Source organism: Drosophila albomicans, chromosome 2R (assembly GCF_009650485.2).
Source record: "Drosophila albomicans strain 15112-1751.03 chromosome 2R, ASM965048v2, whole genome shotgun sequence".
NCBI classification, from domain to species: domain Eukaryota; kingdom Metazoa; phylum Arthropoda; class Insecta; order Diptera; family Drosophilidae; genus Drosophila; species Drosophila albomicans.
Window position 1 is genome coordinate 12,328,473 of NC_047631.2, and position 274,144 is coordinate 12,602,616.

Sequence of the window (274,144 nt, forward strand, 5' to 3'; positions counted from 1 at the left end):
TACAAGTTAGATATTTCAATCCAAAAAAATTATTATTATTGGTATTATTGAGTTTTAAAGTATAACTAAAAATGACTCCTATTTCTGGTTATGACATACAATTGCAATTGAAATGTTATTGAGATGTCAAAAATAATCCACATGACATACAATCAGAAATGGAATTTCAATTGAGTGATTGACAGACATAGAGCATAATCAATTTATGGGTTAAGTAGGGCAAACTAAATAATTAATTGGATTAATTGCATTATTTGCCGCAGATGCCGTATATTATTGCCACTTGATTTCTGCCTACTCTTAGAGTATTTAAATATCGTTCCAATTGCTTAAGAATACCGCACTCACTTTTGCAAAATCCAAGTTATTCTTGTTTTGGGTTATTGTGTACTTTAAGGCAATTGCTGTGTCCATAAACAAACAGACACAGTGTGTGCATGTTTGTTCTTGTTGGCTTATGGCTGTCAGCAGCAGGCGCCACAGGACCATACCTGCAGGCATATGGACAGCAACAGCAACAGACACAGACACAGACATAGACGACCTTAGTCCCTTTTGGATGGTTGAGCTCTGTTCTTGATGGCACAGTGGGACATCAACCGCAAGTTAAGCCAATCGAGTTAATTCGTAGTTCGTTTTCAAACTGTAAATATTGTTTCATGTCTGATTGATCGCACAACGTAACCCCTCAACACCCTTTCAACCTCCGTCCACATGCGTGCCGACAAATTAATTCGCATAAATATTTATGTAAAGCAGCTGCTGAGCACGTCCTTTGAAGTCAACTGGGCCAAGCCCGAAACTACAACTCAGCCTGAGCCTCAGCCTCACTCTGAATCTGAGTCGAAGGCTGAGGCTGAGCCTCAACCTCAGCAGCAGCAGCAGCAACAGCAGTAGCATCAACAGCAACCTCAACACCGCCTGATGTGGCAGCCTGCTGTGCGTCGTCCACTGCCCAAGCGAACGTAATTCAATGAGGCCTGAAAGTAGGTCGCCAAAAGGTGATAAGGTGGTTGGGTTGCTATTCGAGGAGGCTTGGGGTTGGGCAGGTGAAACAACTGCGAACGTGGAATATTATTGAACTGAGCGGAGTGCGAGTCGTAAGCCAATTAGACTGTGATTGAAAGGCAGCAGTAGGAAGTCAATGAGCTTGGCTCAATTATACGAAAGTACGAGTACGACGAAGAGCTGGCTAATTGCTGTGGGATTCTGTGGCAACCAAACTGCAATTGCAGATAATAAAGAGCGAAGAATTTAAAACTTTAACTTTAACTTCAATTTATCAGTGCGAAAGCAATTGCGTAAACGTTTACGAAAGTCGTGCACAAAGCATAATCGAAAAGCAAACTGCTCGCAAAAGAGCAAACGCTCACTATACAAACAACCTAAGTACGCCAAAGTGTGAGTCGGGCACAACAGGCAACAAATATTTGTCCTCACCTAGCTGCGTTTGTGTTTGATAAACTCATGTCCTTGCACACACACACACACATACACTCACACTCACACACTCGAATACATGCGTTGTTGTAGGCGGCAACAGCAGCGATATTTCTTCAGTTATTCTGACTTATTAAAGGCGTGCCTCTGTGGTTTCTGCTGTTCTCGCAACATTTCTCCCCCTAAGCTTCATTTTGGTAATAGCTTTCAAGGATGCCACGTACTTATAACAAGTACATTCAGTACTCAACCTAAAAGGATCTCTTGTGTGTACTGCAAAACCCCAAAAAAAGACAATACAATTTATAAAAATAACATTTTGCTAGCATTTCTTTAAAATCAAATATTTGTATTTTCGAATTGTAAGGCTTAAAGACATGATCCTTTTTATTTATTTACAAAGGCAACTGCTTACTTCAGCCAAAGGATTCTGTATATTTTGGCCAGCTGCTTAAGCTCTTAGTGGCTGTAGGTTGGGAATGGGAAAGTGCAACACCAAACAGCAGCCAAACTGCTCAGCTATAAAGTATGTATAAAGTTCACGACATAATGCCAACAACAAGGGACAATGAATGAGAAATGATGAAAGCTCTGCCAAAGCCAAAGCTTTACCTTTTTTTTATGGTTATAACAATAAGAGCACGCATGCCCTTATAGAGGGTATTGTTCCGTTGTTGAGCTGAATTGAGTGGCTCAGAGTTCTATTTTAGGGAACAGACAACCTAACTTTATAAAATGAATTTATTAAACATGAAAGTTAACGTTAAAAAAAATTGTTTGGCACAACAAATAAATATTAATTTAATTTACAACAAGTCTGAAATGAATGCAATCTACGAGTGCAATCCAAGAGTATTCATCATTCGCCTAGACTGCTCGTAAATTCCTTTGCTATTTGCCTAAAGAATTAAGCCACATTGTGTAAAACATTTTATGACCCGTCAAGTAATTTGGACAAACATTTGGCTTTCATTTCAGATTTTTTCTGCTAAATTTGGATGTGTGTGTGTGTGGACTCTCTCTTTTTTAGGTTGGTTGGCTGGCAAGTTAAGGACCTGCTTTGCAAAATGCCTGATATATGGATGCCATAAATCGTTGGCGCCAGTTATTATTAGTGCAAAGCTTTTTCTGGCCAGGTTTTTATTAGCATACAAAATGCAAAATGTCAGCATCAGAGAAACACATATTGTCTGCTCTCTCTCTCTTTCTCTGGTTGCGTCTCAAATTAACCAGTTAACAACAAAATTAATCATATTCTATAATGAGATAAAGTTCCAAGGGAGATTTATGTGCCAGATGAGCGCATTGGGGACACGTTTAATGAATGCGCCATGCGAATGTGTCTGGCAGCTGGAACAAACAAAAATTAATCACTTTTCATGAATTGCTGTTGTTGTTGTTGTCAGTCTGTGAATAATATTATAGTATATAGCATATAGCTTTCAGCTATGTACGCTGACAGTCAGGTACATATTTCCTTGATTAAAAACGCTTTCAGTCGGCGACATCCTGAGGCATCGTTTCTTCCCCGGGCATTCATATAACTGAATTATGTGCCTAAAACTTTCTTTGCATTGTCATCGTCTGTGCACGAATAAGTTTCATTTTCATTTTCATTTCGATTTTCATCAAATTCAAGCTTCATTTCCGTTTCTTTTTGCAAATGCAGTGCTGCAATGCTGAGCTCAAATAATTGTTTTGACCTGAACACAAACTCAACTAATTTTCCTTTTTCTTTCGCCAACAAATTTAACTTTTGTGCCATTCACAAAGTCCTTCCTATCGTAGTTTATGTTGCAGTTCGTGTTTTTTTTTTTTGTTTTTTTTTTGCAAAAGCACGTCTCTCCAAATGTCAGGTAAAATTTAGGGCACACAATGCCAAAAAGTGAAATCGATATTTGGGAAATGCTCGAGTTGGCTGGCAAAAAACAAAAATGTGGAAATAAAATAAGTTGATAGTAAAAAAATTGCCTCTCTTTTACTTCATTAAATATTCAGCACTGTTCCAAGTTCCGATTTCAAGCGAAAATTGACTTGATATCTTTACTATATTTCATCTATTTAAGATGCAACCCAAGTGTAATATTTCATAAACTTTTCTTCGAACTTCGTACTCGTAAGCGTTCAGTCTCTGCTTCTGTGAACTAAATCATTTGGCAACCTTTTAGATCATAGATTGCGAACTTTAACAAAGCAGACGCATAATTTTGGGACCGTCATCAAAGAGTTGCTTAAATGGCCTACAATTTGATTATTTATCACTTCATAAAAATTCATTCAAAACTCCATATGAGAGACTGCGTTTTGAAGACCCCATTTTGCAATCTAACAAAGTGCTGTATTATATGGATATAAAAATGTGCTTAAGCAACGTTGACAGCCCCGCATTGTGCAGCAATTGGTGGCAAGGCGCCAGGCAGTCAAAGCGAAAGCAAGGAAAGAAGCGTTGCTGCAATCCCGGGCTTCGGGCGACTTAAAGACAACTTAATCTTTATGCTCAGATCAGGATTGAAAAATGGCTTGATGTGGTGTTAAAAAAGATTTGAACGCATTAAATGCTGTCGTTTATCTCGCAGCTCGTTATCAACACACACACTCGTCTCGCCTGTATCCGCTGGCCTACACTTCAGTTGCCACTTTCTTTTTTTTGTAGGAGGAGGAGGAGGAGGAGAAGACGGGCAAGTGTGTGTTGCATGAGTGTGGCTACAAAGGGCGCTGGTGTTGCCTGCGGTGCTGTTTGCTTAATACGCTTCAACTTCTTTGCCCATAAGCCAAAACGCAGACGCACCAACACACACACATACATACTAATACGAGCACCCATATGGAGGCAACGTCGGCATGTCAAAGGCACGTGCAGTGCAGTATAAACAATTTCACATACACACACACTCACATACACACAACAATATGGAGGCAGAGCCGTGTGCTTTATGTGTGTGGACGCTGGACTAACCGGCGGCATTTCATTTTCCGTATACACACATTTCTTTGCCCAATGGTCCTGCTTCGTGTATACAAAATATATGTTGTTTTTTTTTTTTTTTTGCTTTCTATAAAATCCGTCGCAAGGGGCACTACTAAAACACACACACACACACACACTCATGCACAAACAATGGCACATAGAGCAAAGTACCACATCGCAGCATACGCGGCGTATACACATTCTCAAAAACTATCGATGGCGAATTTACGCGCTGTCGTTGCTGGCTTTGTTGCCGTTATTGTTGTAGTTGTTGTTGCTGCTGCTGCTGCTGTGGTTGCCTTTGCTGTTGTCGCATTAGTTCTTGCATTCGCACCCAGGCTTATTGGATGTTTCGATACTCTCTAAATAGAAGGCAAAACAAAATGGCATATTTATTATAAATAAGAAAATTAAAAAAATTAATAATACAAATAAATATATAATTAGAAATAAACAAATAATTAGAATTAATTTTTATACATTTGTAATTAGTAACATTGCATAGGATATATGCAACGTTGCGTATACTTAATAGTTTTGCGTTCACACATTTTTTGCCCTTGCTTTGGGCGATCTATCGCATATTTCACTACATTTTCATTTTAGCGCGTTCTCAATACTCTCTCACACACACACATGCACATGGGACACACACACACACATACACAATGGCGCATTTCCTGCTTCCGCTTGTAGCAGAGTCGCCATGGCCCAACAACAACAGCGACAACAACATTAACATGGGGTCAGGGGGCAGTTCGGGGAAATTTGCATAAATTTTACGTACTTTTCGCACAGAAGGCAAATTGCATTTTCAGCACAACACGTACTCCATTCAACTTCCACACCCACACCAACACACACCCTCACACATTGTCGTAGTTTTTGCTACTCTTCATGTAAAGGTAGGCCGCATGTCCTTGCCTGCTGTTGCTCCTGCTCCTGCTGCTGCTGCCAGTGTGTTGATGCTTTCGTGGCCGCCTCATACTCCAGCTGACAGTTTGAGCATGTGTGTGTGTGTGTATATATTCTTGTGTGTGTTGGTTTAAGGCATGCAAATGTTACGAAAATTGCTTTTTACTTTTCATGTATGTGAATGAGTTCGCACACACTCTCGCAAGCACACACATTTACACACGCCGGTGTGTAAAGTTCGAGCTGCGACCTCCTGTAGCTCAAATCGAGAACGACAACGAGAACGAGAACGAGGACCTGGACAGACACACACAAAGTTAGTTAAGTGTTTGCCTTCAAGTTGTTACTACCAAATTACCTTTTATTGTCATTTGGGTGCAGGTTGCCACACAATGGCAACAAATGTGATAAAGGAATACAAAAAAAACGTATATACAATAATAAAAATCATAAACTTTGGGGATTTGTGCAAAAAAAAATGAACAGCGAAATGTGCGAATTATTCATTTCAAATATCACAACAAGTTTTTGTGCACCAATTTCACATTGAAATTGTTTTGCAAGTTTTTCCTATTGCATTGTAAAAATTTGATGAACCAAAAAAGAATTGGCGATGCAAGCAATTTTCAACTTTTAATGGATTATCAATTAAACAATAATATTTCAATTTCTGAACTAGCTTAACTGTGTATTTTAATAAAAGGCGATGACGAAAAATAAAATAAATCTCTTCGCAAAATAAACCAAATGAAAATACAAATTGTGGGTGTTATAAATTGTAGATTGGAAAATAAATAAATTAAAAAAATACAAAAATGTATTACAAGTGCAAATCGTATTAAAATGAATTTGTTATGATATATATTTAAAATGAAATTAAATTAATGTTTTTGTCAAAAACTGAACAAATTATTTATTAAATATGAAAATGTATTTCAATTTGAAATTATATTAACGTGAATTTAGTATGACATAATTAAAATAAAATTAAATAAACGTACTTGTAAATAAATATATAAATATATATTATGTATGTATAAAATTAAATTAAATAAGCGAACTATGTAGTAGAATATGAAAATGTTAATTAATTTTAATTAAAAATTTTAAATAAAATTGAACAAATATGTATTTAACATATATTCAAAATTAAATAGATATTAGCATAAAGCATAAATTAATAATTAGATAAATACGTAAACAACATAACTTGTTTCACTTAACATAGTTGTCATTTTAAGTAAATTGTATTAATTGCATTTCAATTATTGTGATTTCATTCCCAGCTCAACAATCACGAAACTTTTCAAACAATTCGAAACTGACCAAGCGAAAGCCGCAAACATTTCATTCTCAGCCATTGTGCCAAATTGTTGTCGACTATCTTATTCGGTTGGCCTCATGTCCTTGGCCCCCTTCCTCGCTCCTCTTAAATGATGTGTTGTTAGCCAATTTAACCGAAATCCTTTATGGTTATACATTGTTACACGACCGAAAGAATTTGGAAATGATTTATTTTGTATAACTTTAAATTTGAATTTAAATTTGAACACATTTAATTGCTTTCAGGCATGTCCTTCTTTGCGACTGGCACTGTAACGTCCTTAACTTCTGGCGGTTTACTTTTGAGTGTGTGTTTTGGTGTTTTTCTGGTTTTGTTTTTCTCTTATCCTACTGCTTCTCGACCTCCACCTCCACCTCCGTTGACGACTTTCTATTTGGTTGTGCTTCTCTTGTTCTTGATCCTGATGTGTGTGTGTGTGTGTGTGTGTGTTCTCAGTTATGCATGCAAAATGTTAAATGCAATGTCAGGCGCCGAAAACGTGCTCAAATCATATTCCGCATACCAAATAACAGAGTTCTCTAATGGCTGGATTTTAAAATGCATGAGTATCCACCCCCTCCGCCGCCCCCTCTTGATACCTCTGCCGCCCACAAGCACAGTGCGAGTGAGTGAATGAATGTGTTGCTTCATGTGTTTGTTTTTGTTTATTTTTGCATACCCTGTAACACAAAAAAAAAAACAATTCTTGATTGCCAGCAACTACAATTGTTATTTGCACAAAGAAAAAGTGTTGAATTTGTTGTGTATATATAACAAAATGTAATTACTTGTATTTTAAATTGTCACAAGCTAATGAGAGGACATCGAGGGGTATCTGTTAGCCTCACGGTTCTAACTAGACATTCTCGGTTGTTTTGTTTTCATTTTGTGAACTGTTGAAGTTTATTTTCCGAGATTTTAATATGTATGAGTTGAAGATGAAGCATTTATGGCAAAGACAAACTAACACACACTCACATACACACAGAAACAGACTAATACACACACGAGCGAACAGAGTCACAGATAGCATTTGTCTATGTGTCTAGCATATTTATGCTGGCTTCTTTTTGGTTCCCTCCTTCTCTCTCTTTCTCGCTCTGGTTTTCGTGGTTCCTTGGCCAGAGCTCTTCAATAATTTTCTAACTTACGGAGCGCCTCACTCCGTCCTTCATACCATTTGCCCAGCTCGGCAAAAATTCCGGTTTGACTAATGTAACTTACGTGTAGAACATTTTCTACTACTACCAGGCTCTCTTTCATGTCCACGTTTCAAGCACCGACCTCCGACCCCCGACTTCGCCTGCCCTGTGTACTAATAATGCAAAACATTTGTATGGCAAAAATGTACGAAGAGTAGCGAGAAGCAAGGGACTTCATTTTATATCGCTCACATATTGAAGGTACTGCGCTCTTCTCCTTTTTTGCGGCTCGTTAAGTTCGCCTGATGCCATTTGTTTTATGTTACCAACTCAATTTATGAATACCCCAAAGAAATAAACCGAAATCGTTATAGAAATATCAAATAATGACAGACACAAAACGCTAACTCAAAAGAAGTACTCACATGGAAGAAGGACTCTTGCTTTCTTGGGAATTACGTTTACCCTTATGTTCAACTCTTGATGTAATACGTTCGTTTTAATTTAATTAGCCACATCATACGGAACATCAAAAACATTAGCAATTCTTTTTTGAAAGTAAATCAGAATATCGTGCAACCGAACATATGCTATACAAATAAACACAATTGGGCTTGAATTTAAAATACTGCAAACGTAAATGTAAAATCTCTTGAGCATTGAGGCTTTTGTGCAGACTGACAGACAAACCGCAAAGGTCGCAATATAATTATTGCATTTGATATAACATTTCAGGTATATAAATAAAGCAATATTAAAAAAGTACAAATAAATACTTACAACAAAGGATAAGCATTTAAAACAATACTAAATAAAGCTAACATAGATATATTTTTAAATATACGTAAGAATATCAAATATTCATAATTGATCTGACTAAAAGGATATAATGTCAAACAATTTATATTAAATTTCTATAATTTATAAATTGGATTTTTGTATTTATTTTTCAAATTTTTAAAAATTAAAGCAATAATAAATAATTCCAATTGAACTTTTAATTTTTCAAATTACCAATTGATATTCATGATTGATTCACTTAATGTCAAACCATTTAAATTACACTCATAAAAATATAGTGTATGAATTTAATTGTCGAATTTATATCTTATCTTTATAAGATTTTAAAATAAATAGTTTCAATATACTTTCAAATACCATCTAATATTTCTTCCTCACAATAAATTTAGAATTTCGACTAGTGCCAATCCATTTAATTTAAAGCCATTAACCAATGGCATTCGCTTTTAAATTATATGAATTGAATGCTAGAATTTATATCTGAAATACATCAGAGTTTAATCAATAACATATAATATAATTCCAATTTCACTTTCAATTCCGCGAATATTTCAGTTAATATTTACTCAGATTAATTTTAGAAATTTATCTAAGTGTTACGAGTATAATAGCTATCAATTTATAATTGCTGAGATTCATTTCAAACCATTTAAATTGAATAAAAGGTATAAGCATTAAATGACAATCAATTGAGTTCTAGAAATTTATTTCATTTGTATAATATTTTAAATGATTATAAATAATTTCAATTGTCCTTTCAATTCTCCAAATATTCCCGCCAATATTTGCAGTTACCAAGATTTATTTCAAATATTCATCTAATGCTAAACCATTCAAATTGAATTGAATGATTACTAATATATTAGAGTTTAAGCAATAAGAAATTGTATAATAGTACTTTTAATTATGTGTAATAATAGCTAACAATTTATAATTGCTCTGATTAATTTCAGAACTTAATCTAAAGCCAGAACATTGGAATTAAAGTCATAAACAAATGACATTTTCCATTTGTATGAATTACTCTTCGCAAAAGGCTAATTAAGAACTGCTGATAACGTAATTAAAGTGGATAATGAGCAACTGTTTGACAACTGTTTGCTGACAGGCACAAAACACCCAAAAGCACAATTAACACTAGAGTTGACAGCATCCGCATAGAGCAAGAGATACGCATACTCGTACTGAATTGTACTGCGGAGCATTACAAAGCACAAATTGAATATTGTCATTGTGTTCTAATTTGACGCTTTTGCTCATGTATCGCATAGTTTAAGCCGCAAAACGGGTTCACGGCGATGCATTGGACTGTCGGTTGGCTATAAAAAGCCACTGCTGATTGCCAACTAGCATCAGTCAACAAACAAAACCCAGCAAACCAACGAAACCAATATGAAATTCCTCATCTGTTTGGCGCTTTGCATTGCCGTCGCCCAAGCTGGCTTATTGGCTGCCCCCGTGGCCACCTATTCAGCTGTGGCTCCAGTTACCAGCTACTCGGCTGTGGCACCAGTTGCCACCTATTCGGCTGTGGCCCCTGTTTCCACCTACTCGACTCTGTATCCACTTAGATCCTACTCCACCTATACTGCTCCAGTCTACAGGACGTATGCTGCCACCGTTGCCGCTGCCCCTGCCGCCGTCTACTCCGCACCGTTGACCACCGCGTATGCTGGCACAGCTGTTGTTAGTCCCTTTCTGAAGAAGTAGAACACGATAATACATTGAAGATGTGACCATTGGAATAATTGCGAAATAAAATGAATATATGAACGTGCACAAACTAATTGCGGTCTTCTTCTTTCAGCAACAGGCAACAGTTCACAATTTATAGGGTAATAGATAAGAGCATACGCAATAATTTGGGGGCAGTATCCAACATAAGGTAACAGTTGTATATGGGCTACTAAATTCTAAGAGTGGCCAAAGAGAGAACACAAGTTTATGTGTGAACTTGTGGGAAATGTCGCTAGGGATCTATTAAATTAAGACGATATAAATGGTAAAGAGTTGTTTATAGCTGATCTGTCAACATAGCAAGTGCTACTCCAAGTTATAGTTATATTAAATAGGGAATATAACATTAAATTGGAGTTAATTTTTAACTCAATTTTATTAAAAATATTCAAGCAAAAGAACATATATTATGTGAACATTTGGCTTTTTGGAAACCTATTAAATGAGTTATATATTAAAAGTTGAGAGGAATGAATTTTAGTTGGCTAGTTTTTTTTAGAACTGCAGCAATATTAAATAGTATATATAATATTACATTTGTGACAAAGTAAATTAGTTATATTTAAAGCACTCACAAGAACGAAAAAATGTTTTTTTTCGTGTTTTTAGAGATTCATAGCAAAATTGAATTGGGAATGTATTAAGTTCAGAAGATAATTTTATTTATTGATAATATTTATTATTATTATTATTATTATTATTATATGATATTTCTAGGTGTTTTCTTTGAGTTTAAATTGAAATTATAATTTTATACAGGCGACTAAATAAACTGGTTTCTGTTGTTATAACTCATAAAGTAAAATAAAATGAATTTATGTACGTCTAAGCTATCTGTTTAATAGGAATAGTTGGCTTCCATCAATTGAGCGAAATAAAATCTATTCACAAATTTAAACTATAAAGATATTTGGTGTTCAGTATAAGTTTGTTTCGTTTGCAAAAACTTTTACTTATAATACTTATACTTTATTTTTATTGTTATTTATACTTACACTTATTTCTCTATCACTTTCCACAACTTCTACAGGGTATATTGAGTTTCCTGCTGACTTTATTATCTTAGCAGTCGAAATGTTGCTGTTGTCGTCTCCGTTTCCGTTTCCGCTGAGCTAAACAAACAACTGGTCTACAGTTACACACGCAGATAAGCACACACACACACAGACATGTGTAAACATACATGCACTTAATACAAGCTAATGTCGAACTCTCTGTTTGTCCGAGTGTTTGTGTTCTCTGGTGTGGTCATGTTCTGGTCATATCCTGTTCATGTTATTCCTTGCGTTTTACGTGCTCATTATCTGAAGCTTCCGAATAATTAGATTCAATTACGCATTCGTCTGTCTATTGCTATATTGCCGACTATTGTCGACATCCCTTTTGTTGAGTTCCCCCTTTGCCAACAAAAAGCCTATTTTCTACTCAACTGAGAGTTTATCCGGCTGGAAGATGCTCTCTAGCTGCTGAAATCGTTTATTCACACTTCTATCATTTCTTTAAAATCATTTTTGTCGGGTCCGCTCAACCGATGGAAATTCGATGAGGCGATTAAAGAAGTATTAACACCCATCAGTAAGTCAATTGCCTGTTAAATTCTCAAGGATATTCATCAAGCTTTGGCAGGCTCTCTCATAGTCCACCAGGCGTGGTTGCCATGAGCATTGAAGGCGACAGCGGAGGGAGCGGAGTGGGGACAGGTTTTCTTTGCCATTTCGTTGGCCATGCTCAAGTGCCACTTATTTATCATTTGTCTCCTCTTATTTATCTTTCTGCACAGCAGCAAGAGGAGCAACAACAAATTGAACATGGGATTATGTTTAATGACGTCGATTTGTCTGCTGAGCGGAAAAACAGGACGGAATAAGAGGCTTAAAGACGTTGCCAAATTAATTTCTTAACATGGATAGCACAGCATCTAATGGATGTCATATAAGAAAAACAAGTACTTATGACATCCTTAAAACGTGCTTGAGTCCGCTCGACTAACAGATACCCAGGGGAGGGCGGTCTCAAGGCAAACGAAATCAGTGCCCAGGCCATAGACGATTGCTCTTATGCGCATAAATCAGTAAGGACATGACCAAATTAGAGCTAATGTTGGTAACATGGTGTGCTTAAGTATTTAATAGTGTTTGCAGTTCAGGTATTCTCAGAATATTATCGCAAATTCAGCAATGTTGTTGCAAATGCAATCGTAAATCAAATATCCCATTGGATGTGCTTTTGCTGTGCGTGTTTTAAGTAAATCTCATAAATAATAATAACTGAGTAATAAATCAGACAGAAGAACTCCACACAGAAACAAAAAACATGATAAAATCGTAAATAACATCTTGAATCATGATTAAATGATGTAAAAACTGAACAAAAAATTGATTTCAGAATTTACCTTAATTTCTAAAATCAAGAACGAAATTCTATAAAATTTCTTGATGGCAAATTCTTGAAATTCAAGATAATATTTTTGTTTCAAGAATGGAATAAACTCAAAGTTGAAGATTAAACGAAGATTAAATTTTAAATCTGTAAAATTTTTTTTATTATAACAACAACACCAAAAATAAGGTAGAAATTGTAAAGGAAGGGAATTACAACATTCGTATTTCAAGATTAAAAATTCTTCGTATTAAGAAAAAATTCAAAAGATCTTGAATTTGAAAACTTTTCGATCATAAAAGAAGATTTGAAGATTGAAAAACGAAATCCTGTCTTAAAATTTCTGAACCTTAAATTATTTATTCGGGATTATTTTAGAGATTAAAAAGTTCTTAAAGATGTGTAATCTACTTTTCAATATAATTTTTTTTTACTATGTGCAATAATTAATAACCAACAAAAAAATCTTTCCATAGTCAATAAATTACCAAACTGAAATGACTACCATAAATTAAAAATGGCAATTTCAATTCAATTTTCAACCCCCCCTAAAGAAAACAACATTTAATTACATAAAATTACGTATATTATTGTGTAATTTTTTTGTTATTTTGTGTTTTGTATAATTTGGAGTATTCAGTTTCCAATTGCTTTGCATTCTTAAGTAAAACTGTTAATTAAGATCACACATTAAATGAATTGCCTCTTGCACTTAATGGTTACGTAGTACAAAGTTCTAACAAAATTATACCTAAATAGTATATTATTATTATTGTTATCCATTAGTAATGTGTGTGTACTTTATTTTTGTTATTATTAAACATTACGTGCAACAACTTACAAATTAATATCACTATAAATGCACAAAGATTATATAGTTTTTTCTTTTTACTGATAGATGTGAGCTGGGATGGTTCTAGATTGAACTGGGAGGGACGGTTGCAGATGATGTGAAGTGTGTAAAATCGGGATTGATTATTCTAATTAGAATTCAGTGTGAAAACTATTCGCCGTGTCGATCATCTTGGACTGCAAAAATATTTCCGCATTGTCTGTCATCTGCAAAGATTCTATTAAATATATATTCTTTTATTCTTGTCTTAAAGTAAACTCACCTCTTTGAGTGTCAACAATTCGTCCTTGTTCTCATCACATAAGCTGAACAAAGTGGCCGCCTCTTGGAGGGCATATCGTGGTGTCTTGGGATTCACATAGTCCAACAGTTCACCACGATCGGCTTTGCCATCGTGATTCTTATCGATGATGCGCTTGAATTCCTCGCGCCGCTCGACTAATGTTTTGGAGATTAAGGACTTGCGCAGCAGATCCTCATCATCGTCCACATTCAGATCGGAGAACTCTTCTAGGGTCAGCTGATCATCCCCATCCTGATCGAACTGACGCAACAAATCATCCACCAACTCCAACAGATTGGCAACACTTGATTCGGGATGCCTAAAGCTCAGATACTCATCGATGGTCAGCGTAAAGAGATCGGTTCTCGCCGCCTCAGACCAACGTGCCTTATCCCTCATCATATCCTCACGTGCTTTGCGATTGAGTGAGGTGTGCCTGATCTCATCGTGCTCATCGATGTCGGCCTCTGTCATGCCATGCTCGCGCAGAAAGAATCGATGATACTCATCCCAAGTGATCAGTCCATCAGCTGGAGCAATATCTACACGTCGAAACTCTCGAGCATTGTTCATGATGGCAATGTCTATATGCTCCACAATCCGGCGATTTATGTACTGGCCCAACTCCTGGATGGTCAGACGACCATCATGATTTCGATCAGCACTGGAAATAAATAACAAAATAGGCCACAAATTAATAATTACCAAAGTTAAATCTTCTGTTTGCCTACGATTTATGTTGAGCCTGCAGATTTTAATTTAAATATTTAAACTTTTAATTTCAAACTAAACTTCAACAAACCAAAGTATGCATAGAGCAGCCGTCAACCAAGCTTTCGGCTTCCTTAAGTTTTCCATGTGCATATAATTAAAATACCCTACACAAAAATGTATTTAGAAATGGGGTCGCAAGTATCGCATTTGTTTTAGTTTCTTTTAATTAAGCAGATGATTCGCTTGGAGAAGTCAGTGTAGAAGTATCTTTTGAAACTGCCTTCTAAAAATGTGTAAGATTTAATAACTGCATAACTGCATATAAAAAATTAATATTTAAATAAATTATTTTCCTAATTAAGAGAACAAAATGCTTTAGAGATTATTTATCTCCAAATAATGCATTTAAATATTTTTCGATTAATTGAGAGAATTTCCTAAGCATTACAAGCTTAAATCCAAGTCAAGAATTGTATTTTTTTTAAGTGCAGCTCTGACTTGAACTTCAATAAAGAAATACAAATTCTTATCAAAGTTGATAATTCGATTTTTGTCGTGGAATAAGAAATATCTTAAGCGTTACTCTTAAAATATCCTTGTCAAGAAATTTTACTTGTCTTAATTTCATCAAACTAATTCTTACATTAGAATTAGAAGAATTTCTTAATGGAAGAAACAAATATCTTATTTTCCATATTTCCAAGACAAGAAATCATAATTTTCCTTAGTGCATTAAAGTAAAAATTTGTTTTTATAGTAAATCGAATTGCTTTTCTCTTTACTTGAGGTAAGCTCATAAGTTTATTAAAACCTAGCTGTCATAAGGGTAATTCCATATTAGAAACTCAGCGATCTCGTGATTAAGGATACGAAACCGATTTAAAGGTTCGCAGTTGTCGCCAAAGCATTAAACGGCAATTAACTGACCGAAAAATGTTGTGATAATTGCGTGTGATGAAATTAATAGCCATCATTTGTGGCTTTTGCATTTAAATTTCATTTTAATAATGTGGCAAAGGCCGCTTTTCTCTCGCTATATTCCTGTGTGTGTGTGTGCAGTGGCAATACGAAGCCCATTTGGGGGCAATTAAATTGTATCTGGAATTGCCATGGCCACATCGCGACACCGACTATTGTTATAAATTTTAATTGTGCGTTTCTCTGGCGAAGCGCAGCTATCATCACACGCGGCACATTAACGTCCTGTTGGGGGCATTCCAATTAGGACAGTTCTGCTGTTGCTGTTGCTGTTTCTGTTGCTGATGGTGCCTCTCTCCTACTATGGTATATAGTATAACCCTTACGCTGCTGCCAGCCATGCTTTTGGTTTCTACATTGATTTAGCACTGCGCAAAAGTGCCACACTTCCGCTTCCGCTGGCTCACCCAGTTGCATGCCACAAACTAACGCGAAACTTGCGCACACAACACGCAACGCATCGCAACGCAACGCAACGTAACGCAACGCAGAGCAAAAACTTCATTCGCACTCGCAAGTTTCTCTAGAATGGAAAAGTTGCGAATAAGAAAGACTAAACAAGTCTTGCCACTATGAAAACTAGCTGCGGAAACTATATCATTAGTTGTGAGATGACTTTTGATACGTGTGCAAAGTTTTGGTCGAGAAGCTGATTAATTAATATCACCGAGAAGACAATGCGCCGCTGGGTCCATAAGCCAAATGAACTAAAGCTACCGCAATATGCATTCTCGTTTCACCTACAAAACTTTCTTCTTTCTCTTCAGCTGCTTTTTGCGATCTTTGCCGAAAATGATTAACAATGTGAGTAAGAGGATGAAAAACTATTCTTCACGCCTTCACACTCTGCCTTCCATTCAAATATGCATTATTTGCTTCTCCTTGTTTAATATGCTACAGTGACTCAAAAGGAAAATGTACTCTCCATATTTCTTATGTATATTGTCTCTAAGTGCTCAAATAAAGCTGCTTTAAAAAGCTGCTTATCTATTCTCTTTTCCCCAGCTTATTTAAAAGTCACTTAAGATGTTTGGCTTTAGTATCGGATTACGAAAAAGCTGCAGCAATAGAAGTCAAATTAACGAAGACATTTTCGATGTCATAAATCAAAGGAAAAACAAGTTGAAGTTCATTATATTCAAAATATTTTAAGTGATATTCTCAAATTATTAAACTTATTACCCGCAATTTTGCTACAATTTGCTATTCACATTGATATTCAAAATTAAGTTTTCGATTCAATTTGTTGAATCTATAAGTTACTTAGGATATTTTCAATTTTCATTATCATCACAGACTTTGCCTTGGCATCGAGGCTAGACTGTCATGTTGAGAGCTCTGCTTGCATTTGATTTTATTGCATTGCTAAAAGGATATCAAGGACTATTTGCATGCACAATTTTGACACAAATGGCAAGCAGTCGTCGTCGTCTAAGACAAACCCAAGCAAGGATTCCATTTCACAAAATCTTCTTCGATGTCTCATAAAAGAAAACCAAGCAACAAAAAAAAAAAAAAAAATAACAGAATATCCACAACTAGCAATTCAGAAAGGAAAAACCACAAGGCTTATGCAAAATGCACTTTTGTCTAGTAACGAAACCCGTCGTGCTCAGAAGTCTGAGGTCTCTTTGCCCCACAACTCTGTCGTCCTTTGGCAAACAAATAAAGGGGAAAAAAAATGCAAAAATGTGCAAAACGCAGACGACAAATGAAGAACTTTTCAGCCAAAAACTGTGCGTAGAAGATGCGAGAGTGTGCAAAAAAAAAAAACTTCTACACTTTCCTCCTTCATTTTCTTTTTTTGTCGTTGGCTTATTTGTTTTTATATTTTTTATTCTGGCGAGGATTTGTTCGCTTGGGGAAGCTTTGAGGTCAGCGAAACTCAAACTCCAACTGCGACATGGCGAGACCGCAAAATGGAAGTGGAGTTTAATGCCAAAAAAAGAAGGAAATTTTAGGGAAAACAAACAAAAGTTTTGCGGAAGGAATCCAAGTTGAAATCGCTTTAGTTGCCAGTTTATTTATTCAAGTTCTAATGCCTATGCTAATGAAACCACTGTGCCCACGCACACACACACACACACACACACACACTCTCAAAGGGAAATACCACACACATTCAGCCACATATTCCCCCAGCTGCCATTTGTTGATTATTTCTTTGGTTTGCTTCACCTACCTTGCCTTCCCTCTTCTTGCTTCTGGCACTTTTAATAGCTGACACCTGTTTGGGGCAATCTTATAGCTGTCATCTTTCGGGCCCAGCCCAGCTCTGCCCACCTGCTGAGACTTTCTACCTCATATTATTCAACTGTCCTTAGCAACACCTCGACGCTTTTCCTGCCACTAAGTCACTCGCATTGTACTCCGAATGACTGTAGTAAGTTTATGCTCCCCCAGGGCAACTAACAGTTAAACACTTAGTTTAACATTAAGTTCTTAAGTTTATGCGAAATCTGCTAGAAAACTCACTATATATATATATATTTGAGCGAATAATTTAAATGAGCTTAAATTAGTGTCAAGACGAAATTTGTTAATTATATGTGTGATTTTAAATATGTATGTATAGTATATAAGAAATCGCTACTTAAATTCATTTTGAATTACATTTTTAAAATTTCATTTATGAAATTGAAATTATTTTCTTATTAAAGCGAAAATAAATAAATTGTATTTGTTATGTCAAATATAAAAAATGTAACTACTTTACTTTTGCTAGTTTACATTTTTGACACTTCTAATAAATTAATAAAATTTCTTATGAAACCATAAATATATTTATTATATTTGTTATTTAAAGTACTTAAATCTCATTACTGACTGACTTACGCATAATTAAAATATGCTTTTAATATTAGAGTTTAAGGAGTCTTATTCTATTAATCATTCAATTATATTTTTTGATTATATGTGCTGTTTAAAATTAAAAATAAACGTATTAAATTCAAGCTCACATTTACTAGGGTTTATTTTCAACATCTATGAAATTAATTTAACATGTAATTTAAATGAAAATGACATAATTATAATTATTATTTTAAATATACAACACATCACCACTTTAATTCAATTTCAAGCTAATAGACTGGTCGACTTAAATTAAATCAATTCCTCGGCTTTAAAAGTTTTACCCAATCTAGAGTGTTTATTCAATTAGAAAGTCCCCCGAAAATTTGCTAATTTCTTTGTCACTCTTTGTCACCCAAGCACTTGAACTTCCTGCAACTCAATCAAATGCGGAACTATTTCAACATTTCAAAGCATAAACGTTTAGCATATTTTAGCAGATTACTAACGCGCAAATCTTAAGCTTTAATATGAATTCCTTAGATATGTGCACATGTTTGGAATAGTACAATTTGAGAGCGTCTTGAGTTTATGGCAAGAGGGTCCTTTGTGTTTATTTGCTTGAATACACATAATTACCCCCAAGTGTGCAGCAGTAATCGTTATAGAAAGCACTTGTGTCGTCCATAGCAATTACTTTCCGACTAGTTGTACTTCCAGTATTTGGTGTGTTGCCTCTCCAATTGCGTAATTAGCTGACAAGTGTTGGCTCATGTCGAGTGCTGGTCAATATAGGTAAAACCCATAAAGTGCAAAATCATTTGAACTTCCGATGCAATCGAGCAATATAAATGCCTTAAATTCCTTGCGCACACTAAAACAAACTTGAAACTTGTGAAATCTGGCAAGTGATTTGCAAATTTACGGCTAAGTTCGTCGCAGACAGCAATCAAAATCAGCATCCAAATCGAAATCAAAATCGAAAATAAACTTTGCCTCAGTTGTCGAGCAATCTTCACTGCAATGCAATTTCACATACAATTTCTTTTTCTCATTTTGGGCAGAAAACTTTTGGCATTTTCCACTTATAAATGGCAGGCTGGGGACACGACCAAAAGTAAGAATTTATTCCACACAAAAATATATTCTAGAAGTGAAGACTGGGAAGAGAATTTGTAATTTTAATGTATAGAGCACAAAACTAATCAACTTTGATATATTAAATTTCAAACTTTAACATTGTAAATATGCATTGATGTTGAAAATGGGATGCAATCTATATTTGTATTGTATTTTATTTGCAGAGTTTTATTGTAAAATTGCCATCGACACATATGCATTTATGTTGGCCTTATCTATTCAATAAATATTAAAATAGTTTTCAAACTGATTCAAGTGGGAATGTCCTTGATGGGAGGCAACACAGGATGCGCATAAGTAAACAATGTTATTTACATGGCGTTTACCTAATCAAAATTAATGATAGTTCAATACTAATTCGAGCACAAAATGGAAACATGAAAATTAAATGAATTTAAAAGCAACGTTATGTGTGTATGTTGTGTGCATGCATTTTGGTTGTGTTAATATTTGATTGAGGATTAAATATAAAACACAAATCGCACAGATGGCAAAGCCTTTGGCGAACCCACAGCGCTTGACAGCTGTTAGGGGAATTTCCATGTTGTTATTTCGAATTTTCCTTTTGGAGCTTTCAAAATAAAAATATCATATACAATTTTACGGCATTTTTGGCATTTACTTATCGGGCAATTAAATTTAATTGATATCCATAAAGCCGATTGAAATTTTAATTGACCAACATAACGTGAAATAACCAAATATAATTCTTGGCAAAAAGCATCAAAACAGTAAAACAAATAAATTTATTTCAGTCCTCAGCCTCAGCCTCATACGCAATGCCTGTCGTACAATTTGACAGAATTGTCAAGCTGCTTGCAGCTTTTGCTTCGAGCTTTGATACCTGTCAATGCCAGGTTTATTTTTAGATAAACATATTAATAAATTGACTAAAGGTCAAGTTGCACAAAATGCCATTATTGAAATTTCCCCAAGCCTATGCACAATTTGCTGTCAGTCTCTTTTATGTTTGCTTGCGTGTGTGTGCGTGTGTGTGCATGTGTGTGTCAGATTTGTTCAATTTAATTTGAAACAATTTTATGGCTTTAAGCTGGCTTTAGACAATTTTTGGACGAAATGTATCTTGGCTAACTGGGGATTATTTGGTATTAAAAATAAAGTTGCTCTACATCTCTTTGAAATGCAAAGGCAATTTATTGAACAAATTAGCAAACAATATTGTAAAAGTATTTATTGAAATTAAAATTGTTTTGCGTTGTAACGAATCACTAGTGTAATATTCGTCGGGTGCTGGTGTTGGGTTTACTAGTGTGGCGTACGCGCTGGCTTCTCCGGGCTTTGCTCAGATAGCATGGGGTTCAAGGAAAGGGCCAACTAATAGGACGCACCACTTATAACAATAATACATTTAAAATTCGCGTACATAAGGGAAGACAGAAAAGAAGTGCAATGGGAAGGTTACATGAAACAATAGTGAAAGAGAAGAGAAAGGGAAGGAGAGGAAGGTAGGTTAAAAAAGAAGACGGAGCCACTCTCTAACGCAACACAGCTGTTATTGTGTGCAGACGCCCACCCTACCGTGATCCTGCATTCATTGCCAAAAACTAAAAAGTTGGCAGGATCCCTAAAAGACAGTGGTTCGGCTAACCTACTCCTGCTTGGTTAGGCATGGTTCCAAATAAAAATAGGAAATTAAGCGGACATACTTAATTTATTAACAGATAACAAAAATACTTGGAATATTAACAACATTATGAAATGACAAGAAAAAAATGACAAGAAAAATAAATAAATAAATAGATTAACGGACTAACATGGTAAGTGTGTATGAGGCGGGAAATTGTAAATAAAGCAAAAAGAAAAAAAAATAAATAAAGAAAAACTAAAAATAATTAACCTATAAATATAAAATATGATCTAGCATAATTATAATATAAATAATTATTTTTGCATTTAAATGTTGAATAAATTAAGAGAAGGAAAAAATTAGCTAAAATGAACTAGTTTTGGTTCATTTAGAAATGCAATGTTAGACCATCACACCGAATATAGGCAAACACTAGATGCAAGTAAAAATGAGGATCAGCTGATGGCTGTCACTCAATGAAATGTTTTGCTATTGCCAGTCTCGCAAGGTCACTGACCGCTGGGACTGCAGACAGCTGTAGCAGCGCTATGGTCAGATGGACCACCAGCAAAAGGGAAGCTTTAGCTGTAGCTCATGTATTATTAATTAGTTAGAGTGAAACAGACTTACATACATTAGAGACTCCCACGCAGAAAGATCTTTCCTTGTGTTGGTGCCTGTCTGTGGTGTATCTGTGGGGAATAATAATAATTGCGAGCTTTTGCGCCTGCATGAAAGCTGCTTGCTATGACCGGTAGCGTCGATCAAAACAAACATGCATACATACGAATGTATGCAAGTATGGTTTTACATGCTTTTCAGGCAATACAAAAACATTAATATTTATAACTAAATTCAATTTTACAAAGATATTTTGCCTATAGGTGTTGTCTTACATGCCTTCTTAAATGATTGCCATTTCTATTTTATACAATAGTACAGTGGTACTTGTATTATGAAGGACCCAGAAAAGTTGTTGGTTCAACTTTCTCGCCACATCATATTACACTTACAACATTGATGGACTATCACTTATAGATGCATAGTTAAACAACATAACGTAAATTAACAATAATAAACAAACAAACAAAAAAAAATAAGCTGCCGTTCGCCTTCCTCCTGGGTGACGCAGATACTCGGCCTCGATGCCACCACAAGTGCGGAGCAAATAGCCAATGGAGATCGCAAGGCTGCCGGACGCAGGTGTTTTGCAGTAGAAACACAACCTGCTGGGAAGCAATTCTCCTGTGCTCAATGAGCGTCTGCAGCTAGCAACAGCTCATCTGTTTGCGTTGCCCAGACAGCTGATGTGTCCAGCACAGCTGCGACTTGGGGCTTTTGGTGGTTGGCCGTTAATCAAGCAGTTGTGTGTTTTGACGTTTCATTTTAAATTAATTTAAAATTCTACCACTGGGTTATTATAATTTACACACTGGGTTATTATATAAATTATGGCTGGGTTATTATATAAATTAGGATTGAGTTATTATAATTTATGACGAAGTTTTATATAACTTATAACTGGGTGCCGAATCTAAAAATAAATAGACAAAACCAAACTTAGAACAACAAAAAAACTAAATATACGTATAACAAATATTTACCCTAATCTGGAAAACGGCACTTGGTTTATTTACGCCAGTTGGCAAATTCCTTTAGTGGACAAACAGCTAAAAGTGGACGGCAAGGTGCACTTTTGTAAAAAAAAGAAGATGACCAGATCAACGACTCAGTATAACAATTATACAATGAAGTATCTTTGTATACTCACAAGTACGTTTTAAGCATCTGTCTACACCAACCACTTCACTGATGTACTTTTTTTTTCTATTAAAGCACATGCACTTTTCCACTATTTTTTTCAGGTTCTGCACATAACCTGCTAACCATTTCTTCCAACCAAAACCAACAACAAAAACCTTTTTTTTCGGAAATTTGACAATTAATCCTACTCAAAAAGGTAATCGCTTGTCTATTTTGGTCTGGACTTCACACGATCAGCTGATCTAGCAATTAATGCTTGCATGTATCGTGGTCCACCAATAGATGGCGCTATTTCTGGAGCTTTCAGTATCATTTGTAAATAAAGCTCCGCTTCTAAGCACAAAACACGACAAGACATTGAGTACCATTTTCTCAGATTACCAATTATTTTATACAACTAATCAAATTAAATAATACAAATTAACTAGTACAATAAACATATAAATAAATAATATAATAAATAATAGGTAGAAATATGTATGTGTATAGAAAAAGAACGAAAAAAATGTTGCATACTTTTAGGCTTAGCCAATTTCAGATACGACAAGCGGCCTATTACACATCCCCCTGGCAAAATCACACTTAGTCGTTGTAACGACAAAGTGGGATACCCGCTTGGAGGTAGCTTAATAGCAATGGTGCGAAGATACACTATTATTGCTTAAGGTCCTTCGCATGAAATTTGCCAGTTCTGTTTGTTGCTCCGATGTCAACTCGAATTGCTGCGAATTGTCAAAGGTAATTGAGGCAATGCTATCAGTGTCAGCCGGGTGCATCAAACATATTGGCAATAGCTTGAAATCTCTCCAAAACTCAATACCCAAATATACGTCTTGCGACAAAGTCGGTACGATATAAAATCGTTGTGCTTGTATCTTGCCCTTAAATTGGACAGGAACACTCAACTTCCCACAAATTCGCTGCCTATTTCCATCAGCAGTTTTCACCGATGACAATAGTTGCGTATATTCGGTGTTGTTTGCTAGTATTTCCTCAGCTAACTTCCCACCAATGCAGTTAATACTAGCGCCAGTGTCCATTAACCCAGTTAACGTTTTGCCTAGCATCTTGACTTGGGCATAAGGACGAGAATCACCAGTGATGTGTACTACTGACGCTAATACAGCTCGTTTTTCCTCATTATTACTTATTATATAGTTCCCTTTACGCTGCTTATCGCGAATACCTGAACTACAAACATTCTCTACATTCAAACTAACAGATCTGGCCGGGTTTATTTGAATTTCAGAAACTATGTTGGATAAACTATTATCTTCATTTACTCGGGGTTGGTACCCTTTTAGACTTGTTTGCGTGCACTTGTTTACGGTGCCCGCACCTACAGGTTTGGTTGGAATTGCACACTTCGTGCAACTGGGTCGATAAGTGTCACGCTTACCACAACCGTAACAAAATACTTTACGTACGGCTACACAATCTTGGTATCTATGACCACTTTTCCCACAATTCCAACAAGAAAGTGTTAGAGCATCTACCTCCAGATTCTCTGATTCTTCAACATCATCCTCTTCGTCCATTGTGGCTTGAACCGTGACTTCACTTACATGCCGTCTCGGTAAACCCCTGGGAACGGTTGATGGCATTGAAATAGTTTTCAAAAACCTCTCTCGCGTACGAACAGTGTGACGCAACTGCTCAACGCTGAATATTGGCACATATAATAATTCGTGCTGAATATCCGAGAGCAAATTGGCTCGCAAGACTTCCAGCATGGACTGCTCACTCATTGGGCTGTTCAAACGATCTACTAATGCCACAATGGCTTCGTAGAACTGATCGAACGATTCGTTGGCTTTCTGCTTTCGTTGCGAAATAGCTGTTCGAATCTCCAAATCAGTTCTGCCATCTGTAAACTGATTTTTCAATGCCTTGCATAAGTCTGCCCAACGAACTTCTGTCACACTTTTGTGGTACCTCCAGAAAAATTCACTCCCTCTACCCTCAAACAAGTTACTCGCATATTTGGCTAGCAACTCAAAGTCTCCGTCAAGGGTTTGCCGAGTCAATGCTTCTACGCGATAAAGAAAATCTTCTATCGACATAGACGAATGACCAGAGTATCGCAGCTTCCAATTAGCAATAATCTGGCTAATTCTGTCGGGTCGCAGACTATTACTCAGCTGAGAACCCAATGGCGAAGAGTTGGCACCAACTTGCGGCGCTCTCGGATTTACCAACGGATTCGTATCTAGCCGATTTGGTAATCCAAACAACTCCTGAAAGCTTTGATGCTGTGGACTTGTTGGAGAAGGTCTAGGAATAGATTGGATTGGTTCAGAGTTGACAGCTAGCTGTTGCTGAACTAATCTCTGAAAACCATTTTCCAGCACCTGCGATAGTATCTGCGTCTGCTGCACTAATGCTGCTGATATCGCAGCCGCAATGGTCTGTTGTATTTCTTGGCCAACAGCACTTGCTGCTGGCTGAGCTATTGGACTCTGAACTACAACTGGTTGCGGGGCTTGTGGAATTGGAGTCGGCTGCCTTGGCTGCGAGCTGGACCTACTACCAATACCAGTAGAATTTCCTACATTGGCATTTGCCGCTGCGACCGTCGCCGTGGCTTTCGCTTGTCCTCTAGTTCTCATAGTGGCACTTGAACTGGCTGCTTCTAATTCTTCAGCAAGATTCGCAGAAGATCTTGTTAACACCGTTCGGCACACTGGACACAAATTCCTATTGTCAGTGCGAGTATTAAAGCAGGCGTGGTGAAAATAATGATTGCACCTTGTAGCTAACAATTGAGCAGGATGTTCGACCTCCTGAGTGCAAACGCAACAAATGGTTTCACCTTGAATTATGGGACCTGGCATGATATGTAAGACCTAATATTCAGAATTTCTGCTAATGAAGGAAAAATTTTTCTACAAACAACTGTATAAATAAATAATAATAATGGGAAAAAAAATAATATATAAATAAATAAATAAGAGAAAAATGAAATAAATAAATAAATAAACAAATACCAAATAATAATTAACACACAAAAATAACTGAACAACTAAATAGATAAATAAATAATAATACAAATGCAAATTTCAACAAAACTGATAATCAAACACGATTCATAAGATATTTGGAAACCATGCAAAACTTCACAGAGTGTAAGTTAGCCTCCAGATTTTCCTATTAACCCACCTGAATGGATAGGACTAGTTGCTAGATAAGCATACCTTCAATTAGTATGACGAGAAAGCAGCTCTGAGCCACGATCCGTTTCAAACACTAATTGAAATGTGAATGCCTTAACAGCCACTAAATGGAAAGAAAAGAACTTGGGGAAATTATAAGCATTCATAAAGCTCCTTCATGTTAATAATACCAACTTTAAGAGCAATTATTTCAAAACCAAGTATAGCGTAATAGCGCATGCAAACCATACTCAGTCGATAATAGATCGCCTAATTAGTAATATTACACTGTAAACTTTTATGATTGCTAAAGACGGACAATAAACAGTACTAAACACACTAAGCTGACTTGCGCCACCACGGGACTTTGCAACCCCAGTCAATGAGTTTAACTGTCAATTGCTGAATTAATTTTGTGGTACTACTTTATTTCCATCGTTTTCATTAGGTGTTTTGCTTACCGCAAGAGGCAGATCTGGTCCACGAACTTTTTCAAAGCAAGCTCTACACCTTAAGAAATACGATAGCATATAAACGACAGTAGACAGTTTGACCGTTTGAGTATAAAGCCATTTTGAAGCTATTATTTTCGAAAACGTCAACCACTACCGTCTTGGTTAAGTTCTTTTGTCCTGATTTGATGAGGTATTACTTTCTCACTAATAACACAGACACAAAGAGACTAACCTAGTACACAATTATGGAGAAGGACAACAAAAAGACTTGAATCACTAGATGTTATTGATTCTAGAGCATATATAATATTTTTAAAGGCCATGTTTAGATTATATACAAAAACAGGCCCCACGTTGGGCGCCAAAATATATTATTAAATTATAATTATATCTGTAACGAATCACTAGTGTAATATTCGTCGGGTGCTGGTGTTGGGTTTACTAGTGTGGCGTACGCGCTGGCTTCTCCGGGCTTTGCTCAGATAGCATGGGGTTCAAGGAAAGGGCCAACTAATAGGACGCACCACTTATAACAATAATACATTTAAAATTCGCGTACATAAGGGAAGACAGAAAAGAAGTGCAATGGGAAGGTTACATGAAACAATAGTGAAAGAGAAGAGAAAGGGAAGGAGAGGAAGGTAGGTTAAAAAAGAAGACGGAGCCACTCTCTAACGCAACACAGCTGTTATTGTGTGCAGACGCCCACCCTACCGTGATCCTGCATTCATTGCCAAAAACTAAAAAGTTGGCAGGATCCCTAAAAGACAGTGGTTCGGCTAACCTACTCCTGCTTGGTTAGGCATGGTTCCAAATAAAAATAGGAAATTAAGCGGACATACTTAATTTATTAACAGATAACAAAAATACTTGGAATATTAACAACATTATGAAATGACAAGAAAAAAAATGACAAGAAAAATAAATAAATAAATAGATTAACGGACTAACATGGTAAGTGTGTATGAGGCGGGAAATTGTAAATAAAGCAAAAAGAAAAAAAAAATAAATAAAGAAAAACTAAAAATAATTAACCTATAAATATAAAATATGATCTAGCATAATTATAATATAAATAATTATTTTTGCATTTAAATGTTGAATAAATTAAGAGAAGGAAAAAATTAGCTAAAATGAACTAGTTTTGGTTCATTTAGAAATGCAATGTTAGACCATCACACCGAATATAGGCAAACACTAGATGCAAGTAAAAATGAGGATCAGCTGATGGCTGTCACTCAATGAAATGTTTTGCTATTGCCAGTCTCGCAAGGTCACTGACCGCTGGGACTGCAGACAGCTGTAGCAGCGCTATGGTCAGATGGACCACCAGCAAAAGGGAAGCTTTAGCTGTAGCTCATGTATTATTAATTAGTTAGAGTGAAACAGACTTACATACATTAGAGACTCCCACGCAGAAAGATCTTTCCTTGTGTTGGTGCCTGTCTGTGGTGTATCTGTGGGGAATAATAATAATTGCGAGCTTTTGCGCCTGCATGAAAGCTGCTTGCTATGACCGGTAGCGTCGATCAAAACAAACATGCATACATACGAATGTATGCAAGTATGGTTTTACATGCTTTTCAGGCAATACAAAAACATTAATATTTATAACTAAATTCAATTTTACAAAGATATTTTGCCTATAGGTGTTGTCTTACATGCCTTCTTAAATGATTGCCATTTCTATTTTATACAATAGTACAGTGGTACTTGTATTATGAAGGACCCAGAAAAGTTGTTGGTTCAACTTTCTCGCCACATCATATTACACTTACAACATTGATGGACTATCACTTATAGATGCATAGTTAAACAACATAACGTAAATTAACAATAATAAACAAACAAACAAAAAAAAATAAGCTGCCGTTCGCCTTCCTCCTGGGTGACGCAGATACTCGGCCTCGATGCCACCACAAGTGCGGAGCAAATAGCCAATGGAGATCGCAAGGCTGCCGGACGCAGGTGTTTTGCAGTAGAAACACAACCTGCTGGGAAGCAATTCTCCTGTGCTCAATGAGCGTCTGCAGCTAGCAACAGCTCATCTGTTTGCGTTGCCCAGACAGCTGATGTGTCCAGCACAGCTGCGACTTGGGGCTTTTGGTGGTTGGCCGTTAATCAAGCAGTTGTGTGTTTTGACGTTTCATTTTAAATTAATTTAAAATTCTACCACTGGGTTATTATAATTTACACACTGGGTTATTATATAAATTATGGCTGGGTTATTATATAAATTAGGATTGAGTTATTATAATTTATGACGAAGTTTTATATAACTTATAACTGGGTGCCGAATCTAAAAATAAATAGACAAAACCAAACTTAGAACAACAAAAAAACTAAATATACGTATAACAAATATTTACCCTAATCTGGAAAACGGCACTTGGTTTATTTACGCCAGTTGGCAAATTCCTTTAGTGGACAAACAGCTAAAAGTGGACGGCAAGGTGCACTTTTGTAAAAAAAAAGAAGATGACCAGATCAACGACTCAGTATAACAATTATACAATGAAGTATCTTTGTATACTCACAAGTACGTTTTAAGCATCTGTCTACACCAACCACTTCACTGATGTACTTTTTTTTCTATTAAAGCACATGCACTTTTCCACTATTTTTTTCAGGTTCTGCACATAACCTGCTAACCATTTCTTCCAACCAAAACCAACAACAAAAACCTTTTTTTTTCGGAAATTTGACAATTAATCCTACTCAAAAAGGTAATCGCTTGTCTATTTTGGTCTGGACTTCACACGATCAGCTGATCTAGCAATTAATGCTTGCATGTATCGTGGTCCACCAATAGATGGCGCTATTTCTGGAGCTTTCAGTATCATTTGTAAATAAAGCTCCGCTTCTAAGCACAAAACACGACAAGACATTGAGTACCATTTTCTCAGATTACCAATTATTTTATACAACTAAACAAATTAAATAATACAAATTAACTAGTACAATAAACATATAAATAAATAATATAATAAATAATAGGTAGAAATATGTATGTGTATAGAAAAAGAACGAAAAAAATGTTGCATACTTTTAGGCTTAGCCAATTTCAGATACGACAAGCGGCCTATTACAGCGTATTTTCTTAGAAGATATTTTAAGAGGAATTGTGGAATTCCAAAAACATACTCAAATGTTGTCACATATATTTCAATAAATGCCAATCAAAATTTATATATAAAATGAGAGTATTAATTATCTAAAAAATAATTTGAAATGCATTTGCCGGGCCCGGTAATCCGATTAGCCGACGGCCAATGGGAAGCAAATCAAAATCAGTCGAAATAACAAATTGGATTCGTGAGGTCCCAAAAGCACCTTTGCGAACATCGATCAAATGTACAACAAGAAGAAGACAACTCAATGGCTGCCATAAATTTCACAATTTGTCGTACACACAATTATGCTACGCACTGTGTTTGGCTTCTATGCTGTAACTCTCGCTTCTTCTCCATCTATCTTTCACTTCTCCCCACCCACCGAAGAGAGCAGCGTGAACAATGGCCGCAGGCAGCAATGAGCAGGGAGCAGGCAGCAACAATGAAGCTGGCGCCAAACTAGCGCCAAATTATCAAGCGTACACCCAGCTAGCGGAAGCTAGGGTGACCAGACCTGCCATAGAGCAGGCCATAACTCAGCCGCAACTTACCGTTTGAAAGCTTTAGCAAGTATTTGCTTCTCGTTCACATTGCTGGTCGTTATTATAACTGTTTCGGGCTGTGGTCGCTGCTGTGACTTGGATTTGCTGCCACCGCCTCCGTCTTTTCCTCCATCTCTGCTGCCACCCACCTCATTAGCAGACATCGGTTGCACTTTTTGCCGCTGCTCCGTCTGCTTCGTCTGAGCATTGCCCAAATCCAAATTGTTCAGCTTCAGCTTTTGCCGTTGCTGTTGCTTTTGCTTTTGCTGTTGCTGTTGCTTTTGCTGTGGTTGCTCTAGTTCCTGCTGGTCGCGACTATTGGGCGTAGACTTGGCCAGCACTGGGGCCTGGTCAACTGTGCTCAGCTCCTGTTGTTGCTCCCCTTGCTGCTGCTGTTGTTGCTGCTGTTGTTGTTGTTGCTGCTGCTGCTGCTGTTGCAGCTTGTGGCTGGTGCTGTGCAATATGAGGCCAATGAAAAACATATAAAACAAAATGGCGCACAGTGTCGAGCAGCGCAGCCAGCGGAAGCTTTTGCTCAGCTTGTTAACGAAAGTCATTTTGTGGCCGGCAGCGAGCATTGGATTTGGTATTGGGCCCTCACACACCCCTCCTTGCACCTCCTCCTTCGACTTCGTCGCCGTCGTCGTCGTCTTCTTCTCTGTCTCCTCTCTGATACAACTCACGTTGCGTGTAATTTGAAGAAATTTCTGTTGCCAGCCGTTTCCGTTCGCTTATCCTGTACTTTGACTCCTTCTCTTTCTCTCACTCACTCTCACTCTCTCGCTCTCCTCACGTCTCACATCTGATTCGCAAGCGTTTTGTTGTAGCTGTTGTTGTTCTTCTTGTTGTTGTAATTGTACATTAATTGACTTTTATGTCTGTATATGGGCGAGTCTGTGCCTGTGCTTGTGTATGTGTGTGCAGTCAACGTCGCTTTTTGCTTCCCTCAACGCCACCACGCCCATACGCCCACAAATTTCCCCGCCTCTATTTCGCCGGCTGTTGCAATTGCTTGTTAACCTCTAATACCAATTTGATGCTCTCGCTCTCTTCCATGCCGCACACTCCATTTCCTGCCATTTGCTTTTAACGCAATTTCACATGATTGTTACACGCGTTTCCATTATGCATTCCGGCCAACTGCAATGGGGAACAGAGAAAATTTAAGGTGATAATTTTCGTTTTTTGAATTTCAAGATAATAATATTTTTCAAGAGAATCGAACTTTGTTCTACTTGAGTAAATATTGTAAATAATTTAAAAAAAATTAAATATGTTTATTCGTCTTTGAAATTTATAATGTTTTTAAGAGAGTGGAAAGTCGATAAATAGGCTAACCGCAACATTGTTTAGATTACAACTATTCTATTACCATATACTTTATTTAAGAAATAATTGTAAGTGGTAAAAAAATGGCGGTCAGATCTTCGTTGTGTTGGTTCACAACTTTTAATATTATATTTTGAACTCTATGGCATATTTTCAATGTATTGGATCGGAGGTATTGGATCTATCTTACTGTGCATATAAAATATGTGATCTCAAATTACTTGGCCGAGAAATTTTCGCTCTAAATATTACGGGTAAAACTGTTAAAAGAACCCTTTCATAATGCTTAGGTTAGTCTTGTAATATAGTTATTATATTTTGTTTAAAATATGATTTTATGAGTAAGTCAATAGTTCGTATTTGCTGTCATAAAAAATGTATTATTGCAATTACAGGATGAAATTATTGTGCAAGATTTGGTATTTCAAATTCTTGCCTTTACCACCTACCGAATATCAAAATCAAATAAAGGCAGCAACAGATAATCATTGAAAAACTAAAATATCTGCCAACATATTGCTCAAAGAAGATTTAACCAAATCTGAGAACTATGTTATAACTCTAACTAAAACTTTTAAAATGATTGGTGAAAATTAATTTGTTTAGATTAAAATAGATCACAACTTCGATATAGATGAACTATATATACTATATTTGATAAATCATTCAACCAACAATTTAATCCATGTTTTATTCTGCTTGGAACCTATTTCGCTTAAGTTTATTTAACTATTGTTGTCTGTAATTTAAAAAAAAAATCTCTAGCCTTAATTATCGTTTAATTGTTACCGTTTAGTTCTTCTCGAAACTAAAAACCCATTTCAAAACCAAAACACTGAAATGAATTACATTTTATTATTTTCGAAAGCATTTAATATCCGATCGGCTTTTAACAGTTAATTGCATACAGTCAATGATGTTTATTGTGACACGAAAACAAATTGTGGACGAATCAGTTTTATTATAATTTTGTTGGACTAAAAATGTCGGTTCCGTTCATACTTTTAGTATTATCCGGAGGCTTTCTATCAGGCATATCGCAACGCTTTACAAACGTTAAGTGTGATGTATTTGATCCATCTTATTGTGCCTACGAGAAATGTGATCTCAATTTACTTGGACGAGGAATTGTGGCTTTGAATATTCATGCGAAACTCCTTAAAGGACCTTTTAATAATGCTAAGGTTTGTATATTATCGTACAATATAATGCAAGTTCATTAAATTATTTTAAATTTATTTTAAATTGTAGGTAAATCTGAGTTTATTACGAAAATTCAATGGATTTCGACCGTTTATGTTTAACACAACTTTCGATTTTTGCAAATTTATGCGAGATCAACAGACATTATCATTCACTAAAATCATTTACGATAGTATCGCCCCAAGATCAAATCTAAACCACACCTGTCCCTACGGAGTAAGCCAAAAGTGTTATAAGTTCAATGCAATTGTAATTTAATAAATTTAAATTTCAGCATGACATTATTGTTCGAGATTTGATATTTAAAGAGGAGTTTTTCAAATTCCTTCCACTACCATCTGGCGAATACCAAATTCAATTAATGGCAGCCACCGACAACCATTGGAAAACGAAAATATCTGTCAACATTTTGCTTCTACGAGATTTAATAAAATCTTAAAATACTCAAAGACTATTTTTATTATTTTTCCACATATTTGAGTCATTTTACGTATGTATATCAGCACGTAACCAACAGTAAAGTAATTAAATGACTTATTTGATAAATCATTCAGTAGGCACTTAAATCCTCATCAACGTAAGTAAATATTGACTAATTAGATACGTTTAATATTTTTTAAATATTCTGCTGACAATTTACCTAATCTATTGTACTTTATAACATGATGAACTTAGTGAATTTAAATATATATTATGAAATATGTAGTTTTAAATTTACGGGCACTCGGCTTAGAAATAAATGTTGTGTCTGCCAAACTATGTGGGCCATATTTTTATTGTTATTTACTGGATCAATGGCAGTCTTTTGCTCACGTCTTACAAACATTGAGTGTGATGTGTTGGGCTCTTCTTTTGTATACTTTGAGCAATGCAATCTTAAGGTGTTGGGACTTGAAATTGTCGTATTAAATATGCACTCAGCAGTACAGAAATTATCTGAAGAAGTCTCAATGTAAATACTAAATGAACTAATCAAATAGTTCCGTATATTAAAGCTGATGTTGCACAAAAAGAAGGAAAAAAAAATTACTCTTTTGTTTTAAAAAATAAAAAATCTTTATAAATCAGTTCTTTGACACACAATGTTGTCTCCGTTTATCCTCTTACTATTATCCGGTGCCAGTAAGTCAGCTATCTCTCCTCGTTTCAAATACAAATATTAAATGCGTGGTGTTGGATCTATCTTACTGCGTATATTATATAAAAGATGTAATTTTTAATTACTTGACCGAGGAATTGTCGCTCTAAGGTTAAAACTATTAAAAGTACCATTCCATAAAGCTAAGGTTAGTCTCGTAATATAGTTATTATATTTTTAGACTTCAATATAGATGAATTAAGAATAACGTTATTTGATAAATCATTCAACCAACAATTTTATCCATGTTTTATTCTGCTTGGAACCTATTTCGCTTAAGTTTATTTAACTCACGTTGACTGTAATTTCAAACAAATTTATCTAGCCTTAATTATCGGTTAATTGATACACTGCACTGAACACTGAAATGAATTGCAATTTATAATTTTCGAAAGCATTTAATATCCGATCGGCTTTTAACAGTTACTTGCATATAGTCGATATTGTTTATTGCGACTTGAAAACGAACTTGTGAACATATCAGTTTTATTACATTTTTGTTGGACTAACAATGTCGGTTCCGTTCATACTTTTAGTATTATCCGGAGGCTTTCTATCAGGCATATCGCAACGTTTTACAAACGTTAAGTGTGATGTATTTGATCCATCTTATTGTGCCTACGAGAAATGTGATCTCAATTTACTTGGACGAGGAATTGTGGCTTTGAATATTCATGCGAAACTCCTTAAAGGACCTTTTAATAATGCTAAGGTTTGTATATTATCGTATAATGCAAGTTCATTAAATTATTATACCCGCTACCCATAGGATAGAAGGGTATTATAACTTTGTGCCGGCAGGAAATGTATGTAACAGGTAGAACGAGGCATCTCCGACCCTATAAAGTATATATATTCTTGATCAGCGTCAACAGCCGAGACGATCTAGCCATGTCCGTCTGTCCGTCTGTCTGTCTGTCCGTCTGTCTGTCTGTCCGTATGAAACACTGGATCTCAGAAACTATAAGAGATAGAGCTATAATCTTTTTTCGGCAGTATTTGTTATGTTTGCACGCAGATCAAGTTTGTTTCAAATTTTTGCCACGCTCACGTCCGCCCCCGCAAATCAAAAAAATCGAATAACAAGCGTAATATTAAAGCTAGAGTTGCAAATATTGCTATAGTAGTTATGATTCCTGGTTGATTTGGTTGCGATCAGATAAAAATTGTCGAAGTTATTAAAGAAATACTTTTGTATGGGCAAAAACGACTACTTACTAGGGGTATTAGTTGCTTTGGCCGACAATTTGGTATATTGTGCCGCCTATGGTGTATTTTGAATGCGGTACTATATCGATTTACCAAATAAATAATTTGGTATATTTTTAGTATTTTTGTAGTATATTCGGTATATTTTGAGAAACATACCGCAAAATATATTTATTTTATTTAAAATGGGTAGCGGGTATCTCACAGTCGAGTACACTCGACTGTGGCTTTCTTACTTGTTTTTAAATTGTAGGTAAATCTGAGTTTATTACGAAAATTCAATGGATTTCGACCGTTTATGTTTAACACAACTCTCGATTTTTGTAAATTTATGCGAGATCAACAGAAATTATCATTCGCTAAAATCATTTACGATAGTATCGCCCCAGTATCTAATCTAAATCACACCTGTCCTTACGGGGTAAGCCAAACGTGTTAAAGGTTCAATGCAATTGTAATGTAATAAATTTAAATTTCAGCATGACATTATTATACGAGATTTGGTATTTAAAGACGAGTTATTCAAATTCCTACCACTACCATCTGGCGAATACCAAATTCAAATAATGCCAGCGACCGACAACAATTGGAAAACGAAAGTATCTCTTAACATTTTGCTTCTATGAGATTTAATAAAATCTTAAAATACTCAAAGACAATTTTTAACATTTGGGAATTTTTTTTTGGTAGATGACAATGAGCTAAGTAATCTGAATTATGCATAATCCATATTCTATATATTCGAGTCATTTTATATAATCACCACGTAACCAACCGTAAAGTATTTAAATGACTTATTTGATACATCATTCTGTAGGCACTTAAATCCTCATATAAAATATATATATATATATGTAGGTAAATGTTGACTAATTGGATACGTTTAATATTTTTTAAAATATTCTGCTGGCAATTTACCTAATCTATTGTACATTATGAACTTAGCGAATTTAAACATGTATATTATGAAATATGAATTTTTAAATTTTCGGGCAGTCGACTTTGAAGTGTTGTGCCTGCCAAACTATGTGCACCGTATTTTTATTTTTATTGCTATTAGCTCGATCAATGGCTATCTCTAGCTCACGTTTTACAAACATAGAGTGTGAAGTATTGGATTCTTCTTTTGTATATTTTAAGGAATGCAATCTTAAGGTGCTAGTACGTGGAATTGTCGGATTAAATATGCATGCTGCAGTACAGAAATTGCCTGTAGAAATCTCAAAGGTATAAATGAAACTACTAAGTGAACTAATCATATAGTTCCATATATTTCCAGATCAATCTCAGTTTATTTAAAAAATTCAGTGGTTTCCGTCCATTTATGTACAATATAACATTCGATATTTGCAAACTTTTAGAAAGGAGAAATGTTCAATTATCGTTTGAGAAAATATTCTTTAATTCATTGCTCGAAAATTCCAATATTAATCATTCATGTCCCTATCATGTAAGTAAATAAATAAATCATTTAAAATAAAGTTATTTAATTATTTTTGAATTTGCAGCATGATTTGATTGTGAATAATTGGGTGTTCAAGGACCAATATTTTAAGTTCTTGCCATTGCCCAATGGCGAGTATAAGTTTCGGTTAAAAGTGTCTGCGAACAACGATTGGAGAGGAATTATACAATTGTATCTATATGTATTTCGACAAGAAGATGCTTAGAAATATTGCATTAAAATTATTATTATATTAGTAAAAAAGGTGAAGTAAAGTTAAAGTAAGCAGAATAATTGCTTTATATTGTTATGAACAAAAAGGTTAGAGACAACTAATAACTTTAATAAAGGACTCTTTATAATTTGATTTGGAATCTAGGCCTTAGATCAATGTTTCCTTTACTTATAATTGCATTGCAGTAAATTAAAGCTGATGTTGCACAAACTCATTAGTTTATTAAGAAACTTTCATCTTTAGTTATCCATTAGAGCTTTCAATTACTTTTGTGCCCCTTAACCTACTAATTGGTCCCCAACTGTTTGCTCATTGTAATGCCGCAAGGCTCATCCATTAAGAGACCAAAAGGCGAATTAAAAAAGAGCATAAATTCCTTGTCTTGCCTCTGCCTGTCTTTACTTTTACTTGCGAGATTTGTTTTGCGAAATGACGGGGCCAAGGGACAGTCATTAAACAGGGCCACAATAATGACTGGCATTACGACGAGCACTAAAAATCAGTCGTAAAACGGATGAGATGAGATGCGTTGTTAATTTCGAAGGCTATAAGGCATAAAAAGCCTAACACAAAAATTTAGTTACTCTTGGGCGAAAATTCACTGCTTACTGATGCTACATAAATAATGAACTTTTGCTAAAGAGGTACTTTATCGTAAATACTAAAAAAGGTACCTATTCTTTGCGTATTTATTATGTATTAAATACTGACAACAAGTTGAATATTGAGCAGCTGAATCTTTGAGAATCTTAAAGTGCATGCTATAAAAATTTGTGATAATATTCTTGTATTATACTCGCTACTTATAGTGTAGAAGAGTAAATACATATTTAACAAGTAAAAGGAGGTATTTCCGAAGCCATAAAGTATAATATATATTCTTGATCAGCACCGACCGCCGAAATGTCCGGTATATCAATACACATAGTATATCGATATACGAAATACAGCTTTAGGTTAGAATTTTAGTATTTTTGCGTCATATGTTATAAATTTTGTATATACGGAATAAACATAGAAATCGATATACAAATTCAACTTTTGGTATATTTTTGAAGTTTTTCAGTATATTAATTTGGTACATTTGGACAATAATACCACACTCTTTTGCTCTTGTTGAAAATGATTAGCGGGAATCTAAGAGTCTTGAACATTCGACTTTATATCCCACTTGTTTTTTATGCCATATTTCAAAATTTGTAGCGCATCCTTTCGATGCTAAAAATCTAAATAATGCTTTTGACAGCTAGAGCTCTGCTTTTTAGTACCTAACAAGAATGACGGCAGCCTTATTGTCAATATGTCAACAAAATTTCATTTGAATATTATAATAAACTTCACAAGCTGCAGCTGCGACAGCGAGTTTTACAGCCAAGTTTATTCGACTGTGTCGATGAAATCATTTAAATGCATAATAAGCAAAGAATTCTAGGACAATATTTGCCAATCAATTGTTACAGCTTTCGCACTCGCAAGTGTAAGAATTCATTCACTGTTCAACTTATGCAATATTTACATTCGACCAAAGCACGCAATGCATTCATTCACTTTCGATTTCATTAGCCTCTCCATCCACTTCAGTTTCCACTCTCCACTCGCCACTGGCAATCAACGTGTATTGATTCAGTTTTCAGTTGACTAACTGACTCAATTTATGTTTTTTGATTGTGTTGCTTTACTATGTAGTATTTACAGTTATTGTGCTCAAAAATGTTGCTGTGGCTCTTGCTGTTGTGTTGTTGTCTCGCTCTTTTAGCGCCTTTGTTGCGCGCCGTTTACTTTTGTTTTCGTTTCGCCTCGGTTCGGTTCGTTTGTCGTTTCGTCTGTCGTTGTGGCTTGTTGTTGTTGTTGTTGTTGTCTTTTATGGCTTTAAGCAAACCAGTTGAACATCGTTTTCAGTCATCTTTACTCTGTGCATGCATATGTATTTGTATGCTTGTGTGTTTTTACGAGTATGCTGAAAAGCTCTCACACTCCAAGATGGTCAAAAGCTCTCACTCTCCCAGCCAAAAGACTGTGTCGCAGCTGTTTACTGTTTGCCATTTGTTGCTGTCTCGCTACTGTTTCTATTACGTGTATTTTTTTGTTTTCATCTTTTTTATGAACTGTTCATGTTGCTTTTGTTTTACTGTGTGAACTTTCGCTGCTTATTAGTTGCCAAGTGTTGTAATGAAACAGCTAACAGATGACAGGCAGGCAAATGAAAAAAAAAAAAAAAATAAAAATGCAGAAAAAGTTGGCAATAAATTTTTAATATCATTTATGTGCAGTTGAGAACGTTAAAGCCCTCAAAGTACGCAGCAGCACGAAGTATAAAAAGATTCTTAATGAATTTACTTCATATCGCAAAAATCTAATCCAATTAGCAAGTTTATAAGCCCGTCGCCCCCTCCGGGAACGAGCAAAGTGGATTTTCTGTCTGCTCGAGTTGCTGCTCATTAAAAGTGTCCCTGACAAAATGTTACACTGATTCATTTCGCGCAGCTCCCTCCCCCCTTCCCCCTACCCCCTACCCCCCGAGATCGCCCTTCACACTTGCCACCCCACAGTTTGCTGTCCAGATAGTGTCAATTTCAATAAAAATTGATGATGAAGCAAAGTGCATGAAGCAAAAAATGCGTTAAACTTTATTGCACAACTTTGTAACGAGAACGGCAAGAAAGTGTGTGAGGAGGGGCAGGGGAGGAACAGAGGGGAAATGTGATGAGGAACGCCTGCAGCAACATCGATAAGCGCGCAGCTTGGCCAACTTTAAAGATTTGATTTGCAAAGCTCTCGTCGTTTGCGTCGTCGTCGTCGTCATCGTCATCGTCGTCTATGTATCTTTATGCGGCTGGACATGAATGGATAAAGTTACTATTACATAGTAGAATCCTGCTCTTCGGCTCTTTGGCAAATGGATGACTGGATGAATGGCTGCCATGGCGTTGATGATGAAATGAAATGTTTGCTTTCCTCTTGATAGATCTCCCACATTCTCACAACCCTTGCTCACACTCGAAGCCAGCCACTAAGCAAAGAGCAATCGAGAATAACGGCAAGATGCTCTTTTTATTATTGTAGAAAACTTCAATCCCTATGTAAATCACTTCAAACAAAAACGAAAGCTCTTGCAGCTAATAAATGCTCAGCTGCACAAGCAGAGCTAGTTGAATGCAAAAGCGCATAAGTACTATGAATATGTGAAGTGCCACAGTGCGTATGATTTTTCTAGGTGGAGTATTAAGTATACGCTCGCACAGAACGAGCAAATTCTGATTAACGCTTACAACGCAAAAGCAAACAAGGGAATAATTTCATTACACATACAACAACAATTTGTAGTGTCAAAAGTTAATGCAAAAATGAGGTACGCTATGTTTATGCGTTTGGCACAAATAAAAAACCAAAGATTACAAATTATTTCGCTGTTCAATAATGCAACAAAAGGTTTGCGATATTTCAATGCTCATTTCGTTTATTAATTTTTAATTACTGCACATTTTCAATTATGTAATTGGTTTGTACATTTTTGTATATAAATTATTTTAGAACTTATTACTTAAATAAATAATAAATATTAAACTATTCGAAATGTGTTTTATAATAAACATTATTTTGGATAGAAATTTCCTTTTCTTTTGTGTCTTTTTTTTTAATACTTTTCGCATTTTTCTCTTGCATTATTTATTACTTTAATTACCCAATGAACACATAAAAAGATAAGGCAATAAAAGAGAAAATTGCTGAAAATTCAAAAGAAAATTTTGTATTTTGGGCCATGACAGGATAAAAACAATTTCATGTTTACGCCCAACTGCTTGATTATGACAGACAGATGAGAATAAGAGGGAATGTGCGAATGTGTAAGGAAGAGGCAGATGATGGACATACATTGCTGATAATTTTAATTAAACTTTTTTAATTGACTTGAAGGGTCTAAAAATGCCGGAAAACCCAAATATCAATTAAACATAATTTCCCTTTTCTGTTCAAAATTTGGATTCCCGACAGTTTGGCATGCCGAAGGATTGGCTGGAATTTAATATTCCAGGCAGAAATTCTCAATCAAATTCCATATTACTATTATGTCGGTTATTTTTTAAATTGAATTTTTCCCATAAACGAATTCCTGGCTTGATGCTCGTATAGTATGTGTGCGTATTCGATTATTTCTCCTTTTTTGCTCTACGAATTTGCCTTAATCGCTTTGCCTGTTTCATTCGACTTTTGAGCTGACCACTCGACCAACTCTATGGGAGGCCATGAGCCTGATGTGTGCAAACTGCACTCAATCAGTTCAGCTCAAAGCAAACAAGCTACAACACGACCAGCAACAACAACAGCAATAACAACAGGGGCAATAACTGTATACCTCTCGCTCTCGCTCTCGCTATCACTCTCGCTCTCTTTATAAATAGAGCACAAGCTGAGAATGAGCTGCAACCAAAAAATGCTGGCAAATAAGTTGATTTGTTTGTTGTTTGTGCATATAGAATGAAAATGCTGAAAAAGCGCAATGCAAATACCACGCAGATGATGAGTGAATGAAAAAGAGAGAGAGAGAGAGAATGCGAGTGAGTGATAGAGATAGAGACGTAATAGACTGAAGAATGCAGCAGGCAGTCAACAGTGCTGCCTAGAATCAACAGCGTAAGGGCATTTAAAAAAAACAACGCTTGTTTGTCTAACGGCGCTCACATGACGTATACGCAACGTGCAACATATCAGAAGCTACAGCACAATTACCATGCAAGCAGCAGCAGCAGCAGGTGGCATGTGGCAGGCAGCATTGCAGCGAGGGTATGAGAATGACAAGCTCACACACAAACACACGCTGCCACACAGCCATGGCCAAGTTGTACGCATGCTGCGGATAGGACCACACGAGTTGGTCCTTAAAATAGAAGCATGGCAAATGCACAACAAAACTTTGCGTGCACTTCAAGTATACAAACACCTACATACACGCTTTCACCTACACCCACGCACATTCGCGTGCATATAAACAAAGGATGGAGATCACTCGACGGCTGAACTATATTTAAATACCCTGTAAACAGTGTGGATAAAAAAGCTATAAAATATTAAGTATACGAACACCAATTTGCAATAATTTAGAGGGCAGCAATCATAAGCATAATCAAGACAACCAAAAAATATATCGACTATAGCTTTAAACTAAGTATGTATATATTCGGTATTTGTATTGTAAACAAAAGTTAAAGAATATTATGTAAACGTCTATAAATTTGAAGAATCGTTAAATAAATTAGAAATACACCAAGTTAGACTAATTTACATTTTAATATTAATTTGATTTCGAACTTCCAACTTTTTTGTGTTTATTTATGTTACGATTTTAGAGAAAGTTATATAATATAAAAAAATCGTTATTTTTTGTTACAACTATTTTCTTTCTTTTATTTTAAAATGGATCACACATATTGTAACTTGTGCTATCAATTTCGAAAATATTAAAATTTGAATATTGAGGATTTTTTTGACCTACGCTATACAGCTCTGGAGGACTGCTATCAATTCAAATGTTGAGATAGTTTAGCGTTACCAGTCAAAAACTTTGCGACAAATTGTCAATGCTCCTTTTTACGTATCTAATGCAAATATACACAAAGATCTGAATATTCCAACCATAAAAGAAAAAGTTAAGAAATTTAGTAAGAAATACATTGATAGACTCCATAACTCTCCCCGATAGATAAATCCAACCAACTGAAAAGACGTTTATATAAAAGCACGGTTCATTGGAAAAGTGCCAATTCTGTTCATTTAATATTAACTATACTTATTGTTTAAAAAGACAAATTTCAATAAAAGAAAAGAGAAAAAATCATCACACATTTGTTGTTATTAAAAAACGACAAAAAATGTCAAATTAGATTTCATTTTTATTTTCATTCGCCAAACAACAATCTCCCCCTCTGTTGCAAGTGTCGCAAAGGGTATTCAAACTTTGAAACCTCACGCAAATTAGAACCCTTCGCTACATCAACTAATGACACCCCCCGAACAACAATATGCATGGCCACCCCACACTACACCACACATCATACCCCTCTGTGTGAAGCTCAAGTGCTGGGTATTAATACACACCAGCTGAGGTGCCATGGAAATGCAGCTGAGTGCAAGCAATGCTGCAGGTTAGACATTTGCACTTGTCACCCCGCTTTATTGTAGTTGCTGTTGCCGTTGACGCCACCGCTGTTGCTGCTGCTGTTGCTGTTGCTGCTGCTGCTGCCTGTCATGGCAACGTGGCAGCCCCTTCTGGTTGTAGTGCTGCCATTTTTTATATCATTTACACGTTGAATATTGTGTACGTTGTGCAGTCGACACATTTCACACTGCAGCTGCACGAGGGGGAAAAACTGCGAGTGAAAGAATAAAAAAGGGTAGCGAATGTGAGGCATGTTGATGGCAACGTTTAGGGGCAACTATTTGCACGTTGCACGACCACAAGATGAAAATGAACATAAAAATAAAAATAAAATTACTAGAAATTGAAATGTAAGCACTACGGTATTAATATTGATTCACCTTAGAGACTTTTCTAAGGGGGAGTTTCAAATCTACAGCTTAAAATTCAACATGCAGTTTATCTGCAAGACTACAAAAATAGATTTACAGATTTCGCACCAAGAATATAATTTAATGTGCTCTCCAAAGTGAAACTAAGATGTGCGAGGAATCCATTCCCGGTTTTATTGATTACATATTAAATATTTACCATTTGATTTATTTATGGAATAAACACTCTACACAATTTCCTTCATATAGCAGTTCGCAGTTAAATTCTGACATTGATGTATTGCAGCAGCTAAAGTTGTAGCCCCCAAAATCTAACATCTTAACAGGCCCAAAGCAAGTTGTAGTCTCGATTTTCCATACACACAAATCAATCATTCTGACACTTTAGCGAAATGTAATACAAATTTGAGGCGGAGTGAATTAAAAATTCAGCATTAATAGTTGGAATATTTGATCGTTATTTCGGTATGATTTAAATGCATAAATAAACAACAACAATTTATTTATTTATATTTTGTATCACAGCTTAATTTTCTTTTTATTAAACTGCCGTTTTATTATCTTGATGCCTGTTCATTGTCAATATAATAACAGGTAAACAAATTGCCAACTAAAAATATAAATAATGACATTTTTCCATTTACATATATATGAATTATCGTGCCAAATGAACGTTGAACAATTGCGGCATATGCGGCGTATGCGCAACATGCTGGTCAAATGATTGTACAATTAGGCGTATGATTAATATTGATCGAAATGTTTTTGTGGCCAACATCAACTGGCAATTAGAAATGCATTTGCATCTACCCCTAAACATAAAACCTTTCATTCATGTTGCACGTTGACGTTGCAATTATAATTTAACCCGCAGCAGCTGCTTTCCACTCTGCTTTCATCCTCTCCCCTTGCTAGGCAACCATTGCAAACATATTGTACAACATGCCGCAGTTTACACTATGATTATGTTACTTGCCCAAATGTTGATGGCGATTGCACAAAAGACTAAAAAATGCACATGATTGGTTAAAACTCCCCTCTCTTTCTTTGCTCCAGCTCGTTCTCTTTCTCTCTCCATCTCTCTCGATGTGTCTCTCGGTGGCAATCATGGCAATTGAATGCATGATTTAGAGCCCAGCAAAATGCCGAACATGAAACTCAATACGGAACTGCAACTAGAGCTGGCTTCGTGTCGTGTTTCTTTGACCAGACACAGAAGCCAAGTTATCGAGTTTTATAACTAAATATTGGCATAAGAAAAGTGAACATTTAACCAAATAAATTACAAGTTTAAATTGAAGTTTTTTAAATTAAACAAAACAATGTTATTTGCCATTTAATTTATGTTTAAATGTCAGATTAGAAAATCAAAAATGTTTTTTGTTTCTACAAATTTTAATGGTAAAATAACACATGCTTGATCCTGTACAGGATTCAATAAATTCATTTGGTATTTTATATACTCTAGTATCATGATATTTAACCTTCGGTATGTTCTGTATATTTATTTGGCATATTTTAAGAATAATACTATATTTTTTGCTTTTATTGAAACAGTACACTCAACTGTAGTTTACTTTCTTAGTATTATATTATTTAAATGACAATTGTCCAATTTTATACAGGCTTTAATAAAAAATATTAATTTGTTGAATATGAAACCTTCACAAAATATATAAACCAATTTAATTTGGTCTATAATTTACATTTGACAATGTCAAATATGAAATTCGAGTTTTAAAGATATCAATAAACAAATTTACTTCATTTAAAAAAAGACTTTTAATAAACACAAATTAAATAAATTAATAATTTAAATCAATACCAACATAAACCCAGTTTTATTTGTTATGCAATTCATGCGTTGTTTACGTTTAAATTACAAGTATTAAATTGCAACTTGATTTTCGCTTTATAGGTCGACAGGTTGTTTGGTACAATTCCTTTTTTGAAATATATATGCGTCATACTTTTGTAAATGTTATGAAGTTTTTCTATTTTGTAAATAAGTATTTTCGTATTTTAAAACAATTGGTTGCATATTGTGTACACCTGACACGCGTCCATCACCAGAACTGAAACTGAAACTGAGACTTAAAAACTTAAACCTGATCACGATTGTCGTTTTGCCAGTTTTTGTTTATTCGCAACGGCATAAAAAGTGAAAGTGCACACTTGGGGCGAGCATACAATATAGTATGAGTGTGTGTGCTTGTTTATGCATGTATATGTCTGTTTGTGTGTGTGTGTGTGTGTGGACCGTGTGTGTGTGGACCGGCATTTAAACGTAACAGATACTTGAGCTCTGACAGACACACCATGGAAATGTCAGGCCGACTGTGGGGCAAGTCAAGCCTCGTGTTGTGCATGGAACAACATTGCCAGACCTTCATGAATGAATGACTGTAACTACAACAGCACACACACACACACACACACACATATGTGTGTACACAGATGTGTGTGTTTTGTGTCTAACAATGGAGCATGCAGCAGTGCAACAAAATGCATGAATAAGCAACAACTCAATTTGAATAAAGCAACAGCAGCGACGCCTGCAGAAGTCAGCCGGGTATTTTATGAGGCATTTGTAGAACTTTTGGCAAAACATAACCCGACATACAATACACTCTTACAATTCTCTCTCTCTCACTCTCACTCTCACTGATTCATAAATAACTATAAATCTACGAATAAACAAATACGTGAGTGTTTCGAGTGTTTTTCCAAGCAGAAACAAATGATTCTACATAACAAAACAATACTGTATCCATTGCTCCCTAGAGCAACAATAAATAATCAAAACTGCATAGTAGCCTCGAGCGTGTTCGACTTTGAGACACCCTGTCAATCAATGAGCAAATTCAATGAACTAAAACACATTTTAGACATTTGAGACTTGAGGCAACATTTTCATTTTGAATTCCATTATTTTCAAAATAGAAATAAATATTAAACCAGATAAACTGTTTTTTTTTTTTTTTTTTTTTTTTTGCATTTTAAGTTACAGGGTATTTCAATCAAAATATTAAATCTTGTGTACTGCTTGACCACATTATTTCATTGGCTCGGGGCTTAAGCTTCAATTTAAGTTCAAGGCATATTCAAAGTTCACAATATAAAGGAAAACAAAGCAATCAATTTAATTTCTATTCAAAGCTAATAAAGACATTTTTATTAATTTCTTATTATATTTACTTTACTCACAATAAACAAGAAATGTAATCTAAATTCGATTACGCTTCTGTTCGTCTAGTCAGAATTTATTATGTAATGCGTCTAGGCTTTTTTTCTAATATCGCGTACCCCCGAATCAAAAATACGAACTGAAGTTGCCGTCATTTAATTATCGTCAACGTCATCGCGAATACAATGAATGAATACAATTGAATGCGTCATTGCGAGTAAAAGGACGATAAAAGGGAGTGCTCGACTTAATCGTTGCCTATCTTTGGGGTATACGAACTTTGTGCAATAAAAGCACACGAACTAGAATCACTTTATTTTCAAAGTAATTAAAAGTTCTAAAAAGTTCTAATTTATTAGGTATCTCTACTTTATTTTATTTCAACATTACTAAATTGTTTATTTTAAATATTATATATAAATAATACAAATAATAATACACAAATCCAAGCTCGAATTCCATTTTCGATTCGATTCAATTTGATTCGATTAGATTCCAATTTAAGAAAAATATATATATATCGAAAATAACATTTATAAACATCTTGAACAATATATCGGACGCATTTAACAAAATTGCTGACAATATTATATCTTTTAATATAAGTTAAAAGTTAACTCATATAATGAGTGGTTCATTTTAAATAGTAAATTTTATTAGAAAGGTATTGAGGGTATTAAATTTTCGATGGGCCGAAAATTAATTTTCTTTTCAATTTTATTGCTTTTGTTATTAACTTATGAAATGGATTTTCGCGATGATTCGAGTATTTGCAGAACAAACAAATGCAAATGAAAGAGCGAAAGCACTTAGAGCAGAGCTTGGCTGAGAGATCGGGGCCAATATAATATAGCTCACATAGTTACAAACGTACATTTATACATACATATATTTAGTCGTAAAAACTGGCTAGTTTAAAACAAACTAAATATTGGCAGACACAAAGGAAATTCACAGACACACACACAGTATTAGTTGGTTGATTTGTCGAAAGGGTGGCGGGTCAGTGGGAGGGGGAATGGCGACTGGATTGCAACAGAAATGACAAACGTACTTTTGATAGACTTGTTGACGACAAGCTCTGGCACTTGGCAGCTGTCAGTTACAGCCAAAGAGGACGACGTCTGGCGTTTGTATTAGTGTGTGTGTGTGTGTGTGTGTATGTGACTGGTAGTGTGTGCGTGTTGGCGCCTGCTTGTTAGCATGACTATGTGCGCATTAGTGTGAGTGTACGTGTCTCCATGTGTGTGTGTGTAGTTCATGTGCGAGCAACGGACCAAGGCACGGACACAATTTCGTTACAATTTTTGTAGCGTTTTTTTGGTGTGTGCTTTTTTGTTGTTGTGTGTGAAGCATTAATATATAATGGCGAAAATCAATACACATGATTTCTGGCCAATTGCCGCAAACATTTCATGCACAATAATCGTATATTTTGTGGTTCAATCTTGGTAATTGCAATTACATGTTCGTTGCAATTAATTTGTTATGTTTATTATGGCCCAATGCGCGCATTTTGTGGCCAACACAGAAAAACAACAGCAACAGCAACATTAACACCCATGCACACACACACAAATAAGAATGAATTACCACAGCAACGGCAACAACAACTACAACACAATATATTTACTAGCGCAGTAAAAAGAATAACAGCAACAACAACATTGTTACTGTCCGCATATTGCACTCACTTTATTTTGGTTTGTTTTGCTTTTTTACGCGCGCGTTGAACGGGGAAAACGATGACGAAATTTTAACGTGTTTTTTGCTTCACTGACTTGCCCGACTCACAGCGCGACCGTCGACAACACGTCTTACATGCAGCTGCGACGTTGACGTACTAACTGCTCTGCGATTTGGCCACAGTGTTTTGGCCAATTCAAGCCGAAGTTGAGGCAAGCCGAAATGGGCCGAATGACGGCATTCGAAACGAGACATCAACCGTGCCTAATGAGTGTAAGAGAGAAAGAGAGAGGCAATATGAATTGCTGGTTGCTTAAGCTTAGCAAAACTTGTTTTCTATTGTTGCAAACGAATATTTCAATAAATTCCCATGGCTGAGCTAATAACTGATTACAAATAAACACTACTACAGCTAAGCTACCAAAATGAAATCCCTAAGCTTAAGCGTTTAATTGAAAACATATTTACTCATCAAAGGCAACATTCAAAATTTATTAGATTTGAAAACGTTAGTGTACAGTTTAGCTTTTGAGAGCTGTAGATGCTCAAACTGAATCGATAGCATGACGATAGCTGCTAGTATTTTTTGGTATTTTTACCTTTATGCTTAAAAAAGCACACAGCATAATTATTGTAATCTTCATAAAATATTTGAATTATTTTTTTAATTGTAATCCAATACAAAGATTTTGAAAATGTTTTTATTTTATTAATTATATTGATAATGTGCTTTTGAGCACCCGCCATTATTATGATAACTTTCGCTGTGAATGGCAATTTTTTTGATGGAGAACATACAAGTATCGAATATTTTTTGCAAATTACAAGCAGCAGTTGCTAGAAAATTTAAATATATTCGTTAATATAATACCCCAAAAGTAATTTTAAAAACATCTCAATTTTTTAAAAGCTCGCCGGCTGAGTTTCCGTATGCTCTACAAGCAACAACAATGTTGTAAACAAAGTGGTGTGTAAGCTCTTGGCCAACGCTAACCTAACAGCTGTTTTTTATTACGTATCACTGTGAATGACTTGCATTCTTATCAAAACACCCTCTTCTACAGTTGATAAGCTTTTACACGGGGAGCAAAGCGAAGCGTCGCGTCGTCTCGTCGAATGTGCGTGTAAAAGTAATCAACAATAAATGTCATGACATAGCGAAATGAGAAAAGTGTGTCAAACAGTTGTTGGTTGGTTGGCAAGGAAGCAAGCGCTCCAGCAGTGATAAATGCAAATTCAATTTTGCACAACACACAAAAATTACGACACGGCAAATTGATTTTATATAGTGCCCGAGAACTTGTCGTGCGTATTTTCAGTGTGCATATCTCGTCTCTCATGTGCGTGTGTGTGTAATGGCCACAACAACAATAATAGCAAATTAAAACTGCCGTGTTGCCGCTTATTGTTGTTTTTAAGTTGCAAATATGTTGACACTATATTACGTGAGCGCCACTTTGGTGCAGTCCTGGCGAATCCAAAGAGCATGCAACAAAATTGCAGAGCAGTTGGCGCAATCATCGAGCATTGCGTTCTACACGCTTCAAACTGGCAACGACGATGGCTTCGGTGAGTAGGAAGAACACATATGTAAATACATACACACATATGTACATAAATGTACATTTTATTGAAGCAACAAATAATACTTTGTGTATGTGTGCAGATCCAACATTTGCCAGCTCGGAACTATGCGGTAATCGTAATGCGGCCAAGGTCACGGATATATTGTGGTTGCATGGCAACCAACGCGGTTGCTGTCTGCGTCCCTTGCAAGCGGTGCAAATTACGCCATGGATTAGCTTCCCCAACGCGCCCAGTCTGCTGCCCTTTGCCCACGCCTCGGACACCGCAACGCCAACTACCACGCCTACAGAGGCTCAACAGCAGCAACAGCCGTTGCCCCGCATCACACTATCGCCCGATAAGTCGCAGCATTTGCATCTCCTCGTTGAATCGCAGATCGAAGTGCAGCGGGATGCCGGCAGTCCACAAACTACAAACACCAAAGCGGTTCGGGTAAGTCGATCAATGTTTTTTGGGTTTGCCAACTTTGGCGTGATTTCTGTTGAATTCGTGGAATGAAATAATTTGGGTTCAGTCGGGTCAGCACAGGTTTTGTCTAAGTAGCGACTTATCAGCGCTTCCGCGTGTGTTTACCAGTTTATTTCGACTTAAAGGGTAGATAGATTCAGTGGCAATTAAAATTATTTGTGAGGAGCTTTTATTTTACTCCCTCTAATTCGACATATTGCACTCTTTTCAAAAATACAATCCAGAAATTGATATGTATTTATATAACAATAAGTTTTTTTTTAATACCTATAGCTAACAAAAAATGATTAGAAAGATAGAAGTTGTCTCAACTTTTACTGATATAACCTGTTTTTTTTGTAATTTTGTATAAGATAAATCACTCTCTTCATAGTCAGACGATCCTCAGGCTCTTGTTGCCAGCACATTTTAATTATTGGTTTTAAGTTGTTCTCTATATCGCTCATCTCCGGACGTTCACCTGCGGGAATATACTATTAATACAGAATATGTATATATTTTTAAATTTTGATTACCTTTGCAAACCTTATTGATCAGGGCCACGCCAACTATGCTCTTATGATGGTAAAAGGGCTTCTTTCTTGCCAGTACTTCCCAGAAAACTATACCAAAGCTATAAACATCGCACATTTGCGTATATATCTTCCCTTCCTGGAATAATATATATCAACTGAATAATAATTTTGATCATATATTGAAAACTTACGCCAACTTCAGGTGCCATATAACCAGCTGTTCCAGTGTTATTTGTATTAGTTGTTGTGATTTCTTTCACTGTGCCAAAGTCACATATTTTCAATGTACGATATTGGTCGAAAAGCAACAGGTTTTTTGTCTTAAGATCCCTATGGAATGTTTTTTTACTATGCAAATACTCCATTCCCTATAAAGAGTACGAAACTAAAGTAATCGCTTGCATGAAGGTAAAAAAAAAACTCACCTCGGCGCATTGAAGCATCCACTCTATCTTAAGGTCATTGGGAATGTGGTTTTGAGTAATATGCAAATACTTATACAGCGATCCACATTCTGCATACTCCAAAACTATGCATATTTTATTTTCAGGATCTTTAGAGACGCCGTATAATTTGACAATATTTGTATGTTCCAATTTTTTCAGATTTTCTATTTCTCTTGGGAAATCTTCCTTCTCCTTCTCTGAAAGGATTTTTATTTTTTTCACAGCAATTTCTTTTTTTTCAGGTTTCCAACTTGCCTTGTACACATCACCATAGTTACCACCATCAATCTATTGTGTAAAATCGAATAACATTAAGTAATTAATTTATTTGCAATGCCTATTTACTCTTACCAGCTTCATATCAGTTATTTCATCATAGCTTATCTCCATAATTGTATTCGAATGAGTGCAACTTGGTTTATTATTGATTCATTCAGTGTTTCCCTCTCTTATCTTTTCAAAATAAGTGGTCTGTGTGCTATTTCGATTCTGTCACTTATAATTTAGAATTCAATTTTTACGCACTTTTACTTTTATTGAACAATAGCCTTTTTCCACTGCACTCAGTTTTTTTACATTTCGAACCGTCTGTTTTTCTTATGGGTTTTTACATTGGCCATTGTGAGCGTCCAGTGTACACTTATGAGCTCACAAAGAATGTAGAACATATAAAACAAGCAGTCCCTCTGCCAGAGTGACCAACACGAGGGAAAAAGCTAGATCAGTGACAAGGTCACACCCACAAATACTAACTTTGTCACTATCGATAAAAATCGATCGCGACCACACTGTCAGCTGGTTTGAGTGGTCACACCTGCCATCATCTGGCATCAACAATTTCTATCCCAAGTTGTTCCGATAATTTTAAGTCCGACAATAAAAACTTTGTCATTCACAATGAAAATTTAAAGTGATAATGGCGGGATTGCTAAAACGTAATTGTGTCGGGTTCACGTTTCTCTGAAACGTAAGCCGTTGTACAATGAAATATGTTTAATTGAAACAGAAATAGATAATCAGTAATCAAATTACAAATTGTTCTTGTTATTTCAATGAATAACCAAACTATGTCCTCGCACTTTTAAAGAAAATTCGTAACGGATAGTTTTTTCTCGCTGACATGGTCGTTAAAGTATGAATCCATAATAGAAAAATATTAGATACAGAAAACAATGGTGTTATAGGAAATTAATTTATTAAAACTTAATTTTAATTATAATTGAAATTAGTTTAACTACAAAATAATACTATTATAAGCAATAAGGGCTGTAATGAAATAGATAAAAAAAAAAAATTAAGTAATCTTTGAACCGTACTAAATTCGCCCGATTGTGAATGTCAGGCTAGTAGAGTTTTCACTGTAATCGTTAATCATTAACTAGTTAAACTAGTTCCGCGTTTAACGGAAGTGTAAGCTATAAAGCACAATGCATTAAATGAATTGCAGTTTGATAACATTTGAATTGATAAGCAACGCGAGTGTATAGATGTTTAACTTTATTCATAGAACACAACACGATTTAATCAACACAAAACTAAATTAAAATGTTGGTTAAGCCATTAGCGATACTTCGCATAGATGGTCGCATATCGGCTTTAGTGTTCCAGCATAATTCAATTAATTTAATTAGGTAATTGAAATCTTTATTTAACTTCATATCTTGTATATTGGGACGTTTACCTAGAGCGATGAACAAATAGGTAATAAGTAATACTGCACATAAGTAATTTTTTGTTTTACCTTGGAGAAGGTTTTTCTGAATGGATATTGGATCCTTAATTTCAGAATCATAAAACGGCTTTTTCCTAGACATTACTTCCCAGAAAACAATGCCATAGCTAAAAACATCACATATTTCGGTGTATTTGCTGCTTGCATCCTTTGAAAATAAATTGGGTACTGAATCATAATCTTATCTAGAATAAAGCACTTACTGCAACTTCTGGAGCCATATAACCATAAGTACCAGTTCCGGTTGTATTGTTGGTTCTGATTTGTTTCACTGTCCCGAAATCACATAGCTTTAATGTACAATAATTGTGGTAAAGCAACATGTTTTGTGGCTTGAGATCACGATGAAATGTTTTATTTTTATGCAAGTACTCCAAAGCCTGGAATGAACGTTATACAAATTATTTCAGTAATACAAATTCAATAAAATAAATTATTTACCCTGGCACATTGGACCATCCAATTTAGCTTGTGAACCACAGTGACTTTTTTCTTTTTTGTAACATGTAAAAAATAGTGAAGTGATCCGCAGTCTGCATGCTCCAGAAGTAGACAAATTCTGTTGTTCCCATCCTTAGATACTCCATATAATTGTACAATATTCGTATGGTAGAACTTTTGTAGATTGCGAATTTCCCTGCGGAGATCATCTTTGCATTTCTTTTTCTCGGACTCTGATACTTGACTATTGTTTCGAATTATCTTCACCGCAATACATTTTTCCCGGCCTTGAGTTTGCCATTTCGCTTCGTAGACATCTCCATAGGAACCGCTACCAATCTGTGAATATATCACAATTGATGAATTATTTATATTTTTATTTTATATTTTTCTAACCAAATTGTTTAGTTGTATATCTTGGAAGTGCGCGGTTATTTCAACGGGCATTGTTTACAGTTGATCGAATGAAAAAGACTAAAAGTTATCATCCACTACTACCTTTATGTACAATAGTTGCATTTCTTATCAGAATTAGCAATGGCATTTTCGAATTTACAGACTGATAAGCCTCGAATGAGTGCATCGAAGTTAACCCTCTATGATCAAATTGATTTCCATTTAATCGAATACATTTTTCTCTCTTTACAGCTGGAAGATTACGGTAAGCTAATAGCATGGAAAATTGACTCCCACCTGGCGGTGCTCATCGAAACGGATGTTGAGCATTTCACCAAACTATTGATAATGACATTTTTACAAAACAATTTATGCATAAATGATAACTTGCCACTGATGCGGATTGAGTGTAAGCCCCGTAGCTGATTAGTTGTCTCAATTATGTTAAACTGGAACTAACATTGATTATTTTTTTTAAATGTTTTTGTTGCGGTGTTGTAGCTGTTCAGCGTGAAGGACAACCGCAACCAATTGAACTGCTGACCAATCATGTGAAGCGTCAATCGAGAACATCGATTGACATGAATGCCGAAAGCTGGCAGAAGCATTTGAAAGATCTGCGTGCGCTCAGTGTGCTGGCTCATCAGGCCACCGAGTTTGAGCTGCAAAAGAATCGCACCGAGGGCAAGACGGGTCTGCCCAAGCAGGAGTTGACGCCACAACGTCAGGTTGAACCGCCACTTGTGAGTGGAACAACGCCAGTCAAAGCGGTGGCTGTGGTGGAGCCAACCACAAAGGCGACATCACCAGCCAAGGCGTTGACTACGCCGTTGAAGCAGCCTTCACCTGTCCAGAGTCCTTTGAATAAGCCTAGTGAACTGGAGAAGATTGCAGCCAGCAAAGTGACGCAACGTCAGCAACCCATCGATGTGCAGGATAGCCCAAAGGCAGCAGTTGAAATTACATCATCCACGCCACCATCAAAGACATCAACACCGAGCAAAAGTTTTGTGGCCGTCAAACCCAATTCACCACCAACTACTCCGACAAGTGGAGTTGCTGCCACTGCCTCCCGATCACGTCCTGTGTTGCGTCGGAATAAGGATAGTCTAGGCGAAAGCAAGCCACTCAATGTGCTCGTCTATTCGGACAGTGCCAGTGCTCGAGAATCGGCGATTGCGACACTGCGCCAGCTGCTAGAGCGCGATGTGTACACGATTTATGCATTGACGCCACAGCAGGCGGCGCAGAAATATTGGATTGAGCAGACAGCTTTACTCGTTGTCTGCGGCTCAGTAGCTCCTGGCATTGGTCAGGTTTTGGTCGATTACTTTCTGCAAGGCGGTCGCGTGTTGAGTCTCTGCTCGGACATCTTGCACTTCATCTTGCCCAACTATCGTACAGCAGAGGTGACTTTGATTAGACATTGATTGTAATTGAGTAACTGCTAATTGTTGGCTAATTGCAGGTACGAGAACACGAGTTGGTACAGTTTTCCTACGACAAGTGGCAGCGTGTCAAGATGATGCATCACATCTTTTGCTATCAACCCTCTCCGGTCAAGAAGAACTTCTCCACCGACAGCGAGGAGTCTGCGGGTCCAAGTCATTCGCGTAAACCGTAAGTTGTGTGTTGGTATTTCACAGACATTCTCCATAGATTTCGAAGCGATTCCCCGTTTTGGAATTGTTTTGAAATGAAAGTTAACATGCCCACCACAACATCCGAGTGTGATACAGCTAATTATCTAATCCACAACGACTTTATACTTGATCCTTCATTGATTCCAATGCATGTTATATTCGCCTAAGCAAGATGCGTTTTATTTTTGCTGCATACTTGCAGGCGCACCTAATAAATTCAATTCAAAGTTTTTACATTCAAATAGGTATAAAGAACAAACGAAAGAAGAAACCAGTTGTAAATACTCTTTTATGTAGTTGAATATTGTGTTTTTCGAATACTTTACCTAAGGTACTCTCAACCATTTTCTTACTAATTCCAATCTCTTTTGTGTTTCTCAAACGTTTCATGCTCAAATTGGCGTTTTTCTCAATTTGTTTTTGGTTTTTCTAATCGAATTCACAATCTGATATATCGTGTTTCTATGTGTGGTACTTCTTCACAAAAATACTCTTAACTATATTTTATCGGTACAACGCACTCAATTCTCTATTGAAATTTAAATGTAACTCTTTTAATTGATTTAAATCCGGCTTGCTTTATTTTATTATTCTGTTTATCCTCGTGTGCTGTCTACTGTGTTTATCTCTCGCTCTCTTCGCTGTCTGTGTCTATGTGCTTGTATGTGTGCGCCCTCTACTATTATTATCCTATTTGCCATTAACAAAAACTAACAAAAACCAAACCAAAACTAAAAAATAAAAAACCAAACAAAAAAACAAAACCAAAATACGAAACGAACGCCGCTTAGAGCTCTAGTATGTCCAAGGTCCATGGAACTAAAGGATCTCAGCGGCCAGACGCACAAGCTGGATGTCAAAGTGCTGGGCACTGAAGAGACCTGGAACACGCCCAGCCTGATGCTGGCCAACAGTCTGCATAGCGGCGGCAAAGCTGTCTTCTCCCAGGTAATTTCTTGAACATTCCCCAAAAGAATTGCATTTAAAACTCTTAAACTTGATGCAGGTTCATCTGGAGACGAATCCCAGTGAGTTTGAGTTTGATGAAGTGAAATTCGCCATCCTCAAGCAGAACGAGAGCACACGTCTCGAGATCTTTACGGATCTATTGCGCAAGTATTTGGGCGTCCAGGTTCGAGGTGCTGAATCGTCAGACCCCACTGCTGCTGGAGTCATCTTTAAACAGGCTTATTTCTTGGGACGTCATGAGGTAAATATCCAAAAATATTTTACCCCATCAGTCCTAATCATTGTTCATAATGCAGTCAAAATTTGAGCTGTTGGAGAAGCTGCGTCCACGTTGCAGCGGCACTGAAAACGTTATCGTCACGCCCAAGCTGACCATGAAGTTCTGTGGCAAGGATGATACGGCGCCAGCGGCAAATACCAATGTCTTGCCTATACTGATACATTCCTGTCCAGATGATTTCTCCACAGTGGACTATTTTGATGTAAGTGCTGGAATATTATTTTGTTATATTATTATTATTTACATATTTTATTGAGAGATCAATTTATGAAAATGAATTCATTAAACTTTTTCTTAACAAATTGAAAATGAAAATTTAGTTCAATTTAACAAAACTAAAACTCGACAAATATTACAAATTTTAAATTTTTGAAATAATCAATAAATAAAATCGGTTTGTCCAATTGTATTAAAAATACAAGTTTACACAACAAAAATTTAGAAACTATTTTAAAAATTGGAAAAAGAAAATTTTTGTTTTACAAATTAAAAATATTTTAACCGAACATGAGTATTTTATATTTAAATAAAAATTTAAAAAAAAATATTGTTGTAAATAATTTCCATTTCCAAATGATAAAAATATAAATTTACATTTACTATAATTGCTATTAATTTTCGAAATATGTTCAATAATTTTGCATTAATATTTTTAAAAACTAAAAATAATTATGATTCCGTGCCTGGATTGATGTTAACTTTCTGCAGAACCTGAAAACTGAGCATATTGGACGCCTGGTCATCTATGCGCCGGTTGTCAGCAGCTCGATGTATGTGATCAACGATCTGGAGTTGGTGCATGGCATCGCTGTGCTGCCACTGCAGCAGACTGCAGGCGTGGGTCGCAGCAACAATCAGGTAACTATATTAAAGATTCGTTAAATGAGTTGTGTAATAATAAATTTGATTTTCTTTCGCATTTAGTGGCTTAGTCCTTTGGGTTGCGCCATGTTCTCCACACAACTGCACATTGCTACAGATTCGCCATTGGGGAGCCGACTGCCTTTGATACAACACATTATTGGAGCCGCTATTGTGAACACTCTACGAAGCCATCCACAATATAAGGTAAGTGCTAAACCTATCCCATTTTGTATCCAGAAAACTTTAAAGCACACTTGCAATAATGGCTCTACACATTTCTGTATCATAAGTTCTTTTGTGGTCTACTTAACATTTAGGTGACTATCCTAAAAAAAAATTCAACAGAATATTTGCAATGATGTTTCTACACATTTATCATAAGATCTTTTGTAGTCTTCATAACACTCATAAATATTTCAACATTGATATACACAGTTTGTATATCAGTTGTAGTTTTGTAAAACACATTTTGAAATCCGGTGTGTTATTTAAAACAAATTATTTCATAAGAAGTTAATGCATATTTCGTTGCGTGTAAGAGTATTTTTGTGTTATAGTATTTCAAGTCATATTGTATTTATGATTCAGTAGTGGTAGCAGTAGATAGAAGAAGTAGTGTCTGAATCGATAGTAGTCGAATGCGAAGCGATAGTAGTGTATATCGATAGTAAAAGGATTTGGATTGATAGGAGAAACAGCAGTAGAAGGCTATGAATATGGAAAGCAAATTTCAATTTGCAGAAATTGCATTAATTTTGATGGCCAATAAAAAAGATTGCATGGAATAGCAGCTATGTTTAGTGATAGTTTTTATTTTGACAATTGTTCGTATAGTATATATATATATATATATTTTTTGTTTTGTTTATTTTTTGCATCAACTCGTTTGCTAATATATACTTATAATTTACAATACACAATTTAATATACACCTGTATACACATGCATATATGTATACGATATACTATATATATATTTGTTTATATTTAGATATATAGAGCTTTGCTTACACATAATTAACAATTTTAAAATTGCTCACCTGATTTACGTTTACATTTAGATTTGCCACAGTGCTTGCTTTTCATTTATGTATGTTTCTCTGTTTGTCTGTCTGTCTGTCCGTCTGTCTATGTATATATTATGCATTTTCTCAAGTTTTCTTTTTGTTCTCTTTAAACATACATATTTCAACGTTGTCTTTTCATTATGCTTTGTGTTTAATTTAACATTTGATTTGCATACATATGTAATTTTAAAAATTAAAATTAAATATACATATTTCTTTTTTACAATGCATTTGTAAATTGCTAGAATTTTGGATATATTCGTATTATATTTACAGTAATCGCTTTGTTTTCGTTTTTGCACATTTGAACTTTGCTTTGAGAGTCGTCGAGTTGCGTACATGCTACATACATAGTGGGGGGTGAAATGGGGATGGGGGGTGAGCTTTGCTCTGCGTCGCTTTCTTACTTCACATTTGACATTTTGCACGCACACCGTTTACATGATGAGTTTTGCCTCTGTGTGTGTGTGTGTGTGTAAGTGCAGCTTACATTTACATAGAACATGGAATTGTGCTAATTAGAAACTGTGCCTGTGTGAGTGTGAGTGTGCTTAGAAGACAGACTCTGCAGAACGCGAGAGATTGACGGGATGCGATGGACTGCGCGCCAAACGTTTCTTTGGCAAATGCTCAAGCATTGAGAGTAGACGTGCAAAATCCGGTCGCTGCTCCTTGTCGTATGCCCAGCACAGCATCAGCAGATCCTTGACATCTCGCCCCGACTGCAGATTGGCCAGAGATTGCTTCATGCCGCGTCCCACCTGCCAAATCACCGATTCCGCCGGCTGATCCTTGAACGTGAACTCGCCGCAAATGAGCTCATACCAAACGGTACCAAACGAGAAGACATCCGAATAGCAGGTGAACTCCAGGCACTCGCCACGCGGCTTGGACGGCTGCAGAGCGCGTATCAATTCTGGCGCCAGGTAGCACAACCAGTTCTGGGGCACACCCAATCCCATATCACAGTACAGCAGCTTTGTCGAGCTAAACAGTCCAAAATCCGTGATGATCACCTTGCCGTTCTCAATGAAGATGTTCTTCGTGCGCAAGTCCTTATGTATGATGTCACGCGCATGCAAATAGCCCATTCCCTGGGCAATCTGCTGGGCAATCAACAGGGTGCGATTCATGGCAAACTTTTCCCGTCGCTGATGTATGTACGTGTAGAGTGTGTTGCCCTTGCACAGCGACGTGACAATGGCCAGATGCGGCGGATTCATGCAGGCGCCCATAAAAAGCACCAGATTCTCGTGGCGAGTCTTCTTGAAATTGGTCACCTCATTGCGAAACGAGTCTAACATATGCTCATCCTGCAGATAGTCTTCATTGAGCAGCTTGACGGCCACATCGCCGTGCCAAAGCGCACGATGCACGGTGCCAAAGCGCCCTTGGCCAATGCGTTCGAGTAAATGCAGATCCCCATATGGTATGTCCCATTCCTTGAGCGATATCGAATTCTGTCGCCACTGTCCCGAATCGCCATCCTCGGTGGAATCCAGACGCACTGGCGTACGATCCGAATCAGTGCTAGCGCTTCCCGACAACGACACCGTCTTGTCGCTATCGTTGGACTTGTGGGTGTCGCTGTATTCGCTGGTGAAGGGAATCCGCTTGTCCACGCCCGCATTGCTTAGTTTGCGTGGAAAGAAACTGCCGCTGTTGACCAAGCTGCCCGTGTAGGTGACACTGCCGCTGCTGCTCACATTCGACACCTGCGAGACTGTGGAGTGTGTGGATACTTGACTGCCGGTTAGTGAATGAATGTGTCCGTTGTTCGAGCTGCTGCTGTTGTTGCTGCAACTGTTGCTGTTGCTGTTACTGTTGTTATTGCTGTTGCCGTGACCGTGACTGTGACTGTTGCTGCTGTTGCTACCACTGTGGTTGCTGCTGTTGCTGTTCGCATTGTGAGCGCTGTTAGTATTGTTGTTGCCATTGGTCAGTGATTCGCTGGCAACAACAACACCCACCGCTGTCGTCTCATTGGAGATAAGCGTTTGTGAAGCATTGCTCGCGTTGCTGTTGCACGCATTGCTGCTCGTAATGGTCACGTTGGGGAAGTTGAATTGACTATGCGGCTGCTGTTGTTGTTGTGGATGTTGCTGCTGTGTTGGCAGTGCTGGCAATGGCTTCGGATGGCAGCCAGTTGGCGTCGACACCAGCAACTGTTGATGCTGCTGCTGCTGTTGTTGCTGGAACAGTGCTGGACTGCTAGGTGTGGAGCTTGTGCAGCTGGAGCTGGGCGAGCTACTGTCGCCGTGCTGTTGCAACTGATGTTGCTGCAACTGTTGTGGCTTGCCCAGTGTGTTCTTCCTCAGCACCGGCGACGCCTTGCTATTGCCAGCCACACCCAGTTGCGTTGCATCCCAACGGCCGCCCACCTGCGTCTGTCGAAACTCGTGCACATATTCCGGTGGCAAACCGCACGATGGCGGCACATGAGGGGCGCAGGATTTGTGGCAAATGTACTTGCAATCGATGCACCTGAGACCATGGCTCAGCATCTGTTTCTGGCACAACTTGCAGGTGGCCATGAAGCAAAACCATTTGCTGAAACGATGCTTGATCGTGTGTCCCATGCCCACGTGAGCAACACCCGGTGACGGTGGCACCAGCAACACATTGCTGCTACTGTTCACCGAGTCCACATAGATGTCCGTGGAGCTGGTCGAACTGTGACTATCGGGACTGGGATCTGTGGGCAGGCGATTGCGTGGCGGACGTGGCGGTTGCTCTGCGCCGCTGCTGCTGCCGCCCACGATGCTGCTGCTGTCCGAGGCGCTGCTTGTGGTGTGTTGCATCAGCAGCGTTTGATGTTTCTTCGCAGGCGGTGGCGTGCCCACATTTGTTGACGCTGCTGTTGCACCAGCTGATGTGGCAGAGCTGCGTGTGCGCTGCGGAGTGCCACTTGCAGAGGCGGTGCCGGAGGCGTGGCTCGGCGTAAAGGGCGAGTTGGGTGGCGATGGCGTCAACGTTAAGGTCAACTGTGAACCAGTCAGTGGCTGCTGTTGCTGTTGTTGTTGCTGCTGCTGCGTCACCTTGGCTGCCTTCAGATTGCTATGCGGATGCTGTCGATGATGCGCACGCGGCGATGATGTGCTCAGTGCACCGCCCAGGCCAATGTTGCCAATGCTGCCGCGATGATGCATGTGATGCGTTGGCGCCGCATGCGGTCGATCCCAAGAGTCCCAATGCCATTGCTCCGGGTCCACGTTCCCACTTGGGGAACTCTCAATAGTCTCCATGCATTTGCGTAGATTGTGCAGCGCTTTGGTTAGACGACGCATCTCCTCGTCCAATTGATGACTGGGATTATTGGCGAGCAGCTGTTTCAGTTCTTCGTCGCTTAGCTGCAAGGTCTCCTCCAGCGTTGTCAGTCGACTTAAACACGACGCTAGCGACTCGGGACTCAAGCCCACAACACGCAACCATTGCCTCAGCTCACTGCTGCCCGTCGCCTGATGATGGGGCAGCAAACCGTTGGCGGGTATACGTTCGTTGAGCCGTGTTTTGGTCAACAGCAGCTCGGAGAAGTAGCGCACCAGCTTGGACTCCAGGCAGCGTATCTCCTGTTGTGTGAGCGTGGCTGTTGTCGAACATTGCGTGCGCAATCCTTCCAGATGGTTGGCCGACAGCTCAATCATATCCTGTATGATGATAAGATTGCTTTCACTCGTCGTCGTTGTTGAATTGTTGTTGCTGCTGCTGCTGCTGACTGACGACGCAGTCAGCTGGGCGGCGGCGGCGCTGCTACTCATTTTTGTTGTGTCGCCCGCCCGCGCGCCCCTTTTACAGCAGCATTAAGAAAAAAGAAAAACTGATTGATTTTTTCAGACGCGTTTTTATTATCAGCGTTTGTTATTTCCTCCTCCATCACATTCGACACCACACATTCTGTCGCACTTTTTGCTTTCAGCTTAAACACACATATGCACACACACACAGTTGTAGTTTAAATGCGAATAGCTTGCAAGCTTCCGCTTTGCTAAACCGAAAAAAAACGCGATAATTTTTATAGTTCTTCGTTTCGTTTGGTTTTCTATTTTTTTTGGGGGGGCAGACAGAACGGGTGCTCGCTCGTTGTGTTGTTGCTGCACGCACGGAATTTCTCTACACCCAAGTAGTAGAGCTGCTAAGTTATCGTCGGAGTTATCGATATGTATATGTCACAGCTATCGAGTGTACAAGCCCTCCAATTAATCACTTTGCCTTCTTATACTTAATTTATTACTAATTACCAACAATAGAATAATTGTAATAATGTATTTGTTTTTTTGCTTATTATAATTTCAAAATTTAATACCTTTCCTTCATATCAATAATTAATCAGCTGATTGTTTGTCTGCCAATCACATGCAATCAAATAGTGTGACCTTACCTATTTAACCATTAAGTAACGACTCAAAAATATACCAACATTACCGCTATTTTGCAGGTGCTGGATATAGCCTTAAAATGGCCAAATGATATTATTGCAAATGGCAATAACAAGATTGGCGGACTTGTCGTCAATACCACTTTATTGGGTTCGCTAGCAATAGTGAACATTGGCTGTGGCATTAATCTAAACAATTCAAAGCCAACGGTTTGCATAAACGATATGATAAGGGACTATAATGTGCGAATGCCTGAAGTGAAATTACCATTGCTTAAGTACGAACAATTTATTGCCTTGGTCTTCAATGAAATTGAAAGACTTTTGGCTGATGTACAAAACGGCAATTTCAAATCGTTTTACGAACTGTACTATGAACTTTGGCTGCATAGGTAAATTTAATTGACTAAACCAAAACAGATTTACAATGTTTATTTCTTTATTTTAAAGCCAACAGAGCATTAAGATATGCCTTCAAAATGATCAAGAAAAAGAAGCCACCGTTGTTGGAATTGACGATTATGGGTTCTTAAAAGTGAGACTAGCAAATGGAGCGATCGAGACTGTTCAACCTGACGGAAATAGTTTTGATATGATGCAAGGATTAATAGTACCTAAATTTACTTAGATAAATTTAAAGAAATCAATTCATATATTACGAACTAATTTATTCTCCTCTATTTTTATGTAAAACAAACATAATCGAATTAATAACAGTTTGTATTTTTAGGCGCATTTAGATACACTTATTATCAATTATCTAAATATACATGTAAAACGTAACCTATTTACAAAAATATTTCACTTTAAGTGAATGTTGAGCGAAAATTCAGAATTTAAAATTTAAATTTATTTCGATCATTTAACACACTGCCAATATTAAGTGTTTTTCTAAATGTTTAACTACTATATGTGAAATGTATTTCGGAATAACATAATCCTATCCATTGTTTACAAAGTTTATTACACATATTTGGAGTATAAAAAACTTAAAAGCGTTCCCCAAATTAACAACCAAGTAACCAAATAGCTTCCCTTATAATTATATGTGTTTACAAAAACGAAAAATTTAATAAAAATCAAACAAGCCAAAGCGATTTTAGTATTTTGGTTGCCAGAGAATTTAGAATTATTTGGTATTTTGGGAGCAGCGGTCACACTGCTTTTTGCATAGAGTGGCCATTCTTGGAAACTTTTTATATGAAAACTTTTTACTTGCCGTGCGAACAAAACTATCTAAAGAGACAGACAGCAAGGTTTTATATAAGCACTCGGAGCAGAAAACAGCAAAGGTATGGCGCAACGTAATCATCGCATTGATCGCTTTGCGCAAATGAGCAAACAGGAGGAGATAATTGCCAAGAAGCGACAAGAGATACTCGAAAAACAGAGGACAGCGCAGCTGGCGAAAGCCGTCGCCGCTGCCCAATCTTTGGCAGCTCAAATGAAAACGATGGAAACGCTGCTACCAGTGACAACGCCTGCTGCTGCTATCGAACAGGATGAGCACGATGAGGAGCACGAAAAAGAGCCAGAAGAGGTGCTAACAACACCACAGTGCGCTGGGACTGCTGAGGACGAAGCAGGCGATGCTCTGGAAACGGAGAATGGCGATCAAACGGGCGTTGGAGTTGGAAAGGGAAGAACAGGTGACGACTTAACGCCTAAGACATTAAACAGTTTCACCGGAAAGACGGGTAAAATCACATTTAGCCTTAAGCGGCAGCAGCTGCCACAACCCAATGTCGAGCAGCCTCCGCCCAAGGTGAAGAATACGTTTTGTAACGATGGTTCCTTTCTGGAGAACTTTAAAAAGATACTGGAAAAACACGAACAGCCCAAGCCAGCTCCACCCATTATAGTGGTGCCTACTAGGTAAGCGATTTCCATATGTACGCCAACCAACTTAAAAATCTCGACTCACATACATTTATTCCCTGCAGCAGTGAAGAAAACAATGCCATTGACTCGCCAAGTGGCGAGAACAACAGTCCACAGCAGCCAATTGAGCAGGTTGTCAGCACAATAGCAACGAGTGCAGCGGCTGCGGTCATCGCCACCTCCATGGCTGGCAGCATGACTGTCGCGAATACAGCACCCAATCCTCTGGCATTTAGTTTGCCTGGCCCACCGCCACCACCACCGCCGTTTGCGTTTAATCCTACACTACTGGCACAGGGACCACCACAAATGCCAATGCCAGCTTTCTTCCACGGTCATCATCATCATCCACATCACTTACTGCATCCGGCTGCAGTGCCACCGCCGCCGCCGCCTCCACCGCCACAGTTGCCTATTGCGTTGGCAAACTTAACGCCCATCTATATGCAATTGGGACCAACACAATTGCCGCCCGAGGCGGCGGCAATGCATCAATTGAATGCGATACCGCAACCAAAAGAATTCGATTTGAATGCAATACCAAAGCCACAGATTAATCTGGAGGCCATCCAAATACCGAATGTCACACCGAACGAACAGTTGGGATTGCTGCCCGAGCTGGTAACGGTAAATCCACCGCCACCTCCACCGCCTCCCACGCAACCCGAGGAGCTGCCACAGCAGCAACAGTCGCAACAACAACAACAACCACAACTGACAACACCGCCACAAGGTGTGTAATAATTTCACATTCAATGTTTTTCGTGTTCTGTTCTGTTTTTCCACAAATATTCCTCATCAAATCAAATCATTAAAACCCAAATCCTGTTTTTAAATCTCCCTTTCCTTAAAATCCTAACACCATTCACACAATATCCTAATAACTTTCATTCCTATTTATAAATTTATTATTATACAAATCGTTGTGCACGATTTTAAAGCAATTTATGTAGTTTTTTCAGAAACGTGCATACAATTGCCAACGTGCATAGAAAACCTAATCGCACTGGTCGCCGAAAATGGTGAAGATTACGAAGATAAAATACGTTTGCATAGAAGCGAATTGCATCCGGCCTTGTGGTAAATCAGCTGCACATTTTATCATGCGCAGGGCTATTTAATTTAGATTAAAACGAGTTCGTAAATTAGTTACAAATGGGGATGTTATTCCAATTACAGCTAAATGAGGTTTGCTTTAGTTTTTATTTACAACTTAATTGCGAGTTGGAGCATTACTTTTAATTTTAACTGCCAGACGAATAGAATACTCAAATAACTTTTGTTCTAATTATCAACAAATTGATAAAACCACACTGACAAACGACAACTATGGAGACTTGAATATCTAGAGAGTCCGATCTATCTTTGAGCATAGTTAAATGATACTCGAGACCTGACTCCTGCGCACATTGTACCCAAATCACACATCGTATGTAGGCCGTGAGTTGACGTCGCCTTTACGCAGACACTTGGAGGAGGATTAAAAGCCGAAGGATTCTTTAAAACAAAAACAAAAAAATACCAGTTACTCATATAATGTCTTTGTATATTTTCTGCAATTGGGCACTTTTCATTGTGTTGTTTTACCTTTTTATTTTGAAATTTTAAAATAGGTTTCTTTATGATAAGAGCTGCGAACAGTATCGAAGCTATCGCACACAACTCCTCGATTATGGACGCCAGCGGGCAGAGCGACAACGCGAGCAGCAGCTAAACAAGGAGCAACAGCAGCAGCTATCACAACAGCAGCAGCAACCGCTGCCTCAACAGCAGCAACAACAGGAGGACAATAACAGCAATTCAGCAGCGGATAAATACGACCCGGAGTCGGCAATGAGTGCCGATTTCGATTCGGATGACGAGTATATGCGAGGTATGATGGATCGCAATCGTGACAATATTAAGCGACGCATCGAATGCCGCAATGAGCTGAGCGATGAAGAGCGACGGGAGCGCGAAGAGGAGGCTGCTGCCTTGGCCGCTGATGGTGAAGGCAATGAGCTGCTCGATCAGGACGACAGAGACGAGAGAGAGACGCAGCGACAGCGACGAAAGAGGGAGCGCAAAAGTCGCTGGGGCGAGAAGGAGCAGCTACCGAGTAGCTCAAGTGAGTAATGTGCCATGCTCGGAGGACAATTGATAAAAGTGGCAAATAAAGATTAGAAAAAAGAAAAAACCAAAAAAATACAAAACGAAAAGCATTCAATTTGCATTTGAATTAAGTTCCACTGAATGAATCTAATACTTTGGTGCCACTTTAAGCAAATGTCATCATAGCATAGGGCAACTTGCAACTTAGTTCCTGGGTCAGCTACACAACCGTTCGTTCGTTCCTCTCTAGGTACTCCCACTAATTTTGGCAATCAGAACAAGCCCATACTGAGCAGCATAACACGTAGCGATCCGGCTCTACTGCAATATGCACGCCTTAATTATGGTTCCTCTCAGCTGTCGGAGGATCAATGGAAGCAGTGCGAAGAGCACTTTAAGGTCAATTTGTTGTATCAGGACATGATGCGCAAGCGTCAGGAGATTGATCGCTTAGCTCGCGGTGGCAAATTCAAGTATGAATACGATTCGGATGAGGATATTGATGGTGGCACTTGGGAGCACAAGTTGCGCACAGCCGAAATGGAGGCGACCCATTTGTGGGCGAATGCATTGACTAAACAGAGCGAGGGCAAGCACCATATTGGTGACTTTTTGCCGCCCGAAGAGCTGAAGAAATTCATGGAACAATACGAGGCAAAGAAGAGCAATAGACAACCAGATTTGAGCGATTACAAAGAGTACAAACTTAAGGAGGATAACATTGGCTTCCAAATGCTGCAAAAGCTAGGCTGGAAAGAGGGTCAAGGTCTGGGTCAAGACGGCGCTGGCATTGTCGATCCAGTCAATAAGTAATTACTAGCAATAGGGAGTTTAAGAATTTGATCTAACTACTTGTGTATTTTGTAGAGCACCACAAAGAGATGGCAATCAAGGTCTGGGAGTCAGCAGCGCTGCTCAGCCAGAAAATTGCGACAATGAGTACGATGCGTATCGTAAGCGCATGATGTTGGCCTATCGCTTTCGTCCCAACCCATTGGTAAGCCAAGCAAAAGAATATATAAAAAGTAGAAATACCAAGTGATGTTTCTCTAATTACAGAATAATCCACGACGCGCCTACTACTAGAGAATTATTATTGTATAACCAATGCTTTATACTCCACATACTATATTTATATGCCACATTTGTATCCATCAAATAATAGACAAACATATTTATGTATATGTTGACTGCTGACTACAAACAAAGATTTGCTGAAGCTATTTCAACTGGATTAGATGCCACACAAGTTGTAATTGTGTTGTTTATTATTACTCGATTATATTTAGACAATATGCGCATATATAACCAGTATAATTCGTTATCAACTTACAAACTAATTTGGGGGAGTTTTGGGGGCTGCTATAACGTACGTTCTAGGGACTATCAAGTTTTGGGAGTTCCGTTCCGACGTGTGTGTTGCGTGTAGTTTATATAAAAGTACATAAGTATTTCTGTTTAATAGGTGGTGGTGGCGACGCACGGAACTTTGAAACGCCTAAACGCTAATAATACTAAATTGTACTCGAACTGGAAACGTTGCGTCGCATCGCTTAGCTTAAGAGTAGAGTGTCAGCACAGGCGTCTGGTTGCCGCGTGCCAATGCCACAGGACATTTAATATCAGACGTCAGCATCTCCAACCAGGACATGTACAAAGGTGCGGATATTGCCTCCTAGAAAATATAAGAGTATATTATGAACTGAATATGGAATAGATTTGAAGACCACCTTACCTTGCGTGGCATGGGCAACGACATGACCACCAGCGAGGCATTGGAGGAGTGCTTAACGACCAGCTCATGGATGCGCAGCTGTCGTTGCGTCTTCTCGGCCATGTTGTGCAGCTCTTCGTCGGTGATACCGAACTCGTTGCGGGCGCTGCGTCGGAAGGGTTCGATGAGTCGTTTGTGCTTCAGCATGGTGTCGTGACGCGGCTGATCCGAGACGCCCTTGAGCATAATAAGCTCTGAGTATTTAATGCGGAACTTGGTCAGCAGACTGGCCATGCTGTAAGCAAAGTAAGGCGATTAATATTCTTCGCTTAATTTGTGATAAGTTGGTAATTTACCTCTTCTCTTCCTGCTCCTCATCCTTGCCATGGCACATGGTAAACACACGCAATCTGCAGTTCTGCCAATGCGAACGCATCGAAATGATATATGGCAAAAGAATTGTCAGACCTGTTCATAACAGAAATTGTATTATAAGCGTTGGATAGACTTAAGTAAGACTAAAGTTTAAACCCACCTCCGTCATCGTACAGCCAGAAGACATCGATGGTGCCCTTGGGCTGCTTGCGTGTGAATATTGTGACTGCTTCAAGCACATTTTTCGGCACCTCGGAGCCGCCTTTGGTATGATACGTGATGGCAGCGGCATCATTGTTGGTCACCTTGTAGCTGCGGGAAGTGCGCTGCATGTTGGGCATCGGAGCGGGCTGTGGCATGGTGTATGATGAGTTGGGACTGGGACTATCCATGCTGGCCAGATTCAGGTTGGAATCAATGTGCAGCAGTTCGGAAGCAGCATTCGCCGCAGGCATCAGTTCGTTGGTAAACCCTTGGGCATTCGCTGTGTTCATGTGTCCCAGACTGCTGGGTGGAATGGTGACCTCGGGACTCAGCTCTGAGAAGTCCAGGCCATTGGGCAGACGCAGCAAGGCGACGCCCATGCGCTGAGAGAAGGCATTGCTGTAAAGGGGCGATTAGAATTGATCCCATATAAAGGATTCAATTACTTACTGCAATATAGCAAAGTAGCTCTCAACCTCCTCCTTGCGACAGCGATTCCAGTCAGGCTTGTAACCCACCAGCACGATGTTGGGTGACATTTTGCCAAAGCCTGTCGACTTGATCATCGCATTGATGCCATCCTCAATGCTAAAGCCATCAATGACATTGTAGAAGCCCTTAATCTTACGCGCATCCAAGTATTTTTGGCCATCCTTTATCAGATTGAGGCGATTCTTGTAGCCCACACGAACCTAAGTATCGGCTAAATAGTTAATATATTATAGTTGCAACGACAACTTCATTTGCTTACAGGTATTATGTTGCCCACAAACATCAGCGAATTGTTCTTCGTTAGCAGATAGCCAAAGTCAACGAGTGGTGGACGCGTCTTAGGATCACCTGAGAGGACAAGCACCTGGGGATGATAGTTTTTCACGTGATCCGAGACGTTCTGGAGTCGATGCACAGCCATGAGCGCAGCCTTGTATTGCTGAGCCTGAGTTGTGGATCCCCAGTTTGCATCCGGTTTGCGATACATCACGACCAGGTAGAGGGCAAAGATGATGCCGAAAGTTATAATGGCGGCCACGTAGTTAATGAGGAACATTATTGCCACACACAAAGCAAAGCCAAACAGACTCAGCCAGGCATTGTAGTACTTAAACGTAGGTCTCCAACCCAAAGGCTTGACGAAGGCCGCATGGAAGGTGCAGAAGTTGATGAGAGCATACGAGGCCAAATAGAATGTTGAGATGAGTGGCGCAATCAGATTGAGTTCACCGATCAGCAGGAAACCGGTGGAGATCAGGAAGGTCAGCACATAGCCGCGATAGGGTTCGCCATGTTTGCCATACGGCTTGGAGAAGAAAATCAAACCCGGATAGATCTGATCGATGCCCAGAGCCTGCACCAGACGCGGCACAGACAACAGATTCGTCAGCGCCGTGCTCAACGTGGCCGCAAAGCAACCGGCATAGATAAGTGGTCCCCATAGCGACATCTCCTGCATCATTTCATAGGAATTGAACAGACCCCAGGTACAATTTTGGCTCTCAAAGCAGGGCAGCTCTGAAGCCACCAAAGTGCCATTGATAAGATCCTGCGGATTACCAGAAGCATCGCGGACAGCGGCTCCGCCAGCGAAGAGCACGAACAGCGCATACGATGTCATCGAGATGAGCAGCGACCAGAAAGTACCCTTGGGAATGGCAGCGCCAGCATCCTTCAGATCGCCGCAAATATTTGCGCCCGCCTGAATACCTGTAACGCTGGGAAAGAAGATGGCAAACACGCTGAAGAAATCGTGATCGACGCCCTCGGCATAGCGATAGTCCGACACAAAATTCTCCTTGAAGGTGTCCCCTGGGAATCAAGTGAAACAGTTAGCCACCGCAGTAAGTCTATTCAATGGGCTCTACTTACAGGAGAATCCAACGAAGCCCTTAGATATGAGTGTCTCATCACCTCGTGGTCCAATGGCGGCACCAATCAAAAAGTTGAATATGGCCAGCACAATGGTAACAATGAGAAAGTTTTGTGCCTTGGTCTCCCACTCCATGCCCACGCAGCAGATGAGGATCAGAACCAACAGCGTAACAGTGCCCACAATGCGAATATCATTGATGCCGTTATCGAATATTTTCAACCCGTTACCCTCTGAATATGGTTAAAAGATATCGTTAGTACAATATTTTCTCTCTCTTTCTTATTAAGGTTTTTGTACTCACTCAACAGCACATTGAGGGACTCGCAGAAACCGATGGTGTTCATGGAGGCCGAGACGGCATTGGCAAAGGCAAACACAACGCCAACAGAGGCGCCAAACTCGGGTCCCAGGGAGCGGGAGATGATGAAGTAGACGCCGCCGCCCTTCACCTCGCCATTGGTACTAATGGCCGACAGCGAGAGCGTCGTTATAACACAGACCACCGCCGAGATGGCGATTATAATTAACGACCACATGATGCCGGACTCGGCGACGACCCAGCTGAGACGCAGGAACAGCATGACACCCCAAATGTTGAGTAGACATGGTATAAGGACGCCCACAATCCAGCCAAGCTTAATTTGACCGCTGGTTGGTTCCGGTTCCGTGGCATCTGGTATGGTAATGCTCTAAAAAATCGAAAAAAAAAAAATTATTGTAAAAATATAGAAACTTTGTCTACGAAAAATATAAATATATACATTTTTATTTAATATATAACATTGCTTAAAGTAAAACAAAACCTAAGGAAGGAAGGAATTTTTAAATTTTACATTAAATAACAGAGATAAAATCGTTAGTAAACTAAGTCATATGATTTATTACATTTATAAAGTGCATTTTTTTATTCTCTGAACTTCTATATAATTAACGTTTCCGCATGCTTCGCTTTAATTTATAACCATTCGAAAAGTCGCACATCATCGAAGCGTCTATTAAATGGAAGTCAATAGCTTTTTTATAAATCTATTTATTGTAAGATATTATTATAGACATTAATATTGATTTATTTCAATTTAAGTCAACTGCTTTCATTTAGATAGTTTATTGAAATCCATTGTAAGCTAATAATTAAAATAATTAGAAAACTACAATATCTCGAGTCAAATTATATCATAATATTAATGGCCTAATAATTCAATTAGTTTTCACATTATTCACAAAGTAATTTGTGTGCCCCGAACGTAATTTGCACAAATTAACCGATGATTACAATTTTCGCACATTGCTTTATTGATTTTACGATCAATTTAGCACCTTGTGACTTCGTATTGATACATTTATCTTTTCAATTATCATTGAAGAGAACAAGATGTTAAAATAAATGACGAAGTAAGTCGAAAAGTGGAGGCTGGATAATCGTAAATGATTTTAATATTTGCGATGCAAGTAAATCGAGTAATTCATTATTTAAATGAACAAGTTATAAGAGTGAAGAAATATAAATAATTGGAATGATTTCTATATTTTTTTAATCAAAATGTATAGAATTATGACAAATTTTTGTTAATAAATAGTTTCTCTGTTTTCAGGCAATTGAAAAACTTGATGGGAAAGTTTTCTACGTTTTTGAAATCGAATTGCAATAAAAAAATTAAACGCTAAATGTACACGAAACAAGTAAACAATGCTTCAATTGATTGTCTGTGTTCATTTAATCCATTTACAATGGTGACAAATTAATAACTTTTGATGGCAATCGAAATATTTTTCCATTCGCAATTCACAAGTTGAGTTTTGTTATTGTTTGGTTACTTGTATTTATTTGCCAGCTTTTTGGAGCTGTGTTCATCTATTTTATTGTTTGCTCACATAATTGAATGTTTTTAAAATGTGCGATGTCAGAGAGGCGGCAAAGAAGGAGTCACCGCCACAACATTGTGTGACATCGATAGACATGGCCCATGGCCCATAAGTGTAATATACACACACCCCATTCAACTCGTGTCGTCCTTCCCCAGACAGTTGCCTAGTTACTCAGCTTGGCTCTGTGCTCTGTGCTCTGCTAGCTGGTGCTGTGTTCTTGTGTTCTCCTGGCTGTGGGTGGTCAATGTTGATTGTTTACACATTTTTGGCGGCGCTCAGCGACTGTCAGACAGACAGACGGACAGACGGGCAGACGGACGCACGTACTCGAAACACACCCACGAGGAAAGAGTCTCGAACCGTCAGACAACACAAGCTGTTGGACATCCATAGAGACAGATAGACAGACAGACGAACAGACAGACTCAGTTTTCTCTCTCTTTGCTTGTGTGTGTTGGCTTGTGTTCGTCAGGGCAATTTAATTTAGTTTAGTTAAAGGCGCTTGCCGATGCGTGGAAAATTTCTTTAGCCACAAAAGCCACGCGCAACAAAATAGAAATCGGAATTGGAATTGAAATTGTGACTTGTGTGATGCGATGGGGATTGAATTTGACAGCTACTTAACGATGCGACAGCTGATTGCGAAAATATATTTTTAGCAACACAATTATTATTATTACCATAATATTTGATATTTGAACTTTATCCAGAAATATAGTTTAGTCGAAGGGAACACGAAATTCCGCGAATTCAAATTATTTGTATTGCTTTTAAATTAGGCAGGATTATTAGCTGAAAGCTGAGCCTTTGAGCAACAGGATCAGCACAAAAAAAAGTGCTACTTGTATGAAAATGTCTGAAAATTGAGCTCAATCTTTTTTTTTTTATTGTGAGCTGATCAGTTCAGTTCTTAGCATCAGCGAATTATTACAACTAACAATTGTGAAAACATTTTGGCAATTGCCCATTAAAGTCGTTGAAGAGCAATGCGAATAGGGGCGAAAACATTGTGTTTGTATTGTTAAACGATTCGAGAAATATGTGCTAAATAAACAGCAGTAAAATCGTATAAAGGAATCGATAAATGTTGTAAATATAGCAACGACTCTTTTGATATGAATTGCAAATTACAATTGTAATTACTACAATGCCCCCCAAGCAAGTGCAGCACACAAAGCACAAAGCGCAATTCAAATGCCAAATGGAAAATGGAAAATAGAAAAAAAAGAAGGGGAAAATAGAAAATGGAAAAATGCCGGTCGCTGCTGCGGCACGAGCCGTTAGAAAATACGCCACAGGCGCGCTGCTGATGATGTAAACACTCACAAAATGCGAATACAAAGAAAAATGCGCATACGCCGCGTGGTACACTAAAATCTTTGCTAAGCTTTTCAGCTGCGCGGAAAACATGTTCGATATACCTAGAAGGTATGCAAACATATGATTTATGCATATTGTGGGATACTTAAACTGAACGAGGGCTGATTCAGCAGTAGACGAAAATCGAGAGCATTTTTATCTGGCTTGTTGAGTGTGCTATGGCTTAAATCGGACGTTGTTAAATTAAGCGCAATCATTAAATTGCTGTCAAAAAAACAAGTGGTGAACCGAAAAACTGCCGAGAACTGGAGTGATAAAATGTTAGATTTTATACGTATTTTGTTATTGTGTTTTCGTCTGCCACATTTTAATTTATTACCAGTTGAAAGTAAACAATTTTTCAAGTTGAATGCTTATCGCATTGACAAACTGTCGGCACATTTGACAGGTTCTCAACTCTCACACACACACATAGAAGCACACATATGTGAGGGAATGAGCTTTAATAGAAATCCTTCGTTGAACTGCGAGCAGTGACATCGATCGATGACAACGACAGCGCCATCTGCCGGCTGCTGCTGTCAATTTTAATGATACGCGATGTGCATTTTTCACACTTGTAATGTTGTTGACTAACGCCATCTAGTTGTCGTTGTCGTTGTCGTTGTTGTCGTTGTTATTGTTATTGCTGTTGCCATTGCCATTGTGCTCTGTGTGTGCTTGTTGCCGGGTGGCCAGTTAAAACAATGTCCATGCGGCGCAGCGCAACGTAGCGTTGCATGGCTGCAGCCATCTTGTTGACAATTAATTTGGCTTCAAGGCTGTCATTGGTGTCATCTTTCAAGACACATGTCGAACGAACCCTTGCCCCTCCTTCACTCTTCGCTCTCTTTCTTGGTGGTCTGAAGTGCAAATCTACTTAAGACTTTGTATGCAAGCTGCCATAAAGAAATTCATAGTGTTTATATGAAAACTAATTCTTCATGCTAAGACTAACTGCACACGAATTTTTAAACATACACAATTATTTATTGTGCTATTGTGCTTAAACATGCATGAAATTTGGCATCTTGCTAAAACACGTTTTCTTAAATATTCACATATTTTAAGCTTCTTATGGAATTTCTAAACAAGCTGCTTGCTATTCACACTTAAGTATGTAAAAATATATTGAATATTTGTTTAAACTAATTAATATAATTGAGTAGTCTGGAAATTAGTAGCAAATACGCATAATAAACAGAAAACATTTTTAAAATTATTTTACCTTTTAGCATTAAACTTAAATTGAAATGTGCATTAAGTATAAAGCTTAATACTACATAAATTCTTCAATATTTTTTTCATCGTCAAATTAATTTACCTAAATTTAATTTACTAATTTACAATTAAAATGTAAAATGTTGATTTTTCTTTCCATAAATTTCACTATTTCAAAGAACACTTTTGATAGCTATCTTTAATTCTCATGAAATAAATATTCAATTTCTTCTATAGAAATCTATCATTGCCATTGATTTGCAAAATGAAAATGAAAATACGATTGTTTAGTTTCGAACATCTGTTATTTGAGCATATGTCAACGCTTTGAAGCGAACAAAACTTTTACTTTAGTTATCAGCTGCAATATAATTGTGGGTTAAGCTTTTTGGTCTGCGATGGATGAACACTTAAAGCCGCCTCGTCAATTACATTTTATGCGACGCGTTTCATTGGTATTCCCCTAATGAGCCCTTGGCGATGTAATGCAATTTTTACGATATCTATCATACGCCGCGTAGTCCCATAACGCGTAACAGTAGCGCGCTAAGAGAGAGTAGCGAATTAATTAAACAATATACGCGCAGAAGAGCAAAATGTGTTCGACCGCAAGTCGCAATAGACGCATAAAATTTACTGCTTTGGCGATAAGCATAAAAACCGTGGCTCTGACTAAGTATCTAGAGGTTTCTGCCTCTTCTCACTTGCCACTTGTCACTTGCCACGACTTCTTTCAGTAATTGAATGATAAGGCGCCGTGCGGATGAACAAAAGGTGCCACAGAACACGAAACACGAAAAAACTGGGCAGATAATAATGCTAAAACCAAAGGCAACGTCATCATTTCGCGTCTTGTTTACACGCGCACAAATCTCTGCGAAGTACGAAATACGAATAGAGGGAAATAATATTGCGTATACGTCATGGAAAACGCATTGAAAATGTGAAAATATTTCAAGTAAATAAATACAACAATCGTATTAATAAACTATGTACATACACTTAGACAACTTCTCTTTCTTGTGTACATAACGCAGCAAAAATAACAAAAACAACGATCAGAACTGATTTTGATTTCTTTTGCTGAAATTTTCGGGTTTTCTATTCTTTATCTTTTGCTGATTTGTAGGCGTCCCACAAATTTTACTGTTTATACCTCTAAGCACTTGAGATCTTTTCAAATATACACAAACAGATGCAGCAAAGTCCGCACAAGTTTTTGTTCGATCCAATAGGGAAAATATTCGGATTTCGATATGAAAATCCAGAATAGCGTCACTAATCATTGTGGTATATCACAATATTTACGAGAAATGACAAGTTGAAAGCAACAAGCGACTTGTTCGATAAATAAAATTGGAAATGTAAATGCGAATGAGTAATTTAATTCGATGGGATTGAATGTAAAGAGTATAAAAATACAGTTAATTAAAATATTATTAATGCTAGTTTTAGAACTCTTTGGAAAACTTTTGTTGTCTTTTACTTGCCATTACTTTTTATATTCTATGGTATTCTTTTGTGAGAAACTCTTTCCTTTACTTTTCTTCTTTCTTTTACTGAAATGAATGAATGAAATGATTCATTCATTGAGCATCAGACTTATGGCCAATGTTGACCCTATTATATGATTATTAAAGTGACTAAAAGCACTCATTCAACTGGCACGAGGCTGACATAAAATGTTTATTTGATTGATAAAGAATTCGCAATGAATATTCAAATTCCAATCCTCTCAATCTCCAAACAAATATTAATATTTTCCACACCGTCCTTACACAACACAATCGAAGCACTTTTCCAGCCAACAAAATGCAATAATTGAGCTATGAAATTTTGAAGTACTTTGCACATTTATCACTATCAACTTATACGAGTATGCACTATAATTCTCTCGATTCGCGAAACTTACCTGATCTGCTGCCTCGCCCTGAAGTTCTCCAATTGAGGGACGCTTCAGATTGCGCATAGAAATGCGATAGTTATCCAAACGCGGAAGCGTTTCCCTGCAATGATGAAATTATAGCTGATTAATATTGCTCGATTTGGAGTGGAAAATTAGCATACTGATAAAAAGGCACTAGTACTATCATCGCATCCGTAGCCTGCAGCATGCGAAGCACAAATATCCGCTGGAGAGGCGAAAACACAAGAAACACACTCGATACCAAAATTCCAAAAGAACGAAGAAAATAAATAATACTTATAACAAAAACACGCAGAGTGGTCAAGGTGGCCAAAGGGGAAACTGCTCACAATATGGAAACAGCACAAAAAACTTGATGAAAAATGGCCCAAGACTGTGCTACGTTATTAATACTCATTAAAAAATAGGGCGAGAGGGTGTAATAGATCATAGAAACTGTTTAAACTAGATTATCACAGTTTCAAAAGGATTAATTTACATAAACATTAGAATAGCAGTCAAAGTTTTACAGCTCATAGAAACAGATTGTAACACATCAGCATTAGAATAGTTTTACAACTTTAATTACAGGGTATCTCCTAGTTGCACTCTATATTCAAATAACACTCTTAGTTTGTTATTATTGATCCGTTGCTGTCTGGTCTGCAAAAGGAAAATGAAACGTGCAGACTCTTTTAATTTTTATTATGTATATTTACTGATTCGAAATGAAAACAGAAACACAGAAACGGCAATTCCAAAATCCAATGCCAGAGATAATTTAAAAGCTTACGAATAAAATTGCCAAAAAAGAAATATCAATATGTGGCAAAAGGAATGAAAAGAGATGACTGCATCTTCTGGCGCCATTGAACCGGAAGCGCATCATCAAAATAAACTTAATGAACTGAGTGAAGGATGTTGACACTTAACATAATTAAGATTTGACAAAGTTGAGACTGCTTTTTGTTGCATACTTTGCGGGCAAGAAATAAACAGATTATTTGTTGTGCCAGTTGCAACCTACATAGATTGCTTTGTTTTCCTATTCAGCTGATCAACCCCAAAATAACAAATATAAATAATAAACTCAATTGGTATCTGATGAAAATCTGATGGCACGGCAATTAGCTGGGCTTCTAATGCCGTTGCAATTTACAGATGTGAGGCAAAAGTCATTTGTTGTTATTATTTTTGATTTTCCTTAATTCCCAATACACACAATAATTCATTCAGCCCGCAGTCAGTTCTCGCAGACAACTGAGCTACGATCGTATAAACAATTCTTATTGCATGTTGTAAGAGTGTGAATGTGTGTGTGTATATTGATCTATTGGTTGTGCGGCGGTTTCGTTGAGATTTAGCTAGTATGATTTAGTTGGACAATTGGAGCCGCAGCATCTGAAGGAGAGAAGGGGGAAACGATGGTGAGGAAGCGAGGAGGAACACACTCAGTCACACTTGTTCGATCAATTGAACTCGTTTACGAGCGTTGTCTCCCTGTTGTTGTTCCTTCGATGAGATGATATCACACACATTCACACATCTCTTGGCAGCCGGAGACAATGACTAATTTGTTGTTGGCACACAGAACTCATCAGAGCTCGTGAACTCATCAACTCCCCAAACCGATTCCAACTCGCAATCTGAATGCCCCGTTGAATCATAACAAAAACGCATCCAGTTGAGGGTTAGGTTGGGCTACAAATTTATTGCCTCTTTCCTAAATTCAATACATCGATTCAAGGTGCACGATGTTAAATGAGAAATTGATCGTCTTTGAAAACTAGTTTTCAGTTATCAGACGAAAACTTTTCTATCAATTGTATACGGAATATAAAAGATATGAACTTATTAAAGGGTATCTCCAAGCCGTTCACTGCCGCTTGTTACATTCGCACATATGTTTATTGATTTGCACTGGACGCTGATGTAACTTGTTTGGTTTGTTTGCCGTGCGCAAAGTTTTTGAAATCAAATGTACGTCTATATTTCATACAGCAAATTGAATGCTTACAGAAAATTTTTTTGGATGGCTTCTTGGCATGTTTTTAATTGAATTTAATTCGCAGTTGGCTTTATTGCTGGAAAAGTACGCTGCACGAAATGAGAAATAAGAAAGCAACTGTAATTTGTGCACTTCTTCTTCTCCCAATTGTACCCCTCTTTCTCCCCCCTCTGTTCATTGATTAAACTGATCTTGGCCCATGGGTCGAGCGTGTGACTTCATGTTGTGTGTGTGTGTGTGTGTGCCTGTGTGTGTGTCTCGTGCTTAAAGTATTTCTCAATGTCATAATTTCCTAAATTAATGAGCAACTAAAATTAATATACATAAATTAGATGATGCAATTGAAACCGATCTTTATAGATCGCCTAGGTTGATCACCTCCAGTCTGGATTTGGATAAATCTTTGATACGAGAGCAAACAGCTTACATTAAAAACTCATCAATAACAAGTTCAGCTTTTAAGTTATTCACATAACTCACGCTGGTTCCCAGACACACGTGACACTTAACGGCTTAATTGTTGTTGTGTACTTTAATGACCTATAATGCTAAAAAGTAAATACATATTTATGAATGCATTTAACTGCAAACATTTTCCTTTCAATGCAGTCTTCATTTAAATTGAAGTTTAAACATCTGATAAACGTGATTGGAATATATAATATAAAAGCCGAAATAACCTCATTTCAGCTTTACAAAAATAAAAACATTCACATTTTTATTTATTTATTTTTTTTTTGTTTTTGGCAACATTTTTGTTGTTGCCAAAAGGTCATTTGACAATTTGCTCAATTTAAACAAAAACTCAAAATAAAAGCAAAAATTGCTTTCCATGTTTCGCTTTGTTTGAGTTGCTTTTTTTTTGATGCTTCCTTTGCTCTCCGCTTGTGTTTTTGCAACAATATTATACAGAATTCAGGTTTTATAGGCACTTAAGCCAAACAATAAAATACTACTAGCAGTATTCAAAATATGTGCGAGCATTTTTGATTATGCAAATTGAAAGTTGTTTAAAATATCATTATCATTATCATGTGGGATATAAACTGCGTACTTTATAAACTGAATTTGTGAGCGGAGGGAAAATAATCACAAAACTAGTCTTGTACACAATAATTAATAGTTCTGAGCAAAGCGTGATCATATAATTGGTGTAGAATGTGATTTTTTTTTACAATTATTACAAAATGTATGTAAATTACATCTTTGAGTTTATAACAAAAATGAAATGCAGACAGTTTAAGTTCATTGAAGAGATTGAATTTCATTTTTATTGAATGTCGCAGCAATATAATTACTACGCTTCTGGTAATCTTGGCCGATAATACTTAGAATGATTATAGAATTCAGGGGCGAGATAATGAAATGAAACGGTTTTGATTGAAAGTTGGCATTGTTGCCTCGCTGTTGACAACAAAGCAATTCTATTAAATTGCACTCAAGTTGGATTTTAATGGAGTGCGGCAACATAAAACACACTGAAATATAACGAAACCGCAAGGCAGATTCTAATACTACGGATCGTAAAACAACAATACACAAAAGGCCAAAGAGCGGAAAGTAATTACACTTGAGCAAATACTGTGAAAAAATGTGAATGTAGTATATGAATAACACCCACTTTGTTAGCTGAGCCAAGCTGAACTTGCGTTCGGCGTCGGATTTGCGCAGGAATTGTCCAAAGCCACGGAAGGATAAACGCGAAGTGCGACGATTCTCGCCTCCATCGCCAGCCTTGGGCTGCAGATGATTGTCGTGGGCATGACAGCTGTCCGCAGCAATTGTCGCCGGTCCATTGGCAGCGTGTTCAACATTGTTGCTGTTGCTGTTGCTGTTGCAGTTGTTGCTGTTGCTGTTGCTGTTGTTGGCGGAAACAGGCTCGCCGTCGAAGGCGGCATTCACGTTGGCGCTGCCATTAACCTTTGAGATTTGAAAACGATCTCCCATTGTGATGGTGAATCAACTTTATGTGTTCTCCGAATAATTATATGCTTTTAACTTTTTTTTATTTTTAAAACACTCGTTGCGCGGGGATTTTTTTTTTTTTTGTGAGTTGAGTTGATTTCAACAAAAACAATAAATTGTTATTCACACTGAGCACACTCGACGTAGGTCCAGCAGGACCTTAACCAATAGAAGACTCCAGTTGCGAGTTTGTCGTGCGGATAAACGGAGCCGTAATCGTTGCGTATACGACGTGTGAGCGCGACGAAGTTTCAACAACGTTTAACTGCCAAAACGAAATGCTGGCTGGCATATATATTTAACAAACACTCCGAAAAACACACACTGTGAATATTTCGCTGCTGATATCGTATTTAGCACATTGATTTTGTTGTTGTACTCTACCACTAACAAAATGCTGTACGCGCCGGTTACAACTTACAACTTAACGCGCTGGCTGTCGCACGTCGTTTGAGTGTTCTCGAGTTTTTGCCGCTTGATTATTATGGTATTTTTTCTTGTTTGATTATGGACACCATTCTGACTGTTTGCTGCTTCGGCTTTGGCTTGATTACCAATCAAAAATATACGAGCGTCGAGCGTAAGAATAAGCGCAATGCGCCTGTGTGCGACTGCGAGTGCGAGGGAGAGTGCGAGCGCCAGTGAGTGTGGTGAGTTTTCAACAACAAGTGTTTGTTTGCGACTCGCTCACTCATACCAGCAAGCACAGGCAGCAAGAAAGCAAGCAACTGCAGCACTGGTGAGCAAAGCGCTCTCTATGGTGATTATGCAGGAACTACAGCAACAACAAGGGTAAACATTACAATGTATGGAATTTACATTACATTAACAGTGGTCTGCAGTGTTAACAGCGCCAGGACCTGTTGCCTGCTTTTGGTATATTTGTGATAATTTAGGCGCAAAATACAAAATACCAGATCAATTAGCAGTGTCGGTTAGCACTTGTCTAATTTCACACGCATCTCTGTTTAGTTGAAGTTTGTCAATGATTTCCTCTTTGCAGTGCCTAAGGCTGCTATTAGCTTGTTTCTTTTGTTTACTTAATTCATAACAATGCGACGGCGACACATTCGAATAACACAAACACTTGCTCACACTCTCACTCACATCACAACACATCTTTACTGCCCAGACCGCAACAGTAACAATAACAACAACAACAACAGCTACACAATCTGGCCAAAGAGCGTAGCGAAAAACCCCATTAATCGAATTAAAATCGGTTTTATCTGGTTTGATTGGCTGGCGGCTGGCAATCCGCTGCCAGCTGAGCCAAAAGGCAGTTACAATTCATGCACGAAAAGAGTTGTTGTTTCTTATTAAAGCATATGAAAGTGGCTCTCCGCTGTCTCCGATCGCAAACGAACCGACTTTGCCTCTTGTCGTGCCAAGAATGAAAGACGTTAACGTTAACGTTAACGTTAACGATATGCCGCAGCTCTAAGCTTCTACAGCTTCTGACTGATATTGTTAACAGCAATCCATTTGCTCTTCAGTAGTTCTCTTTTCAATTTCTATTGACGCTCTTACTGCGACAATGGGAAAATGTATAAGGTGTCTGTTTTTCCCAACAAGTTTTCAAACAAGTTTTATTAATTTTGTTTGCTTCTTGTTTGATTTCGAATTACATTATTAGTTCATTCTGCAGGTTGTTGAACCAAAACAGCCTTCACTTCCCCAAATATTTACGCATTTACAAATGTTGTCGAGATTCCCCAAAGCAGAAGAATGCTGTAAACGTTTGCAGATGTCGGAAAAGAGATTATCATACGTTATATATGATACTTAAATATTTTCACGCTTCCCCAATGTGGGTTGACTTCTAACCAGATTTTCTAAATATTGTTCTTGTATCTTATCTTGGTTTATGCCTGCAGGGCATGTGCCAGATACCTTATGTAATATATAATATGACTATACGATATTATTGACGATTATGGGGCTGTATAAGTTGAGTAATCCTAGAGATATCTTTCAATTATCTACAATCGCCTTCTCTACATATTGAGACAAAGACAAAGACAAAAATTCTGAAATTCATTTTCATTTAGATCTTATTTTGAAAAATATTTCGGAGCGTCTTACTTCCGGTAAATTGGAAATTTTGAAAAATTTACTCCCACATCGTTCATCGTCATGGTTTTCAGCTTGAATTCACCTCAGAGCATGTCTATTACGTGTTCTCGATGCTGATGATGATTGTGGCTAAAACAGACGAGAATAATCGTATTCTCTTATGTGTACAGAGATAATTTCGAATTGTGTGTGAATAAAAAAAGGTATTTGTTAATTATCCAAACAATTGTATCAGCAATGAGTTTAAACATTTTCGTTGTGCTTGCTTCGTCACTTTTGCCCATCATTATTATTATTGTTTTTGTCACCCGTTGTTAATCTGTATATTAGTTTGTTATGTTTGTATATTATTAGTGGAATGTGAAGCATTGTATAAGTGTTATAATTGCATTTTGCTATGCATTTACCTAACACTCCACGACCAAAGTCGTAAATTCTTTATTATACTTATTATTAATAAATTCATTTCGCATATATGATACGTAACTGGAAGTTTTATACTTTTACGATGTATTTTTCACACCCATTTGGCATTTGTATTTTCGAGCAATTTCTCATGGCAATTATTAATAGTTTACACATTTGTTTATAATTTTCAAATTCGATTCGCCGCACATTTCGATACGATTTCAATTCTTATTTTTATGCATTCGACTTAAGGCACCATCAATATTGCTACTCAGAAATCGATTGTTTTCCGATCTATATATAGGTATATTTACATATGCATATATATTAGAGTCTATATATACATACATATATAGTAGAAGTATATAAACTGGCAGCAGGGTTTACTTTAGCTGTCATATTTCAATTGTTTCCCTGCTGTTTGATTCCCATTAGTCTTTCGATTGCATCGGTCTGTGGTGGCAATTTTATATTTTCTAACTAGGAAGACTCGATTCCTAGAGGTAGTATGCTCTATCTTTGTTGAATTCGAAAGTCTGAAGACGCAATTATTTCTGTTTAAAGAAATAAACTTAATTTGTTTATGGGCTGGGGGCTCATAAAACCCAAATGGTTGGCCAATTAAAATGTTTTGCTTTGATATTCATTTTATTTTGCGCATACTCTTTAAAGACATTTATTACGGCACCTAAAAATATGGCTAAACAATTTCAATTTAATAAATTTATTATTAAAATGTAGTTTGAATTAAGATCTTAATTTTTATATCGAAACTATTTAAAATTTGTGTTTTCCCAGAAGAGAGTATCGCATAGTCTAGCACAATTTTTAAACTGATTTGTTATTGTTTGTTTTAATGTGAAAATGTATGTATAGAAGTGCATTATTATTGCTTGGCTGTAATTAAGATTAGTTTTAATTTTAGACATATGTAATTTCCAAAGATATTACTCAGTTTCGAGGTGACTAAAGTTACTTAAAGCACTTCAAACTGGTGTCAGCTATCGACTTTCTAAGGTGTCTGCTGTTCTTGGGATAGGTTAAGCTATCACGAACAAAAGAACTGTTCGGCGATTAGCAAAAAAATATTGACATATAGTAAGCAGTGTTCCATGGAAATGGCGTCAATCACAATCGAACCGCATCGAACCTGTTGCAAGCAGTTTGCTTGACATTCAAGGCGTTTACTGCACTTGTTAACACCTTTGTGGACAGTGTCCGAGTGTCCGAAATATATGGGGAATATATAGATCCACGTGGGCGCCGTATCTAGCTGGCCTAGGGACAAATTTGTCTAATTGGAAGAGACAACAGTTGTTGAAATAGACAAATTTATTGTTTTATAGCTACGAAAATAAAATGCTTAACAGTTGACAAGTCGTTTACATTGTATAACAGTTTGTAACTGCTAATTAATAGACTTATATACGAGTACGACGAGTATTTCAATATCTCCCAATAACATGATATAGTCGATAGATCTTGCATCATCTGGGGAAGCGGGGAGGAGAACTTGCTTCGATTTCGATTTGGGGGTCTCCAGGCGGGCATCGGCAAATGTCGGCACCTATCAATTAGCTGCGGCTTTGGGTTATTATAAAAGACAACAAATAAAACAACAATGGCACTTATCAAACGACAAGAAAAAAATGAAAATTATTTGACACTTGATTATTAATTGAATTAACTGCTTTATACCACTTTAAAAAGGTTTTAATTTAACGCAAGCGATGCGACAATTCCGCAGAGATCGAGTAAGTATCTAGATACAATCGCTTTGCTGAGCCTTTGTCTCCTCTTCAATTGTTGCGTGTGACTCTCGAACTGATGTTTGGGTTACTTGACTCGACTTGAATGCGGATGCCTGACGTCAATTGGTTTGTATCTTCGGGTCTGGATCCCTTTTTTTGCCATTTGCCATTTGCTGCATTCCCATCGATCGATATGTTTATAGAGCCACTTATATCTAGCTAGCTTCGTGTTAAGTGATTAGATAAAGAACAGAACAGTTGAGTCTGTCAACGTTTGCCAAGATTTCAATTATACTCAGCATACTCTCCCCAATCTTACATGCTTCTCGCTTTATGGCATCGAAATCAAAAGTGCGGCATTCCATTGCCAATGGCACATGCCATTTTTCAACAGACAATTTCATTTTCTACGGAACGTAAATAATAAAAGATGCTAAATTCTTAGCAAGGCTGCAAACCGGTTTCAACTGCCCCACATCGCATTTGGGAAGTTCATCTTGTTACCTTAAATGGAAACAGTTGGCCGAAATGTGAGTGACCCTTAACCCGATTTGGGCATTTTTATTTAGTTTTCACTTGAGTTTTTCCTAATTGTTTAGGCTATTTCTATTTTCAATCCAACCATTTAAACTACTTGCTATCAAAGTTCATGGGGCGTCAAGTTTTAATTTATTGACTGTCACATTTTTTTTATTAAACATTATTGACTTCCGATTTAGATAGTAGACCGAACTTTTCCGGTTCGCAAGAAGTATTCAAATGGCATCCATGTTAGGCTCATCATGCGATGAGTCAACGTCTTCCAAGTAATTCCACAGGCAACACAAAACGTCATCGAATGCAAATATTAGAATTGTCATTCAATATATTTACTTTTTGTGCGCCTTGAATCTTTGCATGAGGCTAACTAGTTTTGTTCCTGCATCGCTTCATCTTCCTCTTCTAGAGCATTTGTTATTGGGACATGGACTTGGCGCCTACATATCATGGGGATTTTTCAGGCCGCCTGAGCTCAGCGCAGTTAAAGCATTTTTTTTTAATTTGTATACTCTACTGCATACTCTCTACTCTCTGTATACTCTCTACTGCAAATACTGGAAAGAGTGTTTACTTTTAATGGAGATTTGATTTATAAAACTTACTAAGAAATGGAAATTTAACTCTATTTATATTTGTTTTTAATATATTTCTTTATATCGAAATCTTAATGAAGTTTTCTATACGTTCAATCTTTCTAATTGCCATACGTAAGTATTGTAAATGCAGATTACATATTACAGGAAAATAGAAGTGTAGTTTATTTTCTGTTTTAATTTGTATACTCCACACTATAAATATTAAATGGAGTGTTGGAATTATAAAACTTACTATGGATATAATAAAAAATATATATATAATTACTAATTTTTAATTTCTTATTTGGATTCTCAATAAGGTTTACCATTAGTATTCAATTCATTTTATATATTTATTGTTCATGAATTTAAATCTAACATAACCAACTCTTAATATATTTAACTTTTTGTGGTTAATACTCTTTAGTATAAATGCTATTACCACCTTCCTTGATAACTCTGCGTATGATTAATATTAGAATCCATTACTATCGCCGCAGGGTATTTGCAAGTCACGCGTTTGCAATTGCAGCGTCTTTACTTGTTTCGTTCGTTTTATTTCTCCTTTACCAAACGGCTTACGAAGCTGATGCTTCACCAGCATCGCCCAGTCATTAATCAGACCGATTCGAACCGCTTTGTTGCAGTTACAACTCGCTCAGCGTCGGCTGGTCTGGTTGGATGGTTCGACTCGGTTTGCTCTGTTGTCCAGTTGTCCAGTTGCTTCGCTGGTGAGTTGCTTGGCTGGTTGTCTGGTTGTCTGGTTGGATGTAGCAGTTGTAGTTGCTGTTATTCATCTTGCTGTTGCTGTTGTTGTTTGATGGCCGGCGAGTGTGACAATTGATAAAAAATGCAAAAAAACCCACAGCAGCAAATATGAATGTGAATAAAAAACTATTTAGAATGAAATATTTAATTACCCTAATTATATTAATTTAATATTTTTAGACAATGTCCACAGTATCTGTATCTGTCAGCAGTTTTACACGTGTTTCCACAACTTTATCAAATGCAATTAAATTGTTTTCCAAAGGGTTCGTCGATAGCTTGACTTTATTGTTTATTTATTTTTAGTCACTGTTATAGGCAATAACTAATGATGTAAGCGCAATAAATTTGTTACCCTTCAAAAGATTAGGAAGTCTTTTAATTAGATAAAAATAGAATATGGACTCTATATTGGGAAATTTGCGCAAAACATTTTAAGTTCATTTAAGAAATGGAATTTATCTTATTGAAGTTGAAGTTAAAGTATAATTTTAAAATAAATTGTAGATAAAATTCTTCAATTTCAATTTTAATTTATAATTTATATACTTTCAAACTTTTATTATTATTACTTTAAATTTAAGAAAATAATTCTTTCTTTAGTATAATAAAATAATCAAAGTAATTGAGGCCTTCATGATGTCGAAGTATATTCTCTTGTCTAATATGATATTTAATCGTAAGCTTGAAATAAAATAATTTAATCAAAGCGATGCAATTCGAATAATACTTCTGATGAGCGGTTGTCTAATAAAGTACTTTAATAGAGTAATACTTTATTAAAATCATATTATCATAAACAAACAAATTTATACTTTCTATATCACTACGGCGTGTCCTTAAGTCGAGCACGCTCAATTTGCGCCTGCCTACTTGTTTCTTTGTTTGTTTATTGTTCTTATAATAGCAGCAAGAGATTTATGCACCTCACTTCACAAACAGTTTGTTGTAAGTGGTCACATCTCTTTGGCACTTTCTCGAGAACCTGTTTGCCGCTTCCTTGTGCGCTGGGATGCCCTAAAAAAGGGTCAGATTTTATGGGTTAACGGTGTTTAAAGTTTTGTTTTAATTAAATAAAAGGTTATGCTTATGAATGTGTGACAAGCACAATGAGGGGAGAGAGAAAGAGCACTGAGTAGAGTTACGTGCAGATAAAGTGTTTATTTAATGCGACTCGTAAGAGTTCCATAGGGAGAGTCTTGAGTGGGAATATTGTCTGTGGCTTGCATAAGTCGATAGTCGATAAGGTGAACTAACTAAATCTGGTAAAGACTGGGTCACAGGCAAGGCCAAAGATAGGCAACAACTGATAAAAAGTTATACCTGTTGATTGATTATGATTTACGCGCAGTTCCCGAATGTCTATAGCTAAAACTATTGCTGATCGGAAACAGATTTGTAGAGCAATCGTAAAGATCGATTCAATATGGAAATGCAAACAGATTAATGAAGCCATCAATCATCATTATTGCCAAAATGAATATTCATTTAAGCTGTCAATCATTCGTAAATGCTAAAAATAAAAATTGAGATACAACAGAAATCTCGCAGCCAATGGATAAATATTTATTTGTTGTGTTCGCACTGATTGAAAAAGGAAATGATATCAATGAAAATTGGAGGCATCGAGTGTTGATCTTGAATTTTGTATAGAAACTCATTCCCTCGCCGTTTAATTAAGCGCAAATGAAATCAATGTGCATGTATTTTCTTCTAATAAATATTTATATTTATTTGGTTTGGCATAAATAGTTTACACATTCAAAACATTTAAAATTCTTATTTGCTTTCTTTTTTGTTTGTTAATGAATGTTCCGTTGATCCACATTTATGCTGTTAACTTTCACACTTATAACTTATGAAGTAGACATTTGATGTACTTAACTTTTCTTGTTTTTTTTTTTTTTTTATTTTTTGGTTGTTGTTGTTTAATGACTTTTAAAGTTTTTTCTTTTAGTTTAAGTTCTCGTTTCGTTTAAGCTGTAAATTTTTATTAATTTCTATATTTGTTTAAGTGTCTCGTTTAATTTTGGTTTGTTTATATTTGATTAATACAAATTCAGCCAGTTAATGAGAAGGTGTATTAACAATAACATCGACAGCTGTTTCGGACATAATAAACTCTCTTTAATCTTTGTAGTGTATAAATTGTAGAGTATTTCTTTCGTTCGTAGTTTAGCAGAAAATCGGAGCTTTTCGTTTGTGGCCCAAATATATAGCCAGAAAATCGTATTCGAGTTTTGATTTTGAAGTAGTAACAATGGGTGGGTTTTTTGTGTGTACGAGTATGATGATGGGCTACTTAAGATGATTCGATACTATAACAACAACTTGGGATTAGAGTACAAGTAGACGCTGAAGCGGGGTATATAAAGTAGTACTTAGTTAGTTTTGGAATATACATAGCAGTAAGCAGACGAGAGACAGAGTTTAACAAATTCTTATCATCTTATGAGGAATCTACACAAACTTAACCACAATAAAATAAATGCTGCTTAATAATAACAATACGATCGTTCATACTTATAATTCATTTCCTATATGTTTTGTAAATATCTGTGGCATCTGTGTTTTTATACTTTGCTGGGACCCAACTACACACTTGATTGTGTTAGGTGAGAAAGAGAAATGACAAATAAAGATTGAGAGAATTTGATAAAAAGTATTTTTTGAAAAAAATATAATTTTTTTCTTCGCAGGTTGATAACAATGATATTTAATTCTTACTATAGTCAAATAAAGCTATGCAAACAATAAAAATTAATTGTTATTCTATACAGATCATCTTAGATCTATAAATAATATGATAACGAGGGAATGATATGAATATTTAATGAAATTAAAGAGAGTTAGTATTTTAAAATACTAACTTATGTTAAAGTTAAAATACTCTGCTTTAAAGTGGACTCCCAGTGCTTGATTAATGTCCCAGCAAATTAGTGGCATGCAATGTTTAGGTATAAATTCTCAATTGGCTTTGTAAATCCTCAGGTATTGAGCATGGGACACATTGCGATGTATAATCGTTGGCGATAATTCATATTCATCGTAATCGTAATACTATCTTAGGTTTTGTTTTGCTATTTGCCCAAAGGGCAGCTCAAAATGTTAACTTAAACGACCAAGTGCGACACATCGCTGGTATAACCGGGCGAGTAGCGCGGTGGCAATTGATTCTGTTGTGGTCGCGTCTTTCCCAGACCCAATTGAGGCGGTGCCAATCCGGATTTGGCCAGTTCATAGGGTCGCCGTATGCGCAGCACATCGGCAGCATCGCCGGGCCAAGCTCGTTCCGGTCCCAGACGTTGACCCAGGCGAGGATAACGACGTTTGTCCACCGCCAGGCTGATGGTCCCAGGTGCATGGGATGCCATCAGACCCACATTGTACTGACGTTGCATGGCCAGCGAGGCGCGTATCGTCTTGCGTTTCTAAAGAGGGATTATATTAGATGGAGTTGTCTAATTCAGGAGGGAAGTGAAGAGTTACCTCAATGGTGCCGCGCCATTTGTCGGCGGCATGGCGTGCTATGTCCAGCCGCTTTTGCTTTTTCACCTGATGCTTCTTGTAGATGACCTCAATGATGATGAGCCCCACGCCTCCAGCAATGCCCACGCCCACCAAGATGAACACGCCAGCCATGTTCTTCAGTCCCAGCGTATTGGGTGTCTTCTCAAACAGCTCGCAGTTCTGCTGCACGTGACCATGAAAGATCCACTGCTTGTCCAGTTTCTCCATGAAGCCACCTAGCATTGGTACAAAAATTTAGTTAGCTAACGAAGGTTTGTGTTCCATAGTTAACTTACTTTCATGAAACTCGAGTATGGCCAACGTAACAGCATCTGTCCAGGGTGAACCCTTCTGCAATCCTATGCCATAGCCACTGCGTCCAAAGAGCTCGCCAGCAGTGACCAACTCACAGTCCTTGGAAGCCTCATACTCCAGACGCGACGAGTCCCATATAAAAGCCATCAGCTTGCTGCAAAAGACAAATCAATTTCATGAGCAGCTGAACGAGATTGAAAGCGCAAAGAAATACAACATATAAGGAGGAAAGTTGATAGAAAACATTTATAGTTGGAAGTTGGGGGTCAATACGATTACGAATACAATTACGATTAACTACGATATAGCTACTAAATAGAGAGAGAGAGAAAGAGAGAAATACAGAGCGAGAGATAAATAGAGAGAGAGAGAGCTTGAATTGAGTGGAAAGTGAGATTTGTTGTTGTAGTTGGTTGGAGTTCGAGTTCGAGTTGTTGTTGTAGTTTGGAGTTTGGAGTTGTTGTTGTTGTGGTTGGTGGTGCCAAAATCATGCGACTATTTTATTTTTTTTTGGTTTTTTGTTCAGCTAGATGGAGGAGAGCGATTTCTGCAATTTCGCTGGCAAAACGTTTACCCCTTCTTCACATCCTGAATCGCCTGCTCGGCGGTCACATAGTTGTTGGACTCCATGGTGCGATACATGTTCGAGAGCTCCACCTGCCGACGAAAGTACATGTCCACCGATGACCCCTTGACTGTGGCACACGTCAGATTCTCCATGGTGTTGCGCAAGCGTGCATCGTTGATGCCACTCAGCTTTGTTTTGGGACGCTCGAGCACGAGAAAGGCAGCCAGGTTGGCAGTGTAGGAGGCGACAATAATCATGGCAAAACCGGCCCAGACCATGCCCAGCACCCGGGCCGAGAAGCTGCGCGGCGTTCCCTCACCAATCCCACTATTGAGCAGCACACCCCAGGCGAACCACACAGCAGAGCTGAGATTGAGGGCCTTCTCCTCGTTGCTGTCCGTGTGCGAGAGCTTGAAGCGTCCAAACGGTGAGAATCTACATAGGCGGTATTAGAGAGTCCATGTGAGTTAAACACAATATACATTTTGTCATACAAATCTTCTACCATGGTCAAGTGATGTCGTGGGAATAGTAAACATACATAGAAAGTGAACAGTCGAGTGTGCTCGACTTGCGAATACTCGCCACCCTATAATATTTGCGGGGCATTCACCGAATAATATATATATATATAATATCTTAGAAAAGATTTAAAGTTGAGTTAAGTTAATTAACATATAATCCATTTATTTTTATGTACTATAGAATCACTATGAAACTCTTACAAATCATCATTAATTTATAAATTTGTTATTTAATGAATATTAGTTATTTAATGAATATTAATTAAATTCTTTTGATAATAAAATACTATTTGTTTAATTTTTTTTTTTGTCTTTTTTTAATTAGTTATGAAATTCATAAATCGTTTAACATTTAGGTATATTTGACATTAACAAATAGTCTAATCTGTAACTCCTCAGGAAATTAAAAGATTACATTGGCGGATTGTTCAACAAACTCGATAAATGTAGTTCATAAAGTAGCTAATAATCTTTTCTAATCTGTGACTCCTTAAAGTGATAGAATGCATTGGCGTATTCTTCAACAAACTCAATAAATGTAGTTGATCTAATAGCTTCAGATGGACAAACAGACATGACTCTACTTTTAGAATACAGGGTGACAAGTGTAAAAAATTGCAACGAGAGGATGTTCGCTCTGCTCGCTGCGTTTCAACCGCCAAATGCAACGAGCATATTCATCAAATCATCCATTCCTCCCTTTAGGCAAGTATCACTGGGTTTGTGTGCGTGTGTGAGGTGGGGGGAGGGGGGAAATAGGAATCAGTTATTACGCACCTGTCGAGCAGATAGAGGACGAGCGCCACAACATGAACCGACACCATTACCAAGATCCATAGCGTGTTACTAAATGGCTGCAAGAAAGACACAAGAGTACTCGATCGGGACGGTTTCTTCTCGAGTATTGTAATGCCTTGGTATTTGAATGGTTTCGAGAATTCAATGTACTCGGCACGCTCCGGATTAATGGTTAGTGGTGCAACGATCATGCTAAAAATAAAAGAGAAAAAAAAAACAATCACTCGTTAAACATGTTGCTCAATTAGAAGCATCCACAATCACTGTCTAAGGCAACAGATCTTACTCGGCACGTTCATTGACCAGTTCGCCAATCAATCCCGTCCACTCCTTGCGCAAGGCCAAAGCTCCAGTGCTATTCCTCAGTATGTAATGTCCAAATTGGCCATCGGGCGATAAAGCTAGATCATAGGTAAAATTGATGCGCTTCGACAGCTCAATGAGCAGATCAATGCAGTAGCCGCGACAGCAGAACTCATTAGCTAAAAACCAAAAAATATTTCTTAATTAAATAATTCCCAATTGAAAATTGTAGTTATCTACTTGAGGCATCGCTGGCATTAAAGAGAGGACAGGGCCGCTCGTCAGGCTCACAGCGGAACTCGTCGTCGCCCATGCGTCGCACGTAGACAAAGGGCTTCTCCTCTATGGTGAGCACCTTGAGGTGAGTGGGTATCATGATGCCCTCCGGCTTGCGCTTCTGTTTACCGCCCCAGATGATCTCGCTGTCGTTGATGCGCATGCGCATTTTGCCCTTCAACTGGAGCAATAAAAACAACTTAATGAAAAAGGAAGACCTATAAAATTCCCTTTAACTTACGCTATCGTAGCTGAACTTGCCAACAACGTGCTGCTGCTGACGCTCTCTGATGTTGATCACATCGTAGCCCGCATAGATGCGATCGCCATTGTCATCAAAGGCCACTTGACCCGTCTCTCCCGTTATGTTTCTAGACTTTAGGTACTGAAACAGACGCTTGCCTGTCGAGAGGTTAAATTATTGCATCGGTTTTTTGTTTCTCAATTTTAGTTGCTCACCTGATTCCCAATTGACCGCCGAATCGCCACAATCCTTAGGCGCCTCAGCTATAGTTTCGTTTGAAATCATTTCCTTAATTGCCGATGCCAACACATAAACGCTATCCTACATGGCCAGCATCATTTATGATTCATAATTAAAGCGCTTTGTCAGCCACTGTCCCAGCCACACTTAACTTACCCTAATGTGTCCCTTGTCGCCATGGGCGTGCTCCAGCTTCAGGCCAAGCACTCCGTCCGGCGTATTGTCCGCATGCAGCGCCTGCTCCGTCACAATCCACACATGTCCCTCGCCAGTCATATTATATTCGCCAGCATCGCGGAATATCACTTGCGCATCCTCAGTGCTGCGGGCAGAACATACAACAATGGCCTCTCGTTAATATATCATTCATGTTCGGGGACATGACACAATGGCCGTGTCATGTAATAAGCCTGCCAGCCAACAGAGCTTTACAAATGCATAAAAATCTGAACAGCTCTGGCAGTTTATTAAATCTATGAGAACTTCTACTTTATGTACTCATTTCTTTAAAACAAAAAAAAAGGAGAAAACAAAACAACAAACTATATTTTTAATAACGAAATGTACTAGAAGAAATTCCTTAAAGCTCATAAGTTTTGTGTTGCATACTTCTAGGCTACGCCAAAAATAAAAAATATTCCTGTTGAATAAAGTTTACTGAATATAACTCGATACTGTTTATAACTTGAAACATCAATGGCAGTTTTTTATAAATAAATTTTAAACTATCGCATAACCAGCGGAAATTCCTTTCAGAAGTACATAAGTCTATTCAATTAGTTTTGTGTATCATCCGAATTAAATAAATATTCCTGTCAGCTATGGCATTAAATCAAGAATGCTAAAAACCGTGGTGCACTTCACATATTTGCAGCTTAAACTCCAATTAAACAAAATTGAATAACTAATAAGAAACATAATTTATCAACTCATACAAAAATACAGAATTAAAGCAGAAAGTCCCTTTAAAGAGTTTCACATTTCTATTGATTATTTTATGCAGCATACTTTTAGGAAACGCCCTACAATAAATTATCAAAGCTAGGAGAAAGCCCTTAAAAGGGTCACCAAATGTCCCTTCCATATATTTTTGGTCGACGCCCTAACTAATTTTTGTGCTTCTCCATTTGCAGGGTCATTTACATACCTCGCATACATAAGATAGACCCTGGACTGTGCCGTCTTCATGTCTATTAAATGCTCCGTAAAACTCTCCAGTTTTGGCTCGAATTCAACAATCAATTCAACGGTTGCTCGCACATCAACGTCATCATAGTAGGTCTGCGATGTGGTCTGGAAGCGACCCAAAATGGCGCGTCCATCCGTATCAGAACTGTGAATGATGATTACCTGTCGATGGCAATGACAATGCCATATGTCAACAAATCATAATTCAGAACATTTTGGTCTGGTCCTCATTTCGCTTACCTTCGTATACAGAAAGTGACTGAGCATTTCGAGCCAAACGTCCGCCTGATGATAGTACGGGGGAACAGTGCGGAGGAATGAGACGTGTATATTCTTGTCGGAGAAGGCCGCATCTCGGGAGGATATGCCAATGACGGGTATGGAATAGAAACCGCTTGTATAGCTCACAGCTGCTGGCGACAAATCGCCTGAGGTTTGCTCATGCGACACAACAACCGCGTAGACCTGAAAAGCGACACAAAATCAATGGAAATGAGCAATGCGACAGGTGATGGTAGAGAAAGGGGGGAGCCAGAGGCAAATCGACAATCGGCAGACAAGCGGAAGTGTAAATCGAATTGGGCGTTGCCAGGATCTGCAATTGACTGCCAAAATATATGTACATCATTTGTTGCCAGAACCTGACGACAGACGACAAAAAGTCGAATCGACTCGATTCGACTCCACTCGCCTCGCCACGATTCTCAACTGACACTGATTCGTTCTCCAGAGTGTGTAATGAAAGGTTAAAAGCGTCCACATCTTGGGTGGCAAATGATAAATGACAATTGCGTCGGCATGGAAGCACAATTCCAAATTGATTCGAATGGTGTACACAGCTGAGTTATGTACTAGGAAATGTTTGATTAATGAACCCAGAGGTTATTATTGTTAAGTTACTTCATGAAGCATTTCTATTATGTTTGTTAACAATTTGCACGTCATAAAAAAATTCACTTTCACTTTTAAAATTCGCATATAGCCTGCTCATTACATCAACAGCCTTACGTCATGTGGAAGCACACCAAATCAAGAATTCATAACCATGACTATATTAAATCGCTCATCGTTTACTTTGCTCGGATTTTTGCTGGACGACTCCGTCTCTCTGTGTGTGATATGCACGGCCGAATTACCGCTTGTCATCGACTCATTTCCGAATCATTTCCTTTTGAATTATTAAAATGAAGACCCAGCACGACTGGCATTCAACAGGGGAAATGGCACCGTAATTGCATTTGCATTGGCGCCTGCCAGTCTGTCTGTCTTTCTGCCAACTACATGCAGTTGAGAAATTGTACTTTCTTGCTTTTAGTACTTACACGTTTTTCAATGAGCTTGTCGCAGACATTAAATACGGTCTTAATTGGGTTCTTATCCATCCGTATCGTCTTATCGTAATAGGTAACCTTGCGTGGCACATACTGCTGGTCGAAATTCAAATGCTGTAGGGAATGAGAATGAAGGAAGAGAGAGAGAAAGCGCATTGGCAATTGGCAATCCATTTAGGGGATAATACGCTTACCGCTATTGTTGTGCGAAAATGAGCCTCGCTGTCGGAATTGCTCAATACACCGCCTATATTGTATGTCGAGGGATTATCTGAAGCTGTATGCCTTTGTGCTCCAATCGGCAGCACATTAACAATAGATGCCGCAGACAAAAGCAGGCGATAAACAAATGCAGCAGCCATATTGCTGCAGGGGGACTTTTTGTTATTTACAAACTTTGGGGAAATGTAAACTGTGCGCGTCAATCTCACAAGCTCCCTCTCAATTTATTAAGATCTGTACATTTTCTGCAATTAAAATATGTTATGTGTTGAGTGCTTTTCATTTAAAATGGAAATTATCTTTCTTAAATCCGCGCCAACCGCAGGTAGAGTTGCCAGTAATGATCGTGAGTATGCATAGCGTTGCCCCATCTATGGTGTTAAGCTACATATGTTAATTTTGACGCCAGTGCTGCCAGACTTTTGAAAACTTGACGATCATATGTTTTTGACACTTGTTGCTCATTCGCACTCAGTTCAGTCGTCGATGTTGTCGCGTGTCGCTTTGCCGCGGTTTTTCCTTATCGCGCAGCTCGCTACGCAAGCACAATTATAAAAACGTATCGCATTTGAAAATCACAATTTATTACTATTTAAGCTGTTAATTTGTGTTTTAAATTATTAAAAAAGTGCATGGCCCTATTGAAGGTTCAAGTGTTGATATTGGCGTAAGCGAAAACATGCATGGAATTATGTGAAAATTGTAAATGAAAATTTGTGCATTATTGTGTGATTTGTTGTTTGCTTGCGTCGACGCTGACGTCGCAGTCATTGTCTTGTCTCAAGCTGCGGCCAACGGCCAACTTGGTGTCTCAAAAGTTGACTTTTGGCGTTGTTGTTGTGGTTGTTGTGTGCTGCGGGGGCGGGGGCAGTAATTGTCGGCTAACGTTTTGTATCCAACGTCTTCTGTGTTGCTTTTCACGGAATTATTGTCGCGTGTTTTTGTGTTTTTTTTTGCGTTTTGCTCATTGACAGAAACAGAAACTGTGAAATAGCAACGACGACGTCGCCGTTGCTGCCGCAGTCGCTGCTCAAACATTGTTATTGTTATTATTGTATACGGTCACCGTTTTTGTTTCTGCTTCCCCTTTGCGCTTTTTGTGGTTAAGTGCGCGTACTCAAGGTGAAAAATATATTGAGTTCTTTCAAGTGCCTTTTCGAGTCGAGTGTGTGTGTGTGTGTCTCTATGAGTGTGCGCCCATAAAAATTAATTTGCAATAAAATTATTCGATTTACGAGCTAGTTGCCAGTGTGCTCCCTCCCCCCAAGTACATATATAAATATATGTATATTACTTATGTCTGTGATTGATCAGATGATTCAGTTACCAATATAAAAAATACGAAAGAAGAAAAATAAAATGTGAATATATCTGTGAAAAGAAATCTCAACGCTGCGCACAATTGCTTCGATTATAAAATACGACAAAACGCTGCTGCTGATATTGTAAGTACATAACGACAATTTACTCAATTTGCTATACATTCCACACACATGTATGTGTGTGTGTGTGTGTGTGTCCCTATAAAAACCCGTTCCACCTGTTGGAGTGGCTCAACTGGGCTCATTACACACGCCCAGACAGTGTTGCATGTTTTATGGGCATTCAAAGGGCTCGCTGCACTTTTCAACCAGGTCACCGTAAAAGTCTTTGATAGCATAAAAGAGGCATTGTGGCTAATTGCTAAAAACAAGTTTGCTTTCACATTGAATAATTGAAGACAAATCACAGTAGCAACAACAGCAGCACAACGGCAAAAAGATTCGACCTCTCGCTGCCTATTCAGAATCAATTACAAACACTCCCAACAACAACACAAACACAAACACCCTCTCACTCTCGCATACTCTCACTCTACAGCAGACAGACGCGTGCTTAATTAAGCGCCACATAGCAGACAGCCACCGAGAAAGAGAGCGAGCGCAAAGAGAGCTTTTCGTATTCATGTGAGGGGGTCGCCGCTGTCACAGAGCAACGCAAAACGAAGCGAAGCTTGTTGTTGCAGTTGTTGTGTGGGGTGGGCAGATGGCGCCACATGCATGATGATGCGACAGCACGCGTTTGCATTCAACTTTTCTTCTCTGTTTTAATTTTTTTTTTTCGAGCTCGCGCGGCGCAAACATTTTTACGCGCATTGCAGAATTTTTAACGGCACCCACTTACATTCGCAATGCACACACAAAGATTCGTAAATACTCTCACACAACACACACACACACACGCAGACAGAACCCACAGCAAACTGCCGATGACGACTCAATTAAACTTTCAGCGAAAATCAATGACTGAGCCATCGAGAGCACTTTGAGTTATGCATGAAGCTCACACACGCACACACACATCCACTACTTGTAATATCTGATTTATGTGGTTATGTGTGTGAAGACTATATATAGACTATACATAGTTATGTGCATAATTTGCAGATCAATTGAGCGGCAACAAAAATGCCTTTTTTGCCTTTGACGAGATGCGGGTCTGCATTACTTCAATATGCCCAATCAACATAAAAAGTTAAACGACAATTTATCTTATAAATAAATGATACAAATATTTTTAACCCAACGTGAACTGGAACTGGAACTGAAACTGTTACAATTGAATGCCCTTCAAAGTAATTAAAGAGGAAATTTATTGTATATCTTGATTCAGATGAGATCTTTATCATAAATGTGGGGAATTCTTTAACAATTTACATAAAAATTGTGCAAATCAAAGCAAGTTTTCTAAGAAAAATATCAAAGTTTATAAAATCATTGTTTACATTTAGAAAAATGGGGAATAATTGCTGCAGCATGTAGAAGAAATTTAATTATTGGTTTGAAATGTAGAAATATGACTAAGGAGATATTTCAAGCAATAATTGTGGCAAAATTTTACGTAAAAGTTTGGAATTTTGAAAATTGTTGTTTACCTTAGAAAAATAGGAGATACAGCGGAATGCCGTAGATTATATTCAATTATAAAATGAATATCCGGAACCATGACTATGGATAGTAACAATTGTGGTAAATTTTCTATATTTGGTATTTATCTAATAAAACATTGTTTACTTTCGGAATAACGAGAAATAAATGCCGTAGAATCTAGATCGAATTGAAAATTGATAATAAAAACTGTAAATAAATAAATGTATCAATGAATAATTGAGAGAGAATTTGGCGTAAAGGATAAATAGCGTGAATAAAATCAATTATTAAATTAATAAGCGGAACTATAGATAAAATAATAATTGATTGTGGCCGATTTTACGTAAAGGTTTCGAAATCATTAAAATATTGCCTATATTCGGAAAAATTAGAAACAAATGCTGTGTAATGGCGTCGATTAAATTGAATTCTTATAAGTAATTTGTTAGACTATGAAAGAGATATTTTGATAGTTTACGTAATAATTTGAGGCCTTGAAAGTCTTCTATAGAGGTGCATTGTAAACCCATTTTTGGTGTCTATGGAATAAATGCATTTTCTCCATGTATGTTATTTGCATTATTTCGCTATTGATGGACTATAAATAGTTGATTAGCCATACGCAACTGCAGTATGGGGAATCAGCCATCACCGCTGCTCTGACTCATACAATAAGTATATCCCCCACATATATATATGTTTGTATTACCAGACATTGGCGCTAATTTGTTGCGCTCTTTTGCTCATTCCAAAACTCTGAGGACTTGTGTTGTCGTTTATGTGTTGCTTTTGTTGTGATGTTTTCACATGGCGAACGTGCCATGGCTTACATTTTGTTTAATTGGTATTTTGTTGTTATTGTTGTTATGTCTGTTGTTGTTATTGTTGATATTAGTGCCATGTGTGGGTTGTGTTTTTTTGAACCTGATTGAAACTGGCAAGCCGCGGACAGCGGTGGCTTTTATGTAATTCAAACTGACATGCAGATACACACTAACGAACATACATACATATATAGAGCTATATAAAAGCATATTTATGCATAGAAAAACGTGTGCATACGTATTTACATCATACAGGGTGACAGCCAGGAAAAAAAGAGTTTATAACTTTTTGCTTTACAACTTATAATAATAACTTTTGCTATAGAAAAAGAACATTAAAGTAAATTCCATAATCTTTATTCCTGACAGTATTATAAAATTAAATGAAATATTACAGCTTTTAAAAATTATTAAAAACAATGCATTTATCTATGAGGGTTTTATTGAATCTACAAGTTTGTTGGGAATACAAACATTTTAAGCACGAACTGCAATTAACTCTGTATTTTTGTTACACCAAATCAAAGTTATTAAAAATGATAAAATTAATTGCATTAATTATTCAGAACATTTTCTCTATAGTCAGCGAATAATCGGCATTATCTGTTAACTGAATGACCCTGTATTTTTTTCCATTGATTTCATGATGCATTGTTATCAATTTAAATTTGCGGCTGGCGTTTATTTTTGTTCGCAAAACTTTAATAACTGTTGACATTGTGGATTTGATTGTGAAATTGTGATTCAATTGACATCGAGTACTAAATAGGAAAATATCCGCCAACAGGTGCACAGGGCAAATCATTTGACTTGCATGTGGCTTTTGAATTTATCATCTCTAACTCATCGCTGACATACTCATCGCATTTGGCCCGATGGCGGATGCAATCAAATTGGCAGGATATCCTTGAGCTCATGCTCAACACAAACCGGATGTGCTGCACAAATTTTCGTCCTTTCAGAAAATACTCACATACTGCTCTAATTGAATTTACCAAAAATAAACGTCAATTGTTTTATGACGCTCAGGGGCGACTGGTTACAAGTGAAGGATCAACTGGGGTAATACAGTCTCAATTTTAAGAGGGGGAACAGTTTCCCCAAAAGTGTCGCACAACACAAAAGCTTCAATCAATGCCTAAAAAACTTTAGAAATTCGCCTCTTTGCTCCTGTTGCTTTAACCTTTATATCCCCCATTTTCATTGTGCGTTCGTCTTAGTTCGAAAGCTGCCTAAGCCAATAAAGTAGCGGCGAAGGACAACGGCAAAGGCAACGACAACGACAACGACAACGGCATCGACGACAAGGAGCAACCGGAGGACCATTTGCTAAAGCGTTTGCGTTTCAGCTGACTTTGTCAAGCCAAGAATGGCCTGAGCGTGTGTGCAAGTGTGTGTGAGAGTGTGCAGAAAGTTAGTCTATATATACTTATGTTTATATTGCTGATCTGTGGGTATTACGAACTTTCGAAAGACTCAAGAACACAATGACAGCCTAAAGGATGTACATTATGCCAGGACCCTTATGCCGGTCAGTTCGTGTGCACCAGAGTATTTCAAATTCAACAATAGCATCGTCTTTTCTTTTTGCTAAATTTTCACACACGAATTGCTAAACATATGTTCCCTTTTTCCGCTGCGCATCATTGAATTGAGTGGATCCTTAAGCTGTTTATTGGCAACCCAGACGACCAATGACCAAGTGATGCAAAATTTATTTTAAAAAAAAGCCACTTAAGTCATTCTTACTTTAATAAAATGTGTATAAAAAAGGGATGCTCGCTGTTGTGTCATAATTATGAACATATTTGCAACGGAAACCGACAGGATGTACCTGTGACAGGATGCCTGTCAGCAGCCACGCCTTTAAAAAAAGAAAAAGAAAATATCCTGGCGCATCGACAGCTAATATTCGCTGTTGCTGTATTTACTTTTCACATGAATCAATGCTTAGCAGCATTCGTCCTATATTTGTCGCTCAGTTCTTTTGTGCTGCGACTCGGACATGACTTTAATCAAATTATATTGGCTTTATACCAACTATGTAGTGTGTGTGTATGTGTGTATTTCAATGTATTTGTAGGCACAGAGAGTCGGGTCGCCTTAAGTTATGCAAACACTTTTGTATGTGTGCCACTCCTACGGGATGCTTTGCTTTCTCTATTCCTTTTGCTGTCGCGCACATACACACACAGAGACTCACGAACACACACACACGCACACACTCACAGTTGCTGGCACATAGAACTTTTATGCTTCTTGCTTGAATTTCTTCTTTTTTTGTTGGTCAAAGACTTTGACAAACTTTCACTGTTTAATTTCGTCTTGAGCCACATACATTTTAATTTCGCTTGTTCTATTTTCGCTTTTCTTATTTGTTTTATTAGAAGTTTTGCTAAACCAGAAGCTTTTCATTTTATCAACAACAATCGTTTTACACACACACACGTAGGGCGGCCAATGATGATACTGGCAGCCTCCACTCCGCGAATTGTTCAACCAATAGCTCATACGCACCGTCGCCACGCAATGAACACTCAATGGCAATTTGTGCCTCACTGTCGCTCGCTCTCCGCCCTTTAAGTTGGACTACTTGGGTCACAACTTTGCGCCTTGCGCGACGCTTTGCTACTGAAGAATATCCCTTTGGCGACATGAACTTTCTGCCTGTGCTTACGAAGCTTTCGCGTTGCCAAAAAGCAGCTTTCACTGTGGCAGCAGCTTTGCAAGCTCAACGAAAGCTGCGCTACGCCTGCGCCCTGCACATGTAAACAAATAGTTTGCCTTTTGTTTTGCACGCCGTTCGCTTTGTTGTTTTCGTTCGTCGCTCAGCTGATTTTTTTTCAGCTCACTCACGTGCGTTCATTAGCGTCGCAGTCGCCGACAACGTCGCTGCCGCTGTCAACGTCGCTGCCTACTTCAACGTCGATTGGCCACTTGTAGCGCTTTTGTTATGTGCGCTTTTTATGCTGTTGTTGTGATTTGCGGTCGACGCACGCAATTGATTTTATCAGTAAGTTTCATACTTGCTTGTTAGTATGAGTGTGACTAACTGTTAAGTGCTTTTAATTCCACTTCAGATTGATTCGTTTTTAATTTGCATTTTTTGTGTACTTTGTCTAATTGGATTAGTGGCTTCGACACGGCCGATAATAAAGCTCTTCTGCTTCTGCTTCTCCTCTGAGCATACATACAATTTATGCGCCTAGGTCAATCAATGTCGCAAGGTTGTTAACAATGAAAATGAGCTTAAATTAAAAAAAAAGGAAAACATTTTCTGTATTTGTACTGAGGCAATTTCCATTTTTCTAAGAATGCAAATATCACTGAGTCGCGCTCAAAGTTCAGACCTTGAGCTAAAGCAGCTCTTTTTTTGTATTTATTACTTAAGCACTCTCTTGAGTCTCTAGCACTACAACTGCTCATCTTTTGTTAGAGGAAGACACTCGTAAATAAGCAACAGGCTTAAAGGCATTTGATTTGCGGCGGAATAGAGAAAAGTTGTTGATGCACAGGTCTAAAGTTAATCGTGACCCTGACCCGGAAAATGCAATTGCATTCTCAATGAGCATGCAAAGTCATCGGCTTTGACGAAACTTGCCTCAAATCAAATCAAATTTGCACACGCGCCAGCAGCGTTCTCATCACTCAAGCGAAAGAAAGCGTAAGTCGAGAGAAAGAACGGAAGTGGGAGAGGAAGGCAAAACTAATGCACAACTAAGAAAGCTAATTTGCAGCGTTGATGCGTAAAGCAAAGTGTGAGACGAACATGGAAAAAAAAAATACACATGAATGAAAGCAAAAGTTGTTGTGTGTGCGAAAAAGCACTCAGAAAGCTACACCCTCAACATAGAGTGAGAGCAAGAATTACAACAACAACATCAACCGGAACCCAGTGACTTACATTTGAGCAAAGCTTTTTTGTGCGTTCGCCTGAGCTTTTGTCAGCGAGCCACTCGACACTTGAGCTTTTCCAGCATTCTCATTTGAGCGCTGGCCTTTTGTGGGTCGCCGTCGGCATTCTCTCGGAACGTTGAAAACGTTTTCGCCTCCTCTCGTCGCCGCGAAGCATCCGAATCCGAATAAGAAAAAATTTAAATAGCTCTAGCTACTACCAGAAAAAAATCATCAATTATTTATGAGCTTTGCTTATTTATTCTAATCCACGTAAAATCCATTGCGAAAAACAAACGACAACAACAACTAAAAAAAAAATAACAAAACATATATGCATAAGAAAATAGCGAAAAATAAATACGACGATTTTTTCTGTGCCGCGATTTTGTTTACATCTGAAAAAATTTGGTGAAGATATTTGTAAGTGTTGTGGTTATTCTTCTTCTTCTAACAAAAGCATGAAAATGTACACCTGGCGAATAAAGTCAAGTGAACGCTGTGTGTGTATTTGTGTGTGTGTGTGCTAGCATCCGTAAGCTAAAAAAAAATTGTAGGCAAATGTCTGCTGCTCGTCATGTGTATTCATCGCTCCTTTACACACACACATGCACAGGCGCTATGTGTGGGTGTGTGTAGATATTTGATTGAATTGCTTGTTAATTAAATTTTATGCAATATTAAATAAATTCTATTTAATTGTCCAACAGCTGTGAACGATGCCACAAAAAACAATGAGGCATAGATAGAGAGAGAGAGAGAGAACAGGCGAGAGAATTACTGTAGAGTGAAAGAGAAAAAGTAGAATATTTGTGTATAATTTATTATGATAAGAAATTAATGCACACATTTCATGGCTGTGAACTGATTTAATCGTAGTCGGCGCCGTACAAAAAAAAAGCATGTGAAAATTGTACGGGAATGTGAATTGAATCAGTGAACAAATGCCGAAGTGAATGAATGAATGATTGATGTGTGATTGCCGCTGCAGCTGGCACATTGACACGATTAAAACACACATTTTGCACAAATACAATTCGCTTTTCCCGTTTCCGTTTGCCCAACAACCCAACAGCCCAACAATGTGCTCAGGTTAGTATCCTGCCAAACACACAGAAACTCTTGCCCCATGGGGCACTGCCACTCACATTTTACGAGTGACTGGCAGGGAAAACTTTTGTTTGCCTTCGGTGCCTGTTCTCTACTTTCACGTTCTGGGAATTCATTGAATGCCTTTCGCTTGGGCCGTGCCCCAAAGGAAGGATGTGTGCACATAAATATGAAATTTTAATTTCCCTTTTTGAAGCCCAAGCATCCGAAATTGATGGAAAGCTTTTGGCCTAGAGATTTATGCTAATTAGCGAGCAGCCTTCTTCCTGGAATTTTGTCATATTACAACAGTTGTCGAGCTGTCAAATAAATCTATTGCCAATTATGTGTATACGCAAGTTAAGCTCTACCAACTCATTATTATGCAAGTGTCGTGCTTGCCACACACATGTGTGGATACAACAACAACAACAATAACAAACAGCATAATATCAAATGGATATTCCGAATATTTCTCCATCCATAACGCACCACATTTTGGGCAGTGGCCACAATAAATCGTACAAATCAGTCGGAGACTGACCCAAAACAAAATAATCACCTATTAAATAGTTAATATATCAACAAATAGAATCCGGAAATTTCATGTATTTTATTGATTTCATATACCCTAGAAAGAGTGATGCAAGTTTTGAAAGGGGGATAATAATATTGATTCATAGAGTCTATAAAAACCAGCTAAATATTTTATTATCTAATAGCTTATATGATTTTTAAAACTTGACTATATTATTTAAACACTCAATTTAATTACACACTTTCACGAGTATGAAAGTATAAATGCCATTTTAAAGTTATATAATATTTTTTGTTTATTATTAAGCAGTCCTTTTTAATAATAGGGTATCTTCCAATTCGTCACTCTCAATCGTAATTCTCCCCTTGTTTGTTATACTTGAGGCAATGTTTATTTTTCTGTTGGATCTTGTAATTAACGTGTTACTTCCAAATACCTGATATTTATTTATGGGAACTCTTGAACGTCAGAGCAACGATAGATGAATAGAAACCAATTGATTTCATAATGCTTTGAAAAAATATCACTCTTTAAATCAAAGAAGCATTCCATTTGCAATTCAACAATGCTGTTAAAATCAATGCGGTATGACAGCATTAAGTCTTTGAAACAATAAAAGCCATTACTATTTGCTTCTTTCATATTCCTATCCTTCGTTTCAGTTGTAATGCTGCCATTAACTGAGAACAATAGTGACAAATCATAAAAATGAAAAGCATGTCGTGCAGATACAACTGAAAATCGTTAAAATAAACGACAAGTTTACATATTTGAAATGCGAAACTGTACATTACAACTGTCATCAACCCCAGCAACGCCACCCACATAAAGAGTGTCCTTATAGTTCGGGAGCACAAGATACATATTGTATGAGCATAGGATACATGGGAAAGTGCTTGACTTGACAGTCAAGGAAGTCAAGTTGAAGTTGAGATACGCTTTTAGCTCGATTTCACTGGACTTCCTTGAAAGTTTCTGAAGATAAACGATAAACATGAAAACTGCAAGTGATACAGATAAGTTGGCATTGCTTTAACGCCAAGTTGGCAGCGCTGCTTTTGTGTTTTTTTCATTCTTTAAGGTAATAAATTAAATGATTGAATTCGTGCGAAATTAGTTTAAAACATTAAATTAAAGTGACTGCTAATTATAGCAGATCATTTCGAAAACTGTTTATAATTTATTTAATTCACAAATATATTTTTTTGCTTATCAATTGAATGATTAATGCGCGCAACGAGTGTTCCAAAATAGATATGACTATATTAAGGGTATTTCTCTATATGTATAGAGACCATATTGGGGTCGAAACCACAACAGAAATATATTTTTGTTCTTTGCGATTTATGCATAATTCAGATATCGACACACCCCTCAACTAGTGGAGCGACACGTTGCTCATACGCACTGTGGGTCAACGGCAGTAAAGCTACTGATAAGGCTACGATAACTTTGCAGACTAATTATAGTCCGGTTATGAAATATAATTATAGCGAGCACATGTGATTTGTAATGTCTGCATTATGTTGTTATTATTATAATTAATATTGTTATTATTCTTTTCTCTTTTCGTTTCACTCGCGCAGGATACGCAACACAGCAGAAGCAAAAGGACGAAGACGAAGGAGCACAACGAGGACAACGACAAATCTGTGCAATTAACTCGTATAACCGGCCGCAAGCAAAACAATAGCAAACAACAGAAAGGAATCGGAGGGGGCTAAACCCCACCCCTAGAGAGAGAACGAGAGAGAGACATACACACATCACGCACTAGCGACTAGCATACGCTATTAGCACGTGTCTCCACACCCCTCCCCCCTCTCCGCGCCGCGTTTCATCATGGGCGACAATATAATTGGCTCGGCGAGCTTCCTTCACTTGGGCGACATTGTTTCGCTTTATGCGGAGGGCAGCGTGTGCGGTTTCTTGAGCACACTCGGGTGAGTACCATTCGTCGCAGACACTTGTAGTCGACTCACTTGCACTCGCACTCGCACTCACACTCACATTCACCACTCATTCAGAACAAGTACTCATACTCGTACTTGCACTCTATGACATTTCAATTGACAGACTGCTCCGAGTGCTCCGCCAACTGTTGCACACTGCCTTAAGGCAACGACGGCTTACCTTTTAGTATTCTTGATGGTCTTAATAGAGCAATTGAAGGGCCACTCATATGTGCCTCAAGAGTACTTTGTAATTGATTCAGGGTTGATAGAAAATTGCATTAGGTATCTTCTTTTAATATTCATAACTATGTTTAAGTATTTCTTGAGAGGCTGAACATATTTTGCGTTGGAAAATGTCTTTTCAAGTACTATATTTTTATTTTCCTAATTTAAATTAATTCAAAACACAACTCACTTCATAAAGAATTTCTATTATACTTTACATTTAAATTATTTACGTAATGAGGGACACATTTAAGAAAAAGCTTTATAAAACATAGAGACAATTCCTTGCAAATAAAGTAATATATTTATTTTATTCCCCAACTTTTCGTTTAAATTTGAGCAATGCCAATATGTACTCAACCCAAGGATTATATGTGGTTCCGCTCCGTGTTGATTGCTGGTAGTTCAATAAATACAAAAAACCACTTAATTTCTTTCAAATAGCTTTCTTCTCACTCTATTGTAAATAATCTCACAATAGCCAAAAGTTCTTAAGATATTTTCGTAACTTTTTTCTCACTCTATTTAAATCTGCCAAACTTTAGCCTAGATAAACATACACTTAGCAAGAAGAAGTTTTAATTCTTTTCATATATAATAAACTGACTCGTATTTTGCTCTCCCATAGCTTGGTGGATGACCGAACGGTTGTGTGTCCCGAGGCGGGAGATTTAAGTTGTCCACCCAAAAAGTTTCGAGGTAAATACTGCAACTTTAACTTAATTTAAGCGCACTTCATTTAACTTGGATTTTACTTTACAGATTGCCTTATTAAAATATGTCCCATGAATCGATATTCCGCACAGAAGCAATTCTGGAAGGCAGCCAAGCAATCAGCCAGCTCCAATACAGATCCCAATCTGCTAAAGCGATTGCATGTAAGTTTGAATGGTTAATAACCTATAATATTATTAACTAAATACTTTACTCTATTTTAGCACGCAGCGGAGATTGAGAAGAAACAGAATGAGACCGAAAACAAGAAGCTACTCGGCACCTTTATACAATATGGACGCGCTGTGGTGCAGTTGCTCCACTTGAAGTCCAACAAGTATCTGACGGTGAACAAGCGTCTGCCATCGCTGCTGGAAAAAAATGCAATGCGTGTTTATCTAGATGCCAATGGCAATGAAGGTTCTTGGTTCTACATCAAACCCTTCTACAAGCTGCGCTCCATTGGCGACTATGTGGTGGTGGGCGATAAAGTGATTTTGAGCCCGGTGAATGCGGATCAACAGAATCTGCACGTGGCTGCCAACTACGAGCTGCCCGATAATCCCGGCTGTAAAGAGGTAAACGTACTCAACTCATCGACATCGTGGAAAATCTCGCTGTTCATGGAGCACAAGGAGAATCAGGAGCACATACTCAAGGGCGGTGATGTGGTGCGACTCTTTCACGCCGAGCAGGAGAAGTTCCTTACGATGGACGAGTACAAGAAGCAATACCATGTCTTCCTGCGCACCACAGGACGCACCAGCGCCACGGCGGCAACGAGCAGCAAAGCGCTCTGGGAGATCGAGGTGGTGCAGCACGATTCATGTCGTGGCGGTGCAGGCGACTGGAACTCATTGTACCGCTTTAAGCACTTGGCCACAGGCCATTATCTGGCTGCTGAATCTGAGTTGGATGTAGCTGCTGGTGTGCTGCCAATGAATGTGCACGAATCGCTGTTGCAGGACTCGGGACTCAGCTGCACCATGAACTCCACAATGAATGGTAAGTCACACATTAGACATCGCATTGTGCTTATAATTTATGTATATCTTTCTACTTTAATAGACAAACCGAAGGGCAAACAGTATCGCCTTGTATCTGTGCCATATTCCGCGGATATTGCCTCCGTCTTTGTGCTGGATGCCACCACAATGGCGCGCCCGGACAGTCTTGTGCCACAATCGAGCTATGTGCGTCTGCAACACATCTGCTCCAACACCTGGGTTCATGCCACATCCATACCAATCGATGCAGATGACGATAAGCCGGTCATGTCAAAGGTCTGCTGCTCACCCATAAAGGAGGATAAAGAGGCCTTCGCTTTGATACCTGTATCCCCAGTGGAAGTGCGTGATTTGGACTTTGCCAATGATGCCTGCAAAGTGCTGGCCACTGTCACTAGCAAACTGGACAATGGCAGCATCTCGATCAATGAGCGACGTGCGTTAATCTCACTATTGCAGGACATTGTCTACTTCATTGCGGGCATGGAGAACGAACAGAACAAGACCAAGGCGCTGGAGTTTACCATCAAGAATCCGATACGCGATCGGCAGAAGCTGCTTCGCGAGCAATACATTCTCAAGCAGCTGTTCAAGATACTCCAGGGACCATTCCAGGAGCACACTGCAGGCGATGGACCATTTCTGCGACTGGACGAGCTCAGCGATCCGAAGAACAGTCCCTACAAGAACATTTTTCGGCTGTGCTATCGCATACTGCGTCTCTCGCAGCAGGACTATCGCAAGAATCAGGAGTATATAGCCAAACACTTTGGCTTGATGCAGAAGCAGATCGGCTACGATATACTCGCCGAGGACACCATCACAGCTCTGCTGCACAACAATCGCAAGCTGCTGGAGAAGCACATCACGGCTGCAGAGATCGAGACATTTGTGGGTCTGGTGCGCAAGAACATGCACAACTGGGACTCGCGTTTTCTCGACTACCTCTCCGATCTGTGCGTCTCGAATCGCAAAGCGATTGCCGTCACCCAGGAGCTGATCTGCAAGAGCGTGCTCAGCGACAAGAATGTAGACATTTTGATCGATACACAAGTGAAAGCGTTACGTGGTGGCGCCGCTGTACGTTGCTACAAAGGCGCCTCGGAGGATGTTTGCTTAGCCACGCTCACTGAAGTTGCTGGCGACGATGAGGATCGCTCCGATGTGCAGTCCACTTCGACCACCACCACCTGGGACAGTGCGAGCTTGAATGACGACGATGCCATTTCGCCAGGCGAAAAATACGAGATACACTTGCAGTGGAAGGGTCAACCGGTAAGCAAGGCAGCTCATCAACTTTGCATTTCATTAATTAAACATATTTTCATTCCTTGTATAGTCTTCGCGTTCGATGGCGGATCTAGCCAACTGCGTAGCCGATGGCTGTGAACAGGAAGCGGCCATATTAAACTATTATCGCCATCAACTAAATCTGTTCTCCAACATGTGCCTCAATCGTCAGTATCTGGCTCTGAACAGACTGTCGCCCCAACTAGACATTGATTTGATACTAAAGTGAGTACCATATTCTTTCCTTGTCAAAACATTTGCTAATCCTTCTTCCTTCTGTTTTAGATGCATGTCAGATGAAACTATGCCATATGAGCTGCGTGCCTCCTTCTGCAGGCTGATGTTGCACATGCATGTCGATCGTGATCCGCAGGAGCCTGTGACGCCTGTGAAATATGCGCGACTTTGGAGTGAAATACCCTCCAAGATGTCCATAATGGAGTTAGTAATGTGCTTTATCCTAATTAAGTTAACAATCTAAACTTGTGACTCTCGCTTAGCTACGATGGCAAGAATCAGCAGCCGGATCAGAATAAACAGGCATGTCGTGCCAAATTCAACACAACTATTGCATTTGTAGAGAACTATCTGTGCAATGTGGCGACCAAGGCGTGGCTTTTTACGGATCAGGAACAGAACAAACTGACCTTCGAGGTGAGCCTTAAACAAATTTCTTTTAAAGCAAATTTAACAAAAATTTTTGTATCCTTCTACAGGTCGTAAAACTAGCCCGAGATTTGATCTACTTTGGCTTCTACAGTTTCAGCGATCTGCTGCGTTTGACCAAGACGCTGCTCTCCATTCTAGACTGCGTTTCAGAGACAACAACTGGTGGCGCCTTTGTAAACACGGATATTGATTGTGAGTAGTTTGTTTTGGGATCTAATAAATCCCTTTAGATTAGTTAGCTAAGTAAGTTTTCTGCATCTCCTAAATGACAAGCTGTCGATGAGGAGACCAATAACGATGGTAAGCTTCGTTGATGGTTGTTTAATATGTCTTTAAGCTAACCCGTGCTTTCCTCTTGCAGCTGAGGGCGGCGTGCTGCGCTCCATTGGTGACATGAGCACAGTGATGACATCGTTGGCGCTAGGATCTGTTGGTCAAGCGATTGCGGCTCCCTCTATAGCGCTGCAGCAACGCAAGTCTGTCTCGCAGCTGATGAAAGAATATCCGCTGGTCATGGACACTAAGCTCAAGATTATAGAAATTCTTCAATTCATTCTGGACGTGCGTCTCGACTATAGAATCAGTTGCCTGCTGTCGATATTCAAGCGTGAATTCGATGAGTCTGAAGTGGTTGCTCAGGGTCAAACTACCACCACACCAGTCAACGAGGATCCTTCACAGCAGCAACCACAACCGACGCCGCCTGCCAGTGCTGGCACCACAGATTCGGAGCAGATTGCGGCCGCCGAGGCAGCTATGGCTGCAGCCGCAGCGGCTGCTTCAGCGGCAGCGGCGCGTCAGAAGAACATTGATCTGGAATCGATTGGAGTGCAGGCGGAGGGTATCTTCGATTGCGAACGCAGCGATGCCGCCAATTTGGATTTGGATGGACAAGGTGGACGCACTTTTCTACGTGTGCTGCTGCACCTGATCATGCATGATTATGCGCCTTTGGTTTCGGGAGCACTGCACCTGCTCTTCAGGCACTTTAGTCAGCGGCAGGAGGTGTTGCAAGCCTTTCGCCAGGTAAGCTAATCAAGTAAATGCTGTGGTATCTGATACTGAATGATGCGAAGTCAAACAAGGCGGCAACATTGATACATTTTGATTGAGAGGCAAGAGACGAATTGAAACATTTTCCGCTTGCAGCCTTGTTATACGCTTGCAGAGTGTCAAATTTCATAAGTATATATAATTTGTGTATATTTACAATATTATAAAAGATAGCTCAATGTTTGAAATCTTTCAAACTTAGATAAATGTTATATATTAATACATATCTATGTAGTCTAGTCCTTTAGTTTTAAGTGTAATATGAGAAAACGTTTATTAATATGTAAGAAAGGCAACTTCAAATCGAGAGATTCTTTTATAGAACTCGTAAGTTCATTTGGTAATATTTTAGATACTATAACCAATTGACCTTAAATTGTATTCACATATCTGGAATGTTTGCATGTCAGCAAGTCGGTCTGCGTCATTAAAAACTTAATCTGAAAGCAAACCTAATACAGTTTATATTATGAACCTATAAACTTTATAACTACAATTTAATTTAGATAGCACAACCTTATCAAAGTTGTTTAAAGTATCTCTGCAAGCGTATTCAAATTTCGGAGTGCCGATTATTATTTGTTGCTAGTTACATATTAGATAATCTAATCTGATTACTTGGGCATTTGCATTATAGTTGTTGCTCTCTAATTTCTCTCTTTCTCTCTCAATATATAATCTTCATCTCTCTTGTGTTTGCATGCAACGCGCTCTCGATCTCGTTTTGCGCTCTCGATCTCAACTAATAATCGTTACACGTAACATTTCTCATACGCAACACACACTTGTAATACATGCACTATTAACACACACTAACTAACAAACCAAAACTAACTAACTAACAACTCAACATCTCAATCAATCAACTAACCAATTAACACTAAAGTGGACGTATACCGCATATCGTACTGAAAGATATTTTGATTTTGTATGTATTATTTTTGCAACATTTATAATGAATTTTGCACAACAAGATGTGATATAAACTAAGCAAACCTTTTACAACTTTACAGGTGCAACTGCTTGTCTCGGACAGCGATGTGGAGTCCTACAAGCAAATCAAATCAGACTTGGACATCTTGCGACAGAGTGTGGAGAAGTCAGAGTTGTGGGTCTACAAGGCCAAGGCGACAGATGAGCTGGGCACCGATGCTGTGGGAGGTGCGGATAGTTTGGAGTATGATGCCACTCTATCACCAGAACAGCGCAGCGAGTATCAGAAGGTCAAGGAGATCCTTATACGCATGAACAAGTTCTGCGTAACAGCAGGTGGGAACAGAAATCCAACGATCTGCTTGAACAATCTTAAGATATAAACTGTTCCTCTTGCAGGTCCCATTGTGAAGCCACGCAAGCATGAGCAGCGACTGCTGCGCAATGTGGGAGTCCACACCGTGGTCCTAGATCTGCTGCAGAATCCCTACGATGAAAAGGACGATGTGCTGATGAAGGAGCTCATGTGTCTGGCTCATGAATTTCTGCAAAACTTTTGCCTTGGCAATCAGCAAAATCAAGTGCTGCTTCACAACCATCTCGACTTGTTCCTTAATCCAGGCGTAAGTTAATGAAACGGCACAATTAAATCAGTAAATAACTCTCCTACTTTCCTTTCCCTTTTTAGATACTCGAGGCGAAGACCGTGTGCGCCATCTTCAAGGATAACCTGGCACTTTGCAACGAGGTGACCGACAAGGTGGTTCAGCACTTTGTGCACTGCATTGAGATCCATGGCCGGCATGTGGCCTACTTGCAGTTCCTGCAGACAATCGTCAAGGCAGAGAATCAATTCATACGCAAGTGCCAGGACATGGTGATGCAGGAGCTTATCAATGCCGGCGAAGATGTGCTGGTGTTCTACAACGACAAGACATCGTTCCATCACTTTGTGCAGATGATGCAACAGCAGCTACAGCGACGCACACAACTGCCCGACGACAGTCCGCTCAAGTATCATGTGGAGCTGGTCAAGCTGCTCGCCTGCTGCACCATGGGCAAGAATGTCTACACGGAGATCAAGTGCAACAATCTTATATCTCTCGATGACATTGTAACGGTCATTTGTCATCCTCTCTGCATGCCAGAAGTAAAAGAGGCTTATGTCGATTTCCTCAATCATTGCTACATTGATACCGAAGTGGAAATGAAGGAGATTTATGCATCCGGTCACATGTGGAGTCTCTTTGAAAAAAGTTTCCTCGTCGATCTCAATCAATTGATATCGAATACTACGGCCACAGCAAACAAGACGCTGCTGGCTTATGTACTCAATGGTGTTACCAACTTACTAAGCAGCTTCTTCTCCAGCCCCTTCTCCGATCAGAGCACGATCATCCAGTCGCGGCAAGTGATCTTTGTGCAGCTCCTGCAGGCAGCCTATCGTCTTACCCAATGCAAATGGTTGTCGCTGGCCGATCGCTTCAATGTGGAGAACTGCATACGCACGTTGACCGAGTCGGCGAAGATGCGCAGCATTGTGTTGCCACTAGAGCTGGAGCAACAGGTGGCAAACATGTCAAGCAAGACGGCGATGCTGACGCGTCAAACAACCAAATGGCTGCTGGCCTCCAAGCAGCCCAAATACGAGACGCAACAATCCGCCAATCTGATGCGCTGGGATCGCTCTATTATTGAGGGATTGCAGGACATTGTCTCGCTACTAGAGGATCAACTAAAGCCGGTCGTTGAAGCGGAACTCTCTCTGCTGGTCGATATACTCTATCGCTCTGAGCTGCTCTTTCCCGCTGGCACCGAGGCGAGAAAACGTTGTGAAAGCGGCGGCTTTATACGCAAACTGATCAAGCACACCGAGAAGCTACTCGAGGAGAAGGAGGAGCGCATGTGTGTCAAAGTACTGCGTACGCTACGCGAAATGATGGCCATCGATGTCAACTATGGCGAAAAAGGTGACGCATTGCGCCAGACGTTGCTACTACGCTATTTCCAGACCAAGAGCGCGCCTAAGCTAGAGGAAGAACACTCGCAACTACCAGCTGCGGCAGCGATTGCTGCTGCGGCTGCCGCTGCAGCTGCCTCCGATCCGGCCAAGCAGCTGCACCTAGTCACCCATGGACCGGGTGCCAAGTATTTGGCACGTGCCGGCAAAACGTTGCACGAAATGCAGAATCATTTGGATCGCGAGGGTGCGTCCGATTTAGTCGTCGAACTGGTCATCAAATCGGTGCATTCGCCCAACATCTTTGTGGAGGCTGTCGAACTGGGAATCGCGCTGCTTGAGGGCGGCAATCCCATCATACAGAAGGGCATGTTCCAGAAGTTTCTCAGCGATGATCTAAATCAGGCCTTCTTCAAGGTGTTCTTTGAGAAGATGAAGGATGCCCAGCAGGAGATCAAATCAACGGTCTCCGTCAACACCACAGACATTGCGGCAAAGGCGCATGAGCACAAGCAAGACGCCAATATGGAGCTGGACAAGATCTCGCGCAAGCATGGCATAAAGAGCAATGGTGTCGTTATAACGGATGAATTGAAACGAGAGCTACATAACGCAGGTTTGGCCACGGCGCGAGCCTATGGCAATGCTCGGAATATACACTCGGGCGAGGAGAGTTCAGCGATCAGTGTGAATAGTCCACTCGAGGATATACTTGCTGAGAAACTAGAGAAGCATCGCGACACCAAGGAGCAACGCAATCAGCTGTCCAACAAGGTTCTTGTGATGCAACCCATTCTACGTTTTCTCCAACTGCTTTGCGAGAATCACAATCCTGATCTACAGAATCTGTTGCGCAATCAAAACAACAAAACCAACAACAATCTTGTTTCTGAGACACTCATGTTTCTTGACTGCATCTGTGGCTCAACCACGGGCGGCCTTGGGCTACTTGGACTTTACATCAACGAGCACAATGTGGCGCTCATCAATCAAACACTGGAGACGCTCACCGAGTACTGTCAGGGACCGTGCCATGAGAACCAGAACTGCATTGCCACACACGAATCGAACGGTTTGGACATTATTACGGCCTTGATATTGAACAACATTAATCCGCTGGGTGAGAATCGCATGGATCTGGTGTTGGAGCTCAAAAATAACGCTTCGAAGCTGTTGCTGGCCATTATGGAGAGTCGCGGCGACAGCGAGAATGCCGAGCGTATTCTCTACAACATGAATCCCAAGCAGCTGGTCGAAGTCGCTTGCAAGGCTTATCACCAGGAGGAGCTAATCGACGAGCAGGACGATGCGGATGAGCCCAGCGCAGCCACAGATGACGATGATGCAACGGTCAGTCCACGCGAGGTGGGACACAACATTTATATACTCTGCCATCAGCTGGCACAGCACAACAAGGAATTGGCAGCACTCTTGAAGGCCTCCGAGGATCCTCAATCGGCCAGTTTTGATGCCAAGACAAGTCAGGCTCTGATGTATTATGCCACTCACACAGCTCAAATTGAAGTAAGTTTCTCACTAACAACTTTACTATGAATTATATAAATTAAATATATTTTGTATTCTTCTTTAGATCGTTCGCAATGACCGCACTCTGGAGCAAATTGTATTCCCCATACCCGAAATATGCGAGTATCTAACCACAGACACGAAAATTAAAATACTTAACACGGCCGAACGTGATGATCAGGGATCCAAGGTGGCAGATTTCTTTGACAAGGCCGAGGAGATGTTCAACGAGATGAAGTGGCAAAAGAAACTGCGAAGTATGTACTAAATCATTTATTATGATTGAATTAGTATCTAAAACATTTAAAATTCCTCATTTACAGGTCAGCAGTTACTCTTCTGGATTAGCAGCTATATGTCATTGTGGAGTAACATACTCTTTAATTGCGTGGTCGTCATCAATATGATTGTGGCTTTCTTCTATCCCTTTGACAACACTGTGCCAGGTAAACCAACACATTTTCATTCAATTTGATGTGTTTTTATAAATGAATTATGTATTCTATTTAGGTACATTGTTTTGTGTATTGGGATTTCTTTGTAAAAGATTGCTCTTTTAAGAACAAACATATTTTATATATGTTCTTCGTTCCTTTCTTCCACAAAAAGTATTTAGTTTATCGACGGATCATTATTTTATCTATATATCTCCAAATTTTCTGTCTGCATCAAAAGATTTTATTCAAACTTACTATCTAAAAGTAAATTATCGTATTTTTGGTATTTTACACATTCGACTTTTAAGCCAAGAATCTACTATCTCCATTTAATATCAGCTTCTTAATATTTTGTTTATTTAACCTCAGAACTCAGCTCGCACATTTCTCTGCTATTTTGGGCCATATTGATATTCTCGCTGGTAATTGTGATAACGCTTCCCCGCGAATCGGGGATACGCACATTCATTGGATCTGTAATACTCCGATTTATATTTATGCTGGGTCCAGAATCGACACTCTGCCTATTGGGCGTTGTCACGGTGAGTAATACTCTAAATCGAATCGATTTTAAATGCAGTCTAATTCATCTTAATATACTTTTGCAGGTGACTCTGAAGAGCGTTCATATTGTGAGCATAATGGGTAACAAAGGCACGCTAGAGAAACGCTTCCTTAAGATCATCACTGATGTTCAGCTGCTCTATCACTGCATTTATATAGCATTTTGCTTCTGTGGACTGATCTTCCATCCGTTCTTCTACTCGCTGCTGGTATGTTGCATCTATATATACGAAAGAAATCCAATTAATCCATAATGTGTATTTTAGCTCTTTGATGTCGTCTACCGTGAGGAAACTCTGGTTAACGTTATTCGCTCTGTAACTCGAAACGGTCGCTCAATCGTTTTGACTGCGGTTTTGGCATTGATATTGGTTTATCTATTCTCCATTATTGGCTACATGTTCTTCAAAGATGATTTCCTCGTTTCTGTTGACTTTGAGGAGGAAACTACAACGCCTGTCACTATCTCGATGCCTGCGTCCTTAGAAGAGACATGCGCCAAGCCAGATGAGCTTGGTGGCTGCAATGGGAACCCCTCACAGCAGGTGGCTACTAATGGCGATGCCAAAGAACGTTCCTGTGACTCGCTAGTCATGTGCATTGTGACAACTTTGAACCAAGGATTGCGCAATGGAGGCGGCATTGGCGATATACTCCGAGCACCATCCAGCAAGGTAAAAAAACTTTTGTATTTCACTAAAATTATAGTTTTTAATGACTATTTTTGACTTGCAGGAGGGTCTCTTCGTAGCACGCGTAATCTATGATTTGCTGTTCTTCTTTATTGTCATCATTATCGTGTTGAATTTAATCTTTGGTGTGATTATCGATACCTTTGCCGATCTGAGATCAGAGAAGCAGCAAAAGGAAGCGATATTGAAGACAACTTGCTTCATTTGTTCCTTGAATCGCTCCGCGTTCGATAACAAAACGGTCAGCTTTGAGGAGCATATCAAAAGCGAACACAATATGTGGCATTACTTGTACTTCATTGTACTGGTCAAGGTTAAGGATCCCACAGAGTTTACTGGACCCGAGAGTTACGTATACGCCATGGTGAAGGCCGGCATATTGGAATGGTTTCCACGATTACGGGCCATGTCGCTGGCCGCTGTCGATGCCGATGGCGAACAGATCGAACTGCGCAGCATGCAGGCCCAGTTGCTGGAGACACAGCTGCTGATCAAGAACCTTTCGACACAGCTGCACGAGCTCAAGGATCACATGACGGAACAACGCAAACAGAAACAGCGATTGGGACTGCTCAACACGACGGCCAGAGAGCCAGAAATTAGATATTGAGAAAATAGGGGTTAACGCAAGACTTAGCATAGCACAGAAATCAAATGAAATCAAGTCGATTGAATTTAAAACATTCCCTTGTGTAGATCATGCACTACATAGAAGTTAACTTAAAAGTATTCGACACTACTTTCCACTCGTAATTTGTTCCAATCTCAGTTAGTAGTTGGTCACTCGGGAAGCCCCATTATAAAATGTTATAATTCCGTTTGTTTTTAGAAGAAAACTTGGGGATCTTTTACTGCTCCAGACCATATACTATTTGTATCCAATCTGTATTACTTATAATCGAATGCCAGTAAAACATTTTCTCAAGACAGTTTATTGACTCGACCATTTCGAAGTAAAAAATCAAAAATGAAAAAACCATGTACTTTAACTAAGAAAAGTACCTTCATATATAACTAGTACACTCACTCAGAGAACTTAGGGCTGTTAAAATGTTATTTAGTGGATTTCTTGATCCGCATTTCCACAAGTTGTTCTCCTATCCCCCAACTATTTCTACAACCTTTTTATACCCACTTTATATACACTGTTTCAATGGCAATGTGTCGCAAAGCGACTTGGAAAATTTACTTAATTGTTAATTTGAGCTGTTTTTAAGTTACTTATTCATTATTTTGTTAATTATATATAAACATACAAACGTAATTTGTAAATTACAATAATTATCATCAAATCCACAGTTGCAATCAAGAAATCAAACAGAAAACTAATCAGTTATAGTGATTATACGTTCCCTTATATATTCACCGTTTCGAATTGTTTATTACCATGTACTCGATGCGAGTTTTGTTGGTTAATTTTATTATAAGCTAACAATTAATTAATATTCCTAAGAATCTGTTTAATACTTAAGCTATTTTAATAAAAAGAAATTCATAATCTACAAAACCTATCAATGCACTATGGGGTATTTTCCATTTTAGCTGGCATTTAATATTACGAGTAAACCATAAGAGTAACCATAAGAGTGTTCCCAAGAAAAGTAGGCGTGGTAACACCTTTACCGCCCACAAAAATCTGATAAAATCCGCTCTGTCTTGTCTGTCTTGTCCGCTCTGTCTGCTCTGTTCGGTCTGTCTTACTTAGTCCACTGCAAAAATATCAAATTTTCAGCAGTATACTTTGAGGGTGCAACAGCTTACATTTACATTGCGATAGATGGCTCCACTAATTAAGCAAGTGACTTGCTGTATTTCTGCTCGCTATTGGTTTATGTTCGCCTGGTATTTCTCCTGGTGGGTTGAATCTTTTCTGCAGTTTGTGGCGGTATCGAGTAGACATTAAAAACACTAACACAATTAGTAGTTGTTGTTGAAATTATTGATGTTATAGTTGTTGTTGTTGCTGGTGTTGGCTTCTAGTAACCGTCACGAAAGTCTAAGAAGTGGCAAATCAATATTTAAAATACCAGGCGAACATAAATCAGCAGCAAGCGGTTGCTTTGAAAACCAGTTTCGTTAGTTATTTTCAAAAGTTAGTGAACACGCTATTTCTCGTTTGCTTTCAAACTTTAAATTTGGCGCCACTGTACTATGGGGCATTTTCCATTTTAGCTGGCATTTAATATTTCGAGTAAACCATAAGAGATGTTTTACTGCAGTTTTTGGTATTATGTTACTAAATTCCCAAGGAATGTATCAGAGAAAAGTAGACGTGGCAACACCTCTACCGACCACAAAAATCTGAAAAAATTGAATATTACGGACACCTATGGAGTTAGTATTCAATTCTTACACCAATATGGACTTACGTTTCTGAATTCGACACGCCCATTACAATTTTTCTCCGCCCCTTCCGCCCTCAAAATTTTGAAAAAATTTTATATTTTCAGCAATTTTAGAGAAAAAGACCCCATTCTTGGTAGACATAATATAAATCCTAGCCCGGATATGCACTGCAAAAAACATAGAAGTTATTCACAAAACATGGCTTCAGACTTCTCTCTATTTCCTACAGAGCACAAATCGGTGTTGAAAACGTGAGGTTCTCTGAAAAAAATGGGAAATGCGCCAGTTGTGCGGAAAAATGCAGAAAAAGACAACTATTGATGGATTAAGAATTGATAACACTACAACATACAGTGCTGTACAATTAAAATATTCAATCGATTCTCGGCCATTTGAAGGAAGAGCGAGATATCTTTTTGCCCAATGATATAACAAAACATATTGACATATAAAACAGGACTAACATCATGCAAGGTGACAAGGATCTTTTTAATAAACAGAAAATAGCGCACAACTAGGGAATTTTTGATTACAATTCATTTTCTTGAGTGTAAATCGCTAGAGTTGATTTTGTGATCTTACGAAGCCATCTTCTAAACACTTAATCGAGAATATAGCCGCCGAAGTACTAATTTTCAGAATGCTTAAATTATTTTTGTGTGCCCTTAAAAGTATGCAGTACACTTTTTAAGAACGCTTCTCTTGTTGATGCCGTCGCGAGCTGTTGAAATCACGGTTGCCATCCCAAAAAAATGTTTTGTACCAAAATTTGGAGCAAAAATGTACCAAACATTTTTCACGAAAGATTTTTTGTATTTCACAAATTGTGATTTACCAATTTTCCGCTATGTCCGCTATGTCCGCCATGTCCGCCATGTCCGCTATGTCCGCCATGTCCGCCATGTCCGCTATGTCCACCATGTCCGCCATGTCCGCTATGTCCGCTATGTCCGCCATGTCCGCCATGTCCGCTATGTCCGCCATGTCCGCCATGTCCGCTATGTCCGCTATGTCCGCCATGTCCGTCATGTCCGCTATGTCCGCCATGTCCGCTATGTCCGCCATGTCCGCTATGTCCGCCATGTCCGCTATGTCCGCTATGTCCGCCATGTCCGCTATAACCGCCATGTCCGCCATGTCCGCTATGTCCACCATGTCCGCCATGTCCGCTATGTCCGCTATGTCCGCCATGTCCGCCATGTCCGCTATGTATGCTATGTCCGCCATGTCCGTCATGTCCGCTATGTCCGCCATGTCCGCCATGTCCGCCATGTCCGCTATGTCCGCTATGTCCGCCATGTCCGCCATGTCCGCCATGTCCGCTATGTCCGCCATGTCCGCCATGTCCGCTATGTCCACCATGTCCGCCATGTCCGCTATGTCCGCTATGTCCGCCATGTCCGCTATGTCCGCCATGTCCGCCATGTCCGCCATGTCCGCCATATCCGCCATGTCCGCTATGTCCGCCATGTCCGCCATGTCCGCCATGTCCGCTATGTCCGCTATGTCCGCCATGTCCGCTATGTCCGCCATGTCCGCTATGTCCGCTATGTCCACCATGTCCGCCATGTCCGCTATGTCCGCTATGTCCGCCATGTCCGCCATGTCCGCTATGTATGCTATGTCCGCCATGTCCGCTATGTCCGCAATGTCCGCCATGTCCGCTATGTCCGCCATGTCCGCTATGTCCGCCATGTCCGCTATGTCCGCCATGTCCGCTATGTCCGCTATGTCCGCCATGTCCGCTATGTCCGCCATGTCCGCTATAACCGCCATGTCCGTCATGTCCGCTATGTCCGCCATGTCCGCCATGTCCGCTATGTCCGCCATGTCCACTATGTCCGCCATGTCCGCTATGTCCGCTATGTCCGCCATGTCCGCCATGTCCGCTATGTCCGCCATGTCCGCCATGTCCGCCATGTCCGCCATATCCGCCATGTCCGCTATGTCCGCCATGTCCGCCATATCCGCCATGTCCGCTATGTCCGCCATGTCCGCTATGTCCGCCATGTCCGCCATATCCGCCATGTCCGCTATGTCCGCCATGTCCGCTATGTCCGCCATGTCCGCCATATCCGCCATGTCCGCTATGTCCGCTATGTCCGCCATGTCCGCCATGTCCGCCATGTCCGCTATGTCCGCCATGTCCGCTATGTCCGCCATGTCCGCTATGTCCGCCATGTCCGCTATGTCCGCTATGTCCGCTTGTCTGTCTTGTCTGTCTTGCAAAAATATTAAATTCAAATTTTCCATTTTAGCTGGCAATTAATATTACGAGTAAACCAAAAAAGATTTTTTACTGGTTTTGGTATTATTTTACTACATTCCCAAGAAATGTATCATAGAAAAGTCGGCGTGGCAACACCTCTACCGCCCACAAAAATCTGAAAAAAATGAATATTACGGACACCTGTGGAGTTAGTATTATAAAATTTTTACTCCAATGTATTTACGTTTTAGAATTCGGCACGCCCATTCAACGTTTTCCTCGCCCCTTCCGCCCACAAAATTTTGAAAAATTTGTATATTTTGAACAATTTTAGAGAAAAAGACCTCACTCTTGGTAGATTCAATATAAATCCAAGCCCGGATGTGCTAGGATCAAAAACATGGAAGTTATTCACAAAACATTGCTTCAGACGGTCCTTCTCTCTATTTCCTACAGAGCACAAATCGGTGTTGGAAAACGTGAAAAAAATGGGAATTGCGCCAATTGTGCAGAAAAATTCAGAAAAAGACAACTATTGACGGATTAAGAATTGATGACACTACAACATATAGTTGAAGTTATTGCTCACTTATGCTAACTTCATTTTCAAAATCCTTTCCAAAGTTGAAAATTGTTCTTCAACTTACTACAACAAGGGGTACAACAAGGGCGTTTTTTCGAAAACAAGCAATATCTCGGGCATATCCTTCCAAATTTTCAAGCACACATAGGCACGATTGCCATTCCAAAAAAATGTTTTGTACTAAAATTTGGAGCAAAAATGTACCAAACATTTTTCACGAAGATTTTTTGTATTTCACAAATTGTGATTCACAAATTGTGACTTACAAATTGTGATTTACATTATATAACTGTTTACGTAGTGATGGACCTTACATTGGCGCATACATACATATTTTCTCAATTGACACGATACATCGCAAATCGACTGTATGCGATAATTTCCAGTGCTAGTCGTGGTTCAATTTCTAACTGAAACAAAATTTGTGTATGGTGGAACTGAGCCATTTGTTAAAATAATATGTGTGAACATAAAATTTGATGAAAAATTTAAATACTAGAACAGGCATATTAAAAATGTACCAAAACGTAAAAAAGTGATCCAATGTACCAACGCATAAAAAATTTACCCGTTTTGGTACATTTGTACCAAAAGTGGCAACCGTGGTTGAAATCAGCAGTTAAAATACCAGGCGAACATAATTCAGCAGCAAGCTGATGTGGTCGTTGAATAGTAGTCATAACAGACTGTATTATCAACATATGCGAATTTAAAAATAATGCTTAAATTAAAATAAAAACACACGACCTATATTTATTTTTTATCCAACATTTGTTTTATTACATATTAATTAAACTACGATTCATTTTCATAAAATTGTTCAATGCGCTCTTGAGATTATCGTTTCTGGTTTCAATCTGTATGGTTTTTGTTTAAGTTGTATAACTACATAATTATGCTTGTATGTATGTATATTTGTATGCATATATATGTATGAATATATGTAAAAATTTCATTCAATTTGTTCATGTTTTGCTTAAAATCATAATTAGGGCTAGTTTGCTTAAATGCTCAATTCAAACCGATCGAAGCAAGTGCTCCGACAAGTCTCAACTGAACAGTTAGCAGATTGCATTATTTTTGTAGTAAATAATTATTTAAAAAAGGTATAGAAAAATCAAACACTGGAAGCTGCCGAAGTTATAAAATGAGGTTAGTGAGCAGTGCATAGTGTGTGTAAATAATTATAGATAATGTTATAAAATAATACTAAAAGTTGTGTGGCAGTTAAAATAACAATATTGAAAAAGATTGGATATAGAATACTTTGGAGGGCATATGTATAGGTAAGAGTGGGCGGGGGAAGAAAGATTTGTAATACAGATAACAGCTAATTAATTGGAAAGCGGCAGATACTTTTGAAAAATTGTTAACAATCATAATTTGTATATTTTAATCTCACTAGATTTATAAATGTGAAAAGTTACATTTTAAAGGTATAATTTACTGCCTTTGTTTAATGCTGTTGTTTTTTTGTTTTTTGTTGTACAATATGTTATTTTATTTGTTTATACTATTTATTTATTTTCACTTGTGTATATGTTTGCGTTTTTCGTTTGGAAGAGAAAGAGAAGGAATCGAAGTAGTATTAAAAACATAGTACTTAATACACGTACTGTCTGTTACAATGTGTAAGTATATAAATTAGTTGTTATACCATATTTAATATTAATTAACAATATTTCATTAACTTCTCATAGTACAATTCGTGGCATCTAGTATAATTAAAATTTATCGTTACTTATGTTTTGTTAAAATTAGGTCCTTGTATTTCTTAGGTACAAAGAAAATCTCATGGCCATTGCACAGTGGTGCCAGAATTTAATTTTCCATCGGTCCAAATTTGTATTTCTTTTGGAATATTCAACAAAATTGATTCGGGGAAATGGTTATAATAACTAATAGTCTTCTATTGTTTACAGTTGTTGCTATACTTGTACTTTGATATTAATTCAATCAGTTAATTTTCATTAAATCAAATATATAATTGCAATTGATCAGTTATCTGTCTGAGCATCGATCCAAGGGAGCACTAACATTTTGAGTTTCCTAATTGAAAATACAATTTCAATACAATACTTTGTATATAGGAACACAATACTTTTGAACCTTCTGCTTTATAATGAAGATGATATTTGTAAATCGGTCAGTGTTAATGATCTCATGCAATATCTATCTACTCTATAAAAAAAAGGATTTGAAATTCTTATCATTGAAACTATCCACGTGGATTTATAAGTCTCACTATTGCTTAACTCAATTTAATGATCAAATCTATCATTGAAACCATTAATTCATTTGTAAATGAAGCTAAATTTTGAAATGTGTTTTCAGACAGACAAAATTAAAGCGATTGAAATGCCGACGGAATTTGCTGTTGGACCACAGCGCAGTATTAGTTGATTTGTTATTGTACAAATCGGAACAAAAGCTAAAAACTACAACTGATCTTAAATGTTTCCTTTGCTTGCTTGTTAAAGCTGTTCGAGCGTGAAGCTATAGCTTGTAGTATTCCTAATTGTTAGTTGCATAAGAAGAATTCGAGTTAAATTTCTGCATAAAATTTGCTTGCGACTAGAAATAAGTTCTTGTTGTTTTTGTTGTTTAGAGTTTGTTTGTGTGTGAGTGAGTGTGAATGTGTATCAGTGTGTGTGTATAAGTTGTTGTATACTATCAACTCAATTATGTATGTATATCATATACGCATATGTGTATGTAAATATATATATATATATGTAGATATATGTATATGAATAAATTTGTTCCATACTACACTTTAACTAGCGATGCCTGCTAAGCCTTTCGAATACCCTCCACACAAACAATTCGGGGAGTGCCCAACATATAGCCCATTATCAATCGAACGAGTTTTTAGTCAAATAAAGCTATTAATTCGCGAAATGCCATTTTGGTTATGCGTGTCATATACAAAAGCCTAACTGCAGATAATGCGAATAATTTGAATGTTGTTTGAAGAAAAATGCGTCGAAGCGGCGCTCACACGCATTCATACATACTCGTATTTGTACCTAAATGTATACATATATATCTATGTATATATAAAGTTGTAGATGCTGATGACAAGCAATTTAGACTGTGGTGCCGTAGGCATTGTTGAAAACAGCACGCGAACTATCCGTATCCAGCGATATATCCTCGGGACTAGCCAAGTCAACGCGCACATTTGAGTTGGTGCGTCGACGTGCCGTTTGTGCCGCGCCCCAATTGCTTAGCGTCCAATGGAAGCCAGAGGCGTTGGGCGCAGGCTCCGCATCAACTTTCACCTGCGTGCAAACCTATTTGGAATACGCTCCCATTAATTTTGAATTACGTTGAAATCTATAGAATTATTTACCTCTCGATTGCCACAGGGTAAAGTCTCGGTGCCGTTGCCAATTGCCGAGCCAGACACTGAACCAGAGCCAGACTCCCGTGTGCTGCCAATGCTGCTGCTGGTGGCGAGAGAATCATTACTCGATTCCATCACCGCTCCATGGTAACGAGCCACTGAATGTACAGCCTGTAAATACAAGTTAGTGAATTAATTCGAATTTAATTAAACTCATTGCGTATACGCACCATTGCATCGCCGCCTTGACAGTCCTCGATGGACTTAAGTATCTCCCAGACTAGCTCAGAGTCCAAGGGTATGGGTTGCTCCGTATCGCGATTGTAAATAGCAATTGCAATGTGCACAGGATGCGGAACAGGCAGCGGTATGAGTAGCTTTTCGGTAACGCTGCGCTCACTGCTCTTTTGCTTCCATGGACGCCAAGGCTTGGGGGCATCCTGTGCCGCTTTTGGCACATGTTGTGCACGATGTGCACGCACTCGCGGCGTCGTTAAACCCACCGACATATCACTGCATAAAATAAGATATTTAACAATTCTAGTTTACAATCGATGACATTTGCTTACCGCTTCTCGGGCTTGCGGAAAGTTAACGTGATGCGTGATCGCGGATTGAATGCAGTCACTTCAAGAAATGGTAAATGCACCTGGACATTGCCACGCGGCGCATACACATTGCCCAGCAAGTCGAGGCCCTTCGAACCGATCACATCGTTGGCATTCTTAACCATTTCCGTATAACGTATTAGATCAAGCGAGGCATGTGGTTCTAGTTTAAAATGCGTATCGTTTTCAGTCAATGGCGTTAGAAAATCTAAACTAAATATCTCTGTGTAAATGAGACCAGCGAGTCCCGGCCAATCATTGACCGAGAGACCCTATAAACAATAAAAAAGACATTAATTTAACATAATACATTATAACTTTCAATTCTAGACTTTATTTACCTTGTTATCCCAAAATTCTTCTTCGCTTATCGACAATCTACCGATGACATGAGACGGATAGTATTTCTCGAGTAAATGGGCGGCCAGTTGTATAGCAATCTACGGCAATCGAAATGTTAATTAGGAGCACTTTATATATTAGATTATAAATTTCTTTACCTTCAATTCTTTGGTATTCAGCTTAATACGCGACTTGACCTGTGTGGTCAATGTCGTTTGCAGCTCTCTGCGTCGTTTCTCCAGCTTCTCGTGTAGTGTGCTCATTAAATCCTGTGCCTCCCGATCGAGCGCCAAATATGGACCCGTCTTCGACAGCTGGGCGGAGAAGGGTCCAAAACAGGCTTCTACAAACTGCAGGAAATCTTGCTGCGGTTGCAGCACGACACGTTCGGTGGCATGTTGATACGCCTGCAGCTCATCCAGTTCCATTTTAGCCTCTAGTGCTGCCAAAGCCTGTTCGGGGCGTATGATGAAGTAATAATCCAGTGCCAAACCGGGTCCAGCAATCCGTTTCACAGCAATGCTATCCGAAGCTGGCACACGTCCGCATTTCTTGATGAACAAATGAAACGTGAGCGAATCCCAAAGCAAACGGAACGTGTATCGCACAACGCCAACTAACGAAATAAAGACAATAATTAGTAACTGACCATCTAGATCCGAACAATGGTTTAAATACCTATTAATACAAGGCCTGCTGCAAGCGGACAAAGCAGCGTGGCTACCAAAATTGCTGCCAGTGGCTGCAGCAGGCCCTGTACAAGGAAGTTCCAGACGAGCGCCTCTAGCAGAATGCAATAACGATTTCGCGTGTTATCCGGGGCATCCAAATCATACACCAGTATCATGTAGATGTGCAGCAAGAGCACAAACACGGGTATCCAAAGGGGTGCACACAATGCCAGGCCAATGCTTAGACAACTGGTTGCCAGGCAAATCAGTGGAAATGCAAACAGAATGACAATTGTGCCCAGGAATCCTTTGACAAAGTAGTTCCAAGTGCGATTCAAATTGCGAGTCAAACCTTTGCCAATGAAGCCTACCAATAATATATGGAAATATTATTATTGAAATGGCAATCTCAAATTATTCAATGTCTCACCTGTGTCCGGTTCCGTTTCGAAATGCGTGCGTGACTTTGATATGTGTCGCCAGAGCTCGATGAGTCGCGAGGCCAAGGTCTGCGTGATGCTGGTTTTGCGGGGAAAGAGTGTCCCATTGATTTGCGATAGTTCCAAATCCGGCATGAAGGGCTTGATGCAGAAGAGTGCACGCAATCCCAGCGGACTGCACCACGGTACCAAAATGCCAAGCAGAAACATCATGTTCCAAGTCCAACACCAAGTGCGCTGCAACAGATTCAATACCCTCCAGAAGGGCCAACGAGTACTGGTCGTGCGTAGCATTTCCTTCTCCACCAGAAATACAGGCTGGCTGGGATCCGAGCGTGGCGTAACAATTGATGTAGCCTGCTGACTTATCACGGTGGGAATCACATCGGATTGCCCTTGGAAATTGCGTCGAATGATCCATGCTTGTGGCGACCAAATACGACATGCCCACTGGAAGCTACGCGTAGGTGTCTTGGCATTCTTGAGCTCCTTTAGCAGCACAGGCTCTCGTTCCTTCATGAAAGCCAAGTCGCGTGACAAAAAGTAGGCGGTCTGATGCAAATTGTGCTGGCTGCACATCTTCAAGGCCTCCTCATGCGCCGACCAGGCGCATTTGTAAAGCTTGTGCTGCTCGGCGTTGCGCAGCTTCGAGCGCAGCCAGGGCGCAACACGAGACAACACAGAGTGATCGTTAGACAGGCACTTCTGGTGATCCTCACGTGTGCGCTTAATATCCTGCTGCACCTTATCCACTGCCTTGTACATGATGACCACCGATTGCGCTTGCTCCACCAGCAATTGGGGCACACCATTGCCCAACTCTGCCAACTTGGCATTCGACATAATCGAGCTGTAGACACGCTGCAAATATTCCTTCATGACCGCCTCGTTGACTTCCTCCTCGATCTCCTTATCGTTCAGCTTCTTGGCTCGCAGCTCGGCAATGAGGCGCTCACGGAAATGCAAAAACCAACCACGTGTCTCTCGCTCCAATATGCCAACTAAAATGGGCAGCGCTTTCCGCATGATATCGCGGCAGAACAAGCGCAGATCAATCTCCTGGCCCTTGGGTGTGAGGAATAGATATGGCACCGGTTGTGTCACCTCGCAGCTGTTGAAATCAAACTTTTCCATGGTGGCACGACGCAGCATCTTGCGTACATAGGAGCACAAGCCATCCAAACAATCCTCGAACTCGGGCTGCAAGAAGGCAAAGACAATTATCAGAAAGGAGTACGAAAAAGAAAGTAAAAAGTAAAATGCTTACCCGGCACACTAACTCGGCAATTAGAAAACGGCAGCGTTCCTCTTTAATCTTATAGTCCAGATTGTGAGCCAACAACGCTGGCACACCAATAAACATGTCTGCCACCCGGATGAGAGCATCGAGCAGTGCATGCGCTGCATGCACCACAGAAAAGAAATGCGAGAAGATGCGGGCACGGGCCGTGACGACGACAAAGCGTGCTGCCAACGCCAGATCACTGAGAAAGGAGTCGTGGGCACGCAGTGTTCCCTTCTGCAACAGCTGCGACAGACGCCATTTGTGCACTTGGCCGGTAAAGTGCAAGCTCGGCACATCGAATTCACTGTGTGTAAATAATAGACAAGTACAAAATGTTAGAGATTATTTCAATGGGGAAATGAGGAAAGCGAATGCGTGAGGCAACAGATAAGACACATATAATATGATAAATACACACATAACTTAATGACAAATTGAATTGGCATGCTCAAGCGTGGTCCAGATTCTCTGTGTAATGTTTCCAGATGGTGTGATATGATGTGAATGTGTTTTTTGGAATTTTGTGTGTGCGTTAGTTGAGTATCAATTGGTGTGTGAAATGCGTTGTGTTAATGAAATGAAATGAGATTAGTAGTAACTATCCTAAGTCTGAACTAAAAATGAATTTCAAATGTAAACCAAATAAAATTTCACGCTTTATCGCGCAAAAAGTGACTCTATGAAGGGAAGACCCACGATTAAAATAATTATGGTTCAAAGGTTGGGGGAGTTTGCTAAGACATTTCAAAATTTCGCTCATTCATTTTGCATGCATTTGTTTTGTTGTCGATTTTTCGATTTTGTCGATTTTTGCATGCATCAATTTTGACGTAGCTAAAAATTTATGAGTAGTACACACATTAAAGAAATACACAGAACAACTTAATGTAGCACACGCATAATTTATGCATGTTGGGTTTTGAAAATGAAAATATATAGTCTATATATTTATATATAGTATGTACATTATGGCGTAGGTAACACTGACTAATTAATGTTTTTTAATTGCAAATGGCAAACACGCAAAACATTTATATCGGTTTTGTTTTTTAGTTGTTCGTTGCTTATTTGTTGTTGTTTATTTACCCATTTTTACGTATTGTTTCCAATTGTTCCAAAGTTAATTTCTTCGGCTTTCCATATTTATCCTTTTGCAAGCTTTACAGAAATATTTCACATACAAACACATTTTGGTTTACGTTAATTGCAACTTTAAACACACAGACACACACACAGACATTTGCGCATTTAATGTTTGTTAGAAGTTAGTTGTGTGTTTTTTTTGTGATCAGAAGTGTTGCATGCAAATTAAGTTTAAAATTGTATAGTAGATGTTTCTGCCGCCCCCAATAAAGACTTGAAAAAGACATGCTAGAATTTTGTATTTTGTTTTTGTTGCGATTAGCTTTTGTGGCTTTGTGGTGCGTGCGCAATGTGACAAATGATTTGTTTGCTGCCTATTTATTTTTGCTTTCTTTGGCGAAGCGTTTTAGACAAATTGCAATAGCAGCAGTAGCAGCAGCATTTATGACGGCATTTATGTTACGTATACGCATGCAAAGCAGCATATTTAACGCGTATTGCGTATACGCAGCGAAATTGCTTAATGATTAAACAAAATATGTGTAACGCCCTCTGCATGCTTCATTGTTTTATTTTTCTTTCTATTTTAGCTGCATATTTGCTGCTCGACTGCGCCATCATCATCATTATCTTGATCATCATCACACTATTATTATTAGCAGCTCTTCAGTTTCATTTTCGGTTTCGATTTGTTGTTGCATGCGACCCCAAAACTCACCCAGTTTCGCGTAAACTTTTCAATTGTGCATTTGTGAGGCGACGCGGCTCGCCGCTGCCATCGGAGGCAACCGCATCCAGTTCATCAAAGGGCGGCGCTATAAATAGGTCACTCTGATTAATGGGTCGCTTCTTGCGACCGCTGACGCTATTTGTCGCATTCTGCGTCGTCACAATTAGGCTGCCACTGGCCAATGGCTGTGGTAGCACTAGAGAAATGTAATAGATAATGGAATGTTTATCATATAGTCGCTGAATTTCAATCGTAAGCAATTTACCAATAGGAAAACTCTTCCAGTGATAGAGAAACTGCTCGGCTACGCATTTAATTTGGTCCACCAGTTGCTCCACTTCGGGTGGTGCACCAACCAAATTGATGTTAAACTCGACGGGTTCACGATCCGGCGCAGCAAGCGTCTGAGGTCGCAGCAACTGATGGTTGCCGTTGCCATTGCCGCTACTTGCAGCGCTGTTCGCAGCGGCTGCATTTGGCGGTTGCAGTGACATAGTGTGGTTGTTGTCTTTGCTAGCAGCTGTTTAGTCCATTGCCAGACTGTGCGTGTTGTTGCTGTTGTTGTCGTTGGTGTTATTGCCTTTTTGCTCAATCGTTTCAAACGAAAATCAAAAGCTGCAAAAAAAAAATATGTATGGAATCTGCTAAATCCACAAAAACAGCAATTGAAATCATTAATTGAAAATATCTCGCATGTGTATTTGTTTTTATTGCGATCGCTCACAATATAATTTCATGAAAAAATTCCAGCGATGCAAAGATCGAGAGCACTCATCATGTAAACAATTAGTTTACTTACGAGGCCAGACACATTTTCGTTTCACGTTTGCTTTTTTGCGCAGGCAATTCAAGCACTACAGGCTTAACATTTTAATCATTAACTAGCTTTGCTGGCGAATGCAAACACACACAACCTTTCACAACTCTCTCAACATTAACGCAATTTCGTGCTTCGTTAACTCTGACGAGACGGATTCTCGGACACAGTCTCCTCTGCTTCAACAAAAAAGTTTCGCCTGGCAATTGTGCGTTCCACGCCCAACACAACACAGACATACAAACCGCCGCATCACCACCCCCCGACCCAACCATCAAAGCCCATCCATCACAACACAAACACAAACAGCACTTGTGCTTCTTATTGTTTAATTGCGGCACACGCACGCGAATCCATACGCAACACATACACGCGCGCACACACACACACGCAAACTACCACTCGAAGTTGTCGTCGTCGGTTTTGTGTTACGCTGTCTTCTTTTTTGTGTTTTTTTACCTCGTTTTAAATATCAAGTTGCGATTAAAGTTAGTTTTTAGCATGTGCAGCCCACACCTGCTACTCTTCTGAGCCAAAAGCGGCGACAGACAAAACCCGTACACACACACAGACTACACATACAAAACTGCGCTTCATTAAAATTTATTTACGCAGCACAAAAGCAACATGAATCTGTTGTATGTAAACTTTATAATTGCATATTGAAGGCACACATATAGGACACTTACAACTGCTGTTTTTTATACCATCGAAAACATATTGCTGATTAGAAAAAGTACGCGTTTTCTACAAAAAAATTTATTGCCATCTCGAGCAGAAGCGTAATGTGACCGAACTAGATTTTGGTACAAAATATCATTTGTACAGTGTTCTCAAGCGACGCAAGCGTCAGCTGGTTCCACGTCAAGTGCAGCTGACGTGTATAGATGTTTTACAACACTACTTTTACACAATAAGCGGCAATTTAAAATATAAAGCTTTTGAAATACATTAACAGCAAAGACTTATTTTAATTAATTAACGGAAATAATGATGTTAAATACCCGTTAAATCAATGTAAACAGTTGAAAAAGTTTAATTATGCATTTTTATTGCTGTTCTCAATGCATCAACAGCTCGAGCTGCAACAGCCGCTGGTTTGTGGGACAATAGGGCATCGTAGCTGCCATGTTTGCAATGGCTTTGGCACGTTCACGCAACTTTTGCGTTTGTTCGTAATGCATTATGCTAACTGGTTCTGTGCCCGATCTCATCTGTTTGTACTTCATGTGGATAATGTCCATTGCGGCCACCATGACATCAGGTATTACCTTGATGACCTCACCGCTTAAACGACGAACGTTCACCAGACATTCATCCACCTCCTGAACGTTATTCGGTATAAGTCTTGTGTGATCGAGCTGCTCTAGCGCCACCAAATGCTTGCCTTCATTGTAGTTATCGAAAAACTTAAGCAGATCCCGCAGCAACGAAAAGCTTATAAGGATCTTGGGTTCAATCTCCGTGTTCCGTGCACTAAGCAGTTTGCTGTAACGCTCAGTCTCCAAACTAAGCCGGGCACGCAATGTGCCCTCTACGGCCGGCTGCTGCACTACTTGAGCCAATAGAATGGAAATATGTTTCAGTGCCAGGTTGAGTTTGCCAGCCATATCATACAAGCGCACTGCCATCTCAAAGCTGCCACGGGCAACCAGCTCATCGGCCACCAAGCCAGCAATCGTTTGTGTATCAAACTCCGGACAGCTAAATTGTCGAAATAAACCGCTGTGGAAACATTTATAATTAAGGTACTATTTACTTTAATGAAGGAAAATAAACTTACCCACTGACTTCTTGATCGGCTACAATGCCCGTCTTGCGTTGTCCGAATATTAGGTCAAAGATGCTGGTGTCCAATACGCCGCTGTCTACGACCAGATCACAGACGCACGTCAAAAACATGTTGCGCCCCTTGGGATCATGCAAATTTCTCAGCGTATAATAATAGTGCAGCGCCTCGGCGGTGTCTGTGCTCTCAAAACGCTGCACATAGAGGCGAATGAGACGCGCCAGATTTAGACGACGCATAGGAGTCGGATCCGCAATGTCAATGGTGAGCAGAGGCTGAGCTACGCTGCGTACGCCACCCAAAATGCCCAGCTCATTAAGGGCAATGGCCATGTGCACGGCGTGCACACGATTGGCATCGGTACGGGAAAGAAATTCAATAGCAGCCTCAAACTGACCGGTAAGCGCCAACGCCTGGAAGTATAGGTGTGGCTGCTGGCTAGCATTGAAATACTTTTCGCCATAGTTTTCAATAAACGAGGTTTGCAAGTGGCTATAGCCAGCTGCATCCCCAGGACGCAGCATAGCCAATTTAATCCAGAGAAAGTCATCAATGGTCTTGGCCACCTCGCCATGCACTTCATTCGTATCGCAGCCAAGCAAAATGCAGTAGACAGCCTTCTTATAGGCATCCGTAGTGTTGCGTATTTTGTTGGCATACTGCAGCTTCAGTTGACTCTCGATTTTCGAGTTCACGACACCCGCTTGACGATCCGCAATGAGCTGGGCAAACTCATCACAACTCGGTCCGGCCTCACGCAGAAATTCCACAGCAGTATCGACGGCGCCGCAACGTAAGCTATAATAGATGAGTGGCCACAATGGTTTGCCACCGGCTGTGTCCACTAAACCAATGATCTGCTGTCCGCTAAACCGTTGGCTCACATAGTTGCGCACCAGTTGATAGCTATCGGCACTGGCCACCATAACCGAACTGATGTAGAGTCTGTAGCGACGCTCCAGATACGTTTTAGCATGCTGCACAAACTCTGGACGCTGCTGGCGGCTCTTAATAGGATCACAAGCTGTAGTGGCGACTTCACCCACTTGTGTCACACACGCGAGCAACATCCACATCTCGGCCAGACGTGCATCTCCAAACTGGCTAGCTAGTTGGGCGAATCTCTGCACCAGATTGGGCCGTGGGCGACCTCTCAAGACTAGTCCATTGTATTGACACAATTCCTGGGCGTACTTCAAGCTCAGTTTATCCAGACAGGAAGGGGGAGAGCTGTCGGGGTTTAGGATTATCTGTTCGGGCAGCCGCTGCAGATCTATGAAATTCTGCGAGGGTGCAATTAGAGCATCCAGCAAACGGGTTTTCTCCTCGTTCCAGTTGCTTATTAAGTTGCCCCATTTTTGCTTATTCACAGAGTCGCTAATCTGCGAAAGCACAAAATTATATGGAATATTAATAGTTCATTTATGAGTGAAGTTAACTTATGTACATTCTTGTTGGTATCCTCGATGACAGAGAGAATCGCATTTTCTCGTTCATTCTTCAAAAATGTGGAGACATCTGTGTCGGCATTGGCAGCTTCCACTGGCTCGAATGTTTTTCCCGTTTGAAGCGCCTCGAGTTTTTGGTTTAGCTTAGGCAAGTCAATGCCTTTGGATCCCAACAGTATTTGCCTAAATTATACAAATTCTAAAATGCCGGTAAAATAAGAATGCCATTTCTTCTTACGCTTGTATTTCTTTGGCGCCCGTTTGGGTGACTCGACTGTGCAATTGTTCTGTGGCTTGCAACACCTGCTGCAGCGTTCTCTCCACACCTGGCAATTCACATTCCGCGCTTCCTTTTGCTAGATTTTGTGCACGTTGCAGCAACGTATTTAAATCCATTTTGACAAACAAACAATCACTGCCTCACCGCACAAATAAAAACGCGGACTGACTGTAAACAATGCACAGTGCTTAACAACGCATTTTTCTGACATGTTTTACTTTCCAGCACTGCGACTGTAAATATGTTTAGCGACGTTGTCACCTTGCCACTTTTACAACACTGCAATGTTGGCGGTAAGTTTAACACAAAAAAAACTCTACTGATGAAGTCATACATAATAATAAGGTATAATATTTATAACTAACTTGATTAAGCAAAAAAAAAACAAAATTACCATTTAATTTTGTAATTTGATACTTTGATTCAGCGGAATTGTCGCTCTTTTTATTTATTGGAAAATCATAAAAATTGATCTTTTCAGGTCAGATCAATTTTCTGTTACTCCGATTATTTTTCAAATGCTCTACTTAACAAAAATACTGTTGTATTTTAAACATTTTTACAATACTCATCGAAACCCTTTCCATAAATTGAAGTCCAACAATTTTTAATACTTTACTTTATTACATGGAAATAAAAATGAATATTAAGAAATAATAATTATAATGGCTAATTAATCAGCACGTATGGAAAAATTAATAGCTAACTCAATTAAAAAAAACAATACGAAAGATATTGGATTAATAGTACAAATTATATTTAAATTGAAACTAAAGACATTGTAAGTTTTGCATATAAATTTTGTAACTGTTATTGTTATTGTGAAAAAGTGTACTAACTTAAACCTGCTTTGTTTTCTAAACGGCTACCACAATCGCTGCTGGGCATTAATTTGTGGCACCTCAATATTTGTTGTTAGTTTTTGTGTGATTGTGTTTTTGTTTTTATTTGCCGTATTAACTTAGTAACTACTAGTTTGTATATGTTTTCATGCTTCTCAGACAAAAATTCTTTACATAAGAATAGATAATGAACCGATTTCATATTGCCATTGCCATTTTCGCTTTACACTTATGATACAATACAACTGCTCTTCTCTGGTGGATTGCCATTCTCGTTCTCAATTAGCATCAGTAATTGGTGAAAAATGTCGCCCACAGACTATAAAAGATAAAACGATATGGAAAAAGTCGAAAGTATAAAATTGTATGCTTTAAACTCACTTCATTTTGTTTAGCAGATGTTTCGAGAAATGCTGCTCGCCAGGATTCAGCCAGTTTCTTGCCCTCTTCTGTGGAAACTGTGCGCTCTTGATGCAAATCTTTCTTATTTCCAACTAAGACAACAGGTACGCTGCAACAACGATTAATTTTTAGGCAAATCTAAGGGAAAGGGTTAAAGTGGTTCTCATACTATTTCTTGCCCATCACATCCAACAGCTTTTCGTAGATAATTTTGATAACTTCAAAAGACTTTTGACTAGTTATGGAATATACCAACACATAGCCATGGAAATCCATGCTATATTGTACCGGAAATATGCTATACTCGTCCTGTCCAGCTGTATCGACCAGTTTAACGCCATAATCCTGCGAGTTGACTCGCGTAACCTTGGTGAATGCTGTAATAAATTATGTAAAAAGTGTGTTAAGCTCGTGCTAATGTCGAATTGCGTTCTTTGTGCATGAATAAAGCGCATGTACAGTTGACTATCATCCTTCATAAAAATGACTAATTTTAAATGATGTGAAAATGCTGTTTATATTTTCTAAGAAACAGCTGTTAAGTTTATAAGTACATACATATGTACATATTTGTTACTTACTATTTTCAATAGTTGGATCATAAGAGTCCACGAATTGGCCTTCAACAAACTGTATACTGAGCGATGATTTACCTATTGGAGACGCAATTATTTGTTATGATGTACAAAATTGTTTGCTGCGTTGTTCTTGTTGTCGTTGTTGTATCTGTGTTGTCAAAATACTACGCAATTACAGCACAAGCAACAACAACAAGGCTACACGCACCCACGAACTTTAAATACTTCAACAGCAGCTGTAGCATTAACGTTAGTCAGACTAAAGTTGAAGCTGGAGAAGATTAACATTGTACTTACCGACTGAACGGTAACCCATCATAGCTATATTGCGTTCTTTTGGTGGCATTATTATGTACGCCAATTAATTATTTTAACTTTGTACAATTGTTGTTGTTGCTTTCAACAATGTGAGTGTGTTTGTGTGAGCTGCGATTCACCTGTGTCTCTTTTTGAGCTATGTGATTCGCTTCAAAAATACTTGATGCTATCACAGTCAAATTGGTTACAACGCAATGCAATTTTTTTTATTGTTTAATTAAATTATGTATTATTTCTTGCACTAAGCTGTTGTAGCGACAACTAGAATTATCGGTATTATGAAAAATATCGAAGTTCACATCAGCTCGATACACCAACAGAGTTGCAATAGAAACTTTTCTTGTCCGGCACATGTACTAAATTTATACCGTATTTAGACCAATTCGTATTTTTGCATTGCACTAACATTTTAATTATATATATTTACATATATTAAGACAACACAAATTAAATAAAATTCTCAAAATAAATCTATGTTTTTATATTATTTGTAGCCAAGTTTGTCGGAAAAGGGATTTAGGGCATCTTTTGATATGCAATGTATGGTCACTCTGGAACACTACAAACATCTGTTGTCTGGGAAGCATTTGCCGTGAAAATTGAATAATTGATTTTAATTTTTTGAATTTTGACTTATTTATAACGAAACGGCCTTCACAATGGGCACCAAGCGTCGTAACATCGAGGACGAACTGTCGCGCTTCGAAGCCGAGATCTCCAAACCGCCCGCTCGCAATCTTTTCGTTCCCAATCAAGTGCGTCCAATAATCGCGGCAAATACGTATACAAACGTACAGCAGAGGCTGCAACAGCATCAGCCGCGTTTAACGGTGCCCCCTCCACCGATACCGCCGCCACCCACGTTCATGTCCACCTTCGTACCCACGGGCAGCAACACAACATCCACATCGCCAGCCAAGACCATGGCCCCCACTCCCGTTGTTCTGAGCAGCGCGCCCAAGTTGTATCAGTGTCGTCAGTCGGTGCATGTGCCCACAGTAGCTACGGCGCCAGCTATTGATATCAACATCAATTCGATTCAGTTTGATGTTACACAGAAGCTCAAGAAGCTCAAGGCGGAAAAATCAGGACCCAATCCCATTGCCGAGGAGGCAATCAAGGCAGCGCGTGCCTCATCCGCATTGCAATCATTTCAAACCACAGAGCGAAAGAAGAAGGATCGCAAAACGGTCCGAATTGCAGGCGGCACTGTGTGGGAGGATTCATCATTGGCCGACTGGCCGGATGATGATTTTCGCATTTTCTGCGGTGATCTCGGCAATGACGTCAACGACGAAGTCCTTACGCGTACATTCAACAAGTTCCCATCGTTCCAGCGTGCGCGTGTTGTGCGCGATAAACGAACTGGGAAGAGCAAGGGATTCGGATTCGTCAGCTTTCGTGAACCAGCCGATTTTATACGCGCCATGAAAGAAATGGATGGGCGTTATGTGGGCAGTCGACCCATAAAGTTGCGCAAGAGCACCTGGAGGCAGCGCAGCTTGGACGTCGTAAAGAAAAAGGAGCGAGAGAAGCAAGTGCTCCTGCAGGCCTTTAACTCCATGGGTTAAAGGGAAGCTTTTGAATCACTTGGTAAAAAATTTAGGCTAGATTTCGGTCACAGTTTTTGAGGATGTAGCAAATTTGTATTTACAATGTTCGGATGTTGCTGCTGCAGAATAAGCATAAATAAAGATAAACTCGTTAAAATTTACATTTTAGCCAAATAAAAAAAGGAAATGAAATGATAAATTGTTTGTTTAATTTATTGGAATATTTTGTATAATAACGAAATGATTGTTTAAGTTACAAGATGTCTGAACTCAGCTTTTTTTATATTAATTGAACTATAGCATCGTCATAACTATTATGAATTGTTCGTTCGGTTTATAGGAGTATTTTTAACGTAAGCGAAATGGTAGCTTAAGCTAAGATTTCTGAACTTAGCTTCTTCTTATAGCTTCATCATAACTATTGTAAATTGTTCGTTTGATGTTTTAGAATATTTTGTTCAACAACGAAATGAAATGGTTTCAGTTGCGAGATATATATTGTCAATGTTTATTTGTTCCCAGACAATGTTTAGTTTAATTGTACGATAGCATCATGAACAACATTATTATCATCTTGTTTCGGCGACTAGCGAAGAAAGCTTTCGAATTGAACTAAAGTACATATAACATAATACCCTTATTTGAATTAGTGTGTCCCAGCTTACACTATGCTACAAACTACTAGATACACCTATATATCTATTTAAGCCAAACTGCACTGATATCCTGCACAGTGGTGTGCTTTAAAGCCAACATTAAAATGTTAGGTGATTACCTTTTAGGAATTGGTAATGTAAACCTCTCTCTATAACAATACTTAGAAGAGTAAAGCTAATTATGTGATAATATATTTGCTTAGTACCACTTGGACTGTTCCTTGCTGTTGCCCAGCAGCGGCCTTCTCAGCACATCGCCACCATCCTCTGTATCCTCCAACTCCTCACTTGCCTCACGACGCTTGATTCTCGACCAACGAGAAAATGGTTTGCCCGCCTCTGTCGAAAAGATAGAGGGATAATACTGTCTGTAGCTGTAGTAGCCACAGACAAGACCAATTAGCGCACCGACTGTCACATCCTGCCAGTGATGATGATAGTCACAGGTGCGACTGACAGCCACCAAGGTCGCCACAATGAGGGGCACAATGGCAACGCAAAGACGCCACGTTTGTCCGCGTCCACGAGCGTCGAAGGCATGCAGCTTAGCACCCACATAGTAGGTAACGAATCCAAAGCTAGCAAAGGCAACTGTAAGAATACCAGTAAATATTAGAGGCTGCTTTCATTTTTGGATTAGCTTGGTGTACTCACATGACGAGTGACCACTGGGAAAACTCTTGCGACCCTCGTTGATTTCACTAGCGATGCCCGTGCAATTAAAGTCGAGCAGCGACGAGCCCAGCGTGTTTGCCGTTTCATTTAACAGCATGATGCCATCGGGAAAGCAACGATAAAAGTAATCTGGCCGTGGGCGACCCACGGTAATCTTCAAGAGACTCGTTGGAATGCCATTCATGCAGACGGCCAATGTCCACGCCCAGCTGGCAGCACGGAAATCCCTTCGATTCTTGGTGAACGCATAGAAAATCAAGGTGAGCAACAGGGGAACAGTTATCACCAGTATCAATAGATCACCGCCTCTAACGATATCGGGCCGACGTGGATTCTTGTAGAGCCACAGCTCTTCTGCGTGTATTTCCCGTTTGAATGCGGGCGTCGTTTCCAATTTGCTGCAACGTGGATGGAAAACGTGAGTCATTTTTTTTATGTGGCTTTAAAAACAGATGCAAATTGTACTCACAAGAAGACGACAACAATCACAATGCGTATGATAACATCAACTATGTCGATGAATCTCTTCTTGCTCGCTGGCACCTGTTCCTCGCGTTCTTCAATTGGAGCCTCGTCGTTTGGCTTAAACTCATTGCGCCACATGTTGTTAGCACTGCGATTGTCCAAATCTTCAGTTGAACTTTCACCAAGACTACTACGGTGCAAGACAGACTTGCTTGGAGTCGTTGACATTTTATTGTTCACCTGGGAATTGCTGTCAGTTGATTCACTGAGTTCTATGTTAGTTTTTCGTGTAGTCTGAATAATTGATAAGAGATAACAATTAGCGCCAAGTCACTTAAATTCGTATGAGCGTTGAATATGTGTGGGATTTCTGTGCTCTGATAAGATAAACAAACACATACATATCTATGTATATGCTTATATTTAGCAACTATAATTCTTTCTTGGCAGAAATGATGTGGCGTCAATACATCTCACTTCGTAATACAAAATCTTAACCTGGCTAAATGACAGTGTTGCCAACTCAGCTGTAAAGGGTGGGAAACAAGTTTTCTGGCCTTTTTTAAATTTAGCTTTTTTTACTTTTTCTCAGTATTGCAAAATATTTATCTATAAAGTCTGCATGAATATTTTCTCAAATATATTTTTGATATTACATCATAAACACAGAAGTGATACGCAATAATAGTAAAATGATTTTGTTTAGAAAACTATGAACATTGTATACAAAAATTGTTTGAATTCTTTGAATGTGCTAGTTTATCTAATATTGTTAATTTTGTATAGAATGTTTGTATAATAATTTAAACTGTATTTTTTAATATGTCCAATATCGCTATAAATTTTGTATAAAATGTTATATGCACCTTTTATCTTTGCATTTGGTTGTATGTTTCTTAGCTATTTTTTATAGTTATGTATTTAGCTTTATGGTTTTTCTAATATCATCAAGGGTTGACAGCACTGAGAATAACACAGATACGCACACACGTACACACTAGCACATGCAGAAACACATGTAATAGCTTCGTGATATTTGGTTTGAGCGTATGTCACCTCTGCTAATTATACTGGTCACTTGTATTTAACTTGCAAAGCAGCGACACACCAATATTAGTACATATACATATCAATAGATGGCAGCACCTGTGCTTCAATGGACCAAGACGATTTGTCACCATGAACACCGTCATCGAGCTTGTTGTTGTTTCCGCATTTTCGGCTACGCAAATCCGTGTCCTCCGTATTTTCGCTATTCCGCATTTTATCGAAAGCACTGTTCAAATACAACTTCAACTTTGGAACTATTGTTTGCACGACAATACTGTAAAGTATTACGACTTTCCACTATGTAATCTGTGATTGTCGTTAAATAGTTGAATTGCGCACAGATGTAGCTGACACTTTTAGTAATATTTTGTAAACTAACTGCTACTTGCTAATTGCGGCCCGTTTTTATAACTTTCTCTAATCCGGCGGTCGCGTTGCTATAATACTACTTGAGATCTTATCATCCCACACCGAAACATACATACCCTAACTGAACTTTCCATATTAACATATATTGATTTATACATATTCACATATAATAGATTAAATCTTGATTTAAAGTGTGTCACAATGCTTGAGACTTTTTTCCACAATGAATTTATTTTTGCGATATTGGACAAAATTTACAATCATTGTGACACAGCAGAAAGACTCTTTATCGAAAGGGTAATAAAACAACAGCTGCATCTGCAGATGGAAATTTCAGTTAACAGCAGGGCTGAGCATTAGTTCACTTTCTGAGTTAGTTCATTGCTCATGAGCATTTATCCATGGCGGCACTTTTGAAATGTAATGCTTCCATCAATTTTATATGGCAAAAAACGACATTTCGGTAAATAATTGATATAGACTATTTTATTATTGAATTAATTATTATTCTTTTCACTAAATTATTTGTGAAAACTCTAGATATGCAAAGTTACTTTATTTAACAACAGGGTCGACGTGTGACCGTACTTCATTAGGTAACAGATGTACAAACTGTTAATCTTGATAAAGTTGCACAAGAGCAGGGCTGTTATTGATCATATGATTGGTTCTGTCTTCACAACAAAAAGTTGTAAATTCATTCACTTACCTTCAAAACAAGTGTAAAAATGACTGCTGATAATTGTAAAAGTGACAAAAATGCCACTGGGCAATTGCTGGACTCCCTATATTTGGACATGTTTCATCTAATCGAAGAGCACACTCAATGCCGGCTGGATATCGAACGAACAAACGCCAGTGGTGCAATTCTCTTGGCTCGGACCAAGTTTCAGCAAGGCGGACAATCGCTATCGTCAGCCCAAATTCCAACTGAGAACAGTGCGGAATTCAATGCCCTTTGTCGAGTTGTGGACAAAACAGATGATGATAAAACGGATAAGGTCAGCATTGAGAGACATTCTGTCGACAAGGAGAACGGTTATGTGGAGCCTTTGCATTGGTTTAGCGTCTTACCGCCAATGAGCTTGCGGACTGCGGTGGAACGATTCAAGAAATCCATAGAACTGGTTGCTGAAAGTACAAATCTGCAACGGGAGCTTGCTAAAGTCTTGAATGGCATTGATAGGTTACGACGATCCCTTGCACTCTAAAGAAAACGCATTGTAGCTAAACTAGATATTTAAATAAGAATAAAGTTAAAAAAATGAGATCAAGTTTTATCTAAAATCAATAAACTAAAAAATGTAAACATTGCATTTGAGTGGTTACAGAGGGACCGCAGTTGAAAAAAATTACTCAGACAAATATACCAACAAGGACTTTGAAATGAATATGTGTCATAAAAAAAAAGACCGTATTGTTTTTCAATTAAAAGTTATTATTGTTATTGTTACCAATACTGAGCTGATTAAAATCCCTTAGGTTAAAAATATAAATAATAAAAAAATTTATTGGTAGCACTGGTTTACAAAAATATACTGATCACGGGCATAAATGGTCACTCTGCTAAACGGTTCAAAAAAACGATTTCAATCCTCAAGTAATCGATTGTAGAATTTTGTCAAGAACAATTGCAATTATGAACGAGTGGACATTGCCGTCAGCTGATTTGTGGGTGAGTGGACAGTCTGGTGGCTCATCATTTTCGTATCTGGCAGGAAAGAATCGATATATATATAATCTTTAGCGAGAGCAACCAAATCAATAATTTGCTAATGCGCAGAATAAGCAACCAAAAAAACAACAAAAACAGTCATTGTACCAAATTAAAGATTAAATTGTAGAACATGCAAATTCAGAATAATAGAGGCGTTGAGCCCAGCAGCAGATAACAAACAGTGTTCGTCACATAAAAAAGTCACACAACGCGCGCCTTTGTTGTTTGTGTTCTTGCTGCTGCATTCCCCAATTCATCGTTTTGAAGCTACCCCACCCCATCCCTCAAAAAGAAATTAAGAACATACAGTCATGAATAACGCCCAGTCGAAGAGTGAAGCGCCTCTGCTGCAGCTGGAGGATGAAGTGGATCTCATTGGTGATTTTCTCAAGCAGCAGTCAACAACAACGACAACAACAGCAGGAAGCAATCAGCTGGCGCCGCTGCTGAATGGCTTCGAAGCCAACAATGGTCTCAATCAGTTGACGACGCAAGTGGAGGTGAGTCTGTTAATGATTAAAGATCCGAAAATTGTAATGAGAAATGTTACCCCCTGCAGATAAATACAATTGGCAAGGCGGCCAATGGCAAGCGACGTTCGAGGCGTAAACCTAAGAGAGATAGAGATCAAATACTGTTATCAGTGGACGATGATGATGATGATGTTGCTGTTGATGATGATGATGCTGCGTCTGCTGATAACATTGGGAGCAATGATGTGGCTCACAATGATGGCGCCGCTGGTGGGGGCGACGAAGTCGAAAATGTAGATCTCTTTGTCACCAACAACAACAACAACAGCAAAAAGAAGCAACCGCAACATCAACTCTTATTGCTGCACGATGGTGACGACGGCGACGACGACGACGATGCAGATGGCGACGATGAAGAAGAGTGCGTTGTGTTGCTGAACAACAAAAGCAGAAACCCGCCTGCACTACGCAATGGCAATGCCAAAGCTAAAAGCAAACAGCACTCTGAGGAGAGCAGCGATAGTTTAAGCGGCAGATCAAGCACAACGACACCGCAAAAACAACAGCAGTCAGCGGCAGCAGCAGCGTTGATGATTAGTCAGATTGCAACACCAACGCGACGTGGAACGACAGCGGCAAACGCAGCTACTTCAGCGTCCACATCACCGCTAAAAGCAACGACAACGACACGTTTACCCCACGACGCAGAGGTCGACGATATTTGTTTGGTGCCAGAAATCGATTTCGAGGGCATGTCGACGGACGCGGGCAGCGATAATCGCGAATCGCAGCCTCTGCTCGGCGGTGGCAGCCACGGCAGTCGCATCACTGATCTACTTGGCGCACTGGGACGTGGACACGATCATCTTGACCTCATGTCAAACACCTTTGGCGGTGAGTCAAACTGGCAAAAAAAACTAGCAAAAAGAAGTCTTACAACTCATGTGGGGCTTCCTTCATTGTGTCGCTCATTGCTACTCAAGCAAGCTGCTTGTGAAATTGAATTGCTTTTATCTTTATCTCGCATAGGAAACATTGCCAAGGGATTTCCCTGAATTTAAAGCTTTATATTTTATTCCGTCTTGTTGATTCACCCTGTAAAGCACATGTGGGTTTGGTTGTAATCTCTATTTTCTAGTTTAGTTCTTATGGATAATTAAATAGCCAGAGCAATTAGTGTATCAAATTTACATTACATTAAATTGTATATTCAAGATAATTGCATTACAACATTGCTATAAGTACACATTTCGGATAATGCTATACATAGTTAAATTGTTATTTATAGTTAAAATGATATTTACTATTTGAATCTTAAATGCATTGCGTATAATGTAACATTTTGATTAATTGCGCAATTTTTGAGTCATGTGATATGTTTTATATGGACAATTTTCAGTTAAAAGTTCAGCTAATTGTTAAGGTGGTTTATTTTAAAATGAAAATAAACCCTCAAATGTTTATTGAGCTTTGCAGATAATTGCAGCATTCCTTGCGTATTCAAAAACTGTTTTGAATGGTAACAATAGAATTACTTATTTATTGTTAAAGTGTAATAGTTTCAGAACTAAACAAAAGTATAAATAGCGTTGGTTGGCTGACCTTCAACTATATATGGCTGCAAATTTATGACGTAGTTAAAAGATAAATATGCTGGTTATGAATTTAATTGGCGAGTGTATAAACAAGTCGACTTCTATTTTGTTCATAGTCCAACAAGTTCTCTCGCTCTCTCTCGCTGCTATTCAACTCTTTTGTGTTTTTTTTTTATTAAGTTGAATTTCTGACTAATTCTTATTTAATTCAATTCAATCTGCACACAAAGCTGACTGACTGACCCACTCAATGTGCGCTGATCCAATGTGAAACACGTATACGTAATATTTGTGCATATTATTATGTGATATAGTATATGCAAAAATTATAGCCAACAAGGCAAAAAAAAAAAAAACAACAATTACGCGACGTTCGACGAATAATTGTTGTGATCGCATTTGAGTTTCCCTTCAGTAAATAATTGAAATACGATTTCTTCACAAAAGTTTGATAAACAAAATTGAACAAGTTACAAATTAATTGCATGTATTAGTAAAAATGGGTAATGCGCAGCAAATCTTTGTCGATGAATGGACATAGACAACAATAACATTAACTGGATACGTAAAGCGATATGCAGCAATGTCGACTCATCGCGACCAACATACAGAGACCGAGCCAAAGCCAATCCCACCTCCTAAACCAAAGCCAAGAGTTGAACACATTGAACTAAAAGAGTCAGCTAACAACAACAACAGCAATAGTGAAAATACCACTCAAGAGGATGATTCAGATGTATCGAGCTACGTGGAATATGAATGTCATTGCTGCAAGCAAAAATGTCACGATGCCGAGAAGGATTATCTGCCATCGCATTCCGATGAGGATGAAGTACCTGTTGTCTACTCCTCGCAGCCCACAACACATGACTCGATTGCCACCGAAGTGAAAATCCAACAGCCCAAATGCCAATGTGCCAATTGTCCGCTGAAGAATATGTGTAAGTTAGGCAGTCAACCAGCTAGCCAGCCATGTGGCAAGCGAGGCATGTGTGGCACCTTATCGAAATGCTTTAGATATGCAAATACTTTTAACTGGGCCAACAATTTTAATTGAACGCTGGCTGCTTATCGCAAGCTGTTTGCGTTACTTTTTTCCATTGTCATTTCAATGCCGAATTCGGTGGGCTCCAGTCGCGACAATTTCGTCCAGCACGTGTTCAGCATTTGCCAGGATCTGGGCGAGTTTAACGAAAACTTTGAGTTCATAGGTAGAGAAAGGGAGAGAAATTCTCTAAAGCAATCAATAGGCCACAGTCTGTTGGCTATTTATAGCAACAGCTGTGTCACGACATGGCCTGAGACACATTACAGACCCAAGTCATTGTTATTAATTATTCACACATCACATTTCGTTTATAATTGAATCACAATTTGCAGTCTGCTTTTAGGCGCTGTCAAGGGCAATGCGCATTTTCATATTGCGCACGAATTTCATTAGTAATTTCCGCATTACTTAATACTATAATAATTATATAATTGATTTTTCTTGCAGACGATCCTCTGTTCTCGGAGATTGTGGCACAGGCGGAATATGCAATCGAACAGGGCATTCTGCCGGAAAGAATCTATCAGGGCAGCAGCGGTTCCTACTTTGTTAAAGATGCGTTAAACGTGAGTACAACTCCAAGTCTTCAACTTCAAAATTTTGCGCCACGCATAGATGACAGCTGCAGAGTTTTAAGCTGACAATCTCCAAACAGCGCATAGAACAAAATACGCGACTAAACGGGGAAGTGTTGCAGCAAAGTTGCGACTCGCAAGACTTTTGGTTTAGCTCGATACAGTTTACATTTTACAAATTACAAAGTCTGTTAACTAAAATATGTTATTATCACATTGCAGCAACGGTGTCTGGCCGTGTTTAAGCCCAAGGATGAGGAACCCTATGGCAGACTGAATCCCAAGTGGACCAAATGGATGCACAAGCTGTGCTGTCCCTGTTGCTTTGGACGCGCCTGCTTGATACCCAATCAAGGGTAAGTAGATTGTGAATTCTCACTGAAATATATGCTTAAACCTCCTTCAATTAATCAGCTACTTGTCCGAGTCTGGAGCCAGTTTGGTGGATCGCAAGCTCAATCTGAATGTGGTGCCCAAGACGCGAGTGGTGCGTTTGGTGGCCGAGAGTTTCAACTATGCGCGCATCGATCGGCAGAAGGCCAAGCTCAAGAAACGCATCAAGGAGCATTATCCATCGGCGCACTTTAATCGCATGAGTCTGCCGCTCAAGACTGGTTCCTTTCAGCTGTTTGTCGAGGGCTACAAGGATGCCGACTATTGGTTGCGTCGCTTCGAGCACGAACAATTGTCGCCAGCTTTAGCGAAATCGTTTCAGTTGCAGTTCGAACGTTTGGTGGTGCTGGACTACATCATACGCAACACGGACAGGGGCAACGACAACTGGCTGATCAAGTATGTGGCACCCAAGCTGGTAGGCGAAGTGGGCGGCACTGGAGGTCGCAAAATGTCACGTTCGCATCCCGTTGTGGGACAGCCAATTATCGATTTGAACGAGCAGTCGGCGCCAGTGACGCTGGAGGCTGAATTGCAACGTGCAACGGCTGGTGGCGGGGAGCCATCGCCCACTTCGATGGGCATAAATGAGCCATCGAATGTGAGCAACAGCTGTGTGAGCACCGACGATGAAGATATACCTAATACGAGTTCCAAGAAGACAGCGCATATGCCTGAGGAGCCCACATGGAATCTGGTCGAGGCGCCGCAAATTAAAATTGCTGCTATTGACAATGGCTTGGCATTCCCATTTAAGCATCCTGATTCTTGGCGTGCATATCCCTATCATTGGGCCTGGTTGCCGCAGGCAAAGGTACCGTTCAGCGATGACATCAAGGATCAGGTGTTGCCACAGCTGTCGGACATGAATTTCGTGGAGGAGATCTGCACGGAACTGTTGTATTTGTTTCAGCAGGATCGTGGTTTCGATAAGCGATTGTTTGAGCGACAAATGTCCGTGATGCGTGGTCAGATTCTGAATCTAACGCAAGCGCTGCGTGATGGAAAATCACCTGTGCAGTTGGTCCAAATGCCTGCGGTCGTTGTTGAGCGGTAAGTAGATGCTGTAACACTCCAAATACTGCTCGATAGTAATGTTATATTATTTCGCCTTTTAGCTCCAGCGGCAGTCGCTTTTTTTCCTTTACGCAGCGCTTCCAAAACAAGAGTCCATTCTTCTCTTGGTGGTAGGTCAAGAACACAATTTAAATTTCATAGGTTTGATAAACTAATTCGCCTTATCTATTTGCAGTTAATTGATCGCTCCACTTGGGCACTCTCGTATTACCCGCCAGGTATATATATTGATAATGTGGTCGGGACCCTCAAGATAAATTGTCGCCTACCTGTTGTGCTTTGTTGTTATCTACTACTTACCATAATTATCGCCAAACGATTTTTAGTTGTAATCCTCCCACAGCGAAAAGAATTTTGTTAAATTTGTTTGTTTTTGGCAAAAAGTCACTTGCTATTTATTTAAATTACATTCACATCTCATGATCACAGTTAACTGTCTGATTTGTCAGGTTATATTGTTTCGTGTAGTCGATTGTTTACTAAAAAAAATGATGAATGAGCAACAAAAATCAATAGATTATCTCCATTCCATAATGCGAAGCTTATACGCTTTTTTCTGTCTACACTATTTTAATTTATACCTAAAACATATCACCAAGAAATGTTTAAAAGTAACCTCATATTTATTGTTTAAGCCAATGGAGCTTAGTGAAGAATTTCTCCTTATTCATTGTGAATATCATTAATAAAAAAAAAACTATACCAGTTAACACTCCTCAAAAGTCAACCCAACTCCTTTTGGGATAATTACGTTAAGCGAGTGTAACTATGTCAACTAGAGGAAACAAAAATATACATAAATATATGGATTAGATTCGAAATTAGATATAAATAAATAATTATATATATATATGTATATTCGATTAAATGTGCAGAAATACAAACGATAATAAAAACATCAAACATGCCTTGTATAACATTTGGTTTATTCAATATGTGAAAAAATATAGCAAGGGCTTCAAGAGCGTTAAGTGGCAGACTAAACATACATATTTGTATTCGAATGGTTCTTTCAATTATCAATATTAAAAAGATAAGTGTACAAAAAACATACAATTTAATTCTAAAACATTGACGACATTTAAGCTCAATCCTCGCGATGATTTGCCAGATAATTTTTAATTAAGTCTATAGCATCCTGAATTATGACTTCGTTCGATGGCGCAGGGCTTGTTCCCTGTTTATTTTGATTAACGTTCATTGGACTAACTGCCATACTAGCACGCTTAGCCATTTTGGACTGCAGCAAACGCAGTCGGGATTGAAAGTATGACGAAATAGACGGTTGATAGGAAATGCTAATCATGCGGCCGCACCCCTCATACTGATACCATTTTGTGGGCACATTGCCCGTCACACAGAGATCGCGTCCCGTTGGAACTGTGCTGATTACTTGCTTTGGTTTGAGAAAGCGAACGAAACGCTCTAATTCTTTATAGCTTGAGTGCTCTGAGTATTCAATGCCAATCACACTGATACGCTTGCCATACGACGGCTTGGAATTTTTTTCCCACCCGCTGGGCCGAATGCCCAAGAGCATATCATACTGTCCCTCGTATTGCTTAAAGTACTGATCCAGTTGCTGTCGAATACAAGAGTAAAAATATAAGAAAACTGGAAACGTATTAGTGTCAGGAAATTCTACTTACTGGATAGCTTATCTTGCCCATGCTGATCACATGCAAGTTAGCTTCAAGGGGATCATCGCAGAGTAACTCCTGCAGTTCTGGCCAATTGAGACAATCGATGGCTTTGCGACGATGTGGTTCAGTCCAAATGCGCAGCGAGAACTCCTTGGCCAATGCCAGCCACAACTTCTCCTTGCCAATCACATATGAGCCGCAAACATGCAAAATGCGTTTCCTGGCATGCTTTTCGTGAAATTCACTAACCAAGTGACACAGACGTGTAATGCTCTCTGACTGATGGCAAAAGTCATAGCTTTCCGCCAGATATGTGGTGTCCAAATAAAGCAGATCAATGTCAGGTTGATTCCAAAAGATGGGCAGTGATTCCATCTCAAAGCTGGCACGAAAATCACCAGTATGCAAAATGCACTTTCCAGTGCTAAGCTTAAAGAGCAGCATAATTGCTCCGGGACAACTGCAAGTGATTAGATTAACTGACTGCGATCTGATTAGAAATATCTTATCGGGCTTACTGATTGGCTTCCAACGCGGTGACTTCAACGCCATCGACCGTAATGGTCTCATCCACATCGATCTCATGCAAATACTGCTCAGCAATGGGTATAAAAGTGCGCACTAAGCGCGCCGTAATTGGACTCATGTAAAGCGGATGGGCGAACTTCTTGGTGAGGCCCACATAGTGATCGGCATGGTAATGACTGAGGAAATAATGCGTTGCGCCTGGAATGTCGCCAAACTGAAAGCCATCTACCACAAAGTTGGTGCCTTCAACAAGTTTATAGGGCGGGAGGCGTCGGCGTGAACGTCTTAGGGGCATATTCTCCTTGCCGGATGCATCATTTGTTAAATCTTCGCTTGGGAGATTATGACATGGTATAACAACCATTGAACTGCTGGCTTCTGTTTGCTGTGGGTCCAAGTCAGCAAGCACTCCAGTGTTTTCATTAACGGGCGTGGTTTTGGGAGCTCTGCAAGATGGACTTTGTTTTATGACAATCTCTTCTTCATCCGAACAGAGATCAATGATATCACATGGTGTTGTTTTGCACTTTGCTTTGGCATTGCGCTGTGGTTGTGTCCGCTTGCGACAGGGTTTCGTTTGCGGCTTGTATTCCACATCTGAACCCGTTTCCGCTGTCGTTACAGTTGTCTCTGTTGCCAATTCTGATTCATTGTCAAACAAGCGTTTGCATCCGGTTGGTTTGCGACCCTGTTTTAACTTTTTGTCCATTTTCTCGACTTTATAACTCTTGGCGCAGCTCTTGAAGAAGTTGTCGATGCGCAATTGACCCGGCAACGGTTCCTTTTTGGCGCCGCGTTTAACTGTTGTTTTATTTTTATTTTCAGCTGCATTATCCTCTAATTTCTCAATGTGCTTCTTCTTTGTTGTTGTTGCAGCTCTTCTGTTTGGCGCCTTTTTTGCATTTTCCGGTGTTTTGTCAGTAGCCGAATTTATAACTGTTTCATCAGCACTGCTTATGTGTTGCAATTCATTTAAACTTTTAATGCGCAGCTTGCCAACATTTGCCTTCGCCATTGTTTTCCTGCCTATCCTGTTGGACCTGTTGCAGCTCACAACTTCTGGCTCTGATTGCAATTAAATCGATAACACTTAACGACAGCAACCCTGAAAATCGGTCATAGCCGAATTGACAATAAAGCAATCGATAGACGTTTGACGCGGTCTATTTCAAAATATTTGTATGATCAATATAACGAGGACTTAATAATTCTATTATTGTAAATTAAGCAAATTAGCTTGTCTATGCCATTATTTCTTTATTTTTGTTAATAAAATATAACTTAACTAAATGGGTATCAAGAAGCAATTCAAATTCATGTCTAAGGTAGACCAATTAGAACCAATACAATTAATGATAATATATCCATAATCGGTAGAGGATAAAACCTAATAGGAGAACAGGAACCAGCACCATTCCCAAGTAATGCAGTCAAGATCGCAAGTCGGTCAAGGGGACATACATGACACCCATCAGACGCGTCATCTGCACTTTGCCATTTTCATCCTTGTCGTACTGCAAATTAAATTTTTTAATTCAATGATTAACAATTCATAGCATATAAAGTTAGCTTCTTACTTGCTGCATATACTGTGAGCCACCTTCGGGGCCAACAGGAACAATGAGACGTCCTCCATTGGCCAGCTGGTTTATTAATTCGGTGGGCGTTTCAGGAGCAGCAGCTCCCACATGAATGGCATCGTACGGCGCTAAGGCTGCGTGTCCCTTGCGACCATCTCCCTCAATAATGAGCATACGATCCGAGTCCAGCATGCTCGCATCATCCGAGTTGAGATTGCTCTTGCTCAAAGCGACCAAAGAGTGCTGATGCTCAATGCCCACTATTCGAGTGTTAGCATTTTCTCCTTTTGCATTTATATAGCGATAGAAGCAAGCAGTTAAATAACCCGAGCCTGAACCCACATCCAGTACATGAGCACCAGGCTTGAGATGATCGCGCAAATATTCCAAAGCAAAAGCATGCTGTGTAAAAAGGAAATTAGTTTTATTAATCTGACCAATTTTTAAAATTTCATTTTACCATATGAGGTGCACTGATAGTGACCCCTCCGCCAATTGGTTGCGGTGCATCCATATACGGATTACGAGGACAGTAGTGCTTGCGATCTGTGGCAATCATTGCATTTGCCACAGCTTCAGACGCAATGACGCCGTAATCTATGCAAAATGCATATAATATAAAAAATAAAAATTTGAAAAATACGCACTTGTTGGTCTCTTACCTCGTAGCTGACGTATTAAATCCGCATTATTAGCACCCACGGAACGCCAGGCCATGCTGTATGAACGCAATAATAGGCCCAGCCTTAAGATATTAGCGAAAGTTAAGTTTTTCAGTTTTGGGTTTTCTTTTGTTTGGTTTTTATGCTTTCCGTTGGTTATGTTGTTGCCTACAACAATTGAGGAACAGCTGTGGCGCAGTGCTGGTAAATGTATCCTATTTAAAAGTGAATTTTTAAAACGAATTTTGTAGCATAGCATACCTAGACATTTAAATGTAAAATTTCTTAATATATTATTTTAAATTACTTGGTAATTTAATAGATACATAATATCTATATTATTCCATATTTACGTTATCTTTTGAGAAGCGGCACAACTCTGGTTGCAAAAATACCGCAAAGTAAGTAGTTAGAGTATCGGTATATTTGGGTATTCAACTTGTGGGCACACTGCTGGCAGCTGTCGAGCGGAAAACGCAGCAAACAAAAGTCGCGGCGCAGTTACAAAAGGAAATCGAGATTAATTTGTACAAAGCGTACAAATACTAATGCAAATAAAAAAGCATTAACAAATTGCGATAAATAAAGTTAGTTAAGTGTGAGTGTGCTGCTTGCTGTTGTAAAGTGAAGAATATACATATAATTATCCAGCCAGCTAGCCATCCATCGATTTGCGTAGCTAGCAAAATAGCACTGCAATTTGCAGCTGCCTTTTTTCGTGTTGTTTTATTGTTGTCTCTGCCAGTGTATGTGTGTGACGCACGCACACTAACATCTAGTGGCTAGTTTGAAGAGCGCGCGCGGCAAAAACGTTTTCGCTATTGTGTAGCGTGAGTGTGTGTGAGTGAGTATTAGTCATTTTGGCCTGGCCTGTTGGTCGTTGGTCTTGTGTCTTGGGTCCGGTCTTGGCTTTTGTTTGTTAACCCGTAACACATTTGGAGCGCATCAGCAGCATAAATAAAACAACAACAACAAAACAGCAGCGTCGTCGTTACGGCCAAATCAGCAAAAGGTTAGTTACCCGCCTTATCATTAATTTTAATTGCCAATTCATTCGCGAGGGGTTTGTTCTAATGCTAATAAAAAACGTAAAAAAGTATAAACCATTGAATGACGAATGCTTCTCTCCCTCTGCTCGTTTTTTACTTGATTAAACTGCTCAGCAAGGTCGACTTATTGTTGCACACATATTTACTATACAAATAGTATATTTATTTATATACACACAAACATATTTATCGTACGCTTTGTAAGCATGTAAGACGCGTTCAACTATTGTACAATAAAAAAAAAAATATTTCACATTGCATAATATTGTTGTGTGCTGCGTTATTTGTTGTTTGATTTGTGGATTAGTTGAAATATGAATAGGAACAAATACAACTGCAAATATATGATTGAGTGTGTGAGCGTGTTGTTGTTGTCCACTTTGACAGGACTTGAGTTTACTTGACACTACTTCCCTCTGAGCATTTCCACTCTGTCAAGCAATTCGTTTTCATTCTGAAGCAGCAGCAGGTGTTGCATGTTCTGCTTCCGTCTGTTACATTCACTTTCCAACTCACTGAGTTTGCCACAAGATGCAGAAGGCTGCCGCTTTTGACAGCTGGCAGAAGTTATCGATAAGTTCTTGAAAGGGTTTCTCTTCTTGCTTTTTGTGTAATTATTATATCGTCTTCCATTTTGTGATAGCGTCGCGTTGTACAAAACAGGAAACGACAAGTGTATAACACATGCACAACTACAAACACACTTACAAGCAAACACTCTCACACATGAGCAAATTTATCGCATAGCCATTTGCTGCACGTTTTGCTTTCTCTTATTTTTGCTGTTGCTAGAATAAATAGATAGCCACATAAATCTATCTGCTACAACATTATCAATCATATGTTAATTATAGAGATTCCCTATGATAAAAGCGCATTTATTGATAAACTAAAAGTTAATTTCAACAGCATTTTATCAGCTTAATTAAATATATTGACAAGTGTGATTGTATGCATTCATGCGTTAAGCTTTCTGTTCAACTTTGACCTAGATTGCGCCTTGCAACGCATGAATGCGAACGTAAAATTCCGAATCCAGCGAATATGATGAATGCTCAACTCTCTTGCTCTCTCTCTCTGCACCCGCGATGATTTGTTACAAGCAAACGTGCAGTTTAAGCAAATACATTTATCTTTTTTCATTCTCAACCACCTGACGTTATTCAAAAACAAAAACTAACAAGTAAGAAAGCTACAGTCGAGTGTACTCGACTGTGAAATACCCGCTACGCATTTTGAATAAAAGAAATATATTTTGCGGTATTTTTTTCAAAATATACGGAATATACTACTAAAATACTAAAAATATACCGAATGGTATATTTGGTATATCGACATAGTACCGCATTCGAAATATACCATAGACGGCACAAAACACCAGATTGTCAGCCAAAGCAACTCAGACCCCTAGTAAGTAGGCGTTTTTGCCATACAAAAGTATTTCTTTAATAACTTCGACAATTTCTATCTGATCGCAACTAAATTTTCAGGAATCATAACTACTATAGTAATTATTGTATATACCAACTCTAGCTTTAAAATTGCGCTTGTTATTCGATTTTTTTGATTTGCGGGGGCGGAAGTGGGCGTGGCAAAATTTGAAACAAAATTGATCTGCGTGCAAACATAACAAATGCTGTCGAAAAAAAATGATAGCTCTATCTCTTATAGTCTCTGAGATCCAGTGTTTCATACGGACAGACGGACATACGGACATGGCTAGATCGTCTCGGCTGTTGACGCTGATCAAGAATATATATACTTTATAGGGTCGGAGATGCCTTCTTCTACCTGTTACATACATTTCCTGCCGGCACAAAGTTATAATACCCTTCTACCCTATGGGTAGCGGGTATAAAAAGAGCGAAGACGCCCAGCTGGCATACAAAACAAAAGGAGCAATGCAAACTGTTATATAGAATGCTGTTATATACAATAAGTAGAATAAAACTAACTATTATACGTATTCCATTTGCAGCGCATTTAATGGCTTTAATCTATGAATGATTTCATACTTCTTTAAATATGTGAATTTTAAATTGTGTATTTTATGTTTCATTTATAACCAGTTCTGATGCTCTTTTTATTTTCTGCTTTCTGCTGAACTTCTTCTGATGGGGGGCGAGTTTAAGTCGTACTGATTATTCCATTTGCTTTTCACACACACCTTCGCATAACAATCGCATGCTATTTAAATGGATTTTCATTTTCACATTCGCATTCACATTCGTATTCGTAATTTTAACTCGTGTTTTTGTATTTTGCCAGATCTCTAAATACCGCATGTGTCTGTGTGCGTGTTTGCTATGACAGACAACAAAAGATTGTGACGTTTGTGCACGTTTTAAACTTTTCAATTTTTCGTTTTTTCTCGTTTGTTGTTTCTTTTTGTGTGGTTGTGCAAATATGTCAAACATTTGCGCAAACTACACAAATTTGCGTAAATTGTTATGTGTCGCATATCAAACTGTGTTCACAACAACAACTGTATTGATATGCGACTATGAAGCAGACACCTTGACCTTAGAAGGCGCCACAAAGGAAGTTTGCTTTCATTTTAAGGATAGTGAGCGAATGTGCTCTTCATAAGAAGTTTAATACATCTTCTATGTATAAAGTTCTTTGTCCTGACTAACTTATTTACTATCTGATTGAACCTCAGCCGACAGCACAAATGGTAAATGCTAGAAGTTTGTAATTTTTACCCAACATTGTTTGCGCAAATTAATCTATTAAACCATATTAAATCACTAATTAAAAATTGTATGACAACAATCTACTTACAAGCTAGAACTGTAGATTGTTCAATTTAAAACCTAATATAAAATAAAGTCAGATTTTCACCGCTAACATATGTACTAAGAATTTCTCAAGATTCTGGTAATTTGTCTGATTCATTTCAAAGTTACAAACCATATAATAAAATATTATCCTAATGTGTGGTAAATTCCCTATTGTAAGTATGTTATGTATGAGCTAATTTCTTTGAAATACGTATTTTTGAATATGACGATAATTGCTGATTTCTTTGGTTAGAGAAATATTTAAATTTATAAAAAGTGTTTCATATAAATTAATTTTGAAGTATATTTATCATTTTTCTGCGTAAAGCACTTGAATAGAAAAAAACAAGTACTTATTAGTCAATCAGTCTCTGTTTTTCTCTTTCACTTTCCGTCATTCTAAAGAGCTTACCAGTCATCATAATTATGAGATCTTTTCCAAAGACCTTAACCTCAACGTCAAACAAAACACATTCACTGTGCGACCCAAAAGCCTCCCACCCCCTCCCATTTTGGAACTGAGTCAACGCTTTTTATGTAAATTGAATGAACTTTTTGCTGTGTTTTTAATAACTTAAATAGCATTAAGTAATGTGCGTGTTCTCTTGGGCACGTTCCCTCACAGACTGCTTCCTACTTATAATATATGTTCATATAATTTGGCAAGTTCAACGTCAGAGCTGAAATTGAGGCGTTCCTGTATGTGAAGAGATATAGCATATAGTATATATATCTTTGTGTAAGGGTGTGTCTGGCTGTAAGTTCATTAAATTCTTTATTTGCCGCAATAAATTCAATTTAAGTTCGAGACGTTTTTTTGATGGCGCTTCGAATGGCGTTTCAATTACGTATTGCTTTACTATATAACGTATTCCTTACATATCTGCATATTTGTAATAGTTAGTTAATTGTTATTGCAATACTTATCAGCATTGAAACTAAGCATGACAAGGAAATATGCATAGAATAGAAATATGCATAGAATTTAGAAATTACTTTAAACTTCAAAAGCGAAAATAAATAGTGCAGACGATCAGTTGAGTCCATAAACTTGACTGCAAAAATGTAGAATTTATGGCATGAAATACAAATCTAAAATATCATAAAACTGTCTTAGCTAAGTATATTATCTACCTAAAAATGAAAGTGGCATAGATTGTAGATTAGATTAGATTGGGTAGCCAAATAAAAACATTGCTGCAAGGGTATTGATCTAGTAAGCAAGCAATTTGTTTTCTTGTTTATTTGATTATTTTTCTAGCATTTTAACAATTGAAAATAAAAGCTCAAGGTCATTGAATGTGGTTGTTGTTGCTGGTGTTCGATATTGTTGATTTTGTTTTGGGTTTGCCAATTGACGAAATGTCGAGCAATCAACAATTGCTGCCCAGTGCCAAAAGCAGTCTCGAAGTGAATACAATACGAACAATAATAATAATATAAAATAGAGCATAGAAAATTGTCTCTTTGAAACGTCGTTTATAGTTAATCAATTATTTACTTAAGAGTCCATTTGTGATAATGTTCATGAACTCTATTATGAGTGTGCACTGAATGTGTGTGTGTGTGTGTGTGTCTTGACAATGCTTGACGAAGTGATCGACCGACCTACACGTATTTGCTCTCACTTTGCTATCATTTCTGAGATGCTTTCACACACACACACACAACAACAATAGCAAGTCTGAAAGAGAAAAAAGCACTTTCTTTTGTTCAGCTGAGTTCTGCTTTGCCTTTCTTACAAGAGCTTTGAGAGCGCGCGTGGTTCAAGTTTTATGAGTACTTTAAGTAAAAGTTGTCGCCGGTTCATGATTAACCTGAGCACATATCTGTATCTGTGTGCCTCGTCAAGTTGAAAGCGCCATTGACCCACGCAAATTTGCGAAGCTACTACAACTAAAAATCATAAAATTAACAAGTTCATGGTGACACTCAACTTTGGCATACCCTTGCTGGAAGTGCAGGGTATAATAAAAAGCATAAAACTTGCATGTGAGTGCAACGAAACTACTTCCTAGTCAAATCATTTTACTTTGCGGGGCGGTTTCAGCTTTAACCGGTTGTCGCCGGCAACAATTTAACGAAAACCCCCAGAGAAGTACCACCCAACTATACACAAAGATATCTCTCTATGTATTATACCCTGTACATTACTGTGCACATGTGTGGGACAATGGCATTATAACAAACCTAGGCGTGACCTTAGCAGTGCATTAAGCTTTTACAACACTTTGCATACACACACACATACACACAAATACCTATGTAGGTATGTGTGAGCTTAGTTTGGACAAGGGCGACAATTCTACGGCCGTTAGTTTGGGTTTTACAAGGCTTAACATGTCATCCGAGTTGTTACTAATTTGTTAATTCTATTATTCGCTTTTAATTGGCAAAACCTGTTTCAAAATTAAAAAAAGAATTTTATAAATATATTTTTTGTAATCACTAGAAACTTGTGAACTTGAAATAATTTATAAATATTTGGCAAAATTCGTAATTTTAATTTAACATCATTTCGGTAAGATGACATCATGTTAAAGCACATTAAAAATGAAACTTGCTACTAACTAGCTAATGTGACGTATTAAGCGGAAGCTATTTATCAAACTGGCATAGAAATTAGATAGTTACCTAATATAAAAAGCTTTCAACTGTACTAGCATACGATATATATATTTGTACATTTTAATTTTATGGAACTGTAGGAAATATAAACTCGGATTTATCAGCAGCGGAAGGGAATGCTTGCGTAGGCATAGTTCACCAGTTTAATGAAAGGTCTTTGGGAAAGTACAAGCTCTGATCCGTCTACAACAAAAATGTAAGCGTCTTATCGCAATAATGTTTGAGTTGCCAAAACACTTTAAATGCAATTTCTGACGAGATTAACTCAAAAATACTTTTGTATATGAATCGAATATTAATCTTTTCGGGGACTACTTTGATTTGAAGCACAATTTTTGTTACAATAAAAAAACCCAAGTCGCTATGTTATTGATTGATTTTTAGTTTTAACGCATTATTATTAATATATTGAATAATATTAACATTCTCATAAACATTTCTTTCTTACCTTGTCGGAATTTAATTCAGCTCTAAAAAGGTTAAATGTGATTGAAATACTTTCCTTCTTTAAACAATTTATTTTGCCCCTATATTTGTAGAATGAAATGTCGAAAAATCTACTTAGCTATAGCTAACGTTCATCAATATAACGTGGAACTGACACGTTTGCACTAAAAATAGTTCTTTAGCTGCAGCTCTCTACGCTTTCCCCCTCTTCTTTAATCACATAATGCCTGTTAATTGATTGGAGGCACAATTTGAGCTGCTCTGCAATTGACGTAAAAGCTTTCATTGTTGTTGGATTAGACAAGGCAAAAACGAATACGATAATTGCATCTGTTGTGAGCTGATATATTCCGATATGCCGATTATATATGCAAACCCATTGGGGGATACATCCAGTGGATGCTCGTGTGTTAAATGGTACACATTGATTTAATTAGCAGGAAAAGCCCCAAAATTCAAATGCACTTGCCACAAGTTAAGCTCACGTAGCTAGGGGTAAAAGACACACAAATACAGATGATATACATGAGTTTATACCTATATATTCATGTACGTGTTCGTATACCCTTCAGAGGTGACTTTAATTAGATTGATTCTGTTAGTTCTGTAAGTGCTCATTGATGTTTTTGTCGAGCAAAACGTGCCACGTTCACAATAAAGAAGCTAATGAATTCGGTGATGTTCTGACACCTTTAATAGTTGAAAAGGGTATATATGAAATAAATATCGGTGCGGTATTAATCTTAAATTATACTAAATTAATTTACCGAAAAATACTGAAATATACCGATTGGTATGTTTGGTATATCGATAAAGTATTACCTTCAAAATATACCAAAAATATTATCGAATAATAAGTGCTGCCCAAAAATTGTATCTCTAACTCATTTAGTCTCGGTTCATATTGTCTCAGCTGTTGACTTTGATATTTACGTGGAATCTTAGTCTTCGTAGTAACTAGTTTTAGTTTGGGTTCGTGCTTGAAGTCTATTTCTATTTGATTGTGATGTAAATAGCATATGAACGGTATTCATCTAGACTTTTTAGATCCACAACAAAATTTACATGAATTTGGCATGCAATATTTGTGGCTCTTTTGTTTACACTTGGAAATGAAAGTTTATGAAATTTCTAAAAAGAATTAAGAAACAAAATATACTGCTAACAGCTGCTTCTGTTGAGAGTTGCGCATACAAATTGCAAAAATTGCTGCTTGAAGTTTGTGAACAATTATGAACAATAGATACTTTGTTCTCTGAGAGATTGTTATCTAAAGAGCATGCGAATTGATATTTATGCGGAGTAAAATCACATTTAGTCAAGCTGAACTGATTATTCAAATATATTTACGACGTTTTTAGTTCACACTTGATTATATCTGTCTCAATCTCAAGCTTTCTAAACTCTTTTGTTAGTGATTTATTTTTATGTATATTTTGTTAATATCTTAAACTCATTTTAAGTCAACAAGAGTGAAGTTAAAAAAAAAAACAAAACAAAATCAAGCTTATTCAACAACTTGCTCATTTTCTTTATATCTCAAAGTCGTTTGCTTGCATGTTCTGTCGGGTTTTTCCCATTCCGTGTCTAACTTTAATGCAAACAATGTTGCGCCATATGTCAAGTTACATATATGCATATTATCCAGGCGCAGTTCAGTATTTGCTCATGTGGCATGTATAATCGTGGCATGTGCAACAGTCAGCAAACAGCAAACAAAAGTGGCACACATTCATTCCACCGCCTAGCTACTTAGAATGCTTGACTCAATTTTGCCGACAGTTATCGAATAGCTGCCAGACTAATAAATACAAAATGCTCTCTATCTATGTATATGCATAATACACTCATAAATAAGTCCCATATACTATGTAATTAGCTATAGACTGGGCGGACTATTGTTTTTGTCAATATTTTCTGGGGAATTCGTCGTTTTGTGATGACGCAGCTGGAGGTCATTAGACAGCAGCATCATCATCATTATTATCAGCAACATCAGTAGCATTTGGCAAACGAAATACGTACTTAAAAAATGAATGAATTCTAGTAAAAGAATTTATTTGCTGCGTAAAATAAATGTATACGAATATTTGTTTTTGATAAGCACTCTTTCAGAGCATATGCGACTCTCAAGCTCTCGCTGGCGCCTGAATACGATTTATAATATTATTGTTGTTGTTAATGCAATCAGTCGTTCTGGGATGTGCCGACCACCAAATTGTTGTTCTTTTTTTTTAGCGTAATCGCCAACTGAACTCTTTATTTTTTTCGCGGAATTGCATTCCTCCCACATTTTTTTTGGTTCTCTGATCAAAGTTGAATTTGTTGCCCATTGTTGAATTTTTTTTGTGGGCGTCCTATTCGCTTTATATTGATGACGTAAATGCTAGGCAGCTAAATTGTATTTTAATAATTTATTTATTTATTTGTTGTTTTTCTTTCTGTTCAATTTTTGTGCTTTTTTTACTATTCTCTTGTGGCTTGTTGATCGATTTGCTTTTTACGTTTTAAACATTTCCCCATTGATGATGATGGATGGCTTCGGCAATTAGAAGTGTTTATTTAATATTAATCAGCTGTCGAGTTTAGTTGCAGCTCAACAACAGTCGATTGCAATTTAACAATAAAAGTGTTACGCGATTTAACAAATTAGTGTCATTGCAGACAGTTGTTTCAATTGTAAGAGTTACGTTTTCATTTTTGCCAATCTATAAAGTGATTTTATTCAGGTTACGCTGTAAAGTGTTTTGTTATTTTTCGTGATCCATTAAAATTGCTCTAGAAATAAACAATATGCGCATTCTGTCTGGAAATAACTTTTGTGCTTATTTTCATTTGTGAAAATTGCACAATTTTAATAATGTGCTAGAATTTAATGATTAAACAGTCAAGTGGAAAAAACACTCGAAATTAATTTGAATGTTTACGCTTAAAATTAAATAAAATGGTTGAATTGATTTAGAGCAAATATTTAAAATCGTAAAATATTAAAGCAATATCAAGATATAAATAAGTTATATATGGATTTGTTGATGCAAATGCAAACAAATATTTATAATAATTATATAGGCTAATTGAACTTGAAAAACATTTATTTATCTGTTTTTTAGTACTTTTTTATAAAGAGATTTAGTGTAAAGTGTTTTTTCTGTTTGAACTGTAGCAAGTTTGATATAATTTATATATTCCCAGTCAATAATAATATTCTTCTTTGAATTGAAACTATTTGCGTGTTGAACAGAGATGAGATCTGAAAATTAATGCTGAAGTGAAGATGTGAATAATTTACTTATATTATTCTCAGTCTCAAATTATTAAGAACTGTTCAATATTCATCTTAGAAAATACATTTATTTCTATACTGAATGGAGGCAATTAAAGTAGATGTATTTCGAAAAGCTTTCAAGCGTTTTAAGTGCAAACTAATTGAGACAAATGCTGTGCGTGAAGAGAAGTGTTTTTCTGTGGTGTCTGTTGACAATTCAGCAACACACACAGAAACCTATGTTAATAAAATTTTGAGTAGGAATATTCCGGCTTTACATGTCGTATTTTTTGGAGAGAGATGTCAGAATTCTAGGGAAACGACGCTCCACACATCACTTAGAATCATTTCTTATCGTTGCTTATCATCATTCACACCGCAAACGATAAGCGTTATCTCCTAAGGCGCATCTCTTGAGCGGTATTAACGACAAATTACTCGCAGTGTGCTGATGTATTCGATTTCAATTGCAGGCACAATGACCATACCATCGAGACCAGCGCCAGCGCCGCCAGGATCGCGAGGCCAAAGCGCAGCGGCGGGTGCGAATGCGAGTCTGGAGCAACTGCGACTGCAACTGCAACAGCAACATCTGCAGCAGCAGCAGGCAGCCAACGGCGGGTTGCAGAAGTTGACCATCAAGTTGCCACCGCCACCGAAGGGACCAATGCAACAACAGCATCAGCAAAAGTGGAACAACAACAACAACTTCTTTGATGTGGATAGCAGCAGCACAACAACGGGATCAAGCATAACGAGAAAGTTTCCCCAAGCACGCTACACTCCAGCGACCAATTGGAATGACTCACCATTCGATAGCGCTGCTGGGAATGGCAACAGCTTTAAGAAGATGCCGCCGCCGCGACCGCCACCGCCAAAAGTGCAGGTCAATGGTCGCAAAATGACGACGACGTCGACGACGAGTGGTGCTGTTGGCGGTGGCAGTGGCGGGGGAGCTGGTGGCATCATTAGCAACATATTCAATCGCAAAAAGTCGACGACGGCAACGGCATCGGCTGCTGCTTCCAAGGCCGCAGCGCAGAGTCGCGTCTACGGCCTGAGCAGCGGTCATGCCGGGGCAGCCACGTCCTCGACTGCAGCAACGGCTACGTCAACGTCGAGTGCCAATCTTTACGATTGGAATGCGGCGTGGAATACGGCGAGCACAACGACCACGTCGATGACAACAACGAATGTGACCAAGAACAGCTATCGAAGTGAGGCAGATGCACAGCTCATCAGCTTTGATTCGCCGCCATCATCGCCCACATTCACACAGAAGTCGAACAGTGATTGCGTCAGCGTGGATAGCTTCAGCTCGGACAGCAATTTCAGTTCGCCCAACAATGGCAGCGTATCGCAGCCGGAGAGCGGTTTTGAGGATGATTACACACGGTCACGACCGGCCACACAGAGCCCCCTGGTGGATCCATGGGAAGCGGTGGACAACAACATCTATGGTGGTGGCGTTGATAGCTTTGGTGCGGCGCCAGTGCGTCAAATGCAGACGACGCAGTACCAGCAGCAGCAGCAATCTATGCGCAGCTCGGATAATCCGCTGTGCAATGGTCGCAGTCTGTTGCCGCCCACACAATCGCTGAGCATGCCCACCATCATCAAGCCGAAGATCTCGGCCAAGCCCAAGGCGCCAAAGCCGCCGCCATTCATTGGCCAGCCACCGACGTTTGCCTATGGCAACAGCACGCCACCATCGCCACCCATGCCCAAGGGTGCTCCACCGCCGCTGTCAGCAGCAGCTGCCTCTGCGGCTCCGGCTGGTCACATTTCGCTGCTGGACGTGATCTCGGGCAAAGTGGATGCGTTGGCGTTGAGCAACGGCAGCTCGGGTTATGTGGAGGAGGCTCAGCTGGCATATTGCGTAGCGCTCTATGACTTTGATGGCGTCGAGGAAGGCGATCTGAGCTTTAGAGTAAATAAAAAGTATATATGAAATAGTTGCAACTTTATTAACACAGCTTTCCACTTTGCAGGAGAACGAAAAAATCTATCTGCTGGAGCAGCCCACCGAAGAGTGGTTCCGAGGACGCACGCGTGCTGGCTGCGAAGGTCTATTTCCGGTTAATTATGTGGAAGTCAAGGTGCCATTGGGCGGTGCTGCGGAAAGTGTAGCTCAGTCCCATCAACAACAGCCACCGCCACAACAACAACAGCACGCGACGATGGTGCGTTGTTTGTATAATTTCCCTGGCGAGGTGGAGGGAGATTTGGCCTTAAGAGTAAGTACTTGGAAGTACTTTCATCATTCAACATCGATATTAATGCATTTGTGCTTTGCAGGAGAACGAACTGGTCAATGTGCTTTATCGTATCAACGAGGATTGGCTTTATGGCGAGGTGAATGGACGACAGGGTCAATTCCCGGCCAATTTCCTAGAGTATCAGCCCGAAAATCTGCCCACGCTGTGAGGGCAATCAATAAAATAAAAATAAAGAGAAAAACAATACATATTAACGATAATATCAAAAAGCAGTTGGAGCAGAAGCAGGAATAGAAAAAAGCAAAAACTATATTTAAATAGCTATTATACAAGGAATTCTATGTCGATAAGGGCGAAGCAGCATAATGTTGTTGGAACTGAACCATATTGTATTTCCACCAACACAAACCGAAAGAAACACACACAAAACACAAAGCGATTAACTAATTATACATACACAAAAACATGATATTTCTGTTAAGATTAATTAGCGACTTTAGGAATTATTTTAACAAATCCATTTTAATGCTATTGCATCGAATCAAAATGCTGAATTGGCTTTGAAAATAAAAAGAATTGTTTGATTTCCATTCGATTGTTAATGTAATTTATTTGTTTATAGCTTTGCGCGCGTTTTGATAAATGTTTATGTAAATGCTTTTTTTTTTGGATTTAGTTCCCGTTTTAGTTTATAGTTAACTAGTTAGGCAAACCGTTTAAACCATTTCCAATATTGCTGCATAATCTGATTAACTTATATGAACGATGTGTGTGCTATCCGAAAGACGGAACGAAAGAAATTAGCTCTTAAGCTATAGAACCTAGTTAGATATTCAGGCAACTAAGTATACACATATGTATGTCAAACTATACGATGAACTGAAATAAATGTAAACCAATTATAAAAATACACAATACTCAATTGGTAGCCAAGCGCTGCTGCTGTGTCACATCGTTGTGTGTGCCACGGTGGCAGGCAGAGGCAGACACTAATGCTGATGCTGAGTGTTGCCTAAGACCGACCATACGTGACCTTTAATTGGCCACATCCTGCTCGAGGTGCTACTGCTTTCGACTGAATATGGCGGATCTAGAGAGGACAACTCGATAAAACCCGCAAGGCCCTGGTGTCAATCGCAACCGTGCCAATGGGCCCGCATGGCAGCTGCGTGAATTTTGCTGTCTTCGAACGGTGACCTCCGGATACCTGGCGACCTCCGGTTGCAAATTTACAAATCGCCTTGCCGTGATACTGGGGGCTATGTCACGGGCGACCTACCCGACCCCTGCACTCGTGGGAATCAAAACTAGAATGAACAAAAACCGAAAACAACCAAAACCAAAACAACAACAATATAATAATGACCAGCCAGTGGAACGAATTCGTCTCTGCGGTGCGGCCAAGAAGCGTTTCCATCATTTCGTGCGTACCGGGATGAATCCAGATGAGGCTAGACTGCGGGCTTTACAACCAATGAAGTTTGACAAGAAATCTAAACAACAGGGTAAGCAGCCGATTCGCAGGCCACCTCAGCAACAGGATAACTACGATGAGTCACCAGGCAACTGGCAAGAATCAATTCAGCCGCTCATGTCCATCTCGTTGCCGACGCCTCCTTCATCAGCGCCAAGCGATCGATTGCCAGTGCAAGCGCGTCTTGGAGCACCAGTATTACGAGGACCTGCTGCAAGGCCTGTTGTGCAGCAACCGGTACAAGAGGAGCCACAATGCCTCAATTTGGCCATACTGCCGGGCGATTATCCCAGCGAACTGTGGAGTGTGCCGCAGCTGGAGGCGGTGCAGCAAAGTATTATCGATCTCATACAGCGGCAGGATGCGGACACCGTGAAACCACAATTCTCTGGCTGCCATTTTCGCCAAGGTTGGCTGTCGGTCAGCTGCCACGACATCGACACCGTCAACTGGCTGCGTGCCATGGACACGCGACTGCGTCCCTGGGAAGGCGCCTCGTTGCAGGTAATACCCGAGACTGAAGTGCCCTTCAAGCGCGTCTTTGCGGGCATCTTTCCAGCACTGGCGACGAGTTCGGTGAAGTATTCGCTGCGTCTGATTGATGAGCAGAATGAGGGACTTGCTGTCGACGATTGGCACATGCTTTATCGTGCACAGTCGGGACCTCTCATGAAACTTATTATATCGATCGATTCGCAGTCTGCCGAGATGCTCAGGCAACGTGGCTACTACCTCAACTACGGATTTAGCAGTGTTCGATTTCAACCAATGGAAATGTCTAAATAAAGTATTATTGAAAGTAAATGTTTAATATTTTAATGTATAGAGTGGGTGATGAGATCTGTTAATGTTGAATATTGAACACAGTTGCCTGTGGAGCAAAGTTCAAACGAGACTCGACATTTTTTATGTCTTCCGTAGCCGGGAGCCTCAGTATAATCTGTAAATACTTCATCGTTGTATGTCAAAGCAAAATTTTATATTTTTTTCTTTTTTCGGATGTGTTAACGATACAGCAATTATTCTGTACTCGGGGCAAACAAAATTATTTCCTTTAACAATTCCTTAAGGATCTTGGTATTACACGCTCTTCAAAAGAAGCGTGCGACAAAGCACGCTTTCTTAAACCAGGTGGGTGGACAAGATCTAAGAGACCTGTTTTTTAAGGCGCTTATACATACTATAAAAGGATCGTCTGCAGGTTTAATTGTTTGATTTTTGGTTCGGCCTGCGAGCAATGTCTGGCGACTGCAATGCATGCCCCACATCCTGTGATCCTTGCCAGGCGCCCGTGGACTATCCACCATGTCCACCCGGCGCCTCGTGTCCGCCCTGCGATTGTGGCGACTACTCCGGCTGTTGCTATCAGCAGCCAGCACGCACGCTGCCCATAATCCCACAGTCGCATCTAATGCGCTCCAATGCACCCATGGACACAAACACTATCTACAGACGCTCCTATTACGGCAACAGTGGCCCCGGTCTGGCCGCCGTCTCGGTGCGCCCCTGTAATCATATTAGCGCCAATACTGCTCCCATGGAGAAGTGCACTGTTCAGAAGTTAAGCTACATGCCGCCGTGTCCCTCGCAACGCACGATGCCCATTTTGCCGGCGGAGAGTGGGCTGCGCTTTGAGGGTCCCATTTATGCGATGACTTCTCAGAAGCACGACTATGTGCCCAAGGGGAATGTGAAGCGTGCTCCTTGCCTGCCACATGTGGCTATTTGCACCTCGACAGCGCCCATGGAACGATGTACCATACAGAAGTTGAGCTACATGCCGGTGGATGTTTGCGCAAATCCGCCGCCCAAGCTAATGCCACAGAATTCGCACTATTGCAAACCCGTCGGACCCATGGAACGTTGCTCGGTGCAGAAGCTGTCTTATATGCCAGTCTGCATACCACCCAAGGAGCCAACACCCTGGGCTGATAAGATACGCTGTGTGCCGCCCAACTATCAGAACATTTGTACCACGTACAACTTGAGCTATATGCCCAATTGCAATGCCGGACGCACTGCACCCATGCTGCCCATGAACAGTCTGAAGTTTCTGGGTAACGATGCTGGCGCCTCCAGCACCATTTATAAGCTCAGCTACATGCCCGTGGATGCGTCGCGCACCAAACCGATGCCCATCATGCCACGCGACACATTCCGTCGTGCCACGGAGCCTCTCGAGCGTTGCACCGTGCAGAAGGTGAAGACTATATTCCTCTTCAAACTCTCGCTAATTTACTAGTCCCACAGCTCTCGTATCAACCCAGTTGCACAGAACGCACACCACCCATACGGCCCATGGAGAATGGACTGCGCTTCGATGGACCCATGTATGCCATGACCACACAGAAGCACGATTTTGTGCCCAAACCACATGTGCGTCGTGCTCCCATTATGCCGCTCACGGCTTTCTGTCGTCCAAGCACCGCCATGGAGCGTTGTACCGTCAACAAGCTGAGCTATATGCCAGTGGATGTAACGTGCTTCCCACGACCCGATCCGGTCAAGCCGCGCCAGGGCTTCTGTCGCAACAGCGGGCCCATGGAGAACTGCACCACCTACAAGCTGAGCTATCTGCCCAACTGTGTGCAGCCCAAGGAGCCGCTGCCCTGGGCCCGTGCTACCACCTACTGCCGACCCAGCGGCGCTATGGAGAAGTGCTCTATACAGAAGCTCAGCTACGGGCCACCTGGTGCCTTTCAGCGTTGCGGTGGTGAGTATAGTGAGAGGAGTATGGGAGGGTTATTTTTATTTTTAGTTAGCCTGGACGACGATAGAAAAACTATTACATTACATTTTTTAACTAACGGACTAAGGCATCTTTAAATAGATTTGGATATGGCAATAAGGCGATATTACCTTGTCAGGTGGAGACTGCCTGCTCGCTTATATGAACGTTCTTAAAATTAGAGCTAGATATACAAACCATCCATTCCGTTCCTAAGACATTTTTCATTAAAGTTTTTTCAAATTTAGACATTTTCATAGAGTAGCTTTTTGGAGTTAAATCTTGCCAATCTTTTCCCTCTAGCCCAAATCACGACTACTAATGCTAACCATCGTTGCATCTCTCACAGGTCCTTGTGGCAATGCACCCGCCGATGCTGGCAGCTATCCAAAGGCTGGCATTTGTTGAATCGGAAATACTTTTTCATTGCTCCCTATGCCGCACGTCAGACGTCACTGTCGTCACTTTTGTCCAGTTTTTGTTGTGTGTTTTATGTTTTCCAAATTATCGACCACAGACAACACGCTACTCTTCACACACCCCGCTCCTCCCCAATCAGATACACTCACCATTTCACTCTTTTATCTCTGTTGATTACACCCGCTTCCTGGCTAAAATTGCAAGTGATGCTCGTTTGTGTTACAATAATGCATCTTATTATTGTAGATTATCTTGATAAAATTAAAGTCCTACATTAAACACATCTTAAACCATTTGTATCTGGATGCGCCGCTTAACCGCTTGGCGTCGCTTCTTCTCGTTCTTTCGCCTGATCTGTGTCGCCTCCCGGAACAGTTGGACGCCTTCTCGTTGCTCCACCTCGGACTGCAACAGCGACAGCGCATGCAGATTGTAGCCCATGACATCACGTAGTTGCTGCACATCACGCTTGAGCAGATCGAGCAGCTTGATCAGCAGAGGCTTCATCGCTTTGCTCGCTGCGATGGGTTTCATGTGCACCTTGAAGAGGAACACGGTAACGCGACACAGCAGTTCCAGTTCGTCGGGTCGTTGATTGATCAAAGCGGGCAGACGTTCGAGCAGTTCACAGACAATAGAGAAGGGAAGTAACAGCAGCGCTTCCTCCATGTCAGAGGTGCGTATGCGCACAAGTGTAGCGACCAGGAAATCATTGGGATTCTTCACTTGCAGCGCCAACATCAAAGGATGCGGCTCGGCCTTCTCTTCGGCTTCCAGCTCGAATTGTTTCGAGATCTCCAGGCATTCCATAATCGACTCGGCTGCCTGCTCAGAGCCAACAGTTTTGCGAGAGGGCAATTTCAGGCCAGGCAGCAGCGCCACAGTGTTGTCTTCGCCGGTGGCAAGTTGCTCGTTCTCCTGCTGCTCGCGTTCCTCTTCTTGCACATCCTTGAGCACAATGGTCTCGTCAGTGCGCTCATACATGCGCAGCGTGCGATCAGAGCCACAGCTCACCAAATAGCGACCATTGGGGGAGACAGCCAGACTGTGTGCCTCACCAATGTGACCGGGAAGAGTGAGAATCTTCTCAAAGGAGTCGCCATCCCATTGCTTCACTTTGCCATCCTTGCCGCAGCTGAAGAACATGTGTGTCTTGGGTATGAATTGTAGCGACATTACCGAGTCATCATGCGCAAAGATCGAACGATGACAATCACCAAAGTTGAGGCCCCAAATCTTAATATTACGATCCGCGGAACCGGTAGCAATCAATTGCGAGTCATAGGAAATATCCATGCAGAGCACTGGCAACTTGTGGCCGTAAAGGGAAAGATAGAATTTGAAGGTGTCCAGGAAAAAGACCTTAACAGTGGAATCCAACAAGCCCACGGCCAGATACTTCATGTCCGGACTGACGGACACACAGAGCACCGTCTCCTCCAGCTTCAGCGTATTTTTGTGTAGCAGTGACAGCACTTTGGTTTGGGCAGCTCCTTCGCCTGCATCGATGAGTTCAAAGCTCCAGATCTTCAGTGTAGTATCTCCACTACCCGTCACACAGCCTTTCTGATCTGGCAGCAGTGCAATGCTCCACAGTTCGCTCTCATGAGCGGGGATGCTCTCAACAATATCCGCAGCGCCGACATCCACAATGAGCAGTGCGCCACTCTTCATGCCCAGCAGCACATATCGATCGCCAGGCACAAAGCGTGAGCATAGAATGTAATCCGTGGACACTGTGCGCATACATTGCATAGCATCGCGATCCCAGAGCTTAAAGGAATCACCAGCACCTGAGCCAATGGCCAGCGAATCGTTACTGAAGCACACGGAACGCACCTCCGATTGATGTCCAAGTCGTGTGAGGGAGCGCAACACTTTGACACTGGTGTCTGCTGCCTTGCGGGACTTCAAGGATGCCTCTAGCGAGTAGAGGCAGAGACTGTTGTTGGACAAACTGACCAAAACTCGCAATTCTTTATTTTCGCCCAGCAGCACATCAATGGATTTGATCTTTTGCTTTGTCTTGATGCTTTCGAGGCGTTTGATTTCGTCGCTCAGCGACAGCTCTTTGGACAGCTGCTCATCGTCTTGTTCGTTGGCTTCAGCAGACTCGGCCTTCTTGCGAGCCTTTTTCAGCCGCTTGGCTAGACGACTTTTGGCCTCTTCGGGTGTGCAAATGTAAAAGCTCTCGATGAGATCATTGGTACCATGACAGCTAATCACACGCTCATTGGGATCGGCAACCAGATTGACAGTGCGTCCCTTGCTCGCTCGTTGAATGGTGCCACAGTTGCTGACACTCAACGGACTAATTGTATCCTCATCATCGATAGCCAAACCTTCTACAGCGGACTCCAATGTCTGACCATCGTTAGTGTCCCGTTTGCGCAGTCGATAAACATTCATGCCGCTCTCTCCAGCTCCAGCAACCATCAGATCATTTATAAAAGCCAAAGCCCAGATCTCCGTACGATTGTCAACAATGGTTTTGAAGCAGAACTGTGTTTCCAGATTCCAAAACTTGATTTGTGTATCCTTTGAGCAGCTGACCACCACATCCTGATCCACCAATCGCTGCAGAAAGTGTGCATCTGTAACGGCAGCATTATGACCACTGAGACGCTGTCGTCCAGCCTGCTCCACCACATCCACAACGACCAGTTCAGTGTCCAGACCCCCGCTAACCAAGCGCATACCATGTGCATCATACCGCAGTATGCTGACAGCATTCTTGTGCAGCGCCAACGAGCAGATAGCATCGTAATACGTGCGCGAGCTGAGATCGAAAATCTGAACCACGCCGTCCGCATAGCCAACGGCAATGTGCAGATGATCGGGTGAGACACGCAAGGCAGTAACTTCATGTTTTTCGCGACGCAGCGTCAGCTTACGATCGCCCATTCTATAAAATAATATCATTTATAATTGAAACACTATTAAATTAATTTCGGTGCTCACCGCAAGTCCCAGATAATCACATTCTCAGCTGCCGGAGCCGCAACGTAACGTCCCTCGCTTTTATCGACAACGGCGAAATTCACATTGCTACGACCAGATGCGATGATATTAAAACTGTCTATGACACGATACGCTAAATATTGTTTAGTTAAACCCATTTTAAACCATTTAAATGTACATAAACTAAAAACAAACACTCAATGTGCGCGCGTTGCACGTGTTGCCAATGTTATTGAAAAAGTGACTAAAATTGGACAAAAAATACCACTTATCGATAAGATGAGCTCACTCGCTGTGCAACACTTGCGCGGTAGTGTTTAGCAATACTCAACAGTGAAATCGATATTTTGGCCGTTATGCACATGCGCCTGTTTCACACCCTGCTGCTCCTGCCAAACCCGTTAGCATACCTAAATAATAACATATTAGAAGCATAATCAGCTAGGAATTATTGCCTAAAACAATGACCACACAAACAGGCGGTAAGGTTTTTATATATTTGTTGCATTTGAAGGTATCCAAATGAGTTATATTTTTAGGTGCTTCGGACTTGGACACGGAATCCGTAGAGGTTTTGCGGGAGCGCTTGAGTACCATGAAGCGATTGATGGCAGAGCGTACGGCACAGCAACAGAATAATCCAGCCTCAACCGAGGAAATCTTTTCCACAAAACGCCATCGCTCTGCTGGCATTATTGATGGCAATTTTCTGAGCATCGCATTTGGAGGCGCATTGCTTGTTATTGTAACGGTTTCAGTTTATGCATTCTACAATCTGTATCATGCCATCCTAAAGAAGTTTCCCTCCCGTCACGAAGAGTTGTAATTTGCTATTTCTGTGCATTTAATAAATACATGCTTGTGTGTCTGCCAAAGAAAATGAAACTCGTTCGCTTTTATTTGCTGTTTTGCATTCGGTTAAATTAACTATTTATTGAAATTTGTTGTCCTTTCTTAATTACAATAATCATTACTTTTTCATATGCATTTATTTATCTTCGTATAAAAACTGAATGCAAAGGGACAGCAATGTGGAATATTATGACTTTAGGTAAAAAGAACCAAACAAAAATCAATAATAAAAAATTAAAAAGGAACACTGAAGGATTCTGCTGATCTGGCAGGGAGAACACAAAAATTAATGGAGGAAATCAAATTGAGAACATTTACGAATAACACATCGATATATCATATTTTGTTGTCGAGATGATTACTTTTGATTTTGCTTACTCGCTAGCTACAATTCAAAATGTTACCCTATATGTATGTAGAACCATTTGTATTTAATTCATTATCCTTTAGTTGATCCGTTTTGGTTTGTTTAAAAAAGTAACTACATAATATCGTTTCGCTTTTTTTTCTTTTTTTTTTTGCATTTTTAATTCAAATAATATATTGTTTGTGTCTCGTAATGATGCTTTGTTTTCAATTTTCAATATTTTGTTTTTGCTTTTTCATTTTCGTTTTATAACAAGATCTACTTGGTGTTGTTGACTTCATTTCATAATTGAACATTGATGGATGAAAAGCGAACTATTGAAATTTGGCATCCGAATAATAAAAGAAAGTTTTGAAATTTGTCGAAGAATAACGCTAAATTTGTTAAAGATTTATTGCTGAATTCAATAATGGATTTGTCACTTCCTTTTCTCGCTTGCAGTTGTTACTAATGCCGCACAGGATGTATTGCTCTCTAGTCTCTTTCCTTGAAGCTTGTCCGTGTGAATTTGTGAGTGTTTAAGGAAGGTGTGAGTGTTGATGTTGTTTATTTCTTTGTTTATTTTTTTTTGTGGGGAAGGGAGATTGGTTTTTGTTTTGTTGTCGGCTTTTTACAAATTTGTTTAATTCCCTACTTCTTCGGCTGATGCTTCTGTTGTTGCTGTTATTGTTGTTGTTGTTGTTGTTGCTGTTATCGCCCCCGATGTTGCTTCTCTATTTTTTGTTAATCAGATATTGTCAACGGAATCAGCATCATCCTCTGAACTAATCTCATCGCCGAACTCAATATCTTCATCGAAGCCATCCTCGACGAATGTGACTGTCTCATTGATGCGCACCGATTCAGGGAATTCACCGTACGTCTTCAGATTTCTGGCTTCATCGGGTGTGTACTTCAATATAACATCAGCCTTCGAGTCCTGATAGTCACGCAAACCCACCAATATGATGTCGCCCTGATTGATCCACACCTGCAATGAATAGTAGAAGGAGAAAAGCATTTAACAAGTTGTTTAGCATTTTATCAGACACTTCACAAAACATGTTCCAATTTCATTAGCAAACATACAACTGTTGAACACGTATCTCATTGGGAAACTCGCGTGACTCAACAGCTTGTAATATTTAGATAGCAGATCTTAAAATAAATAGGAGCCAGAGAGTTCTGAGTATTTCACAATGAAGCGCAACCATTTGCTTCTTTTTCATGTGTTTGCTAAATAAAAATATTTCCGAATTCGAGGTAATAGAATATAAAAGTAAATAACCTGCATGTTTCTAGCACAAAATTCATAATCTGCTAATCACGTGAGTGTCTTTTTTCATGTTGCAGATACTCGCATCATTATCAGCAAATTATCAATTGAAAACACATTTATAACAAGTGCGTAGATTTGTTGTGCTCTGAAAGGCTTGTCAAGACTGACTGCGAACTAATTTGGCTGACAACACGGAACAATCTGTTTTAATAATCTTATGAATGAGCATGACGTCAAGATTAGTAAGGAAATTGCACTTAAGTTGGTTAGGAGATAAAATGATAATATTAAAGTTAGTTAAACCAAAAGAGTCTTTGGCAACTCTCTGGCGAAAAATGTCGCGTGTGAAATTATTTACAACGAAAAACATAAACTCAAACTATTTTACAACTAAGTAAAGGTTAGCTCTTGATTGGCACTATACATATTTTATATTTTGATTTTAGGATTTTTGTGTTTTACGATGAAATATAAAAATTCGAACATTTTTTGTTTCTCGTACAAATACGTTTATTTTTGCAATTATCTTAAAACAGAAAAATTAATCCAAAATCATTAATAGATCTAATGCTAATCAAGATCAATCTTTATTAAAATTAAACGAATGTTTTAGTATGTGTTTTTAATTTTTCGCCCATACTTATATTCATTTTTGATAAGTATTCACATGGTATTCTTTTTTTTTTATTAATTTGTACTAAAATAATATTGCACCTAATAAATCCATATTTATCGGACTTCCGTTAAATACTTTTACTCACTTCCAATAAATACCAACACATTTATAATGCGTTCTATTTTCGTACATTATGAGCAGGTGGCACGCTTATTATTTATGAAAATCAATATCGAGAGGAAGTAATCTTTAAAAATTATGTACTATCAGAATGGAACACAATTTGCTGATTTCAGCACTATGTATTATAAAAATGACAAAAGTTCATGGGTAATAATGAACATGAACTTTTTAGATCAAATCAAAAACCATGACATCGATTTTTATATTTATTAATTGTAAGGAAAACTAATTTCTAATGCGCAGGTTCATTCTGTTATAGCAGCTTAATTCTAAGTGATTAATTTATGGTATTCACTTTACGAACCTAAGAGATAATCATTATCTACAGCCTTTGGTTAATAAATATGCATTTTTTCAGTTAAAAAGGAATGCTGGTGGCCGTTAAGATCGCATCAAGCCACTTGAAGTTATCAAATTACTTTTATTTTTTGAGAAGCTTATCTTCATCTACTAATTATTTACTACTACATTTAAAAGTACTTTAAAAACGATCAAACGTTAAAGATATGACTAGCATAGCATTTTAGTTTGCTGGGTTTTCAGCAATCCATTGACGTCAACGGAAGAGTTAAATACGTGCAAATATTTGGGCTTAGTTTTAATACACAATTATTCACGAATTCAACTCGGACAATTACTCAACGTTTGAGGTAACTGACCTATAGCATTTTGGACTTGCGGAGTGAATTCCCATTGATAAAATTCATTTCCTCAGTTTGAACTTCCTGGCCTGGTCGTAGTATTTTTTATTAGACCAGTGAGTGCAATAAATACCTGGTAGCATAGTAAGTGCATTAAATATGACACATACATATTCATATAGCCAAGTGATCCCAAATACGAGTGATAACAAGAAAAACTGATAACGAATTCGCCTGAAAAGTATCATTAAGCGAGCGAATAATTCAAGAATTACGTTATACCATCAAAATAACCACACACATAGGGCTGTGATTGAACTTTGGAGTATTAATCATAAAAGGAGCAACAGACAACAGCCAGCTATAAGACGAAGCGTGTGAGTGATGGCGTGCGGCACTGGCTTAGCCCTATCAAATAATTAGGAAATGGACATGTTTGGGCATGAGTATCATCAGAATATCAGAGCGCAGCGCTACGATCGGGCTGGCAGGTAATATAGATACACGATTCGTGACTAAAGCGCTGCAAATTTGGCATATTACCCAAGGGCGGGAGAGCGCTACAGATAGATAACGAGACCAGAGCCGGGCATGGCACGGGTCTGGGAAGCACCCGATGAGCGCCAATAATATGGAACGGTTTGTTAACTAATTGCTGATTGTGTTATTGCCCCCTCCGCACCAAAGGCCGGGGCAGGTGAGGGACGCTGCATTGATTACCTCGAGTGGGGCTCACTTCGTCATCATTCTGGTATTCTGGTATTTCAAACAGCAGGTGTCACTGTGCCAATATGAAAGCATGTACTATAAATACTATATATAGACAGGGGCAACCTAATATCGCTTCATCTGATTGAAATAGCGAGCCTATATAGTCATCAATGGATAAAAAAACCCAAGATTGTAATGGCTAGTTGGCAACTTTTAAATACACTTTCTTAAAGTCATTGACTATCAGTCATGAGGTATTAAAATAAAAGTGCAATAAAATAATTTCCACCAATTTGTTATAGATTGAAGACAAGCTAATACTGCACTGATTCGTATGATTCATTGTGAACATATAGAAATTACAATTTACACATTATGATTTGGCTTATTTGAATCTGTATTACATTGCAAATATTCCTTGCATAACAACAGACCTTTCAAACATCTGTAGGGCATTTCACAAGGCAACAAAAAAGTGTTTAATAAAAGTAGACGCAAATTTTCTTATCAAATTGATAACAGCAAGTCTCTCGCATTCTCAATTTCTCTCTCTCAAGTTCGCTGTTAGATAAAAGCGTAATCAGCCAATGACAGCGCTTGAAGTCAGTTTGAATTTCTCTCGCTCTCTTTTGACATTTTCGCACAGTCTTTGCTATAAATACGGCTCGGAGTCGAGAGGCAACTGCAAATTTTAAAGTACCTCCAAACAGAGAAGCAACAATTACGGCAAATCAGCTCGGCTGAAAGTGAATTCCATGCTAAAGCTAAAGGGAATACAAGTGAAGTGTTATCGACACACCAAAGCAAAAAGTTAAAAAGAGTGTGTGTGCTTGATATTGCCAACCTCACACGATCCACAACCAAGCAACACAAAACAACAACCTCAACGCAAATACAAAACAAAAAAAAAAAAACAAAAACTAAAAAGCAATTTTCGTTAGTTCGCGACGTGAAAACCGTCAAAATTACGCTCAGCAGCAATCTAATAACGTGCGGGGCGTGCAATCAGAGCGAGGACATAATCATGCTCATATCCTACAGATGTATCTACTCAGTGCTACTCACAACAATAGCCAGCATAATGGTTGTGCTCAGCTCAGCTGCCCACAACAGCGGCCAGCTGCCCATCCGCAAATGCAGCGGAGGCAACAGCTTGGCTGCTCGCACCATGGCCATGGATTTGTCCAGCTATGGACTGTTGGAGAACCGCATTAGCACCCTCGAGTCACCACAACAGACGCACTGGAGCAAAAAGTTTCTGGCCAAGCGTGAGGCGCAAGCACATTCGGCTCCATACGTGGTCAGCATTCAGATGAGGACACCGGATCAGGGTCTGGTGCACTATTGCGCCGGCACTGTGATCAACGAGCACTGGATACTCACAGCCGCTCACTGCCTCAGCTCACCACAGGCGGTGGCCAATTCGGTAATCGTTGCCGGCAGCCATGACATCCACAATCGTCGTGGCGAGGCGGCCAGCGTTCAGATGCGCAACATCGATTACTATGTGCGCCACGAATTGTACTTGGGCGGAGTGAATCCCTACGACATTGCGCTCATCTACACCAAGAAGCCGCTCGAGTTCAATGAGTATGTGCAGGCGGCAGCGTTGCCCGAACAGGATGCCCAACCCGAGGGCTATGGCACGCTCTACGGCTGGGGCAATGTCTCGATGACAGCTGTGCCCGACTATCCGCACAAGCTGCAGGAGGCGAATATGCCCATTTTGGATATGACGCTCTGTGAGCAGATTCTCGCACGTTCCGGCCTCCAGTTGCACGAGACGAATCTCTGCACTGGGCCACTCACTGGAGGAGTCAGCATCTGCACCGCTGACTCGGGAGGACCCCTGATGCAGGAGTGCTGTGAACCGCATCTGGATCAAAGCAACATTGTCATCGGCATCGTGTCCTGGGGACGCATGCCATGTGGCCAGAAGAACGCGCCCTCAGTGTTTGTGCGCGTCTCGGCGTTCACCGATTGGATCAATCAGATCATCACCACTGCCACACAATTCATGTAAAGAAGAAACCAACTCTAGGACGGATACAGTTCCTGATCGCAGCTCGAATTAAGCAAAAATCGAAAAAAAACAACAAAATTAAAAGAAAACCTCAAAGAAAAACAAAACCAAAAATAACTTATTAAAGCTAATCTCAGTAGAATTAAGTAATAAACTTATATAAAGCAAATGTTACTGCCTTAATAATCCTAGTCATATAAGTTTCAAGACGCAAAAAAAAAATGTGTTCCTAATAAAAAAAAAGATATATATTTTTACACTTCCCGAGTATCATTTCTGACAGTCCAAAAAACTGTGTTTATTGTGAAATTGACTTTACGTTTCCAGGGTGGCGTTCATAGATAAGTTGACGGCGCTCGGCACTCGTCGTTTTCTTTTTTTGAGTCGTGCATTAGTCACACAGATGTCGGCAGATTAGCAAAATGAGCACGGGCCTTGACTCAACATTCACCTAGACTCTGACACGCTAGCGTGTTCCAAGGGAAATCTACCAGAGATTAAGTCTGGAGATTACAACTGCACTCGTCGTATCCATGCCGCCTGCCTAATGATTGACAGCATGTTTGCGAATGGCTCAAAGTATGTTCTCCCACATCTTGGTGGACTTTGGAATCATCAGCATAACAGCTGACACGGTTAATCGCTTCCAGGAAATTAAATTTTCAAATCGATCATAAGGTTTTGGGACTTGAGTCAACCACCAGCGGGTATTTACCCCCCTATGAATTACAACTGTTGTCTAACTTTAAGGCAATAATTGATTATACAAAATTTATGGCTATTCTCCTAACAATGCATAATAAACTAGCAATTATCTTCTTTGCTTTTTAACCGATTAGCAGGATTTATAGAGAGCATGGTAATATAAATGACAACAAACGAAATAGGGTAAGCAAGAAAAGATCTATATAAAACATCGGATCTTGGATACAAACGAAATATTGGAAAAAATCTTTATAGTCCGTGGGAGTTGAATTATTTGAAATATGCATCTGTTACCCATTTTACTTAAAGTGTAAACATAAGGAGTATCATTTTATGGATGCATGCAGATCATGTTGATTAGAAAACAGAATTAACTACACAAAATACTGATCTTGTATTAAAATATAGTAAAAATAAATACAATTAGACTATAAACCAATAGACACTTAGTACGGGTTTAGTATATGCAATTCTAAGTTTAGCACACGCCTCCAACTTTAGTAGCTATCAAAATATTGACTCAACTTTACCCCTGCTGTTTTAAGAGAATATCAACAGGTTTGATAGTAGCGTACTATCATTATAATAGGGAATAAAGCACTTGAGACGTTACAGATCCCCAGCAAACCACTCGAAAGATTAAATATCAACTGCTTAGTAGCAGCAGCAGTCTGCAGGTTTAATCTAAGGTATGCACATTACATTACCGTTAAAATATATGGTGAAATTTTGGCACTTGTCTGGGGAAATGGCGCCTTGCCATAACAATTAAAACCTTAAGTCATTGTGAGGCAACAAAAATGACCTTACTGATAAGGCGACAAAACCTAATTTAAAGTCCATTTACATAAGCCTGGCTAACAGCGATGTTGTTTTATAACCCTATTGCGACGTACTTTATGTACATTTATTAAATGTCTTTGCCATTTGGTTTCCTCATATCTAATCAATGGATTCCATTGCGCTGCAGCGATTGTGATTATAATCATGATGCCCAATTTACTTTGACCAATCAACACGTGCTAATTTGTCAGCGATATGTCCACATTTGGTAATATACTTATGGACATACATATATGTATAGAAGTGTGCCAATTTATGACAAGCTGTGTGTGCTATTGCAAATGCGTTTTAAATTGATTTTCACAAGGCTTATTTAAGTTTACATCTGTCGTTGCTATCTGGTAATTAGATTTCTTGTTTCTTTTGTGTTATGCGAATTCCGATATGAAATTGCACATTATTTGGTTACGTATTCAAATATTGTAAATTAATCAAACGTCTAGTTCTCTTCTTTGCTATCAATGACGCAGTTTACAGCTCTACGTAGTTCAATTTGTGACGTCGTTGTTGTGACAGACATCTAAGATACTTCCTTAAGGGTAAGTACCACAGTTTGGACTATCTAGAGACAAAATGGGTAATTTATTAAGAAATACGTGGGGGTATAAATATTAGGATATTCCTAAGTTTACCATTTAGAATTGACGTCGTAGATTTGATAGACATTAAAGGGAAAGTACCATGAAATCGAGTCTAGTTTATAGACAGTTTATAATGCGTAATTTATTAGGACATATACATGGCGTATAAATATTAAGATATTCTAAAGTTTACTATAAAGTATATCCGTAGATTTGATAGCCAATAAAATAGATAACTAAGATGGTTTTCTATATATGTAAATACTAGGATATACATATACGTATATGTAGCATAAATATTAAAATTATCCATAGTAATTTGTATTTTAAAATGTTTTTTCAATAGGCGGGGCGTGCAATCACATAACAAGAGAACTGCCAATTAATGTTAATTTTAAAATTCGATCAACAAATAAAAATAAGGTATAAAAAATATGAAAAGGAAAATAATAATTATGAAATGTAGTCCATCTAGAGATTTTTCGAATGAGTATTTTAGTAAGAAATACATAAAGTATAAATATTAAAATTATCCATAGTAACATGATAATTGGACAAATAGTGAATATGTCTTCACTAAAGGTAAATACCACGAAATTTATCAAATGCAAAAATGGGTCACATATGTATTTATCAACGCTTAGTGACTGGGACATTTTCCTAAATAGATTACTCGGTTGTCAATTTGTATTTTTATCAACACTTTCTCTACTAAGTGTATTTCGATAATTATTGCAGACGAATTAATAAAATTCAAGAGTGACTAGGTATCTATCTACACATATTATTATTTATTAAGGAGACTGGGGTTTTCTTCCATTCAAGAGAGACAGGAATTGTCTCTTTAGGCAAAGTAATGATTGTCATGCCTTGCTGTTCAAGTAAAATATGTATAATGTTTAATATTAGAGGTCTGACATTTGAATTAAGTACGCAGCAAAATGAAATGGACAAAGAAAGACGACTGAAAAAACATTGGACGTGACATTTAAAGAGATTCGACGTGTAAACCCAAAGAGAAAAGAGCAGGTAGCGCTTCGTAAATCTTAGTATACGACAGCGAAAGTATATACACAGTTAGGTACAGACGCGTACATAGAAATGGATGTACATAAGAGTTTCGAGAAATGATTCGCCATTGTTTGCAATTTTTGAAGGCCATTGGCCCAGAGACAGTGTAAAATGCAAAAGAGAAATGCTCTCTCCGAATTTACAAATGCAAGCCAGCAGTATGCAGCTGTTAAATTGTCAATACTAAAATATTAATAATATTGTACATTGTACATTGTTTATTGCGAATATGTTGATAATTTGTTTTCCCAAGGGCGGCAAACAAAGCAAAGCGCATTGCAATTTACGATTCGATATGCACGCGTATTCGCACACAAACAAATACACACATACACTACCGCACAAATAAGAGCGCACCGTGTCACTGATACTCACGCACGCACAGACACACACATAGAAAGGCTAACACATACACCCACACTCACACGCACTTACCTTCTTACGAAGTTTCCCCCGAATATGACACAGACGTTTGACGCCATCAAAGCACATTGCCTCCAAGCGACCATTGCCCAGCATTTTGGTCACCTGTGCGTACTCCTGTTGATCCTCTTTGAAGATCAGTTCACGCTTTTCGAATTCATTTTCGTTCTTTCCACGACGACGATTTTTGCCACCTTTTCCCTTATTCTTAGGCATTTTGCTTCGTTGTTGCTAGTGTTACTTTGTCTGCTGTGTTACGCGTTAGTCTTGACGTTACCCAAGATGATTTAATGATCAATCACTAACTGCACTGTATGGAAAGAGGTTGGTACGTTTTTACTTTATTTACACTTGATTTACAATGACAAAACTTACAATTTTGCCAAGGAAATGTGACAAATTTTGCCTCGCTAAAGTGAAAAGGAGCGGGGAGGCGAGTTGTTGGCAGCGTGACCACAAACTGAATACCAAAATATGTCATTTTCTACAGACAAATATACCAAAAATACAATTTTCGATTGATAATTGATGGATTTGGATCTATTACACATGACAAAATTAACCAAATTACACTAAAACGGTAGAAAAAAATTAATGTAATACTAATTGCATTATTTTTTTTATTATTTATAATAAATTATAATATACCGTATTCTCTACAAAATCACTCACTTAGAGTTGCTTATGTTTTATCGATATTTTTTGTTATTTTACAATACTGTCAAGTGGCAGCACACATGTGCTGAACATCGCAGTGGCAACCTTGGTAATTGTAGTTGTTGTTTACAAATAAAGCATGCCACCCAAAAAGGATGCAAAAGGCGGAAAGGATGCCGCAAAAGGTGGAAAAAAGCCAGCGGCGGAGGATAAAAGTATAATATGCATGCACATTAGCTTAAAGCCAACTAACGCTGTGTAATTCACAGGTGCTGGCAAGGAGAAGAAGGGCGGCAACTCTGTGAAAGTGCGGCACATTCTCTGCGAGAAGCAAGGCAAGATTATGGAAGCTATGGAGAAGCTTAAGGCAGGTCAAAAGTTTCCCGAAGTGGCGACCGCGTACAGCGAGGATAAGGCACGCCAAGGCGGCGACTTGGGCTGGCAGATACGCGGCGCCATGGTCGGACCCTTCCAGGATGCAGCCTTCGCTTTGCCCATTTCGACTGTCAACAATCCCGTTTACACCGATCCACCGATTAAGACGAAATTTGGTTACCACATTATTATGGTTGAGGGAAAGAAATGAGCAAAAGTGATTTTACAAATCGTATTTATTGTGGTCTCTCAATATATGTTATAAAAATATCATGTGAGCTTGATTTTATCATTTTTCACTTCTTGCCTGCATCTTCCTTAAGTCCAACAGTGCGATTGAACACAATGTGACTTCCATTTGTATCTGGATCCACCGAAAAGAAGCCTATGCGTTCAAACTGGAACTTATCGTACACTTTAACGCCTTTCAAGGAGCGATCTGCATAGGCACAAAGGACGGACATTGAGTCGGCGCTGATGTCGCTGAGGAAACCGCCGGGCACCTCGTTGGGATCCTCGGGATTCTTGTGTTTGAACAGCTGCTCATAGAGACGCACCTCTAGCTGAATGGGCTGCGACACCCACTGCACAAACGCCTTGGGCTTCTCAGCCTCCTCCGCCGATTTGCTGCTGCAAATGAGTTCTACGATGTCTCCAGTGACTGGATCACGGACCACTTGCTCAACGCTAATGACCAGACCAGCGTGACGCAGGCCAACAGATTGCTGCGGGGAGAGACGACGATAGCCCTTCTCCGGCTCTTCTTTGAAATCGCTACGTTCAATGTAGAGCACACGATCTAGCGTAATCTTGTGCGTACCCAGCTCTGGATTCTGAGGGAAGTTGGGTACTTCAAGCTCAACGGCTGCCTTATGCGGATAGTTGCTGATGGTCACCTTCAGCGGTTCCAGCACAATCAGACGACGTGGTGCACTCACATTCAAAACATCCCGTACAGCGGCCTCCAACATGGCGGGATCAACAGAAATCTGAGCGCCTGTGACACCCATCTGAGCGCAGAAATTGTTGATGGCCTCGGCAGGGAAACCACGACGACGCAACGCCGTTAGCGTGAACAGACGTGGATCATCCCAGTCATGTACAATGTGCTCAGTAATGAGCTTCGCGATCTTGCGTTTGGACACCAGCGCATAGTTCATATTGAGGCGTCCGTATTCCCACTGCACGGGGCAGTAAATGTTAAGAGCATTGCAGAGCCAATAGTAGGAGGAGCGACGCGACTGGAACTCCTTTGTGCACAACGAATGCGTGATCTGTTCGATGGAGTCGCAGAGGCAATGCGTGTAATCGTAAGTGGGATAAATGCACCACGCTGCACCAGTGCGATGATGCGCTATGAACTTGATGCGATACGCCACCGGATCCACTTTGCCCTCCTCCAGCGTCAGCTTTAGACGTAGCGTTGCCGCGCCCTCATCGATCTTACCGCGTCGCATATCCTCAAACAAAATAAGCGACTCCTCAATAGGACGTTCCCGCCAAGGACTTGGTGGCGGATTGAAGCCCTTGAGCTCGTCTGCCTTCTGGTGGCACACATAGGCCAGGTTCTTCTTAATTAGGACAACAGCCCAATCATAGAGTTGCTGAAAGTTATCCGAGGAGTAGGTGATCTTGCAGGGCTTGTAGCCCAACCATTCGACCATTTCGCGTATAGCAATGAAGAACTTCTCCTCCTCCTTCTCGGGATTCGTGTCGTCATAGCGCAGATAGCAAGCACCATCATGTGCCGCCGCATAGCCAAAGTTAATGTTGATCGCCTTCGCATGACCAATGTGAAGAATGCCATTGGGTTCGGGTGGGAAACGTGTCTGCACGCGGCCACCTGTGGCTTTCAGATGATCGCGCAAAAGTTGCTCCGTGTGCTCGGTAACCACATAACCATCGGTCTTGTAGTTTTCGCCCGGCGCATGGAAATGCACCTTGGTCTTCATCAGCTCGGCAATCGTATTGGCGCCGTCTGTTTCAGTAGCTGCGGCTGCCTTGACTTCGGTCTTTGCATTAGCCTTTGGCTGCTTGTCCGTCTGTTTGGGCAGTGGCTTCAAATCTGCCTCGGTCTTGGGACCGAGTAGATCAAAGATTTCCACATCAATGGCCGACTTCAAGGACTTGGCATCCGCCCATTTCAATTCGTTGCGCACTTCCTGCATTATCTTAAATGAATTAAAGTGATAGCGCTGCTCCAGCAGTATCTCTTTATAGCTGCCCTTGATCTTTTGCTGCACAATGCGCTCAATCTCTTCTGGCGTGACGACGACTCCAACGCCGCATTCGCGTTCCAATTCAGCCACATCAACAGTGGCGTTCTTCTTCTGTCCCAACTTGAGTAAGTATTCCAAAGCCGCATCCACACGTTGAGTATTGTCCAGCTTGCGTTCCACTATATATTTCACCAGTAGCGGCAGTTGTCCGGCAATTTGTGGCTTCAGTTTGCTGGCCATGTGGTAGAGCAACATGCCAGCGCCATCGGGTAGCGGCAATTTGGTTTCGGCAAGCGCCAGTTGCAAATTCTTGGTCACATTTGCATTCTTGAGCGTCTCCTTGGCCTTCTGTTCGCTCATGCCGAGCTGCTGGAACTGGACAATCAAATCCTCGCCTGCCATTTTCTCGTTGACGCGTTGTCTGCTGACGAAATTCTGCTCTTAGGGCAAATCCCTACCTCTCACTCACTCACCCATGCAGTGTGACCGAAGCACAATTTTTTAAATTTATTTATCTGCAAAATGTACTAAATCTGCATATAAAAATTTGTTGAAAATTATATTAATACACTTTTTTCATTAAGATATTAATTAATTTGCAAGTGAATTCTTATCGAGCTGAACAACTTTTCTGTTTTTTAGTAATAAATTGATTCTACTTCGATCTTTTAAAAAAATCATATCTACATAGAAACCCCATTTATGTGAAGATCTAAAATTGTAAACTTCATACATATGTAATTAATCCTATGAAGGGAGAATAATTTTATTTTTCCTTATGCTGAATATAATTTTGTAAATAATCTATACTCAAACTTTGTAATGGAGCTACGCCTTTCCACGCATCTTAATCGTGAATTTTGTATGACCAGTACCCCGATATTCCATATCAATGTGAATATTTTTAGCCCATACTTTGCAGATGATGGTTATATCTTCGTTTGTAGGTATTTCGGATAATTGTAAGGCGACCACACGATTTAAACCTTTCATATCGGTGCTTGTATCAAAATATGGATAGGGTATATAGTTGATTGATGGCGAGTTTTCCTCATCAGTCGCATCGCATGTTAACCAAATTTTTGCAAAACCCCCATATTGGGCCATTAAATCTGCTATTTCACTGGGACTATCTTTGGGTAGCTCCGATTCTGATTCATAAGTTTCTGGCTCGAATCCATACACTTTGTTCAATTTAACGAACACACAAGGTTCTTTCTCATAATAACCCCATGTTTTGTCTCTGTTGCACGCATCGAAAACATTTTTACTCCGTCCACTTGCTTCGACTTTATTAAAAAATCGATCTATATTGTCGGCTATGGGATCGATTTCCGTTTCGTCATGTGGGTGAAAATCTATTGTACTCATTCCTGTGGGCACTATTGAAACACCAGGCGCACCTTTGAGCCACAAGGGACGATCAGGTTTGTACATAAAATGAACGAATATTAGAATCCAGAATACAACGATCAGAGCTAGAAGCAAATATAATACAAGGTAAAATCCAATAATTCTGCACCATCCCCAAGCTGTACGTCCAAAAAGTTTATTGTGGTCTAGGTCCAACACTTTTTTACTCCAGGGCAAGTCTCTCTTGCGACGTAAGACTTCCTCGTTCCGAAATCTCTTGCGGATTCTGTAGTCTCCAGCGGGTATTATATGGTCTTCTGGCATATTTTACTTGATTCAGGAAAATATAAAATATGTAGATATGCACAAGTATGACTGAAATATATTTTTTTGATACTGTTTGCATATAGTTTCAGTCAATTTCTATATACATATGTATGTGCTATGTTTACTTTGATTTATAATGAATAATCGTCCTCCACTTTCTCTTCAATTTTCAGTGCTTCCACATGTAGTACAAATACAGTCGTTGCGAATCTTAGAGGAATATTTTTCGCCCACACTTGGCACTTTACATAAACATCCTGATTAACTGGAAGATTATGAAATTGAACGCCAATAACTCGACGGTAGGCTGGATCCTCTTTCGTAACTTCATCGGTTAAATTCTCAGAGATTGAGCGTATAAACGAATTGCTCTTTAAAAATAATCCATCCGAATCGTAATAGCGATGGGGAACATATTCGATACCCGCTATAGTTTGGTTATCCATGAAATTACAGGCTACCCAAATGCGATTTGTGCGATGTTCCTCTGACAATTCCAGAATGTAATCATATAGATCGTTGGGCACCTGTTTGGGAAGTGTTATTGAATCGTCATAGGTAACAGCTATGAAATTAAGAGCAAAATTGAGTTTTAGTAAAATGCATGGAAGTCCAGAATCGTATCCCCAATAATTATCCAAATTGCATACTCTCAAATGACGCATTCCTTCTGTGCCATATTTGGCAACAAATTTGTCGAGTTGCTCAACATATGGACTTAATTCCTTTATTTGATTCTCCTTGTAACGTATTAGTTTCACGTTTCCCACAAAATGTCCTGGTACGGAGGATAGTCCTGTTCCCTTTGGCAGACGTGGATGGTTAGCAGGTATGAGAAGCCTTACAAGAAATATAAAATAACCAATTGAAAAAGCAGCTAAGAATATGTAAAATGCAAAATAATAAGAAAGTAATTTAAGTAAACGCCATTTATGTTTTTTCTTTTGATTCCTGAACTGGTGACGATTCCATTCCATTTGACGTTCTTCCATATGCCGAAATCGTTTATTAAGCTCATATGGGCCTTTAGGCTTAACTAATACGTTCGGCATGGTTACAATTAATTACTTATTTATTAGTTCATGCTGTAATATTTTTTTTTTTGGACTCAAGTTGACAGTCAACTGTGATTTAAATATTTGAAAATTTATCGATGCGATGACAACTTGCGGTTGGTATTTTTCTATCGACATCGATAACTGTAAACTACCAAGAATGGTAACCCTAACGCATGTCGCGGCAAATAAACAGAGAGATTACAACTAAATGTGAAACAAGATGAGTGCACCAACTGCTCATCCACCGTTGAACAGAATTCCTGGCACTGCACAAGTGAAGGAACATCATGCCAAAGATCTCAAGACGCTGCGCTATCCGGAACTGCTCGAAATCAAAGATAGGCAAGCCAAATTGTTAGGATCCAAGTACGTTTGTATGGAAATTGTTTTGAAAGAGAAACGCTATTGAATGTTGTTTGATTGTTCCATAGAAAACGCTTACAACTGTTGCCGGACAAGGGGAAGCGTATACAGGAGGCCTACGATAAGTTGCTGGCCGAGATTAAACGTCGGGACGATGTAGACGCCGCTGCCGAGCTCCTTGGCGAACTGAACATTGCGTCCAAGGGCAAGACGACTCTTAATAATCTTGAGTGGCAAGGTCGTAGTCAAGCGGACGACAGCTCGCATGTGGACGATGTGCTAGACAGTGACGACGAGCAGGAAATGGATCCGTTGCGTGTCATTGCCCAAGGCACAATGCACGAGCGACAAGTGAAAATTCTGCCGCCGCCCGCCACTTTGATTACTGCCGATGATTTGGCCGACATTGCATCATTTGGACCAGCGCCTGCATCACCGGATTCGGCTTTAGCAGATCAGAGCGTGTCCAGTAGTGCCAGTGAAACGGTCCCAGCCCAAATAATTGAAATCGATGTGTCCAAGTTGGCTGCGAAACGTTCCCCTGACACAACACTGGAGCAACATGCTCTGTATCTCATTGAAAAGACTGAGGTGCAGGCAACGACAGGCGAACGCGAGAAGTTTAGACCTTTTCGAACCACAGTTTCCAATGTGCATGATCCGGCCAAGGAACGCATACGTAAAAAGGGTAAATATTGGGAGGTGACGGCAGCAACGCCACCGCTCATCCAACACAAAGAGATTCAGCTAGTGCCACTCACAGAATCAGCTAATCTACAAGTTGACTTCATGCAGAAAGTCAAGGTATGGAGGTCAGATATAAACTGTGGTCAGCTATAATCTTAAACTTGTCTTATTTCTTGGTAGGAATTGCGTATTAAGCAGGCGGAGCAACGTCTGGCCAACCGACAACTCACCGCTAAAGTGACAAGCATGCGTCTGCCTGAGGACTCCATACTCAAAACTAAACCCTCCTTTCAACAGTATCGCAATCCTCAGGTGGATTATCTAATCGAGGGCAGGCAGCGCTCGAGCGAGGAGAATGAAGTGCATGATCCAACAATAACCGAGACTGCAAGCGCTGGTATTCATTATACAGTCTACGAATGATGATTTGAAAGGATTGTTAAGGAGGCTTAGAAGTATAGGTTACACTAGTTGAACTAGAAGTTTTGCGACATTATAATTAATTAAACATAATATTTTTTGTGAAAGACTTGTGGAAGCTAATCTATTGTTGTCAGTCGATTGGCCGGAAGTTTTTTGATATATCAAATTGTAAGCAATCCTTGAATTGTAAGTTATTAAATCCAATCTATTTTACTAACCAATACTGCTGTTAAGTAGTTTATCTAAAAAAATTGTCAATCGATCTGCCAAAATAATTATTTATAATCCCTGATTTGTAATTTGTTAGTTAATTGAATCACTGTCCAACCAAATGCAAAGGAATTTCTTAAATCATTAATTCAAGTGTCAAACATTCCAATTAACATTTTAAATTGTCTATATTTTCGTAACGCAGATTACAACATCGATAACATGTAGATTCTATGTGGTTTTGGCTCTAAGGCAAATACGATACTATGCTGTAATTTAAATGGAGTAAAACTGTGTCGCTGTTGAGGCTTGCAGCTCTATTTGTCCCATCTTGAATTGCAGACGCTGCAACCACTTGAGCAGCGCCTCCGATTTGTTAGTCTGCAACTCCTCATAATCCGGCGCATAGTCCCGCACATTCTGCAACCGCACATGTAGCGTATCCGAGAGCTGTGTCTGCGACGAGAGCACAGTGCTCCACATGGGCAATAATTTGCCCAGCACCGTCGAATTGGTCTCCTTCAGTGCTTCGAGCAGGCTGAGGAAGTGCAAATTAACCATCTCGGACAGCTTTGAATTGGCACTTTGCGTTTGGAAATCAACACTGGACTGGGCATGCATATCCTTGTTTGCCGGTTTAGCATGTGAGACCAACTGGAGTATACAAGGTGTCACTTTGGTCCAGAACTCAAAGAGCACACCCAACGTGCTGCCCTCGGCATTGCTGTTGGTGTTGTGCGCCATCTGCTCCAGATAGACGGTCCACAGTTGGCACAGCGTAAAGGCATGGAATAACGACGACATGTGCAGCACAGATGTCTTGGATTGCTCGGCAAAGCCAGCGAATATGACCTGAATGTGATCGGCAATGTGACAAGAAGCTTCCTGCGGCACTGGTTGGGAATAAGTGACGCCCTGATGCTGATAATGCACAGTGGCTGCCGGCGGTTGTCCTTGGCCAGGTGCAACATTTGGTGGCACTGGAGGTGGCAACGTTTGTGTCTCCTGGCGACGCTGCATCAATGCCATGTGGGTGAGGGAGCCAAGTAGCAGCCAGGAAAGCAGACGCATGTGACCCACACACTCGGTAAACTCCTTGGGACTGTAAGCAAACAATTATTAATTAGAGATAAGCATCATTTCATTGTGCTTCAAGCTTACCCCTGTTGCAGCGAGGAGGGGGCATTGTTGAGCCAGGGAAGATAGCGAGCGACGGCTTTGTTGTCCCGCGAGTTGCCACGCGACATTTCCAAAGCCAGATACTGCGCCACAGCGCCTTTTAGCACGCCACCCAAGGTGTCTTCACCCAATCCATTGCTCGACTGTCCGTTCTTGAAATTCTGCAAAGATGTAGCTTACTTTCCAATGGAAAAAAATAGAGACTCTTGCTTACTCACCTTGATTTTGCTCAGCGTATGGAAATCGGCAAGAAAATCAATGACATCGTTGATATATGTACGCAAGCAATCCGCTGCATTGGTGGTCAGCACGGGCGCCGCATCTGGTAGGCCAGGCAGAGCTCCAGGTGGAAGAGTACCGCCTGCATCGAGCAGCACAAAGCCGATAATCATGAGCAGATTATGATCGGGTATATTGGACTTGAACTTCAAAGCCTGCACAAACTCAAAGATCATCTGACGGCATAGCAAATTCTTGTCGCGATCCTTGTTAAAGGAGCGTGTATTCAACGTGCACAAATCGTAGAGGGTTTGATATTCCAGATTCGTGTGCTGCACACAATAGGCCATGATTTTGGAGTAGGGATCCAGCAGTGTTTTAGGCACGCAATTCAACCGCAATGTGGCCGCAATGAGATCGAGCATATACTCGGCATTGCTTAGGCTGGGCATGATTACGATGACCTGGCGCAGTAGCGATTCCATGGCCTGCATTGCTTGTGACCAGACGGCGAGTCCAACTCCCGCCTCGGCGGGCACACACTGCAGATACTCGGCCATGTTGCGGAAGATGACGGGCAGCTGATCAATAGGCAAAGCCTTCTTAGAGGTCAATGACTCGCAAACCATGTAGATGGGACTGGTGGCATTTAGATCCTGGAAGTCCTGCAGCGCCTTGGCAATGCTGCGGAAGTGATTGTGGCGTATCTTGACTGCAGGAGAAGTCAATAATTGAGGGACAAATCTTTGACTGAAGTTGGCCTACTGTACTCACTTTTCATTTGAGTTTGGAAGACCTGCAAGAAGATGCCATTGGGCGCCAGCTGATGTAGCACACAGCGTATGAATTGGAGAGCTACAGCCTGGGCACTGCTGGCCAGTGGCAGACCATTCTCACCCTGCCAGGCATGAGTGCCACTCAAGCAGATGCTGTAAAAAGTGAAGAGAGTCAGCAGCAGTTGGGGAATTTTTCTATTTGAACCTACCGCGATGAGATGGTGAGCACCTCGGGCAAAAAGGGAGCTGCCATGGCAGGTTCGCGATGTATAAAGGTGCCTAGAATGACAATCAAGATGCCAATCTCTTCATCCGTGTATTCCTCTATGACTGCGCCACAATCCGAGCAGCGTTCCACGATGGTATAGTCGCCGACACGTCGAGAGCTCTGCAGAAGAAATAAAGAATTAAATTTAGCTAAATTTGAAGGACATTTTATTTACCCCACGTGGTGCATGATTGGCTGCGTGAGTGGTGTGACCATTGGGCATATCGGTGGCCTCATCACCGTCCTCGTCGTGCTCCTCAGCTGGCTGGAAAGGCGGCGGTGGCCAGGAGCCAGCATAGCGAGAGCGTATATCTGGTATGGCATTGGTGTCCACATTGAAGGGCGCAAGTTTCTGGCGCGGACGCTTAATGCTGTTCGATGTGGCTGAAGGTCCTGCGGCATTTGTTGGACGGTCCGCTGAAGTCTGCTTCAGATCCTGGGTGACATTCTTCAGTATGGAAGTGTGCAAATCAGGCTGAGCTTGCGATTGTGCCTGCGAAGACGCTTGCGTCTGCGCATCCGTTGAAGCGGCTGCAGCAGCTGCATTGGGATTAGGTGGCGATTCTAGGGCAACCTGCTTGATCAGGCGACGTGGCGAATTGTTGCGACTGCTGGCTGTCACATCGTCCTTGGTGCTCTCCGATACATCCAGACTGTCCTGCTTCAGGTGACTGATGTCCGGTAGATTGAGTCCATCGCGCACACGCTCCACTAATGTGGCCACTGTGTCCTGAGTGCCAATGGGCAGTAGACGCTCTGGCGTTGGTATCTCGAGAGCAGCAATGCTCTTGGGCGGCGGCAGCAGACCAGCATCGACTTCATCCCTAGGATTGGGCATGACGCTCATCTTGGAGAGTGGCGAATCGGGTGAACCATAAGTTTTATCTGTGCGTCGCAACGACTTGGTTTGCGACTTCTTCTCGCGACGAGCTTCGTCGGCCGAGGAGCTCGATGTGCCCGCGCTGCACTCCACAATCGTCTTGTGGCGTCCAATGGGTTTGGTTGTTACCGCTGGAGCAACTGTGCCGCCATTAGTCGAGCGACTGCCGCTGCCGCTGCTCGAGCCGGGTTTGCTGGACACGCTAGCAGCAGCTGTGGTGGCTGCGGGCATATCCTGGAGTGCACCCAACGCTTTGAGATGATTCGTGGCAATGGCTGCAAACATTTTCGATGTAGAGGCGGCGGCATTCTCCAGCGACTTGTTGCGCACGGTCACCGCACGATGAACGTCCACTGGAGGACTCACGATGGCTGTCTCTGTAGTCTCCGGTCCGACCAGAGGTGTGACAATCATGCGAACACCTTCTTGCAGACTGTGACGTGTGTGTGTTGTCACCACGGTGGTGCTCACGGATTCGCTGGTGCTGCCCTTGATCTTGGTCGTATACGTATCTCCGGTTTTGGTAGTGATCATTGACTTTAGCGACTTGCTGGACTTCTGTGAATAAAAAGGTAAGAAAAGGATTAATTTTAATAGTTCCTTTTAATATAAAACGAATTTAAAATTTAAACAAGTATCTACTATAGTACAAAATATTGCTTTAGAATTAATATTTATTTTCTTTGATAAATTTAAAATTTCGAAAATAATTAGATCATCGCTTTAGATTTTATAGGGCCATTGAATATTTGAATATTTTCTAAATATACATTTTCCATATATAAATATGCACAAAATTCCTTCTTCTCATAAATGAACATAACCTTTAATTAGAACTAAAAGTAATATTACAAAGTATTCCTAACAAAAAGCTTATTATTCGAATTATTTTAAAACATGTCTATCGATCTGCATCCAAGTTGTGCTTTAGCTCTTGAAGTGCATTTCATAATAATAATTATTAAATTTCCGGTCATCCTAATGAAAATCAGTCTTCGCATACCAAAACTGGATATCAAACAAAAACGTGGATGTCGCTGCGTATACGTAATATAACGTATATATTATATTACGTATAAGCAGCGTCATCCCCGTATAAGCATGATGAAACTTACCTCCTCGGTGTATTCCACGGTGCGTCGATTGCGGAGTTCCATCTTAGCAGTGGGCAGAATGTCCTCAAAATGAATGGTGTCATCGAAGGAGCCCTGCAAAGTAAACCCAGTTGTTAGAAAGTCAAATGATTTAAGAACTTTCTTCCTACCGGAGCACTGCTGCCGTGAAGAGTACTGTCCGAGAGATCGCTCTCGGGTATGGCCACCAATTCGGATTCGGTTTCATCGGCATCCAAACTGGAATCGTTGTATTTACGGAATGCGTGCTGCAGCTTTGGTGTGAAGGCCACGTTTTGTCCCTTGCTCTTGGAGGCAGCGCTGGTGCCTTCGGATGGAAACATGGGACTGGCCGGTGGGCTGGCCTCCTTATCATCGGGATCTGTGCCAAGCGAAGGTTGGCTGACATCGCGCGACCTAGCTGCACCACCCACACCTTGAATGTCCAGTATGGTAGTTGTGGGAATGCGTCGACACTGATGAAAATGTCCACGCAGACTGTTCATAATCATGCGTATGGCCGAGATGACATATCCGCTCAAGGGTGGCTGGGTGTAGGAATACTTGTAGAGTACAACGAGCAGCGTAAAGAGCCAATTGCGTCGCGGGTATTGCTCCAGATGCCACAGAGAATAGTTGAAGACGATATTCTGATAGGATTCCCCCGAAGTGTGGGTGGGATTGGGAGCATACAGAATGATCTGCATGACCGAGGGCAAGATTAGACCTCCAATCAAATGATTCTGATCCAGAACTTGTGGCAGATTGGCCAAGAAAGCATTGAAGACAGCGGAAACACTGTAAAGAGTAGAAAATTTCAATAACTGCAAAAAGCTTTCGGTCTGATTTATATTACCGCAATGAATCGGGCGTGGTGTGGAAGGTCTTGTCGATTTGATTGTGTCCCAAGAGCAAGAACAAATGCTTTCAACACGATATTCTGAGTCCTGGTCACGGGTTTATCCTCCGATGGGAATGCCTGATCTGTACGTGACATGAACTGCATCAGCATAAAGACTAGCAAATGAATTGTCTCTCGATCCGATTCCTCCAGTTCCGTAATGCGACTTAGTAGACCGATAAGATTATCATCGTTAAGTCCGCCCAGCGAATGGATGTGTCCATCTAAAGAGGATATAGTACAGATTATTAGACTCTACCGACGTGATTTATATTTGCTTATATGCCAAAGGGAAAAACACCGATTCATGATTTTCTTTTTTTTTGGATTTTGGTTTTTGTTTTTCTTACAGCCACATGCCAATTGCACAAATAGATTGAAATTGATTGATACAGATATAGTATATATAATTGGATGTATATATACTGCTTGTGTGTATATTTTGTATGTACGAAAATTTGTATATACACAGGGTGTTGTTTTGTAAAGTTTTGGAGAGTTTAGAGTTGTTTTTGTTGTGGGTCAAGAAAGAGTAGGAGAGTTACAGAGAGAGAGAGAGAGACATTTATAGATTATACGATGATACGTTCACAATAGATGTTCAGAGAGCATACATACCAGTTCGGAAGGGTACACGTAAAATGATTTTGATTTTGTGTGTGTGGAAAGCAATAATGTTACATTTATCAACATCGATCGGCTAAATTCAAAAATCACATTTAACATTTATACAAACATTTCAAAGAGAACCAAAAATGTATGTACTAAATAAAGAATAGATAAGTTAAAGGATGTCCTGTTTTCAGAAATTCCTAAACTTTCTGAGTAGGCTTTTAGTTCAAGGGACACTTACACCAAACACGATACGCATATCGGTTAAGATTAGTCGCATGGTTATAGTTATAGTCGCAACGGTTATAGACCGGTTAAGAAATTGGTTTTAAGAGCTGGATTGAAAAGTTTAAGTCATGCAGTGCCCATAAGTAAGTAATTTATAAAATTTATAAATTCGAATCATTTTAACTAAAGTTAATAAAATACTTGTAAGTAATTAAAAAATCATTAATATTATAGATATTTTCAAAATTAAAATTTAAACGTGCGCAAGGGAAGAACAAATTGAATTATATAATATTTAAAATTGAAAAAAGATTTTGATTTGAGAGTTTCGTAGCTGAAGAAAAGCTGAAAGCTGAAAAATCGAAGGCTTAATCTTTACCAAGACTTGTGGATATTTAATTGAGAATTGTGCTTTAAGAAGCTTCCAAATTCTGGAATGTATTTCAATAAATTAGTAATAAATTAATTAAACGAGCTGTGATAATTTAAATATTGCAAAATGATAAAATAAACATTATTGAACATTTACAGCTGTTGGAGAAGGGTTGGACAACAGAGAGCAAGGAACAGATAACACAAATAAATCAAATGAATTCAACATCGATAGAGATTGGTTGTCGGACACACATGCTCTACAACCTACCTGGATTGGCCGTGGTGCTGCCCGTGGTGCCAGCGGCGGCGGCGGCATTGGAATGCGAATGCGGAGCGACATCACAAGTGCAATGCATGGGAAAGGCCAGTGCCGAGGGACTGGGACTGGGTGCAGTCACCATTGGCTGTGGCGGCAACAGATTTGGTGCCGAGGGATGCTTTTGGAAATGGGAATGTAGGGAGGTGGCAAAGGTGTGGCCCGATGTCGAGGATGCTGTTGTTGGCATGCCAGCAGCACTTGTTGTACTAGTTGCATTGGTAGTCACTGTCGCTGTGGTTGTTGCTGCTACTGCTGTTGCGACTGTTGCTGGTTGCATGGAACTCGAAGTGATCGTTGTGGAAGTTGTGGCGTTAGTCGAGGGCTGAAAGGGCTGCTGGGCAGCCTGGGAGCGCAGCAAGGTCTCGGCCTCCTGCAGCGTGGGCATTGGACTGTGATGACTAGGCGGTACGCAATGCACTAAATACTGGTGACTTTGACTATGAGCCGAGGCAAACGTCGCTACTTGTGCACTACTACCAGCTGTGTGTGAATGCGGATGTGTGTGAGTGTAAGTGTGTGTGTGGGGATGGTGTGTCGCGTGTGTATACGGATGTGGATGTGAATGCGGATGATGATGTGGATGTGGATGGTGGTGATAGGTAAACGCAGTGTTGTGTGGCGGGGCATGGTGTATGGGACAGGGGGGCGGTGGCAGGGCGGCTTTAGAGCGTGTATGCAATGGATTACTAGTTGTGGCGACACTATGACTAGCTGTGCTGGCATTTTGATTGCCACTACTACTCCCTAGGAACTGACCCAATCCAAAGCGCGAGGTCTTCCGCTTCAATATGGGTGCCGACACTTGGCGACTGTAGATCTTCTCTTTCTCCGGCACGGCTGTAAATCACAAAAATAAATACATTTTCAATTGATTAATATACAAAGAAAGATTATGTACTAAAATCTTGAATAAAGATCTTGAATTTGAGAACTTTTCTATCTTTAAACAAGTAAAGTCGATATAACCGATCGATCAAAGCAAAACAGTGATAATACATCATCAATACATCATTAAAATATAGCGAAAATATACTGAAATATACTTTAACTATTTATTTACTACTACATTTAAAATATACCATAGTATACGAAATATACCAGCTTGTCAATCAAAGCATTTATGTCCCGACAACAGCAGCCAGTTTTTTAGCCAAATCATTTCTTGATTAAGTGATCGCAACCAAGCTTTCAGGTATCGTTTGATATAAGAATTTAGAATTTATCTTAAATTGACGTGGTCTCCGCATAATTCAATATCGTTTTCCTTGATTTTAACACTTTTTTTCTGTGCTACATTGAATGTTGTACTCACCGAACTTGGAATCCTGGCGTGGTGCCATGCTGGCTGGCGCGGACATGGTCCGTTTATAGGGCCACTTGGTGCCAAAGGAGGCGCTCAATGTTTTGGCCATGCTACCGCTGGTGTCCGACTGACTGAGCGCCTCGCGTGCTTTCAATATTTTGGCCGAGAGCGCTTCGCTGCCATTGTCGGAGTTGCGGAGATCGCGCAAATATGAAATATCGCCACATTTCTCTAGATTGATTTGTGCCTCGACGAAGAGCGTATCGAAGCGATTCAGGAAGAACTCCCAGCCGAGCATTTTGCGATCGGAGAGAGAGTTGTGCAGCTGATAGACAGATTGCAGGACCACGGGTCGATCGACAATGAAGAGATCGAATTGCGATTCCAAGCAGAAGAGCAGTGACCGTATTGCCGTATCATGTATGGTTCCGATATAGAGAGTCGCCCGCTGCGCCACATACACATTGATGTCATCCATGCTGGCAATCAGATGACAGAAGGCGGTCGCCAATGCCGTTTGCAGTCCCACCTCAGAGCGCAGCGGTGTCGAATCCATAAAACGTGTAATCACGGTTACTCGTTCCACTGCCGTGAAGCGTACCCGCCAATCCACATCGTGGAAGGCCTCCTGCACCACGCGCCAGAACACATCCGAGCCCAGCGGCAGCGTGATGCAATGCAGCAGCAGCGGCACGCACACCTGACAAATGTGCGAGTGCTCCGCATTGCACAGCTCCCACAAACTAAAGAGCAATACAAATATTTATATTCGCATTTGCATAAAATTGCTACTCACTTTTTGATCAACAAATTCTCCTGGCACCAGATGAAGAAGCCCCTTTGTTCCCTCGCCGCCTTTGCCAAAGCATCGCCATGCAGCGCCATCGTCTTCAGGCACTGCAACACATAGTAAAGTATCTCCGGTTTCTTGATAGTTGGTATTTCCTATAGAAAAGAAGAAAGTAATTCAATGTAATTTAAAAATACCATATTTATAGAGGAGAAAATAGGGTACAAATCATAATAAATAACATATACTTTGCTATTAGACAAAATATTCATCACGTTTATTTCTTGGATATATGAAAATAACATTTCTTATTTAATATTATTTATTAATGAATCGCAGACTAAATATATTTTATATTTAATAAACCTTTGTGCTTAAAAACATTTGCATTAATTTAACCTTCTATGTTCATATCATTGCATTCTACCTTAATTTTATAATATAGTTGGCGTTAAATATATAATGTTGAAACGAAATACTTAAAATGCACTTCAATATAAAAAATAATCTTAATTCTTTTTATCAACATCAATTTTGTTTCTTTTTTTTTTATTAGTAATAATGTTTTAGAGAACTAAAATGAAATATAAATAGAATTTTGTCTCTCTTTTTTCAAATAATAATAATTTTATTAAAGGCAATTTAAATTTATTTTATTTAAGTAGATTCTTTTATTAATAAAATGCACAATAAAAAACATTTTTAGATATTACGCATACGTACCGTTAGCAGTTGGTGAATGTACTGCAGTGGTTGTGGCAACTGATCGAGCGTAAATTTGAACTTGCCCACCGAAGTATGCCAGAAATCATCGCTATCCTCCTCCTCCTCGTCTTCATCCGATCCGCTGCCATTCTCCCCGCCATTGCTGCCATTGGCACCATTCTCGCCCATCACCGAGGCCTTGGTTACGCTGACATTGGCACTGCCAACATCTGCATCGGAGAGCGTGATGGAACGAGCGATGGCACGATCTGTGGGCAATATGGAGGCCAGATCGAGTTGCTCTGAAACTGTTTCAACCGTTGCCGTCATGATCTGGATTAGATAGCAAAGGGGATTTACATTGCGGCGAAGCATCGTTTACACTATCCATGGCGGACAATTTGCAACATGTTTACGGCATATTTACACGTTATTTTACATTAGGTGTACGGCTGAGATTACATTCTTCACACATTTAGTACACATGGAGACAAATGCAATCAATTTGCACGCTTCAACTTACACATCCATTATCATTATATCATTTTGTATTTTTTGGTTTTGTATAATAATGTACATAAATAATTGACATAAAAACATGTAAGAATTGCATAAAATTGTTAAGGTACGAGTATTTGTGCATTAACGGTATTATTGTACAATTGTTATTGATTTCTTTTTTTTTTTTTTTGGTGGACTTTTTAAATAATTGTGACGGTGCTTGGTACACGGAACATGCTCATCAACAATGATCACAAATCAAATGGGGGAAGGTAATTAAAAACGTTGATTTACGTGTTGAAAGAGTATTGAATAAATTAAGGTAATATTTACATATGTATGATGGATAAATGTGGAGAGTAATATTCAAATAAAATGTACACATAAGATAAGTATTAAATATTGTTATTAATTTTCAATTACGATCTTTCCGTTTGCATGTACGAGTACTTCGCAATTTATATTCACACACATACAAGATACTTTGAGACACGGGAGTGAAAGGAAAACTTGAAATTTAAAAGAACAAAATTTAATAAATCTAGAAATTTGAAGCTAACACTTGAAATTTGATTCACCAGCCTAAAATTGTATAACCTAGAAATTCAACTACAAAACATCTATTTATTGAATTCACGACGTTTTCTAGTTGATCTGCTAAAACACCTTAAATAAGTCGAAAATATACTAATTTAAAATAATTTACAACAGAAGCTAGAATTTGTATAAACTTGCAGATGGGTTCTTAATAATATTTATAAAAATTTTATGAAGAGCTTAGAGTTAATATATTATATTAATATAAACAACTAGCAATCGGAAATCTTACATATAATATATATTTCTTTGCTTTAAGTTTAGCATAAATTAAAATTCGCTCATTAAATCTATCTGCAAGAGTATTAAATCTTCGGCATTCCGAATGAGACTATTCTATTTTAAAATTTGACACTTGAATTAACAAAACGCTATTTTCTCTATTTGTTGAAAAGCTGCTAAACATCACACTAAATGTTCAGTTTTGACTTATAATTATTAGAATGAAAAAGAATATAAAATGAATGTAGGACGAATTTTAGTAAGCAAAATAAAAATATGAGAAAACACGCTGTACAATTTATATACATTTAACACGAAGAGTACAATATATAAAAAAAATTAGATTAATAATTGAAACAAAATGGAAAAATTGAAATAGTCGAATACGATTATCGAATTATATGATGGTTTCGTTTGCTTAATCAGCCAAATAATAATACAACTAATATTAAAAAGAAACTGTTTGTAGCACGTTGTATTTGTTTTTGTTTTTTTTGTTTTTTTTTTGGTTTTTGTTAATGAATGCACAAAGTACCTCGTCTGTGGCGTGAACTTTTCTCAATTCATTATTATCAACTGAATGCCCATTTTCGTTATTCTATAAAAAATATATGAAAAAATGAAAAATTTTGTAGAATTTTTGAACGTTGCTTTTGGAAATTGATTGGTTTGCGTTTGCGTTTTTTTTTTGCTTATCGAAATCATAAATTGGAAATTTGAAATTCGAATATGAAATGAACCGAAGTCAACTGAATTTTCATTTGAAATCTGTATTGTTATGTTGCTGTAATAAATTATTTGGATATTTATAAAAAATGTATATCGATATATATATTGGTATAGTTGTATATATGGGGTGTGTTTCATTATTCAAGATACCTACTTAAACGCATAATATATTTGGTTTATTTGTTATTATTATTTTGATATTGAATATTGGTCTTGAGTGTGTGTGTTTGTGTGTATTCAAGTGTTCGTAACCAAAGAAGTTAATATATATAATAGAGAATTCTAATGTTTATACGAATATTCAAAATCGAAATACATACGGAACAGACGTGGGGCATATGGACGAGCACTCCGCCCACGGAGTGCGGTTCAGGTTGCGGTACGGCCACAGGGACAGGACCTTGATAGAGAGAAAAGTAAGTATGAGTATCAAGGTTATATATAGTTAAGATTAGTAATTGCTTGAATCTGGCAAACAGATTTTGGTTATTGAACTTTTGCTAGAAATGAAATCGAAATCGTTTAAGTGGACAAGATAACGCATTGCATTCAACTAATGGGGCATGCAACCAAGTTCATACACATAAGTATAAATCCTAGAAAGGTCATTCAAATGGCATTGATCATGGAGTTTTCCAAAAATTCACTGAAAAATGTGACATGCAGGTATAGAATTTTCAACAAATGTTCTATTTCCAATTGAGGGGCTCAGTCTGTGAGTGTGTTCAGTTCAAATTCAGTTCAGATTTAAGTATATTTGAAGTAAAGTAAAGTAAATTAGCCTAATATTATATTATTTTAATTAAGTAAGATTAGATTATATAATATTTCCACCAAATAAAATATTTCTCGAGATCTGGAAACAAACTGAGGACACTCACAGACAAGTATGGAATAAAGAATGCGATTTCCTATAGAAAATATTCTTTTCGAAAAAAATGATAGATCAACGAAAATGTATATTCAAGGTACGCTGGCTACTGGAGTACGAGTAGTTGTTGTTGCTGTTGTGTTTTTGTGGAGAACGCATTTGTGTGAAGAGATGCGAGAATACCGAACCGAAAGATAATATTCAACTAAATGGATCAAATGGGGCAGTTATCACTACTACGTTCATCTATAATGTATGTAAGTATATTAAAGCTGTTATATGCTAAATCATATGTATTCTAGAAAGCTAAACAGAGATATAGTAGAGTTAGAGGTGGAGTGTCGAGAGTCTGTTTCTGTTTTTGTTTTTGTTGGTGGTGTTGCTGAGGTGGATGATAGTTTGTGGATGTCTTTTCTTGTGATTAAAGTATTGAAAGTTGAATTTGAATTTGTAACGAAATGCTTTTCGAACTGATTAACAAAATGTTAAGAATGTTATGTGAATTTTTGATTGATTATTTTAAGTTGTGAGTAATTTTGTAGAATTTGTTTTTGTTTTTGGTTTTTTTTCTTTAACGAATGAAAAATTTGCTTTTGGGTGCATCACCTGCCATTATAATAATTTTTCCATCGTCTGAAAAGAATTGATCTAGCTTAAAGATATCTGATAATGATTGATAGATAGTATATATATAAGTTTTTTTTTAGTATTTTTGATGATAGTAGTTGGCGTTCGTTTGTTATTGTTAATTGTTAATTGTTATTTGTTGAATTGTATATAAGAATAGCAAGAGTTGGTTGGGTTATTAATTCATCGGGTCGATAGATCCGATAGACAGTGTGTGACAGTGATAGACAGACAGTTGGTACGCGCGAGAAAAGTGCGTGTGCGAGCGAGACAGCGAGCGAGCGAGCGAGTTAGTTAGTTATACAGTAGACGCGTTGAATATGTTAGAGATAGAGAGAGAGAAAGATATACAGATACAGATACAGATATATATATATATATTTATGTAGAGACAGAGAGAGAGATAGAAATAGTTAAATAGCAAGAGATAGACATATAAATTAAAGCCAAATTAGTTTAAATGGAAAATGTTTAAATGCGATTACTTTTGGAATTTATGCGTTTCACACGCAGTTTTAATCTCATCAATTTATTGTTGTTCTTGTTGATATGTTTCAAGTGTGGCTGGAGTTTTAGTCTCGATCTTGTTTAAACTGGGTTAAGTAATTGTTTCGGGTTGCGGTTGCGGTTGGAGGGGGTCTTCTGGGTCTAGTTTTCAGGTTTTCAGGGACTGTTTATATATGCAAATTGTTTACAGAGCATAGCAGGTGCAGTTTAAAGGTAACTAGGAACAATGTTCGTTTGTTTTTTTGTTTTTTGTTTTTGGTATGCGCTTTAAACGTGGCTTTAAGTCTAAGTTAATTGAATGTATACAAGGGACGCCCCCTTCGAAGGGCGTCATACCATTCATTGGCCCTCAATATATACTATATTTATAGTTTGGCCAATGATGCTACTTTAGCTACAAAAGTTGGGTGACTTTCACTGCATTACTTTTACGGTGGTTAGTTACAAGTATTTTGTATTTTTATTTATAACGGGTGGGTTGAGGGGAGCTTTAACTTTGACGACTTTTTCGATAGATATTTATCATCCGAATTCGAATATTTTATCAAATCAAACTAAATGGGTGGGAAAATCAAGGAAATATTCAGTCTTACCTGCAAAGCCTCCAAGTGGACCCAAGGGAATGGGCAATGGTGCCATGGACAAGGAAACATCACGTTCTCGGGTCTTCTCTTTATCCGATTCCGGCGGCGACTTGCGTGACGATTTCTCCTCCTCGATGATGTCCTCAATAGGCACCTAAGATCAATGTGAGCATATCACTCATATATAATAACACAATTTAACTTACATCTGGTGGCCTAACAGGATTCAGGGGTGCCATGAACTCAACCAGCTTGGTGGACAATTGATGCCACATCGTGGATGCCTCGCAATATGCACACTCTGCCACCTGAAAGAGGAAGAAATGTGAAGTCTTTACTCAGCAAATACTCTAATGAGTAGAATTAAGTTTTTGAGTCTTAGAAATTTTCAATATTAAAAAGTATTGACATTAGTTTTCATTCTTAAAATGTATTTGTAACAAAATATTGTTGTGTTTTTTTTTCAAAAATTCAGTCATAAAAATGTTGTTATTCTTTTCTTACAGTACTTCAATCCAAATCAAATTTTAATGTAATCACTAAAAAAGTGTTACAGTATATAAAAATTCTAATTAGTAATCGCAACTAAATATGAAGTAAAAAGTGGAAAGGTTATTCTTTTTTTTATGTTTGTGATTATCCATTTTAAACTATTCCCATTGATTAGTTTTTAAGAACAAGTTTAGTTCAAGACTGGTCAGACTAGAATTATTTTACGAATTATTTTATTATATGATTTCAAAATTGTTCTTCTCTGTTTCACTTTCCCATAGTTTTTTTTTAATATAGAACAATTTTTACCCTGTGTGGGTTAACTCACCTTGAGAGCACAGACATGGCTGCTGAGACCAACACGAGCAGCAGTTACCATGCATTTGATGAGACGTGAGACATTCTCGCAGACACTGGTGTGAATGCCCATGTGCTGCTCTACATCCTGGAGTTCCATTTGCTTGAGCAGAATATCCAGCATGAGAATGCAACAGGTTAGATTATGCTCGGCATCAGTGGAGAATTCCGTGTGACGATTTGTAGGTGCCTCATCATCTGAAATAGCTGAAGTATTTCCAGAGTCATCTTCGACAACAGGTGCTGGAAGAGAGAATATTCATTTAATGGATGACTTTGGCCAATTACTTCGACTACTTACAAATGGAGCTGCGTCTGGGTGGATTGGCCATCTCCGCCTTGCTCTCCTTGCACGGCGTCTTGGGTGCCTTGGCCTGCTGCTGCTGCACCTGTGGATCCTTCTCCTTCTCGCGCATCAATTCATGCTGTATGCCGTACTTCATGATGCGCACTCCGTCGCCAAACATGGCAAAGAGTTGTACCAGCGGTATGAGTATCTCCAGCTTGGTGAGTATCTGCAGCCAGTGCAGCGCCTGCTGTTGTACCTTGGCCGTTGTCTTCTCAAAGCGAATGGCCACAAAATTGTACATGGTCTTGGCATCGAAACCCAGAGGCGACATTTCGGGATCGAGTATTTTGCTCAGCACAATCTTCAGTTCATTCAGCTCCTTTTCGGCCACATCATTCGTTATGGCCTCCATCCAATGTGGCATCACATAGTCCCAGATTTCTGAGGTGATCACTTCATAGGGTACCAGACAGATCAGACGCTGCAGTCCTTCCTTGAGGTGGCTGGTTCGGGAGGCGAGTGTCTCCCAGTGGCCACCAACTCGTGCGTATTCCGGAGGATGCGGCAGCAAGCAGGAGATGAAGACGTTGTAGTGAATGCGACAGATCTCCTTTAGCCAGTTGCATACATGATCCACCTTAAGCTTCTCAATAGTGCTTTCAATCTGACCAGCAGCTGTTGTTGAAGTTGAAATTAGAACGAATTAGTAGTCAAAAGATAACTACTTCTACTCACCGTCGTAAGAGTAGGCTGTGACATGAAACCAGTGAAAGAGCATGCTCAGAATTCTGCCCAGCACCTCGACAGGTGTGTCCGCAGTTGGTGTACAGCGACCGACGAGCAGCCAAATGCCATAGCGGCCCAGCATCTGTCGCTCCTCGAGAGAAATGTTGTCGGGTGTGAGAGCATGGCCATTCTTCTTGGCATCTGAGGAGGACTCCTTGCCGGGCTCAAAATTTAATGGCTTCGCCTCGCGCAGCAAACTGACCACAGACTCGACCATGTGCATCTGCATCTCTGGATCCATTTGCCAGGCTGGCTGCAAACTGCGATGCACCACATGATCCCCACCGCGTCGAGAGTTGTGACGATTGCTGTGACACTGGCCACAATAGCGTATGGGATGATTGCCATTGTAGCTGGCGCATTCGGTGGAGAAACAAATGGAGAAGGCGGACTTCTCATTCGAGCGACAGTTTTTGTTCTCGCACACCATCGACACCTGCTGCATGGGATGAAGAATGTCGCCAAACTCGAGATTCGCATGCTCGCGATGTATCTCATTGGCGCACTCAATGCACAGATAGAGTGGAGGAGGACAGTCGGGGGCGTAGGTAATGCTGATGCTATGATCGTAGCACACTTTGGCTGCCTCAGCATTGCCGGCATTGGGGCAATGCTCACGCTGACAGGTGAAGGGCACCAGGTCGTCTAAAATGAACAAAAATATTTATTAGTACACAAGGGAATTCTATGCTTATAATGTTTAATAAGTATAGCAAATAATTCTAATATTAATCTTGATTTTAACAAATTTAATACAGTTTGATTGAAAACTCTAAAAACGTTCCGTATAAGAAGTCTGAGAATTAAAGGTTCTTAGTTACGAGTTAGTCCAAACTTTTTTTGGGAAAATGCCAATTGGTCCTAATATGGCTAAAAGTGATGTAGGCCAGAAATATATATAGCAACCCTCCTATTAAAATAAAAAAATCATAAATAATAATGAATTCCTATATTAATTTTCATTAATTTTAAGATTTAACTATAAACGATAATGGAACAATTGTTTGGGTTTAATGGTGGTTTGGTTATAAATAAAGAATTATATCTAATTGAGTTAATGCTTTATATAAAGGAATTGAAATTACGTAGGGTGAAAAATTACGATCTAAAAATATAACATATGTCTAAGGATTAAGGATTAAGTCCAGAAAATAATGATTCTTAACTTATTTAATACTTACTCGTTAGTTTTGAGAGTAGCACCTTCCGATCAAAGAGATTGGCATCGAAGGCGGGCCAATAGTAGAAGAGCAGCTTGGCAGCCGAGGAGCGAGAGACAGCTGTGCCATAGGCGACCACACAGAGAATATCCTTGACCACGTTGTGCTTCAACGTCATCAGACACTCTAAAAGCTGACAGTGATGGGCTGGAAATGCATTATATTACTTTAGCTATATCTATTATATTATATCTATATATTAAGATCTTAACCTGGGTTTTTAGAATACTGCAGGACCATCATGATGACTGAAGAGACTGACTGGCAAGCTTGGCATTCTTGCTCATCGGCGCTGCGACGTGCTAGTAAATTTTATAATTGAAATTAGCACAGTTTGTACTGTTATACACAATATGCACAATACGTACTTATAGTAAATGGTAAGATATAGTAGCACAGCGCATTGACAATGTCCTGATGCAAGGCTGGCGGTAGTACAGATATAGTAGAGCTGACTAGATAGGGTAGATTATCAATAAGATCCTTGTCAAGAAAGGGTAGAATGCAGCTAAGACATTGTAGTAGAGCTTTGCCGAAGACTGAAATAAAGGTTGAATTCATTATTATTATTTTTATACAATAATTAGTATTACTAGTTATTATGATTATAATCTGATGATTTTTCTAGAAAAAATTATTAATTTTCCTTTACTGGCTCAGTCTTAGTTTTTATTATAATATCTAAATAATAATATTTAATAATATTTACATATACTGAAAGTAAACAATAGAATTATTAAATACATTTTTAAATTAATACTATGGAACTAAAATTTAATTTATATAATAAAAATCAAGAATATAAGTTAAAGTTGGCTTTTATAATTTTTGGGAAATAATACAAATCAAAATTTCAACTTTAGTAATAATAATAGTACTAATAATAATAATTTTTATTATCACATTTTAGTTTTATTATAATATCCAAAATAAAATGCAAATTATATTTTTATAAGAAAAACTAACAAGACAAATTAAAGTAGATTTTTACAATAAAAATCGAAATATAACAATCTTTACTAAAATTCTTTACACTGATACCATTAAATTTATATATAATTACTTATTACTACGTGATAATTTATTTAATAATTTATTATTATTTCTCCGTATTGATTATAGCAATTTTATTACTTACCGATTTGTCCATACTGGATGCAAGGTGCCACATCAATGAGCATAGTAAGTGCATTATAGAGATTGCCATATTCGAGATTTGGATAGGCAGACATGCGAGTTGGGTCTTCGAGAGGATCGCGTATAAGTTCGTGCGGAGAGGTGCGCACATCTTTAAGGACAGCTGTTCAAAATTGTTCATAATTTGCAATCATTATGAACCGATTTAAGCTAGTGCCAATTTCATTTGAAACTTACTTAATAGAGTTTGAGAAAAGTATTTGATATTGTTAGCAATATCGACGCCAGAGGGCGCAGGTAAGACGTTGTGCAATAAGCGTACATGGTATTCATGAAGGGCTCTCAGTTTTGCCTGAACTGTAAAGTAGAGGAAAAAAACGCAACGATTTTGAGACTCCGAGAGTCGGAGACTTCTGTGGCATACTTACAGGCGGCAGCGCGAGTGCCCATGTTGATGAGTTGCACCTTAAAGCTGCCAGTCATTATATCAGACAAATCCTTCGCATTGCCGAAACTGCTGCCGAGGGACTTCGCATTCTATTAATAATTTGATTTACACAATTTACAAAATGCTATCTATCAATTGTGCAGTTTTCAACATTACGTAATCAGTGGCAGCCAACAAAGTTGATGCTGCCAAAGTAAAATGTTAAAAACTACACGAAATTTCATAGATAAGTAGAAAACTTCATATGCCTGTTAATAAACTGGAATTAGTTGTTGTGTTTTTCATAAATTTACCTCGAAATTTGTTAGTTTTTTCAATAAATTTGCAATTTTTTACAATTTTTACTGCGCACCTTGACCACAAAGAAAAATCTCTATAACTAAACTGTGCCCCGGATTGTGGTGTGTATCTGTGCAAGAATATCTATAGCTGGAAAATCTGTTGGATGCGCCCGGCGACCCTGTTGCTTTTTGCTTTGACATTCAGTTATTAAAGTAGCATTTTAAGAGTATTTTAGATTAAGCAACACATTTAAATATTTTAATTTTATTTCTGTACCAGTATTCATTAAATAGATTTAGTTTGTATCTATTTCTTTTCAATGTGTAGCGGTATTTGTATTCACATCATACGGCGAGGGCGAGTGCGTACTGACCCACTTTTCTCGCTGCTGATTAACACTCACCCCGCATTCGGGCCGAAAAAGCAAAAACCAGCTGCAACTGGGACATGCGCATAATCCATGTTTACATTCGCATTTTCGCAGCTCGCGAGTTTTTCCTTTCGTGCTTTCCCTTGACGCCCACACAACAGTTCAACAAGTGTTTGTTTTGGTCGGCGCAAAAGGTAAATATTTACAAAGTCAGTCCTTTGCTTATCAGTTTGTTGCCGTGTCGATTCTGCGCAGTTGGCACGTAATGTTTGTAAATAATTTCCAGCTGTTTCCCATCAGAAGGCTACAGGTTTGCCTTTTTGGAGACTTGGATATTGTCAACATACCGTGAGTTGGATATACTGTGATAAAAGTGGTAAGCTAAAGATTGGAATGCCTGTGTAATTTAGATCCTAATTTTTATTGCATTGAAAATTAAATAAAAGTGAAACCAGAAAACTAAATTTGAAATTAAATGATGAATACTCTAATTTTCAAATATATTTGTACCTATAAATATAATAATTTATTAAATTAAATAATTCATTAAATATATTTTTTGGGAATTGTGAAAAAACTCGATACCTCAAAAAATGAAATGTTCCTTACATTGTTTTAATTTAATATGTGAAATTGATATGTTTCCGTTTTCTTATTTTTCCTTAAATACATTTACTTATAAAATGTACTTTCATATTATTTTAAAGTGTTCAAATCGAACTTATTATTCCAAATAAGTTTTCCATGAAATTCCGTAAAATCTAATCTAAAGTTGTATTTTGATAAAATATTATTATTGTAGCTCAGGTTTAAATTATATAACAGGTTTTTATAACCGCTACCCATAGGGTAGAAGGGTATTATAACTTTGTGCCGGAAGGAAATGTAACAGGTAGAAGAAGACATCTCCGACCCTATAAAGTATATATATTCTTGATCAGCGTCAACAGCCGAGACGATTTTTACAAAGTTTGTACTGACTTGAGTTTATAATGAAAACGTTACAAAAATGAACTCAAAAAGTCTACAAATCTTATTCAGTCGAATTCGTTCGAAAATGGCATTTCATTTTAGGGCTTCAGTGGAAAGTGAAAACTTGAAGGGTTGTCAGTTGTCTGGCTTAGACAGCACCTCTTAACCTGGCCAAAAACAATGGGGAGAAATCCAAGCCGATTCGCACTTTAACACGAGATTTAACTGAACTCTATGAACTGTGCTAAAAGCAAATCGGAATCAGTTTACCAACAGTTAAGGGATTGAGTAGGCAGTAAAATATAATCGATATACGCTTGATAAATGCTTTATTAAGCACTCACAATTTGATGCAAAGCTTAACTGCTGCAGCTGATGAAACTAGTGTGAAAGTGTTACGTCGTTGTGTGTGTGCTTATGTGTGTGTGAGAGAGAGAAGAGAGTCTTCCGATAAAGTGTAATCAATAATTGGGCAGAAGGTTGGCAAGCGCTTTGTCAAAATCAAATAACATTCAACTAATTTCTATTTTTTGCTCGCATAGTTGGCAAAATTTTCAACCTAATTTTCAATGGCTTCCTCCAGCGTCGGATCGACAATCTCATCGGAGATTGGAAGCACTTGCACCTCCTCCAAAATCTGGGGTATGCAGTGACTCGCCGTCTTCAGTTCGGTCAACTTTTGTGGCACCATTGCTTCGAGATCCTGTTTCGATGTTGCCGGCGTCACTGTGTAAGCATCTTCCGCCTTAATGGGATCAGTTTGCTGCTCCTGCTGCACCAACTTCTGCTGCTGCTGTTGCATTTCTTTAGGTTCGATTGTCGGTTGCTCTCCAGCAGCATCTGCATCTGCACCCTGTCGATTTGCTGCCTTCTGGCGATGAAACAGCAGCTTCCAATAGCTTGAGATCGATGTCTTCAATGTGGGCTTGGCATTCGGAGTTGGCGCTACCCTCTCGCTGACTTCCTCAACAACTGGAGGATTCGAGCCCGATGCGGGCTCAGTCGTTGCTTCTGTAGCTGGCAAGTCGCCTGAATTAACTGTGAGATGGAGAGTCAAAAGTGTATCCTCATAATATAATCACCTGTTTTGTTGGCGCCCTTCAATCGTGTCAACAAGCGGCTAATTGTGCGCGGCTTGGCCGGATCTTTGATGCCCTCCTGATCCTCCACCACCACTTCGCAGGCATCGGCATTGATGTCCTGGCTGGAAGCGGACTTTTTGCCCATCTTGAAGAAGCGCTTCAGCGAATTGCTTTTGTTGCCAGTCACATTCTGTTGCTCTGTGGGCGGTGGTATATTCTCTGGCTCTGCGAGCGGTACATCTTGAAGGTTGGACATTGTGCAACCACTTGAATTTTACGAAATTTTTTTTCTGTTTACTTACTGCTCATTGACGTTACGAAATAAAAATGAGCCTAGCTAAATTGTTTTCAGTCTGCTAGAAATTACACTAAACTCGAAAGTCATATGCGACCTTAAAGCCAAAGCCTACTCAAGTTCCAGTTCCCATTTGCAGTTCCTGCTGCTGGCATTTGAAAATTTATATGTCTGGACAATCGACCCGGCCAACATGTGTTAACAACGACGACATCGAAACTGGTTTCAATTGATACGATTTTCAGTTGTTTCTGCTTTGCTTTGTTTCTGTTTTTTTTTGGTGTAGGACACAATGCCGATACCAATATCAATTCATTCAATACCACTCGTTATACAGTTTTATCCATTGTTCTAGATGTTCCCCGTCCCTTTCCCCTTCTGCACAACAGTCACCGTTTTGCCGAGGAATGAATGGTCAGTGCCACCAACAAAGTCTGTTTCGTGCTGCCTCTTTCAAAATCAATTGAAGAAGTGGCGATTCCTGCTGTCGACACTGCCTCTGGACTTGGCCTCTTTGCCTCTACCTCCTCTACCTCTGTTTATGCCTCGTATCGATTGTTATTAGCCTTGTTGTACAAGTATTGTATGCACATTAATTTATGTAGTTACGAGCATATTCCCAGCACTAGCAGCAGCAGTGAGCAGAACAATGGGCACTCGCTTATCAATTACTTGCTCCTATCAAAAAGAGTGTTGAAATCTCAACAGCTTTTGAATTGCTCTCGTTGAAAAGATATTTAAAGCATGCGAAACTTTTATTGTCTGTTCTGCATTTTCAGAACTATATAATTAAATTTATGTCATATTAATTTTTAACGATGTGAAGTGTAATTTATTTGCTTTAAATAGAATGTGTTGGAATTGAAAATAGAAGAATGTGATTTGGTAAGTAACACATCCATTTACTTTAACAATTTATGGATATATTTGGAAAACATTTTTAATTTACTTGATACTTTTTTTATATTTTCCTTTGAGAATGTAAATTTAATTGAAAGCAAAAAAGTAGCTTAAAATATCCAAAATATTGTAAGATACAAGAAAATATCCTAATCTTGTAATCTATCTTAAAATTTCTCTAAAAATCATAGAAACAGAATAACCTTCCAAATAACATAACCTTATCCTTTAAATTTATTATAAATGTTTACAGCCAGTTTCATGATTTTACTAAATGTATTTAGAAGTCTGCATAAGATATAATCAATATAATTTCTTATCTAATCTAAATCTCAGTGAGCTTTAATATGAATTTAGCTTTATTGAAATTACTATCAACCCAAGTGCAATTTCTTAACTATATTACAATTTACAAATAAGTTCTTATGATTTATTCTTTATGGTTTTTGCGAATATTGAATATGATTATAAATATTACATTTTTAACTTTAACTCGCATTTGGTGCACTCGAGTATTGAAATTGAATTTAAAGTTGGGAGTCAAATGGGAATGGTCATAAACCACACACAGCAAAAACGACATCAATAAATCATCAGGCAACAGCAATAGCAACAGCAACAGAAAGAGCAACAGAAGGATTAATTCAATCCCTTGCCGAGGGAGCAGCTGCTGGCAACTTAACGAGTTTTTCTCCCACTCCAAGTGTGAAAATGTCAGCGACAATATGGATTCGAGTTTGAATCGGAGATGCAGTTTCAGTTGGAGTTGAAGCTGGAGTTGCATGTGGCAGGATCTAACGGAATGGTGTGCAGTGGAGTTGCAATATAATGCCAAACGGAAATTGTTGTTTGCGGCATGGCGGCAAATTCATTGCCAACACATTTGTAAATACCAAATGCTCCATAACAACAAGAAGCAGCAGCAGCCACAGCAGCAGCCACAGCAACGACAACAATAACATCAACACCCCCTGGGCTTACGCAACAACAAAGGGCAGCAGCAACAGCAACAGCAGCAGAAAACAATGGCAGCAGAAGCTGCAGCAGCAACAGACCGCAAAATGTGTTGCATGCCCCCTGGCGCTGGCAAAGTTGAGCCGAAGTCGAAGCTGGAGATGGAGATGGCGATGGAGACGGAGATGGAGATGAAGAGCACAGACAATCCTCACAGACAAAGGCAGCAAGTGCATTCATTCATTGGCAATAACAATCAAACTGCTGCTGGCACTTGGCTGCTGTTGCTGTGGCTGTTGCCACTGTGGCAACCACTCTCTCTCTTTCTCTCTCTCTCTCTCTGCTTGTCTTGTTGCACATTTGCAATGCCATTCAACTTGTTTGTGTCGCCGACAACAACAACAACAATAATAATAAGCCATAACCATGTAATGTCGCTGTTGTTATAATATCTGACTGCCTTCGTTTGATCTAATTGCAGTACCTACTACATAGTTATTGAAATAGGTATCTAGAGGGAAGGAAGTGGAGTGCTTGTGATATGTGGGAAAGGTAAACTTTAACCAGCCCCGACTTTGATAGGGGTCATAAATTCTACAAGCACCAGATACAATTTCAACTAGTTCGATTTGGCACTACTTTATCCGATGATTTACAATATTTGTCTGTTTACTTTTTACCTCAGCGATAAAGAGTTCAATCGCTTTGGTTTATTGGCCTCAACCGAGCAGAACAAACTGCAGTTTGACTCAATTTAAAATAAATATTTCATTTATTACGATTATCATTTTACCTTCGCTGTGTGTGTGTGTGTGTGTGTGTGTGTTTAAAGCGCATTGATAATGCGCTCGTTTATTTTATTTTATTATTTCACACTTTCATTTTTCGACTGATTAACAAGCTTGTCATGTGAAAAGAGATCATGCGTGTTATAAAGTGTAACGATTCAATGACCTGACGAATCTTGTAAACCTCAATAACTAGAAATTTTTATATCGTTTTAATGATTACGTGTTTTATATATTTTTCGTTAGCAATTAGGTAGGTAATAATTTATCCAATTAAATTATAAGATATGGGAGTGTTGATATTTCACCATGGTATTTTCATAGCTTAACTAATTATGTGCATTGGCGAAACTGTCACAAAACTTTTATATGCAAAAGTGCAAAGTCAGTACCAATGTGGTATCATATGTAACTAGTTCCCTCACTACCCACATTTCTACATGCTGCTCGTTTATGTTTCCCTGGTATTTCACTGCTGAGTTGACTTCTTTTTAGCCGTTTTAGCCGATGGTCAGAAGCAACAACAATAATATCTCGAAGCAACACTTGAAATATTAGGTAAGCACGATATAATAGATGGATCTACGCTAATCTATGAAAATATTCGGTAAGTAATATTTGCTTTGACTATCTCCGCCAACATTATTCATATTTTCACCTGAATACATAAAGGAAGTTCACTCTATAGAGCTTCCTTTTAAGTGATCGTTAAAAATTAAACAATAATATTTTAAAATGGAATATAGCACAGTGCTTCAACTGAATATCATATAAAAGCAATGAAAAATCATTCTTTTCGATTTTGCAGCTTCTGTAAATTAACAAAGGTAAGAAGCAACTGATGATTAAAATCAAAAATTCTTTTCAATGTACGTTTAAAAATATCAGTGTTTCAACGTTAATCTATGAAAATATCCGTCAGTAATATTTACTTTGAATATTTCTGTCATCGATATTCATATTTACACCAGGTTTAAATAACTTGACAACATTTCATTTCAAATGTTTGTTAACAATTAAACAATAATATTTGGTAGAGTGTTTTTAAGCTAAAGCGAATATTCAATTGAATATCAATTGAAAGAAAAGACAAATTAATTTATTTTTTCACAATTCTACAAGTATTTCAATACAGCTTTTGAAAGTTAACAGAGGTAAGAAGCACTTTTGTATATTAACACGCTACTGTCAACTGCTGATTAAAATCAAAAATTCATTCAAATGTACAGTCAAAAATATCAGCATTTCTTTTGCAGGAAATCGAAACTGTCGTCGATGCAAGTTAATCAATAACTACAGTCAGCAATAAATTTAAACCGTTGGAGGCGCCACCAAAGCTGTTGATACGGATATCTGATGGCTGATGACATCAAAAGAAGCTGAGCGCCAGCGGTAAACAGAATGTCAACAGTTTAATAAATAAAATCAGTCAGCACCACCACAGGCTGTAAGCTGCAAGCTGCCAACTGAGATGGAGACAGAAGTAGGCAATGTGGCAAGTAACCAGCCAGTCAGTCAGTCAGTTAGTCAGTTAGTGAGGCAGGCGCGCGATTGCAATTAAAAGAAAAAGCCACAAAACATTAAGCGCGAGATCAGACAAAACTGAGAATTGAAGTCAGTCACTTGATCACATCGAGAGGGTGTGTGTGTGTGTGTTTGTTGCTCTGCTCCAAGGTTGTGCACAACACACATGTGTGGTGGCAAGTCTCTCGGATGCAGACTGTTGGCGTCATCGACTCGCACACGTCGCAGGAGCAGATTGTCACTGGAGCTGAATCCGAATCAGAATCAGCATCAGCATCAAAATGAGAATCAGCGCTGACGTTTGTGATATTTGAGTTGGCATGGTAAAAATATGATCGATTTATTATGCGACGACGTGCCAGCAACCAACGACAGCAACACGGCCAAGTTGCTGCCTGGGCCAGAACTTCCTTCTGGGCCCAGAAGGAGAGAATATGCGCGACATTGATTTTCGCCAAGTAATGAGGCAACTCATTAATCATTTTTTAGTGGAGTCGCTGCAAAAATGCATTGGCTGGGGGATTATGTTGCTGCCGTCGCAGCAGCAGCAACAGCCACAACAGCTACAACAGCAACAGCAACAACAACAAGAACTGACGGAATGCTGGCAACATGTTGCGCTTGCTGCTGACTGGCGGAGACAGCTGCAGCACAAGCACAAGCAACGCAACCAAGCAGCAGCAGCAGCAACACAGTCAAGTGCCTCTTCCCCCACTCTCCTCCACAGTTTGTGTTCTTTGCGCACACTGCTTGATTTTGTTAACCTTTTGACCATTTGAAGTTATTTTTGTATGCTTTACTGCCAATTTGGTGGTCATTGGCCATTCACTTGACTTGCGCCTGTTGCTTGTTCGACTGTCGGCTGTCCATGTCCGTTGTCTGTTGCTTGCCAGGTTGCCTGTTGCACGTTGCACGTTGCCCGTTGCCAGTTGCTTGTGTTGCTGCGGTTGCTCTTTTGGCACACAACGCACCATGTCTGACAGTTTGGCCGATTGCCTGGCCCCAACTTCTCTCTCTGTCTGTCTCCGTCTCTGTTTCTGCCTTTGACTCTGAGGCTGTCGTGCGTCGACGTTGCGGTCGCGGTCATCTTCTGACTTGTGGCACACACATGTGTCATATACCAGCAGCGGCATGCCTGAGTTCTCAATACCCTACAGGGTGTGTGTGCAGTAAATTCAGCAATTTTTTAAGTTAACATTTAGTGTGTTTTCTTTTTACCAATTTTATGCTCAACTAGAGATTTTCTTTGTCCATTTTATGCTCCAAAGTTAGTCGCGTTTTTCTGAAGACTATTTATGACTATTTGCGTATAAATACTTTCCCCATTTACGAGTATCTTTTTTTTGGGATTTGCCTGTGAGATATTTCGTCGCGTTTGACTTGTGTACACTGTACAGGTTGGCCAACAGGTAATGGTGTTACCTGCACTTGTCTCGCACAGCTTGGTCAGCTTGTAAGCTGTTGTTGTTGTTGTTATTGCTGTTGTTCTTGGCATGTTGTTGTCTGAGGGGCCATTAGCCTTCGCTGTGAGACACACACACACACATATATCTCTTACGCAGAGTTTGTACATTTTTGAAAAATCGCAATTCTAACAAAATTTCTTCATTTGTTGGCTGAACTTGTTGCTTGTTTGCCAGTTGTTGGCAATTATTTATAGTTTCTGATGTATTCAATTTATTATGCAGATGTAGAAAGTTGCTAAATGCTTGATGTATGCCTCTAACATATTGAATGTAATAATTTTTGCATAATTTAGCTAACGAGTTGCCGGAAATGCATTTACTGCAAGTATTTTCCCCAGGCAGTGTATTTCCATTTGGACTCTTCCTCCAGAATTGGCAATGATCTATGAAGACTCGAAACATATTTTACTTATTTTCCATGTGTAATTAGAGTTTAAATTTAGCTTATTTTTAAATTATAAACATGCTGAATTTCAATCGATTTTCAATGACCAAATTTGTAAACAACAATTGCATTTTTTTGGTAGCTGAAATCTTCTCACGATAAAACAAATGAGATGCCAACTTCTTGATTTATGCACAATTTGTCTGCTCAAATCCTAGATCTACTCTAAGTAGTACTTGCTCTATCGATATCCGTTTAAAGTTCATCACACTTCAATGGATAATTAATTACAGCAACTGCAGAAAAAACAACAAAAAGCCACATAGATCGTTGCTGGCCGTAATTAAAAATAAATAACTAACTGAGACAACTTAATTTTGAAGGTTGTTTTGGCCAACTCTGTAGACAATCCGGCGATCAACATGCAACAAAGTTTAAAGGCCAGCAGCAGGCAAAAAACACAAGCTAAAAGAGGAAAAATAGCAGCAAAAAGATTTTCTAATTTATTAATATGTTTAAAATGGGTTGCCAATACAAAAAAACAAAAAACAACAACATCGATCGGACAAAAAATTGTTAGGCAGAAATCTATTAAGCAAACAAGCGCCGCTGACAGGTAACATAGATCGCCAGGCGAGCTGAGGCTATTAGAAAGCGATTAGATAGCGATACAGATACCAGATATACACCAGATACACAGATATACATACAGATGCGGATACTACTTGTACTTGCAGCGGCATATACATATGTAACCCACGAGCTAAGACAATGTCTGGACAGGACAGGACAGGACAGGCCAAAACAATGGCAGCTAAACATGGCAAGTTAACAGTTTAATTTTGCAGCGCCACAGAGACAAACCGAAACCAACAACAACCACAACAACAACAACAAAAATGCCGCTACATGCAACATTTAGCTCTGCGATCCGTACGTTATGCGGATGTTTTGCTCTGCATCCGAAAGATACGTAACTTTTTTTTTGGGGCAGCATTTGAGAAAAACCGCTCGTAATCTCAGGACGAAACAAAAGCAACGGCAACAGCAACAGCAGCACAAAAAAAGACGCAACTGCAGTTATCGCTCATTATGGATCTTGATCAATGTTCGGCTTGAGGTACACTATGGCCACAGTAGCCGCAGGCCACGCACAGGAGTCAGAGTGCAGAACAAAGCCAACAAGTGTTGCCACAAATGTGTTGTGCCAAAAAAAAAAAAGCCAAATGCCAATGGCCGCAAACAACGAATGGTGGCTGAAAACCGAAAACCGAAAATTAAGCTAAGCTTCCGCCTGACATCCTTTTTGGGCCCAACTTTTGTGGCAACAAAGGCCGGCACACAATTAGCCAATTGGAGCCATTAATAGGGTAACATACAACGCACTTTCAAGAGCGCTGCAATAAATAACTTTGAATCGGGTTAGTTGATTATGTTAAATAGCTATCGATGCAGAGTTATAGCTGCTTTGATTTAAACTAACTACTACCAGTTTTACTTTTGAATTTCAGGATTCCATTTCTTAAGATTGAAAATAAATACTTTTACTTAATAATAAAATACAAAATTATACTTCATATTAAAATAAATAAAAAAATGTATTTAAATAATTTTTTGAAGTTTTTATTTTTTTTTTGTTATTTTAGAAATTTTATTTTAAAATTATAAACATTTTAAAAGTGGAAGTAAATTAATATTACAGGAAAAGGGTAGATTCCAATTTAGTTTAATTAAAATAATAAAAGTCCTAAATGTTAAAATATTACAAAATTTTCAAAGACTAACATAATATATATAACCATCAAAATGGCAGAAAATCATCGAGGACAACGGTACATATAGCACTTAAATCGGACAATACTAACTATGTTAAAATCGTCGTCAAAAATCAATAAAGAAACCGGTATGTCATTACCAAACAACCTAGTATTATAGTATACTTTTAACCTTGTTAGATGCAAATACTATATATAAAAATTCCATTACATTTATAGCAGCGCATTAATCGGCGAACTCGCCTTGTTTATTAACAATTGGATTAATATAATAAAACATTAACAGAAATAACAAGAAAAAATCAACATTAGTAAAGCTTGGTTTAAAGATTCTCTGTACTAAATTATTCAGATATTTAATTATTTAGTAGATTTAAAACTGTAATTTATAATGAAACAGAAATGAATTTTCCTTTATTTATGAAAATTTACATACCTTTATATATTGTTGAGAAGTTAATTAAGTTTAACAATGTTATCAGCAACAATTTGTTTCCTATTTCAGTTTATTTTTACGCAACAACTTTTAAATATCATATATATACATGTCTATGAAATAAAATGAATGCGAAGTAATCTATATATGTCGAATATTTCGTTATGTCTCTAAAAATTCTCCAATACACTTTCTGTAAATATTTTTCTATAGAGTATCAAAGGCGTCACATTTGCGGTTAAAACGGCATTGCAACTGAGACCACAAGTGAAACAAAACGAATTGCAGTCAAAGGGGAAAAAGCATAACCGCAAATGGCTTTCTGTAATTTTTGGACTTTTTGTGAACTTAAACGTATCGATAGTTATTATGAGCGATACACTTTTCAGTAAACGTTTCGATTCTGTTATTATTTCGTTTTGTTTCGGAGCAAATGACATTGAAATGAATAGTTTTGTTTTTTATTTATTTTTAACTTATATACTTCGATGTGGTTCAAAAGCTAAGCAGGCCAAGATGTTGAATGTTTTATGATTTTGGCATTGAAACTGCGATGAAATCAGCGAAGATTAGTTGTGCATCAACCATATCGATAGCCATGAACTGACCCTCTTAGCTATCAGTTGGCCACTTAAACACCTCCTAAAGCCACAAAATATGCGTGTGCATATCGACAAAGTAGTTTTCTATGTCAAGCGCATATGTTTTCCCAGCCGATTTGGTGGCATTATAGATAAATCGGCAATCGATGCATACGCACATCTTGCGAGCTGTCAAATGGAACAATAATAATTTCTAAACGGAAAAAACTGGCTGTCTGCTCATAAGCCAAAAAGCAAAAACTTGCCATCAACTTGGCCAAATAGCCAAAATGCAAAGGAAAATATTTTCGAATCTACCGTTAGTGGGTTATAACCCATCAATTATATTGTAATGATGTCTGCTGCCGAAGCTGCTGCTGTTGCTGTTGCTGCTTTGCATCTTCAGAAATCATGGCTAGAACAACAACAACAACAGCAGCAGCAACAGCAATAAGGGGCCAACCAGGAGGCAACATGCTCATTATCAACGTCATCATTGGCGTGGCTTTTGGAGCTGAAGTCGCATTAGAGAATGCCAGCTCATTCAATAAATGGACAGCAGTCCAAAAGGAAACAAGTAAGAAAGCTACAGTCGAGTATGCTCGACTGTGAGATACCCGCTACCCATTTTGAATAAAAGCAATATATTTTGCGGTATTATTCTCAAAACACACCAATTATACTACAAAAATACTAAAAATATATTTTGGGGTATTATTATAAAAAAATATACCAAATATACTAAAAATATTAAAAAATATACCAAATGGTATATTTGGTATATCGATATAGTACCGCATTCAAAATATACCATAGACGGCACAATATACCAGATTGTCGGCCAAAGCAAATTAGACCCCTAGTAAGTAGGCGTTTTGCCCATACAAAAGTATTTCTTTAATAACTTCGACAATTTTTATCTGATCGCAACCAAATTTTCAGGAATCATAACTACAATAGTAGTTATTATATATACCAAAATTCGCAATTCTAGCTTTACAATTACGCTTGTTATTCGATTTTTTTGATTTGCGGGGGCGAATGTGGGCGTGGCAAAAATTTGAAACAAACTTGATCTGCGTGCAAACATAACAAATGCTGTCGAAAAAAAATTATAGCTCTATCTCTTATAGTCTCTGAGATCTAGGTGTTCATACGGACGGACGGACAGACGGACAGACGGACAGACACACAGACGGACAGACGGACATGGCTAGATCGACTCGGCTGTTGACGCTGATCAAGAATATATATACTTTATAGGGTCGGAGATGCCTCCTTCTACCTGTTACATACATTTCCTGCCGGCACAAAGTTATAATACCCTTCTACCCTATGGGTAGCGGGTATAAAAACTACTACTCGAGCGAGTACTTATTGCTGATGCTCGATGCTCGATGCTGATGTTCATCGCTGTTACCGTTTAACGCAGCTTCTCTTTGGCACTCGCCTTGCAGCTGCTCGTCCTCCACACACAGAATTTGCATTCGCATTCGCATTCGAGTGTCCACTAAATGTCAATTAAGTGGGTTTTTACCACGGTTTGATTTGCCGGTTGCCAAGTGCCCAGCATCCAGTTTTGCTGATCACTTCCACACACACACACACACACACACACATTCACACACTAGCTTCTTTTAGCTACCTTCTAGCCACACCAGCAACCACTCCTCCCACACCCACTCTGAACATCTCCTGCGCTCCAACTGCGATTCCCACTTAGACCATACAAATACATAACATAATAGCAATAACAATAATGTGCACACAATGCTGCTGTCTGAAGTGGACGCCCTGGCCCCAGGCTGTTGCAGTTCTCTTCATTTCTGATCATCGTTGTCTTCTTCATCATTATCATCATCGTCGTCGTCGTCGTCATCTATGGAGCAGCCACATATGTGCTGTGAGAGCCTCTCCCAGTTGATGGCATTGGAGCATTGGCGGCTCCCTTTGTCATTTCGCGTGACGCATGCGTAACGTTCGATTTGATTCAATTAATGGCTGGGAATTGTCTGTACGTGGCTGGCCATAAGGCGACGACAGACATCAGTGCAGACATCAAGGCAGCAATTGCTCCGCAGCAGCAACCAGCAGCTGAGCTTTGAATACTCTTCGAGTGTTGTGTAAATATCGGCTAGAGCCTATGAGATAATATGGGAAACTATTGCAAAAAGCGATTTGTATTTGTCAAGTGCGAGCACTTCTAATATAGTAAATGCTATTCGGCTTTTGAACTTGAATTGAATTTTTGAAATATTTAGATATTATTGGAATTTAATGTTTAAATTTATTTTGGAGGTGTTATATATTAGTTGCAAATAATTGAATATTTTCAATAACAAAATTTAATATTCACTCCATAAGCAGTACCATTTCTGTTATTAAGATTGCACAAATATTATTTCAAAATTAAAGGAAATACTTTTATGAACAATATTATATATTTTTAAGGTATTTGTCTGAAATAGTAGTGGATATTTATTATAGTAAAAAAAATGATTCACTTCTATTCAAATAGAACCATTTCGATATTCCCACCATTGATCTTGATTTGTGTTATTAGGATTGAACAGCTATTATAATGTATACGTAAATATATTATATTATTTTTATGGTAATTTTAAAAGATATTTGGCAATTTATATTAGTAAAATAAATACTTGACATATTAAATTTATCTAATATTCAAACTAAAACATTTTTTTTAAATATAAGTTTTCATATTCACAGTAATTACAGTCAACACTTTCACTCGATTAAGATATTGAACCATTTATTATTCAATATCAATTTTAATATTATGAGAACGGCGACAATAATTTTGTGTGGTTAAGATAGGATAACCATTCATAAGCAATAAAAATAATCACTTTTAGAAAGCCATTTCTAAGATTTCGATCATATTGAGAATGTTCACAATCAACATCTAATTTGTTATTTGCTAATTTTATGACGCACTAAATTGTGTTGCAACTGTGACTATAACTTTCTAAAAGCAGAGTTTCAAATAGCAATAAATACTTACGAGCATATGCAAATGCAAGTTTAGACTTGAGTGCTCCTCAGAGCAATTGAATAACTTACAGATAGACAGAGATCGTCTCGCCTCTTGGCAAATACTATGCGAAGCAATGTATGCGAGTATTCGCAACCCCATCGATGTCAGTTGCGTTAAAGACAATTACTTTCAAATAAATTACGGCTAAATGCAATCCGATGACTCGTTATTTGATTGCAACATTGATTCATAAGTCGACATTTGTGATTCCACATCAATTAAAACTTTCATAATTAATAGTGCCTAATGAGAGTATTGCCGTCAATCGGCTGAGACTATTATTGAGTATGCAAATGAGTAACATCTGGTAATAAATATCAATATCTAATGTTGTGAGTTGGCGCAACTGAAATTGAAATCATTTTAATTGCAAAGACGATCGAAGAGCCTCTTAAGTAAGACAGTGAAATGAAAATAACGAAAACAAAAACAAATAAATAAAAAATCATTTAGCAGCTTTTTATGCACATGAGCGAGTGCAAGTGCATCATCATTGTGATCATTACGAGCATGATTATGATCATTATCAGCACATGCATCATGCACAACAAGGTTAAAATTGTTAATTGTTGGCAACACCAACAGGCAGCCAACGAACGTATGAACGAACGACAACTGCAATTGGTATTGGGTATTATTATTATTATTATTATGCACTACTGACAGCAACAACAACAGCAGCAGCCACAAATAACAACAGCAACAGCGTCAATTGGCAGCTGGAAACAGCTTAACAACTTGGCTAAAATTATAAATAATTGCACACTTGACAAACAAAATTCCAATACGAGATGCAGCTCATATTTCGTAGCGACAATGCGGGCGTTTTTCTCTTAAAGATTATCATTATCAACAGCTTGAATGGATGGATCATCATGCTGGTTTAACTAATCGTGATCAATCACGCTCATGCACGGGGCAATGTCTGCATTGTTGATTTGCATACAATAGATCATCTAAAGCTAACAAACTGCTAAGCTCGTAGTGTTTAACAGAAATATTTCAGATCTATTTGCCGATAAGAAATGTTTCAAAATATGTACAAATTATATACAAATAAGTATTACGAATACGTTACAAAATGTAAAGGTGTGTTTAGCAATTGTAAATGATAAGTAAAAGAAAAATAATGAAGACGCAAAAGCTTCTCTAAGAAAAATGTCAGATTATGTATTAATAAAACAAAGATATAAAAATATAGAACAGTTAAAGAATTTTGATATGCAAATACCAACGTATCTGGAGGGCAATAAAAAGTATCTATGAGATACAAAAGTAGTAAAAAAAAGAACGGCATCATTTTACAACCGTCTTGAACTTTGTTCTAGAAAATGCGGTTGATTTTGAAGCAACATTTTCGGCCATGTTGCAAGCTGCGCTGAGCGACTTCTATTTGAGTTTGAGTCGACTCATTTTCTCAGCATTTCTATTTGCTATTCCATTTCCCAGAGCAGCCAAAAGTTAAACACTGAAGGTGAACAATTTTTTGAGGTAATTTGCAAAAATATTTCACATAGTTGGCAACTGTTTCGCAGAGCAGCAACAAGAGTTGTCATAGCCATAAGAGGAGCGGCAGCCACAGCTGCCACAACGTGGGCCACATGTGGCCAAGATCACAATAGCGTGACTTTGTTGTTTGATTGTCGTGAAACGTAAGAAAATACTGCAAAAGTGAAGGTTGCCCAGTGCCGAGTAATCGGGAAAATGCCGGGGAACAACTACAAACAATTAATGCTCTAATAAAGCCAGAGAAGAAAAGCAACGCAAACGCAAAACTGTTGTTGTGGCAGTTGTGGCAGCGACAGATGCAGCGTTGCAGCTTGCGGCATGCCACAGGCAGTCGCTGACTGGAGTTCCGTTAATAATGTTGTTAAAACGCGATGCGTTGATAAGCGCTCTCGTTTTGACGCTCTATTATGTGGGCGTGGCTGTGGCCCACCACGATCAACGCGATTTTGTGACGATGGGCGTCAAGAAGAGTCGACGTGGCAACACCAGATCATCATCAGCGCCACAACGATTCGGCGGCATGGCCATCGATGGCATTGGCTTCCACTATACGCTACGCTATCAGCCGGGCTTCCATCTGCAGAAATTCGCCCAGCAAATGGAGCCGGAGATGACAATGGCGCCACCAGCACCACAAGAAATGCCTGCCACAGAGATGCCTGCAATGCCCACAGAGCCAGCACCACCAGCCCCAACCACCATGCCACCGGATGAAGAGCCAGAGCCAACAATACCCATGCGTCCGACAACAGAGCCACTGCCCGATCCACCACAGACAATGCCACCAACTGATATGATGCCCACTCCCGCTCCCTCGGATATGATGCCAATGCCAATGCCAACACCTCGACCTTCGATGCGACCTTCAGTGCCGCCCACACCGTCGACAACACGCAGCTCCATCATGCAGCCGCAAACGTTTCCCGGCAAACTGGCGCTGAAGCTGAAGCAGCTCATCTTTGGCTCGCCAGTCGAGGCGAATCTCATACTGAAGCAGCCAAGCGCACCCAAAGCCAAGGGCAAGGGTTTCCTCAGTCTCTTCGAGGTGATCAAGTTCCCGAACACCAAGTGCAGTGTCTCCATGGGCGACATACGCACCATGGAAGGTGTTTGCTATCACGAATTCGAGTGCAAAAGCTTGGGTGGCATTCCCACCGAGAGTTGTGCCGATGGTGTCGGTGCCTGTTGCATCTGTGAGTTGCCAATCTAATACGTTTTCGATCAGCAACATAAAGTGATCGTCAAGTGGTTTTTTAATGCTCGCGCTTATCTGCTTTCGCTTTCAGTTGTTAACGGTTGCGGCGATGTTACCAGCCAACAGACCGTATACTTCGAGAGTCCCAACTATCCGCAAGCGGTGCGCGAAGTGATGATCTGTGTGCTGATCGTTAATGTGCGAAAAGGTGTGCAGCAGCTGCGACTCGATTTCCAAATGTTTGAGGTACTTTAATACATTTATTTGGGTGTGTCTGTGTTATTGAAATCATCTGAGATCCTTTGTTTTCTTGATTTTTATATCCAGTTAACTTATCTATGAGAAAACAACGATTTGTTATATTGCTCTGAAAAGATATTCATACATAAATTTTAAATGAACTCAGAAATCTAAAGTTTTCGTAAAATCGGCCAATAAAATATATAGAATATTTCATTTTTGCATATGATAAATAATGCATATGATTTCACAATAGTACTACAATAGTATTGAAAGTAATATAAATTTGATCAATTAATTGAAAAATATTTTCAAATTATTTTAAATACGTAGATTTTTTATTTTGAAAGTTATAGTAATTTTATTATTATTATTATGATAAAATTATCGAAGGAGTTCTTTTTTATTTATAAAATAGTTGATTTAATCTTTGTTAATTGGAGAATTTATCAATTTGTCATTTCGATAATTTGAAATTTTGTTTTCAAAATATGTATTTTTTTTAGTTTGTTGGTTATATTATAGTATTCTTTATTTATTTTACTTCTCATCTATATTGCTTTCTTTTCTTTAGCTTAGTCGCCCCACCAATGGCGATTGCGTAGATGATCAATTTATTATATCAGGTCACAATACTAATTTTAATATACCTATTCTCTGTGGCATCAACACTGGTCAACATAGTGAGTACTCATAACAATTCTTTGATCGGCTGGTATTATATTTATTCTACATGCTCACCCAAAAGTTTACGTACACGTCGGAGACTCTAATGAGGGGAAAGTGTATTTCTCGGTATTTGTCAAGGTCTCTGGCGGTGGTCGCTCCTTCAATATCAAGATAACTCAGGTTGATGATGATCTGGCGCCAGATAATTGCCTGCAATATTATAGCGATGGTGAAGGGATTATCAAGTCCTTTAACTACGATGCGGATGGCAGCATTGTAAACAATCGGGAGGCCACTTATTTGGTATTTTAATCAAAGTTTTTTTAAATAATATGTACTAAATGATTATTAATTGTATTATAGAACAATATGAACTATGCCATATGCTTGGCACGATCCAAAAATGTGTGTAGCATCAGCTATAATACAGAGCAATTGGGTGGCGATCAGCCTGACTTTCAGATCGTCAACAAGGATGAGTGTAGGTAAGAATAGTCGATCGATATTCATAGTCTGATTTCTGCTTTTTTTGCTTTCAGCTGAGAATGATCTGGTTTCCGATGGTCAGGCTGGCGCTGGTATCTTCAATTGCCCGGACGATTTCATAGCCATCAATTCGGTGCGATTGTGCGGAGAGAGGTTCAACGATGGCACCGAGAACGAGGATTTCAACATGCATGCCACAGTGAGGGATATTGCCGCCGGACCCATTGTGTTGCCCTTTCGCAGCGATGCCGAATATGTGGGTCGCGGTTTTCGGCTCGTCTACAGGCAGGAATTGTGTGTCTAAGATGGATACGCTAACGTAAAGTTTATTATCGTTATCGTTACGGTTACAGCTACGGTTGGATTTACTGTTAGTGTTACTGTTAGCAGATCATAGACTGTGTGTATGATGACGTTGTTGTTTGCATTAAAGTGTGTTTTTTGGAATATGTTACGCTTCAGTCCAAATCTTGAATCCACTTGAGGCGCCTTTCGTTTGCGTTGCTATGGGAAAACTTGACATGCATGCGACCATTTCCGTTCCCTTAGCCATTCCCAGTTGCCAGTTGCCAGTTGCCAAGTTCCCAGGTTGGCTGTGTTAATGTGTTTTATGTATTTCAAACGATTTAGTTTTGGCCACGCCCCCCTTGAGCATACAGCGCACAGCCGACTGGGCGGTCTGCAAGTTCGTAGTTCACAGTGTATCGCGTTGGTGTCGGTTGACAGGTTTATTTACAACAGATTTTCAGATTTTTCGATTTTCCGATTTTCAGATTTCCCTGCTTGCTTCCTCCTCCTTCTCCTTGACAACTATGACGAAATCTATAACTTGCCGCATCGTCGCGACTTCGTTGCAAGTTGTCAGTTTGCCAGTTGCAAGTTGCAAGTTGCTGTTGCAGTCGTTGCTAGGGCTGCTGTTGTTGTTGTTGTCGTTGTTGTATGCGATATCGTGGTGTTGGTTTCTATGCTTAAATTTGTAATAAATTTGATTTTTTCCTTTCGATTGCGAATTTTCATTGTTCCTTTTGGCTGTCGTCGTCGTCGTCGAAGTCGTCGTATGATAAAGTCACAATTAACCCACGCCTTTTTCGTAGCGGTACTCTTACATATATTTGCATATCATTTTGATTGTTTGGATCGCTGTCTGAGCCGCTGACATGGTGATGACTAAAAGTGTGCACCACCAACACCACAGCAATGGCAACAGCAACAGCAACAACATAGACCACATTGGCAACATCGACAAGAAACCAGCAATCATAAAATAGACAACAACAAATATTGCATGCAAACGTTTTGAAGTTTGTCATCAAATGGCGTCTGATGGTTGTCACCGTGAGACAAAGTTGCCAAAAGTAGAAGGGAGATAAAAGAGAAAATAGTTGGCATTCATTCACAAACAACAAATTTATTTCTAAAGAGAGAAGAAACTTTACTTAATTTAAGTTTTATTATATGAAGAAATAGCTAAATTATAAAAGAAGAATTAGTTTTTGTAACAACAATAAAATAACATACATACATATATTATCAAAAAAGGTGAACAAAATTGGAGTTATGTTCATCGCAACTGTATACAATTAATAAATTTGTATATTATATATATCTCACCGAATGTTATTTTTATTTTCTAAAAGTATGTTATTTATAAAATACATGTGTCGTACATTTTTATTACTTACATTATTACGCTGAAAATAACACACACATTAGTGAATAAGGCATCGCCTTTTATGATAACCTTTCATCAAATTAAAGACCACTGTGCCAGAGAGCAAAGCAACGCTAGCATAAATAAATAAAACCGTAAAGTTGAAAAGTATAAAATAAAAACCCCTTCGGGGCGTAACGTGCACTACATTAGAAATTGAAAATCCACCGACACCAGCGACGATGACGACGTCGTTGCTTTTTGGAGCTGTCCAAAAAAAACTTAAAAAAAAGGAAAAACATGAGAATCTTTTATGCCATGTCTGTTGGCCAAAAAGCTGAAAAGCGCCGCTTGATGGAAATTACACAAAACTACAGAAAAAGAAGCAAAGAAAGAAAAATCAAAGCTGCTGAAAGTAGGAAGAAGAAGGGAGCAGAGGGAAGGTTTACTGCAGAGCGTGCATGGCAACGCCTTTTGTCACAGTTGCGACTCCTCCGTCCTCCCTGTTCTGTCCTCGGTCCTCTGTCTATCCTCGACTGTCTTGGTTGGGGGTGTGCGATTGTGAGATCTGTGGTAACAGTTTCGAGCATTTGCATAAGTTAATCAATTCGCAATGAGGCAAAAGGTGAAAACTGTGCAATTGACTGTTACCGAGGCTTATCAACAGAGACCGATCGCAATCGCAATCGCATTCGCATTGTTAACTGTCGGCAATCAAGTCAAATGAATGCCAGTCGAATGGCAATCGCTTCATGTCTTTTAATTGTACCCCAGGAAAACCACAACAACAACAACAACAACATCAACAACGGCAGAAAAATGTCCACAACAATCGCTGCTGGCGGTCAGTTTGAAATGAGGCGGCATACCAGAGATCACAATCGCTAAACAGCAACAGTTTAAGAATACAAATGCCAATAAATTTTTGACAAGACAAATGCTAACTTTATTAAACGCTGGCTCTCCGTGGACCACCTCATGGAATTTAATTGCCAAAGTTATTGATTTAAAATGCAGGCAGCAACTTGTTTTTGATTTTGTGCTTAATAAAGCGATCAACTTGACTTGGGTGATCTCCACTCGATGGCTTTATCTTTTTATACCCGATAACCATAGGGTAAAAGGGTGTTATAACATGCAAAAAGGGAATTTACTGATCCGGAAAGTTCTGATCAAAAGCTTAAGAGTTATTCAAGAAATCATTTAATTTTCTAAAAAACAGCTAATGCTGTCGGATCTCTATTGAACTTTATGGTATATTTTTAATGTAGTAGTATATCGATATACAAAATATGCATTTTGGTATATTTTACTATTTTCTCGTATATTAATTTGGGATATGCTAACGATAATACCATCCTGTTTTGATTTTATTGAAAATGGGTAGCGGGTATCTCTTAGTCGAGTATACTCGACCTTTGCTTTTTACTTGTTTTGCTTTTTGTTAATCTACTGTTGCCATTTTCATACCTGTTGCATTTTTCTCCACTGTGCGTTCTTCAGCTCTTCTGCAATTAATTTATTTGACTGCTTTGGCAGTTGATCATGTTGCGATGCAGCCACAACAAGTTGGCGAACATTTAAACGGCATGGGGTCCCAAAGGCATGGGGAGGACACTCATTTGCATCGAATGTGATTGGCGTCGCTGTTAAAAAAAATAAAATCCCTAGCCAAAAAGGCCATAAAAGCTCCTGGCGGCCAAATGGTAATTCTAAGTAATTAGTCATTACCAAATGAGAAAGGTTTGGCTAATTGATGGCTCTTCAATCCTGGGAGAGGAATATGATGGTCTGCAAGTTTTGAGGAATCTTACTATGGTCTACCATATGATTGATTAGTCGTCCTCTGCGATTTTGATTAAGACTTTGGTGAATGTTACTGCAATTATTTGCAATTAGCTAGGGTAACAAATCAATTGATTTAGCAGTTAATTCATAGCATCATCCTCCATTCGCGTCGCTGTGAGAATTTAAGTTGCACTTCATTGTTTTGACTTTGACACTTGATCCCTCAGGGCCAAGAGCCAAGGAAATTTGCAATGCACTATTATGGTCACCCACTCATAAGTCAAAGACTTTCGAGTACTCGACTCGCATCCACTCTCTCTCTTTCTTTCGAAACGTCATCAAGCTTCGATTTTATGATTCACGCTTGCATTAAAACCTCATCAAACTGGGGTAACAAATCGCGCCTCAAGTCTATGAAACAAAAAGCTAAAACAAAAAGGCTTAACTACCAACTAGTTGTTGTTTAAGTTATTGTTGTTGTTGGTAATGCTAGACCGGATCGGTCGGCTCTGTATACAACAAACGACGGACTGTGCACAACTTCACGCCGTAATTAAACTGTCTTCGCTTGTGTTGTACAAGCGTTCAAGCATTAAGCCGTCCAAAATTTAACCGGTGCCATTTAAAGTTTCTTTTATTTTACATATTAGCACCTACACTCATACATATTCGTACATATACTTACATCGCAGCTGCGTGTGTGTGTATGTGTGAGACCATTTTCACACTATTTTTTACAAAATTTAACGATTCTGTTCGACTCAACGCAGCGCCTTGATTTTTATTGCCGCACTTTTAGCACTCTTTTGGAGTCCCTACTGGGCCCAATGCTCACCTATTTATTTGCATGAGCAGCTAAAGTTAGCGAAGCTTGCTTTACGAATAGATACCCTGTAGAATTATAATCGTTCCTAACAATCTCTTCGAAAAGATCATAAGGTGATAGTTATTATACTAAAAATGTTAACAAATTACAAATCAAATCAGCCTGAAAGGGTAAGTTGATAAGAAACATTTGAATATTAAACCAGCAGGTTAAATTTATAATCTTATTTTTTCCAAACTTGGAATCTTTTCCACTTAGCATACCTCTTCAACACCTGAAGCTGTTTAAAGGGTATACAAATTAAAAGTGCTTGTTGCCGCTCAACTTACAATGGGAATTGGCACATGGGAGATTTTTGCTTTATATCCAATTTTTTTTGAGGCTAGGTTTCTTTATTGTTTAATGCCTGAATTATTTGCAAAATTAAAAACAATTCTAATGTCAAAATGCAACACCCACTGCTAAGATGCTGCTATAGAAATAATAGGTAAATATAAAGTATGCTCATTAAAAAAGTTACTTTGTAATAAGAAACTTTCAATTTTAAATTTATGTTTTATGTTTACCATATTTACTAGAATATTCCTTTCTATTTTTCATGATATTGAAATTTCAAAAATATTTTTATTTTTCTCAATTTGCTATCTATAAAATATAGATATATATGTATCCACTCTTATAAATTCTTTACTTAACATACATAGTTACATTTTCGCACAACTTTTCACGAGCTCTTTTAATAAGAAAGTCTTAACGTGTCCAGGTTTAATCGCACTTAATCGTTGGCTCATCTTTTCTACAATTTGAATTGCCCCTCGCATCAACACACTCACACATACATAAATGGTTTGCGGCACACACGCATATTAGTTACACACTTTCATGTGCATTCATCAAAATATCAGCACTCCGCCAAAAAAGGAGCCTTTCGAAAAATTTGTTTGTTAGTTGGGCGCCAGAATGCGTTGCATGTAAAAGATGTTAACCAAAGTGGTAAGTGGCAAGTGGCAAGTTGTAAGTGGCAGAGTGGCAAGCAAGTTGAGATGAGACGAGAGACTGAAGAGAATGAAGAAGAGGAAGTGGGCAATGATGCCACAAAAAGGTGCATAAATCGCGTGAAAAATGTGAAAGAAAAAAGCATTTTGACACCAAAGCAAAAGGTGGCTGCAACTATGGCTAAAGACTGTGGCAGAGTGTGAACTAACTGGCAGTGTGCGTTCGTTCGTTCAAGTTAAAGCACGTTGACTAGATGATGATTATGAATATGAAAAATTAATGATAGTCACAGCATGGCAACAGTTGCACGCAACCCAACGCACGATGCAAATGCGCTGATTAAGCATACGCAACGTTGCCCACTTCATGCAAACTGGCCAGCAACAACAACAACAACAACAACTTCTGGGCTTGTCAGCGTCAATTTCACAGCGCTTATCCGTTAGTTAGACGACACAAGCAGAGAGACTGAAAGAGACAGTGTGTGGGAGCGAGAGAGTTAGAGGAATTGTGGCTTTCCATTCTTTTTTTTTCGTGCTTTTTTTGGTTTTTTAATTTTTATTACGCGTTTGCATTCTGTTATGGCTGTTATTTTGCATTTCTCTCCGTTTCGTTGCGTTTCTCTTCATTTCGATCTTTTTGGGTCTCTCTCGCTAAGCTGGCAAAGTTGCTGCGTGCATTTTTCATTGGCTCAGTAGCCGGGTCAGTTGCAAGCGCAAACTTTCTATCTGCAGGAGCAGCAGAAGAGTGGCTATCAACTGAAGCTGTAGCTGAAGCTTGACTTTCAGCCTAATCGCCCATCTGCCGTTTGCGGTCACTCGTTTAAAAGATGCGCCAAGTGTCACAGTCAGAGTCCAACTTCTGCTGCTTCAAGTCCCACTTTCAGTCCACAATGTGCGTGCCTCTTTCCCAGTCAGATAGTCAGTCAGTCAGTTAGTCAGTCCGTCTTAGAGCCACAGCCACGGTTAGGATTCTCAGACTGCCAGAGATTAGCGGCGAATGCTTTAAGTTGCTGGCAAGTTGCATTTAAATGCCGCACATTTATTTAATTTGTATTTCGTTTATTTATTGCATTTTCTTTAACTCTTTTACGTGCCCCTTGCAATGGCATTTGTTAGTTTGCAGCTTCAGATTATGCAACTCCGGAGTTAATTGCTAATTAAAAGTTGACCATTAACGGTTAACAACTGGCTTCGCTTTAAATGCATTTGTAAAGCATAGATTTGATTAGCGAATGGGTCAAGTTGTAATTAAATTGTTACTGCTTAACGCCAGGTTAGTTCAACACAGATTGCAGATACTACAAAGAGAAGACTGCCACAACTAGCCCAAAAGTATGCTTCAGCTATCAGCGTTGAGTGAGCAAATTATCATTTCTCAAACCGAATTAAAAGATATTGTAAAATACGTCTGTGAACAGGTTTAGTGGGATTGTCTATAACAGGCTTGACTAAATAATTTTCTTAATATTTTAACTAACTTTTTACAACTTTTATAGGTTCTTAATGGCGCTTGAAATTATTTATCAACAGTTTTTAATAAAAGAATATAATGTTTTGCAATAAATCCAATGTGGCTTGCAAAACTAATTTCATTTTATTTATGCATTAAATGCAGAACTACACATTGTATTATTCTGCGTCGAGATTAAGTCATGATGCATTCAATGCGCAGATTTTTCATTGCCCAAGTCATTGCTGTGATTTCAGATGCAAAAGTTAACTGGCAAAGTACTTAAAGTCGACTTGTTAGGCAGCACCTAAGCACTAAGGCTCTTAAAAACTGCGCTTTTCTTAACTAACGACAGCGTCATCTTCTACAGCGACTGCGCCCCAGAGTTTTTTTTTCTGTCACTAGATACCCATTAAGAATTATTAAAAGTGAGTATTTTGAGTATTTGAATGTAAAGTGCAACCTCAAGGCTCAAATTTTGGTAGTAATATTATTTTAATGAATCCTCATTATAAATATAATATAAAATATAATTTGAAATAATTTTGTAGCAATTTAATCCTTATCATTCCCAGCTATAAATTTATTAATTTAGCTTGATAAAATTAAATTATAATTGATATTATTGAGCCAATTTTTTAATATTCATGATTTCTCGTTATAAACAAATTCCTTTATTTTTAAAATAACTTGGTAAATAGTTTAAGATTTCTAGTTCTAAATAAATGTTTTTATATTTCAAAATGATATAAGTCACGCCAGTTTGAAAACCACGAAAAATCATGATTTTAATTACTTGCTACAAATTACACCGCATTTTATGGAGCAGCAACGTGAGTTCTGAGAAGCGTAGCTTCAGTTAGCAGTGGGTGTCTTTAAATGATGGGAACTTTTCAGCTCATTGGGGGATATCTGGTAGTCGAGCAGTCTCGCCTGCGGCATTCTGACTTGAATAAGCACTACGTAGTTGCTACGTAGTTGTTGGTGTAGTCATCGTCGTGGTTAGCGATGCTCGTAAAACATGTTTTTTCAATTAAAAAATCTACGAAATGCAACACATCAACACAGCACACAGTGAGTGCTGTAAGTTTGCGTATTGTTCAATGTATGTAAGTACAAACCAGAGTCAGAGTCAGAGTCAGCGTCAGAGCCAGATTGAGAGCCATTGCCGTAGGCTAAGGCTCAGTTAAGTCAGTTAGTCAACTTGGTTGCTTAGTTAGTCATTTGCTGCCTGTGGATGGGGCCCTTGTCGTAATGATCATCAACGTAATGATCACATCTCGGTGGGTTTGGCGAGCGTGTGACTTTATGCGGCAATTGTTAATATGACAAATTAATTTGTTACCCGGATTTGCCATAGCATTGCATCTCGCGCATCTTTAGAAGGTGAAGGGGAATGGAAAGGGAGCGATGCGGCTTATTTGCATTCGGTTAATTATAGAAAGGACTCAGGCAGATAATTGGAAACATAAACCGAGCTGCGTTAAAATAATTAACTGCAGTTGATAGCGACATTCGAGGGATTAACTTGTTGTAATTGGTAGTTGTTATTGGAATACTTTTTATACCCGCTACCCATAGGGTAGAAGGGTATTATAACTTTGTGCCGGCAGGAAATGTATGTAACAGGTAGAAGGAGGCATCTCCGACCCTATAAAGTATATATATTCTTGATCAGCGTCAACAGCCGAGACGATATAGTCATGTCCGTCTGTCCGTCTGTGTGTCTGTCCGTCTGTCCGTCGGTCCGTATGAACACCTAGATCTCAGAGACTATAAGAGATAGAGCTATAATTTTTTTTCGACAGCATTTGTTGTGTTTGCACGCAGATCAAGTTTGTTTCAAATTTTTGCCACGCCCACTTCCGCCCCCGCAAATCAAAAAAATTAAATAACAAGCGTAATTTTGAAGCTAGAGTTACGAGTTTTGGTTTATATAATAATTACTATAGTAGTTATGATTCCTGAAAATTTGGTTGCGATCAGATAAAAATTGTGGAAGTTATTAAATAAATACTTTTGTATGGGCAAAAACGCCTACTTACTAGGGGTCTTAGTTGCTTTGGCTGACAAACTGGTACATTGTGCCGTCTAAGGAATATTTTGAATGGTGTACTATATCGATATACCAAACATATCATTCGGTATATTTTTAGTATTTTTTTTTTAGTATTTTCGGTATATTTTGAAAATGATACCGCAATATTTTGGCTTTATTAAATTTGGGTAGCGGGTATCTCACAGTCGAGCACATTCGACTGTAACTTTCTTACTTGTTAGTGTTTCTTTTTACATTTACCACAAATGTGGCTCGTAATAATCATAACTCGGTATGTAACTAATACTCACAATGCAGCTATAAACAAAAGGCAATTATAGCCGCACTGCATCAAAATTTGCCGTTAAACGCGCTAAGCCGCCACAACAACGACAACAAAAAGATACTTAAGCATCGCCAACGCAGAAACTGTCAGGCACTAAATTTTTCCATATGCGCCCCAAACGCGTGTGGCAATAATTTTCACAAAGCGAGCTACCGTAAAGTGTGCATACCCAAAAAAACAATGCATTGACTGGCCGTAAAAGCAGAAAGATGAGATCACACTTAGCTGCAAGTCGCATTTTTAATACACTTGCAGTATAAGTTTAGTGTAGTGATGAAAGAGACAGTAGAAAATATGTAGATTGTAGATTGTATTTAAAGAAATTAAATGCAAAGTATGAAATGAATTACAGATTTAAACTAAACAAATAATAAAGCTATAGTCAATTATCCAATAAAGGCCAAACACGGCAGTATTTTTTTAAATGGGATAAATACGGAATATACGGAAAAATACTAAAATCTACCGAAGGCTATACTTGGTATATTGATATACTACTACATTCAAAGGTGAAAACGGTTTTTTTGCAAACAACATTTTTTTACAACCAAATTTTCAGTTCTGCAGTTATTATTGAAAATATTTTTGTTATTAACAATTGTATCCTTATTTTGTATACTGAATAGGTATATCAGTGTTGTGCTAACAAATTATTATAACTTTAATGTAAAAATAAAATATAAAATTTCTTTATTCATTTAAATCCATATAGGTTCTTATAAAAGTTTTAAATTAATTTCCCTGCCGCAACGAACTTGCTTTAATGTAGATATTTGCATAATCTTTTACATAAACAGGGAGGTGCAATGAAATGCAATGAGCAATTAGATTATAAATTAAACTACTCTCAGGTCTAATTTTATTTAAATTTATTCAATTCAAGGTGCAATTAAATGCAGATGCAGTTATCAAGATTATACTATATAATAATAACTTAGTAAAAGCATGCAGATAGTAGGCTTATCTTTCAAATAGTTACGTACTTCATAGCAAAACAGATCGTGGCCATTGTAAGGGCATTCACAAAGCCTAGAGACTGAGAGCGAGACGTTGATGCCGCTATCCGCGCCCATCGCGAGGCGCAGACCAAGTGACGGTGCCACCAATTGCTTTCAATCAAACACAAACTCTGTCATCGATCATTCAGGCAATGCCCTGACTTGCTTGCTGGGATACTTGGATGCCTGGATAGTTGGATGACTGCCTCGACTGTCTGTCTGACCATCGTCAATGTCGGCGGGTATGAGTATGAGAGACTCAGCGCTCCTTTGGGACCAATAAAGCGAGCCGCTGGACGATGTGGACCAATGGACGCCTACAGTTCAGTTGGAAGACGGCAGGGTGATGACAATTTGATTTGCATGCAATGCAAGTGCAATTATTATGGCAAAGGTGACCAAGCACAGGCAAAAAGGCAGCCGGCATCAGCTCCGGCATCCAAAACACAAACACACATACACACATACACAGTCAGGCTCCAGTCATCAGCCTGGCTTTGGTGTCTCCGTCCGCTCCACTCTCGCCCCGCAGTGCATACAACAAGAGCAGTGCAATGCAGTCAGGTCAGCTACAATTTCCATTGCTCTCTGAGTCGGTCTGCCGATGGCTATTTTGCATAAATGTCATTATTGTTGCCGCTGGCTCTTCAGACCGCCGCTATCTCAAACTGATTGACAGTTGAATTGAAAAGTTTGGCGACATTTTTCCTTATTTGATTTGTTGCTGCGACCAATGTTGCCTCGCTTGTCGCTCGTCTGTTGTGTTGGTGTGTTGAAAATATGCAAAAATTGGAGGAAAATGGTTTCTACAACTTTGTTGCCGCATAAACTCTTGTATATAGTTCATAACTTTTCTCTGCAATTTCCCTCCATCTCTGGCAATATTTTTGGCCCCTATCGTCGTGGCGTTGTTCCTGTTGCATGTCATGTTGCCACATGTATTTTGTTTAATTAATGTTACCACGTCGAATGTGACAATCAATGTTTTTTTTGGGAAAAAAGTGAAGCATATACTCTCAATACTTTTTATTTTATTTCTTTAATAATGCACATTATTTGCTAAAGTTTGTTAGTCTTATATTTTGATCATTTAAAAATTTTATATTATAATAAGTTATTCTATAGCTTTTATTAAAGATATATCCTGAATAATCAATTTTTTTTTTTGTATTTTACTAATTTCTTAGACATTTGAAGTTATTTACAAAACTAATTTAATCTAGTATTTTAGCTCGTAGTAATTACATTCTTTGTAAGGTTTTGGTATGTTTTTCAATATATTTTTGGTATAATTTTTGAATAGAGTTTTATTGAAAGCGGGTCGCCGATATAGTAGAGCATGCTTGTGCTCGTCTGTCGGACAGACAGACAGACGGACAGACAAACTGACAAACAGGCAGGTAGATAGACAGACAGATAGACAGACAGACAGACAGACAGACAGACAGACAGGCAGACAGACAGACAGACAGACAGACAGACAGACAGACAGTCACACAGACAGACAGACAGACAGACGGACTTTCTTACGTGTTTGTGAAAATCACCTTAATTATTGCTTTAAATATTTACCTTTTTAAGTATAATACTTCTAGATTGGGTAATAAAAAATACATATATTTTATAGATCATCCAATGATTGTTTACAAGCTGCTAAAAAGTAGTTAACATATGTTATTAAGCTGTTGCACTCCGTTGGGGCTAATCAGTTGTTATGGCTTTTGTATTATCTACCATTTTTATATTTTTAAGTAGCATTATCTAATCAAATATTCATTTTATTGGCTGAGAACTATCTGATTCCATAGTTGATGCTGTTAGGTTTTATAGAGTATTAATAGACTCTGTTTATTTATTTTTCACCTATCCAACTGTTGGCTGTTAGTAAAATTTGATTAATCACCAGCATGGATCGTTGATTCTAACAGTAAGTAGTATCCAAAAAAACGAGGAACGCAATATTTGTTGTGCATATGACAACTAAAAGTGACACACACTTGTGAGCTTCTGGCTTCCAGGTGGGCCAATAACAACAACCACAAACGTTAGCCACCCAAACAGTTAGGCCGAGTGGTTAAGCTTGGGTTAGTGGGAAAAGCAGCGAATTGCCAATCGGGCCACGATTGCAAATGAAATAAGTCGAGATGCATTGACAGTGGTTGGCAGGTGGGCTGGACAGACAGACAGACAGACAGACAGACGGACAGAGAGACGATGTAAGTTGAGGTGAGGCCAAAAGTGACAGTGGCAGCAAAAGTTGGGGCCCACCACCAAAATGCATTTTCACATAATTACCGTATGAGCTGTGCGGCTCGCAAATTACCAAACTGAAATTTGAATAGCCTCAGTTTAGATGCATGCTGGCTCTCTGCATTTCTTTGGAATGGAAGCCAGTCTGCCAGGCAGGTTGGCAACTTGGCAACTTGGCAGCTTGGCAGCAGTCAAGCAGAGGCAGTTGTGTAGTCAGCTAGTCAGTCAGGCAGGCAGGCAATATGAATGGCATTTCATCGATGCTGGCTGTTGGCCAAATTAATTGCCTACGCAGCCGCGCCACTGGCTATTGGCAGCAGCAGAAGCAGAAGCAGCCGCATCAGCTTTTGGTTCTTGGCCAGTTCTACGACTGTGTGCGGCATAATCATAAAATCCTCGACTTTAATAAACATTTCCACAGAATCTTTAGCATCTCGACAGGGTCGACTGTGGCTGTTGCAGCTAACTCGTTTCTTTATTTTATGCCGTTTTGCTCTGTGGCTTATGACTTTGCCGCCAATGCGAAATGGGAATGGGAATGGGGATGGGGAATGGGGCAAATGGCCAGGACTTGGTATTTTGCCTTGGGTCGTCTCGTTGACTCATTTATGGCCTGCTACCGCTAACGCTTCAGCTCCTGCACCAAGCACACCATATTTCCAGCTCATTTGTGAGAGTCGACTCTTTTGTAATTAAATAGGAAAATGAAATTTTATGTTTGCCACAAAGCCAACCACACCTCGCTGCAGCCCAAAAAGAAAAACAAGTCTAACTATGGTCATGGCTCAAAGTAATTAGAAACCTCTCTCGCAATGCTAATGAAAATGTCTTCTGATATTTTCTCTTTTCTCAAATTGCTAATTTATTTACTAGTTTTGAATTGGTAACTTGACTTGAGTTGGACAACTCAGACAATGCTTTTTGTTGCATTGTTAAATTAAATGTACTCTGAAGTGTGGCATTTAAGACGTGTCAGTTGAAGAAGAAAGCCTTAAGCAAAGCGAATTCTTCTAATTGATAATGATTTATTGCTGAAAAATATAAGATTCATATGCACTACTCAAGTCGAGCTAAGTGTGAACGTTATTTGGCCCATAGCACTTGTAGGCCAACTAATAGCGTGGCTTGGGCAACAAGATCAAAGCTTTTTGCCCACAGCTCCTTGACATTTGGCGTCATACTATGTATGTATATAGACTGACGCCTTTGCCACCCTCCTGCTTGTGGCCAACACTCAAAGCAGAGCAGAGACAATGGGCGACGAGCGCACAAAGAATGAAAAGTTCAGATACAGATGCAGATGAAAAGCGAAAACAACGACAAAAACATATAATGAATAACAAAGTGACCCCCGATATAGACTTAAATGTCAACAGCACATGGCTAATGACGTCATATGCAAAATACTTGTGTCAAGTTGAAAAGCGAACGTAATTAATAAGTGCATGTTCTCACATGCACATAACATACTCTATTGCCATGTGCATACGAGTAGTATGTAGCTGACAGATACTTTTGCGAGACATTGTTGCTGGCTGCGCTGCAACTTGGCAGTAATTAAAAATAACAGCAATGCATCATCGAGTGTTGCAAGTTCGCTGCGGGGCAAACTTAAGCACGATGACGCTGCAGTCAGAATATATCCTCTCCCCGCATCTTCATCCCGCTGAGATGCCAATAATGTATTTATGTCGTCGCTGGCGCTGCACTTGACATTTCTCCGCTACATTTTATAGCCGAATGGCGCCCTTTTCCCTTTTTGCCTTTCCGTTTTGTTTTGTTTGTCTTCCCTTAAGACAGACATGCGAGTAAGTAAGCAAGAATAATAATAATAAAAATAATAATCAACAGCAGAAACAACAACTGAAAACTGAAACCGCAAGCAACAATTTCTCTCCAGTCATAAAAATTAAGTTGCAAATTTTCTTTGTAAGTAAAACAAAGATACAAACAACTGTCAGATAGAAGATACTCACAACTGAGATACTCACACATACTAAGTCACACACAGGCGGAAGCTGTAAAAGCTGTGTGGTATTCTTTTGTTGTTGTTGTTGATGTTTATGTTACACGATGACTCGAAAGTGCAATTACGTCAACAAAGTTACATTATAATGATGATTAGAAACTGTAAATTCCATTTTCCCAATGCTGAGTGAGAATTGTCACAGTCTAAGGGAGAAAATTCCAGATGAAAGTGATCGAATGTAGATACTCTCAAATACTTATGTTGTTCATTTAACGTATTAATTGTTGAATTTATTAATTGAGACGTAAGTTTATTAAAAAATATTTAGTCAACAAATGTCTTTAATGTCTTTAATTTCCTCTGCAAAAATGAAATAAGGACTTTAATGTGTTTTTTTATGATGGTATAAAAACTAAACACATACACATTACTATCAATTATTGTTAGTTAACTTTGGGAACTGTCAAATGGATCTCACTACCTTGTAAGTAAACACTCACACACACGCACACACAAAAGAAAGCCTCAACTTCAGCAGCAAAAATGTATTACATTAAATATTACACATACGCTCCATAAACCCAAATAAAAGTACCTTGCAGCTTAAATCAGGTTGCGGCAACACTGCAATTGAATCGATTGCTAACGATATCAGCAAGTCCTTGATAGCAAAGAAAAAGGAAAACAAGCTGAGTCGAAACAAATTTTTAATTCAAATTATACGTGAAATAAAATGACGGCAATCAATAAACAAATAACTTTTCAGCTGGCACCAATTTTGCTGCTGGTTGGTTGCCTGCCAAATGTTTGGCACCCCGAAATTGCAATCAGAAGGTGAGCCAGGAAACTGCCAGGGCAATGAAAGGTGCAGTGTGGTGCAGTGGGTGGGTGGGTGTACTGCATCATTGTTTATCGCATGGAAGGCGGCCTGTCGCTTTTAACAATGACGTGACAAAACAAAGGCAACACACAGCAAAAGTTTTTGGCGTGCTGATTTACAAGGATACAACAGCCTTGCCTGTGGGTCGATGCAATTACTTATGTGTTTTGTACAAGTTATGCCATTGATATGCCATAAGAAATAAGGCTGGCCTCATACTCTACATCCTTCCAATTCATATCCTCGTGCTGAGTGCTTGTGGGCCGGGCTGGGCCACTTTGTTATGTGCCGACACTTCCGTTTCGCTTGACTTGGAAATTTGTGCCATGACACGAATTCGATGGGCGTTAAGTCGGCAAACTTTATTGAGATTGAGACATATTATGGACAAGGAGGCGACTCATCGAGTCGAGTCGAGTGGGTGGCTGGCTGGCTGCCTGACTGGATGGATGGATGGCAGACAGACTGGCTAACTGAGTGGCAAACGGTGTCAAGCTGGGCACGTTGGGTTCAAGTGCCTGTTGGGCCAAGTAGACCAGGTTAATGGTGGCCACAACACAATCAATATCTCGTTGCACAACTTGCCAGAGTTAAAGCCAAATCGCCTGTTTGCAATTTAATTCGATCAAAGGGATTATGTGCCCAAGGATTCTGCTTTGGCAATTTCTTTGATGTACTTCCTACGCTTTGATCTTTAATTGCACTTCAGTTGCCTTTCCATTCTATCCCATGCCACAGACATATTCAGATATTACCTCATCAATTGGCAACAAGTTGCGCAAGTCTCTCATTTTTTTCCAGTGGGCTGTTTAATGTTTATTTTTGGTAGTCAAAAATATTTTGTTTTATGCTTATTAGTGTGTTTTTTTCAGGTAATAACTTTGACTAACTAACATAGACGTCAATTTTCTGAGTTACGCTCTATTCAAAGTTTTGCCACAGTCTGCAGAAGGCGTCTGCAAAATTCGCGGAGTTACGACTATTTGCGGTGTGTTTTTCGGTTGCTTCGGCACATTACCAAATTGGCCAAAGGTTTGCCTAATTTGACTATTTGTGGAGACAAACATTTACCACCAGTGTTAGTCATATACAACAAATAGTATTAGTTGCAATTATGCACATGTTACTCTTGAAAATAATTCGTTTTAATGAATAGTTCGTCTGTTTTCTATAGTTTCATAATAAATAGTAGACAAGTATCGATAGTATTTCCAAAATATCGATAGTAAATCAGAGTACATTTTATCTTTATAACCTTAGTAACGAATAAAAATCAATGTTTCTCATTATTGCAGGTACTTAATAGTTTAAAACAATTTAAAATAATAATACTGAGTATATGAACTATTGAGTCTATCGAAACAATCGATATAATGACGTATTTTGCAATTTCACATAGCTGTAGCAGGTTCTATTCAAGCCTGTTTGGAAGTGATATAATCGTAAAATTATTAACGGAACGTTCATTCGACATTCAATAAATTGAAAGAGCCGTTAATTTGTTGGACATTTGAAACCTGCACACCAAAACATATAAACAATAACACAGAAAAAGTGTAAAAGAGGGGGAGAAAATATCAAAATATCAATTGGTCAGTCAGCAACAACTACAGAAAGCACTCAGCAAAGCAATTAACAATTATTGAAATTAGAAACCTGACCGAGCCAATAGACACCGCCTACATACAAAGAGACAACTCTTAACAGACTGTAAAGACAATTGTGGAGAAAGAGGGGGAAGAGGGGGCAACGATGATGTCTTTGTTTGTGAAACTGGCTAAGAACCTGTAACAAGTCATGTTCATTGGCACAGACGCGGCCATCTCATTACCACTTGGCATCGGCAAACACAATTAATGAAACCGCACATGGAATTTCATTTTCTGACTGTGAAATCTACAAAAAACTCTATGCTATGTGTGTATATAAGGTGTTAATGAACAGCCCGAAGGCATTTTGTTTTAGGCTGACATCATGTTGACACAAGTAACATTTTTAAGTGGCCAAAAACAGAAAAAAAAGATACACAGTGAGAGGGAGGGAGGTAGACAAACAAACAATTGTTAGGGAATTGAAATTGGAATGTTAGCTCAGCAGCAACAACAACTTTGAGTACGAGTATGGTGGCTGGAAAAGGTCAGAGCCAGGCTGTGAGGTTGGTACGAGTTGAGATTACAAGTATGAAGTACGAATGCTGGCAAACATGATTTCGGTATGCAATGGGAATGTTCTGAGATTTGAGTATTGGGAACCTCACCTAAAACCATGAATCTAATTAAAATGCAATTCATTCAGTGCAGCCACGAGCGGCTGCAGCGTGATGCGCATCAACTGGAATGCAAATCAAATATTACTCAATAGGAAGTGCATAGGTAAAATAATAATAAAATCATCAACAACAATAACAACAGCAGCAGCAGCAGCAGCAAGACGCCGTTGGCACAACAAACCCATTGCCGATCCACAAAAGAAAAACTCAAAAAACATCATCGAATAACCAAAGTCTTCCAGCCATCAAACAGCAGCATCAGCAACAGTTACAGCTTCAGCTTCAGCACTACCAACAGCAACAGCAACAGCAGCTGAAGCAGCAACACCACCGCAACAGGCCACAGCAACAGTTGCCATCTCATGCAGGCAGCGTTGATGTTGATCCAACGAAGGCGTTGAAAATTGTCAAAGAACGCGCCGCAACAACAGCACAGTGGGAACAAGCGATAGAGTCCTGTGAATGGATAAGAATGGATAAAAAGTAAAGAAATATTATTTCGATGATCAATTAATCTAAAAAATAGTAACATTTGCAAATATTATAAGAAAATGTTAAAGAACATTTATGAGTGTAAGCGCTTAAAGAGACCAAAAAAATCAAGTACAAGTCAATTTGGTCTGTTCTACTTAAACAGATGCACTTTGTAATAAAAGAATCAATGAAAGAAATCGAACTACATTAAAAATGGAAGCAATAAATATTAAATAATAGTCGTTATTTTATGGAAGTTTACTTTGCGCTAAAGATTTAATGTTTTAATTTATAGCTTGACTTAAATAATATTAAATTACAAATACATTTAAATTAATAGGCGTAATTCCAAGATTAACATTTATTAAATTGAGAGTGCACCACTGTAAAAAAGACGCTGCCGATATTCGATTGTTGGCAGTCATGATTCAAAGCATTCGAAATACACATCGGCTTGGACGGCGTCCGCCCGTTGCATGCAACCTCATCTCTCATCTCTCGGCGTCGCATCGGCAGCAGCAGCAGCAGCAGCATCAACAGCAGCAGGGGCATGCAACGAGGAGGTGACAGCAAAACGAAAACGGTAAACTAACAGGCGTTGCATTTGGAAAATCAGGAGGACCAACCTCAAAAGTGCGCACCTTAAAAATAATCTTTAGACGTGTTGGCTGGCCCACTCTCCGGCTGTGACTTCAGCTCAAATCGCAAAACAGTCGTAACAAAAAATTGTTGCCAATCGATTTCATACAACAACAATCATAACAACAACAACAACAACAGCAACAGCGGAGGCAACAAAACGAATAAAAATAGGCGGGCATCAATAGCATCGTCATCGAGCAACTTGTTGACATTTGCAGCATTTTGCTGGAGTTTTAGTCGTTGCCGGCGTCAATAAACTATACTTAAGTATAAATAGTTTAGAGCGACTGCATTTTGTGGGGCATCAGCAACTTGTGCTGCTGCTGCTGCTGCTGCAGCTCTCGTGGTGGTGCATGCAACAAGTGCTTGCCACGCTGACAGTCAGTTGTCGTCGTCGTCGACGTTGTCGACGTTGCTGCCCAACGGGTTTTCTTATTTGGCCAAGTGTGCTGCGGCCCACAGTGCTCCCTCAAACTAGGTTAGACTCTGGCTTAGTCATAAGCGCATTACATGAAGAAAAGCAAAGATTAAAATCACTGCGGAATTCCAAATAAAGTTATGAGAAATAAATATTTATTGCAAACATTTCACAAGTGTCTGCGCCTAACGAAATCACGCAATAAATATTACAACTATAGAATCACTAAGTTTCCACTAAATTTTATTAATTTCAGTCTTAAGATTTAACTGCCGTGGCTTAGAGGCTTTAGAAAAGGATTGCAAATAAAAGGTTCGTAGTAAAAAAGAAATAAATAAAAAGAATTTCAATTTTATGCAATTTTGCTTTAATGCTTCCGAAAAGAATTACAAAAATAGTATCAGACAAATAATAATAAATAATGAAAAAAAAGATTTATTTCATAACAAAGTTTTATCACTTTCTAGCTGTTTTATCCACGGAACTATAAAATATTATAACATACTTTATTGATTTGCGGCTAACGAAATTAGGCAAAATATTACAACTAGAAATTTAAAATATTTTTGAGATTTACTTTGTATTAATTATGCTTCAAGGCTTTAGAAAAGGTTTATAAAAATCACATCAGAGTAAAGAAAAATAATTAAAGAAAGAATCTTCTATATTTCTTAAAAAAGTTTATCTATCGCTTTTATAAAAAAAAAAATATAAAATAATATTATACTTTATTTATTTGGGAATTTTGATTTTGCTTTGAATCTGTAGGATTGAAAAAAATATGAGTAGAGTGACGAAAAAGAAATAAGAACTCAGCGATATTTTATTCTGTAGTACAAAGTTTTCATCACTTTTCGACTTGCATCTTTTGCACCACTTAAAAGACATATTCACTGTCTCCTATGTAGAGTTTCCTTCGGCTAATCAACAACACCTTGCAACCGTTGGTAGTCAAACAAGAGCTACCAAGGGCTACCACATAATACATAAGTAAGTAGTTCTCATGTCGGACTCGAACTCCAGCTCTCAGCACGCTATAAATAGCCGAGTATTAATTACAAATTCCAACTATCAATTACAAGCTTACGGAGAGCTTCAGTGTACAATACAATAAATCAAACATGTGCAAACAACACGAGATCTGTACAATACAAGCGCAGCTTGACCAGGCCAAGAGTAGGCATTGTTTTCTTTATTTATTTATTTTTGTTGTTGTTTGGTTGTTTGTGTAGAGCCCAGCTGACCAAGAAGAAGAAGAAGAAGGAGAAGAGGACGAAGTGAGTGAACGCAAAACAATTGGCCAATTTATTGCATGATTAGATTTTTCAAATCAATAAAGCAAAAATACAAAAAGATGAAGAGAAGAATTCTTTTGCGCCCCCAAAACCAAAAAATTGAGCAAGCCAAGAAAACTGAATGATGATCAAAGTGCTGATGATGATAATGGTGATGGTGATGATGGTGGCCAAGTCGCAAGTCGACTAGTTAGCGTACACGAAACGATATTTGTTTTATGAAGCCGCTGCCGTGGCTGACTGCACAATGTGTTGATCTTGAGATTAACAGGCGGCAGCTCGTAGAGATTCAAATGAGCACACAGCATTCAACACACACTCAGCACACCACAGCACAGCACAGCAGACAACACACGACGTCGTCGTCGTCGTCGTCCACGTCGATGACTACGATGACGATGAGGACGACTTTAATCATGGGTATTCGAACGGTCAACCGTCTGAGTCGTCTATGGCAATGTCGATGTCGACGGTGTTGGCGTTGGCGTTTTGTGAGAACAACTTCAAACTGCTTATTAGACGCAATTAACAAGACACACACACACACATCTACAGAGATATATAATAGATAGAGATACGAGAGGGAGGGGCAGGGTGTCAGAATCGAAGGCGTAAAGCGCCCCCAAAACTAAAAGATTGGCAGCGGCATTTGGTTTCAGTTTATGTTCGTTTTCATCAGCTTTTGTCGGCATTTGGCATTAGCTGGGTGTTAATTTTGTTGAAACCGCCAGCTCAGCTTCAGTCAGAGTCTCAGCCTCAGTCTCAGTCTCAGACTATGGGCCATATCGTTGATTAATAGGATTTTGATTTTGATTTTCATCTTGATCTTTTCGAGTTCAAAGTAAATCCCTGGCGTCTGTTCGTCGTGTGATTTATGTCCCAACAAAACAGTCCCCAGTTTTCGAAGCTTGTTTCGATCTCGTTTTTGGCTCTTTTGCTCTCTTTGTTTGGGGTTTGTTTGACAACAGAACGGTCCCTCGCTTTCCATTCATTAAAAAATCTTTTCGATCTGCCTCTAACACCATGTAATTAAAGGCTTAGTTATTTAATGCAATAATTTTGCAGGCTTCCGGTATTTAATTGGCTCACATTTAATTTCGTTTGCTCACAACTGGGTGGTCATTGTCAGCTGGGTGTGGGCATATTTGATTATAGGTTTACCATAGGTCAATTGACGTGTGAAGCCAACGACGGCAGAGAGACTATTCAAGGTCAATCTATGGCGATAATTGTTCTGTGAACTTTAACAAAGCAATTGCAACTGACGATCGTTAATGAATTTGATTGTAGATACTTATGCGATAACAAGATACAAATTGGGAAACGTGTTAACACTGCAATTAGGCAAGTTGGAACATAATTGATTAGTCTACTTGGGAATTGAAAGCAGTTTAAATTTAAAATTTGTAAATTTAGATTTAAATCTGAGTTAAGTACAATAAATATGATTTTGGTTTAGTAATACTTTAAGCAAGATTAATAATTGACATTAAAGTTCATCTACAATTTAAAATATATTTGAATATTCATCACTATTTATCTGTAATTTATGATTTATATTTTAATCTTCCTGAAATTCATATTTTCATAGTTAAATCATAAATAATAAATATATTTGGTGGCATTTAAATGATTTCTACTTTTGTGGCATATTATTTATTTTAAGTAATTAAAATAACGTTCAGAATATTCATCATCATTCATTTCATTTCATTTCTCAGTAGATTGCGATCTATATTTTAGTCTTCTTCCAGTTAATATCTTAATAATAATAATAATTAATCTTAAGATTAATAGGCGTCAATAAATAATAAATATATTTTTATCAAAAAATTTGTACTAAATAAATTGTAGAATATTCATCATTATTTCTCAGTGGATCCTTTTGATTGTAATTGTGTTTGCTGTAATAAAATTTGATGGCAATATTCAAAATAATAATGTCGAATATTTATAGCAACTTTTAAGTACATTCTGATCTACATATATTTTAGGTGATGCCTTGAAAGTGAATAAACAAAATAATAATTTTAAATGTTCGTTACAATTTTTTATATTTACGTGATACTTTGAAAGTGAATAAGAGGCACATTAAAGAAGAACTGCAATTGGGTTAGTTTGCTTGCCATTTCTTATTTGCCCAAACCACTGATGTGGCGCATGCTTATTATGACAAAAAAAAAAGGAAAAAAACAACAGAAAAGAAAACAAGAAAACGACAAGGAGGAAAAACGTTTGTGAGACAGACACAATTGATGGCACACCTTGGCACGATAAAAAGGAAAACTCAGTCGGTGCACAAACCAAAAGTAGACACAAATATTTTATCAAACAAAAAAGAAAAAAGAAAAGCTAAGCTAAGCAAAAAAAAAAAAAAAAAAAAAAATGTAAATCACGCCTTGCTGGCAAAAAGCGATGAGTCGAGGCAAGTCGACTCGACGAGCGTTGAGACACACTTCAAAGATGACAAAAAAAAACGAAAAACGAAAAAAAAACGAGAAGAGTTAAAACGAGGCAAGACCGGGTAGAAGATGTCGACGATTTCAATGAAAATCAAGTGCCACGAGAGCGGCAGCAGCAGCAGCAGAATGAAATAGGGTAGGGCAAAAAAGCGCCCACAGATCTGTGGATGCTAGAAGCGGGGGGGAAGGCAGCAGATGGAAAGGGTGTAGCTTGTTGGGAGGGTTTTGTGGTGCTCAGCGATGCGCGCGATATGGCAGGAAGCGGTAGAGCAAATAAAATAAAAATAATAAACCAATTATGCACTTTGCCGCAACATTGACTGGAAAACGTCCGGCGAGGATGGGCAGAGGAGAATGGAGATGGAGAAGAGACAGAGTCTCGTCTCTTGGGTTTGGTCAGCTCAGCTCAGCTGGTTTGATAGAAGTGTTGCCGGTGTTGCATTGCAACTTGCAACATGAAAATTAAATCAGCAAAATGTGTAACTAACAGATGCATCAGCCAGATAGTCATGGCAAGGCTAAGGTAAGTAGCTGGCCCAGCTAATTCAACTAACGGCCAGGCCAAGAGCACAGTGCAGTGGAGGACAGTGGAGACCAGGCCTAGTAGATGAGTTTGGCCGCGACTCGAGCTTATCTGGCTTGTACTTATGTTGCATGTTGATTTGCCATACATAGTTAACCGAGGAGCTGGGCGGGCGTTACAATCTGAGGTCAGACCGCGGAGGTCAACGTTGTTGCTGTTGCTGGTTTCACTCTTTAAAAGGTTTCACTCGAGTCTCCAGTCTTGTCTTGCTAATGAAGCTCCAGCTTAAGCGTCGACGTCGATATTGTTATTGTTGATGAGCCCACGTTGATAGGCAGCCTGGGCTGCCTGACAGTCTTTGGCTTAGTCAGCCAAGTTTGCCAGTTTGAACAGACCAACGACAACATCTTTAGGAGCTGCAGTCTTTGTTTATCGTGCATTAAGTGTTTAGTATTTAGTTTGTTGTTTTTCCTTTTGCTTTTAGTTATACAAATTATCTAGCAACTATTTCTTTTTCTTTTTTTTTGTATTTTGTTTTTTGGAGGCTGCTCCCCACCATGTAAATATGTGGCTGAAAATTTGTTTTTCAGTACCACAGGGTAATTAGTACCCCCAAGCACAATTGGCAACAGGCAACTGGCAACAGGCAACTTGCAACAGGTTGTTGACTGAGATTACCTTTGCCTCTGACTTGTTGCAGGGCTTGTGCTCAAACTATGACATTTTCTGCAATTTTGTTTAATGTACTTGCCAAATGATGATAAAATATTTGCCAAAAGGTGAAAGTTTGCGGGTTCATTTCGTCTTGTGTCACAAAAATCTTTGTTTATGGCCCAGACTCCCTTCCCTTCTTCGCACAGCAAATGCGAAACTGAAAGTTTGTTTGCAAATTGTTGCGCAGAACCAACAATTAGCGATGCATTTGCCAAAATGCTGGGCGGAACAACAATGCGCCTAATGGATTTGTGCCTCTTTAAAGCGGAAAATATGAGAGGGGGAGAAGAACGGGGAAGCGGGTCATTGGGTCTTCACTATTTACAAGTGGATTCGTAAGCAACAGCAAATATAGGCAAGGCATGAGCAGACAATACTTATGCATCTATCTATACTCTTGCAGAAATATGCAATTTATTTTACGACGATGAAGTTGACTATCGAAAGTAGAAATAAAATGATCGAAAAAATTGAAATTAGAATACATATGTAGAATATTTCTTTAACATATTTATGTAAACTACTTTACTATTCTATTCAGATCTATTTTATATTCTTATAAATATATTTACCCCGTCTATACAATTCATTATATAATATATACAACAATGAAGTTCATTATCGCAAAAATAAAATGATCGAAAGTAAAATATATGTGAACGCATATTTGAGTACTTCTAATAAATAAATTAGAATACATAGAATATTAATTTTAAAATGCTATCTATATCGACTAACTTCTATGATTTTATTCTAATTTACACAGTTTTTAAACTCATATTCGGAATTCATTTTACGACAATGTTTGGGATCATCTATCTTAAACTTAGTATTTATTTTCTTCATATTAAAATCAACTATCTAATATTACTACTCCATTCTTAGCTCTTTCATATTTCTATAAATATATTCAACATATCTACCTACACATTGAGTTATCTTTATTTCCATCGCTCTACCCATAATCCGATCATTATTTATCCACACTTCTTCCTTTTCATTATCACCTTCTTGCGCTACCATTTATTTTTATTGTATCCTATGCTTTAGTCACCGCTATAATCGCTTCCTTTTATGGCAACATAAACAAAAACAACTCATCCATTTCCATGCTGACCATTATTTTACATCTAATCCCTGTCTGAGTCACAACATAATTAGCGCAAAAAAATGAAAGAAACAGCGGCATTTGGCTTTGAAGTCAACTGAAATAATTAAATAAATAAACTGTCATAATTAATTTGTGTAGCATCTGCAAAACTTCCCAAACAACCAAGACGTTGACCGTTGGCGCAGAAATCATAAAATAAAAATGTGAAAACCACAAAATGATACAAGAGCCACTGATGACCCAAATACTCACTCTGAATAGCCACCACAGCATTCGAACGAGGCCCCCAAAAGACAAAGGGTATTTACAAAAGTTATTTAAATTAAAATACTTAAAAACAACAGATAAAATGCAGCTAAATACCTGCAAGAAGAACAAGCGAAGACAACAGAGCTAAAGACGACACCTCAAAACACAAACTGAGTCACATTTTACAACGAATTTCCTTTGCTTATTAAAAAGTGTCGTACAATAAATATGTCACACATGGATATACCCTGTAATGAAAATGAAAATTTACTAGATATTAGTGTTTCTCTATTAAAAATTGTTTAATGTATATTTTGTAATTTTTATTTTTGTTTTTTTTAAGCAATACAAATTTGAGATTGTTTAATTTTGATTTTAGATTTTTCCTTCTTGGTTAAATTTTAAGAATTTTTCTATTCTTGAAACAAGATTATAATCTTGAATTTCAAGATTAAGCAATCTAGATTCATTGTAGATTCTGATCGATCTTGATTCAAGAATAAACATTCTTGAATTAATTTTGACAAACAAACAATCTTGATTTAAGATTTTATTCTTGATTTTAGCACGTTTTTTTTTCTGTTAATGTCAAAAACTAATTAAGAATTAACATGGGAAAATTCGTGCTAATAATGTTTTCTTAATTTCCCTCATAAAGATTTTGTGAATTTCTAGAAATTTGTTTAGTAGTTCTTCATTCAAAATTGCATTAAAAATGGAAATTTTTTAAAACTACTTCCGAGTATAATTTATCTTAAAATATTTATTATATACATATTCGTATTCTTTAAACAGAGAGTAAATTTTACTAACATTATAATAGTTTCTTTTAGTAAAACAGACTGTCTGCTTCTTTTTATTCCTTATCTAATTTTCTACTCCCTTTCAACAGATTTTATACGTGTAGGGTATATTAAAATCAAGAGAGAGAAAAAAGGTAGCACACACACACACATACGAAAAATATTTATCGCTTCCGGATTTTCAAATGTCGTTAGAGTCGCCGCGATCTGTTCAATATCATATGCATAAATGTTCGGTTTATTGATTTCGAATCGTTTATTTGTCCACTGACTGCCTACGGTTGTCAACGGCTTTTGAATAGAAGTATTTCTCTCTTTTTTTTCGCTTGGTTTCTTTTTTTGTGTTGAGCTTTTTTCTATGGATTTGATTGATATTCGTATCGATTGCGTTTGCGTTTGACAAGTTTTGCAATGCGCAACCGGACAAGAGGCAGCACATGAAACTGTTGCAAGCTGCAACCTGTTGCAGGCTCTCTGTCAGGCAGCTTGGTTTCAATTCGTATCGTTTCGTTTTAGCCAACTCGAATTAAATACATATATTTAATGCATTTACAAAATATCGATGACGTGCACAGTTTGCCTTTCGTTTTAACGAAAATTTGGTTAACTCTTTGGTGCCTGGGAAGCGAGCCATCGAGCACCTGCCTCCGACTCCATGTCGAAGCCTGTGACTGAGTTTCCACTTGCAGTTGGAGTTGTTTTTTTGTTGCCTTGTCGTTGGCGCATTTTCTACGCCTGTATGACATATCACCATAGATTTACATTGAATTTCAATAACTGCGAGTTGTTTTGGTTGTCGACTGAAGTTGCTGTAGTTGTTGCTATTGTTGTTATTGTTGTTGCTCTCTGTCTAAGATGAAGATGAAATGCTGGCTTAAGTTGATTTCAAATGACTTTGTCCCGAAGCTTTCACTTTTGGCATTATTTTCTGTGTTGTTGTTTTTGCTGTTACGGTGCGGGTTACAAAAAAATCGAAATACTTGTAGACCAGTCTAGGATATTATTGCCAGCTGCATTTAAGACCATCTAACAACAATAGAAACGTTGGGAAAATGCGTTACGATGTCCACATAAACATAGAGAAAACATAAGTTGGATATTAGTAAATATTAAAGAAAGAATTATTGACAGGCAATTGTTAAAATTAATATTAATTGTCAGGCTGAGTAAATATCTATAATTATGTTTAAAAGCAATCTTGATTTTGAATTTTAATAATCAGTTTTAAACAAATAAAGTAAATACCAATAATTATATTCGAAACAGAAATTTGCATAACTAATTCGACTACAATTACGAACGAGAAGAAATTCAACAGACGCTTCACTCAAACTCATCATTTGATTGAAGTTTGCCAACTCCTTTTCAAATATAAATCCTTTTCACAAATGCAGCAACAAGTGAAGCAAAAAAGCACAAAAAACTAAATAAGGAGAAGCCAACGATAATTATGATGAAGCTTCTTTCGGATCGATGCGGACTCCTGGACTGCGATGCGGTCGCTGACTTTTGCGGCTGAGCTGTCGACTGATGATGATATTGGACACGATAACCATGAAGCTGTTGATTAATTTTGACTCGACCACCGGAAATGTAAAAAGAAAAGTCGCAAAAACGTCGCTAAATGATAATGAAGCAGGCGGCAGAACCGAATAAGAACCGTGAAGAGGGATTCGAAATTGAATCGATGCCCCAATAGAAATCAAAGACCACAAAAAAAAAAAAAATCAGAGGTATGAAAAAACACACACCACGGAAGCTGAGAGCGCATGCGTCAAGCATAAAAATATGGCTGATATTGATTTGCTTGTTTTTGCTTTGGTCTTTCGGGCCAACAAAAATTATGAAGTCAGCAATTTAAATCGGCGTTTTTTTGCTTTTTTGTGTATATTTTTTGCGAGTTGGCCAATTTAATGGCGATTTTTAACGCTCAGGCTCAGTCGATGTGCTGTGCGGTACAATAAAGCTAAAGTGTTTAACTGCTTTTAATGTTAATAGTGCTGTAAAGCTTGTTGAGCATTTTGTTTATTGCCATCGATGGTAAAACACAAAAATTGCACTACACAATTTCGCATATCAAGCGGCAAGGTGCGAGATCCAAAGCAACAACAGCATCGGCTTTAATGAGCTGCGACATTTGTAGCTGCAGCTCTTGGCATAATCCGTTTTTCAACTAATTAGGCTACAAGTTGTTGCAGAAGAAAGGAGCGAGGGGAAAGCCACGGACGGACAAGGCAGCCAAAGTTCAGACGCGTTTTCAGTTTCGGGCATTAATTTTAAGCACATTGACCAAAAGCGGCGCTGGGTCAGACACTGGACAAACTGCAGATCCTCCTTCTCCGCCTGCTTCTCCATCATCCATCTTCGTGGAGATTCTCTTCTGCTTCAGCTGTTGCTCTTTCACTTCTGTTGCCGTTGGTGCTGCTCATGACGATTGCGGTGCGAGGCTCACGAAGCTGCCTTCAAAAGCTGTCAAGTTAACAATCCAGACAACACAGTCCCAGCCAGTCGCAGTCGTAGTCTCAGTCGCAGTTGCACTCGCAGTTGTTCCCAGTTGAAAACTTCTCTCATTTCGTGTCCCTGACGCTGTCGTCTTCTTCTTCTGTCGGTTAATATCATTATCAAGATCGTTTGCATTTAATCTGCATAAACAAATCAAATAAGTAAAACCGAGCCGCAAAAGTGGCGCAGAAGTCACTCGGATACCGCCACCGCCACCACCACCGCCATGTCACGACGCCCTCAACGTCCTCAACCTCAGTCACAGTCACAGCCTCATCCTTAGCCACATTTAGAGTCAGAGTCAGAGAGTCAGTCAGTCAACAGCGCGTCGGTAATGCGGTAATTGTTGTTGCTTGCTGGTCAGCTGAAGTTGAAAGCTGAGTTTGCTCGCTGCGGTGGAAAGGTTTGAGTATCTCTGCTCTGCCGTCTGCTTCGTCGATATCTGCTGGTGGCTCTTCTCGCAGTTGCAGTCCGAGGCGCAGTTGCTGCCTCATCCAAATCGGCAACGCACGCAGCGGCAAATTAAGTAGAACAGCAGTTCGAAAATGCGGTTGGGCTGCGGCTGCTGTGGCTGCTGCTGCTGCTGAGATTTTTGCCAACAACAACAACAAAAACAAAGCTACGAGAATTTTGTGTGTGCTTTTTACACTACATTGATTAGGGTTGTTTGGTTATGGCGAGATTTGGGCCATACATAATTAGTTGTAATTGGACAGCAGTGCGTATGTGTAATAAAATTACGCATACAACAAAATAGTATTGATGAGTAATAAAAATATATGGAATTAGCTTTCAAAAAATGGTAAAATTTATGTGTTTACTATTTACTACATTTACTAAAAATCTTTAAAATTAGTTATAATATTATTCTACATTTTAGTGCGTTGCAAAAAGCATTTGAAAAGTGCAATTATATTGCAAGGTTAGGGCGCAGCTTAAAGATTGCATCGCTCCATCATCTCAGTGCAATCTGGCCCAGCTCCCAGGCCCATAGGACGCGCAGTTGAGTCGTGATAATGACCACCTATAGAGCACACGCAGCATACCAAAAGGAGACAGCCCAAAAAGAAGCTGTGCACACACACACACAAACACATTCACACACGACGCAGCATTCTACGTTGCAACAGTGTTATTCTATGGCCCTTAAGATTGCCAACAAATGGTTGCGACGTCGACGTCGTTCTCTTAATGTTGTTGCACATGCTGAGCGTTGCACTTAGCTCCGTTGTTCTTGTTGTTGGCGTCGACTGCGGATGATGATGGCACTGACTCTGACTCTGACTCTGACTGAGAGATCGTCGCAACCTGATTGCAAACCCGGCAACCTGGACTGCATTTTGGCCTTTGAAGCCTTTGAAGATGCGAGCATACGCAACGAGCAACGAGCAGCGAGAGGCACTTTTCATAATCTTTGAGATGAGCAGGCGGCAAGACAACAAAAAAAAAAAAGCGCAAAGGAAAGGAAAAAATTACCGCAGCATCCATGCTGCGCCTCACGTTCGCTCATAACTTCTCATACACTGCAGCGTGGAGTCGGAGTCCAGTCGTTGGGCTTTGCAGCAGGTTAATGGAATGCGTTCTTCAATGATGTTGTTCTCCTTCTCTTTAGCCAGTCCAGTCTTGTTCCTTTTGCATTCCTCCTCTCTATAAGCATCTTTAATGTTTCAATATAAGTTTGGCCAAAGCTAACGAATGATCAATGATTGTTGGCGTAGCGTGTGGCCTGCTGCTCAGTTAATATGTTGCAGTCAAGTTAACATTTTATGGTCAAGTTTATGCCTTAAGGTGCATTGAATTAGTATTGTATGTATGTGAAAGTGAAAGGATGCGTTTTAATGCCACTTTACGCTATCCCTAATTTATATATTTCAATTACGCAGGCTTCCCAGTGGAAGTTCCCACTACATCACATTCAACTTGCTGCAAGCATTTCCCAACTATAGTCATATCACTGACTCATCAACACCCAGCAAAAGCCAAAATACAAACCCAAATACAGACAGCGACTTTTAGCCTCGGGGCAATCTGTCAACTGGCGTCAGACGATCTAAGACAACAGCCAGCCAAGCCAAACGAAATGAAATGAAATGAAGCCAAGCCAAGTTGAGTGGAGTCGAGTTGAGTTGAGTTGAGTTGTAGGCAGAGGCTGACTCTACGCTGAAGACTGTAAAAAGACCTAAGGCCTAAGGCGCTCTACAACCGCGTTACGCGCTTGTCCGCTGGTGACGATGAACTGCGATTGAAACTGGGACTGCGACTGCGAATGTGACTTGCAACTGGGAAGCGAGACTACAAGTCGGAGACTGCGAGCGACTGACTCGACATCGAGTTGACTTCTGTGGGCTGTGGGCATCATGGCTATCAATTGCCCAAAAGCGTTGCACAAATTGAAACGTTTGACTATATTTGGGTCAGTTAAAGTGATCACATTAACAAGTCAATAGGAGTGCAATATCCTTTTAGGGCATCGCACGTCAACAGGAGTGGAACAGTTGGTGGTAACCGGTGCCGTTGCCTAGTTGCCTTTGCCTGGTTCCTAGACAGTTGGCAACTTACAAACTTGCAAACTGGCAACTGGCGACTGCTGGGGTGTTGACACTGCCAGCAGATTGATGTGTACTGGTTTCCATTGGTCACCAAAAGGTGACCAGACGCAGCGTGAGAACTGGTATGTGACTGCCCCAAGGGAGTCAACTGACTCCACACATTATCTGCCAGCTATATCAGACGAGAGTTGGCCAAGCCGAGCCAAGTCTCGCCAAGCCAGGGCAGGGCAAAGCACTGCAGAGTTGTCGTGTGTTTAATTGGGATGTGTAAGTGCGAATGACCGATAAAAGTGAGATACGAAGGGGTCAGAAGAAGGAAGAGAAGACATCTTATCAATGCTATCGAGGAGGAAGGAAAGTTCCATCATTTGTATGTAAGTCTAGATAACCTTGTGTATCCGCCTGGCAAGTTCGTAAAATATTTACTACTTATTGCCTGCGATGACCTGGCCATTAAATGCATTATTTTTTAGCAGCTTCATCGTGACTGATTTACACAGCAGCCAGTCATTCTGGAGCAGGAGGATCCTTTACGCGCTTGTGTAACCTTTAAACCGTTTAATCTGACAAAGGAAATAAATAAAAGAATTAACATTTATTTTTAAGCATGCGCTCAAGTATGTGCCTTCCCCTGCCCCGCGTTGTCTTGTGTTTCCTTGTGTTGCATCGTGTTGTGGCAAGAACATGCCGCGCCCAGCAGAACAGAACAGAACCGAAGTCGAAGTCGAAGTTGACGGCGACTATCAAAACCGAAAGCAAAACCTCGCTGCTGTTGCAAAAGCCACCTAAAAAAAAGCGAGACAAACAGAGAGCCATGTCCAAAGCATTTTTGAAACATGCGAATTGCTTGTACGTGACACGCAACAGCAAAAGGAACAGCCAAAAGGATGACGACAACATTGAGGATGAGGATGAGGCTGGGGATGGGGATGTGGTTCGGGATGAGGCCTGCTCACCCAAAACACAAAGCAGCGAAATAAGATGACCATGTCCAGTCAACCACTTAGCCATGAAAGCGGTAACTACATGCAACAGATGAAGCATGCGCTGCGGCATGCAGCGCACTCAGCGATCAAAACTAAAATGCCAAGGTAAAACTAAAGCTCAACACAAACCCAAAAGGTAAACTAAACGCAAAGGTAAAGGTAAAGGCAAAGGTAAGTGCGAAGGCAAAGGTAAAGTTAAAGGTAAACGCAAAGCAACAGCAACAGCAAAAAGGAAAAGGTAAAGTACTTGGAATGCGTTTTTCAGCAGCGCAGCGCAGCACAACGCAAGGAGCAGAAGCTTCAGTCTCGCGCATCGCCATGGATCACACAAAGTGAGTGCTGTTGCAACAGTAACATTACTGCACTATGCACAGTGTCTTTAAACATATACACACAAATATCACAATAGTATTTGAAATAAATATGTACGTAGTAAATACATTGAACAGATATTTTAAAAAAGTTCATTGAAATTAAATAAAATATAATAAAAATATTACATAATGTTGATATGGCTATCGTAATATTTGGATGATGATAAAAAAATAACTTAGAAATAATTATAAAATATTGATAAATTGAATTAAATTATTTTTAAATCATTCTGAAGTTGATATTGCTGTCGTAACAATTGAAAATGTTGTGATAGGATTATTAAGGTTAATCTAAAGGTAAATGACATTTAATTTAATCTTATACTTTGAATACTATCGCATATCGTAATACATTTCTAATCAAATAATTCGCCAATTTGATCTTTTTTTTCGATGCTTTACCTTAAAATATTACCTAATTACTGGAATAATAATATAAATAAAATAAACACATTCCTCAAGTGTATAATCGCATAGTTTCATATATAGTACTTTATAAGCAGAACCATTCAGAATTTCAATAGTGAATATTTCAGTTGATGAATTACTATATAATGAAAAATATAGTATATAAAAATAATACATTTTAATATTATTTATTATTAAATAAATTTTTCTTAATAAATTTCAAAGTTCCACATTATTTTTAAGAAATTTAAATATATACGCATAAGCAGTAATTAATTTAGTTTATAAAATTTTAGTCTACCTTTATGTCGCTTGTACCACTGTGCAGGGACGCTCAATGAAATTTATTTGGTGATGCTTGAGCGAAGCGTGAAGTTGACTGCTGCAGAAGCCTCGAACTCGAGCTGAAGTCCAGACAGAGACGCAGACACAGGCACAGTAGGAGTCACAGAGTTGCCCCTGACTCTGACTCTGGCTCTGACTCTGATGCTGATGCTGAGAGCCTGAAGGAGAGACCCCAGACTTGAACAAAACAGAGCAGAGCAGAGCAGAAAGGCAGCCGCGATCAATTTAATCGCGCAAATAATATGCCTGCGTTGCGGTCTGAGTCTCAGTCTCCGTCGCAGTCTCTCGTTCTGGGTCTGTGTCTGGGACTGACTGCGAAATCTCAGCTTGGACCTCAAGTCCTGGGACCTGAAGAGCTGGGCAATAAGTACAATAAGTAAATATGGAATAATCGTTATGTGTGCCATATGCGCAAAAGGGGTCGAGCCTTCTTATCGCCATAAAAAGATCAGAAAGTGTGTGACCGGAGCTTGAAGCTCTGCATCTGCATTTCTCAAGAATTTCAACCTGTGCGAGAGAATTCGCAATCGTATTCGCATTTCGCCTCTTTCACTTTGACACTTGTCCGAGAGTCGCCCAGAGTTGCCAGCCACTTGGCTGCGTCGGTGGCGAATGAAAATTACGCTAATTTTGTGGTCCACTTATATGCATTGCATAGCCTGGAATGGAATGAATTGGAGTGGAGTTAAGTTGAGTTGAGTGGAGTGGACAACAACAACAAGACAGCTGGGATAATCGGCAGAGTTGAAACGGCCAAAATGCGAGCTGGATGCGACTTCAATGCAATTACATGCTGCTGGGCCATAAGTCAGACAGTCGACCGCGATGCCGATGCCAATGCCGATTCCGATGCCGACAATGTTCCACTTCTCTACCAATTTAATTGGCTTTTACACCAAAACGCAACGTTGCTCCCGCTGCTCCTGTTGATCCTCGAGAGCAGCTCATGACACGTTGCGCGAATCACTCAAATGTCACCATAAATTCCGCGCATGCGCACACATTGGTATGCCTATTTTTGGGGTCTACACTCACACACACACACACACACATACATTTCGCTCTTGTTACCAAGATACTCAGCGTCATGACGAGTGCTTTTGTTACCATTTTTCCATCTTGGCCATAAACTGCACACAATGCCCACTCCACACACTTGTCTTGACTTGGCTGTAACTGATGCTCACTCCGGCTGCTGTTGCTGTTACTGTTGCTGTTACTTTTGCGTATGCGTTGAATGTCTTTTTACCGCTTGCCACTTGGCGCTTACCAGTTGCCTATTTTGGGAGTGGCGCTTTTTCCTTTTTGCCTCATTTACACCGCCCCAAATGTGTAAAAGTGTGAATATCCAATTAGTGTTGCCACGCCGAAATGGCCAAAATGGACATTGCTGTGCTTTCAACTTCCATTTCGTTCCATTTGGTTTCGTTCGCGTTTGGTTTGCTCGTAAGATTTATGCTGGCATTAAATCGGCACATTGCTCGCACTGTCTATATATCTTCATCAACTAGGCACATTAAAGTTAAGAGTAACATTTATGATTTTTACATGCGAAAACTCTTGTAAAACGAGACAAATTGTAATGTCAGCTTTAATCGAATTGTATTCAATTCGGAAAAGTCACTTTCCTTAACATTAAAGTATCCAATTTTTATTATTTGAATTTTTTAGTTGAATAAATCTTGATTTTCAGATATCAATACCATTAATTGATTTAGTTAACTTTCAATTGTTGAGTTTCGATAGTAATTTCATCTTGCGAAATTCCATCAGAGCATCCTCAATAAAAATCTTAATTAGAAGTATATGTATATCCAAGTGTGTTTTGTAATTTTAGACAAAAAACAAGTAAGAAATCCTGAATAGAGTGTGCTGGACTGTAAGATACCGTTTTCAATAATAGCAAAGCAGTGCGATATTATTTTTTAGATATACCAAATAAATATACCGCAAAGTACTTAAATATGCCGAAAGCTAAGTGTGGTATTTTAGTATATGTTGTAGTACATTCAAAATATACCACATATGTATATGAAACAGGAGAATTAACGATTCTAAAAAATTGCTAAGAATGTCAAATTAAATGGTGTGTGGGCTAAAAAAACTTACAAAGCACACTCCTTGAGATGACTCTATTAATCCCAAACATTAAATGTAGATAGTGTATTATTTTCTTGGGAATAATTTATATTCTAAACACTTGCTAATATCTTCGCTCTTTCGTCTTCAAGCATCGACAGCGTAAAGTTATTGATGCCCATAAACTAAACACTATTGGAGGCAACTAATGTGCTATGAATTACGCTTATTAGCGGCAATCAAAGCAGCACAACATGACTTTAATAACGATTTAACATTTATTATGGATTTCCATCAATCAAAGCAAATGGCAACTAATTTTTTGTACATGGCGCGAATTGAGGAAACACGCCTCCCCAAAAACCGATTATATCATACAAATTAATAATGTGTGCAGCTCGAGCGGCAGCTTGCAACTTACAACTTGCAACTTGCGACTGCAACTGGAACTGGACACGAACGCACGTAGCGATCGTGTTTTGCCATAAAAAACACATGCAAGTAAACACATTGTGCATCAATCCAGATGGGGCAGGCGGAGATTGGAAAATTGAAAGTAAACTTAACAAATTTTCACGCAGCAAACGCAGGTGCAAAAAACTATGCAGCCTATTAATTAGATCAGAGCTATATGGTCATATATCTTTTGCTTGGTCTGACTCTGAGTGGACAGAGTGTGTGTGTGCGTGCCACATGTTGCAACTCTCTGGCCACAAAACATCATAATGATAATTATGATTGCCAAGTCAGACAGCGATTGAGACTGAGACTGAGACGTGCTCACTTCTTTTTCGCCAATTTCGTTTGTTGTGGACATCAACCCGCATCATCATTATCATCATCGTCATCAACATCTGAGGCAGCATCGTCATCATCTACCTGCTGCCGCATGCTGTTGGCGACAACAACGTTTGATCTTTGGCAGCTTGTCGCACCCAGCATGTCCACCGAGTCACACGCAGCGCCTGCTAGCTGGAGACGTCTCCAGTTTTAACTCCAGCTTCAACTTCGACTCCAACTCCAACTCCAATTTCGACTGGCATTAGATGGCGCTTGTCTACAAATGTTCGTTATGCCAAATGAGCGTGGCATGCTGCGCATGTGCAACACACACACTCGAAGTCCGCTTCAACATATCTCTATTGAGTTATCAACCTCGCTGACAGCTGTTTTGTGCAAGTTCCCATTCCCATTTTTTATCTGGATACGACAGTTAAGCGTGCAGGAAAATCATTCGTTTTTATATAATTACTTTTTATTTCAAGAGTTCCTTTTTAATACTTGTTAAACTTCTTGCTTACCTCCGTCTGCAATTGCGGAAACTTTCCCAAAAACCAAATTCTTTACTCGTCGAAAATTGAAGCTAACGCAATGCTGAGAATGCCAATTACGAGCAACTGCCGTTAAATCATAATAAATTAATAATATTAAAGCATTTCGGCATATTTCAAACGTGATGAAGGAATGTTGTAACGAAAGTCAAGTAGACGATAAGCCACTCTATAATTTTGAGTAAAAACATTGTTTTTAAAAGAAATTTATTTGATTTTTTTGAATATTGGTATCCTCATCTTATTTTAGAATAAATCAATGGAATTTAAAGATATTGTAATTTACGGTTTTAGCATTGCAAAATAATTTTTATATTAAATTACAGCCCTAATATTCTATACCTTGAAATAGTATTCAATATCAATCTATTCGATCTTTCGTAATTTATTAATATATTAATATACTATTTAAATTAAAGAAATCTATCATAAATGTTTTTTTTATTGTTTACTCTTATTTGAAAATTTCATAATACAAAATATTGAAAACTATAAAATCCCAAAGTCTAAGATTACTATATACTAGACTTCTTAAATAAATATTAAATATAGGATATTCAGAATTTGTTAAATTATTATATATTAATAATAACATTATTAAATAATTTATAAATTTGTTTTGATATAAAAGTAAACAATAATTTATATAGTCGAGTTTATAAATTAAATATCTAAAACTGTCGAATCTTAAACTAAGTCTAAGATCACAAATTTGTCAACCTAATCAAATGTCGCATAATCTTGTCAAATCGCATATTCCCTAAGGCAGAGTACACTTTGGAGTGGGACACAATTTTAATGATGAAGATTTTGTATCTTGAGGATTTCCAATTTCGATTCATTGGATTTTCAATTGATATTTGTCTGCGCGCCAACGCAATAAAACAAACCGAGAGACAAACTGTCTGTCAGCCAGGCTGACAGTCGGCTGGGAATAATGAGAGAAGGGGACGCAGAATGCAGTAAAGAGGAGGAGGGAGGAGAGGGACAGGGGAATGGAGAATGGGATGCATCCAACGAACCATCCGGACGGATGGCATCTTTGGCGTGGCTCATAAATTGAAAAAATAATATTTACACAAAGTAAACGCATTGAAAACAGTTTAAACAATAATCGCAGCGCGGCAATCAATAAATGCAACGTTGTTTGGTTGCTTCGCTGTCTCTCACCTCACCTCCTCTCCCTCTCTGTATCCCTCTCGCTTAGGCCAAATGCATAAACCGCAAAACCGAAAACAAAACCAAACGGCAACAAGAGGCAGCCTCGATTGCGGCGACTGCCTCTCGACTCTCAGCTCTCGACTCTCGACTGGCGGCAACTTCTCACGCAGTTGTGTGGAATTTTTAACTCATTTAAGTTTTTCTTAATTTTTCTTCTTCGAGACGCAACAACTACAACTACAACGGCGACGACGACGACGTTTGTCGATATTTACTTCTGGTTTATTTCTTCTTTTTCGAAAGTTTACGTTTACAAATCTTTCAAGAAATCAGCCTGTGCGCCCGGCTAACTCCGTCTTTCACCTACTTCTGCCCCTTCTCGCTTCCCTCGTCGTTTACCCATTCGACTTTCAACTTCAAACTGCAATCCATGGCAATCCAGGATTGCACTGGCACCGGGACAAGTTTGCGTTTTAATTACACGCAACGTTGTTGGGGCAGTCGTCGATCAGTCCGCCCGCTTCCTATCCCAACCTGACCAACCAAAAGGGCTTCCACTTCGAGACCCATCAAATGCACTTGCAACCGCACTCTCAGCCTCACTCAGTCTTAGCCTGGCTTTAATGCAGACTGAGGATGTTTCAACTGTCGTTGTCATCTTCACGTTGTATACGAATTGCGGTTGTTGTTGTTGCTGTTTGCGTTTAGCAATTAGAGTCCAATGAAGCGTATTCCTTATTTTTATGCATTATCGAATTAATGCCATCAACACTGAGCGTTGATGACGAGCCTTGTCGCTGGCTAAAATTCTGAGAGAAAACTGCAGTGTAGACGAAAGAGGAAAGCAAAGGGGGAGAGACTTGAAAAGACGGGTGGACAGCGGAAGATTGTGGCTATCGAAGAAGAAGCTGATTGTGGGTCGATACACTGTGAGAAAAGATTATGGTTGAACATGAAGCATGAAGAGATTTTCCATACGTTTTTTTTAACATCAAACAAAAGCGAGCAATAAGAAAAGTATGCAGTTAATAAGTGAATGCTCGAAACAGATTTTATAGATTGATTGATTACTGTAAAAAAGAATAGAAGAACTTGCTCATAGTGCTTGCTGATATAATGAAAATAGTTATAATAAATGTTAATGTTAAACACATTTAAGAAATGTAAGTGAACCATCAAAAATGTGAAAAAAGCAATAAAATCGATGAAACCAAAAACATGGAAACTTTTAAATAATTTACCTATAAAAATATTGAAAGCTCTTTAGTTTATTTACAAATGAATTAGAAATTAGAGTAATAAGACATGTACATCATAGAAATACAAAATTTCCCATATTTTCCTGAAGTGTATATTTTTACTCTAGAAATATATTTGAAACTCATAAGAAATTATGAAAATTAATAAACTATACTAATGAAAGTATTACCAAACTGGCCAGTGGTTACTCTATAAAAATCTATAAAAATCCTTAAGATTATTTCTATATTCATTCTAAATTAACGCCCAATTGGTTATGTTCGTATGGAGTGTATTTAATTGCTTCTTCCAAATATGATATGCTCTTAAATGAAGTTCTAAATTAACTGTAATTCAATAAGAAAGTAAGTACCAAACTGCTCATATTTTTCTTGCAGTGCACTTCGACTGCTTAAATCTGCTGTTGACTTACGAGTCGTTCTTTCCGGTTGCTGCAGTTGATCGCAAACATTGATCACCTGCACGCCAAGCAAAACTGATCGCCAACAAGCTGAGCAGCCAGAGTGCTGCATCCCAAAGAGAATCGAGCATCGAGAATCCCAGAGAGTACGAGTACGAGTATCTTACGCAAAAACTTGTTGACATTATTGTCGATTATTTTTACAGGCGGCCAGTGGCCACAAGAGCTGTAAGTTCTACGAGTACTCGATGTCTCGTTGTTGAAGATTCGTCGTTGTAGTCGGGTAAACAAATGCAAGAGGCGCAAAAGGAGACAAAAGCTATAGCTAAAGCTGAAGCTAAGGACAAAGGCAATCAGTCCGATTGACGTAGCGCCTGTTGCATCCACGCTAGCACCCTCCGTTCTCTCTTCTTTGTGCTTTGTTTTATGGCTGCGAGATACCAAAATGTTGATTCCCATCTTGACTTGACTTCAACTTGACGTCTGTCGGCGGGTGTTTGTTTCCCCCTGAGGCAGCCCTTGACTCGCTGACTTGCTGACTGTGCCACAGAGTTAATGTTAATTTCGTCTTTTGCCAGTTTAGCGTGTCGATTTTTTAATTAGTCGCATCGTCGTCACTGTGATTTATGGTCCAACACTCGACTGCAGCCCAGTCACAGAGAACAAGAACTTGAGAACAACAACCAGACGAAGAGGGGAATCTCAGACTGCACTTTGAAGTAGTTGCGAGTGTATTGTCTTAGCTAATAGGCTCTTCGGTTATGAGAATAATGTCGCATATGGAATTTTCGCATACTTTTGCCCAGATAAAGGCTTGTTTATAGCCATGGCCTAGGCATGCGCAACGCCACTTGTTCAACTTAATGAGTTTGGCTCTAACTCATCCACATGCATCTTCAGCATTTTAGAATTTTGCATGTCAACGCAGAAATCTGTTGTAGGCCAAAGGTCAACTATGTCTGCGTTGCCCAGATTAGCTCAGAGAATAGCTTGGGAATGGCAGGCAAATACTTCATCCGATGGCTGACAATGATTGGAAGGGCTCCTAAAGGGGAGACTTTTTCAGAATGTACTTTAGATAACGATATAAAGACTTAAATATGTCAAAAGAAGCTGTTTAATAATTATAATAAATTTACTTTTAGGTGCTGATAATATATGTGCCAACATTCCCTATTATCTTACATTGATTAAAGACGGAAATTAAACGATAAGTATTGTTATTAGTGCAATCTACTATGCTTTAAATAGTGATTGATTTAAAACTATGTGACAATAGCAGATTTTTTTTTTTAAAACTATATTCAATTTGCTGTATTTATCATAGTTACTATAGTTACTAGAAGTTAATCATTCTTCTAATAAAAGTAAACATCAAAATGGCATTTAAGCATGCCAAAGTGACAGGTTCTATTATAGCTATTTGATAGAAAATTGTGAGATACTTTTGCTGCAGCTTGTTGCAGAGCATTGCGACAAGTTAAGACCCGCTTTAACCATATTTGCCAAATTTAACGATTGCGCTTATGACAATGGTTCAATCGAAGAGAATGCATTGAATGCACTCACGCAGCTTGCAGCTATTTTAATGCAGTGAAAACACGGATGGAATGTGCAGTTGCATGTAACTGCCAAATGAGATGGATAGGTGTCTCTACCTACCTCGAAGTTAACACGTCGTAAAAGATACTTGCATGCTAGTCTCAACTCAACTGGGCGAGAGAGATAAATCAAGCAAAGCGACGACCAATAACAGACAAAAGCTACAGCAGCATCGAGTCGAAACCTTTACTCTCACTTTTCCACACAAATACAACAGAAGATTGAAGAAAAGTCGAAAGACGGAAACAAGAAGCGCGGGCGTAACACATGTTCAGCATTTATATGCAAATCTTTACAAGAAAATATCATAAAAACAAAATTGAAAAGCAGATGCAACAGCCAAAACCAAAGCCTTCACAAAACGCACAAAAATAAAACAAGACTGCGATATGTGTCAGCATGTCAATCGCAGTGCGTGAGTGTGACTAGAAAATAGTAAAAGCCTCCAGCATGTTGTAAACGTGATCTAGAGATGGGTGCGTGAGGCGATCATTTTGGACAAATTGTGATGCGCGTAAGATGATCTAAGCTGATGAAGTTGAAGGGTGAATTGATTTATATGACCAACAAATAATATTTGAATAATTAAAATTAAATAATACATTATTTATTTAACTTTATTTTTCAAAGCGCTGGAAGTAACTTATGTACTATACGTTTTAAATTGAACTATAAGCAAATGCTTTCGATGTATATTTAAAATTGAATCGAAGTGCGTTGGAGATTTAATCGATTTTTATGTTAACTAAATAATATTTCCAATACAAATATTTCAGTAACTAAAACTATGTAAATATATTTCGTTATACTTATAAGCGCAAGAAGAATCTATATTAAAATTAAAATAACTGAAATGACAAATCAAATGTAATATAAGCATTGATATTCTAAGCAAACTTAATCGATGTGATTTTTATAAGGTGACCCCTAAAACCTAAAGACGTATTTGCTGCAAGTGTATAACAAAAATAGATTAAACTAATCAATATATCATATAATCAACAAGTGCAAGTGTATATTTATATACAATGTATACATAATGTAATCAACACGTTCAACAAAAGTAAATTAAGCTAATCAACAATCACTAGTTAATCAAGTATTCAACCTTTTTAATTATAAAGCACTTGCGACATTAATAAATATTCCTGATAAGCACAATTAGTTATGCCATCTTGTAATTTTTTTTGCAGTACGTTTAGTACTTCAACTCACGTGAGGCACTTGCGTGTCACGTTGCCATCTTCGTGCCACGCTTAGCTGGCCAAAGCGAGAGAAAACGAAGTGAAGCACAACCGAAACTGAACTGTCCCATCAACGACAACATCTTAAGCTCATTTGTCACATAAAAATCATATATGTAATTTGCTTGACAACCAAAAGTGGACGCCACGCGTTGCAGCAACAGCAGCAGCAGCAGCAAAACGCCTCCATACTGATGTAGGCACAGAGCGCCTCTTTATATGTCTCCATCTCTTTCGCTCTTTGTCTCCACAAAACTCACTGACTCGCTTTAAACCTGGTTCATTGTTGGTGTCGTCGGACGGTGTTGTGTTGAGTAAGCATTTCCTTAAATTAGCTGCACTTCGGATGCACCTCAGACACAGTACTGAACCCAAACTGCCTGCATGTTGCACTTGCAACCATCTTCGTCGTCGTTGGAGTCGCCGTCGTCAAGTTGAGCATCAGCAACATCATCT

The 274,144-nt window shown here is 38.9% G+C and overlaps 33 protein-coding genes across 49 annotated transcripts; 15 read left to right on the plus strand and 18 right to left on the minus strand.

Annotated features, from left to right (window-relative positions):
• Positions 1-9,957: 9,957 nt before the first annotated feature.
• LOC127566149 (larval/pupal cuticle protein H1C-like) lies at positions 9,958-10,364 on the plus strand. Its single transcript, XM_052007837.1, has one exon. It carries the CDS (start codon positions 9,983-9,985, stop codon positions 10,298-10,300), a length of 318 nt encoding a protein of 105 aa, XP_051863797.1. The 5' UTR covers positions 9,958-9,982; the 3' UTR covers positions 10,301-10,364.
• Positions 10,365-13,294: 2,930 nt separating this feature from the next.
• On the minus strand, positions 13,295-48,180 carry LOC127566148 (45 kDa calcium-binding protein). 2 transcript variants are annotated; one of them, XM_052007827.1, is made up of 4 exons: positions 48,046-48,180; positions 30,091-31,221; positions 13,822-14,506; positions 13,295-13,765 (listed from the first exon to the last, which is right to left on the minus strand). In XM_052007827.1, the coding sequence occupies exons 2-4, from the start codon at positions 30,657-30,659 to the stop codon at positions 13,691-13,693; spliced, it is 1,329 nt and encodes a 442-aa protein (XP_051863787.1). In that variant the 5' UTR covers positions 30,660-31,221; positions 48,046-48,180; the 3' UTR covers positions 13,295-13,690. The 2 variants fall into 2 exon arrangements, with proteins under 2 accessions (XP_051863787.1, XP_051863788.1); XM_052007828.1 differs by lacking the exon at positions 30,091-31,221.
• A 924-nt stretch (positions 48,181-49,104) lies between these two features.
• LOC117575866 (biotin--protein ligase) lies at positions 49,105-63,632 on the plus strand. 4 transcript variants are annotated; one of them, XM_034260289.2, is made up of 12 exons: positions 49,105-49,606; positions 49,704-50,056; positions 53,875-53,887; positions 54,124-55,031; positions 55,091-55,242; positions 56,057-56,213; positions 56,272-56,475; positions 56,531-56,716; positions 57,223-57,372; positions 57,439-57,582; positions 62,880-63,211; positions 63,270-63,632. In XM_034260289.2, exons 1-12 carry the CDS (start codon positions 49,465-49,467, stop codon positions 63,445-63,447), a joined length of 2,919 nt encoding a protein of 972 aa, XP_034116180.1. In that variant the 5' UTR covers positions 49,105-49,464; the 3' UTR covers positions 63,448-63,632. The 4 variants fall into 4 exon arrangements, with proteins under 4 accessions (XP_034116180.1, XP_034116181.1, XP_034116178.1 ...); XM_034260290.2 differs by having other exon boundaries at positions 56,075-56,213; positions 63,270-63,630; XM_034260287.2 differs by having other exon boundaries at positions 53,875-54,031; positions 63,270-63,629.
• Positions 50,330-51,726, minus strand: LOC117575869 (mitogen-activated protein kinase kinase kinase 7-like). Of its 2 annotated transcripts, XM_052007835.1 has the most exons (6): positions 51,405-51,726; positions 51,309-51,341; positions 51,033-51,245; positions 50,799-50,975; positions 50,608-50,743; positions 50,330-50,552 (listed from the first exon to the last, which is right to left on the minus strand). In XM_052007835.1, exons 1-6 carry the CDS (start codon positions 51,441-51,443, stop codon positions 50,407-50,409), a joined length of 744 nt encoding a protein of 247 aa, XP_051863795.1. In that variant the 5' UTR covers positions 51,444-51,726; the 3' UTR covers positions 50,330-50,406. The 2 variants fall into 2 exon arrangements, with proteins under 2 accessions (XP_051863795.1, XP_034116189.2); XM_034260298.2 differs by having other exon boundaries at positions 51,033-51,341; positions 51,405-51,725.
• LOC117575870 (putative mitogen-activated protein kinase kinase kinase 7-like) lies at positions 52,344-55,692 on the minus strand. 2 transcript variants are annotated; one of them, XM_034260301.2, is made up of 5 exons: positions 55,592-55,692; positions 53,227-53,565; positions 52,989-53,165; positions 52,795-52,933; positions 52,344-52,734 (listed from the first exon to the last, which is right to left on the minus strand). In XM_034260301.2, exons 2-5 carry the CDS (start codon positions 53,242-53,244, stop codon positions 52,589-52,591), a joined length of 480 nt encoding a protein of 159 aa, XP_034116192.2. In that variant the 5' UTR covers positions 53,245-53,565; positions 55,592-55,692; the 3' UTR covers positions 52,344-52,588. The 2 variants fall into 2 exon arrangements, with proteins under 2 accessions (XP_034116192.2, XP_051863793.1); XM_052007833.1 differs by lacking the exon at positions 55,592-55,692 and adding an exon at positions 53,623-53,873.
• LOC117576714 (kinase suppressor of Ras 2) lies at positions 58,979-62,553 on the minus strand. Its single transcript, XM_052007825.1, has one exon. It carries the CDS (start codon positions 62,200-62,202, stop codon positions 58,996-58,998), a length of 3,207 nt encoding a protein of 1,068 aa, XP_051863785.1. The 5' UTR covers positions 62,203-62,553; the 3' UTR covers positions 58,979-58,995.
• A 345-nt stretch (positions 63,633-63,977) lies between the features above and the next one.
• LOC117575868 (SURP and G-patch domain-containing protein 1) lies at positions 63,978-67,998 on the plus strand. 6 transcript variants are annotated; one of them, XM_034260291.2, is made up of 7 exons: positions 63,978-64,694; positions 64,763-65,433; positions 65,654-65,780; positions 66,314-66,807; positions 67,042-67,600; positions 67,659-67,788; positions 67,851-67,998. In XM_034260291.2, exons 1-7 carry the CDS (start codon positions 64,114-64,116, stop codon positions 67,875-67,877), a joined length of 2,589 nt encoding a protein of 862 aa, XP_034116182.1. In that variant the 5' UTR covers positions 63,978-64,113; the 3' UTR covers positions 67,878-67,998. The 6 variants fall into 6 exon arrangements, with proteins under 6 accessions (XP_034116182.1, XP_034116184.1, XP_034116183.1 ...); XM_034260293.2 differs by having other exon boundaries at positions 65,663-65,780; XM_034260292.2 differs by having other exon boundaries at positions 64,766-65,433.
• Positions 67,999-68,025: 27 nt separating this feature from the next.
• Positions 68,026-81,840, minus strand: LOC117575865 (bumetanide-sensitive sodium-(potassium)-chloride cotransporter). The gene is made up of 10 exons (XM_034260286.2): positions 80,933-81,840; positions 77,310-77,403; positions 71,253-71,640; positions 70,948-71,181; positions 69,836-70,887; positions 69,535-69,776; positions 69,041-69,483; positions 68,862-68,973; positions 68,527-68,800; positions 68,026-68,466 (listed from the first exon to the last, which is right to left on the minus strand). The coding sequence occupies exons 1-10, from the start codon at positions 81,256-81,258 to the stop codon at positions 68,350-68,352; spliced, it is 3,282 nt and encodes a 1,093-aa protein (XP_034116177.1). The 5' UTR covers positions 81,259-81,840; the 3' UTR covers positions 68,026-68,349.
• Positions 81,841-90,206: 8,366 nt separating this feature from the next.
• On the minus strand, positions 90,207-103,264 carry LOC117576872 (glutamate [NMDA] receptor subunit 1). The gene is made up of 15 exons (XM_034261973.2): positions 103,164-103,264; positions 96,886-97,158; positions 96,683-96,805; positions 95,601-95,825; positions 95,320-95,522; positions 94,329-94,494; positions 94,148-94,253; positions 93,930-94,090; positions 93,653-93,869; positions 93,396-93,591; positions 93,089-93,301; positions 91,794-92,222; positions 91,201-91,373; positions 90,884-91,140; positions 90,207-90,825 (listed from the first exon to the last, which is right to left on the minus strand). Exons 2-15 carry the CDS (start codon positions 97,051-97,053, stop codon positions 90,508-90,510), a joined length of 2,955 nt encoding a protein of 984 aa, XP_034117864.1. The 5' UTR covers positions 97,054-97,158; positions 103,164-103,264; the 3' UTR covers positions 90,207-90,507.
• LOC117576871 (inositol 1,4,5-trisphosphate receptor) lies at positions 97,394-120,686 on the plus strand. The gene is made up of 21 exons (XM_052008182.1): positions 97,394-97,615; positions 98,152-98,358; positions 107,754-108,110; positions 108,976-109,046; positions 109,110-109,225; positions 109,286-110,066; positions 110,130-111,343; positions 111,408-111,583; positions 111,644-111,799; positions 111,859-112,012; positions 112,075-112,219; positions 112,389-113,053; positions 114,094-114,349; positions 114,413-114,636; positions 114,702-117,497; positions 117,565-117,757; positions 117,824-117,946; positions 118,307-118,479; positions 118,546-118,710; positions 118,768-119,175; positions 119,237-120,686. The coding sequence occupies exons 3-21, from the start codon at positions 108,010-108,012 to the stop codon at positions 119,801-119,803; spliced, it is 8,484 nt and encodes a 2,827-aa protein (XP_051864142.1). The 5' UTR covers positions 97,394-97,615; positions 98,152-98,358; positions 107,754-108,009; the 3' UTR covers positions 119,804-120,686.
• Positions 120,687-125,224: 4,538 nt separating this feature from the next.
• Positions 125,225-134,469, minus strand: LOC117573647 (uncharacterized). Of its 2 annotated transcripts, XM_034256965.2 has the most exons (13): positions 134,346-134,469; positions 133,105-133,454; positions 132,828-133,035; positions 132,113-132,184; positions 131,009-131,330; positions 129,732-130,941; positions 129,309-129,668; positions 128,789-129,246; positions 128,630-128,728; positions 128,250-128,560; positions 127,911-128,193; positions 127,687-127,851; positions 125,225-127,627 (listed from the first exon to the last, which is right to left on the minus strand). In XM_034256965.2, the coding sequence occupies exons 2-13, from the start codon at positions 133,331-133,333 to the stop codon at positions 127,421-127,423; spliced, it is 3,924 nt and encodes a 1,307-aa protein (XP_034112856.1). In that variant the 5' UTR covers positions 133,334-133,454; positions 134,346-134,469; the 3' UTR covers positions 125,225-127,420. The 2 variants fall into 2 exon arrangements, with proteins under 2 accessions (XP_034112856.1, XP_034112857.1); XM_034256966.2 differs by lacking the exon at positions 132,113-132,184.
• A 188-nt stretch (positions 134,470-134,657) lies between these two features.
• Positions 134,658-137,355, minus strand: LOC117573648 (nuclear pore complex protein Nup93-1). Its single transcript, XM_034256968.2, has 4 exons — positions 137,132-137,355; positions 136,893-137,076; positions 135,440-136,827; positions 134,658-135,381 (listed from the first exon to the last, which is right to left on the minus strand). Exons 1-4 carry the CDS (start codon positions 137,287-137,289, stop codon positions 134,718-134,720), a joined length of 2,394 nt encoding a protein of 797 aa, XP_034112859.1. The 5' UTR covers positions 137,290-137,355; the 3' UTR covers positions 134,658-134,717.
• A 553-nt stretch (positions 137,356-137,908) lies between these two features.
• LOC117574058 (GTP-binding protein Rheb homolog) lies at positions 137,909-139,597 on the minus strand. Its single transcript, XM_034257674.2, has 5 exons — positions 139,293-139,597; positions 138,999-139,070; positions 138,587-138,794; positions 138,397-138,526; positions 137,909-138,334 (listed from the first exon to the last, which is right to left on the minus strand). The coding sequence occupies exons 1-5, from the start codon at positions 139,339-139,341 to the stop codon at positions 138,245-138,247; spliced, it is 549 nt and encodes a 182-aa protein (XP_034113565.1). The 5' UTR covers positions 139,342-139,597; the 3' UTR covers positions 137,909-138,244.
• Positions 139,598-139,856: 259 nt separating this feature from the next.
• LOC117574057 (RNA-binding protein 42) lies at positions 139,857-141,035 on the plus strand. The gene has a single exon (XM_034257673.2). It carries the CDS (start codon positions 139,973-139,975, stop codon positions 140,882-140,884), a length of 912 nt encoding a protein of 303 aa, XP_034113564.1. The 5' UTR covers positions 139,857-139,972; the 3' UTR covers positions 140,885-141,035.
• Positions 141,036-141,053: 18 nt separating this feature from the next.
• LOC117574059 (phospholipid phosphatase 5) lies at positions 141,054-144,288 on the minus strand. 3 transcript variants are annotated; one of them, XM_034257676.2, is made up of 4 exons: positions 144,198-144,288; positions 142,667-142,956; positions 142,177-142,595; positions 141,054-142,113 (listed from the first exon to the last, which is right to left on the minus strand). In XM_034257676.2, the coding sequence occupies exons 1-4, from the start codon at positions 144,237-144,239 to the stop codon at positions 141,722-141,724; spliced, it is 1,143 nt and encodes a 380-aa protein (XP_034113567.2). In that variant the 5' UTR covers positions 144,240-144,288; the 3' UTR covers positions 141,054-141,721. The 3 variants fall into 3 exon arrangements, with proteins under 3 accessions (XP_034113567.2, XP_034113566.1, XP_034113568.1); XM_034257675.2 differs by lacking the exon at positions 144,198-144,288 and adding an exon at positions 143,809-144,134; XM_034257677.2 differs by lacking the exon at positions 144,198-144,288 and adding an exon at positions 143,064-143,158.
• Positions 144,289-144,733: 445 nt separating this feature from the next.
• On the plus strand, positions 144,734-145,390 carry LOC117574060 (uncharacterized). The gene has a single exon (XM_034257678.2). The coding sequence runs from the start codon at positions 144,810-144,812 to the stop codon at positions 145,290-145,292; it is 483 nt and encodes a 160-aa protein (XP_034113569.1). The 5' UTR covers positions 144,734-144,809; the 3' UTR covers positions 145,293-145,390.
• A 367-nt stretch (positions 145,391-145,757) lies between these two features.
• Positions 145,758-151,685, plus strand: LOC117576679 (phosphatidylinositol 4-kinase type 2-alpha). 2 transcript variants are annotated; one of them, XM_034261673.2, is made up of 7 exons: positions 145,758-146,298; positions 146,358-147,165; positions 149,362-149,480; positions 149,712-149,845; positions 149,904-150,935; positions 151,001-151,069; positions 151,135-151,685. In XM_034261673.2, the coding sequence occupies exons 1-7, from the start codon at positions 146,110-146,112 to the stop codon at positions 151,136-151,138; spliced, it is 2,355 nt and encodes a 784-aa protein (XP_034117564.1). In that variant the 5' UTR covers positions 145,758-146,109; the 3' UTR covers positions 151,139-151,685. The 2 variants fall into 2 exon arrangements, with proteins under 2 accessions (XP_034117564.1, XP_034117566.1); XM_034261675.2 differs by lacking the exons at positions 145,758-146,298; positions 146,358-147,165 and adding an exon at positions 148,264-148,807.
• A 179-nt stretch (positions 151,686-151,864) lies between these two features.
• LOC117576681 (DNA cross-link repair 1A protein) lies at positions 151,865-154,214 on the minus strand. Its single transcript, XM_034261677.2, has 3 exons — positions 153,121-154,214; positions 152,609-153,062; positions 151,865-152,541 (listed from the first exon to the last, which is right to left on the minus strand). Exons 1-3 carry the CDS (start codon positions 154,143-154,145, stop codon positions 152,047-152,049), a joined length of 1,974 nt encoding a protein of 657 aa, XP_034117568.1. The 5' UTR covers positions 154,146-154,214; the 3' UTR covers positions 151,865-152,046.
• Positions 154,215-154,367: 153 nt separating this feature from the next.
• On the minus strand, positions 154,368-155,628 carry LOC117576687 (protein-L-isoaspartate(D-aspartate) O-methyltransferase). Its single transcript, XM_034261682.2, has 4 exons — positions 155,373-155,628; positions 155,171-155,307; positions 154,708-155,112; positions 154,368-154,644 (listed from the first exon to the last, which is right to left on the minus strand). Exons 1-4 carry the CDS (start codon positions 155,425-155,427, stop codon positions 154,561-154,563), a joined length of 681 nt encoding a protein of 226 aa, XP_034117573.1. The 5' UTR covers positions 155,428-155,628; the 3' UTR covers positions 154,368-154,560.
• A 191-nt stretch (positions 155,629-155,819) lies between these two features.
• Positions 155,820-168,671, plus strand: LOC117576682 (uncharacterized). The gene is made up of 4 exons (XM_034261678.2): positions 155,820-156,384; positions 166,018-167,474; positions 167,536-167,781; positions 167,843-168,671. Exons 2-4 carry the CDS (start codon positions 166,023-166,025, stop codon positions 167,969-167,971), a joined length of 1,827 nt encoding a protein of 608 aa, XP_034117569.1. The 5' UTR covers positions 155,820-156,384; positions 166,018-166,022; the 3' UTR covers positions 167,972-168,671.
• Positions 168,672-168,710: 39 nt separating this feature from the next.
• LOC117576684 (uncharacterized) lies at positions 168,711-170,041 on the plus strand. Its single transcript, XM_034261680.2, has one exon. The coding sequence runs from the start codon at positions 169,025-169,027 to the stop codon at positions 170,021-170,023; it is 999 nt and encodes a 332-aa protein (XP_034117571.1). The 5' UTR covers positions 168,711-169,024; the 3' UTR covers positions 170,024-170,041.
• A 135-nt stretch (positions 170,042-170,176) lies between these two features.
• Positions 170,177-172,668, plus strand: LOC117576683 (stabilizer of axonemal microtubules 1). 2 transcript variants are annotated; one of them, XM_034261679.2, is made up of 4 exons: positions 170,177-170,368; positions 170,439-171,437; positions 171,488-171,950; positions 172,315-172,668. In XM_034261679.2, exons 2-4 carry the CDS (start codon positions 170,475-170,477, stop codon positions 172,371-172,373), a joined length of 1,485 nt encoding a protein of 494 aa, XP_034117570.1. In that variant the 5' UTR covers positions 170,177-170,368; positions 170,439-170,474; the 3' UTR covers positions 172,374-172,668. The 2 variants fall into 2 exon arrangements, with proteins under 2 accessions (XP_034117570.1, XP_051863276.1); XM_052007316.1 differs by lacking the exon at positions 170,177-170,368 and having other exon boundaries at positions 170,427-171,437.
• On the minus strand, positions 172,400-175,596 carry LOC117576678 (WD repeat-containing protein 3). The gene is made up of 2 exons (XM_034261672.2): positions 175,347-175,596; positions 172,400-175,290 (listed from the first exon to the last, which is right to left on the minus strand). Exons 1-2 carry the CDS (start codon positions 175,502-175,504, stop codon positions 172,671-172,673), a joined length of 2,778 nt encoding a protein of 925 aa, XP_034117563.2. The 5' UTR covers positions 175,505-175,596; the 3' UTR covers positions 172,400-172,670.
• An 84-nt stretch (positions 175,597-175,680) lies between these two features.
• LOC117576690 (uncharacterized) lies at positions 175,681-177,199 on the plus strand. The gene is made up of 2 exons (XM_034261686.2): positions 175,681-175,828; positions 175,886-177,199. Exons 1-2 carry the CDS (start codon positions 175,810-175,812, stop codon positions 176,170-176,172), a joined length of 306 nt encoding a protein of 101 aa, XP_034117577.1. The 5' UTR covers positions 175,681-175,809; the 3' UTR covers positions 176,173-177,199.
• LOC117576688 (eukaryotic translation initiation factor 1A, X-chromosomal) lies at positions 176,923-186,107 on the minus strand. Its single transcript, XM_034261683.2, has 3 exons — positions 185,996-186,107; positions 185,633-185,930; positions 176,923-177,535 (listed from the first exon to the last, which is right to left on the minus strand). Exons 2-3 carry the CDS (start codon positions 185,834-185,836, stop codon positions 177,293-177,295), a joined length of 447 nt encoding a protein of 148 aa, XP_034117574.1. The 5' UTR covers positions 185,837-185,930; positions 185,996-186,107; the 3' UTR covers positions 176,923-177,292.
• On the plus strand, positions 180,646-182,166 carry LOC117576685 (venom peptide isomerase heavy chain). Its single transcript, XM_034261681.2, has one exon. The coding sequence runs from the start codon at positions 180,999-181,001 to the stop codon at positions 181,995-181,997; it is 999 nt and encodes a 332-aa protein (XP_034117572.1). The 5' UTR covers positions 180,646-180,998; the 3' UTR covers positions 181,998-182,166.
• A 218-nt stretch (positions 186,108-186,325) lies between the features above and the next one.
• LOC117576689 (peptidyl-prolyl cis-trans isomerase NIMA-interacting 4) lies at positions 186,326-186,925 on the plus strand. Its single transcript, XM_034261684.2, has 2 exons — positions 186,326-186,492; positions 186,547-186,925. Exons 1-2 carry the CDS (start codon positions 186,417-186,419, stop codon positions 186,861-186,863), a joined length of 393 nt encoding a protein of 130 aa, XP_034117575.1. The 5' UTR covers positions 186,326-186,416; the 3' UTR covers positions 186,864-186,925.
• LOC117576680 (probable glutamine--tRNA ligase) lies at positions 186,871-189,356 on the minus strand. Its single transcript, XM_034261676.2, has one exon. The coding sequence runs from the start codon at positions 189,271-189,273 to the stop codon at positions 186,949-186,951; it is 2,325 nt and encodes a 774-aa protein (XP_034117567.1). The 5' UTR covers positions 189,274-189,356; the 3' UTR covers positions 186,871-186,948.
• Positions 189,357-189,605: 249 nt separating this feature from the next.
• Positions 189,606-190,467, minus strand: LOC117573633 (sodium/potassium-transporting ATPase subunit beta-like). Its single transcript, XM_034256941.2, has 2 exons — positions 190,369-190,467; positions 189,606-190,274 (listed from the first exon to the last, which is right to left on the minus strand). The coding sequence occupies exons 1-2, from the start codon at positions 190,394-190,396 to the stop codon at positions 189,700-189,702; spliced, it is 603 nt and encodes a 200-aa protein (XP_034112832.1). The 5' UTR covers positions 190,397-190,467; the 3' UTR covers positions 189,606-189,699.
• A 1,297-nt stretch (positions 190,468-191,764) lies between these two features.
• LOC117573632 (uncharacterized) lies at positions 191,765-193,396 on the plus strand. The gene is made up of 3 exons (XM_034256940.2): positions 191,765-191,975; positions 192,041-192,776; positions 192,840-193,396. Exons 1-3 carry the CDS (start codon positions 191,830-191,832, stop codon positions 193,080-193,082), a joined length of 1,125 nt encoding a protein of 374 aa, XP_034112831.1. The 5' UTR covers positions 191,765-191,829; the 3' UTR covers positions 193,083-193,396.
• A 67-nt stretch (positions 193,397-193,463) lies between these two features.
• Positions 193,464-212,719, minus strand: LOC117573631 (protein unc-79 homolog). Its single transcript, XM_034256933.2, is given in 29 exon segments — positions 193,464-194,394; positions 194,454-194,632; positions 194,690-195,402; positions 195,465-195,619; positions 195,676-195,854; positions 195,910-197,172; positions 197,730-197,822; positions 197,879-198,524; positions 198,583-198,653; positions 198,655-198,851; positions 200,111-200,998; positions 201,474-202,207; positions 202,261-202,409; positions 202,978-203,292; positions 204,815-204,877; positions 205,329-205,408; positions 206,486-206,542; positions 207,607-207,751; positions 207,804-207,905; positions 208,418-208,689; positions 208,748-209,410; positions 209,471-210,166; positions 210,703-210,888; positions 210,954-211,043; positions 211,110-211,280; positions 211,880-212,041; positions 212,116-212,235; positions 212,307-212,415; positions 212,620-212,719. Coding segments are annotated over 28 exon segments (9,270 nt in total). The 5' UTR covers positions 212,362-212,415; positions 212,620-212,719; the 3' UTR covers positions 193,464-193,568.
• A 1,532-nt stretch (positions 212,720-214,251) lies between these two features.
• LOC117576117 (uncharacterized) lies at positions 214,252-215,368 on the minus strand. The gene is made up of 2 exons (XM_034260675.2): positions 215,033-215,368; positions 214,252-214,979 (listed from the first exon to the last, which is right to left on the minus strand). Exons 1-2 carry the CDS (start codon positions 215,286-215,288, stop codon positions 214,510-214,512), a joined length of 726 nt encoding a protein of 241 aa, XP_034116566.1. The 5' UTR covers positions 215,289-215,368; the 3' UTR covers positions 214,252-214,509.
• Positions 215,369-228,958: 13,590 nt separating this feature from the next.
• LOC117575119 (uncharacterized) lies at positions 228,959-231,843 on the plus strand. Its single transcript, XM_034259218.2, has 6 exons — positions 228,959-229,896; positions 229,990-230,144; positions 230,713-230,821; positions 230,887-231,110; positions 231,171-231,288; positions 231,347-231,843. The coding sequence occupies exons 1-6, from the start codon at positions 229,059-229,061 to the stop codon at positions 231,595-231,597; spliced, it is 1,695 nt and encodes a 564-aa protein (XP_034115109.2). The 5' UTR covers positions 228,959-229,058; the 3' UTR covers positions 231,598-231,843.
• Positions 231,844-274,144: the final 42,301 nt, after the last annotated feature.

Excerpts from the sequence above, each read along its gene's own strand:
- LOC127566149 (XM_052007837.1), top strand. The coding sequence starts at position 9,983 with ATGAAATTCCTCATCTGTTTGGCGCTTTGCATTGCCGTCGCCCAAGCT.
- LOC127566148 (XM_052007827.1), bottom strand. The coding sequence starts at position 30,659 with ATGCTCGCTGCCGGCCACAAAATGACTTTCGTTAACAAGCTGAGCAAA. Across the intron at positions 14,507-30,090 it reads CTTGCTAAAGCTTTCAAACG|TGCTGATCGAAATCATGATG; the intron begins GTAAGTTGCGGC and ends ATTTATTTCCAG. Across the intron at positions 13,766-13,821 it reads AATTGTTGACACTCAAAGAG|ATGACAGACAATGCGGAAAT; the intron begins GTGAGTTTACTT and ends GAATCTTTGCAG.
- LOC117575866 (XM_034260287.2), top strand. The coding sequence starts at position 49,465 with ATGTTGACACTATATTACGTGAGCGCCACTTTGGTGCAGTCCTGGCGA. Across the intron at positions 55,032-55,090 it reads CCAACTATCGTACAGCAGAG|GTACGAGAACACGAGTTGGT; the intron begins GTGACTTTGATT and ends GGCTAATTGCAG. Across the intron at positions 56,717-57,222 it reads CCACAGTGGACTATTTTGAT|AACCTGAAAACTGAGCATAT; the intron begins GTAAGTGCTGGA and ends AACTTTCTGCAG.
- LOC117575869 (XM_034260298.2), bottom strand. The coding sequence starts at position 51,443 with ATGGAGATAAGCTATGATGAAATAACTGATATGAAGCTG. Across the intron at positions 50,976-51,032 it reads GGATGCTTCAATGCGCCGAG|GGAATGGAGTATTTGCATAG; the intron begins GTGAGTTTTTTT and ends TACTCTTTATAG. Across the intron at positions 50,553-50,607 it reads GATCAATAAGGTTTGCAAAG|GTGAACGTCCGGAGATGAGC; the intron begins GTAATCAAAATT and ends ATATTCCCGCAG.
- LOC117575870 (XM_052007833.1), bottom strand. The coding sequence starts at position 53,673 with ATGCCCGTTGAAATAACCGCGCACTTCCAAGATATACAACTAAACAAT. Across the intron at positions 53,166-53,226 it reads GGATGGTCCAATGTGCCAGG|GCTTTGGAGTACTTGCATAA; the intron begins GTAAATAATTTA and ends CGTTCATTCCAG. Across the intron at positions 52,934-52,988 it reads ATATGGCTCCAGAAGTTGCA|GATGCAAGCAGCAAATACAC; the intron begins GTAAGTGCTTTA and ends TTATTTTCAAAG.
- LOC117576714 (XM_052007825.1), bottom strand. The coding sequence starts at position 62,202 with ATGAGTAGCAGCGCCGCCGCCGCCCAGCTGACTGCGTCGTCAGTCAGC.
- LOC117575868 (XM_034260291.2), top strand. The coding sequence starts at position 64,114 with ATGGCGCAACGTAATCATCGCATTGATCGCTTTGCGCAAATGAGCAAA. Across the intron at positions 65,434-65,653 it reads ACTGACAACACCGCCACAAG|TTTTTTCAGAAACGTGCATA; the intron begins GTGTGTAATAAT and ends CAATTTATGTAG. Across the intron at positions 67,789-67,850 it reads GCTTTCGTCCCAACCCATTG|AATAATCCACGACGCGCCTA; the intron begins GTAAGCCAAGCA and ends CTCTAATTACAG.
- LOC117575865 (XM_034260286.2), bottom strand. The coding sequence starts at position 81,258 with ATGGGAGATCGTTTTCAAATCTCAAAGGTTAATGGCAGCGCCAACGTG. Across the intron at positions 77,404-80,932 it reads AGCTTGGCTCAGCTAACAAA|GGAAACGCTTCCGCGTTTGG; the intron begins GTGGGTGTTATT and ends TCATCATTGCAG. Across the intron at positions 68,467-68,526 it reads CGTTGCCCATGCCACGCAAG|GAGGCAATATCCGCACCTTT; the intron begins GTAAGGTGGTCT and ends TATATTTTCTAG.
- LOC117576872 (XM_034261973.2), bottom strand. The coding sequence starts at position 97,053 with ATGGCTGCTGCATTTGTTTATCGCCTGCTTTTGTCTGCGGCATCTATT. Across the intron at positions 95,826-96,682 it reads ACAAGCTCATTGAAAAACGT|GTCTACGCGGTTGTTGTGTC; the intron begins GTAAGTACTAAA and ends GTCGCTTTTCAG. Across the intron at positions 91,374-91,793 it reads ATTCAGGATGTGAAGAAGGG|CAAGCTGATGGCTTTTATAT; the intron begins GTAAACGTTTTG and ends TGTCTTTTGCAG.
- LOC117576871 (XM_052008182.1), top strand. The coding sequence starts at position 108,010 with ATGGGCGACAATATAATTGGCTCGGCGAGCTTCCTTCACTTGGGCGAC. Across the intron at positions 111,344-111,407 it reads TGCAGTGGAAGGGTCAACCG|TCTTCGCGTTCGATGGCGGA; the intron begins GTAAGCAAGGCA and ends TTCCTTGTATAG. Across the intron at positions 114,637-114,701 it reads ACTTGTTCCTTAATCCAGGC|ATACTCGAGGCGAAGACCGT; the intron begins GTAAGTTAATGA and ends TTCCCTTTTTAG.
- LOC117573647 (XM_034256965.2), bottom strand. The coding sequence starts at position 133,333 with ATGTCACTGCAACCGCCAAATGCAGCCGCTGCGAACAGCGCTGCAAGT. Across the intron at positions 132,185-132,827 it reads AAAAGTTTACGCGAAACTGG|CTTGCAAAAGGATAAATATG; the intron begins GTGAGTTTTGGG and ends ATTTCTGTAAAG. Across the intron at positions 129,247-129,308 it reads AGCAGGCCTTGTATTAATAG|TTGGCGTTGTGCGATACACG; the intron begins GTATTTAAACCA and ends TTATTTCGTTAG.
- LOC117573648 (XM_034256968.2), bottom strand. The coding sequence starts at position 137,289 with ATGGATTTAAATACGTTGCTGCAACGTGCACAAAATCTAGCAAAAGGA. Across the intron at positions 137,077-137,131 it reads GGCGCCAAAGAAATACAAGC|GCAAATACTGTTGGGATCCA; the intron begins GTAAGAAGAAAT and ends TGTATAATTTAG. Across the intron at positions 136,828-136,892 it reads TCGAGGATACCAACAAGAAT|ATTAGCGACTCTGTGAATAA; the intron begins GTACATAAGTTA and ends GTGCTTTCGCAG.
- LOC117574058 (XM_034257674.2), bottom strand. The coding sequence starts at position 139,341 with ATGCCACCAAAAGAACGCAATATAGCTATGATGGGTTACCGTTCAGTC. Across the intron at positions 138,795-138,998 it reads TGATCCAACTATTGAAAATA|CATTCACCAAGGTTACGCGA; the intron begins GTAAGTAACAAA and ends AATTTATTACAG. Across the intron at positions 138,527-138,586 it reads GATGTGATGGGCAAGAAATA|CGTACCTGTTGTCTTAGTTG; the intron begins GTATGAGAACCA and ends TCGTTGTTGCAG.
- LOC117574057 (XM_034257673.2), top strand. The coding sequence starts at position 139,973 with ATGGGCACCAAGCGTCGTAACATCGAGGACGAACTGTCGCGCTTCGAA.
- LOC117574059 (XM_034257675.2), bottom strand. The coding sequence starts at position 143,925 with ATGCGGAATAGCGAAAATACGGAGGACACGGATTTGCGTAGCCGAAAA. Across the intron at positions 142,596-142,666 it reads GTGATTGTTGTCGTCTTCTT|CAAATTGGAAACGACGCCCG; the intron begins GTGAGTACAATT and ends TCCACGTTGCAG. Across the intron at positions 142,114-142,176 it reads TCCCAGTGGTCACTCGTCAT|TTGCCTTTGCTAGCTTTGGA; the intron begins GTGAGTACACCA and ends GTATTCTTACAG.
- LOC117574060 (XM_034257678.2), top strand. The coding sequence starts at position 144,810 with ATGACTGCTGATAATTGTAAAAGTGACAAAAATGCCACTGGGCAATTG.
- LOC117576679 (XM_034261673.2), top strand. The coding sequence starts at position 146,110 with ATGAATAACGCCCAGTCGAAGAGTGAAGCGCCTCTGCTGCAGCTGGAG. Across the intron at positions 146,299-146,357 it reads AGTTGACGACGCAAGTGGAG|ATAAATACAATTGGCAAGGC; the intron begins GTGAGTCTGTTA and ends TACCCCCTGCAG. Across the intron at positions 147,166-149,361 it reads CATGTCAAACACCTTTGGCG|ACGATCCTCTGTTCTCGGAG; the intron begins GTGAGTCAAACT and ends TTTTTCTTGCAG.
- LOC117576681 (XM_034261677.2), bottom strand. The coding sequence starts at position 154,145 with ATGGCGAAGGCAAATGTTGGCAAGCTGCGCATTAAAAGTTTAAATGAA. Across the intron at positions 153,063-153,120 it reads ACCGCGTTGGAAGCCAATCA|TTGTCCCGGAGCAATTATGC; the intron begins GTAAGCCCGATA and ends AATCACTTGCAG. Across the intron at positions 152,542-152,608 it reads TGGGCAAGATAAGCTATCCA|CAACTGGATCAGTACTTTAA; the intron begins GTAAGTAGAATT and ends TGTATTCGACAG.
- LOC117576687 (XM_034261682.2), bottom strand. The coding sequence starts at position 155,427 with ATGGCCTGGCGTTCCGTGGGTGCTAATAATGCGGATTTAATACGTCAG. Across the intron at positions 155,308-155,372 it reads TTTAATACGTCAGCTACGAG|ATTACGGCGTCATTGCGTCT; the intron begins GTAAGAGACCAA and ends CATTTTGCATAG. Across the intron at positions 155,113-155,170 it reads CTATCAGTGCACCTCATATG|CATGCTTTTGCTTTGGAATA; the intron begins GTAAAATGAAAT and ends CTTTTTACACAG.
- LOC117576682 (XM_034261678.2), top strand. The coding sequence starts at position 166,023 with ATGACCATACCATCGAGACCAGCGCCAGCGCCGCCAGGATCGCGAGGC. Across the intron at positions 167,475-167,535 it reads AAGGCGATCTGAGCTTTAGA|GAGAACGAAAAAATCTATCT; the intron begins GTAAATAAAAAG and ends TCCACTTTGCAG. Across the intron at positions 167,782-167,842 it reads AGGGAGATTTGGCCTTAAGA|GAGAACGAACTGGTCAATGT; the intron begins GTAAGTACTTGG and ends TGTGCTTTGCAG.
- LOC117576684 (XM_034261680.2), top strand. The coding sequence starts at position 169,025 with ATGTCACGGGCGACCTACCCGACCCCTGCACTCGTGGGAATCAAAACT.
- LOC117576683 (XM_034261679.2), top strand. The coding sequence starts at position 170,475 with ATGTCTGGCGACTGCAATGCATGCCCCACATCCTGTGATCCTTGCCAG. Across the intron at positions 171,438-171,487 it reads AGCGTTGCACCGTGCAGAAG|CTCTCGTATCAACCCAGTTG; the intron begins GTGAAGACTATA and ends CTAGTCCCACAG. Across the intron at positions 171,951-172,314 it reads TGCCTTTCAGCGTTGCGGTG|GTCCTTGTGGCAATGCACCC; the intron begins GTGAGTATAGTG and ends CATCTCTCACAG.
- LOC117576678 (XM_034261672.2), bottom strand. The coding sequence starts at position 175,504 with ATGGGTTTAACTAAACAATATTTAGCGTATCGTGTCATAGACAGTTTT. Across the intron at positions 175,291-175,346 it reads GTGATTATCTGGGACTTGCG|AATGGGCGATCGTAAGCTGA; the intron begins GTGAGCACCGAA and ends ATTATTTTATAG.
- LOC117576685 (XM_034261681.2), top strand. The coding sequence starts at position 180,999 with ATGCTCATATCCTACAGATGTATCTACTCAGTGCTACTCACAACAATA.
- LOC117576688 (XM_034261683.2), bottom strand. The coding sequence starts at position 185,836 with ATGCCTAAGAATAAGGGAAAAGGTGGCAAAAATCGTCGTCGTGGAAAG. Across the intron at positions 177,536-185,632 it reads GGGGGAAACTTCGTAAGAAG|GTGTGGATCAATCAGGGCGA; the intron begins GTAAGTGCGTGT and ends TATTCATTGCAG.
- LOC117576689 (XM_034261684.2), top strand. The coding sequence starts at position 186,417 with ATGCCACCCAAAAAGGATGCAAAAGGCGGAAAGGATGCCGCAAAAGGT. Across the intron at positions 186,493-186,546 it reads GCCAGCGGCGGAGGATAAAA|GTGCTGGCAAGGAGAAGAAG; the intron begins GTATAATATGCA and ends TGTAATTCACAG.
- LOC117576680 (XM_034261676.2), bottom strand. The coding sequence starts at position 189,273 with ATGGCAGGCGAGGATTTGATTGTCCAGTTCCAGCAGCTCGGCATGAGC.
- LOC117573633 (XM_034256941.2), bottom strand. The coding sequence starts at position 190,396 with ATGGTGCAGAATTATTGGATTTTACCTT. Across the intron at positions 190,275-190,368 it reads GAATTATTGGATTTTACCTT|GTGCGCCTGGTGTTTCAATA; the intron begins GTATTATATTTG and ends TGTGGCTCAAAG.
- LOC117573632 (XM_034256940.2), top strand. The coding sequence starts at position 191,830 with ATGAGTGCACCAACTGCTCATCCACCGTTGAACAGAATTCCTGGCACT. Across the intron at positions 191,976-192,040 it reads GCCAAATTGTTAGGATCCAA|AAAACGCTTACAACTGTTGC; the intron begins GTACGTTTGTAT and ends ATTGTTCCATAG. Across the intron at positions 192,777-192,839 it reads ACTTCATGCAGAAAGTCAAG|GAATTGCGTATTAAGCAGGC; the intron begins GTATGGAGGTCA and ends ATTTCTTGGTAG.
- LOC117576117 (XM_034260675.2), bottom strand. The coding sequence starts at position 215,288 with ATGTCCAACCTTCAAGATGTACCGCTCGCAGAGCCAGAGAATATACCA. Across the intron at positions 214,980-215,032 it reads GAAGGGCGCCAACAAAACAG|GCGACTTGCCAGCTACAGAA; the intron begins GTGATTATATTA and ends CAGTTAATTCAG.
- LOC117575119 (XM_034259218.2), top strand. The coding sequence starts at position 229,059 with ATGTTGTTAAAACGCGATGCGTTGATAAGCGCTCTCGTTTTGACGCTC. Across the intron at positions 229,897-229,989 it reads TGTCGGTGCCTGTTGCATCT|TTGTTAACGGTTGCGGCGAT; the intron begins GTGAGTTGCCAA and ends TTTCGCTTTCAG. Across the intron at positions 230,822-230,886 it reads CATCAACACTGGTCAACATA|TTTACGTACACGTCGGAGAC; the intron begins GTGAGTACTCAT and ends CTCACCCAAAAG.